General features: G+C 35.6%; 1 protein-coding gene across 1 annotated transcript; it reads left to right on the forward strand.

Moving 5' to 3' along the window:
• Positions 1-2,046: 2,046 nt before the first annotated feature.
• Positions 2,047-171,032, forward strand: LOC122747345 (proto-oncogene tyrosine-protein kinase ROS-like). The gene is made up of 13 exons (XM_043993426.1): positions 2,047-2,105; positions 6,432-6,594; positions 8,206-8,314; positions 43,480-43,619; positions 47,081-47,216; positions 49,201-49,363; positions 62,021-62,085; positions 63,987-64,116; positions 106,194-106,285; positions 118,782-118,985; positions 122,973-123,107; positions 170,476-170,660; positions 170,962-171,032. Exons 2-13 carry the CDS (start codon positions 6,522-6,524, stop codon positions 171,030-171,032), a joined length of 1,503 nt encoding a protein of 500 aa, XP_043849361.1. The 5' UTR covers positions 2,047-2,105; positions 6,432-6,521.
• Positions 171,033-288,358: the final 117,326 nt, after the last annotated feature.

Here is a 288,358-nt window from a genome sequence, read left to right on the forward strand (position 1 = left end):
CATTATAGTATTATCACTAAAGTAGTATATTGTATCATGATAAAGTGGGAAGAGAAGTAGATTTGGAGCCAAAGCAAGTGAGTTCAGATCCTCTTTGCCACTAACTACCTATGTAAAAGGCATTTAATTGAACAAGGCATAGCTCTCTGCATGTCAGTTTTCTCATCTGTAAAATTCCTAGATGATATCTAAGGTCTCTTTTCCATCCCTAAGTCTATGATTTCATAAGAGCATATTATATATATTACATGTAACAGATTATGAATTTCAGGAGGACAGAGTCCCTTCTTCTTTATATCTCTCCGTCAATGGCTAATATGCTTTCTTACACATAGTAAGTGTTTAACTAGTAATTTAATTGTTTGATGAATAAAGGAATCCAGTTCTTTCCTTTAGCAAGACTGGCTGCTAGTGAAGATTACACTGCTGATGTGAAAGCAATGAGCTTTTCCCTTCTTAGGCAAGGAAAGTATGAAGTGCTGTGGCCAAAGGATATAGCTGGAGAGTGGGAAAGGGACAATTTCTCCAAATCTGTAACAATCTTCCTGACTATCATTTTTTTTTTTTGTCAAGATATCATTTCCAAGGGGAAAGGATGTGAAGTGGTGACAAATTTCTTCTACACTTCACTGAGAAAGCTTACTCTGGCACTTAGTGTCTGGGAGGGAGACTGCAAAGAGTGCAGGAATATGTACTACTTGAGTTTTCTCATCCAATGGTGGAAATGAAAGTATTTAAATAAAATCCCTGGGGTAGTGGTGTATAAATATTTTGAACTACAGTCCTAATTTGGGGGGGGGGCTAATCTGACTGGAGGGACTAATCTGGGGACTTTTGACTAACTGGATATCTGACTGCTATTAATTTAATATGGGCCGTTTATAAAGTTCCACCACACTGCTCCCCAACTGATAAGAAAATATTAAGAAGGCCTCTTACTAAATAATCAAAGCAGAGTTTTATTTATGAGATACAATTTAAAATTAAGAATACAAGGAAAGAAAATGTACAACCTGACTGCATTGCAACGTCTCTTCCACCTGCTGGCCGTGGAACCTTTTAATACAGTAAGGGTTGTTGCCGCCTTTTGCCTTAGGTTATGTTCCACTTTCACTACTCAGGTCCTTTATTCTAACTCTGTGCCCCTTTCACTTTGTCTATCCCCTTGCTTCTAACTTTCCTCTCCTTACTGCCACTACTGAATCCCTGTGTTTCTCTCTCACCTACCTCTCCTTCCATTCTCCTAGTGCTCCAGTATCCTCTGTTCTGTTCATTACATCAGCCCCCCTTCTCCATATCAGCCTCTCTCCCTTCCTATCTAACTCCCAGGTCTATATATCTTACTTCTCTCCACTCAAATCTCGGGGCTTTTTGCGCCCCCCACACCCACCAAGCTAATCCGCCAGCCAGGGCTGTAGCTGGGGCTAGGGGGACGTGCTCGAGCCTCCCATGCATACTGCACCCAGGGCTCCAGGGGCCCGTGCCCCTGCTGTGCGCCTGGGACCTTGGCATGGGCTATACCAGAGCCTGGCCTGGACGAGCCTGGGATCTCTCTGATAGATCTTCTCAGGGTGGAGGGAGCTGGGGCCTCCTCCCCCAGCTGTCTGGCCTGGCCTCTTGTATAGCCCATGGGGCATTTTGGCTCAGCTGAAGCTGAGGGGGAGGGGCACCAGCCCCTCCCACACAGAAAAGCCTTGAGGGCCTAAGGCTCTCTAATCTCAGCCCAAAGGTAGGGTCCCCAAATCAAATTAAATTTCCACAGTGGCCAGAGACCAGCATTTAACATCAGCTTTTAAACTTAACTTTTAAAAAAACTTCTGGCGTTCAAGAATAATTCTAGCAATTGAACACCATGTAGAGGAATTTTAATTTATTTTGATGTTGATATGAAACAGAACGTAAAATTTTCATTTATTTGTTTTCTTCTAGGTCCTCAGCTTTCCACCAGTTGGTGGCAGTTCAGTGGCAGTCTGAAAGTTTCAGCAACTACATTCTCAAGCCCAGTACCTCCTGTTGTTCTTTTTGTGAGTAACACAACGGCACATATCTCATGGCAACTTCCCAAAACTGAGAGTGTAAAAAAATATTGGATTGAGCTTTGGCAGGTAGGTGCCCAAGTTTTCCTTTATGTTTTTTCCATTTCTAAAAAAAGAAAAGAAAGAAATCATCTAAAGTACTAGAATTGTTCTTATTAATGTTCTCTAGATACAGTAACTCTACTTGAACATTCCTTATTTCTCCTTCCCATAATAAATGACAGACACTGATTTAGCTCAGGAACATGAAGGAAAGGAGAGTTGAGTGAGGATTCCAGAACGCTACTAGCATGAGGAATTGTGCTCAACCTAAAGGAAAGAGGATTAAGACCCATAGGAAGCCAGTACTCTTCACCTAGATGTTACTCAGATATTATCATTCAAGGTCAAGACTCGAGCCATTAAACTGTACATAACCCAAATTGAGGAAGCTTTACAACCTAGAAAAAAAGGAGAGGTCAAAAAAGTGATGGGAGAATATACAAAAATGTTGAAGGATAAAAGACTAAAATCAGTAAAGGCCTGATGTACAAGCAGACAAATCACCAGAGAGGATTCTAAGACCAAAAGGAAGAATGAATTAAACTTCAAAAAGAATAACAAACTCTTAATAAATACTTGATCTGACCCACATAGAAAGAAAAACAAAACTTCTTAATGAAGGATAGAAAATTCCATACTCCCCAGACAACACAGAATAATGTTATCATGGAATAGCAACTCTCTAGGAAGATTCAAAAAAAATGAAATTCATAAAGGAAGAAATTGGAAACAAATTTAGATCAAGAATTGGAACTTGCTATGCAGAATTTCTTTAAATTACATAAAACTTTGATTGATAATGTAGAATCTCTCTAACAAAGTTTGAGATTTACAAAATTGGAAGAAAAAAATGTTGAAGTAGAAAGAACATTTGCAGAAGAGAAGCAAAAACAATAGCATTCAAAGAACTGATGATATTTGTACAAGCCAAAATGACTATTTCTGAAGATATGATGTATGGAGATTACATAAGAATCATAAGCCTTCTGCAAGAACATGACAAGTATTTAAACAAAAAAATAATCCCCCTGAATACCATAATAGAAGAAATAATACAAAAGAGTACCTAGAACTTCTAAATATAACCAAGAAAATTTTAAATTTTAAATTTTCTGTGACAACAAATTTTGTGAATAGCCTGGGGAAAGACCTTCGAATGTGAAGGAATGGAAAGTAGAATAGCATATGATTATCCCACAGGCATGAAAAAATTATAGGAGAAAATAGAATAATATATTCCAAAAAGAAAAGAAGCTCAAGCTGCTTGTCTGGAAATTTGAGCTCAATGAAAAGAGATGCACATTAAAAAAAATAAAGACACTTGAGGCAACCCTATTCTCCCTGCTTACTCCACTCACCCAAAGGAGAGAAATGAGCAGAATATTTGGCTTAGAGATGTCCTGAGAAACAGAAACATGAGAAAGGTTAATATATCAAACAAAGGATAAGCAATAAAATCAATTATCTCATGTTTAGTCATTATTGTATAAGAAAAAAAAGACTGACAAATGGAGCAAAAGAAAAAAGAATAATCAATCAAGAGTAAAAAAAAGACACAGAAGGATAAATATTTAAATGAAGCAGAAAAAAATCAAAAGTGAAAGTGGAAGATCTGTACTGAACTACCATACATTAAATCCTCTGAATCCCTTATAGGTGAATCTTCTTCTTTTTTTTTTTTTTTTTTTTTTTTTTGGTGTGGGAAAGGACAGAGTTATTGAGTAAAAATCTGCAGAAGTAGAGAGAAGAGAGGTAGAAGACAAAAGTTGTAGTAAGAGGAATTATCCACCCTTGCCAACTCTAGGGATGAACAATGAAAGAATGGTGATTTCCATAGTTTCTCAGAAAGAAGAAAATCTACAGGAAAATAGGAGAGTCAACAGAGGAGAGGTACTTATTCCAGAGGACTAAAAATTTATCACCCCAGTGTCTGAAATCAGAGATGGGGACCTTGTGATGGGTGTATTATAAGGATGATTAAAGAGATCACCTTCTCTGAGAAAGTTTTATACTTCCACAAAAAGCATCATGGCCCAGGAGAAGGAATATTTGAGTTTTCAGTGGCATCTAGCACCCATAATTGTGGGGAGGGAAAGAGAGCCAGAGATGAGATGGCACAGCCTTTGGGAAGGAGATTGATGAGGACAGAAAGTAAGACTGAGCTGTACAATTTGGTGCATGGAATAATTAGGGCACTTTTTCTACTTGACATTGCTTACTTCACAAATTGATAATTGTAAGAGTGATACACAGCAGAACCAAGGAAGATGGGACACTAGCTATAAAGGCATTAACATAAATATTGTCTAGAAGGAGAAGCCCAAACCTAGTGCAGTATATCAGATTTAACTCCACAAGACACACAAAGAGAATAAAGACAGAACAAATTAGGGTGCCATTTGTGCATGAACCAGAAAATAAAATTAAGAAGAGACTAGAAGGAAAGACATAGAGTAAAAGACAATTAATAGAAATAAGAAATTGAAAGAGAAGAAGGAGGGAAAATTTTGCAAGACGATTTAAATGAGTGGGGAAATACAAGGGACAAAAATGGAGGAAAACAGAAAGTTAAATAAAAGAAAGAAAAATAGTTTAAATTCAATCTAAGAAATAGGGGAAGGGGAGGCAAATAGGAGTTGGAGGGTTTAAGTAGCTTAAGTCAAACTGATTTCAGGGGCAAAATTATAACTTAAATGAACGAGATTTTAAAAATACTTTTAAAAAATACTCACAAGTATAATGATCATAACTTTAAATGTGAATAAATTAATCACTGCAATAAAACAAAAGAGAAATGGAATGGATAAAACATCATTCTGTTATATACAAGAAATGCATTTAAAATGTAAATGCACATACAAAATCAAAATGAGATTCTGAGACAAAAAATACTATACATCAGAAACATTTAAAGAAGCAGATGCTGCACTTATTCTATCAGACAAAGCAAAAATTAGAAATTCACTATGTCAACAATGATAATAAAAAGGAAATTTTTTAAAAGGAATCAGAAACAATGAACCAATATCAATTCTAAACACATGTATGCAAAATACCATAGTGTATGATTTACAAGGAAAGCATTAACTGCATTGTGAAAAGGCAGTCCTATAAGGGACAAAGGCACTAACACAAATATTGTTAATAACACAGCTGATTGATATTGAAAGCAACACAGTAAAAGTAGGATATATTAATGTTCCTCTCTCAGCACTGGACAATTCTTAAAGATAAACAAAAAGCTATCTTCTGACAGAAATGGTAAAGGTTCCATCAAAACCCATGTTCTCTGGCAAACATCCCTAAAAAGGTGGAGAAAAATGTCCATTGAGAAAAAGATTCTATAAAACCAAAGTGAAAGCCCAGTAAAAATCCATTATCCATTTAAAGCTTTTCTTGTATAATGTCCATAGGCATTTTGGTCAGTAGCATTGTAGGGAGATAAAGCCAGAAATTCTCCTTAAATAGATACTGAATCTAGGATGCTCTTGTCCTGAACTTTCATGATGGTAGATGAGACAAATTCTCAGTAGATGACTACAGAAAGAGACTATGTCTTGGGTGCTGTGATACCCTTTAGGAGTCCTGGAGTCAGGTTGATTTCTAGTAGAGGGGACCTAAAATCAGCTCAAATTCAGGTCTGAGTCAGTTTCATTAGACAAAGCTATCACTCAATAAATGACTGCAAAAGAAGTCAAAAGAAATGAGATGCCCAACATGTCTCCAGGACCTACAGGAGATCTGAAGGCATTTTGAACTCTGATATCCAAAGCAGGCAAAATGCCAGCTTCTAGTAGATACCTGTACAAGGAGTCAAAGGGCCTCTTAAGGCCCCATCCAGAAAGACCCCTTCAAGACCTTCAAGCAGAATAATCTCGATTAGAGAAGACCTAAAGCCAACAGAATCTCAAATCTGGGCCTGCCCAAGGGAATAAAGTCAGTTCCCAGTAAATGACTGCAGAAGACAGGTGGTTTATACCAATGGTTCTTAACTTTTTGCATCTTGTATCACTTTGGCTGATGAAATTTATGGACTCTTTCTCAGAATAATACTTTGCTACCTACATTCATAATTGAAATTATGATGGGAGAGAGTGAGAGGAGGTTTACATTGAGAAATGTAAATGACATTTTAAAAAGGTATCAAAATTAAAAGAAAAAAGTGAACTTTCATTAAGAAAGATAATTTCATTTAGTATATTCTCCTTATAGTTTATAATTCTTGTAGGTATCTTCCTTTGATAGGTTTGTTTTATAAAATATTTAGTATTTTTCTAAACTAAATCGAGTAAATTATTTGAAAGGAGATAACATGATGATGTTTTTGTTGTTTCTGTTGTTGTCTCAACCTAGGATTCAAAAAAAGAAATTAAAAAAATCAACTGCTCCAGTTCTGAAAATACGAACTATGTAGTTCCCAGTCTTTTCCCTTCAAGAATATACATGTTGAGGATGGTTCTAATCTACCAAAGCAACTTTTCAAGTAAATCCTCAGCAACAGTTTTTCACACCAAAGGTACTACTACTGTCATACAAGGAGTGAGGGAGGGAAGATGTGCTTTTAATTTTCTACTTGAGATGATCAGTAGAAAAACTGTGGTGGGTGCTTTTTCAGCAGAGGTGGTTGGGTAGGCAATATAAACAAAATAGCACATATGTCTATGCATGTGTGTATGTATTTATTTATTTATGGATGTATATATCTCTATATGTGTGTGTTTGTATGTATGTGTGTGTACATATGTATATATATATATATACATATTGTCAACTCATATGAACATCAAGTTTTAATGAAATAAATTTTCCTCATTTCTGAAAATAGTAAATGTAAAGCATTTCCCTTGTTCATTAAACAAAGGAAAATAATTATTTATCCTTCCAACACTAGTGTTCTCTTAGTGGTCCTCTATTCCATGAATCTCCAGGACTCCTAAAATTAGAATATTCCTTTCTTTAGTTGATTTTTTTTTTTGCTTTAGCCTTTCATTTTCATTGAGTCATTATTTTTAGATAAGTCTCATAAATGGCAGTGTTAGTTTAAGTTTTTTATCCATTCATTTTCTTTTGCTTTATTGTGGTGTTTATTTACAATAAATATGATTGACAAGATTTCTCCATTTTATCTTTTGTATTTATTTTGTCATCTTCTTTCTTGAGCGAGTACTTTGTGTTTGCAACTAATTTTCCTTGCATATTGAATAGATTGAATCCTTTGTCTCTAGATAGAGGAAGGTTTTGTAGATAGGAATGGAGTTACTGATGAATCTGAAATGTGAACCTCTGACACTAAAGAATGTCTACCCATATCTATATTTAGCCATTATCTGCCCTGTTTGAAAAAATATATTTATGGGATCTTCTTTCATTTGAATTATATATATATATATATATATATATATATATATATATTAGTGAGGCAATTGGGGTTAAGTGACTTGCCCAGGGTCACACAGCTAGTAAGTGATAAGTGTCTGAGGCTGGATTTGAACTCAGGTACTGCTGACTCCAGGGCTGGTGTGCTATCCACTGCGCCACCTAGCTGCCCCCGAATGATATATTTTTTTTAAAAGCCCTCCAGCTTCCTTTCTACCCTTGAATATAATATTACTACCCCTAATACTTGAGTCCACTCAGAATAAGTCTGCAAAGTTCTAAATAAGGTTGTTTGCCTGGAACCACCACCTATGCTTTTTCCTTTCCTAGAACCAGAACTTATAATGAGATCAGCAGTGATGAGATCATCAGAATCATGTATCCTCAATATATTTTTCCCATTAGATCATTTTGTATTGATAGATACTGTATTTGGATCAAGTGAGTCTAAGGTTCTGTCTCTATGCTTTAAAATCCCCAATAATATTAGCAGAAAACCGTTGATTATCATTGTCGTTATTATATGGATTGAATCGTCTTAGCAGTAGGAGCAATAGCACAAATATCATAGAGTACATCCTTCAAATTTGTCAACTAATCAGTAATTTTGGTTGTTTTGATAAACAAAAATATAAATTCCCAGTTTCATCAATATGACTATGTATGCTACTTAATCAAACAATGAATTTTAAAGATTAAAGTAAACATGGAATTATTTTTTTTGGTCATATTTCTTAATTGGTTTTCACAGCAGGAATTCCAGGAATACCTGGTATACCCCAAATTCAGCAAGATTATGTTATGTGGACTGCAGCAGAAAATCACGGAAGCTTTATAACCTGCTACATTCTACAAATAAGGTGATCATTAAAAAAATGAAATAATATGAATTTTAGCATATATACAGTTTTTGTCCTAAAGTCCTTTGAAATTTTGTCATCAGCTAATGAAAATATTTAATTTGTTAAATGGATCATAGGAACATCAATTGAGAGTTTGAATGGATATTAGGGGCCAGATTAGCTTCTTAATTTTACAAATGAGAAAACTGAGGTTCAGAGAGAATAACTTCTACAATGTCATATAAGTAGTAGAAGTGAGATGTGGATTCAGGTTCTCTGACTCCAGAGAACTAATGCTCTTTCTATTGCTTTATAATTTCTTGATCTCATCAATTGGAGGAATTCACTCCAATGATTCAAATTATAAACCATTCATGCCTTTTCCATCCTGAGTTACTCTTTCCCCCCAATCTTAATAGTATTTGTTCCAGTTACAAGGAAAGATACTTTTCAATATTTATTTTTATAACATTTTGAGTTTCAAATTTTTCTCCCTCATTCCCTTCCTTCCCCCCCCTCCCCAAGACAAAAAGTAATCAGATATAGGCTATGTTTGTACAATCACATCAAACACATTTCCACATTAATCATGTTGTGAAAGAAGAATCAGAACAAAAGGGAAAAAACATCAAAAAAGAAAACAAAAACAACAAAAAAGTAGAAACAGTAGGGTTCAATCTGCATTCAGATTCTACAGTTCTTTTTTTCTGGATGTAGAGATCATTTTCCATCATAAGTCCTTTGGTTTTGTTTTTTGGTGGGACAATGAGGGTAAAATGACTTGCCCAGGGTCACACAGCTAGTGAGTGTCTGAGGTCTAATTTGAACTCAAGTCCTCCTGAATCCAGGACTGGTGCTTTATCCACTGCACCACCTAGCTGCCCCCCCATCATAAGTCCTTTGGAATTGTGCTGGATCATGGCATTGCTGAGAAGAACCAAGTCCATCACAATTAATCATCATACAATGCTGCTGTTACTGTTCTGCTCATTTCACTCAGCATCAGTTCACTTAAGTCTTTCCAGGTTTTTCTGAAATCTGCCTGCTTATAATTTTTTACAGCACAATAGTATTCCATTACATTCATATACGCAATTTGTTCAGCCATTCCCCAATTGGTAGGTATCCCCTCAACTTCCAATTCCTTGCCACAACAAAGAGAGCTGCTATAACTATTTTTATGCATGTGGGTCCTTTCCCTGTTTTAATTATTTCTTTAGGATACAGACCTAGTAGTGGTATTATTCAGTCAAATTGTATGCACAGCCCTGCAGACCTTTGGGTATAGTTCTAAAATGATCTCCAGAATGGTTGGATCAATTCACAATTTTACCAAAAATGCACCAGTGTTCCAATTTTACCACATCTTCTCCAACATTTATTATTTTCCTTTTTTGTCATATTAGCCAATCTGATTGATAGGTGTAAGGTGGTACCTAAAATGTTTTATGGAGCTCAAAAAATAATAGCAAAAATCATCTGGACAAAAAAAAGGTCAAAATATCAAGGGAACTCATGAAAAAATGCACAGAAAAGGGGGCTAGCTGTAGCAAATCTAAAGCTATACTATAAAGCAGCAGTCATCAAAACTGTTTGGTACTGGCTAAGAAATAGACTCTAGCTTCTGGGAAAGAACACAGTATTTGACAAAAACTGCTGGGAAAAATAGAAGAGAGTATGGCAGAAACTAGGCATAGACCAACATCTTACACTTTATACCAAAATAAAGTCAAAATGGGTACATGATTTAGACATAAAGAGTGATATCATAGGCAAATTAGGAGAGGAAGGACTAGTGTACCTCTCAGATCTATGGAGAGGAGAAGAATTTATGACCAAACAAGAAATAAAGAATATTATGAAATGAAAAATGGATTATTTCGATTACATTAACTTAAAAGGTTTTTCTACAAACAGAAGTAATGCAGCCAAGATTAGAAGGAAAAGAGAAAACTGGAAAAGAATTTTTACAGCCACTATTTCTGATAAATGCATCATTTCTAAAATATATTAGAGAACTAAATCAAATTTATAAGAATACAAGTCATTCCCCAATTGAGAAATGGTCAAAGGATATGAACAGGCAGTTTTCAGATGAAGAATTCAAAACTATCTATTTCCATACAAACAAATGCTCTAAATCACTATTGATTAGAGAAATGCAAATTAAAACAACTCTGAGAAGATTCACAGCTGATCATCCTACAATATTGCTGTTTCTTTGTATACAGTACATTTCATTTTGCATCAGCTCCTGTAAGTCTTTCCCGGTTTTTCTGATAGCATCCTACTCATCATTTCTTTTTTTTTTTTTGCAGGGCAACGGGGGTCAAGTGATTTGCCCAGGGTCACACAGCCAATAAGTGTCAAGTGTCTGAGGCCGGATCTGAACCCAGGTCCTCCTGAATCCAGGGCCAGTGCTACATCCACTGCGCCACCTAGCTGCCCCCTCATCATTTCTTATAGCACAATAGTGTTCCATCATAATCTCATCCCACAATTTGTTCAGTCATTCCCCATCTGATGGGTATCTCCTCAATTTCGAATTCAACTTTTTCTTTTTTATCTCTTTTTGGATACCAACCTAGTACTGGTATTACTAGGTCAAAGAGCATACATGGTTTTATAGCCCTTTGGCCATAATTACAAATTGCTCTACAGAATGTTTGAATCAGTTTATAACTTCAACAAGAGTGCCTTAATGCCCAATTTTCCCCATATCCCCTACAACATTTGTCATTTTTCTCTGTCATCCTATTATCCAATCCAATAAGTATGAGGTTTTACCCCAGATATGTTTTTACCTGCATCTCTCCAATCGATAGTGAGTTAGAGGGGCAGCTAGGTGGAACAGTGGATAAAGCACTGGCCCTGGACTAAGGAGGACCTGAGTTCAAAACCTCAGACACTTGGCACTTACTAGCTGGGCAAGTCACTTGACCCCAGTTGCCTCACAAAAATAAATAGTGAGTTAGAACATTTTTAATATGACTATAGACAGCTTTGATTATTTCATTTGAAAACTTCATATCTTTTTATCATCTATCAATTGGAGAATGGCTCTTATTTTAATAAATTTGACTCAGTTCTCTATGTGTTTGAGAAATGAGGCCTGTCAAACAAATTTGCTTCAACATTTTTTCACAGTTACTATTGCTAACTGTATTTTCCTCCATTATTCCCTCCCCGTGACATTTACTCTATTTTCTACCTTCTTTCACCCTTTCCCTCCTCAAAAGTGTTTTGCTTCTGACTTCCCCTTCCCCCAGTCTGACTTTCCTTCTATTACACCCCATCCCCTTCCCCTCCTACTTTTCTGCAGGGCAAGATAGATTACTATACCCAATTGAGTGTGCATGTTATTCCCTCTTTGACACAATTCTGATGAGAGTAAGGTTCACTCACTCCCCAACACCTCCCCCATCTTCTGCTCCATCATATAGCTTTTTCTTGCTTCTTTTATGTGAGATACTTTGCCCCATTTCACCTGTCCCTTTCCCTTTTTCCCAGTGCACTCCTCTCTCACCCCTTAATTATATATTTTTAAAGATATCATCCCTTCATATTCAACTCACACCTGCGCCTTCTGTCTAAATATACTCCATGCAGTTGCCCTAATAATGAGAAAGTTCTTGTGAGTTACAAGTATCATCTTCCCATGCAGGAATGTAAACAGTTCAACCTTTTAATATCCCTTATGATTGTTTCCCTGTTTACCTTTTTATGCTTCTCTAGGGTATTGTATTTGAAGGTCAAATTTCCTATTCAACTCAGATCTTTTCACCAAGAATGTCTGAAAGTCCTCTCTTCCATTGAATTCCCATTTTTCTCCTGAATGATTATACTCAGTTTTGCTGGGTAGATGATTCTTGGTTGTAATTCCAGTTCTGTTGCCCTCCAGAATGTGATATTCTAAGCCCTCCAATCCTTTAACATAAAAGCTGCTAGATCTTGTGTTAGCCTGACTGACTCTACAATACTTGAATTGTTTCCTTCTGGCTGCTTACAATATTTTTTCCTTCACCTGAGAGGTCTGGAATTTGGCTATAATATTCCTGGGAGTTTTCATTTTGGGATCTCTTTCAGAAGGAAATTGGTGGATTCTTTCAATTTCTATTTTACCTTCCAGTTCTAGAATGTCAGGACAATTTCCCCTGAAATTTTCTTGGAAGATGATATCTAGGGTCTTTTTTTGATCGTGGTTTTCAGGTAGTCCAATTACTTTCAAATGATCTCTCCTGGATCTATTTTCCAAGTCATTTGTTTTTCCAATGAGATATTTCACATTGTCTTCTATTTTTTTTAATTCTTTTGCTTTATTGTTTCTTGGTTTCTCATAGAGTCATTAGCTTCTGTTTGTTCAATCCTAATTTTAAAGGAATTATTTTCTTCAGAGACCTTTTATACCTACTTTTCCAATTGGCCAATTCAGCTTTTCAAGGCATTCTTTTCCTCATTCACTTTTTGTATCTCTTTTACCAGTCTCTTTTTTGAGGTGTTATTTTCTTCAGTATTTTTTTGTGTTTCTTTTACCAACCAGTTTCCTTTTTTTTCATGATCTTGCATCACTCTCATTTTTCTTTCCACTTTTTCCTCTAATCTCTTACTTTATTTTCAAAGTCCTTTTTGAACCCTTCTATGGCCTGAGACCAATTCATATTTTTCTTGTAAGCTTTGGATGTAGGAGCTTTGACTGTGTTATCTTCCTCTGAGGGTGTATTTTGATCTTCCTTGACACCATAGAAACTTTCTGGGCTCAGCATTTTTTTCTATTTGCTCATTTTGCCAGCCTATTTCTTGACTTTTAAATCTTTGTTAAAGTGGGACACTGTGGAGGGTAGACTGTCCCAAGTTTCAGGGGGTTGAGCAGCTACTTTCAGAGATACTTCTAGGAATTTGTAGGTTTTTAGTTCTTTCCAGGTGGTATGATTTACGGAGAGATATACTTACTACTCTCCTGGCCTGTGCTCTGGTTTGCAAGCAACCACAGGCCTGCTTTTCTGCCCTGGAACTATGAAGCCTGATCCACTATGGATGCAAGCTCTTGTGTACTTGTGTTCTTCCCCTGCCTGGAACCACCACCCCTGACTGTGACCTGGATCTAAGTATGGACAAAACAACAGAGTGCTCCCTCAGCGCTAGCAAAGAGACCCCTGTAATCTCCTTCTAGCCAATTGTGTGACCTCCTTAACATCTGTGGACTGAGTTCTGCCACAGATTCATAGACTCCAGAGGCTCGTTCCTCCTTCACTGGGGCTAGGTCTCTGCTGGCATGGCCTGCACTAGGCTGCACTCTGCTCTCACCCCAGTACAACAGACTTTTCCTACTGACCTTTTAAGTTATCTTTGCCTGGAAAATTATTTCACTCTGTCCTTTTGTGGATTCTGGTGATCCAGGAATTGTCTTATGGCATTATTTTAAGGTATTTGGGGAGGGGGGGGCGGTGTCTTGGGGAGAGCTCAGGCAAGTCACTGCCTTTCTTCTGCCATCTTGGCTCTACCCATGTTAATTGTTTTAAGTAGTTTTTGAGTTGATTCTCTAAGATTCTCTAAGTATACAATCATACCATCTGCAAAGAGTGATAGTTTCTGAGTTACTCTTTAACATATCTTCCCATAAGTCAGGAGACTTATGGTGTGTGAAGGGGTGTCTCAAAACCAAATCTTACTATACAATGTATTATTTAATATTTTAATGCTCCAGATAAAAATAAAATGAAAATTCTTCAGTTGTTTTGTTTCTGTGAGGGGAAACTGTGTCAGCTTTTTTGAGAACCCTCAAGTCTATGATAACATACAAGATAAAGTATACCTGCTAGTAGATTTTCCCCTGAGGGTAACATGTAGGTGTAGGAGAGAAATCCAGCCAGGAATGATATTAGTGCAGGATTCAGTTCAATCTAAATGTCCACGAAAGAATGGCCATTATTATAGTTCAGCTAGCTGGTACAGTGGATAAAGCTTTGGGACTGGAGTCAAAGAACAATCATATTCCTGAGTTAAAATCTAGCCTCACATACTTAGTAGCTGTGTGACCCTGGGCAAGTCACTTAACCCTCTTTGCCTCAGTTCTTCATGTATAAAATAAGCTAGAGAAGAAAATGGCAAACTACTCTAATATCATTGCCAAGAGAATCGCAAATGGGGTCACAGAGGGACAGATATGACTGAACATCAATATTTCAAACTTTATACCATTCCCCAGGATGGAGAAGTTCTACTAGTTCTTTCACTACCCACCAAAAATTCATGAGCTTCTTTGCCAGTTTTGGGGCTACACTGAAAGATAAGTTTCTGAAGGGAAAAGAATGTTGGGATTTTGGGTTTTTCCAATCTTTACTTGGGTACTAATAGATTTTTGCCTAACAAAACTGAGTCATTGAAAGCTGGGACCAGGATGAGAGGACTTTGTTAACTATCCTAGCATTTCAAAAAGATCTAGTCTGCCACTCTGTTACAAATGTTCACAAAATAGCAGCATTAATAATCTCACATATCAATCAGTCCTGAAGAATTTGGAGACACTTGAACTGACCAAGTACTTCTTGAGGCAAATAAGGGTCAATGATTTGAGACAAAGGAATTTATTATCCTTTCTTTTTATCCTGCAACCCAGGCAGCCCAGTTAGTTTAAGTACAGGGCGCCACAATTTAGAGAATACTGATGGAAATATTTAACTCTCCTGCAGCCCCAAGTAACTGAGTTTAGTACACAAGTGTTATTGTTGTTCAGTCATTTTCAGTCTTGTCTCACTCTTCGACTCCTTTTAGAGTTTTCTTGGCAAAGTAATTGGCCTCTTCCTTCCCTAGCTCATTTTACAGATGAGGAAACAGGCAAACAGGGTTAAGCAACTTACCCAGGTTCACACAACCAGTGTATGTCTGAGGCCAAATTTGAACTCAGGTCTTCCTGACTCCAGACTGAGCCACCCAGATAGCCATCCTTCTTCCCCAGGGCTGTGGTACCTTGGGTGAAGTTCCTCTTTTCTCCACCCCACATCAAAATGGGCAAAATATATCCTGGGGCTTGTGTCTCCACAGTTCTCAATTAAGTATACCTTAATGTAGAACTGAGATTGGTTTTCAAATTACTTGCCCAAAGTGTGTTTTATGAACTTTCTCTGAGATATCCTTTATGAAGTTTGTCCCAGGGCAGAAAAATGCTAGTTAGGTCTCTTTGCCTGGTGATTTCCAATTGGAAGTGAGAAGGCATTTTAAATTAGATTATGATTCAAAAGAGGGTGGGGGGAAGGTTGCTTTCATTTAGGTAAATTGGAGGAATGGAGCTTACTTAAAGATGGAGAGGAAGTTGTTAAAAATGTCCTGATTTGAGAGTATTGATATCATATTCCCCTAAATCTATATACTTCTATAATTGACAGAAAACTGGAAGTATTAATCATAGGTTCATGAACTGCACTTTCAAAGGGACATAGTTAAGTCTTCAGTACATTTTTAATGAATTAAACCAAGTCTAATGGAATAGTGACAGAGAAAATGCAGTCAGGATTCCCAGAGTAGATACCACTTGGTATCATTTAACCATTTTTGCTACTGATTACTAATTAATGTATCAACCCAAACACCTTTTGTTTTGTTGGGTGAGAGGAAAAAGAGTGTGGGAGAAATAGCTCTTCTATGTATAACTGGACTAAAATACTGGGGGCAAAAATATACATAGAAGCTACAATTATATGTTCAAAAAGAAAAGTGATTTTATTTTTATTGCATTTTATTAGCCCACACCAATCAGCATTCAAAAGTGTAGCTAAAAAGGGGGAAAGAGGGATTGATTCTATACGAATCAATACTGCAGTAGGATACTCTAATGAGTATTGTTGGAACTTTTAATTCTCATTCTATGGTTTATTCAATCCAAAACTATTTGATGGGATTCTTGCTGTTGGGGGACATTAAAAGCTTTGTTGCTTAAAGAATTAGAGAATTGGGTTATTGAAGGCTCTATTCCTATTTTAGATCAATTTGGAAAATGTCTGCAAGAAAGTTGGAGGGAGTACTTTTTAAACTGAGAACAATAATAAAATTAAGACACAGCTTAGAGTTTGTAGTTTTTCCATTGTTTGTTTGTTTCTTTTGCTGGGCAATGAGAGTTAAGTGACTCGCCCAGGGTCACACAGCTAGTAAGTGTCAAGTGTCTGATGCTGGATTTGAACTCAGATCTTCCTGAATCTAGGGCTGGTGCTTTATCTACTGCACCACCTGGCTGCCCCCTCCATTGTTTCTTAAATGATAGACTAAACCCTAACCTAACTGACCATGCTTCCTATAGAGAGCAATAGTAATTAGCTTACTACTTAAATTAGTAGGTGAGTAACCATTCAATTAAGTTGTTATATGCAATAACATCTTTTTTTTTTTTTTAAGTGAGGCAATTGGGGTTTGACTTGCCCAGGGTCACACAGCTAGTAAGTGTTAAGTGTCTGAGGTTGGATTTGAACTCAGGTACTCCTGATTCCAGGGCCAGTGCTCTATCCACTGTGCACCTAGCTGCCCCTGCAATAACATATTTAATCTGAATTGTTTGCATTTTCTCTTCTTTACTATTGCCTTTACTCGAATCTTAGAAGGAAAAGCAAGAAAAATGCTTTTTTTTTTCTCCACTTAATCTCCCACACAATAGAATTTTCTCCTGCTTTGAAGCATGAACTATATAGTATGTGCTAAAAGAGGGATCTTAAAGTAGAATGTGCCTTGTGTTCCTCAAATTTTTAAATTAAAATAATTCTTGACTATTTTCTACCATCTGTTCTCACCCTTTCCACATTAGCAATTTTCCTAATTTCTCTAAGTAGTTATACAATATTATTCTCTTCCTCTCCAACTCCTCACATCACTTTTTGTCTTCTAAGAATGCATAACCATTCATCTTCTTCCCCCAGGGTTCGTAACCTATTTTGTGTGATGTACCAATTTGGCCATTTCTTGAAGTCTAATCACCTCCTTCTCAGAATAATGTTTTAAAATGTATGAAATAAAATACATTGTTATAAAAGAAACAAATTACATGGATTATCAATATATTTATCAAAATCAAAATAAAGTTATCAAAATACCTTTTTAAAAATATTCCTTGTCCCCAGGGTAAGAAACCTTACTAGAACAAAGATGCTCAAATGCCTAAGTTACCACTTTTAAATTTCTTCTAAGTAATTTCATTCTCTCTTGATCATTCTCATAAATATATATTATGAGCCCTTGCTTATAGCAATAGTCTTTTACTACAGTAAGGAACTACTAAATAAAGAGAGCAATATTAGGGAGATATGGGTTCCAATTAACTTTGCCACTGCTTGTCTATGCTATTCCCAGAGATAGAGGGAGAGAGCCTGGAAATGGAAGAAGTGTCTTACCAAAGCCTCCACTGCATATGTAAGAAAATTAGCGAAGTTTGTTCCAGTAAGGCTTAGTCGGAATAGAATATAAATCATCTTTCAGGGACTATATAATCTTTTCTTTCAAACTTTGTGCTGTAGACAATATTGGAGTCAATCTCTGAGACATTTGGGAGAAATATGAAGACTTTTTTCTTTCTATTTAATTACATAGCCTATAATTTTAAAAATAGATTACAAGGATAATAATTTAATTTTAACATTAAAAATCTTGAAAACATTTCTTTTTGTTTTTGTTTGTTTTTTTAGTAAGGCAATTGGGGTTAAGTGACTTGCCCAGGGTCACACAGCTAGTAAGTGTTAAGTGTCTGAGGCCGGATTTGAACTCAGGTACTCCTGAATCCAGGGCCTGTGCTCTATCCACTGCGCCATCTAGCTGCCCCTGAAAACATTTCTTCAATATATCTTAATGGAAAAATAACAATAGCAATTGTCTGAGGGAAGGAAAAAAAAATCCAAAAAACTAATCATTTTCTTAGACTGAGGAAAGCGTTTCTCACTATTTACCATTAAGGACTCAGCTCAGGAATACTCAGCTTCAAGCCAAAGTGAAATGATTCCAGTATAAATTTAAAGTGATGAGACATAAGGAGTTTTCATTCTTAAAATTTAAATCTTAAATATACATAAATAGAACTTCCCTTTGTAATCAGAAACTGTTTTATGGAGCAGGGAAATAAACTAGCCATGCATTGGACATATTCCTTGTGGAGTTTTCAAACTGGCCCAAAATGGCCCAGGCAGATCAAGTCCACATGGGAAATCCTTTACATCATATAATCTAAACTAGTTTTGAAGATCTAGGGAACCCTTGGTTGGGAGAGTTGCTTATTAAACTCATCATCCCCCTTTGTACCACTCTAGCTTTCCCAAGTACCCTCCCCAACTTAGGATATATTTTGTTGCATTTTTTTTCTCAGGGAATGATTTGCACATTAAAACTCACTAAAAAAAATAGGAACTGTTTTCAAGGCATTTCACTAATTGTAGCAAATAAGTAGATGGTCCTTGTCCTTAGAGTGCTTCCAATTATACTACTGAGTACTTTGAGTATTGAATTTTTCTAAGAAATTTGTGCTGAACATTGTTTCATAAATTAAAGACTATGATGAATGTGGGATGAGTAATGGGTTATTGGCCATTACAGAAAATAAGAATAGAACCTCTCTACCCCACCCCGCCTTAACCTCTCACCCCCCTCCACTCCCAGACACAAACACACAGATGCTCGCTCAACTGTCCTTATCAATTTTGCTACAGAGGGCAATTTTACTGTGCCCAAGGCAACAGAACTAGAAGCAATGGGAAGAGTTTGTCAAAAGGCAAATTGAAGTTTGATGTTAAGAAATGCTTCTGGGGACAGCTAGATGGCGCAGTGGATAGATCACTGGCCCTGGATTCAGGAGTACCTGAGTTCAAATCCGGCCTCAGACACTTAACACTTACTAGCTATGTGACCCTGGGCAAGTCACTTAACCCCAATTGCCTTACTTAGAAAAAAAAAAAAAAAAGAAAGGAAATGCTTCTGAATAATTTGAACTTTGCAAACGGGAATGGGCACTTCAGGAGGTAGTGGGTTCCCCCTCCTGAAGACCTAAGGTCTTCATGAAAAGACTGGATTATACCTTATTGGCTACAAGACTGGATTCTTTCTGTCATTTATCTAAGTTTCTACTGTTTGTATAGTTCTACATAGATATATGTATCTATGTACATAGATATAACTATGCACATATAACTGTACATAGTTATCTGCATGTTGCCTTCTCCATTAGACTGTGATCTCCTTGAACAAAGGACTATTTTTTGCCTTTTTGTATCTTCAGTGGCTGGGATAGTACTTGGCACATAGTAAATGATTAATAAATGCTTAATAACAATGATTCTTGTTCAGGTATGGACTGGGCAAGATGGTCAGTGAAGCCCTTTCCTACTCTAAGCTTCTATGATTCTGTGTCAAGCCAGGCCTAGCTCAGTGAATCAAGAAGGAAAAAAAGAAGAAACTTTAGTCCTGAAAGAGTGTTAATTATGTTTTTTAAATTATTATTATGGTTTATTCTCTTTCTGATTTACTATTCCAGATGTCAAAAGAATATATGAGTCAATAAGGCAGGTTATGCTTCTTCTTTTCCAGTCCCAAATTGTCATCACTGATTGTCTGAATTTTGTTGCTAATTAATCACACTAAAACTGTTCTATTACAAATTTCTTCATCTGCACAGATAAGTCAATAAATTACAGCAGGATAAGTAATATGTTCAGACTCTTGAGCAGGTTTTGAACTCAGCTTGAAGTCTTATAGGCAATAATAATCCATGTCCCAAATAATAAGAGCAAATACAAATAAACAAATACATACATCAACTCAACCTTCAAATTTAGAACATATCTGTATCTATTTCTATACATATATGTATGTATACATGTGTTTGTATGTGTATATATAAGCAAATATACATACATATGTATGCATTTGTGTATGTGTGTGTGTGTATATATATATGTACTGTGTGTGTGTGTATAAAATGAAACGGGAAAGTTTCCAATTAGATATCTCCAGCAGCATCACATTCAGTAGAAGGTAAGTGCCTTAAAGCAGTACAAGGAAAAGTTAGTAACTTATTAATAATTTTAGAAATTTTTATAGCTGTGGTCCATTAAGAGGTTGTAAAGTATTATACCAACAAAAATGAAGACACCAGTACTGTGGAAAAATTGGGTCAAGGAATCATGTGCTTTGAAAGACTTTGAGAGGCTTTTTAGTTAAATCTTTTACATTAAGGTGTCACAAGTGTAAACCATTCCACAAAAAAATGAGAATTTATTTCACTGGAGGACTTTCCCCAAACTAATCAGCATATAATTTTGTATCTGAAGTCAAGAAGAGCTGAGTTCAAGTTCAAGTCTTGCCTAGATATGCAATACCAAGGAAGTTATTTAAACCTTTTTCAGCCTGTTTCTCATTTATAAAACAAGGATAATAATAATACCTACCTCATGGTTTTTGTTCGGGTAAATGAGATAATATGACATATAATATAATTATAAAGAAAGGACTGTGTATAGCTTTAAAAGGATATATAGAAATACTTGCTCTTATTATTCATACAATATTTATCAGTATATAATAGCTTAGCAGACACCTAATGTATTGCAGTAAAGAAAAGACTATGCTATTCAGGAGTTTATAATCTCAAGGGATCCAGTATTGGATGTGCCATTTTAGTTATAACATTATGAATGGGTTATCTCATTGTTTGTAAACTTAGATGCCTATTTTTTCCTTTAATTTCTTTTAAAATTAGCAAAAATCTTTCTTCTTACCCCACCCCCAACTCTGACCCTCCTCCCCACATTGGGAGCAAAAGAAAAATGAAACCTTTGTCATAAATATGTCTAGTCAACCAAAAGAGATTTCCATAATATCCACGACCAAATTTTCTCATTCTTCACTCTGAGTCTTTGAGCTCTTTACCAGGAGAAAGGGAGCATGTTTCATCATAATTTTTCTGGAATATTAGTTGGTCATTATTCATTTCTTTTCTCAATTTCCATTCTTCTTTCAAGATCACGAGGCATAAGAGAATGAATTCTAGGTCTTCTTGATGAGAGTATTCATTGGAGAAACATATAATTTTTCTGTAGTAGAATTTATTCTTGTTTAGTCCTTTATGTTTATTCTTTCATCTTTACTTTTTTATGTTTCTCTTAACTACTGTGTTTGAAAAGTATCATACTCAGGTTTTTTGTGTAAATCATTCTTAGCAGTAATCTCATATTCTTTGCTTCTGGAATATTATATTCCAAGCTCTTTTATTCTTTAAAGTAGTGAATGCTTAAATCATGTTGGATCCATACTATGGCTCCTCAGTACTTGGATTCTTTTTTCCTGATTACTTAACAGTATTTTTCCTTATTTTTAACTTGAATCTATAGATTTTGTTCATAATGTTCCTTGGAGTTTTGAGGTTGGGGGTTTCTTTCCAAAGATGACCTGTGAATTTCTTCTGTTGCCTCTTTGCCTCTAGGTTCCAAGAGATCTGAATAGATTTATTTTAAGATTTCTTAAAATATGATCTTTAGACAAATTAGGTAGTTATTACATTTTCTCTCCTTTATCTGCTTTCTAGGTCAGTTGATTTTGTTATGAGACGCCTTCTTTTTTTGAAGTCTTTTTTACCTTATTTTAATATTTCTTGGATCTCATTGAGTTATTGTTTTATTTTTGGTCCATTATAATTTTCAGGGTGTTTGTTTCTTGGACAAGTTTTTTTTTTAAATTTTTAATTTAACTTTATTTTTTCCCCAATTACATGTAAAACATTTTTTCAATATCCATTTTAAAACTTTGTGTTCCAAATTCTCTTCCTCCCTATCTCCCCTACCCACCCTTATGAATGCAAGCAAGGCAATATGTCGTATGTGTGTAGTCATGCAAGACGTTTCCATATTAGTTAGGTTGTGACAGAAAACAGACCAAAAAACTTAAGAAAAAGAAACTTAAAAAAGGATGCTTCAATATATATGCAGACACCATAAGTTCTTTCTCTGCAGATGGAATGCATTTTTCATAAGTCCTTCAGAATTGTCTTGGATCATTGTATTGCTGAGAAGAGCTAAATAATTCACAGCTGATCATCTTACTTTTTATACAATACATTTCACTTTGCATCACCTCATGTAAGTCTTTCGAGGTTTTTCTGACACCATCCTGCTCATCATTTCTTATAGCACAATAGTGTTCCATCATAATCACATCCCACAATTTGTTCAGCCATTTCCTAATTTATGGGCATCTCTTCAATTTCAAATTCTTTGCGCCAGAAAAGGACTACCATAAATATTTTCGTACATTTGGGTCCTTTAACTTTTTGGGTTTTATCTCACTTTGGATACAGAACTAGTAATGGTATTACCAGGTCAAAGAGTATGCCTGCTTTTATAGCCCTTTGGCCATAGCTCCAAATTGCTCTACAGAATGTTAGAATCAGTTTACAACTCCACCAATAGTGCATTAATGTCTAATTTTCCCCATATCCCTTTTGACATATGTCATCTTCCTCTATTGTCCTATTATCCAATCCAATAGATATGAGGTGGTACCCCAGAATTACCCTGACTTGCATCTTTCTAATCAATAGTGTGTCAGAGCATTTTTTTCATATGATTATAGACAACTTTGGTTATTTCATCTGAATATTCTTCATAGTTTTTGATCATTTATCAATCAGTCTCATGCTAAAAAATTTGACTCAGTTCTCTGTTTGCTTGAGAAATTATTGCTTTATCAGACAAATATGCTTCAAAAATTTTAACAATTACTATTGCTAAATGTATTTCTATTCCTCCCCCATGATATTTACTCTATTCTCTATCTCCTTTCACCCTGTCTTTCCTCAAAAGTGTTTTGCTTCTGTTTGCCTCCTCCCCGAATCTGTCTTACTTCTATCACTGACCCCCCCCACACACACACACACACTCTTCCTTTGCTACTTTTCTGCAGGATAAAATAGATTACTATACCCAATTGAGTAGGTATGTTATTCCATCTTTGACCCAATTCTGATGAGATTAAGATTCATTCACTCCTCAGCGCCTACCCCATCTTCCTCTCTACTATATAAGCTTTGTCTTGCTTCTTTAATGTAAGACTCTTTACCCCATTCCACCTCTCCCATTCCCAGTGCATTCCTCTCTCCCCCTTTTAAAAAATTTTATTTTTTTAAAAGATATCATCCTGTCATATTCAATTCACACCTGTGCCTTCTATCTAAATATACTCTACCCAGGTGCCCTAATAATGAGAAAGTTCTTATGAGTTACAAGTATCATCTTCCCATGAAGGAATGTGAACATTTAACCTTTTAATATCCCTTATGATTTCTTTTACCTGTTTACCTTTTTAAGCTTCTCTAGGGTCTTGTATTTGAAAGTCAAATTTTCTATTCAGCTCAGGTCTTTTCATCAAGAATTCCTGAAAGCCCTCTCTTTCATTGAATTTCCATTTTACCCCCTGAAGGATTATAGTCAGTTTTGCTGGGTAGCTGATTCTTGGTTGTAATCCTAATTCTAACTGTGACTCCACAATATTTGAATTGTTTCTTTCTGGCTGCTTGCAATATTTTTCCTTGACCTGGGAACTCTGGAATTTGGCTATAATATTCCTGGGAGTTTTAATTTTAGGATCTCTTAGAAGGTGATTGGTGGATTTTTTTTAAGTTTCTTTTTTATCTTTTGGTTCTAGAACATCAGGAAAATTTTCCCTGATAATTTCTAGGAAGATGATGCCGAGGTTCTTTTTTTGATCATGGTTTTCAGATAGTCCAATAATTTTCAAATGATCTCTCTTGGATCTATTTTCCAAGTCAGTTTTTTCAATAAGATACTTCACACTGCCTTCTATTTTTTATTATTTTGCTTTATTGTTTCTTGGTTTCTCATAGAGTCATTAGCTTCTGTTTGCTCAATCCTAATTTTTCATTTACTTTTCTTCAGAGCTTTTGTACCTCCTTTTCCAATTGACCAATTCAGCTTTTCAAGGCATTCTTTTCCTCATTGGCTTTTTGTAACTCTTTTACCATTTGGCCCAGTCTCTTTTTTGAGGTGTTATTTTCTTCAGTATTTTTTGTGTCTCCTTTACCAAGCTGTTTACTTTTTTCCCCATGATTTTCTTGCATCACTCTCACTTTTCTTTCCATTTTTTCTTCTACCTCTCTTACTTTTTGAGCCCTTCTATGACCCAAGACCAATTCATATTTTTCTTGTAAGCTTTGGACATAGGAGTTTTGACTTTGCTATCTTCCTCTGAGGACGCATTTTGATCTTCCTTGCCACCATAGAAATTTTATAGGCTCAGCATTTTTTTTTCTGTTTGTTCATTTTGCCAGCCTATTTCTTGACTTTTAATTCTTTGTTAAAGTGGGGCACTGCTTCCAGAGTGGAGGATGCATTGCCCTAAGTTTCAGGGGTTTGTGCAGCTGTTTTCAGAGATACTTCTAGAAATTTGTAAGTTTTTAGTTCTTCCAAGGTGTTATGATTTAAGGAGAGGTTTCTTTACTATTCTCCAGGCCTGTGCTCTGGTTTGCAAGCAACCACAGGCTTTTTTTTCTGCCCTGGAATTATGAACAAAGTCCTGCTCCAATTTGGGTGCAATCTCTTAAGTGCTTGTGCTACCACCCGACCTGGGAACCCCACCCAGGATTGTGACATGGATCTGAGTATGGACAAAACAACAGAGTCCTGCTTTTCTGCTGGTAAAGAGAGTCCTTCAGTCTCCTTCTGGCCAACTGTTCAACTCCTTTACTGTCTGTGGGCTGAGTTCCAGAAACAGTTGCTGCCACTCCTAGTTTGCTTGTGGCTGTGGCTGTGACTGGGTTTTCCCTAGGGCTGGGTCTGTGCTGGTGCAGCCTGCATAGGCCTATGCTCCATTCTCACCCCCATACAACAAACCCTTCCCACCAACCTTCTAAGTTGTCTTTAGCTGGAAAATTATTTCACCCTGACTTTTTGTGGGTGAATTGTCTTATAACATGATTTGAAGGTATTTGGAGGGGTCTTGGGGAGAGCTCAGGCAAGTCACTGCCTTTCTTCTACCTCTGGACTCCACTTCTTGGACAAAGTATTATAGCTTTTGTTCCAAGGTGTTAATTTCCTTCCCATTTCCTTCTTTAGATAGTTTTTCCATTTGTTTTCCATGTTGTTCCACTTGAAGCTTATATTTAATTTAAAAAAACAAATGTTATGTTTCTCTTTAACTCTTGCTTCATTTCTTCCAGGAATTCCCACTGGACTTGTGACCAAGGTGTGTTTTGCTTTGAGGCTTTGTGAAACTGTTTTGAAGTCATTCTCTTCCTGCACATTTATGTCTTGAGAGCCTATATCACAATAATAATTTTTTTTTTATGGTATGATTAATTTTTTTTCTTTCCTTATTCTTTCAGCTTACTTCATACTTTTAGGCTTATCTTAGGTCCAGACTTTGTCTATTAAAGGAAGGAACGTTTGCTCTGGTCCTGTGGCCACTTTCTTTTTTATTTTAGGCTCTGAGGGACTACGCAGACTTTGGACTTCCAAGCTTCAGTGTTCCCAAAATGCTCTGATCCAGGTCAAAGTCTTCACACAACCCCCCTGGTCTGAGCTCTGCAGGTTTGGGACCTGAATTTCGGTCTGACCAATAGTAGACTGTGCCTCACCTGTTTCAATGGTATATATTACTTTTAGGTTTATTAATCTGTCTTTTGATGTTCAGGATTTTTATTCTGGTGTTTGTTTGGGGATTTAAAATATATTCTTTTTCTAGATTAAAAAAAATTGCATAACCAATTTATTGATCTGCTCTTTCTCTATTTTATTCATTTAGACATATAAAATTTCCCATAATTATTGCTTTGGCTGCTTCCCATAATTTTTGGTGTGCTACCTCATTGTTGTCATTCTCTCCAATAAAATTATTCTTTCTATGATTTATTCTCTGACCCACTCTTTGGATTATTTAGCTTCTAATGAATTTTAATCTATGCTTACATGCTTCACTGAATATAAGTTTTACTGCTTTAAGGTCTGAAAAATATGCATTTGATATTTCTGCTTTTCTGCATTTACTTGTGAGGTTTTTATGCCTTAATACATGGTCAATTTTTGTGAATGTGCCATGTAGAGCTAAGACATACACATACACACAGATATAGATATAGATATAGATATAGATATAGATATAGATATAGATATAGATATAGATATAGATATAGATATAGATATAGATATAGATATAGATATAGATATAGATATAGATATAGATATAGATATAGATATAGATATAGATATAGATATAGATATAGATATAGATATATAGATATACACAATTTCCATTCAATTTGGTCCAGAGGTCTATCATATCTAACTTTTCAAAAATTCTATTCATATCATAACTTCTTTCCTGTTTGTTTTATGATTAGCTTTATCTAGTTCTGGGAAAGGAAAGTTTAGATCCTTCACTAGTAGAGTTTTAATGTCTCCTTCCTCCTTTAATTCATTTAACTTTTCCTTAAATAAATTGGATACTATACTCTTTGGTGCTTATAGGTTTTGTATTGATATTATTTTATTGTCTATGGTAGCTTTTAGCAAGATGTATTTTATCCACTTATCTCTTTTAATTGAGTCTATTTTTGTTTTTCCTTTGTCTGAGATCATAATTGCTACCTTTACCTTTCTTATTTCAGCTGAAGCAAAAGAAATTCTGCTCTAGCCTCTTAACTCTGTGTGTGTCTCTTGGTTTCAAGTGTGTTTCTTGGAAACAACATATTGTTGGATTGTAGTTTTTTACTCCATTCCACTATCCACTTTATTTATGGATGAATTTCTCCTGTTCACAGACAGTAACAGTTATGATCACTAACTCTGTATTTGCCTAGATCCTATTTTCATCTGTTTATCCTCTCTCTCTGTCTCTCTCTGTCTCTATCTCTGTCTCTGTCTCTCTCACCCTCCCTTCCTCTGTGTATGTATGCATGTGTGTATATATGTATGTATATATGTATGTCCCTCCATGAACCAATTTAGAAAACTATGAGGCTCAAGCATTGCCCACTTCATCCCTCACCATTATCTCCTCCACTGTAAAACCTCTTCCTTGCATGGCTCTTTTGTGTGAGATATTTTTCTGCATTCCTCCCTTCCCCCTTCCACCAGGCCATCTCTCTTTCTTGTCCACCCATATTTTTTTTGTATCATTCCAAAATAATCAACTCATTCCTGTCCCCTTTTCTATGTGGAATACTTTTAACTGCCCCAATAATTATAACATTCTTAGAAGTTCCATGTACTATCTACCCATATAGGAATGTAAACAGTTTAACCTTATTGAATCCCTTATGATTTCTCTTTCCTGTTTACCTTTTGATGTTTCTCTCAGGTCTTTAATTTGAAAGTCAGATTTTTTTTTATTCAGCTCTGTTTTTTTCACAAGGAATACTTGAAAGTCCCCTATTTCATTAAATATACATTTTTCCCCATTGAAGCAATATACTCAGTTTTGCTGGGTAGGTGATTCTTGGTTGTAATACTAGCTTTTTTGCCTTGCAGAATATCATATGCCAAGCCCTCTCACCCATTAGCATAGTAGTTGCTAAATCTTGTGTGCTGATGAATGTGGCTCCATAATATCTGAATTCTTTCTTTCTGGCTGCTTGCAATATTTTTTTCCTTGATCTGAGAGTTATGGAATTTGGCTTTAATATTCATGGCAGTTTTAATTTTTTTAATGTCTTTCAGGTGGTGATCAGGGAATTCTTTCCATTTTTATTTGATCCTCTAGTTCTAGGATATTGACATACTTATCCATTATAATTTCTTGAAATATTATGTCTAATACCTTTCTCTGATCATGGCTTTTAAAGTAGTCCAACAATTCTAAAATTATCTCTTCTTAATCTGTTTTCCAGGTCAGTTTTTCTTTCCCAATGAGATATTTCATTATTTTTTCTATTTTTTCCTATTTCTTTGACTTTTTTTATTGTTCCTTGATGTCTCATGGAATTATTAACTTCCACTTGTCCGATTCTAATTTTTAAGAAATTATTTTCTTCAGTAAGCTTTTGTACCTCTTTTTCCATTTGGCCAATTCTGTATGTCTTACTAGGCTGTTAGTTGTCTTTTCATAATTTTCTTCGCTCACTCTTTTATCTTTACTTAATTTTTCCTCTACCATTCTTATTTTATTCTGAACATTTTTTTATTTCTTCCAGGAATTTGTTTTTGTTTTTGTTTGTTTGTTTTTTGTGGGGCAGTGAGGGTTAAGTGACTTACCCAGGGTCACACAGCTAGTGTCAAGTGTCTAAGGCTGGATTTGAACTCAGGTCCTCTTGAATCCAGGGTGGGTGTTTTATCTCCCTCTCTCCCTCCCTCCCTCCCTTCCTCCCTCCTTCCTTCTCTCCTGGTCTCGGTCTCAGTCTCGGTCTCAGTCTCTCTCTCTGTGTCTCTCTCCCCCTCCCTCTCTCTCTCTTTTCCTTTCCTCCTGTCCCTTCTCAAAAGTGTTTTGCTTTTGACCACCACCTTTTTCAGTATGCCTTCCTTTCTATCATCCTTTTTCCTTCCTACTTTCCTGTAATGCAAGATAGATTTCTATATCCAACTGAGTATGTACATTATTCCCTGTTTGAGCCAGTACTAATGCCTATAAGGTCCACAGATTGCTCACCACCACCCCCATCTTTCTGATCTACTATAAAAGCTTTTTTACACCTCTTTAATGTGAGATAATTTACCCCATTCTATCTCTCCCTTCCCCCTTCTTCCAATGCATACCTCTTTTTCACCCCTTAATTTTATTATTTGGATATTATCTCATCATAGTCAACTAATATCCATACCCTCTGTCTGTATACTCATTCTAAGTCTCTTAATAATCATAAATTTCCTTGGAGTTAAAAAATTTATCTTCCCATTTAGGAATGTAAATAGTTTGACCTTATTTATACCTTTATGATTTCTCTTTCTTGTTTACCTTTTTATACTTCTTTCCTATCTTGTATTTGAAAGTCAAATTTTCTATTCACCTCTGGTCTTTCCACCAGGAATCTTTGAAAGTATTCTATTTTATTAAATATCCATTTTCCTTTGAAGCAATATGCAATCCTACTTCCTTTGCCCTTCGTAATATCATATTCCAAGTTTTCCTAAATCTTGTGTTATCTTGACTGTGGTTCCATAATATTTGAATTCTTTCTTTCTGACTGCTGGCAATATTTTCTCCTTGATCTGGCAACTGAACTGTGACCAAGAAGTAAGTTTAAGCAATGGACTTGCCCAATATTCTTCAGTCCTGGGTCCAGTGCTGGCACAGGCACTCCTTTGAATCTCTTTCTGACCAGTTGTCTGGTCCCCTTACTGTCTCTGGCTTAAGAGTTCCCAAAACCTCTGCTACTTTCTATTGCCATCAGCTTGCACCATCAGTGACGCTGCATTTATGTGCACTTTAGGCCAGTCTCCACCCCCACATCACAGATCTTTCCTTCCACCCTCTGAAATTGTCTTAGATTGGGAGAATGTCTCATGATGACCTTTTGTTGGTTTTGCCATTCCAGAATTCAATTTTAGGTGTTATTTAAAACTGTTTGGAAGGGAATATTGGAAGAACACAGCAGAATGCTTCCTCTGCTTTGCTGTATTTAGTCTCTACCCTCTGAGAGATTGTTTTAAAGAGGAAAAAATAGTTAACAAAACCAACAAACGGATCAACCATGAGTAGCAATACACACACACACACACATATACATACATACATATATACAAACATATAAATATATGTGTACATACATACATAAATACATATGATATTCCATACCCTTTAATAAAGAAGTGGATATCTATTTTATTAATTTTCTCCAGGTCCAAATTTGATCATTATGTAGTATTCAATATCAACAAGTATTTTTTTAAAATTTTCATATGTATCAGGTACTATATTATAAGGAGGTACAAAAAATATCATATTGAAACACAATCCACAATCTGCGTCCAAATTTTTCTTTACAGATTCTTCTTTCTTTTCCCCCATATTAACCATTTATCTCTTCTAGGCAAGTCTATTCACCCACTCCCCTCAATACATCTAGCAAATTCCTATAGCTTAGTCTGCTCTTTCCCCCTCTTTAGACTGTGTAGGAACAATGACTATTGAGTTATAGAATTTGAGTTCAACTCCTAGCATTAGAACTAATAATTTAAATAGCTTTGGTTATTTCTATTCTCTAAGACCTAGTTTTTGGTTTTGTTTTGTTTTCACAAAGAAAGATTAAACAGCATGCTACTAAGCATTAATAATAACAAGATATATCAGTAATAAGTCTTAAAGTTTTCAAAGAACTTTCACATATATGATAATATTTGCTCACCATAAAAATCCTATAAGGTAAGAAGGCCAATTATTTGTATTCCCATTTTATAGGTGAGGGAAAAAAAAAGAAAAAAGAAAGGTTAAGTGACTACTCCAGGTCATCTTACTTGTTAGTGGCAGAGATGGGGCTAAAATGAAGTCCAGTTCCCCACACTGCTAATAATCAAATTTTAAAATCTATTACTAAGGAATATGAATAGGCCTTGTGAATTTCACTCTTTTCATTATTCTGATTTTTTTTTTCCTTGAACACTGCTGCTGAGTTATGTTATCCCTTCAGGGAAGGCAATAAACACATATCAGCACCATTAAACATGTGTAGTGATAGTAATGGTCAGAACAATATTCACTACCCTAGACTTACCTCTTCTCATGGGGATATCATCACCTGAAGTGATATTTTGATATTGACATTGAAACATGAAGATAAATGTTTTACTTGCCTAGGTTCCACTAGAGTTGTTTGGATAATTTGAGTTGTGAATTGGTGAATGATGAATATTTGCTAATTTTTTTTTTTAAGTCAAGCTACCTGTTATCACATCTCTCTTTTTGTTGTAGTATCATGCCTCTCAATAATCTTCTCTACAGAAATTCTCTATAGGATGCAACAACACAATAGAAAATTGTATTTCATCCTTGCTACCTAGATGGAAAGAAATTGAATTTGTCAAACACGCTAGAAATGTTCTCTGATATCTAAGGAATAGAAATCAAACAAGGGGCAAAAGTTCTTAAAATTTTTAGACTAGTCAAGATAAGCTTGAATTTTAGTCATCATCTCTAGAAATGAATATTTTTTCTAATTTATTTGACATGACTGGACTAATGACAGATACAGCTCAATGAATCCATGTTAATGAATAGTATTTAATGCTAAACCAGTTTTAGCTATCACTTCCTTGGATATAGATTATATAAATCAAGGCTAAAATATTCCTAAAAAGTAAATGGCCTTTAAATTTTCATCCTTTTAAATTAAGACTACCCCTAAGACTTTAATGACCTTGAGAACTATGAGCTGATCAGGTTACATCTTCTCCTCACCAGGATACTAGTCATAAACTGGCAATCCATGAATAGTCCCAGAAGGACCACACAGAACTTTTCCAAGGAGGTTATCCATATTTTATGAGAATGGGTGGAAGAAGGGAGTGGCTAAAATCCTAGAGAATGAGATTTTAAGGAAATCAATTTAGATAACACATCAAGATATTGGGCCTTTTAGTACCAAGTGAAGCTAAGACAGAATGGGGGGGTGGGGGGAGGGAGGGAGAGAGAGAGAGAGAGATGGGAAGAGATGGAACAGAGACAGACAGAGATGTCAGAGGAAATAAAAATATGATTCAGAGATGTAAAGGCAAAGATGAGACTCAGTTTATTTTTTTTCTTAATAATATTTTATTTTTTCCTAATTACATGTAAAGATAATTTTCAACATTGATTTTTGTAAGATTTTGAGTTTCAAATTTTTCTTCTACCCTCCCTTCCTTTCTCTCTCACCAAGAGAGGAAGCAATCTGATACAGGTTATATATGTACAATCATGTTAAACATATTTCTACATTAGTCATGTTGTGAAAGAAGAATCAGAACAAAAAGGAAAAAAAAACACAAGAAAGGAAAATAAAACAAAAAAAAACAAACAAAAAGAAGTGAAAATAGTATGTATCAATCTGCATTAAGATTTCATAGTTCTTTTTTCTGGATGTGGGGAGAATTTTCCACCATGAGTCTTTTGAAAATGTCTTAGATCGAGGTGGCTAGGTGGCACAGTGGATAGAGCACCGGCCCTTGGAGTCAGCAGGTATCTGAGTTCAAATCCGGCCCTCAGACACTTAATACTTACTTACTTAGCTGTGTGACCCTGGGCAAGTCACTTAACCCCAATTGCCTCACTTAAAAAAAAGAAAAAAGAAAATATCTTGGATCATGGTATTGCTTAGAAAAGCTAAGTCTAACAGTTGATCATTGCTCTATGTTGCTGGTTCTGCTCACTTCACTCAGCATCAGTTTATGTAAGTCTTTACAGGTTTTTCCTGAAATCTGCCTGCTTACCATTTCTTATAGAATAAGTCTTCCATTACATTCATATACAATAACTTGTTCAGCCATTCCTCAGTTGATGTTCATCCTTTCAAATTAAAATCTTTGGCAGATTTTGGTTTCTTTAAATGTAAAATAAGAGGGTTGAACTAGATTGTCTCTAAGACTTCAGTTTTAAAATCATATGATAATATGAACTGATTCAATTTTAATCTATTCTTCAAAAACATATATGCTGTCCCTGTCAATTATTCCATATGGGTTGTCTAAATGCTTCTCACAAAGAGACATGGCTAGGTATCGCTGTAATCTTTCCCACCCCTCTTTAAGGCAGACCTTTAATTTCCACCTGGCGGGGAGAAAAAAAAAATTGGGCTACTCTGCTCTCTTCAGACAGTGGGTATTGGATTAGAATTATATCTACTTGCCTTTTTTTCTCCCCTTTAAATATTGTTAGTCTAGAGGAAACAATTTTTAGTTTCAATTATTTTCTTGGTCATTATGCCTCAAAAAGAGAGAAGAGTTCATATCCATAAGAAAGGGAACAGAATAAGAATTTATGTGGCCCCTACTATTGCCAAATATGTGTTAAGCACTTTTTACAAATACAATTCATTTGATTCTCATAATGATCTTAAAGCTAGGTGCTATCATTATTCCCATTTTTGCAATTGAGGATACTGAGGCAAAGATTAAGTGGCTTGCCTAGGATTATGTAGCTAATAAGTAAGGAGGCCTAGACTTGAATTCAGTTCTCCCAGCAGCTGCTTCCTTGTTACCAAATGCCATTTGGAAGGAAGACCATAATAAATGGTAAATAGCACATCATGCACATTTATCCAAGAAACTAGCAAACAGAAATCAGAGAAGATTTATAGATCAGAATATATCAGACAATCCAGAGAGTGAATAAGCATTCACACTCTCTCTAGAAGTGAGATATCTCAACTCAGTTGAGAGAGTTTTTGATCTTACTCAAAGGAGAAACTCCCTGGTCTCTAGAAGAGGCAAGATAGAAATCAGGAATTTGTTGAGGTGCCAATTCCTTACATGTCTATCCCTTACCAGACTTTTCTTTCTCTCATTCTGGATTTCTCCTACAAAGAGTGTATGGAACCAATGTATGTCATCTTTTAAAGGAGGAGGCAAGAATTTATCTTTTTCCAAGCTCTTTTACCATCTCTGTCCTCCAAATATTATTGAGCCAGCATCTCTGCCAGCAATGAGGCAGTTGTTATGCAAATCATCCTGGATTTCAACCTGGTTTACACAGAGTTAGTCACTTTCTCTATGAGACCTTCCGTGACCACATTAGTTCACAATGATCTCTCTTCTTTTGAACTCTTTGGGACTTACTATTTGCTACTTTTTATAGATCTAATCTCACCAAATGGATTTTCAGCTCTTAGTAAAAAAGACCACATCTTATATATTTGAGTTCTTCCCTAAGTGCCTTGTCTAGTTATTTAAATAGTAAAAACCCAATATAGGTATGCTACATGAGAAGTCAGGAATGAATATTTACTATGTAAACATGCTGGTATTAACATTTTCACTCATAACTTTCTTTGAAAAGTATTCTGCTTCTTTCACTAGCTATTCTTATCTCTTTTCCCCTGCAATTGTACTTACTGTTGCTTGCTTGCTTGCTTGCTTTCTTCCTTTCTTTCTTCCTTCCTTCCTTTCTTTCATTCTTTCTTTCATTCTTTCGTTCTCTCTCTATCCACCTGCTTGCCTTTTCTTTCTCTAAATAGTTTCCTACACTGAAACAAAAGACTTTCATAGTTTCAGTTGCAAGTACTTAGGCATTGGCATCCCAGTAGTATAGAAGAGGGAGGTAATGGCACCCAGGTTCAATAATGAACTCTATGGAACAAAATAACCTTCCTAGAAAGAGATCCACAAATACAGACCACAGTGACTTTGTTAACTTGTTGCACCAACACTTTGCCTTGCCCTTTTTATGAATTAATCTATCTAAAAGTTCTTATTTCTTGAGTTGGTTGTAGCAGTTTTTAATCTCAAAATTTCACTTCCCACCTCTTTGCCTTCTTGCTCAGCTCTGCCCCTTATCGTGCCTAACTTCCTTCTAAGATCATTTCAAATGTCACCTTCCACTGAAACTCAGACTCCCATCCAAGAACTTGGACTCAGATTGGTATTTATTCAAAGATGCATATTTTGGACTTAAAGGACCATTGATTTAAAGCTCATGGGAACATCAATCCCTTATCTTAGTCCAATAATCTCACTTTATAAATGAGGAAATTGAGGTACAAATATGTCAGCTGACTTGCTTAGGATCACATAGCCAATAAATGTTGGGGGAGTGAGCTGGGAAGGGGGATTTGAACACAGGCTTCCTGACTTGAAGTCTAGAGAGACACATTACTCCATGCTTTCAGTTCTTCTCAATAATAAATTTGGAAAGGGAGGTAGGTGAGTCTGGATGTTATATTAAAATTATCATTAAATGGTGAAGACAAAGGTAATTTTTTTAAAAAGAAAATTAAAGGATATGAAATACTATTTTCTTGTCAGAATGCTTGGTATTAGTTATCAATACTGAAAAGATATAAAACCCATTACCAAAAACGAACAATGAAAGGTAATTTAGGGAAGAGAAAGGAATCAACACTTAAAATAGATGAGACCTACAGGAAAATCCTGACAGGAGGAATAAAGTGAAAGAAAACACACAAATATGGGAAATTAAAGAAATGAGAAAAGTGTGCACAAAGAAATAAGGAGAAAAAAATGGGAAGAATTGACATCAAATAAAGCTTTGCCCACAGATACAGAATTCAGGAAGATTAGAGAATCAGTGCATCCTTGAAAGACAAAAATGGACAAATTGAGACCAAATTTTTTTTAAAGTTCAAAACCCTTAGATATTTTTCAAATAATCATTCAGGGAGAAGGCCAAAATATAATGGGAGGTTATTTGAAGTTGTTCTAGGATGTTATTAACAGTGAGAAATAATGGACTGGTACCTAAAATAATTCCTAGAGAGAGAGAAAAAAAACAGAACACAGTATGTTTAGAGTCAGAGTCAGAGTGACCCCAGAATAAATAGATTAATTTCAAAATATAATGAATAACTCAGTATACATTTATTTGGCCTTTGGAAAAGACTTTCAAATTCCAGAGCAATAGAATTTTATCTGTTTTTATTTAAGAGATACAGAAAACATAACAAGTGTTGATGGCCTTTAAATTATTAAAACATTTTGATTTCAAAAAATGTAACATGAATATCCAATGTAAAAATCATATGTAAAAGGATATTTGTCTTGAAACTTTTGAAATTATACTGTAGAATATATTGCTTGTGGGCATTTAATGGGATATATTTGAAATGATGGAAGACTACTAACTGTATATCTGTTGCATGAGGAATAACTTAGCTAAATTCAGAGATGCTCATCACAAGATTACCCATAATGATCTTTTGGTCATAGTAATTGTTACAGACAACACACAAAATCATAAAAAGTTACTTTGTATCAGTGAAATTAATTATCTTGACATATAAAAGTATAAATATTTGGCCATTCAAGGCACTTGCACAACTTATATGAATTAGGTGCTTAAAAATGTTTGTTGAATTGACATGAATTGAAAGCTTCTACCAGGAACACAAGGATGCAGAATGCAGGAATGCAGAAACATAAGGAAGACTAATAACATAATTCATTATATCATGATAAAAGTAAAGAAAAATAATCATATGATTATATCAATAGATACAGAAAAAACATTTAAGTACAACAATCATTTCTATTAAAAACATTTAAAGATATATGTATAAAATGAATTTTTCCAGGTACACATAAATACCATTTATTAAAGTATGCAATCTGCAAACTGCATTAGGTTAAGGAGTTCACACAAATTAAATTATGTAGCCTTGAAATAATGAAGTATTTTAAAAACAACCTATTTCATCTCAATGGGTCAGCTATAATGTACACATTTCTAAATATGCATACCCCACCACAAACACACATAGGTAAACACAGTTTGTTGTTTGACAACTAAAGAAAGAATCACATTCATTAACTAGCATAGAATATTGAAATCTTAAAGTTGCATACTACAGATGTCCACTAGATGCCACTCAAAACAGATTTTTCCCCTGGCAGCCCACCTATCATACCCTATTTACAGAACAAAATAAAATCCTTAAGTGTTTAGGTTCAGTTAATTAGATACTGCTCCATTTTCCTTAGAATAGAGTCAAGCTCTTTTAAATTTTATGGCCCATTAACATTTATTTCATTCTAGGGTACCAAAGAAGGAGCTTGACATGGAGATGTGCTGAGGATGCAAAAACTGTTCTATGAATTTAAAAGCTTTTTTCTTTTCATCTATGGAATATATTGAGAATAAAGTATTAAAAACTGGAGGGGGTCAATATTAGATTGAAATTCGTATGGATTGGAAGAATGGATCCTAGAGAAACTTTATATTGTTCTCAGAGCTTAAGAAAGTGCTTTTCACTCAGTAGATGTTCAATAAGTGTTTTCTGAATTGAAACTATGCCTCTAAAATTCTAAATGAATGGTTAGTAGGGAAAAAAATTAGTCTCACAGGTGTTTGGCACTACATGAACAAATAATACTGGTTTGTTGACTGAATATTAACTTTTTTTTTTTTTGATGAGGCAATTGGGGTTAAGTCACTTGCCCAGGGTCACACAGCTAGTAAGTGTCAAGTGTCTGAGGCTGGATTTGAACTCAGGGTACTCCTGAATCAGGGCCAGTGCTTTATCCACTATGCCACCTAGCTGCCCCTGAAATATTAACTTTTTGACTGGCTGTTGTGTTGTCACACAGACACAAATCCAGAGAAGTGCTCCAGATGGGTTGAAATCCAGAGAGATGTTATTAAATTATGAGTATGAGCATTTACACAGTGAAAATTGGAAACCACTACAAATCAGGGTTTGATTTATTGTTTTGTTAATTGACTAGACTTAAGAAAGTGATAGACAAAATGTTAGTAATGAAGATTAAACTTAAAAGTGTAACTTCTTTTAAGAAATCCAATTGTTAACATTTACCAGCACTATTGGCACATAGATTCAAAGGCTATATTTAACTTCACAGAAAGGAAATTTAGAACTAAAACTAGACTGGGGTATTGGGATGTATTGTCCCATTTAGGGAAGTCTGAAGTCCTAAGTGAATACTCATCACCTCTCCCTCCCCCATTACTTTGCTTATTACATGCTCTATAATATGTACCCTATTTTTAGGGATCCATTATTTTTAAAGTCCTGCATGTTAATTTGGCACTGCAGTATTTGTGGAATTGGTTAATTCTCTTCATCTAAAGGTGTCTTTTTTTTAACTTCACCTAAAACACACCTTATGTAAGTAACTTTTTGCAAATAAAAAAGTACTATGTACTGTCTATTTCTTCATGATGTGATTAATCTATATTATTATTAGGTAAATGACAAAGAGGCAACAGAGTTAAATTTTAGCTTTGCTTACTCTAAGATATTTGCTTCAAGTCAAAATACTAAGGTAGTTTTTTCCCCAAAATATATAGTTTACAAGAATCATTCTTTAGGAAACTGTCTAATTAAAAACCTAAGATTTTGAAGACAACAGTTTTGCCACAGGAAAGTGCACAAAGATTGACACAGTAAATTTGTCAGCAGTATTCCACAAGCATATCATAGAGAAATGAAAGGCAAACAGAAGGAAAAGCTCATCTTTGCTTTTCATATAATTATTCTTCCTCTAATGATATCATACTTTTCTTACTTTTTATATCATAAAAGTATTTTATTATTTTTCTAGTTACATGTAGAGATAGTTTTCAATATTTGTTTTTATAATATTTCTCATTCCAAATTTTTCTCCCTCCCTCCCCTTCTTCCTCGCTCCCCAAGACAGCAAGCAATCTGATGTAGGTTAATAATACCATATTTTAAAAGAACATTTTTGAGGCAGAGTGGAACCAAGATGATGGGAAAATGGCAGGACTCACCTGAACTCCCCCAATTCCCATCCAAACAACTTTAAATAACACCTCAAATGTTCTGTAGCAGCAGAGCCCATAAAAGTACAATTTTCCAGCCCAAGAATCACACCAGGGTAAGAGTGGATTGTAGTCCAACACAGGCTGTGGCAGTGCAGAATGTGTGCCAGAATACTGGCAGCAGTCTGTGGGGCCAAACTGAATGAGCAGAGAGACCAATGACTTACAGAGCTCTCAACATATAGATAGTAAGGGGGTTAGACAACTGATAAGGAGATTATAGGGGTCCCTTTCCTGGCGCTAAGTGCAGGACTCTGTTGCATTGCCTGGTTGCAGTTCAAGGGTGAGGAGCACAACAGAGCTTGCAGCTGCAGTGAAATGGGGACCCTTGTCACAATTCCAGTACAGAAAAAAGTGCTTGTGATCACTCACAGACCAGAGCACAGGTTAGGAGAACAATGACCACACCTCTATTGATAGCATACCACCAAAGTGTAGGACCCTTCCCCCTCCACCAGGGATTAGAGCACCACTTTAATGGAGTTAAATGTCAAGAAATAGGTTGGGAAATGAGCAAACAACAATAACAGCAACAACAACAAAAGAACCTGACCGTAGAAAGTTACTAAGGTAACAGGAAAGATCAAAACACAAACTCAGAGAAATACAACACAGTCAAAACTGCTACATCCAAAGCTTCAAAGAAAAAGTTGAATTGTTCTCAGACTCCAAAAAAGAACTCTGGAAAGAATTCAAAAAGTATATTGAAAATCAAATAAGACAAGTAGTGGAAAAATTGGGAAAAGAAATGAGAATGATGCAAGAAAATCATGAAAACCAGAATCATGAACTTGGTAAAGGAGGCACACCAAAAAGTTACTGAAGAAAATTACACCTTAAAAAATAGAATAGGCCAAAAGGTAAAAGAGGCACAAAAATACACTGAAGAAAACTCCTTTAAAAGTATAATTGGTAAAATGTGATAGGAGGTACAAAAGCTCTCTGAATAAAATAATTCCTTAAAAATGAGAATTGGGCAAGTGAAAACTAATTTGGTGTCATGAGACACACAAAAAACAATGAAACAAAATTAAAAGAATGAAAAATTAAAAGAAAATGTAAAATATCTTATTGGAAGATCAACCGACCTAGAAAATAGATTAAGGAGAGACAAATTAAGAATTAATCTACCTGAAAGCAATGATAAAAATAAAAAGCCTAACCATCATCTTTCAAGAAATTATCAAGGAAAACTACCCTGATATCCTATAACCATAGGATAACATAGAAAATTTAAAAATCCACCAATTTCCAGGAATATTATAGCCAATTTCCAGTGGTCCCGGGTCAAGGAGAAAATACTGGGCATGACCAGGAAAAAAAATACAAATATTGTGGATCCACAGTCAGGATAACACAAGATTTAGCAGCTTCTATGTTAAAGGATCTGAGAAATATTGATCTTGGAATATAATATTCTGAAGGACAAGGGAACTAGGATTATAACCAAGAATTACCTACTTAGCAAAACTATGTATAATTCTTTAAGGGAAAAAGTGGATATTCTATGTAATAGAGTACTTTCAAATATTCCTGATGAAGAGACCAGAGGTGAATAGAAAATTTGTCTTTCAAATACAACACTCAAGAAAAGCATAAAAAGGTAAACAAGAAATAGAAATCATAAAGGATTAAATAAGGTTAAACCATTCACATTCCCACAAGGGAAGATGATACTTATAAATCCTAAGAACTTTCTCACTACTAGGACAGTTAGAAGGAGTATACATAGACAGAGGACATGGATATGCATTGAATATGTTGGAATCATATTTTTTAAAAGGGGGGATGGGTGGAAAAGAGGGATACACTGGAGGAAGGGAGAAGGGAGAGGTAGAATGAGGTCAATTATTTAACATAAAAGAGACATGAAAAATCTTTTACAGTCGAGGGGAATAGGGGGGAGCACTTGAACCCTATTCTCATTAGAATTGGCTCAAAGAGGAAATAGCTTACACACTCATTTGGATACAGAAATCTATTCTACCTTACAGGAAAATAGGAGGGGAAAGAGATATGAGAAGGTAGGGAGCAGGTAGAAGGTAGGGTGGATTGGGGAAGGTGGTAGTCACAAGCAAAACACTTGAGGATGGACAGGGCAAAGGAAGAGAGATAGTGGGATAAAGGGAGAAATAGGATGGAGAGAAATATACAGTAATCATAACTGAAAAACAAATTATAGCAAGTTTCTTTGATAAAGGCCTCATTTCTCAAATATGTAGAGAATTGAGTCAAATTTATAAAAATAAGAGCCATTTTCCAAATTTAAAAAATGATAATAGAATATGAACAGGCAGTTTTAATAATGAAAATAATCATCAAAGTTATCTATAGACATACTGTTGATTGGAAAACTTCAAATGAAAACAACTGTGGTATCACTCCCATACTTTTCATATTGGTTAATATGACAGAAAAAGAAAATGACAAATTCCAGGGAGGATATGGGAAATTGAGACAAAAATGCATTGTTGGTAGAGTTGTGATGTGATTCAACCATTCCGGAGAGCAATTAGGAACTATTCTCAAAGACCTATAAAGCCATGCATACACTTTGACTCAGAAATATCACTATTAGGTCTGTATCCCAGAGAGCTAAAAAAAAAAAAAAAAAGAAAGGAAAAAGACTTTTATGTTAAGTATTAAAGCAGCTCTTTTAGGGTTGACAAAAGATTGGAAATTGAAGGGGAATGACTGAACAAGTTGTAGTGTAAGATTGTTATGGAATACTATAGTGATATAAGAAATGATGAGCAGGATGCTCTCAGAAAAACCTGGAATGACTTACATGAACTGATGCAAAGTGAAATTAACAGAGCTAGGAGAACATTGTACACAGTAATAGCAATACTGTATAATGATCAAGAAAATTACAAAGGATTTATGATGAAAAATTCTGTCCATCTCCACAGTGGGGAAAAAACAATGTAGAGTGAAGCATACTTTTTTTTTTTTGGTGAAGCAACTGGGGTTAAGTGACTTGCCCAGGGTCACACAGCAAGTAAGTGTTAAGTGTCTGAGGCCGGATTTGAACTCAGATATTCCTGACTCCAGGGCTGGTGCTCTATCCACTGTACCACCTTGCTGCCCCGTGAAGCATACTTTTAAAAAAACTTTATTTGGGGGGTGGGGTTCTATGTTTTCTTTCACAACATGACTAATATGAAAATATGTTTTTCATGACTATATATATATATATATATATATATATATATATAAAACCTATATCCAATTGTTTGCCTTCTCAATGAGAGAAATGGGGAGGAAGGGAGAGAACTGAGAATTTAATTTTAAAAAGCAGATGTTAAAATTGTTTTTATATATAATTGGGTAAAAACAAAATGCTAAATTAATATATTAAAAATAAATGCAAAAAATTAACCTTTTTTAATCCAGATTATTTTAGGATTTGGGCTAAGTACTAGAAGAAAACTTGGCTGCTACTACTTCTTTATTTCCTCTTTGTCTTTCTTCTGCAAAGTGGCATTAATTACAAGTAAAGTGAATGTTTCCTTTTGTGTCCTTTTACATTTGGAGCTGTACTATTCTTAGGAAGTGACTCAGCCACAGAGAAAGTCAAGCTTTTTAAGTATAGCTTTTCCAGTCTTTTACTCTACTAGTACAAGAAAAAACAAAATATGCCATCATACTTGATTTGATATGAACTCCAATTCTTGTTGATACAAGAATCTATTACAAAAATATGAGAATGCCAGAATCAAAAGATAAATTGGAAATAGCCAAGAAAGAAGGTATGGGCAAGGGGAAGAGAAAGGAAAGAGGAAGGAAAGAAGCTAGAAAGGAAAAAAAACACAAAGGTTGTTTGTATTTTTTTAATATTGTTATCTATTTTGCTTAATTTTTGCTCTTTCTGTACTATAAACAAGAGCTTAGGGGTGGAAAGGTCAAATATTGAAACACATGGCTATTGATGTGATTTTAGGCATCAATGGTGAAAGAAAAAAATGGCCTATACTTCTTAGGCAGCAAGCCAAGTGTGAGAATAAAGTTTCTGTATTCCTGGGCTTCAGAAGTTGATATTTGATATGAAGACATAGAGATGAGTCCACATGTTTGGGAGCCATTAACATGGAAGAAAAATAACAGTGTGACATAGTAGAAAGAACAATGGATTTAGAATCAGAGGACCTGGGTTTGAATTCAGGTTCTGTTACAGTGTGGCTTTTGGAAATTCACTTCTTTCTGAGTCCAGTTTTCTTAGAGTAATAAGCAATCTCTAAGGTTCAGTGCTGGAAAGATGTCTGGTTCTTATGATAGTATAAAAAATTTCCCTATATTCATTTAGCAAATACAAGGCTTAATTGCTGTATTTTATTAACAAAAAAAAAATCAGAAATCCTTATCATTCAATCATTTATAATTTCTAAAAATGAAGTTGAAAATGTATACATGTATATTTTTGTTACAATTAAACAGTGGGTTTTTTCCTTCCTACTATAATGTCAATTTACTAAAGATTCAGGGAAAAGGGATTTTTTTTGGCCTCTATTTGCAATCATTTGTGTTTTAATAATTGCCATCGAATTAGCAACACTGATTTAATTTAAAATGTTATTTTAATTGGATTGTAAAATATAAGTACCTGGCAGATAGGCACTATATTGTTCCATTCTTTGTATACTCCAGTACTCCGATATGTGTGTGTATATATGTATATACACCATATATATGTATGTTGCATATATACATATACATATTACATGTAGATCCATAGGTTAAGGTTAAGTATCCTTCCAATTAATTTTCTTCCTTAGATCCTTACAGAATGAGACATTGTCGAAGACCAATAACTCAAATATTTGGGTAACTGTACATCAAGGTCCTTGCAACACAAGTGTCTGCTCTTGGCATTATGGAGATCTCCAGGGAATATACCACTTTCGAGTTTGCAGCAGTAAATAGCCTTGGGCAGCAAATTTCAGTGACATCAGTAAAGACTTTGTCTTGTTCCATAATGGTAGGAGATTTTGATTAATATGTTACTTTAGTAAAATATTGCTCCCCTTTTTATTAATGGCCCACTTCCATAGAGCAATTTCCCTAAGTTATATAGACCCCAACTCAGACCCATATAGAATAAGATGAAAAAATTCAATTTGCATTTAATCAGTTGAATTCACCTATGCTGAGAGTAGAAGGTGGAGCAAAGAGTAGGGAAAAGCTTTTGAAATATGTATTTGAAAGAGAAACAGTCCAGTTATAACCATTCTTAGAATTGTTCAAAGTGTATGTTAATAGGAATATAACATGTTAAAATTCTAAAGTGCCTGATCATGAATTGCAGATATGCTATTAATGGAAATAGAGTACCACAAAGTGCTAGCAGCATATTAGAAATGAACCATCATCATCATAACCTTTACTTAATAGGGTAAAAGTAAGAGATTTAAAGAACTTTAGGTCAGTTCCCATAATCCTCCCATGAAAAATGAACAAACATGTCATGGAGACATAAACTAGGTTGGGGCATGCATTTTAATGTAAATTTTTCGATTTATTTCTTGTTCATGTATAATTGAAAAAATTGAATTTATTAAAAGAATTTTTCTTTATACCTAACAGATGCTCAAGAAAACTTCATCCTACTTGTACTTGGTCCTATTTCTGCAGTGATTCTCTCTTTTGTACTTTGCATCTCATTAGTAATATATGGTAGGTATAATTATAAGATATTTTATGAATCTACGCTCTTAATATGTTTTAAGGAAAATAGCATTATAGGTGCAGAAGCCAATCTATTCCTTAGTAATTGCATTTTTAAATGGCTGCATCTTAATTATGCTAATATACCTGCTGTTAAAATTTAAATGTAAAGTTATATTTTATGCAACCAGTGGATAAACTCATAGCCCTTAAGTAGGTGAACTCTTCCAATTATTCATCATGAAAATACCCTGGTACACTCATTAAAGTTATGTCAAGGGACTTTTAAAATGAATATAATGTTGTGATATATAGATATAGATATAGATAGATATAAATACACAGTTTAGATATTATATAATATGTATATATATACACATATATGTATATAGTATCTTTATTGTATGGCTCTCATGGATTACATAATTATTACAGAAGAATAAAACATATATTTAAGCCTTTAAAGTGACCATCTTTTTTAATTCATCTTATTCTTTAGTTTGAGTATATTTTGAAAAATCAGCTACACTATTTTCTTGTCTTTAAACACTAGCACCTCCACACCATGCCAGAAAGGTGAAAGCTATCTGATAAAAATTTATAAAGAAGGGAATTCTACAATTACATTATAATTTCATTTCAATATATACTATATTCAATGTCAAGAAATTCTACTTTGTATTTTGTGTAAATCCCTTATATTGTAGCTTAATCTCACTTCTTATTTGGTCCTGGGTGGAGAATGAATAAACAATTCATTACTATTTTCTGAAGAGCCATTTATAAAACTGAAGGGTATTTTAAAATTTCCTCTTCGCTTTTTCTTTCCAGACCAAATAATAATCCTTGTTTCCTTAACAGTTCTTCCAAAGTCTTATTTTCTTTTCTTATTTTGTACCAGTTTCATAAGCATCTATTCATTGTTTCCAACTTCTATCCTTCTTTCTCCACCCTGCCCCAAATTCTTAAAGTTTAAAATTGGGAATATTTCTAGTGGCCTATGATAAATATAATGGGGGATTGTATGGCTATACCTCACACCAATTATATTTTATAGTCCTATTTTTTTGAGGGGGCAGAAAGAGGCAGACATATAATTTTTGTCAATGTAAATAGCTCCAGTAATCAAAATTCCGTCCACTGACATAAATTGGCAATTCACTTAGATAATTGCCTATTGCACTGAGAGATTAAGCCCATTTTTTTTGTTTTTTACTGGACTGAGGTTACTGCTGATCGATACTCTCCTTCATGTTTGAGCAGACAGTAAAGAGTTTAATTTTCATTTCCTACTGTTCATTTTCAAGTCTACAGCCAACGCATACTCATCTCTATCTTATCCCACTAGAGGATTGCTGATTGCTGATAAATCAGCAACCTCCCTGCTGACACAGCATATAGACTGAGGTCAGAACTTTGATACTCTTCTTTACCCACTAGGACCCAGTCATGTGCCATTTGGGACTTGTTTTCTCCTTTTCCCTACCACTCCACACAAGCAATAATAAGCACTCTATAGATGTGCCTGTGCTTTACCAAATATCTAAATGAAAATGGAAATTTTAGTTAGTAAAGCTTCCAAATATTGAGGTGTTTGGTATAATCTATGTAAAACATCTGGACAACTGGCTGAGTTTTTGTATTTTTTTAATCCAGATTTTGGCATTATGTAAACACAGCCTTTGCACACTTACCTAATAGCTGTATAATCTATACCACCTTTCTCCCCTTCCCATTTTACTAGTATGTGCTACAAAAAAGTAGAATCAAAGCCCTTGCTAACACCAAGAGAGGTTATATCTATTTATCCCATCCTGTCATAGAAAGCAATTATGTTAACCAGGTAGGATTTGTTCTCTATAAAGTACTGAAGGGTACCAATTTAAGTGCTTTAATCTATAATATGTTAACAAATTGATTTTTCTCCATATTTCCAAAGGTAGATAAACTAAAATTACATAGAAATCTGTATTTTCCAAAATTATCTAGTTTCTCTTTCTTAAAACTATATGTATGAACTCAGTCATCTTATATACACCTTGTTTGAATATAATTGTTTATCATATTTTCTTTCTCCTCAGAATGTAAATTCCTTGAAAATAGTTTTTTTTTCTTTTCATTGATTATATATCCAGTGCTTAGCACATAGTAGGCACTTAAATGCTACCTAGCTTAATTTTGCATTTCTTCAGAATCATTTTAATATCTGGCAAAATATTATTAGAGCATTGTATATTTATACTACATTATGGCTTATTACTGCACCATCTATAGTACTAACCAACTTCAGAATCAATCACAAATATTTATTTAAAATTTTGACACCCCCCCCTCCATGGTTAATAAATGTAATTTAAGGAGTTTAATGTTAACTATTTCCATTTACTTGTACTTATATATATATATATATATATTGCCATTTTTACTTTCAGGAGTCTGGGATATTCCAAAAGAATCCCCATATTCTTAATGCAAAGAAAATGAAAATTAAAGTAATTATTCAAGAAAAAAGAAATTAGAGCTTTATTGCTGACAGTGTTGACTTTTCATAACCCATTCTTGCCCATCAGTGGGTGATTCCTTGTAGTATGGAATGTTTTTGAAAATGTTTTGCTCTTGGTCTTTCTTACAATTTTTAGCTGAAGATAAAAACATCCAGAAAAAACAAATTGAAAAGTAGGTCCCATTAACCCTGTATTCATTCATCTAAAGGATGCAGCCTGAACAAGAACAAACAAAGGGGCAATCCAACCACTTTTCCTGTGAGTTACCATCCAGATTTAGAACTGGCACATCTTCGAGGAATGCGTACTGCTGTTATCCAAACCAATGTCTGGTATTCATCCAGGTAAATGTTTTTCATTTTCCTGTATAAGAGGAAAGCCTCTAAGAAATATGTTTTAGTCTCTTTCTTCCATCTTTCTTGATATAGTGAATCATTTATTTAAGTTGTTCTATTCATTTCTGTCTCTCATAGGGGACTTAGTTTTCTTACTATGATCTGAAAATACACCTGAATGAATTCATGAATGAAAAGTACAATTCAAGGGGCAGCTAGGTGGCGCAGTGGATAAAGCACCGGCTCTGGATTCAGGAGGACCTGAGTTCAAATCCGGCCTCAGACACTTGACACTTACTAGCTGTGTGACCCCGGGCAAGTCACTTAACCCTCATTGCCCTGCCAAAAAAAGAAAAAAAGAAGAAGAAAAGTACAATTCCAACATCAAATTAAATCCTGGGATCTGAAATCCATGATATTTGTGTATTTCCAAGGAACAAACGAACCAAGCTAATGCTAGTGATTTTAAGCCTAGCTTATATCTAAGCACCTTCGTTCGTCTAAACCACTCCTAAACCTTAAGAGAAAAGTATCAAAATACCATGTTTCCCAGACCATGGCCTGGAAAACAACACAAATTCTAGCCAAATTTTTTGTATTTTTGTGGGTTGCATGAGGTGGAAACATATACTTTTTCTTGGAAATAAATATGTATAAATACTTGACAAGAAAATAGAGTGCATTATGTCTTTAAGCAATTAATGTAAATTAATATTTTCTTTTAAATGTGATGTATATCTATATCTTTATTATGAGCTACTAAAGACAGTAAAGTTCTTTCACTTGTATCATTTCTATCTAAATCTGGTCACTAATCTTACCTTTTACCATGGTCCACCTCTCCTTTTATTTCCTAAATCTATAACTTTCCTGGTTACAGAAATGCCTTATGCCACTGTATCGATTTATCTCAATATTTTCATGAAATTTAAAATATATTATAAAAATACAATTTACTTTTTAAACATAAAATGAGTCCCACTTCCCCCAGCATTTTAATAGGATTACCCAATGGTTGGCAGGAAAGAGGGAAAACTTGTCAAGTTAAATGTTTTTGGAATTATTATTTTAAGAATGTTGGCAGTGATTGCAGTATAATATTGTCAATAATGTAAAAGATGAAAATAAAGTTATATTGTGAGGACAGAAGTGACACCATGTTTTACCACTGATTGATCCATCTATGTACTGGGAAGTTGCTGCGTATATAATATTCATTTAGTCAAATTCACTTTAGGCGAGGAATGCAAGGCTTTCCTGATAATTAGCTTAGCAAACTTCATCTAATCCAGTTCTGCAAAGTTAGCAAACTTTGCTAATCACAATGCCAGTCAGTCCCTTTGAACAACAACTGCTGTTGCCCAGCAACAACAATTAGATATGGGCATAGACCTAGAAGATCTGAGCTCCTGATTGGGGAACTCATCCTATAGAATGCCATTGAATCACTTGTGCATTCATATAGGGATGGGGAGCCATATGCTTTTATACCTATGAGTAATAAGCTACTTGAGTCATGATCATTTGAACATTTATGTTCCTTCTCAGTATCTCACCCATGATCTCCTCAAATATAATTCATTAGTTATCTTTAAAAGACCTTTGAACCATGCTATTTCTATCTCTTATTTCTTTGCTTTTGCACAAGTTATCATGATACCTACACAGTATTCCTGCCTCACCTCTACCAATTAGCATTCTCAGCTTCCTTTGAGTCTCATCTCAATTGTCACCTCCTATGGGAAGCTTTTCCTGATTGCCCTACTTGTTCATGCTTTCCCCCTCCTCATACTATATTGTCATTTTTTTTTCTGTTGAACAAACACTTGTCAGTTGATTCTAATCTCCTTAAGCTCAGTTTATCTTTGTATAGCCATCACTTAGCACAGCAAAAATGCCTACCAGAATATTTATAAACACTTGTTGAACTGAATTGAATCTTTTCAATTTGTGAAATACTGATAGTGATGAATAAATCTCTAAATATTCACAGCTACCTGCCCACACAGCTAGAATTGGAGTCTCTTCCCATTTTTCCCAGGGATCAACTTACCTTGATGAGCTTCCTTGGAAGTGGAGCTTTTGGGGAAGTTTTTGAAGGTGTGGCAAAAGATATCATGGCCCCAGGCACAGGAGACCTAAAGGTGGCTGTGAAAGTAAGTGATGAACATATGTTTGGATAATTTCTCTCATTCACTAAAAAACTTCTCTCACTGTATTATTTGCTCAATTAATAGTTTTATTAATTAAGCAGAAGTAAATGTATATTATATATCATCATCAAATTGTTTTCCCTAACAACTGTGAATAAAAATACTCATCCACATAGCCAAAACAATCCTTTGTAAGAATCAAATCTGTCTAATAAGGAAATTTAACTACTTTTCTCTATTATTACTTTTTTTTTTCATTGAGTGTCATGAGGATTCCCTGGTCATGTGTATACAAGATATGATCTGTTTCAGTCTTTTATTTGTGTTTTTGTATGTGGCCCCATGTTGATATCACAAGAACTAGAGAATTGAAAAACATGAATTTACTAGACACAGGCTCTGATTGATTATCTTTATTCTGTGCTCTTATGCATATTCTCTTATTCCATTGTTGAAAGTACATTTGAGAAAGGAGAGTGGCTAGTGGGAAAGGGAAAAGGGAATAGTTGCCCCTGACTGGTCAAATTACATACATTGGCAAGAAATAAATTAAGTGCAGTCTCCTGACAACTATTTCCATGTCATTTTGATGTTATGGAATAATTCCAATAGTTGACAAGGAAAAAAGTATGGAGGTTTTTTGTTCTCTCTCTCTCTCTCTCTCTCTCTCTCTCTCTCTCTCTCTCTCTCTCTCTCTCTCCTTTTTTTGGTTTTTACTTTGAAATAAAGTTTTTACCTTAAAAATGCTTTGATCTGAGATTTAGTTTCTTGCTATCACAGATGGATCCTCTAGGTTTCCCACAGAAATGAATGGAATCCATTTTCAAACCACTAGAATAGAAGATCTGTTCACCACACCACTGAACATAGCTGTGCTGCCACCTCTGAAGAAGCAGCTAATTCCTACTCTGTCACTGATTTGTATGTTTCTGAATTGGGAATCTGCTTTTATCCCTTTTCATCCCTTTTATCCCCTAAAAGAAACTGTAACAGGGTTCCAGCTTTGGCTGTCAGCATGGGGAGAAAAGCGAGAGTTTGAAGTTTGGGGATCAAAGTGGTTGTGCAATCCATTTTAATGGGTTTTTTTCTAACCTATAAACAGAACAATAAAAATGAAAACAAGATTCATACACACATGAGAAATCCATTTGCATAATATTGATGATGCTACACCAGTTTGTACAAATGTTTTAAATAAAGTCGCAAAACATTTATTGGCTTTAAAAGGAGGAAAAGTACAGAAAGCATGTCAAGACCCAAGATCAAGATTTTACCTTTTTGTATGTTTGGTTTTATGTTGTTACTATTTTGTTTTTAAATTCTATTTTGTGTGTGAAAGATTATAGAGAAAAGGAGAATGAGGGAAGACTGTGATAATATAGCAAACAATAGCACCACCACCACTGATGATGATGATGATAACAATAACAACAATAATAGCATTGGTATTGTCATGTTTTATCCTCACAAAAACTGGGAGGTAGGTGCTATGATTATCCCTATCTTACAGATAAGGGTACTTGTGGAAATAGAGGTTAAGGGACTTCCCCAGGGTCACACAGACAATATTCTGATTTGAAGTAAGGTCTTCCTGACTCCAAGTCCAGCATTATGTCCACTATACTGCTAACTATCTCTAATACATAGACATGGATAACATTTTTATTATTAAGGGAAATATGTATATGTATATATTTTATGCTCTATAATAAAAACATACGCATATGCATATATATGTGCTTAGAAAGAATATATTATATAACAAAAATAAATACATATATATATGTACACAAACATATATACACACATATCTATGCACACAGAGATACATCTTCTTGTTTAGAGCTAAACCAAAAATGTGAACACTACTTTAAAGGTTCTACTTACAGAAGGCTGGAAAGTCCCCTGACTTCCTACTATTTTGATTCTGGCTTTTCTACAATAAATGAAGCTATAAATCAGGAAACCTCAAGAAATGCTTCTAACTCTTTTGTAGAGTATTTCATTATTTTATTCTTTTAAAATAAAAACTTTTACAGAGCAAAACAAGAGTAATACAACTGTCTATTAAAGCTCTTAAGCTATCCAAATCCACCTTTTGACCTTGAATATAATAAGTCCTAAAGAGAGTAGAAATAATGTGATCAGACTTAAAAGTTACTGAAAGGTCAACCATTCACAGAGAAAATATGGTAAGTGCCTCTAGAAGTAGTAATGCCTTAAAAAGATATTTTACCTAATGAAATTGATGACATCATCCTGTGTTAAAAGTCTCACTAATATACTGTGATTTCTAGAATTCTCTAGTTATCATTTTTACATTTTTACTTTCTCTTTTAAAGTAGCTTTTTCAATGCAGTGAATATGTTATGCATCCCATTTTGAGGTCAACTTCAAATATGAGGGAAAAGGGGAAGAATTGGTTCCCCCCTCCATCATCTCTTAACTCCCAACCACATACTTCCCATCTATACCATTCCATATGAATTGGTTATAACATTTCTATATAAGGAAAACCCATTGATCATATAGAAGAACAGAGATTTACAGCTTAAAGGAAACTTAAAGACCATCCAGTTCAATCCCTCATTTTACAGAGGATTACAGAGGATTTGTTTTTTTGGTTTTTGTTTTTTTGCAGGGCAATGAGGATTAAATGACTTGCCCAGGGTCACACAGCTGGTAAGTGTCTAGTGTCTGAGGCCAGATTTGAACTCAGGTCCTCCTGAATACAGGGCTGGTACTTTATCCACTGTGCCACCTAGCTGCTCCCAAGAGGGGGGATCTGTAAGTAAGAGAGGTGAAGTTATTTTCCAATGGTCATATGATTAGATAATGGCAGAGCTGGAATGTGAACTCATCTTCTGCTTCTAAATCAAATATAAATGAAAACTTGTAATATGATAAATGTATCTGTCAGATTCTGTGGCTCTGCATTACACTTTTTCTTCTTTTGATTCATCAAAAATTCCTTTCCTTTGCCTTTTTTTTCTTTTCCTCACCAAGTCTCCCCCTCATTTCTTCCCCTCATTTCTTCCCATGTCTTTTCTCTCTCCCATTATGAGCTTTGTAGCCTAATTGTTTCATTGATTCTCAAACCTAAACCATAATTTCTCTAACCTCTAATGAAATGGACAAACAACTACAAACCTAGTCTTACATCTCCAGTTACATTGTGGACATTTTGCATATATGGTATTGTTCTTGTTGTTGTCATTTGTCCTTTGTTCTCAAAGAGCACCATGACATAAGGAGGTGATGTTATGACTTGCACTAAATTGGATTGAAGTGAGGGAAAGTTGTGCAGTCACCATCCTCAATCTTTCCTCCAGAGGCATCTGGGTCCAGTGGATGACTGAAGATGTCTCTGGATATTTGAGGCAATCTGGGTTAAGTGACTTACCCAGGGTTACACAGCTAGTAAGTGTCCAATGTCTATGGCTGGATTTGAACCAATATTTGCCTGACTCTAGAGCCAGTGTTCAGTTTATTGCACCACCTGGCTGCCCCTTATATCATCTACAACTATCTCAAACTCACTATATTTGCAACTGAATTTATTTCTTTCCCTTAGAAGTAAATACCTTCAGAATTCAATGATGCAGATCATAACCCATCCATATCTGCCCCTTCTTTGTGAGCCTTATTCATATTCTCCAATAAGTTCGCCAAGGAGTTAGCCCAGTATTCTTAGGCCTTCCTCACTTTCTTCTGATATATTGAGGATAACAATGGAGCACAGTCCAGTTCCTAACCCTACTTCTTACTAAATGGCCAGTCTATCTGCTTTGTGGCTCTTATATTTCCTTGAAACATCCTTTACTCTTGTTCTTTTAAGTTCCTTGCTTGTTACATGCTGTAGCTCCTTTATACTACCTAAAAACCTCTTCATCATTACTGAATTTTCATTCTTCAGAGCTGTAGTATTCTATGATTCATAATCATTCAGTAGCACTAGTAGAACATTGGCATTAATGGGCTTTTTTTTTCCTGAAGAAAGTTTGAGATTATAAAAGGAGTGTTTCAATTCCCTAAAGGTAACCCAACCTACTCCCCTCCTCCTCTTTAGTTTGGGTCCTAAGATATTACCTCTAGAATAAAATATAAATAATTACTCTGTTAAGTTTTTGATTCATTCACAAACTAATATTAACCTATATTTCCAGCCTCATTATACATCACTCTTCTTCTAGCACTTTAGAATTGATGTAGGAGGCAAAAAAGGGGTTAAAAGAAAAACCTAAGATCCAAGCTCTAATTCAGATATGAGCTCTAAGAGGGATTCAGACCTCAGTTATTAGATGACTTCTTAATTAATATAAGTCAGGGCCTAGCTTCTCACGTACCCACATTAATCAGTACCCATAACAAGAACATAAAAGAGGCAGGTCATATAACAATGATATACTGACAGGCTATAGAAATTCAAACTAGAAATAAATGATAAGTGAAGATATTTTGAAACTAGCTGTGAGAATCAGAAGGTGACGTGCAGAAAAGGCCAAATTTTATCCCACATTCACCTTATGATGCGTAAACCCCAAAAACACCTCCACGAAAAAAGGTACTGACCTCAAGGGTTGGCTTAGGCCCCCAGGAACTCCAAATTAGAATAGGCCCTCCCCCGTACCTCCCTAAGGTGGAGATTATTATAATGAGACTGAAAATCAATTTATTCATACTATAAATATAACTGTCTTTCCTTTCCTTAACCGAGAGATACCTTTCCACTTTTCTGTTAACCCCTTTTTTGCCTCCTACATCAGAGTTTAACCAAATTGACCTTCTCACTGTTCACCCTTGTTCCTCTATTTTCCAAGTCCTTGCTTTTGCATTTATTGATTTCCATGACTGGAACATACTCCCTCATCACCTTGGTCTTAGAAATTTTCACTTTTTATAAGATACAGAATAAGAACTATTTTTAAAAAAAATTCAAATGAAGCCTTTCATGATCTCAACTGCTAGTGCCATTCTTTAACTGCCTTGTATTTTTTTGAGGGGATGGGGAATAATGAGTTCAGTCTGAGACATTCTGAATTTAATGTGTCTCTGTGACATCAAATTTAAAATTTTCAGTAAACAAATAGTAATGTAAGATGAGCTCAGAAAAGAAACTGACTAGATACGTAGAACTGTGAGTCATATACATAAAAATGTGAAACTCATGGGAGGTGAAGCTTTTATCAAGAAAGAGTATATATAGAGAGAAGAGGGCCTAAAAGAGAACCATGGAGAACACCTACATTTAGGAGTGACGGGTGATGAACTTGCTGGGTTTTTTAAATTAATTACCATTGCTATATATCAGTTTGGGTATGCACATTTTAATTTTATTAATATTATATACCAGTGGGGCAGCTAGGTGGTGCAGTGGATAGAGCACCGGCCCTGGAGTCAGGAGTACCTGAGTTCAAATCCGGCCTCAGACACTTAACACTTACTAGCTGTGTAACCCTGGGCAAGTCACTTAACACCAAGTGCCTCACTAAAATATATATATATATATATATATATATATATATATATATATATATATATATATATATATATAAAAAATATACCAGTAAAGAATTGACCGTGTGTCTCTTTAACTTCTCATGGTCTCAGGCTGTATGGTAGAGAAAGCAGGGAGAAAGCTTCAGCATGCCAGTTAGTGCAAGCAGGAGAAAGGCCCTAAAAGACCCATGCTATCTCCCAGAGACAGCACTTGGTCTCAAGGATACCCAAGAGAGTTGAGAAGATCTACAAACCAGAGAGCCAAGAACACACACCAAGAGCTCCTAGCCTCTTCCCAAGATTTTTAACCTCTTTTGATACATGGATCAAAGCTAATTGGTTAGCATCATTCAATTCCATTGGTTGACATGATTTGAAGGTGGTCCACATTAAAATAAATTCTATAGATCTCATCAGGGAAAAGACCCTTACTCAATTGCTCAATCTAGGAGTGGTTTGATCCCATCAGTCTTTCACTGAGCTAGACAAATGAATCTATCTCTATTTCTTTTCTTTTGCTCCTTTGGATTTGTCCCAGACAAGATCTGGAGTTTCTAAAGAACTGGAATTTCTTGCAGGTGGGGGGAGTGGGGTGGAGAAAGCACTGAGAAACTGATTCCTGAGTCCCCCAAGAAACCCATTATTAATTATTATTTTCTTCCACTGCAACGGAGACTGGTGGAAGTGGTCAAATAGGAAAAAGACCAGGAGAAAAGAATGTCTCAAAAACTTAGAGAGCAGAGTATGTCTAGGAAGAGTGCATGAGTGATATTGTCAAATAAGGCAAATAGATTGTAAAAGATGAAGACTAAAGATTTGGCAATTGAAGGATCATTGATAACTTGGGAGAAAGTAGTTTCAGAAAATGATCAGAATCTCTCGGAAAATAAGGAAAAGCATGGGGGGAGTGTGGGAGGGCACCTAGCAGTTTCATATCTCAAAATAGTACCACAAAGGAGTAAGTATCACAATAACTTTAATATGATTAAAAAATAGGTAAATCAGTGGAATAGATCAGGTTTACAACATATAAAAGATAGTTAACAGCATAATAGTGTTCGATAAACCTAAAGAATCGAGATACTTGTGATTCTTGACCATTTATTCCACCAGATGGATTGTTAATTTTTTTTCTAGTTCTATGAAGAAATCCTTTGGTGGTTTAATTTGTATGGCACTCAATTAGTAAATTAATGTAGGTAGCATTGTCATTTTTATTCTATTGGCTGGGACTAACAATGAGCAGTTAATATTTTTTAGTTATTTATATCTATTTTTTTCTAGAATGAGTGTTTCATGTTTACATTCATATAGTTCCCATATTTCATACCTTCTGTTATTAGTTTGGATGGAATTCTAAGTATTTTATATATTCTCTAGTAATTTTAAATGGAATTTTTCTTTCTAACTCTTACTTCTAGCTATGTCTAATTTATTTCCAAATCCTTGTTACTCTTCCTTTAACATTTCTCTGTTAACCTAAAGATTAAAAATTTATGATGGTTTCCATACCTTATCAGATAGAGTGGACATTTATCACCCTGGTACTTAAAACCATCTGTAACATTAACCCCATTTAAAAGCTCCAATTTTATTTCCCAGTTTTCCCTGATGCAAACTTTCTTCAGTCAGGCTACTCTCTTCACTATAACTTTAACCAGCATTAGTATTCTCTTTTTTCATGATCTCTGATAGTACCCATTATTTCATATATCATGAGAACTGCTTTTGTGGAAGTTTAACTATTTGTATAGTAACTTGTATTTTTCTTTCCATTTTTTTTACACGTATAAGTCTTCTAACTAAATTATACCTTGTAGTTTAAGATCAGGTACATAAGGAGAAACCTATGATGAAAATAATTCTGGCTTATAAGTCTGGGGGATTGTTTCTAGTCCTAAGTCAGACACTAACTAGCTCTGTGGCTAGGACAAGTCTCTTAACTTCTCTGGACTACACATGTTTCTTCCAGCTCAGTTTTCCATGTACTTACTTTTTCAGAAAAAAAGTAAGCATGGTGCTAGTCACATAAAATGAATGGGATACAAGATAATATAAAATTCAAAGAACATTCAAATTTGGGGGCAAAGAGCCTGGGTTTATATCCCTGCTTTGTTACATGCTGCCTGTATGATAGATATTCAATTGACAAGTTAATTAAATTGTTTGGTCCCCATTTTATTCATTTATATAAATGAGGGCATTAGACCATTTATACCTCTCAGGTCTTTACCAGCTCCAATTCCTAAGATCCCAAACTATTTTAATGAAGAGAATTAAGATAAATGAGACAACTGAAGACAATATTTTATTCTACCATGTACCTAGAATTATACCACTATTAGTTTGCTATCAATAGTTGCCAGCATATTGTGACAGGTTCTTAAACTGAGTCTTTATATGGACTACAAATGAAGTAAAAGATTGAGTCACTTAACCCTAATAGTCTCACCCCCCCCCCAATAAACAAACCAAAACCCAAAACAGAACAAGTGATAGAAATAACATAGAAATTCTTAGCTGCCCCTCTATCACTTGTTTTTGTTGAAAGTATATAGAAATGGGGGCAGCTGGGTGGCGCAGTGGATAAAGTACAGGCCCTGGAGTCCAGGAGTACCTGAGTTCAAATCCGGCCTCAGACACTTGACACTTACTAGCTGTGTGACCCTGGGCAAGTCACTTAACCCCCTTTGTACCGCAAAACAAAACAAAACAAAACAAAACAAATTTATGTGGGTTCATTGTATATCCTTTTTTGAGTCAATATTCATTACAGAAATTAGTCTTTAGTTTTCCTTCTCTGTTCTTGCTCTGGTTTAGGTATCAACACCATATTTACATTATACAATGAATGTGGTAGGACTTCTTTGCCTTTTTTACAAATAGATATAGTATTAGAATAAATTGTTCTTTAAATTTTTAGTAGAATTAATTTATGAATCCATTTGGACCTTGAGATTTTTTTTCTTGGGGAGCTCATTTATGGCTTGTTCAATTTCTTTTTATAAGTTATCTGGGAGGTTTTTATTTTTGTAAATATTTATCCATTTCACTTAGACTATTAAATTTATTGGCATGTAATTGGGCAAACTAATTCCCAATAATTGCTTTAATTTCAACTTCATTACTGATGAGTTAATACTTTTCATTTCAGATGCTGATAATTTGGTTTTCTTCTTTCTTTTTTTTAATCAAATTATGAAATGGTTTATCTACTTTATTTTTAAAATTAAACCATTGCCTTATTTTATTAGTTCAATGGTTTTCTTATTTTCAATTTTATTAGTCTCTCCTTTGATTTTCAGGATTTCTAATTTGGCGCTTTTCTGCATTTGGTTGTGAGGTTTTTATGCCCTACTATATAGTCAATTTTTGTGTAAGTGCTATGTATAGCTGAGGAAAAAGCTCTACTCCTTTTTATGCCCATTCAGTTTTCTCCAGAGGTCTATCACATCTTTTCTAAAATTCTATTCATTCTCCTTAACTTATATCTTATTTATTTTAGGGTTCTGAGAGAGAAAAGTTGAAGTACAGTTTTGCTGTCTATTTCTTCCTTTAACTCATTTAACTTTTCCTTTAAGAACATGAATACTATGCCATTTGATGTATACATATTTAGAATTGATATCACTTCATTGTCTATGGTACCTTTTAACAAAGTGTAATTTCACTGCTTATCTATTTTAATTAGGTCAATTTTTGCTTTTGCTTTGTCTGAAATAATGATTGCTATTTGTGTTTTGTTTTTTTTTTTAACTTCAGATGAGGATTCAGCTTTTGTTCCAGTGCCTTACTTTAAGTTTGTGTTTTTGTCTCTGCTTCAGTTGTGTTTCTTTTAAATATATTGAAAGATCTGGTTTTTAATCCACTCTGCTATTTGCTTCCATTTTTACAAGTGAGTTCATCCCATTCACAGTAATGATTACTGTGTATTTTTCTCCATCTTATTTTCCCTGTTTTTCATTCTCTTTTTTTATCCTGTACCCCCTCAAAATTCTGTTTTGGTTTTGACCCCTGCCTCACTTAATCTGCTCTTCCTTCTATCCCCACTCTTCTTTTATCCCCTTTCCCTCCTACTTTTCCCTGTAGGATGATAGATTTCTATACTGTACTAAGTGTGCGTTATGCTCTTTGAGTTAATTCTGATGACAGCAAGGTTAAAGTATTACCCACCATCCCCCTCACCCCAATTTTCCTTCCCCCATAATAGCTCTTCCCTGCTCTTTTCTGTGAGATAATTATCCCCATTCTTTCTCTCCCTTTTCCCTCTTCCTAGTGTATCACTCTTTCTTACCCAATTTACACATATGGCCTTTGTCTATGCATACTCCTTCTAACTGCCTTAATGATAAAGTTCTTAGGAGTTACATGTATCATCTTCCCATATAGAAATGTAAATAGTTTAACCACTGCCTTCCAGAATATCTTTTTCCAGGCCCCACAATCCCTCAAAAGGGAAGCTTCTTAATTTTTTGTGATCCTGGCTGTGAATCCATGATAATTGAATTATTTCTTTCTGTCTGCTTGCAGTATTTTCTCCTTGACCTTGGAGCTCTGAAATTTATAATATTCCTGAGACCTTTCATTTTGGGAAATCTTTAAGTAGATAATTCATATATTCTTTTAATTTCTATTTTACACTTTGGTTCTAGGATATCAAAGCAGTTATCCTTTATAATTTCTTGAAAAATGTTGTCTATGCTCTGTTTTGTTTTGTTTTGTGTTTTTGTTTGTTTTTGTTTTTTGTAATGGCTTTCAGATAGTTCAGTAATACTTTTTTTTGGATGGGCAATGAGGGTAAAGTGACTTTCCCAGGGTCACACAGCTAGTAAGTGTCAAGTGCCTGAGGCAAGATTTGAACTCAGGTCCTTCTGAATTCAGGGCCTATGCTTTATCCACACACCACCTAGTTGCCCAGAATTCAGTAATTCTTAAATTATCTATCCTTGATCTGTTTTCCAGGTCAATTATTTTTCCAATGAGATATTTCATATTTTCCTTTTTCTTATTCTTTTGACTTTTAATTTTTTTTCTCACTGCTACATGGAGTAATTAATGTTTACTTGCTTGATTCTTTTTTTAAGTAATTATTTTCTTCATTTACCTTTTGTACCTCTTTTTCCATATAGCCAATTCTACTTTTTAAGGAGTTCTTTTCTTCAGTCAGTTTTTGTGCCTCTTTTACCATTTGACCGATTCTGTCGTTAAGATGTTATTTTCCTAAGTATTGTTTGTGCCTCTTTGGTAAACCATTGATTCTCTTTTCACAATTTTATTTTATTACTCTTATTTCTTTTCCCAATTTTTCCTCTACCTATCTTATTTGATTTTTTAAATCCTTTCTTAGACTTTTCCAGGAATTCTTGTTGGACTTGTGTCCGATTCACTTTTTTTTTCTTTTAGTCTTTGTTTGTAGCTGTTTTGACACCATTGTCCTCTTCTGAGTTTGTATCTTGAGCTTCCCAGTCACTATAATATCTTTTGATGGTCAGGTTTCTTTTTTCTTGTTTATTCATTTTCCAGCCTATTTCTTGACTTTTAATTTTATGTTAAAATTGAGCCCTGCTCCCAAGGTGCAACTGTCCCAAATGACAGGTTTTTCGTGCTGTTGTTTTCAGAGCTAGTTCTGGGAATCTGTTGAGTTTTCAGTGCTTCCAAAATGGTATGATCTTATGAGACATGAGATCACTGTTCCTCTGATCTGTGCTCTGATCTTTATCCAGGAAAGGATTTTGTTGCCCTGTCCCTGCAAGTGGTGGTACTCCTTGTGGTCCTGGAATTGTGACCAGGTTTCCTGTCCTCCTGCAGTTTCAAACTCTAGTGCTCCTTTCTATCTTGGAACTGAAACATGGGCCCCTTGCTCCCTTGTGAGTGACTATACTCTTTTCTGTCCTAGAACCGTGACCAGGACCCTGGTCCCATGCAAGTGTAAACACTAATGGGCTAATGCTGCTCTTCACCCTGGAGCTGCTACCTAGAATTGTGTATGGGCAATGCAACAGGGTCCTGAATTCAGAACCAGCAAAAAATTCCTTTTAATCTCTTTCTGGCCAGTTGTCTGACCCCATTACTGTTTGTGGACTGAGAGCTCTTGTAGTTGCTGCTGCCACTGATACAGCCACCTCCAATGCCTGCTACTGGCATTTCTACCCACTATCCTCTACACCCAACTACCAACCCAATTCAACAGACCTTTCTTGCTGACCTCCTAAGTTATCTTGGGTTGGAAAATTATTTCACCTCAACCTTTTGTTTCCTCTGACTCACTGGAACTCAATTTAAGATGTTATTTTAAAGTTGTTTGAAGAGGAATTTGTGAGAGTTCAAGTGAGTTCACACCTTTACTCCACCATTTTGTCTTCAGTTCATGCAGGTTCACCAATTTCAATAATAATTTCAATTTTCAAGGGAAATACTTCCCTTGACCCACTTGGTCCCAGAGGGATCATCACCCCACTGTCATTTAAGATTCTGGAAGAGTCCCTTTTTTCTTTCTTTCTTTCTTTCGTTCTTCCTTCCTTCCTTCCTTCCTGAATATATTGTCTTCATAGATAAGGAAGCTTTCCTCAGTTTTTATTATATTCTTCTACATCATATAGGATGATGACTTGTTTTTAATAGGCACTCAGTTATTAACTGGATTGGGAGGATTTATTCTGTAATCAATCAGCAAGGCAGTTTTGGGGAGATGCAAAGAGCAATGAATTTTGATCCAACATGATACAGTTTTTTGAATCCTGAATCTAACACTCATTAGGTGTGTGACTCAGGGAAATAATTTAAGTTTTCTAAACATCAATTTAGTATTTAGGAAATGGGAATGAGAAAACTTGCCATACCTACTTCACAGGATTGTTATGAGATTTAAATTTTTAAAAATATAAGAATTTGAGTCACTTTGTAAAATATTATCCATTATTTTTTATCATATTGGAATATTCACCATCCTTCAAATATCACTGAAATGTGACAGAATGTGTAAAAGGGGTAAACTAAATACACCCACCTAGCAGGACTATTGTGAAGATCAAATGAAGTACTGTATGCGAATTTCTTTGCAAACCTTAAAGCACTATATAAATTTGATCACTGATACATAGTTAATACAAAAGCACCTTGAATTACTAATATTGTATCATAATCGTAATCTTATTGTTCCAGACTCTGAGAAAAGGAGCAACTGATTTAGAGAAATCTGAATTTCTTAAGGAAGCTTGTTTAATGAGGTATGTATTTTGCTAAACAAAATATTTGCATCTTTTAAAAAAATTGGAATGAGCGCTGTTACAGAAACTAAATTATTCTTGTGATAATCTTGATATCTATAATATTTTATCCTGGCATAGGGAGGAACTGGGGTTCTCAAAATCTAATTAAGAGGACACTGAGCCCTGGTAGGCCATACCAAATGGAAAAGGCTTTAATTAGCCATCTAGCAATTGACTGTATTTCTGACTTCTTCCAGCCCATTTAAGTGCTGACATCTATCACAGTTAACCACCGTGTGTGTGTGTGTGTGTGTGTGTGTACATATATATAATCACACATATATACATATATGTGTGCATATACATATAAATAAAAACCAGAAACTGAAGTAAACATTGAAAAATGAAGGGGAAAAAGAACCACAAATGTATAAGGGAGACATGGGGGAAAAAAGAACTGATTTCTTGCTAGGTATAGAGAGGTTCCAGGGGAGATCATCTATGTGTATATGTGTATTATATAGATATAATATATATGTGTATGTATGTATGAATAATCTATGCACGTGTGTGTTTATGCATGTATTTGTATGTGTCTATTACATATGTGTGTGTTGCATAGATGCAGCATCTTCTATGGAAAACCTTAAAATGAGCATGTGTTCTATCTTGAGAAAAAGGCTTATATTTTACAATCCACTAAAGAAAAATACATACCCTAAGTCAACTTTTCCCTGCCCTAAAATTATCAATATTAGCATAGTTTAAAAAAAACGTGGGGGCAGCTAGGTGGTGCAGTGGATAGAGCACCGGCCGTGGAGTCAGGAGGACCTGAGTTCAAATATGGCCTCAGACACTTAACACTTACCAGCTGTGTGACCCTTGGCAAGTCACTTAACCCCAACTGCCTCACCAAAAAAAAAAAAGAGAAAGAAAGAAAAAAATTAGCATGGCTTTTGAAGAAACTTCTTGGGGAGACATTTATTTCATCTTGGTTATTTAATATACAATCTAGGTATTGTTTCAGCTATATAGACATTTGAATAAGACATACCCATTAAACATCTGGATATTTGGTGCAGGATAAACAAAATATCTGAATGACTGAATGAATTTTTCACTTTCCATTTGATGTTTTTGGTTTGCGTAGACATCAAATCTTTTTATAGTAGATAGTCTCTGAGTTATGCTTTGAGAAATTGTAGTATGACAGATGGGGGCAGAAAATCTGTTCCACACATGGAAGACAATGTGGGTAAAGATCCCAGGAAGGACTGGGAGGCAAGTACACAGTGGAGTGGAAAACAGGTTACATGAGAAACATTCAAATTCTTGGTGTCATGTATGCCAAACATCTGGATTGAAACCAATTTTTACTAAATATTTTGACAGGATTTATCTTTTTTTGACTTAATAATTGGTGAGTCAAACGTACACTGGTATATAACATGCCATGGGTGCATTAGTCTAAAATAAGTGGTAGAAATATATCGTATACTTGTGGGATCTGGCATAATCTATATCCTTAAAAACAGCAAAAAAGTTAAAATTAATTATATCCACAACTATTTCACATAATTACATATTCCTAGGTGAGGGGACATTTATTGTTCAGGACTATGGTTATTGATGAATAAGACCTTTTCTTCTCTTGTTTTATGTGCTGTTTGCTTTGTTGTCGAATTGGAATTCTAGTTGGCAAAAGTAGTCATTTTAAGAAGAAATGATTAGTTACAGATTTATCTTTTAAAATATCATTTTCATATATATTTTCAATTTATAATATGGAAAAATATAATCTTGTTGATTTTCATCATTTTTATTTAGAACTGATATTTTATGGGGTAAATGTTTATAAGAATATGTGATTTATGCTCTGCCTTTGGATGCCATGAAATTTTCTTTCACTTTTTATTAAGCCATTTTGATCACCCTCACATTATAAAGCTTTGGGGAGTCTGCCTGCAAAATGAGCCACAGTTCCTTTTGCTGGAGTTAATGGAAGGGAAAGATTTGCTCAGTTTTCTTCGTGGAGCCCGGGGAACTCCAGTAAGTAATGACCAGTTTGTTTAAGTTTTGTCTGGGTCTATTTTGGCAATATGAAATAGAATATTAAGAGGATTGATTATTTGAATAATTTAGGGCAATTCCTTACCCATAAACTTTGTTGTCAAGAAGGTAAAAATAAGAATGAGGAAGTTTAGAGTTTGACAGTATTGCTTTTGAGAAAATATATTTATTGGAACAGGATGTGGTTTTTTTCCATGTTGAAATATTCACAAACTGAATATTTTTATGTTATAATCAATGAAATTGAACTAAAATTTATAACAAATTATTATAAGGTAACATGTTATTTATTATCCATTTGTCTTATCTGATTGCAAAAAAGTCTCTTGCAACTTTGCAAATATCCATGATAAAGCTAATGTTGGAGAAATAAAAATAGATAGAGATTTAAACATTTTTCTTAGTCATTTAAAAATAGTTGTAAAGCTTTGATGATCTACTCATGGATTATACACTTTGCAGCTGATGTTTAATCCTAGGCTAACTGTCCACTCTTACCCAATATACTTTGAGGCTGGCCACTTCCAACTCCCATTCAGCTGATGTGCATTCTGGGCTAAAAACCCATTTAATAAGCAAAACAAGATGGTTGAGGTAAATCTGTCACATTAATTATTGAGTTATGAATTGTTTGGGATTTTACAAGCTATGACTAGCACATATGGATGAGGAATGATTTATTTATTTCTAAAGAAGATTTTCAAATATGCCTCAACAAAATAAGGTACCATCTTCTTATACTGTTATTCATTTATGTGCACCAAACATATGCACTATTTACTTAGTTAAGGGTAGTTTCATATATTTTTCTAATCATTAGCAATACAAAGTACCTTGTTGGTATTTTCCTTACTATTATAACACGATAAGTTTGTAGATTATCCCCAGAGTGTCTTCAGCCTTTTGATGAGCTGTGTTACAGCCTCAGATAATGGTATTCTTTTTGGCTGGATCTAGGTTTCTTGACTCAACCTTTAATTTTGAAGCTATTGAAAGGTTAATGCCTTTTGTAAAACAACAGAAGAACTATATTGTAGTAATAAAAATCTACTGCGCCTCTACAGGGTAATGTCTTCGTGTAAGGGGCAGTGACACATCAGCCACCTGATTCAGAAGTTATTATCAAGCAGTTTAACACAAATTTATTCTTTGTTTTCTCAGTCTTTTCAATTGTATCCCAAGAAGGAAACTGTTAACCTTTCAAGGCCTGATCTGTAATTCGTATGCAGGCCAACAGCCTATTTACTTGACTGAAAGTTTGCTGGTGCAAGGAGCAAGGGATCAATCATTTAGTGGATATACAACAAAAGGCTCAGCTACATGAATTTAAATCCATCTAGCAGTAGAAGGACTTATGATAAGTTTACAGCAATAAAATGTCAAGATGTTAATAGAAATTGGCAGGTTTCCATGTGATTAGATGACAGAATTACAGTCCAAAATGTCACCTTTTTGTTGGAATGGGTGAGAGACTTGCTGAGCAGATGTAGCTAGAAAGATAACTATTGTAAAGTCCTCTGCCTATCCTCTGAAGTATAAATTATTCCATACAAAGTCATAAGTTATTTATTTGCTCATAATAGCTCTAAATTCACTTTGGAAAAATGGCATCAATGGAGATTTGAGCATTCTGATATTTCTCCCATTTTGCTCTTAAATATGCTTACATTTGAAACCTAGAGTGAAAATGGGAGATTGTTTTTTGACTTTTTAAGATTAAAATGTACCTACTTTGAGAATTGTCTTATAGGAGAATATAGAGTATTATTCTTATAAGTAATTTCTGAAATTAGATCTATAGGGGATATTAATTTAAGCCAAAGAAAGTTTATTAAAGTGCTCCTAAACATAACTCCATTTCCTTTTTTTTTTCTGATTCCCACTGGTGACTTTGAATATCATACATTTGATATATATGTACATATACATACACATACATACATTGTGTATATGTTTGTATATACACACATATATATAGAAATACATGTGTATATGTAGATAGATAAATAAATTTCAACTGCCTACTATGCACCAGGAGCAAGATAGCAGCATAGTAGTATAGAAAGAATGTTGGCCTTGGATCAAAAAGAAATGGTTTTCAATCCCACCTCTGACATAGACTGCCTGTGTAATCCTGGGCAAGTCACTTAAACTCTCATTGCCCTAGGCAATTCTCTAAGAACATAAATTACAGAAGAGTTGTCAGTCTACATGGGGAGAGGGAATTTTCTGAGAGTTCCTTGTATCAGTGACATTCCACTTCAATGCAATAAGCTTTTAAGTATGCATTTTGTTGTTGTTCAGTCATTTCAATCATGTTCAACTCTTTGTGATCCCATTTGGGGTTTTCGTGGCAGAGATACTAGAGTGGTTTGACATTTCCTTCTTCAACTCATTTTACAAATGAGGAAACTTAGGCAAACATGGTTCAGCCACTTGCCCAGGGTCACACAGCTAGTAAGTGTCTAAGGCCAGATTTGAACTCGGGTTTTCCTGACTCCAGGCCAAACACTCTATCCACTGAGCCACATAGCTGCCCTTATGTATGTATGTATGTGTGTATATATATATATATATATATATATATATATATATATATATATATATATATATATATACTCATAATAATAGCTAGCATTTATATAGAACCTTAAGTTATGCAAAGTGTTTTATAAATGTTATCTCATTTTACCCTCATAACAACCCTGGGAGGTAAATGCTATTATAATGTCCATTTTACAGTTAAGGAAACTGAGTCAGACAGAGGTTGAGTGAATTGTTCAGGGTAACACACATCTAGTTAGTATTTGAGACCAGATTTGAACTCATCCGCCCAGTACTCTATCCATTATGCTGCTATATTGTTCATTTTTCTGTACTTGTGAAGAAAGACAGAGACATGAGAGAGTGATGTTTTCATGTTTTTCAATCAAAGACTCAATATTCTTTATTAAGCATCTACCACATACTGGGGCCTTGGGATATAAAGAGAAAAATGAAATAGTCTTTCATTTTAAGGAGCTCATATTGATAGAATTTTAGGGTATCTTTATTATACATATGTTTTTATCAGATGACTTGAAATCTACGTGTGTGTGTCTATTTTGCTCCCTCTGTTGAGTTAATGAATGTAAATGTGTCTTCCACCTCTTTCTTTTAATACTTCCTTTTTGATTGAAGCTGTGTCTACATGAAATCTAATTAGTTAAATCAATGAAAAAGAATTAAACTCACTGTGTGGCATTACTTAGGCAAAGCCTATGTTTGTCTGATTTATATTTTTAACTTTTCAACTAGCTATTGTGGAATCACAAAGAAATGGTCTAAATGATCTATTTTTCCAAGCACACAGAAACAAGGTTAAAACCCAGAATCCTCTAAGGCGATGTCTAGTGAGATTAGAACCAACACTAGATTCTTTCTATCATCAAGAGTCCTCTCCACCCTTTCGATTCAATTTCCAGCTTCATTGCTCTGAATCCCTTTGGGGAACAAGAAGTTTAGGAAATATTAACAAGAGTAGTCTCATGCTCTCAGTTCAATTCAATGCAAAAGGGACAAGTACTTTTGCATTTGGTCAATACACACACACACACACACACACACACACACACACACACACACTGAAATTACATCAGTAAACTCCCACACATAGCCATCAAACTAAAAACTTCTGCAAGTAATCTTCTGTGGCTCACACATTTACAGATGACATGTATTTATTTTTATGTATTTATCAAATATATGTCATTTGTAACTGTGTAAGCCCCAGTGTATTCCCTACAGAAGTTTTTAGCTGGATGGGTATGATTGGGAATTTACCAAAGTTGCTCTGTTAGACAACATTATATTCTGTTAGTTGTACATCTACTTTCATATGTATTTAATGATAGAGTACTGGTAATATCAAAGGCCTCCATGAGCAAATTCAGAGAAATATCTCATTGGTAATATCTTTTGTAGCAGTTTTTGCATAACATTGTTAATTTTGATTCTTCAGAGATTATAGTTTTCCATGAATACCAGCCATATAGTATCATTTGACAAATATCAGTGTAAAACGATGGACTTTGACAGCAGGAAGCAGCATTGCATAATTTCTGAAATTAATTCTGCCCTGTTCCTGTCTTCAATTCAAAATCCATCACATTGTTCATGTACAGTATGTCTATCTAAGAGACATATAATGATGGACCACCTCAATGGGCTGGTCATGCAACTATATGTCAGTGCAGGGAATATGTATTCCTATTATGATTGGCTCTTCCTCATGTATGGGTAAGATGATTACTTTGGAATGACTGTAGACCACTTTGAGAAGACTATCTGTTGTTCTGAATAATTAGCACAAGATCCCCAGAAAAACAGGAGCATTGCAAAGTCCTCATATTAACAAGAAATGTTACAAGACTGTATATTATTATTTGTCATATGGGCAGTAGTGACAGCAAAGGTCATGGGAGTTCAGAGGAGGAAGAAATCAATATAGCCTAGGATGGTCAGAAAATTTCATATAAGAAATGTGAATTCAGTTGTGGCTAGGATAGATAATTACTGAATAGGTAGTGGTGGCCTCATTGCTTAAACTATGCCAAAAACCCACTCTTTAGTATCCCTCCTTCAAGATACTCTCTTCTGCAATCCATCCTTCATACAGATGCCAAACTGAAATATTCCTGAAGTGTAGGTCTCACTATATTACTCTCTTGCTCAGGAATTTCAGTGGTTCTTGGCTCTAGGATAAAATGCAATCTCAGTTTAGCAATTAAAGCTCTTCACAATCTGGCTCCAATCTATCTTTCTGTGATAATTATATAACCCTCCCCCTCATTCACTCTATGCCAGCCAAACTGGCCTAATTGTTCCTCATCAAATAAGATATCCCACTGCTTCTTTTCATGCCTTTACCCTATGCCTGCAATGAACTTTTTTCTCGCCTCTGTCTTTAGAATGCCAGATTTCCTTCAAGTCTCAGTTTAGATATCATGTCCTATGCTCTCAAAACAAACAAACAAAAAAACAAAAAAACCCAAAACACACGCAGTCACACTGACACACACAAAACAGGCTAGCTTTCCTAGCCTACTTTCTGATCTTTGGACTCATGCCTTTGCACTATCTGTCCTTCATGTCTGGAATACTCTCTTTCCTCACTTCTACTTCTAAGTTTTTTGGCTTCCTTCAATAATCATCTCCAATGCTACCTTCAGCTGAATAGTTCAATGGATAGAGTGCTGGAAAATAGGAAGACCTGAGTTAAAATCTATCCTCAGACGCTACTGTGTAACCTTGGGCAAGTCTTTTAGCTTCAGTTTTCTCAACTATAAAATAGGGATACAACTACCATCTACCTTCCAGGGATGTGACAATATTTGTAAAGTGCTTAGTCTTCCTTACTCCAAGTCCAGTACTCCATCCACTATGCCACCTAGCTGCCTGCTTAGAACATAGTAAACACTTAATAAATACTTGTTGACTGACTAAACTAGCCTTGCTAAAATGGAGGACTTATGAAGAGGAAGATTGTTACTAAGGTAAGAAAGGTTAGATAAAACTCTATTATTGAGAGTCTTGAATGCCAAACTAAAAAGTTTGGCTAAAGAATTAGGCTATGATGGGTCTAATAGAAAAGATCCTAAGTTAAAAGTTAGAAAACCTTAATTCTTATTTTGACTTATTATCAGTGTAACTTTGACAAATCACTTAAAGTCTTTTTGCCTCAGTTTGCTCAACTGTAGAATAGGGGATTTGTACTAAATAATCTCTAAGAGTCCTTTGAGCTCTAAATCCATGATCCTACAATCTATCATATGTTTTCTATTGTGTATTTTTTTAAGAACTGCTATAAGGTTGTATGTTAGGGAAGCCAGATGTCTCAGTAGACAGAATTCTGGGCCTGTGGTTAAGAAGACTCATCTTCATGAATTCAAATCCAGCCTCCAACACTTACTATCTGTGTGACCCTAGGTAAGTCACTTAACCCTGTCTGCCTCAGTTCCTCAACTGTAAAATGAGCAGGAGAAGGAAATTACAAACTGCTCCAGTGTCTCTCCCAAGAAAACTGCAAATGGGATCATAAAGAGTCAAACATGACTGAAAGATGACTCAAGAAAAACAAGAAGAAACGGATTGGATGTGTCAGGGTGAAGTGGTATCCCTCTTACCAGAGTGATGTAAGCAAAGATTGTGTGACTACTTACTAGATATGTTTGTTGAGATTAAGTAGTAGGTACAGGATAAAATAGATAACTTCTGAGGTGTCTTCCAACTCTGAGATTTGGTGATTCTATGAAAGTGCCACTCAATGTCATGAATGCCATATATAACTTTCTCTTCCTTTCATTCATTTCTGAGCTTAGTCTTTTTGTTCATCTATAAAGTTTGAAGAAGATAAAATTGTGCATAGAAAGGCTAACATCTGATAACAAACAGGAAAGGGTAGTTTGTAACCCTGTTTTGACTTCTAATTTTTACCTAGGCTTGTTTATTCAAAGACAGAAACCAGTTTCTAATATATACTAAAATATTCATAGCAACACCTTTTGTGAAAGTAAAGAACTAGAAATAGAGTGGGTGCCCATTGATGGGGAAATGGCTGGTAATTTAATTGTGATGGATTATAACAAAATATTATTGTTTAATAAGGAATGACAAAGATGAGGAATTCAAAAGAACATCTGTGTGAACTAAAGGAGTGAAATAAGGAGATCCAAAAAAGATAACAATAAAGACTACTATTATATAAATGCAAGGACTACTGAAAGGGAAAAAAAACTAAAAAAAAAAATTAATGTTTCTGTAGATAATTAGGTATACCTCATCCTACCAGCACAGAAGGAGGGGATTATGAGGGTAGAATAAAGGGCACACTGCCAGTGATAGTGCCTATATTTGTTGTTTTTACTTAACTTTATTTTAAGGGAGAGGCTCAGTTTCATGAAGGGAAGGGGGCAGAAAATCAAAGTGTCAATAAAAATTGTTTATGGCTTTAAATATATGTCAGATTTTTTTTTAGTCAGTTAATGGAGAGTTCTTTTATCCAGAACTCTGTGCCAATCAAAAACAGGTTAAATACAATTAGTCTTGGAGCTATAAGACTAAACATAATTTTCCCTTAAAGCAATCAGGTATAGTTGGGTTATAAGCCATGCACAGAGTGCCAGAATGGTATATTTCCATTTGGAAAAGGATAGGGAACTTATTTCTAGGAGAGTCATGATGGCAGTACAGAGGATATGGATACATGTAACTAAGTCTAGTCAGTTAACCATGTGGTGAAACTGAAGCTTTTTGATTGATTACAGAGGTATTTGAAGTACATGAAAGCAGGGATCCTTAAGGCCATTCTTGCTTAAGCTGCGATAGCTACAAGCTCATGAAATTTGAACACTTAGAAATTTTGTCCAGACTTCCATCAGTTGGAGGAAGCATGTATCATGTTATGCTCTTGGCTCATTCTCCTAGAGCAAAATTGAATACATTCCCCCTCAGGGTTTCTAGTGTTCCTTGAGGGTATTAAGGTGGTCTCTTTTCTCTATTTCCACTGGCATGAGACTCTTGACTATATTTCCTCCACTATCAGGAGCCAGTGAGTAGTGACCTAGTTCCATTTAAGCAATTAAGATTAATTATATTTTTACAACAGACTATTTGCTTCAGAGGTTTAGCTTGCAAAGATGTCTGCTCAGTACCTTGGGGGCATACTCTCCTCTATACCACCCTCACTTATAGGAGGGCGTCAACTCTATTTAGCTCAGTTCCTAAATAGCAGTTATTATGGTCCATATCCAAAGGCAACAAACACCAGCACTCTGCCAGATGATTCCTGCTCTTACATACCAAAGACATGGCTTCCCAAAGTTTACATTTTTATCCTTGGAGCATTGGCACAGGCTCTGGCACTCAGACTCTACAATGTAAGAACTTTACTCTCCTGGCTTCTCAAACTCACAAGGTCAGACACTAGAATCTCCGTCACCTTAAAGGAAAAAAAAAACCAAATGTAGATTCTCTTTCACATATGGCCTCAAAGGTAAGAAGAAACCACAATTTCTCCCTTTACAGAATTGTCTCTTACTGGACAATATGATCAAAGGAGTAAACAAATGAGACAGGGGGTTAAAAGCTGTAACTGATAGACTTTTTTGAATATCTCCATAGTCAATCAAAGAACCTTCTATTCAACATGTAGTAGGCCAACCAAAACCAGCACCCATACATACTCTGTTGTCTCTGCAAGTCACTTCCATTTCAACTATCCTATCAACTATCCTAGAAGTAGGCTCCCTGGATTCCTCCATATGTAGAGATGACATCTGAGGAACTCTGCACATCCATAAAATCCCTATCACATAGGAATTGTCAGAGTTTAACCTGTGAACTTGGATGAAGTAGAGGATATACTACCATTTGAATCAATTTATTCAGATCTCTCTAATTTGCTAAGTGACCTGCCTGTTTTAAACTGTGAGTGTGACTTGGTACTTTCCCCATACATCCTGACTTTCACCTCTGTGTGCCTGATTTATGGGTGACAACTTCATTCTGATCTCATGTTCCTGACATAATTTCCTATTTTCTGTACCAATTGATGAATGACCAACTAATCCCAATTTCCCAAGATCCTAGCCCAGGTGACTGATGATTGTTTCCCAACTTTGGTTGATAATTCCGTTTGATACTCTACCCTGGAATGAATTCAGGCTCCAGTGCATTCCATCATAGCAGCTCAATAGAAAGGCCCTAAGTCTTTGCTCTTGACAAAATATATCATTTGTAATGAAACAAGAACACCTAATAAGGGCTAAATCCTTTCAAAGTAGAAAATACTTCACCTTCAGTGAGACATAGCTTCCCCCAGATAATATTATATCCTTGGCCATGCTATCTAGCACAAACTGCATCTTCACTTATACTCTTTGATACACTGATCCTGGAGGAGGAATTGGGATATTTTTTTATCTTTACTTCCCCATTGAATATTCTCCTTTTGCCATTATCATTCATCTATCTCTGCTCCTTTGGAATTCATGGTATTAAATTTGTTCACCCCATTAAAATCATGGTGACTGTTGTCTCTCATCCAAAGACATTCTCCTTCTTTTCTCAAGGCTCACTCTCTACTTTTTAAAATCCTGCCCTTATATTGAGGATGTCACAAACATAGTGTTGCTTCTTCAAACTCTCCAATTTTCAATAACGGAAAACGGCACCATTACATACACGTGTTCCACTTATCTAATCAAAAACTGATTTTCCTCTATCTGACCATAATCTCCTATCATTCATTTTCTACTTATGCCTCATGACCCCTAAACCCATTCTTCAGTTTCATTGAGATCTCAAATTTATCTGCCACTCAGTATTTTCTCAGGTATTTACCTCTTTTCTAGCTTCCCTCTCTTCCCATTCTTTATTTTTTTGGGGGAAGCAGAGCACTGAGGGTTAAGTGACTTGCCCAGGGTCACACAGCTAGTATGTGTCAAGTGTCTGAGGCCGGATTTGAACTCAGGTCCTCCTGAATCCAGGACCGATGCTTTATCCATTGTGCCATCTATCTGTACCCTCCTTTGTTCCCATTATTAATCCTTTTAACCATTTTAAGTCCATGGTATCATCAGCTCTCATATTGCTCCACTTCTTGTTCTGTCAGGACTCTGCCTTTGGTAAAACCCATTACTGAATTGTCCCCACACTGTTTCCCCTCTTACTTTACTGAGAAAATTTAGGCCATTCAGTGTAAGTTCCCTTTTATAAGCTTTTCTCTTCATTGCAAAAACCCTTGGGATCATCTTCTACTTTCTCTGCCTTTCCCTCAGTCTTTGATTTAAAAAAAACACTATTCTCCTTGCTACAGACAACATTCTACATATTCTCTTGATCCCATCCCTTCTTGTCCTTTCCATCAGATTTCCTTTCAATTATCCTTTCTTTCTCTCAAATCTTCAATATCTATCAGTTGGTCATTGCCTGTTGCCTTCAAACATGATTAATATTCCCCTACCTTTAAAAGCCTTCTTTAGTGCCTACTATCCCCTCAAGCTATCTTCTTATATCACCTCCTCTTTTAAGCCAAATTCCAAAAAAATAATTAAATCTGCCTGTATTTATTTCTTTTACTTTCTTTCCTCTCCATCAACCCTCTTTTTACTTTGCTTCTGGCTTCCTCATTCAGTTAAAACTGTTTTCTCCAAAATTACCAATTATCTCTTTTTTGTTTTGTTTTTGTTTTTGTTTTTTGTTTGTTTGGTTTTATTTTTGTGGGGCAATGAGGGTTAAGTGACTTTCCCAGGGTCACAGCTAGTAAGTGTCAAGTGTCTGAGGCCGGATTTGAACTCAGGTCCACTGTGCCACCTAGTTGCCCCCCCCAACTCTCTCTTAATGGCCAATTCGGATGGTCTTTTTTCAGCCCTGATTCCTCTCAACAAATCTGTTGTATTTCTGTATGCTCTTTCCTCTCAGGGATTTCTGACACTACCATACTTTCTCAGTTCTCCTCCTACCCATACACTTCCTTGATATCAAAACTGTCTCTACCAATGAAGGTCACCACCTTCTCTGGAAATTATGGTCCTAGAATTTCCTAGAGCACTAAGGTACAGTATATCATCCAAAGTCACATATTTGGTGTGTGCCAGTATGTGTCAGGGCTGAGACTTGGACCTCAGTCTTCCTAGCTCTGACAAGAGTTCTCTTCTATTGTGTCAATTGTGTCTTCTTACTCTCATAAACCATGCAAGGGTCCCTAACTATGAGCTTTTCCAAGGTTCTGTCCTTGACTCTATTTTTTCTACCTCTACAATTTTTTTGGTGACTTCATCAGTTCTTTAGGGTTTCATTTTCATATCTATACTGAAGACTTGCAGATCTATACAAGCAAGCCTCAATTTTTTCCTTGAGCTGTATATCTACCTTATTAACTCTCTATTGGATATGTCAGATGGATGTTCTGGAAATTTCTCAAACTCAACATGTCCAAAGCTGAATTTGCCTTCCTTTCTTTCCAAATTCTTCCTTTCTTCCAAACTTCCCCATTTTAATCAAAGGCACCACTATTCTTCCATTCTCCCTGGTTTGCTACTTTGACATATAAAGATATTAAAAGACATATAAAAACACTCTACCTCACTCCATATATTTAATCATTTAGAAAATCTTGCTGTTTCTACCTCTCTTATATCTGACCTGTATTGTAATGACAAGACTGCTATTTTAGGATAGGTCCTCATCACTTCTCACCTAAATTATTACCACAGCCTGCACTTTGTTTACCATCTCGTTTTTTTCTAATTTCAATTCATAGTACATACTGTTGTTAAAGTGATTTTCCTTAAACCTACATCTAACCATGCCATTCCCTTACTAAATATACTTCATTAGGTAGCCCTATTATCTCTAGTATAAAGGAGAAATTTTTGTTTCACTTTTAAAGACCTTCACAGCCTATCCCCAAAATCTCATTTCAGTCTCAATATGCATTATTTCCTCTCTCCTACTCCGCAATTCAGCCACACTGACCTACACATTGCTCTTCACACTGTTCTTCTCCTAGCTCTATGCCTCAGCAATGGCTGGTTCTCATGCCCAGAAATGTACTCCCTCCTCACGTATGCTTTATAGAATCTTCCTTTTTCTTCAATATGCAACTCCAGCACCACCTTTTACATGATGCCTTTCTGACACCTCAAAAACTCCTAGTGGCCTTCCTTTCTAATTACCACTTATTTGTTCTCTATGTACTTTATGTGTACTTGTTTTCTGCTCATTAGAAAGTAAGATTCTAGAGATTTGTTCTATTCCAGTAACAAGGACAATGACTAGCACTTCTTAGGCATTTAATTGATGTTTATTGATTGACTTGCCAGTACAGAATTTGAACTCAGGCTATCTGGCTCCAAAATTAAGTTTCAGTTTGACCTTCTTAATTTTTATTCTACCGATCTTTATATGATTTTCTGAAATATATTTAGGATTTTGTAACACTGATTCTCATGTCATCTTGAAGGTCAGTCCCTATATTTTTTGTAAGGCCTAAGAACTAGTTTACTCCTAAGATTTCATCAGTATAGTGACCTCCTTGATATTAAAGCTCTTTCTACCAATGAAAGTTACCACCTTCTCTGGACCTTACAGTCATAGAATTTCCTAGAGTACTAAGAGATACAGGACCTCATCCAAAGTCACACAGCCAGTGTGTACCAGTATATGTCAGAGCTAGGACTTGGACCCTGATCTTCCTAGTTCTGATATGAGCTCTCTTCTATTGTGTCAATGCTGATGCCATTTTGTAAAGATCTTAACATTTTTTTGTTTATGCTTTTAATGTAGCAATTCTTCTGAGACTACTTCTCTTAACTTCCATTTTCTTTGGTGTAATGGGTCTTTAGAGAATAGATGACTACCATTCTGTTGATTTCTACTACTGTTGTGTATGAAACTCCACTGGTATGCTTCCCACTAACAATTGGTCAGATGTAATTGGCTTTTTGACAAAGGTATTTATTAAGAATGCAGGGCAGCTAGGTGGCGCAGTGGATAGAGCACCGGCCCTGGAGTCAGGAGTACCTGAGTTCAAATCTGGCCTCAGACACTTAATGCTTACTAGCTGTGTGACCCTGGGCAAGTCACTTAACCCCAATTGCCTCATTTTAAAAAAATGTATAGGAGGTTTCTTACAGCATAATCGAATTCTATTACATTCATATACCACAACTTGTTCATGAATGTAATGGAATTGTATTGTGCTGTAAGAAACAATGAGCAGGAGAAGTTCAGAGAACTCTGGAAGGACTTGCATGAACTGGTGATGAGTGAGACGAGCAGAAGCAGAACATTGTACACAGTATCATCAACATTGTGTGTTGATCAACTGTGATGGACTAGATTCTTCTCACCAATGCCATGGTACAGGAGAGTTCCAGGGGACTCATGATGGAAGGGGATCTCCATATCCAGAAAAAAAAAGAACTGTGGAGTACAGATGCTGATTGAACCATACTATTTCTTTTGGTTTTGGTGCTGTTGTTTTTCTATTTTGAGGTTTTCCTCATTGCTCTGATTCTTCTCTTATAACATGACTAATACAGAAATATGTTTAATGTTATTATATACATAAAACCTATATCAGATTACCTGCTGTCTAGGGGAGGGGGGAGGGAGGGGAGAAAGGGAGAAAAATCTGAAATTGGAAAGCTTATATAAACAAATGTTGAGAACTATATTTACATGTTACTGGAAAAAAATAAAATTCTTTTATCAGAAAAAAAAATGTATAGGAGGGGGGCAACTAGGTGGCGCAGTGGATTCAGGAGGACCTGAGTTCAAATCTGGCGACAGACACCTGACACTTACTAGCTTTGTGACCTTGGGCAAGTCACTTAACCCTTGTTGCCCCGAAAAAAAAAAAAACGAAAAAAACAAAAAAAAACAAAACAAAACAAAAAAGAATGTATAGGAGGGGCAGCTAGGTGGCACAGTGGACAGAGCACTGGCCCCTGAGTCAGGAGGACCTGAATTTAAATCCGGCCTCAGACACTTGACACTTACTAGCTGTGTGACCCTAGGCAAGTCACTTAACCCCAACTGCCTCACCAAAAAAATGTATAGGAAGAAGAGGCATTACAAACATATTATGACTTTCTTGTCCATTTTGCCATAAATACCCATTATATCTATTTTTGTATGTGTCTCATCACCCCTTTTGAATTATTAACTCCTTAACAGTGGGGACTGTGTTTTATTTTATCTTTCTATCCCCAGTGTTGAATTAAATTTAATTGTTTAGTATTGAAAAATTCCTCCTTTCTTCTCTCCACCTTTCTACCCCACCGTATCGAACCTTTCATTGTGGATGTTGTTAGCTGAGTATCAAAATAATAAGATTCTGATTGAACTAATTCACACTAAGTGATAAAAGACTCAAAATCCTTACTTTCTCAGAAATATGTGCACCTTGAAGAAGACTTTGTTTATCCAAGTGAGTCTCTAATTGGAAGAAATTCAAGCAATATAACAACAAAACAAAAAATTGAAGAAGTTTGGGAGTAGGGAAATGCCTTGGGTAAAGAGATATCTTTCTTTTTCTTTCTAATATCATATCTTGTAGGCAATTACCAATTTCTATTCATAAAGATGGCTCTACTTTGGGTAAATCTTTGCATATTAATGGAAACACTAGTGACCATAATAAAAACTATTCACAAAGCTTTTGATTTCTCAAATAATTGAAGCTTCTCGAGTCAACAGAGGTCAACATGGCTTTATTAAGTGCCTATTATGTGCTAGTCATTCCACTAAAGCTTGATTTGCAACTATAATTTAGCATAAAAACTTGGAGAGATAATATGGTACAGTGAGATGATATCTAGTTAGAGTCATGGCTCTTTAATTACTATCTGTATGACCTGTGTATGAGCATACTATCTCACCAGATGAAGAAAAAGATTTGTAAGCTTTGTAAACTTTGTAAATGATTTTTTTTAAATTTAGGATTTGTTATATAAACGAGCCTGTTTTCTATTACTATTGTTTGTTTCATATCATGTGAGTAAATAATATTTTGGTTTGTTTTGTTGTTGCTATAAATTTGGGAGGAGATAAGGAAGAATTCAATGACCTGATAAATTATGGATAATAAGCCATTGTTAATAATAGATACTTCCTACTCTTTAAGAGTTCATTTATTTTGGTGAGGAAAAAAATGCCTTTTGAAAAAAAAACACTTTTCTCCCTTGTGATGAATTTACCCCAATAAATTATTAACACTCTGTAAGAGATGGTACAGTGGATAGGGTGCTGGGCCTGATGTCAGGAAAACTCTTTCCGAGTTCAAATATGGCCTCAGATATTTATTAGTTGTGTGACCCTGGGCAAATCACGTAACCCTGTTTGCCTCGGTTTTCTCATCTGTAAAATGAACTGGAGGAGGAAATGGCAAGCCATTCCAGTACCTTTGTCAAGAAAACCCAAATGGGGTCATCAAGAGTCAGACACAACTGAAAATGACTGAACAACAAAACAAGGGAGTCATCTCTAGTCTAAAGATACAAAAGTTATAATATTTATTTTATGACTAGTAAACCCTTGGTAACTGTTGGGTTTTGTCTCTTTGACTCTATAATCTGGTCATTATACTTCATACTGTGAAGTGTAAAGTACTTTTTTTTTTTAACTTTCTCCTCCCCTCCCCCATTCTTGAAATATGGTACTAAGGTTAGTATTTTTTTAAAGTTTTTTTGTAGTCTAACCATGCTAAAATAACTTCGTAGTCTATTTTTAAAAGTACATTTAAGCACCAAGACTAAAATAATAGAATGTTAGAGCTGCAAGGGATATTAAAGATCATATATTTGAACCCCTTGTTTTCTAGAATAGGAAATTGAAATGAGTTGAAACTGAAAGCTCTTTGTTTAGTTTTGTGATGAGAAGGGAGAATAGAGTATAAACCACCATGTGCCAAGCACTGTACTAAACGCTTTTTATGATTACTATTTCATATGATCCTTCATAACTCTGCAAGGTAAGTGCTGTTATTATTCCCATTTTACAGTGACAGAAACTGAGGCAAATAGAAGTTCTAATGACTTGCACAGGGTCATCTTGCTAGTAAGTTTCTGAGGAAAAATTTGAGCTCAGGTCTTCCTGATTCCAGATCCAGCACTCTATGCACTGCAGCACTACCTCCTTCTAATAACTCCAAGTTATTCATTTTGGTGTCAAACATGGGTAGGATGAGTAGAGACAATGAATTTTGAATAGAGGAATCTCTTTCTCTCAGTCTCTCTCTCTCTCTTAGTCTCTCTCTCTAAGTCTCTGTCTCTGTCTGTCTCTCTCTCTACCCCACCTTGTCTCCATCCTTCTCTGTCTCTTTGTCTCCATGTTTCTGTCTCTGTCTCTCTCCCTGCTTTTTTCCCTCCCTCCCTCCTTCTTTCTTTCTGTCATCTTTTCTTTTGGGGGTGTATGGGGGATGGGAGAGGTCATATGGACCAGAGCTGTGGTCTCATCAGTATGGGGAGATCTCAATCAAAATATCCCTTTCCTAGTACAGATTGGTAAGTACAATTTATAATTTTATGGAATTTCAAGAGTCATAGAGAGGACAATGTAACTGGTCCATGCCTGGACAGCTGATTTTATATATATATATATGTGTGTGTGTGTGTGTGTGTGTGTGTGTGTGTGTGTGTGTGTGTGTGTGTGAGAGAGAGAGAGAGAGAGAGAGAGAGAGAGAGAGAGAGAGGGGTAGGATTTGGACAGATCTCCCTTATTCCAAGGCTATTCCTCTATCTGCTACACCATGCCACCTCTCCTCCTAGTAATAGTTAAAGAAATTATTCTTCATTTATGAGCACCTGGACATTCTTATTTGTATATCACAAAGATTCTTTTTGCTCTTTTTCATCATATTGTTAATAATTGCACAAAAGTTTTTGCGATTTTACAAATTGGGAATAATAATAGTTGCTTTCCTTGGCCTTGTTGACTTTACAATCATTGTCATCAATTAGCTAGCCCAGATCCCAGGGACTATACATTTATTCTTTTATTAAATGAGTGACATTATAAATCAAAGCCCAAGATTTCTCCAGACTCAAATCATATACCAGGATATGTTTCAGATAGAGGATTACCACAAGTAGCATATAAACTATCATATAAGTCTATTCCCTAATTCTTACTTAGAGTTAGGTGGGTGTTACTGGTTTAATCAAACTAGAAAAAATTTCATGCATTCCTTAACCTCTCTGATATATTCCTTTGCTTTCAAGAATTATAAAAATTACTATTAAAAACAGAACAAAGTCACTTAGATGCTCAAGCTAGAGACCATGGAACACCAAACAGTGAAAGGGGAAAACAGGCTTCTGGGTGGCTGGAAGTCAGCTTCCTAATTTGATAGGGGAAATTGTTCCCTACACCATTACCACTGCTGTGAGTAACAAGTGGGATGAAAGGAAATTAAGACACTAGAATTAATGCTGAATGATTTGAGGAGTCTACCAACATATTTGATGAATGGCAAGACCAACTATTGTTTTTTGTTTAGAGTTTATGACAAGAAACTGTGTTACTTGGTTAGAGGATATCATGTAGGACAAGTGAGGAGGTAAGGGGGATACATAAATTGGGATGGCAAATCAGTAGGGCCTGAGAATTACAGATCTACAGTGTTTGGCATGGGTTTTCTTCCCATCAGTAATCATTGTCTTTCGTGGCAGGTGTTCATAGGTCAGGGGATCATAGATTTTAGAACTGAGAAGGACTTCAGAGATCATCTAATCCATGCTCCTTATTTTACAAATATGTTAATTATATATTTGTTTTAGGCCAAGTTCATCTCTTTCTATACCAAAAGAAGCAGATAATGTGATTATGGCTTCAATCAGAGCAAATCTAACAATGCCCATTTGAATCAGATTAGTTGTTCTTTCTTCTGGTTTCCTTTTCAACAGAAATGTGCTTATGTAACAATATGTGCTCCATTTTGTTTTTTCCTGTTTTAGGGATCTGATTTCAGAATTAGAGCAATTATTAACATAAAGGAATGATGAGTCAAGTCAAAACATGTTAATTAAACACTATGTGCCAGACACTGTGCTAAGTGCTCAATATAGAAATACAAGCAAAAAGAAAGGTTTTTACTCTCAATAAGCTTATATTCTAATGGGGGAAGGTACCTCCTTAAAAAGTAGGTGAAAGGCAAGGAGTGAGGAGAGATGAGGTGTTTTGGTTTTTGCTTTTTTAATAAAGTCCAGGAGAGTTATGAGCGTAGCCTGAAAAGGAGCGAAGACATGGCTGGCATGGATACTCTCTTTAAAATAGAGGCCAATCAGAGGGAGACATCAGGGGCAGAGTGTACTTCCAATGTGTGAAGTCCAGGGGTGGAGTAAGCTTCCAGAGTGAAGAAGTCCTGGGACATTATAAAGAAAACCTAGCATAATTAAGAGGGTAACCTGAAAAGGAATGAATAGGGATATTCATAATAAACGCTAGAGGCAAAATATTTGGAGAGGCACAAGGTTAAACAGTTAAAATATTTACCAAAAACATCTTAATTCATCCAGAAGGTAGAGGGTATAGTATAGTGGCTCTCTATTACCTCTAAGACCAAATATAAATTCCTTTGATATTTTAAACTCTTCACCTCTTGGCTCCTTCCTGTGTTTTTAACCTTCTTCTATGCTATACAATACAACTATGCTGGTCTTTTGATCACAACAATGTATCTCCCATCTTCATGCCTTTGCACTGGTTGTCCTCCCCATCTGGAATTCCCTCTTTCTTTCATTTCCATTTACTGGAATACCTGGCTTCCTTCAAGCCTTATCTCCAATATTACCTTCTACAGAAGACCTTAGACTTTCTTCGTCTATTCAGCTCCTAGATCCTTCCCTAATAAAGTTACCTTCCATCCAGTCTATATCTTGTATTCGGGCAGCTAGGTGGCACAGTGGTTGGAGCACTAGCCCTAAAGTTTTGAGGACCTGAGTTAAAATCTCACCCCAGGCATTTACTAACTGTGTAGCCCTGGGCAAGTCATTTAACCCCAATTGCCCTAAAACATTTGGGGCCATCTATCATCATCCTGATATCTTGCCACTGAACCCAGGTGGCTCTGGAAGAGAAAGTGAGGTTGGTGATATTGCATAGCCCTCTCTCATTTAAATCCAATTTAGTGCAAGTCATGACATCACCCTAATGTCATGGTTGTCTTTGAGAATGAAGGACAAACAACAACAATCTTGTATTACCTATTTATTCATGTTTTCTCTCCCATTAGACTATAAACTCTGTGAGAAATAGGACTATTCTTGCCTTTCTTCACCCTTCCCCCTTTCAATATAGTGCCTGGCAGATAGTGAGCAATTAAATATTGTCAAAATTTTGGAGAAATAACTTTTCCCCTCAATATTAGTTACTAAGTCATGTCAGGGACATTGAATTTATAAACAGAAATTGAATAAATGCTTGTTCATTGATTGAGTGGTCTGGTTTCTAGTACCACTTGGTACTAACTTGGTTCAACTAACCAACTGTGCAACCTAGAGTAAATCACCTCATTTCTCTGGGCCTCAGTTTCTTTGAACTGCAAATTATGGGGTTGTACTTGATGAGGTTTAATCTACCTCCACTTCCAGAGTTTTAAAAATTTTCCTTTCTTGTTCATATAACTATCTTATTCCTCAATTGATTGATAAGCTGATAATCTTATTTTAGTTCACCCTAGAGGACTGAGCAAACTCCCCTATGAAGTTTACAATGTATGGTATTCATCTTGTCTGATGGTGAGGTCTTATAAATAGGGATTTATACTGATCTGGAAAGTTAATGTCACCCTGATTTCATCCTGCATCTACTATGGAAAAAATAAAAAGGATATACTTGAGGACAATGTACCAAATACAGAATAAGTGGCAGCTACAGTGTCAGGCTTGACATTGCCTATATCTTTGAACAGAAAATATTGTGAGAACCATGCTTGTCTGATTTGACCTTTTAGTTTCTGTATACTATCATTAGAAAGCCTCCTATAACACTACTCTGGAGACAAAAGTGAGAGCCAGAACTATATAGCTAGTATAATTTTTGGAACTCTGTGGAATGAAGAAGAAATGTTGATTTTAATTGGCAAAGAATATTCTCACCTGCCATCTGTAAATTGCTCCTAATATTTACTCAAGTGAAAACTATATGTTATCAATTTTCCTGGATACTATAGACTAAAATAAATAAATCTAACCTACCTGAATTATGTGGAAGATTCCTAAGTCATTTCTTCAGATACACATCCATAAAGTTGAGTCCAACTTGAATCTAAAACAGGAGTGCTTAATCCTAGGTCCACAGATAGTTCCTATATACATTTCAGGATATCTTTGTTTTTTATGGGGGAAAAAAATGACATCTCTATTTTCACTAACCTCTAACTAAAATTCAGTAATTGTTTCAATTATGAAGGTAGGTGATACGAAGTTCTGGTCTAATTCAGGTTTTCTCTTTGAGAAGCTAAACTGAAGGAAGGATACAACTAAGAAGCAGGGGGAGATAGGCATGACCCAGAACAAAGATAGCTCCAGAAGTCAGGACCACCAACCTTCATTCAAGTCTCTTCCAATCCTCCTGGAGATAAGCCCATTGGACATGGCTGCTACCTGAGCTGTGTCAGGGAACAGAGATACCACTACCCCTAATTCAATTCTTTCCCATCCCAGCCCTCATTCAAGCTTCTTCTCCCTTTCCATAGTCCCCCCACCATCCATTCTCTATGGAGGCTTTGGCCTCCCTCCTGGTCAAGGAAAAAGGTGACTCAGAGAATCATGTCTCTAATTACCTCCTCTCCCCTTGAGGTGAAGGTTTTTACTTCCCTTTGGTCACTTTCTCTAAGTGTCCAAATAAAAGACCATTTCACTCTAATTGGATTGTGTGTGACTTTTTTTTTTTTTAGTGAGGCAATTGGGGTTAACTGACTTGCCCAGGGTCACACAGCTAGTAAGTGTTAAGTGTCAGAGGCCAGATTTGAACTCAGTTACTCCTGACTCCAGGGCTGGTGCTCTATCCACTGTGCCACCTAGCTGCCCTAAGAGTTGTAATTCTTTAGAGAGGAATACCTAAGGACTCCCACCACCTATTTTTCTCGTGACAGTAGGGAAAAAAAACATTATTCTGAGAAGGGGTCTAGAGGGCTCACCAGACTAACAAAAGGAGTCCATGATACACAACACACATATACATACACACAAGTTGAAAACCTCTGATCCAAGCAAACTCTTGTCTATAACATTGTCATAACTCTATGGTTATGAAATATGTTAAGGATATGTCTTCCCCTGAGGTGTTTAAAACTAGGAAAAAACAGAAGTATTTTGTCAATTTTGATAATGTATTTTTATTTTCTAAAAGCAAAAAAAAAAGGGAATTTACCATAGTCTACAATCTTTTTTCAATTTTTTCATCTTACTATATGTATGTGTGTGTGTGTGTGTGTATTCATCATTTTCCTCTATATGCCTCTTCCAAGCCATTGGATACTAATTTATAAATGAAATGTCCCTGAGTTAATTTTTTAATAACTAATATTAAAAAAAACATTTATCTCTCATATTTTGCCAGTGCTTAAGTATCCTTTCAGAAAATTAGCAGAAATCTAATTATTTTTATTAGAATGTGACAGCAATTGAATAGAAAGGATATTTGAGACATATAAAGAGCAAATCTATACTGATTAGTAGGAAATAATACAAATTTCAACTGCATCGTCAATCTTTTTTTCCTTTCCACTATTACAATTCTTATGGTCTTTCTAGAAAGCAGAAGACATCCATTAGAGTTTTTTACTTCTTCTAATTAAGGTATTTAAATGAAGGACTGTCTTTTCAGTTATTTCTTTTCAATAATAGCATGGGTATCTTTGCAAACATTTGAAAAACAGGTGTAATAAGTCAGATTGAGGAGGGAAGGTTCAAAGAAGAAATTATACATGATCCTGTTTGAAAACTGAATGACAATAGTTGGGAACAAAAATGGAATCCCCTGGGATTTGTTTTTCAGCCTAGTGGCACATTGTTTCCAAGACCTGAAATAGTGGATAATTAAGTGAACTGATTGTCAGATGTCTCAGTTTTTATTTCTAATTCATCCACTTATTCATTTGAAGAACCTGGACAAATGTGGTCCTGATAGTTAAATGAAGTTGTATTCTCAAATAAAAATAGTATCTATATGGAAACAATATTAGGCATATCAACACTATAAAGTCTAGATCTCTTCAAAGTCTTTACTTCCCATAGTGCTGCCTTTGTCAGAGGTACTTTCATCTTGAAATTCTGTAAGGCTTATAAATAGAAAAATAGCCCTTCCTTTAAACATTTTTCCTCAACTTTAGGCCTTGAAGTTTTAGCATTTGTCTGGGTTCTTTAAGAATGCACTTGTAGCTGGCAATCCCCCAAATATAAAATCCTAGGAAAGAACAACTTGCCTGACTTTGAATTTGAGTAGGAACTACTATATGTCTAAGTCAAAAGGATAAAACAAAATTTACAATTTAAGTGGTTTTTTAAAAATCACTAATACAAGTATGCTTCATTTTTTAAATCTATTCTTAAACTGACAGAATCTTAGAACTGGTAATAAGCTCAGAGGTCTTCTGACCCAACCCATAGCTGAAGTACCAATCCTGTCAAAACATTAATTGAGTGCATATCAATTGTATTAAATTAATAAGCTCAAGAATTAAACACTGACTATGGGTCAGTCATTGCCTGAGTTAAGACAAATAAAAACAAAATGCCTTGCGAGGTATCCTTACCTCCTATTGTGGGGAACATTATGTGCATGAATAAGTCAATCAGTCACAAAACAATTATTAAGCACCTACTTAAACCATACCAGATACTCTATTGAGTATTAAGGATACAAAAAGAGGCAAAAGATTGTATCTCTCTTCTAGGAGCTTACCATCTAATGGAGTAATAAGTAAAAATAAAATAAATGTAAATTTCTAGAAGTAGGAAAAAAACAACTAGCAAAATTAGAAAAGTACTCTTGTAAAATGTATCATTTGAGCTGGGTCCTGAAGGGACTTAGGATTTCCAAAAGATGGGTGTTAACAGACTAGAAAAGTAAGGAGGCAGCCAGTGAATTATTTTATACAAGGAATGGTCAGCTCGGTGGCACAGTGGATAGAGTGCCAGGCTGGAAGTCAGGAAGACTCATCTTCCTGAGTTCAAATCTGGCCTCAGAGGCTTACTGACCCTGGGCAAGTCATAACTCTGTTTCCATTTTCCTCATCTGTACAATAAGCTGGAGAAGGAAATGGCAAACCACTCCAGTAGTATCTTTGCCAAGAAAACCCGAAGTGGGGTCACAAAGCATTGGACATGAGTGGAATGACACAAAAAGAAGATGCAAGGAATATCAATTTGGTCCGGAATGTGAATATCATTCAGGAAAAGTCAGTTGGAGCCACTTCGTGAAGGGCTGTAACTTGCAAAGAAGAGAGCTCTTATCCTTTGGGGAATATAGGGATTTCTTGAGCAGGGAATTGCCATAACCACAAACGGGCTTTAGGAATATCCATTTGGCAGCTATGTAGAGAATGGTTTGTAGTAGGGAGGAGCTGGAGCCAAGGAGACCAATTAAAAGCCTATTGTAGGGGCAGCTAGGTGGCGCAGTGGATAGAGCACCGGCCCTGGAGTCAGGAGTACCTGAGTTCAAATCCGGCCTCAGACACTTGACACTTACTAGCTGTGTGACCCTGGGCAAGTCACTTAACCTTCATTGCTCTGCAGAAGAAAAAAAAAAAGCCTATTGTAATAGTCCAGTCATGATGTCTAACTAGGGAATGGCTATGTGAGTAAAGAGAAAGGGATAGATGTAAGAGAAGTTGTGGAGGGAAACTTGACACGATAGTTTAACTGATTGGATATGAGGCATAAAAAGGAATGAAGACTCCATTGAATGGAATGAAGAATAAAGAATGACTCTAAGGTTATAAACCTGAGTGAATGGAAAATGGTTGTATTTCTGACAGAAATAGGGAGCTTGGAAGAAGTGATGGATTTAAGGGGAAAGATGAGTACTACTATAGACACACTCAGTTTTATATGTCTATAGAACATCTAACAAGCAATTGGTGTTAGACGACTAGAGTTTGAAATAGAAATGAGGAATGGATAAGGAGATTTGAGTCAAGTTTTTAGAGATGTTAGGAGCTGATGAGTTCACAAAATAGGAGAACATGAAGAAAGAAAAGACTGCCCAGGACAGAACCTTAAGATATATTTTTGGGGCAGCTAGGTGACACAGTGGATAAAGCATTGGCCCTGCGTTCAGGAGGACCTGAGTTCAAATCTGGCCTCAGACACTTGGCACATACTAGCTGTGTGACCCCGAGCAAGTCACTTAGTTAACCCTCATTGCTCCACCAAAAAAAAAGAAAAAAGAAAAAAAATATATATATATACATATATATATATATATACTTTTATACAGGGAGAAGTACATGAATGATGATTCCTCAATGGAAACTAAAAAGGAATGGTCAGATAAGATAGACAGGAGGAGAGAGAAAGAGAAGACAGAGAGAGAGACAGAGACAGGGACAGAGACAGGGATAGACAAAAGAAAGAGAGAGAGAGAGAGACAGAGATAGAGAGACAGAGAGCAGTACTATAAAACTCAGAGAATATACAAAAAAGGAAGTAGTGAACAGTGTCAAATGATGTAGAAGTCAAGGATGAGGAAAAAGATGATGATTTAATTGAACTATTAAGTGATACTTGACCTTGAATTGCTTCTTTTAAAAAAAAAAATACTTTTCTTTCTATCACCAGCACTTACTTAGTGAAGTGTCTGACCCATAGAAAACCCTCAATAAATGCTTGTTGACTTGAATAGAGCAGTTTCTGCTTCTCTGTATTTTTTAACACATCAACCCTAGTCTACTGTTTACCTCTTCCACATAACAATTCGTGAACTAAATCTAATGATCTTATTCCCTGCTAAGTTTTTTCTTCTGTAGATAAATATCTTCAGTTCTTTCAGCTTAAGTAGTAGTATATAAGTCAATTTTTAATAAATTGATTCATGTGATAAACGCAATAGGAGTATTTGGCATTTAAACGGTGGTAATGAATGTGAAAATCAATCCTGAACACTTCCTCTCTCCTTTTAGAGGTGGGTTGTTTTTTGTAAATCTAGATGTTCATATATTGAACTTTAAAGAATGCTTCCTATTTCAGTCATGAATCTCTCTACAATATCTTTGAGAGGTGGTTATGCAGTTCCTGTCTAAACCCTCCAGGAATAGATTGTTATATTTTTGGACAGCTTTAATGAAGAATTACTTTCGTGGCTATACTTTTATTTTAGAGCACACCAAAAAGCTTCTGGGTTTGCTTCCCAAATAGATTTTGCTTATCCAAAACTGCTCCACAGTAATAGACTGTTTGATACATCTTGATGCCAGCTGCTGAACATCCTTTCTAGTGGAAAGTAAATTGAACTCATTTCCAAAAAGGCCAGATACATGGCTCTAAGCCAGATCTGTAGTATTAATCATCACTCTGATCACCTATTAGATGTACTCTGCTTCCAAGTTCTAGAGTAGTCCAAGAATTTGTTCAAAGGAAGATATCCTAGGGGACACAAGTATGTTCTTAGTTGCCTTGACAGAAAGGACAACATCCAGAGCCACACAGGAGAGACTCAAAGAAAGGAAAAGATTCCAGACCACTGCAGTTGTCCCACTACAAGTACCCCAGAGCTATCACCATCCATTCCCACATTCTCCCATATATTATGCCAGGGTTCAGCAAACTCTAGATCCACTGGATAAATCCAACTCTTCTGTATATCTTGTGAGCTAAGAATGGTTTTACATTTTAAAATAAGTATTATTATATTTTAAAATATATAAACCATTCTTAGCTCATGAGTCATACAAAAACAGTACAAAGCAGGATTTGCCCTTGGGCCATAGTTATAACCCCATGCTAACAATTTCAATAAGGATGGTTTGGCTTTGATAATCACAAGTCAGTTCTGATCATATTACTGGGCTGCACTACTTTTTTTTCCCCTATCTTGATAAGGCCTGAGCTTTCTTTGCACCAACCCTATTTCTAATAGTCTTTAATAGATGTTAAATGATTGCTAGTGTCTCTTAACGAGTAAGCTCAGTAGTCCTTATCTAAATCTAGTATCAGAGGCAGAATCAAAACCCAACTCTACCTGACTCCACACCCAATATTCTCTTTCTTTCACCAAGTAGCATCAACAAACCAAAAATAGTCACTATTTTTTTTTTTGGTGAGGCAATTGGGGTTAAGTGACTTGTCCAGGGTCACACAGCTAGTAAGTGTCAAGTGTCTGAGGCCGGATTTGAACTCAGGTCCTCCCGAATCCAGGGCCAGTGCTCTATCCACTGCACCACCTAGCTGCCCCTACTAATTATTTTTAATGGTATAGTCACGCAGAAATTGCCAATGAAGTCAATTCTGCTGCCTCACTAAATTGTGGATGTGGTTATTCTTAAAGGCTATTTCAGAACATACATGAGCTTTAGTAGGTCCCACTGAGCTGAAAGGACTGAGTCTATCACGCAAGGACTAGAATCACAGAATGGAATAGATGGAAATGTATTAGGAATGGAGTAAAAGGGGTGAGAAGGTAATTGATCCAGACCCTTGAATGATAGAATCCTCTAATTCATTTGATGAAATTACAAGTCTTATAGACTTTGGGAGGCTGAATTTTTAATTTGTAAGGTTATAGGTCATAAAGACCGGAAAGATTTTAATGTCAATATTTGTATTTTAAAAGTAAATCAACTCAGAAACAGTGGCTTTGCCCCTGGAAAGACTGAGAATTTACAAATTCCTAGTTGATAAAATAGTACCTCCTAGAGAGTATAATAATAGAAGAGGGAGATTCCCTGTCACCATATGTGATGGAGTCTTATGTCTTGGTACATGCCATGGGAGACATGTGCTTAACTGAAGAGATGAGATGACTAGACCTCTTTAAATTGAGGTTTGGGGAAGAATTATTTGCTCTATTTCCCAGTCCTCCAGTCAGAAGGACAGAGGGTACTGATGAAGTCTGAGTACCAAAGCTGATACAGTCTCATAGGATGATGAAGTTTCCTGATGATGAGGTCTTCTGGGTTTCCTGGCAGCATCCTGGTATGTATCTGTTTGTGTATGCATATGTGTGCACATACAAATACACATTCATACACATGTATTTATATATATATATATATACATAGTTGTATGTAAATATATATAACTATAATAATATATAACAATATACTACACATACTCAGTAATAGTTTTTCCTATAAAAATGGCTCCCAGATCCCTATACCCAGTCCCAGTCTCCTGAGTTCTGATCATTCTTATCCAAATTATTTGCAAAAATTTCATAATATATGTTCTGAAGGTATTTCAAATTCTGCATGTTCAGAACTGAATTCATTGTCTTTTCTCCAAAACCCACATCTCTTCCTAACTTCACCATTTAAAAAAAAATAAATTATGCTTCCAGTCACCCACATTCACAACTTTTGTGATTCTTCCTTCTCCCTTAGCACTACATAGCTAGTTATTCATATCTAGTCATTTCTACTTCCACAATAATTCTTTTGGGAGGGGGGTAGCAATAAGGGTTAAGTGACTTGCCCAGGGTCACACAGCTAGTAAGTATCAAGTGTCTGATGCTGGATTTGAACTCAGGTCCTCCTGAATCCAAGGCCGGTGCTTTATCCACTGTACCACCTAGATGCACTCCACAATAATTCTTTTATCTGTCCCCATATCATTTTTTCCATGGTCACTACTATAATTTGATTTCTGATCATATCTTCCCTTGATTTACAATAGCTAGAATTAGTATAGCACGTTTAGTTAGCAAAGTATCATTTCATTTTATTCTCACTTGTGAGGTAGGTACAATTATTAACCCAATTTTACAGATGAGGAAACCGAGGTGAACATAGGTTGAGTGACTTGCCCCGAATTACAACTGCTGGTAAGTATCTGAAGCTGGATTTGAACCTAGACCTTCTAAACTCCAGGTTCAGTGCTCTATCCACATCCTGGGTGTTTTTCTCTTTTAAGTTTCCATCTACTGTGTTCTATCCTCCATATAAATGTCAAAGTGATTTTCCTAAAATGCAAGTATGGCCATGTGTCATTCCACTACTCAATAAAATCTGATGTCTATCTTTTTTCTCTAGGTTATAGTTACAAACTCCTATGTTTGGTTCTTTTGAACTTTCACAACCTGGAACCTAGATTAAAGTAACTGTCCAGATTTATTAAGCAATACTCCATATCCCATACTCTACAGTCCAACCAAACTGCCCTTCATGCTATTCCTTACACATGACACTCCATTTTTCATCTCCAAGTCTTTGCAATTCAGCTCATCTCTAATGTCTTAAAATTCTTGTTTCCTTCAAAATATTGGTCAAGGTGGAGGGGGGGGAAGCTAGGTGGCACAGTGGATAAAGCACCAACCCTGGATTCAGGAGAACCTGAGTTCAAATCTGGCCTCAGACACTTGACACTTACTATGTGACCCTGGGCAAGTCACTTAACCCTCATTGCCCCACTAATAGAAAAAAACGTATTGGTCAAAAGGGACACCTTTTACATAAAACCTTTCCAGATCTCTTTAGCTGATGGTGCCCTCTCCACAACCCCCAAAATATATATTATATTTATTTTGTACACATTTTGTATATAATAATTCATATACTTGATGTTTCCTCTGATATAATGTAAATTTATTGAGTAGAGAGAACTTTTCATTTTTGCCTTCCTATCCCCAATGCCTTCCATAATAGCTGAAACAGAATAGGCACTTAAAAGTGCTTATTGATTGATTGATTTCCAAATGTAACATGGACAAAGTGGGGCAGGGTGAAGGTTGGTGCATACATCTGTGTATAAATTTGTGCAGAGTCTTTAGGTGCTAAAATAAGAAGTTGAAGCTCATTTTAGGTTCCTTTTCTCCTGCCCCAAATATCAGCCCACTTTGTATAATCTTACTATGACTAGAAGTAGATTACTTTATTTAGGTAATTTATTTTTCTGGTACCTTACAGTACCATATACAGTTAAGCCCATAATAAATATTTAATCATCTTGGCTCTTTCACGGTAACACAGGAAATTACTAGTGAGGCAAAAAGATTTTGAAATATAAAGTTGCTGAATTTTAATCCATTTTTTAAATTAAAACGAAGCTATGGATAAATGATATTCAGTGGGTTATTTTCATGTCAACAAAATAATCAAGCTGTTGATTCACATACACACACACACACTCCTTCAATCACAAACAATACTAGACTTTGAGTCTGACAGTTCATTAACTGCAAACATAGTAATAATCTGACTAATTAATGGATTGTAAAAGGCTTCCAGATGGTAAAGACAAATATATTCAATTATATATAAACTAAATCTCTTCCAAGTCCTTCAATGCCAACATATACTAAGTACCACTACTTTTTTAGGACACTCTGGAATTTATGTAGTTATGGTTTATTATTGTGTCCACAAGGAAATTCAGATTCAATAGAACCATATTCTGAAACTCATTGATTTTGTATAAATCCACACCTTCTTATAAACATGTGTTGTATCAAAATCAGTCACTGAAATTCACTGTCTAGGCTAAAACATTAGCAGACATTTTAGCTCTTCTAGAAATAAATTGCACATTTCTTTTATTAAAATCTGCAGCAGTATGGTAGGAAAAGTCTTTTTTTTTATTCACTGAATCATTGAATAAATGTGCTGCTTTTTTTGTCAACCTATCATATGCCAAAGTCATATATATATATATATATGCATATATATATATATATATACATACACATACATATACAAGCAAAGTGGAAAAGAACAAGATTTATTAAGTACCTACTGTGTGCCAAGGATTGTACTAAGAGCTTCACAAATATTATGTCATTTGATTCTCACAACCAATAGCAGTAGGTGCTATTATTATCTCTATTTTTACAGTTGAGGAAACTAAGGCAAGACAGAAGTAAACATTTCTCTTCTCAGTGTCACATAGTCAATAAATGTCCAAGAATGGACTTCAACTCAGCTTTCCTGACTCCAGGCCCAGTGCTCTACCATGCCACCTTGATGCCTGTACTTTTGCCTATACCAAAAAATCATAGATCACAACTCATAGATCTTGATCTACAAAGAACCTCAGAGGCCACCTAGTCTAAGGAATTCATTTGACAGAGAAGGAAAATGAAGCCTAAGTAAGCTAATAACATGCCCAAGGTCACACAAACAAGCTTCCATAGACAATTCTACAGGATTTTGGAGGAGGAAATTATCTACTGAATTCACTGATCCCCATCATATTTTAGAAAAACTTGTGGGAATACGAGGTAGGATAAAAAGAGCTTCCAAATTTGGTAATCCCTGGTTAGTTCCTGACAGAACCTACTTCAACAAAGTCAGAAGTGACAAAAGTTAAAAGATTCAAATTTTGCTAGCCTATCTAGTTATAAACATTTATAGTATCAATCCTCTTCTAAATAAAAAGAGGAACAAAAACCTTGTGGCCAATAGACATAATGAAGCAAAAACAATAGCAGTAATTTACCTTGGACAGAACTGTCTATAATTCTTTACAATGAATTCATCACACCTCTCTATCAGGTGGTAGATAGCATGCTTCTCATCAGACCCCTGAATCATGGTTATTGAAACGATATGGCTATTTTTCTTTACAATATGATTACTATAAAATTATTCTCCTGTTTCTGGTAACAGTGCTTTATTTCAATGACTACCAATCTTCCAAGGTTTCTTTTGAAACCATCTTTTTCATCATTTACTACAAAACAAGAATATTAAATTGCATTCATATGCCATAATTTGTTCAGTCATTCCAAAATTAAGGTGTACCCCCATTTGTTTCCATTTCTTTTCTATAACAAAATGAAGTACTATAAATGATTTTGTACATATAGATCTTGTTTCCCTTTGATATCTTGGAGGTATAATGAGCCACCACTCTTACCAGTTTCTTCAAAAACAGTTAAATCTGCTATTTTCACAATATACCATTTGGCTCTTAAGGAAATATTGACATTGGTAGTATCTGTGAAAGAACCTAGTGAAACAGTGTCTTTGGTACCACTATAGTTTTATAGCCCTTTGGGCATAACTCCAAACTACTCTACAGAATGGTTGAATCAGTTTACAATTCTACCAACAGTGCACCAATGTCTCATTTTTCCCACATCCCCTCCAACACTGGTCATTTCCCTTTTCTGTCCTATTAGTTATTCTAAAAGGTTTGAGCTAGTACCTCAGAATTTGAGTTAGTACCTCAGAATTACTCTGACTTGCATTTCTCTGATCAATAAATAGTGAGTTAGAGTATTCCTTCATATGTATTTTTTTGATCACTTATCAATTGAGGAATAGCTCCCACTTCTGTAAATTTGACTCAGTTGTCTATATGTTGAGAAATAAGGATCCCATCAGAGAAACCTACTCCAATTTTTTTTCATAGTTACTACTCGTAACTGTATTTCCTTCCATCCTATTTCCCCTTTTTATTCTATTCTCTCTCTCCTTTCACCCTGTCCCTCCTCAAAAGTGTTTTGCTTCTGACTGCCTCCTACCACAATCTGCCCTCCCTTCTATCACCTTCCCTCTTCCCCTATCACTTTCACCTTCTACTTTCCTGTAGGATATGATATATTTCTATACCCAACTAAGTATGTATGTACTTCCCTCTTGGAGCTAATTCTTATGAAAGTAAAGTTCACTCACTCCCTCTCACCTCCCCCATCTTCATATCTACTGTAAAAGTTTTTTACATTCCTCCCTCTCTCCCTTTCCCTTTTTCTCAGTACATTCCTCTCTCAGACCTTTATTTTTAGATATCATCCCTTCATATTCAAATCACACCTGTGCTCTCTGTCTATATATACTCCTAACTGCCCTAATAATGAGAAAGTTCTTATGAGTTATAAGTATCATCTTCTCTTATAGGGATTACCTTATTACCTTTTTATTCTTCTCTTTAGTCCTGGATTTTATAGTCACATTTTCAATTAAGCTCAGGTCTTTTCCTCAAGAATGCCTGAAAGATCTCTATTTCGTTGAATATTCATTTTTCCCCTATTCAGTCTTGCTGGATAGAGAAATTCTTGGTTGTAATCCTTGCTCCTTTGTCCTGTGGAATATCATATTCCAAGCCCTCCAATCCTTTAACATAGAAAATACTAAATCTTATGTTTTCCTGACTATGGCTCCACAGTAGTTGAATTGTTTCTTTCTGGCTACTTGCAATATTTTCTCCTTGTCCTGGGAGCTCTGGAATTTGGCTATAATATTCCTGGGAGTTTTAGTTTGGGGATCTCTTTCAGGAGGTGATTGGTGGATTCTTTCAATTTCTCTTTTACCCTTTGCTTCTAGATTTTCAGAACAGTTTTCCTTGATAATTTCTTGGAAGATGATGTCTAGGCTCTTTTTTTATCATGGCTTTCAGGTAGTCTAATAATTCTAAACTGTCTCTTCTGGATTTATTTTCCAAGTCAGTTTTTTTTTAATGAGATTTTTTACATTGTCTTCTGTGTTTTTATTCTAAAAATTTAGCTTTGTTTTATTGTTTCCTAATTTTTCATAAAGTCATTAGCTTCAACTTGCTCAATTCTAATTTTTAAGGAATTATTTTCTTCAGTAAACTTTTGTACCTTTTTCACTTGGCCATTTCTATTTTTTAAGGAGTTTTTTTTTTCCTTCAGTGAATTTTTGTACTTCTTTTTCCATTTGGTCAATTCTGGTTTTCAAGGAATTCTTCTCCTTTTTGGCTTTTGTACCTCTTTTTTCCATTTGGCCTAGTCTATTTTTAAGGCGTCATTTTCTTCATCATAGACTCTCCTATAACTCATTGATGGTTTTGGTTACACTCAACCTGGTTTAACTCATCTGCCTAATGTACATGCTGCCATTTCTCACAGCCACAGTCGGGTGAATCAAGTGAGCATCAAAAGTAGAAAGCATCTATGAAAAGGGCTCAGCAGCCCTCACACTGGAGGTACTAGTCTTCCCTGAACACCCTACACCCCCTAAAGGATCTACACAGCAATCAAAAGACTGTCCTCTAAGTCTCTTTAAATTCACCCAGATTTCACAATACATTTCGATGGATAACCTATAGACCTTGCCTATCTATATATATCTGAGATGGTATAGAATCAGTATAGACATTATTAGTTGGGTACCAGTGTAACACTTAGGCTGTCTCAAGAAATTCCTTGATATGACTGCCATAAATTATTATCTGATTATATTCTCCTTGGTATATATTTCGTTCTGTCTTCTGCCTAAATTATATATGGCAATATTGTACAACCTACTTTTGTGATCTTGAATCTTTCCATTGTCATCTAAATTATCTGTAATTTTTATTTATTATGATTATGGTATTCTAAGATTCACATACATAAAGTACCATATTTTAAAATGTCTTGAAATTATGAGATGAATAACATCAAATAATCACTATTAATTTTACATATACTGTTTTATTATCTACAAAAAGCTTTATATACATTATCTCATTTGGTTCTTACAAAAACAATAAATAGGTAATATTATGATATCCCATTTTACAGATGAAGAAGAGAAGATGAAAGAGATTTAGGGATTTGTTCAGGATCATATAGCTTATGAGTATCTGAGGTAGAATGTAAACTCTGTTTTTTTCTGTCCATAAGTCTCTATCTATAACACCAAACTGTCTCCCTACAAAAGAATTGTTGAATAATATTCACTGTTACAGCATCATAGAATTATAGATGGTACAGACCTTCAGGTTACTCTAGTTCAAACCCTTATTTCTACATTTCAGACCTTAGAAGGTTAAAGTACTTGGCTACCATAACACATGTAACATGTGGCAGAGCCAGGATCAAACCCAGTTCCTATGACTAACTTCAGGACTCTTTCTATTGTGCTTAAACTTTAATGATAATAATTTTCCTGAAGATTTACCAACTACTTCCTAAATTATTCTAACCATGACATATTTGTGTCACGGTATCTGTGTGACTGATCTTTCCTTCAAATTTTGTATCAACATCAACTAAAAGCAGTATTTTATGAAGCTGATGTATTTCCCAGTCCCAGAATAAGAGAGAAAATAGAAAGGATCAACTAGGCCTGAACTCAACCTCAAATAATTTCCTGTTTTTGATTTCTTATTTGTAGATGAATGGATCAAAATCTTAAATTAATGCACTGTATTTCTTAGGACTGAATAAGTCGATGAGCTTAATTAGCCTAAGGGTATTTTTGAAAATTCTGTTAAAAGAGAAGAAATTCCTTTGATATTGTTTATATACTGTCACTCTTTACTATATATAGGATAAAAACAATATAATTATTTGATAATATTAGTTTTAAAAGAAATTGGAGACTTTTTTAAATTTGGGGGATATTCATACAGTTTTCATATTTGCTTTATTTATTGTTTTATATGATATTAGTGAAAAGAGCCCCAGGCTTGAAGTTAAAAGACTGTAGTTCAAATCAGCTCAACTTCCACTCAACACTGACTAGCTATATGGCCCCAGGCTAATCACTTAGCCTTTCTGCCCTTCAAATTCCACTTATTTCACCAACTTACCAGGAAGGAAGCTGTTAATAAATCTTAAATTGTTCTATAAATGTAAATGTATTAATTTAGTCAATTTTCAAAATAAAACATTTGATTCTATGTAACACAAAATTTTTAAGCAAATAGGTTATGAATATTTTAATATATATTAAAAATAAAGAACAAGGTAGAGGAAAAGCAGTTAAGGGATAAATAATGCACATGCATGTGTGCATTTCTACACACATGTATGTTTGTGTATATATGTATATGTGTGTGTACATCTAACTCTGTTATCTATCTATCGTATGCAAGAAAATCAGGGAACCTGAGGATGAGGAGAGAAATGTGGTAGAAATTATTTAGGTCAAGGTAAAGAGAGAAATATTAGGATTCTTGTTAGGAGTATACTACAGACTACATGAACAGAAGGAGTGATAAACAAAGGGAACAACATAAACCCTGGAGTCAAGTGACCAAGAAGAAGGTGAAAGATGAGCAAAGTTTGATTAGGGAGCATCTAATTGCCTTGACTGAGTTTGTCACAGAGTTTGGATGAGCTATTACAGAAATTACTGAAAGAATTGGCAGGTTTGGTTGTTGAGTCTTTTAGAGATATTTGAGAATGAAATAATATTGGAAAATGGGAGAGATTACATAGGCCTGGAGAAGGCCAAATACTAAGACCATTTTTAAAGGAAAGAGTTGAGTATACTATTGTTATTATTTATTTTTAAAATTAGAGTTCTGGGGGGTGGAGCTAAGATAGTGGAAGAAAGGCAGCGACTTGCTTGAGCTCTCCCCAAGGCCCCTTTCAAATAATGTTATAAAACAATTCATAGAGCAGCAGAACTCACAAAAGGAAAGAGTGAAATAATTTTCCAGCCAAAGACAACTTAGAAGGTTGGCAGGAAAGGACTGTTGTACTGGGCTGAGAGTGGAGAGCATTCCAGCACAGGCCATACCAGCATGGTAGATCCAACCCTAGCAAACCAGGAGCAGGTCTCTGGAGCATCTGAATCAGCAGCAGCAACAACTTCTTCTGGAACTCTTAGCCCACAGGTGGTAAAGGGGGGTTGATATCTGGCCAGAGGGAAATTACAAGGGTCTCTTTGCTAGCACTGAGGCTCTGTTGTTTTGCACAAACTCTGATCCAGGTCACAGTCTTGGGAGGTGTTCTCATGTGGGAAAGAAGAACAAACACACCAGAGCATATAGCCACAGTGGAACTGGACTCCATTCATAGTCCCAGGGCAGAAAAGCAGGCATGTGAGTTGCTTGCAGACAAGAGCACGGGCCAGAAGAGTGGTAAATATACTTCTCCTTAAATCATAGCACCTTGGAAGAACTAAAAACTTACAAATTCCTAGAAGTATCTTTTAAAATAGCTGCACAAGCCCCTGAAGCTTGGCACAGTGCACTCTCCACTCTGGAAACAGTGACCCATTTTAACAAAGAGTTAAAAGTCAAGAAATGGGCTGAGAAAGTGAGCAAACAGAAAAAAGTTCAAAATATACCCGCAGAAGAAGATAACAAAGTCAAAGCTCCTACATCCAAAGCTTCCAAGAAAAATATGAATTGGTCTCAGGCCATAGAAAGGCTCAAAAAGACTTTGAAAATAATGTAAGAGAGGTAGAAGAAAAATGAAAAGAGAAATGAGAATGATGCAAGAAAATCATGAAAAAAAGTCAACAGCTTGGCAAAGGAGACACAAAAAAAAAAAAGAAAAAAAAAAACCTTAAAAAACAGACTAGACCAAATGGTAAGAGATGTACAAAAAGCCCATGAGGAAAAGAATGCCTTAAAAGCTGAATTGGCCAAATAGAAAAGGAAATACAAAAGCTCTCTGAAGAAAATCACTCCTTAAAAATATTAGGATTGAGCAAATGGAAGCTGATGACTTTATGAGAAATCAAGAAAGAATAAAGTAAAACCAAAAGAATGAAACAAAAGTAGTAGGCAATGTGAAATATCTCATTGGAAAAACAACTGAGCTGGAAAATAGATCCAGGAGAAATAATTTGAAAATTATTGGATTACCTGAAATCCAAGATCAAAAGAAGAGCCTAGACATTATCTTCCAAGAAACTGTTAGGGAAAATTGCCCAGATATTCTAAAACCAGAAGATAAAATAGAAATTAAAAGAATCCACCTATCACCTCCTGAAAGAGATCCTAAAAAGAAAACTCCCAGGAATATTGTGTCCAAATTCCACAGCTCTCATGTAAAGGAGAAAATACTAGAAGTAGCCAGAAAGAAACAATTCAAGTATTGTGGAGCCACAGTCAGGATAACATAAGATTTAGTAGTTTCTACAATAAAGGATTGGAGGGCTTGGAATATGATATTTCAGAGAGCAAAGGAATTGGAATTGCAACCAAGAATAACCTACCCAGGAAAACTGAGTATAATCCTTCAGGGGGGAAATGGGAATTCAATGAAAGAAAGGACTTTCAGTCATTCTTGATGAAAAGACCTGAGCTGAATAGAAAATTTGACTTTCAAATACAAGATTCAAGAGAAACAAAAAAAGATAAAACAGGAAAGGGAAATTATAAGGGACTTAATAAGATTAAACTGTTTACTTTCCTATATGGGAAGATGATATTTATAACTCATAAGAATTTTCTCATTATTAGGGCAGCTGTGGGTGGAGTATATTTAGACAGAGGGCACAGGTGTGAGTTGAATATGAAGGGATGATATCTTTGAAAAAATAAAATTAAGGGGTGAGAAAGTAATGCACTGGGAATGGGAGAGGTAGAATGGGGTAAAGTCTCTCATGTAAAAGAAGCAAGACAAAACTTCTCCAGTGGAGGAGAAGATGAGGTAGGTGCTGGGGGAGTAAGTGAGCCTTACTCTCATCAGAATTGGCTCAAAGAGACAATAGCATACACACTCAATTGGGTATAGTAACCTATCTTACCCTTCAGAAAAGTAGGAGGGAGGGGGATAAGGGGGGAGTGTGATAGAAAGAAGGGCAGATTGGGGGAGGGAGCAGTCAGAAGCAAAGCACTTTTGAAAATATAGAAAATAGAGTAAATATCATGGGGAGGGAATAGCATGGAAGGAAATATAGTTAGCAATAGTAACTTAGAAAAACATTTGAAGCAAGTTTATCTGACAGGCCTCATTTCTCAAACGCATAGAGAACTGAGTCATTTATTAAAATTAGAGCAATTTCCCAATTGATAGATGATCAAAAGATATGGTTTTCAAATGAAATAATCAAAGCTACAAAGAGCCATATTTAAAAAGTGCTCTAACTCACAATTAATTGGAGAGATGCAGATCAAAAAAATTCTGGCCTCATACCTATTAGATTATATAATAGGACAGCAGAGGAAAATGACAAATATTGTAGGGGATATCAGGGGAAAAAAGGTGGAGTTGTAAACTGACTCAATCCTTCTGTAGAGCAATTTGGAACTATGGCTAAAGGGATGTAAAACTATGCATAGTCTTTGACCTAGTAATACCACTACTAGTTCAATCTCCAAAAAGAGATAAAAAATAAAATGTTAAAGGACCTATATGTACAAAAATATTTATGGCAGCTCTTTTCTGGTGCAAAGCATTTGAAATTGAGGGGATGCCTATCAATTGGGAAATGGCTGAACAAATTGTGGAATGTGATTATGATTGAACACACCATTGTGCTATAAGAAATGATGAGCAGGATGCTCTAAGAAAAACCTGGAAAGACTTACATGACCTGATGCAAAGTGAAATGTACAATACACAAAGTAAGACCAATATTGTAAGATGATTAGCTGTGAATGGTTTTGCTATTCTCACCAATACAATGATATAAATTTGAGTTCTGAATTCTCTCCCACCCATTAAGAAGGCAAGAAATATGATATCGATCATAAATATAAAGGCATGTAAACATATTTCCATATTAGCCATGTTGCTGGCCTCCTATCTTTGCAAAATTCTAAGACAAGATAGTAAAGCCTGATTTGTGAGCATTTTAAAGTGGAAGCACTGAAACCTACCTATTAGCAAGGCTCCTCAATAACAGGTCATGCCAAACTAACTTCATTTTCTTTTCTTGACATGGTAAATAAGAGGAATGATAAAGATATAGTATACTTCAATCTCAACGAAGCATTTGTTTGTCAAACTCTCAGGCTGTGGGTCTAGATAGGATGGAAATATATACGCCATATGATAGTACACTTTGGTGGATTTAGCACTGTTTAAATGATGATTCCCAAAGCAAGGTCACAAATGTTTTGATGATACTTGATTGTAAGATTTTTAGTGGTGCATCTAATGGATCCACTCCCATTGACTCTATGCCTTTCAAAATGTTTACCAGTGACTTAGATGAGGGCAGAGATGATATATTTGTCAAATCTGCAGATGCCATGAAGTTTGAAGTTTGGATAAATCTGTATCTAATCCAAAAAAGATCTTAACAGGCTAAAAATATTCAGCTGATTTTAAGAATATAAAATTAAATAAGGACAGAATTAAAATGCTACTTTTACTGGGCCTAAAAATAAAATAACTTCATAATGAAAAAATGGGTGGGCTAAGGAGGAGACATGGATAGAGAATATTTCCTGTGAAAACTACTTTGGTTTTTTAGTTGCTTGAAAGATTAAAAGAAGTTAACAGTGTCACATGGAAGGGAAAACCAAAGAAGACCAAACCATAATGCTAACCTAAGCTAAACTAAGAAAACAAGGGAATCGATAGTTTGCTATACTATGCCCATTTCAGACCACATTGGATGTAATAAATTCTTGGCAGCATATTTTAGCAAAGCCTTAGACAATCTGGGTGTGTCTAAAACAGGGATTCTTGGCATTTTTGTGTGTCATGGACCCATTTGGCATCCTGCTGAAGCCTACAGAGGTCTCCTCAGAATGATTTTAAATGCACAAAAGAAAATACATAGGATTAGGCAAAGGAAACATATTGAAATGCAGCTATGAAAATAAGTATATTTTTAAAAGTTAGTATATCAGGTTTAAAAATCCTTTTCTAGAAGGAAACAAGCAGAATGATGAGATTAGAATTGATGCCATGTAAGGATTAGCTAAAGATAATGGGGATGTTTTCCTTGATAAATAGAAAATTTAGAAAGGACTTGATGACTGTCTTCAAGTACTTGGAGTGCTATTATGTAAACTTGTAGCATTATTCATCTTGTACGCAGAAAGGAGAAGCAGGAACAATAGGTGAAAGGTCCCAAGAAGTAGATTAAGCCTTTATTCAAGGAAAGACTTCCAAATTTTTACAATTGTCAAAGAGTAGAATGGGCTCTATCATTTGGAACTAAATTCACCTTCATTGGAGGTTTTCAAACAAAGGCTAGATGCCTATGTGCTGAAAATAGATCATTATTCAAATACTGGTGAACTAGATATCTTCTGAGGTCTATTGTAGCTGTTACAGTCTGTTATTCTTTGCCATTTTCTCTGTATTTACATTCCTTTGAATTTCCTTTGGACAACATTCACAGGGTCAAGTCAAGTCATCAAGAATTTATTATTCCTTGAAGCCCTTTCTTCATAAACAGCATGAGTACGTATTTGTATCATGAAAGTGCCCAGACTATTTAATTGATTCAAGCCTGAGGCAATACCATCCATTTTTATGGGTAAGGAATAAGAACACTAGATGTTCAAAATCTAAAATGCTACGTCCCTAGGACAGCAAGTTGGCTATTACCAACTCACTCTAGTACCTGAAGTAAGAGGTTCTTTGATTGAATGAGATATGCAATGTGCTAAGTCATCACTTAAGAAAATTTACTGAGATCCCTCAAACCATGTCTATGCAGAAACACTGATCACATTAAAAAAAAAATTCTTGTTTTTGACACCTACCTTAATGACAACAAAAGAAATAAAACATTTTGTTAGGAGAACAAATCAACACTCTAAAAACTCGACATTCAGTGGTCTTACTATTCTCGGTTAGAAAGTTTGGGGGGTACAGAAGAGTAGATGTCTAATGATTAATATAATTTTTATTTAGCCCTCAGGTCATTTAAAAATATTTCACTGAAAGAGGGCTTATAATTCTTGTAAATCAATTCTAGATTCTAGTCTGAGTGGAATCATAAGAATCAATAATGTGTAATAGATACCTGCCTTGGTATCTAGAAGATCTGGATATGAATCCTGCATGAGAAATTTACTAGCTATGATCCTGGGCAAGGCTCTTAATCTCTCTGGCCCTCATTTTCACTAGGTATTTCAAAGGTATTGAAGGTATTGGTCCAAACTTTATTTCTATCAGATTGTTTGCCAACACTCCCAAGAGTTTTTGTTAAATAGTGAGTCTTTACCCCAGTAGTTGGGGTCCTTGGGTTTACTAAACACCACACTATTATTTTTGTTTGGTTTTAAATCTTTCATAAATAATCTCAGGATTGATCAATTTTTTAAGACCAGAGTCAAATAATGATTATTTTTATTTGCAATGGATTGGTCTGATACTAATAAGGTACCTTATTTCCCACTTTTTTTCAATGTGAGGAGGTTGTATTTGATGGCCTCTGAGCTCCCTCCCCACTCATAACCTTATGATATCCTGTGGAATCTTGTACTAGGGAAATATTTTTAAAAGCAAACTTGAGCCCTGGAGTCAGGAGTACCTGAGTTCAAATCCGGCCTCAGACACTTAACACTTACTAGCTGTGTGACCCCGGGCAAGTCACTTAACCCCAACTGCCTCACTAAAAAAAAAAAAAAGCAAACTTGATGTGGATACCTTAAGGTAATTAAAACCTTTTCAGTAGGAATAATTAATTCTGTTTGTATAATTATGTCTGTATGTGTGCTCATTTATTTAGGAAAAAAAAGTATTGTTAGAATCTTGGATCTAGAATTTTCTACTTGTGTTACCTTGGCCAAATTCTTTTACTTCCATGGACCTAAATCCTGTGGTTGTATTATCCTATAGTGGACTTCTTATGTTCATGACACTGGGAATATACAAAGAAGCATAAAACAAAGATTGTCATGTCCTTTTTATGTTGATAGGGAGACACAAGACATGCATTTGAGAATCTGAGGAACAAAAAACAATATAAAATAGTGACAAATGGCCATTTATGTTCAGAAGGAAAAGGTCATTGTGAGCTGGTGTTCTGGTCTGGACTTGCCTCTGCCAATCCCTTGGTAGTTTAGATTCAATATTGGAACAAAATGAAAGATTTATATACAATTCAACAGTTAAAAGGAGATTTACTTAGCTATAACAGAAGAATATTAAAAAATGATAAGCATTGATGATATCTTGAATTGATTTAACTAGGCAAAATCCCCTTGCCAGAATTGCTTATTGTGGTTTTGCCAAGCATCAACAATAGTGCCTGGAACTCTTCTTGGCTGCTTTAAATTCAGTTGACCAGGAAATTATTTCAACACCATGAGCCACTAGTCCCCTGAGCCAGTCTTAAGGATTGTCTCAATACTTTTTAAGGAAAACAATAATTAGCCTAATTTACACAGGATGAGGAGTTAGGGTTTTACTCTTAACAGAGTTGGAGGAGGTCACAGAGTCTTCGTGGGGATGGACAGACTGAACTTGGGCTTAGCATTCTATAGAATTAGGATAGGTGGAAAGAAGGAAGAGGTCATGTCAAGTGAGAGGAACTGTGTAGTTGAGGACAAGGAACAAACTGAATTCTATTTATTTATCAACATTTATTAAATCTCTACAATGACTAAGGCACTGTACTCGGATTCAAAGCATTTCTTATGAAATGGTCCCTGACTTTAAGGAGCTTTATCCTACTTTGTTACTTCTAAAGAATCCTAAGGTTTCTACATAGACATAAGTTGCAAGAAGACTTTGTTCTCCCCTCTGTACAATGCTTTTAAGTATTGTTTCCATAGTCAAACATGCTTTAAATAACTTTTTTCTTTCTGCTCTAGGACCCTCTCCTTGGCATTGGTGACTTAATTGCCATTTGTATTGACGTAGCAAGAGGATGTGCCTACTTAGAGAAAATGCACTTTGTTCACAGGTAAAAAAGTTACTTATATTCAGCCTTTTCCTGGAAGCAGTATTTTGAATTGCATTGTTTCTTTAGAAAATATTTTATCTTTTAAGAGAATCCCTAGTACAATTATAATTATTTCCCTCCCTCTGGAAATGGGTATCTAAATGACATTTATAATACACACAAGATTTAAATGACATTTATAACCCCCACCCCCCAAAAGACAGATATTCTTGTTCACAAGCTAAAACCTGGTCAAACTAATGAAATAAGGATCAAATTTCTCATTCATTTTTTTCTTTTGTTTTGGAATGAAGCAGGTTGTAAATTTAGTTTCATAGTGATGAGCTGGGTTTTTCCTTGAGAGAAAAGACAGCATGGAGTAGAATGGGTTTTACTGAGTTGACAGATGTTTACAATATGCACAACTGGATATATATATATATACATACATATATATATATATATATATATATATATATATACATTTAGGACTTCTATGGAAGTGCATTTGGAGCAGAGGAAGGAAAGAAAATGAAAAATAGCAGATTATTTCTTATTAAATTCAACCAGAAAGGACATGAATTATGTGACTTCAGGGTGCATTTGTCACTAGATGAATGGAAATTTATTCACAAAACTCCCCCAGGAAGAGAGAGGAGCATACACTATTTACATTTTTCATTTTAAATATTATAAATTTATAAAAGTTGATAAGTTATATACTTAAACATACCAGCAGGCAGATTTTAATAAGAAATGATCTTTTGGTCCTTTTTTGTGTTTTGGTTATGTGCATGAAGATTTAAGGGATACACATACACACACACACACATTCATACTCTAGGTATATACATATATATACATACATAAGTATATAATACATTTTAGTTAAAATTACCTTAATAGAGGAAAAGAAGACTATATTAAATAGAATATAACTGGAGAAAATCTCCTCTCCCCCCCACCCTAATTATTGCAGCCATTGGGCAGACTAGCATGGAGAGGAAACATACTTCAATAGAGTACTGAATTTGTAATCAGAAAGACCTGACTTCAAATCCTAACTATTTTTACTAGTTTCATAAGCCTGGGCAAATCATTTAAATACTACGGGCCTTAGTTTCCTAAACTGTATAATGATTGAGCAGCATTCAGTATTCTCTGGGGTCCTTTCCGGCACTAAATCTTTGATCCTATTATTCCATTATGATAGTTCCCCAAATATGCAAATAGTGTATCAGGGACACTGACATATAGGATTTAGAAGCTCTCACTGTGATCTACAACTCAAAATTTCCATTCTTTCTTGACTAAGGAAGGATTAAAATCTTTCATTTCAAAATTGGTTGAAAAGAATTTTAAAGCAAAGAAAGTTCTAGTATGATTGTTTATCCTCCAGAGTCCTTAGAAAATTTGATTTCTAGTCATAATGATTGGTGTAATTTTGTTAGAGCATAGTCCTAATGAGACCAAGTCCAATCAGTTTTGTTCTATATCATAATCAGAGCTGTCTTGTAAACCCTAGCCCACCATCTCAGAAATGCATGCCATTGATCACAAGAGGAATCAAATAAGTGATTGTGAATGAATCTTTATAAATCCATCAACAAGACAAGGAAAACAATCTAAAGCACATGTCTCACTGACGGTGGATTGTTCATTTTTGAAACTTTGAAGGATGCTATATTATTGCCACTCCTGAGATTTCATGGGAAATGTTATCCTAAGCACTCACAGATGCTTTCTTAATTGAACTTCTTGCTCTAAGTCACCCACTATGCTCTCTGTAGCTTTCCCAAACTGAGTAATCATATCACCCTATTCAGGTTTCACTGGCCCCTTCCAGGATATTTGGAAACAATCCCTAGCGATGTTTTTCAGTAGGGAAGAGTGTAGACATATCGCTCCAGATGCTGATGTTTGTTGATGACTATTCATCTTAACAAATGATTTAATAGGTTTTGTTCTTTTCATCATGACATTGTTCCAGAAAGAGTCCTGCAGTGAAACTCACATTTTAAAAATATGCGTGGGATGAAGAACCTGAGTCTGTGGGGTTTTGTCCAAATCACAAAGCTCTTTGACATTATTCATGTGGAAAATATGTATGTAAAAAAAAGCAAACAAATAAAACTAAACCATGCCTTTTGGTAACCAGCGCAGTATATTGTATGACAGTTGTGCTATAACTGATGCATCATGTGGCAATTGTTTTTCCCAAACAGCTAAATATTTTCCATACACTGTTTCTTTTCCAAGTGAAAAATGCAGACAGTTTCTAGGAAGCTTTTGAAAGAATACATTTGACCTCCAGATCAAACCATTTTTATTAATATTCAGTAACACGTACATCCAAAGAGCAGTCGTCAGCATATTTTCTCCATTCCCTCGCCTTACTTGAAGTGTAAAAGAAATTGCCTACACATTTGAAGGAGGATATAACCTTATAAAAAATTAAAAGCATTCATTAACCCATCAATAACTCTCTTCAAATGCATTGGCCTATAAATTTGCCACCCTCCTTATCACATGTTTCCTGAGACTAGTCTGTTTGTTTAACCACGTACAGTGCCTAGATAATGAGCATTCTCATAAAACTCACCACCTTGTCTTTGCCACAAAGTTTAATCAATAACTAAATTCCTTTAGCCCTTAAGTGTGACTCATCCTGGATCCCTGCCCCCAAAAGCTTCTGGTTCCCACATCTGGGCCCATTTAACCTTCACCTGAAAATTTGGCCCAACCCTAGATTCTGGGAACAATCCAGCACCTAAGGAGGGAAAATATAAAGACTGATAGTTCTGTAGCTCAGGCAACTCCATATTAAATGAGGATGCTCCATGGAAGGGTGTTAGTGGTGTCATGTTCACTGCTACTCCCCATATAACCAGCCCTATAGTCTAAGAGGAGCTATGGAACTTAGGAGTGGCTATAGAATACAATTATGCCAAAGTGGAGATACCCCGAAAACTCACCTCAAAGTAGGTTCCTTTGCTAGTTATAAATACTTTGGCTTCTATCTGATCTGCTGAAGGATTATTTGAAGAATTCTGTCTCTGATGGAGGAAGTGAAAAGGAACTTATGGTGACATTGACTCTATTATGGAACTCCATCCCTGTAACATGCATTGGCTTAGCCCTTCTTATTCTGTACTGTGAGTGTGAAGAACCATCCTGGACACTGATACAGAGACATCAAGCTTCATGGAATAAATAAATTTCTCACCAGTATTTATTAAGCACCTAGTATGTGCCAGGCACATTGCGAGATTCTGGGAATTCAAGTACTAAGTACAAAGAATGAAATGGTCTCTACTTGGAATCAGTTTATATTCTAATTAGGGACACAACAGACACACACACATATGTTATATATAACAAATAAAGTAAATAAATACATATGTGTATTTTTCACATATAGTTAAACATAAAGTAGTTTGGGAGGGAAGGCACTGGCAGTTGGTGACATCAGTAAAGGTTTCATGTAAAAGATGGTGCTTGAGATCCATCTTACAGGGGAAAAGGACTCCATGAGCCAGAGATGAAGAAGAAATTCATGAATTCTACGTATGGGGGATGGCTAGTGCAAAGGCATTGATGTGAGTAAAGGAGAGAAAGAAAGCCAATTTGATTAGATCACAGAGTGTATATGTATGTAGGTGGGGAGCAAATTGATATCCAATGAAGGCAGAAAGAGTAATGGGGTTGTAATCAATTTTTTAAAACCATGGAAGAATTCTTACTACCTGACATGCTGCCTTGATACCAATAGTCTATGTCCTCCTCTGCCTCTTAGATGCCACCAGATTTTCAGAATCCCTGTCTCTGTATGTCAGGACCACCTCCCTTCCCCATACTCTGTATAATTAAACTTTCCTGATGGGGATAACTACCTATTTAGACCCCTGCCTACTAAATGCTATCAAGCTCTCAGAGATGTTCCACCACGTAGTCCAGACTTTCTCTTATTACCCATAGTCTGGGTCTTAGAATGCCAGCCCCACTCAAATAAGTCTGTCTAGTTCTGAAGTACTGCCAAACCAAGACTTAGATAAGTCAGCTAATTTCCTTTTCTCAAGGATTGGGTGGTATAAACATAAGATATCTAGAAATGAATCCCTAACAAGAAGTTTTATCTAGCTATCAAAATTTTCATTTTGAATGTATAGACACAAGAAGAAAACATTAAGACCCAACAAATAATAACATTAATATAATTCATTAAAGATTACAAAATACTTTCAAAAACCCATTAAAGTAGGTAATGAAATTACCATTGTTGCTATTTTTTTAAATGAGGAGGCTAAGACCAAGAGAAATTGAATGACATCCATTGCCACACATCTGGGAACTATTGGAGTCATGATTTTTCACTCAGATATCCTGATTTGGAGCCCAGACTCTTTGTACTAATGCCACTTTCTGTGGCATTGTTTCTTAATGATGGATTCTAATAAAATATATTCTATTATAGTTTACTGATAGGAAAATTTTAGCCAAAATGTTTAATTCATGACTAAATAAGTTTGGAACTTTTGCCAGTCTTCCTGGGCTTTAGCCCACTTCTTTTCATGCATGTGTGATGAGGATAATTCCATTTGGATAGGTGATTTCTTCAGCCTCTAATCCCATTCTTTTCCCTTCCAGTTTTTGTCAATAAATAGATAGGAGACAAAGATTTAGATCATTTGTGCATCTCAAAAGCCAGGCCAGCTTAGTTCTATGGCTCCTCACTATAGTCTAACCTCATGTTTGGTTGCTCTTGGCTCCATTTGTGATATGTATGTGAGGGGATGGAGCAAGCGGGGGTGGGGGGGAGGGTTTAGGATGCATTGAGCTGGGCTTTTTACTATCTACTTTTAGTAAAATTTTACTCAGGGATTCAGTAAATCCAAATTCTTTCAATAGAAAGACTTGCCTCTCTGTCTCAGTGGTACAGTCATATTAACAGTCACCAGATTCTGTGAACTTTCAAGTTTGTTAAGAGTAATTTTAGATTATTTTCTTTCCCTGAAACCCCATTTTGATTAGGTGCCAAATTGTATCAATTATCTACTCAGTGTCTCTTCTACTCATCTTTTAAATTTTTAAACATTTTAATTGCTAGAAACTTGACAAACATCCACAAACATATCCACATATAAAGAAACATAGAAAATTAGGATTGCATATGAAACTGAATATATTATGTAATCCTTTTCTGTTCAGGTATATAACAAATAACAAATGGTTCTGCTTCTAATCTCCCTACTGTGATTTTTTTTTTCAATGTTTGCTGTTCTTTACTTTCCTTTATTTTTTGTTGCTTTTTTTTTTGACATCACTATCTCTCATCCCCCAACCACCAAATTCTCCCTCACGCAAAATAATAAAAGCCCTCCCTTGTGCTAGGTGAACATAATCAAGCAAAGCAAATCTACATATTGGCTATATCTGAAAACATATATCCCATTCTGCAAATCTGATCTGTAATATCTCTGTCAAGATTTGTCATGGTCAGTCAGTACTATCCTTGTACCAGTCAGAGCTCTTCAATCCTTCAGAGATGTCTTCTTTTACTATGTTGTAGTCATTTTATAAATTCCTCTTCTGATTTTTTCATATTGCTCTATATCAGTGTATATAAATCCTGTAAAATTTTTGTAACCAACCCCTTCACCATTTCTTATTTTACAATAATATTTAATTATATTCCATAATTTGTTCAGGCAGTTGCCTATTGATGGACACTCAAATGTTTCTAGTTATTTGCTACAATGCAGTCTCATGAGTGTGTGTGTGTGTGTGTGTGTGTGTGTGTTAAAATGGATCCTTTCTTTATTTTATATCTTTGATATATTTATGTCTAGTAATGGCATTGCTAGGTTAAAGGGTTTCCTCTTTGGTCATGTTATCTTTTCAAGTTCTTTTTCTTATTACTATAGGTAGTATTTCAAAATAATTTCAAATTATAGGGGTGATAATAGAAATCTTTGCTTTATCCTTGATTATATAAGAAAGGCCTCCAGTATTTTGCTGTCACAAATAATACCAGCTCTTGCTTTCAGAGTGATACTATACACCATATTAAGAATAACATACATGCATATACCATTTATTCCTAATCTTTTAAAAATTTCTAACAAATTGAAGATTGTATTTTTCAGTTATTTCTGCATCTGTTTATATATTCATATTTTCCTATTTTTGCTATTTATATAGTTTATTATGTTAATAATAAACTATATTCAACCAAACCTACTTTCCTAGTACAAATTCAACCTGCATAGTATATATTTTCTTTGATATGCAGCTGTACCCTCTTTGTTGGCATTTTATGTAATATTTTTATATCAATATTCAATAGGGATATTGCTATATAGTTGTTTCCTAGTATTAATTTGGTAGAATTCCTTCTTTTTCCACTTTTCAAACAATTTATCTAATATTAGAATTAATTGTTATTCAAAATTTATTTTTAAATCCATTGGTTTTGGAGTCTCCCCTCACTCCTTGGGAAGTTCCTTTATGCCTTATTCTTCAGGAATACTTAGAAATCTTCTACTCAATTAAAAATCTATTTTTTCCTTCTGTAGAAATGTATTCAGTTTTACAGAGTAAGGTATTCTTCATTGTAAACTTTTGTATTTTGCCTTTGGAATATGCTCATCCAATATCTTGTTTCCCTTAGTTGCTGCATATCCTTATGTGACGCTGAAAATAGTTCCTTAATACTTGAACTCTCTCTGATGAATTGACATATTTTTCTTTTGGCTCTAAAACTCTAAAATTTGGCTATAGCATTTGTAGATATAGTATATAATATTCATTCATCATTTGGGGATTTCTTTCAGCTGGGCTTCTGTTTTCAACTTTGCCCTTTGATTTTAGATATGGTAAAATTTCTTTTGTAATTTCTTGAGATAAGGTATCTAGATTGTGTGTGTGTGTGTGTGTGTGTGTGTGTGTGTGTGTGTGTGTGTGTGTGTGTGTGTGTGTGTAAGGTCATGGTTTTGAAAGAGGTCAATGATTTTTAAATTGTCTTTCCTGATCCTATTTAAATGTTTCCTAGGTATAATTTTAAAATAATCAATAGCTTGATGGTTTTCTGTTTTTTTTTTCCAGTCTTGACTTTTTTCTTCACTCAAATATTTGAGTTCTGTTGGCTTCGTTCTATTTTCCAGGGGCTATATTTTGCAAGATTTTCTGCCTTCTCTTTTAAGCAATGTATCCCCCTTTAAGCATTAGAAACTTGCCTGGAATATTGAGAATTAACTATGTCAGAGGGCGATACCCTAAACCAGGTTTTTGTTAGTTTATTTTTTTCTGTAATGATTGGAATGACGCCACCTGCTGGAGACTTACTGTAGAAAAGCTCTGCCATGAAGAGAAGGCCTCTGAGGGCAAGCCATGTGGTCAAGGTCCTTGGTGTCAGGAAGTGATGTTTGCTTGTGGGTACTGTCTATCAAGGCTACCAGCCAATCAACTTGAGGAGCCTCCCATTTCTGGGAGGAGGACATGAAGTAGGAAGTGGATGCTGGCAGAGGGGTTCTGTCTCTTTTGGTTCCTGACCTCACCATGGTGGGTCGGATGATGGGTCTCTTAGAAATAGTTAGATTTTTACCTTTCTCTCTGATCCTAATGCTCTTTAATAAATACTTAAACACTTAAATGTTCTTGATAAAGCTTATAATTTATTGGTGACCACTCATTAGATTTTAGATAGTATAGCTAGAATTTTAGCCCCTTACAATTCCATTAAGCCACATTGCCTTTTATTTCATTAGCATTTAATTGTTTGTTTTTTTCACTTTGCGCATGAGACATGATTAAGGGAAGGGGATAAGAATGGCATCTGGACATGACTATGATGCTTGGGTCAAAAACAAAGACATGGAAGGAGGAGTGTAGAGGGCAAATATGGAATCATAGTTGCTCCTATCATAAGGAAAAAAATCAGAATTACATGCATGTTTAGACATGAACTATTTGATTTGTTTGGGAAAAGTGACCTCCCCAAGCCATTCATTCCTTTACTGATGTATCTATATCCATACAATTATTTTCCACTTCTCTTCCTAGTGCCTTAGAATTTTAAAAGCTGATCAAGTATAGACATAGCATTTTCCTGCTACATGATCTATCCTTAAACTCATTTTTCCTTACATTGAAGCTAACATCCTCTGTTGCTACAAATCTGAAGGAGTAAGCAAACTCATTTTATTTCAAGACCTGACGGACTTTGACCAGAGTCAAATCACTATCTCCTTACAACCCCATCCTTTATTTTTCACTTTATTTGTTTGACCCAGTGACCCATTCTCTTTGTCTGCAAATGGTCTTGTGCTTTCAGATGACCATGAAATTTGCAAACTCCTACTGAGAAAAGTATTTAATTCTAAATCTTTCTACTTAGAATAGAAATAAATATGTCAAGAAACATTTGAGTCTGGGTTGTTTCCTAGGTTCAGCGGAAACAATCAAAGAAAGAAACTGTGAAATAAGAAGTATTTCCCTAACCTCATTACATTTATAGTGTAGGTCTCTTCCCTTATTACATTTTTAGTTATTTAAAGGTTGTATAATGTCATTTTTCATCTTCTTAATTCCTCCAGTGCCTAACTTTTCACATACTGGGTCCTTAATAATTCTGTCAATGGAATTATATGTCACCTAACTAGGGCTGAAATCGGGGAGACCCTTATGTTGCATGTTTCTTCTTGTACCTCTCCCTCTAGGTGGTCTGGGAAAAGGGTCATGGTAACAGGCATTTATATAAGTACCTACTATTTGCCAGGCTTTGTGCAGTGGTCATGGAGGCAGGAATACCTGGGTTGAAATCCTGCCTCAGAAATTTAATAGTTAAATCACATAATCCCTCAGTTTGCTTATCTGTAAGAGTACCTCACATGGTTGTTGTGATGATAAAGTGAGATGGTATGTAATTAAAAATAAAATAACTTAAAGAGCTATATAAATGTTGGCTATTGTTCTCTATCTTCCACTCTTGCCCTTCTTCCTTGTCTATTTTCTCCTTCTTCACTTTTTTTCCAGCTCCCACTCTTTCTGATTCAATTAGGTTCACAGGGAGAAAGGTAGAAAAGAATAAAGGAAGGAAGAAATGACTCACTTAAACTGAAAGACATTCTGGTCATACACAAAGAAGAATTTGGGCTTTTTCTCAAACTCTTAGAATTGAATACTTAGGTCTTTCTTCATTTCCCTGTTTGAGATTTTCAATGTCCAGAGGACTTAAATTGGGGAAATGATGAGTATACATACATTCATGTGTGTGTGTATGTGTGTATATATATATATATATACATATACATATATATATACATATATATATATGTAACACCTTGTTTGTAATATGCTACATTTCATGATATATTGCAATTTCTGGGATGAAACATCTTATATTACTGTAATATAGTAATTTGGATATAAATGTTATTGAACATGGTCAAATAAGCAAGCACTTGTCTTGTGTATGTATAGCTATCTTTGAGTTGACTCTATAAAATGAATATTTGTCAAAGTGAAGGTATCTTATCCATTACTTGTGGGAACTATTTGTCAATGGATAACCTTTGGTGTTTTCCTAAGTTCAAATCTAGTTTCAGACACTGACTAGCTGTGTGACCCTAAGTAAGTCACTTAACCCCATTTTCCTCAGTTTCCTGATCTGTAAAATGAGCTGAAGAAAAAAAAAAGGCAAACCACTCCAGTATCTTTGCTAAGAAAATCCCAAATAGGGTCATGAAATGTTAGACATGACAGAAAAATGACTGAACAATGGGAACTGTCCTGAACAGAAATTCTTTGCCATCAGCACCCACTGTGAATGAAATAAACTTAGATTGCAAAATCCACAATCACAGCAAGAGCCAAGGGTAAAATGTATCCCTCTGAAAGAGTATCTCCTGTTAGCTGCATCCTAGTAAGGATGGAAAGTGGAGAAGACACCAATACAGAAGGGGAAATAAGCCTCACCTGCTATTCTTTGAAAACTAACTCAGTGGTCAGGGTGATTTTTTTTTAGTTATATAACTTCACATTTTGTTTTTCTAAAATTATAAAATGACAGGGATGGACTAGATGATCTCTAAGCTTCTTTTTAACTCTATATCCATGATGGTATTATTATGTTTTGGACAGTTTTGTAGACTAAAACGTTCCAGTAAGGTTTTACTTTAAACAATTGTCAGTCAGTTACCAATATATACTGATTTCTTATAATATGCTGTATATTATTGGGATTAAAAAGGAAGTAGAAATTGTGATGCCTATTTTCAAGTAGTAAAAGTGAATTTTCTCAATTCTTAATGAAATCTTATAAACTACATAAATTATATTTATCACAAAAATGTGCATTTTTTACTTTCATATATGATGCTGGCCATTGACTCTACAATAAATCTTATTTGTATTCCTATATTTTCCATCCTAAGCAAGTGTTTGTGTGACTTGCACAGAGCTGTCTTGGTCTTGTGTTTAAGTAATTCTTGCATTGTTCTCCAAGACAGTCATATGAAAGGTAGCCATAGTGAACAGAAAACTTTGATCAGATAACCCATAGTTTGCTTCTCAATTCTAGTACTGAATACCTGTGTGATTGTAGATCAGTCACTTTATTTGAGTTTTAATTTCCTCATCTGAATGATAATAAAATTGGATGAGATCATCTCTAACATCCTTCCAGCTTCAAATCTTGTGCTCTTTTGGATACTTTCTTTTACAGCTGATTTCAGAAATAATATTATATTTGTTTGCTTGTTCACAAGGCAAGAACTTTTTAGGACTGACTCCTACTCTGTGGTTGTTCAATGGGTAGGTTAAGGACTTAGGGGAAACAAGAAGTACCAGAAAATTCCTCCTACTCAAAAACCTTTCTCTCATTATTCCACCAACTGGTTTAACAGCTCCTCATGATCCAAATAACTTACTAGAAGGGTTAAGCTCATTGTTGATTCATATCCAAATATGATTATATATTTGGCGTGACATGATTTCATCAGTGTATGGATCTGTGGGTGAGGGACTTGCTCTGCAAATACAGAGAGCTATCGACAACTGAGTCTTAGAATCCTGGACCACTGAGAGGACACAACCAGTAGGTATCAGATGCAAGACTTGAACCTTGGTCCTGCTGACTCTGAGGCCAGTTTTTATCCTCTATGCTACACTAACTCTCTTAGTATAGTAAGTTGAATAAAATAATCAATTTATTTTCCTCCAAAACCTGGGTGATGTATTGAGAAGTTAAGAAATGGCCAATCAGTAAGCATCGTGCATTGCTTGCTTGGAAAGTTAAAAGAACACTAAAAAAACCCAATATATATTTCCTAACTTTGACTTGAAGGTTAGGAAGGTTGAGTTTATCCCTTTTTTGGGCTATCTATAGGCTCACTGTGGTCACTGTGCTAAGCTGTCACTTCTAGTCATACTTGCCCCCAATGATACATTTTTTTTTTTGCGGGGCAATGGGGGTTGAGTGACTTGCCCAGGGTCACACAGCTAGTAAGTGTCAAGTGTCTCAGGCTGGATTTGAACTCAGGTACTCCTGAATCCAGCGCCAGTGCTTTATCCACTTCACCACCTAGCTGCCCCCCCTCCAATGATACATTTTTAATGTTCTATTTTGCATTATAATTTCCTCCCCCAACTAAGCTCCTTATTATGAGATTGTAAAGTACTCAAAGTACTCTTTGAATCATAGTCAACAGAATTTAACACTGTTCATTACACATAGGCGATTGTGAAGGAATAAAATAAGTGAATGAGTGAAGTGGATTTTGGATTTCCCAAAAGGTTGTTGTTGTTGGTTTGTTTTTTTTTTAATGCAACATTATACTAAATAAGGGGTCCTGTCACTCTGTTATTCAACTTAACAACTGAAAGAGAATATTTTGATGGGGAGGAAAGAAAAAAATAGTGCTAAATTAACTGTATAACATTTTTTATCTAATCTCAAAAGCCAGTGACTGTAGTGGATAGTATAATGGTTGTGTAGTTAGGAAAAAACTGAGTTCAAATCCCTCCTTGGATACTAGGTATTTGACCAGTGGTAGGTTACTAAGCTCAATTTCCCTTATTCATAAAATGGGAGTAATGATATATGTATATTCTACCTTCCAGGTTTGTTGTGAGGTTCAAGTGAAATAATGCTCAAAAGGTATTTTGAAAACTAAAAACCTATATAAACATCAGCTATTACTGTTGTTACTTCCTTTGCCCAGTAACAGTGACCAATTTGTTGTTTTTCTAAAAACAGAAAAAAATATATACATATACAAATATATGTGTGTGTGTACCTATATGTATATGCATGTATACATGTGTGTATATATGTATATATTGTCAATAAAAGTGTTCTCAATAAAATGTTCTCAATAGGGTGCTCATTTGACTACATTTAAATAAAAAATTTTTGTTCAAGTCATCATCTATTACTCTAGTGTGCATAAGATAGAATAGCTCAGTCATAGTTGAACTATTTGGGGAACCAATGCTGACCTCTAAATTTTAATTTCAGAGACCTTGCTGCCAGAAACTGCTTAGTTTCTGTGAAGGAATATACTAGCCGTTCCCGTAAAGTAAAAATTGGTGACTTTGGTTTAGCCAGAGATATTTACAAGAATGACTATTACCGGAAAGAAGGAGAAAGTCTACTTCCTGTTAGATGGATGTCACCTGAGAGTTTGATCGATGGTGTATTCACAAACCAATCCGATGTCTGGTAAGAGAGTGATTTCATTTCATTCATCATTGCAATAGAAAAATATGGGACATGAAAATACATTCTTAATCTGTGACTTGTTGTTACTGTTGTTGTTCAGTTATCTTTCAGTCATGTCTGACTTTTTGTGGCCCCATTTAAACTTTTTTTGGCAAAGATACTGGAGTGGTTTGCCATTTCCTTCTCCAGCTCATTTTGTAGATGGGCAAGGAGGGTTAAGTGACTTGCAGAGGGCCACACAACTAATAAGTGTCTGATGCTGAATTTGAACTCAGGAAGATGAATCTTCCTGACTTCAGTCCTGGCACTGTGTCACCCACCTGATATATTTAATGTTATTGTCATAAATAAATTTTAAAATGCCTTCACAAGTTGAATCTGAACAAATGCATGAAGAAGAAGAAACATTAAAATCCTTCTCTGGTGCTTCACTGTGGTAGCAGAGAGTGAGACTGGGTCCTCAAAGACTATGACAGTAAAGCACACTGTCTGTCAGGTTCTACCCAAGTTAAAGCTTAGAGTATTGGATTTCTTTTTTTTTTGGTGAGGCAATTGGGGTTAAGTGACTTGCCCAGGGTCACACAGCTAGTAAGTGTCAAGTGTCTGAGGCTGGATGTGAACTCAGGTCCTTCTGAATCCAGGGCCAATACTCTATCCACTGTGCCACCTAGCTGCCCTGAGTATCGGATTTCTTATGAGTTATAGCAACTCTGTCACCTGAGTACCAACCTAGTTTGGAGGTACGTATCACCAGAAGGTTGGCACCAAGACACAAACTTCTTTGGTTTATCGCAATGCATGAATCCATCTGCTAAGATGCAGAGAAGCTACAAAGCCCAATAGAGATAGGAGTATTCACACTTGATGCAAATGGAGAGCTTTTTTTTTTAAAATAATTTATAGTTTGGGGTTCCATTTTTTATCCCTTCTTCCCTCCTTCCCCTCTCGCCTCCTAAGCAGTCAGATATGGGATATGGGATATGGGTTATACGTATACAATTATGTAAAACATTACCATATTAGTCATTTTGTATAAGAAAACTTGAATGAAAGAAATTGAAAAATAGCATACTTCTGTCTGTGTTCCATCAATATCAATTCTTTCTTTGGAGATAGGTAACATGTTTCATCAATAGTCCTTTGGGATTGTCTTGGATCATTATATTTTTGAGAATAGTTGTCATGCACAGTTCTTCATCAAATAATATTGCTGTCTCTGTGCACAATGTTCTCTTGGTTCTGCTCACTTCACTATATGTCAGTTAATACAAGTCTTTCCAGGCCTTTCTGAAATCATCCTGCTTGTCATTTCTTATAGCACAATAATATTCCATCATGATCATATGCCACAGCTTGTTTAGCCATTCCTCAATTGATGGGCATTCCTTTGATTTCCAATTCTTAGCCACCACAAAAAGAGCTGTTATAAATATTTTTGTACAAATAGGTCTTTTTCCTGGAGAGATTTTGAAGCATTATGGAAGTATATATGAATATTTAACAAAACATAGATCTAAAATGTCTAATTGAGCACTTTGAAATTTTAGTCTTTACTGATTTCATAACTTATATTGCATTTTCTGTTCTGTGGGACAAAAATACTATATCATTCTAAAAAACAAATATAAAATAAATATCACTAGCTATAAATTAAATATTTAGAAATTAGATTTTATGTGGTCAACACATTTTGAAAATAATGTTTCAGAATTATTCATATTTGCCCACAAATCTAACATTTTACTCTTTTTTTTAACATTTTATTCTTTATGGATTATCTATAGATCAATTAACAGCCCATAATCCCTGCTACTATTAAGGTTTAGGCTGCTGGATAACTTGAGCATAGGAGTTATAAGCTTCAGTAGGGGTAAAGTGGATTGAATATACAAATTAAGTCCAGCACCAATATAGTGAGCACCTATGTTTTGTTATATATTTAAACTCAGGTCTTCCTGACTCCAGGCCCAGAGCTTCATCTACTGAACCATGTAGCTGCCTCTTATAAACCTTAAAGCATGACAAAAATGCTAGATATTATCATTGTTTATTATTACCAGAAAGTCTCTTTAGGGAAAATAAATATTCTTAATTCATTCCTATAAATCTTCAGATCCAGAAAATATTGACAGGTAGAGATCAAATACTGAATAGAAATCTGACATTCTCAGTAATATTTTTTTGTATAATATGTAAGGTTGTTTTCATACTCTCTCATTTAATCCCCATTGCAATTCACTGATGTAGGTGCAGCTCAGGACCACCAGGCATTCTTAAGGAGGGACAAACTGACTCAGATCTGAATTATAGCAAGTCAAAGCTTCTTTGTTGATCAGAATTGGGATCAGGCTTATTAGTGGCCATTGAATTTACAGGCTGGGTGAGACAAGGAGATTCTGTCTTAAAAACAAAATGAAGAAAAAAAAGAGAATCAATTATCAAATAATTTTAGGTTCTTTGTAACAGAAACAAAATTTGCCAAGCACATTATCTTTTTGCAAGTAGGTGAGACACTAAAATAGCATCTGCTACGCAGTTAAGATGATATAAGACCACATAAGCTTAGGCAATGAATATAACTTGGAGCAGGAGAACTTACTTTGAACTAAAGCAATTTCCAATTGCAAAAATGTTCACTCTATCATTTGAAAAATAATTTGCTGCAAAAAAAGGCTAAAAGTACATTTCCAAATGTGTTACTGAGAACCTCAGGTGGTACCAATAAAATCTTCCTTGTGCAGAAAACTTGAATATACCATCTCTCTCTCTCTCTCTCTCTCTCTCTCTCTCTCTCTCTCTCTCTCTCATAATTTATATCCATATAGTGCTTTTTATTTTAAAATATTTAATAACTAGAAAAAACATTTTACCAACAATTATAATAGTTATTTTCCATTTCAATGAATGAAAGAAAATTTTGTACATATAATGAATTAACTGTTCCTTCTAAGGTAAATTCAAGGTGACTGTTAAATAGCTTTACAATTAACATTTCTAAGACTATGCTAATTAACTTCTCTCAATTCTAACTTTTGACTGTCTAGTTTAATCCATTCATTAAGAAATAAGGGGGCAGTTAGGGGCTAGAGCACCAGCCCTGGAGTCAGGAGGACCTGAGTTCAAATCTGGCCTCAGACACTTAACACTTACTAGCTGTGTGACCCTAGGCAAGTCACTTAACCCCAATTGCCTCACCAAAAAAAGGAAAAAAAAAAGAAAAGAAATAAGGAAACTGAGATCTCAAAAGGTGATTTTTCAAGGTCACACAACTAGTCAGCAGCAATTTTAAGTCCTGGACTAGAATGAATGAATACTTCATGGTTCCCATTTTCAGCACCTTTCCCATTATTCTGCACTGTGTTCTCTAGGGACTTTAAAAATTATTTAGTCCAATATTGTTGTTTCAAAGTTAAAATGTGGTACCTGGTTGGTAGCATCTTCTCTCTAAAGGAGACAATTTAGGTAAACTTAAAAAAAAATCCTACTTCATTTTTAATACTTAGAAGTTTTGTTACTTTAAAAAAAAATTACACACTTGACTGTTGCTTAAATGTCATTATAATGATTCTCAGACCTTAAAAGAAAAGCCACACTTAGATGAATTCACTTGTCTTTTTTTAAAAAGGAGTAAGTATAGGCATGACTCAGCCAAAATTACCTTTGGGACTGATTAAAAACAAACAACATTTATAATTAAATAGTAAGCCAAACAAAGGATAAGATATTGGTTTCTTGAATTTTAGAAGTGTAAGCATTTCGTTTTTAATGTAATTTATTTTTATCTTAATATTCATAGTCCTTTTTTATTCCTTTTTGAACTGACTCAAATGATAAAACAAACAAAGACATTTCTCTTAGTGGGATGGTCCCACTAAACTTCTCTAAAATTGTATATTTTGTATGATTGGTACTAAAACAAAGTAACAATAGAGAAAATATTGAAATAGTAGAATTTCAAATATGTCCCTATGTCATTATGCCATCTAGGTCTTTTGGTGTTCTGATGTGGGAGGTCATGACTTTAGGACAACAGCCATATCCAGCTCGAACTAACCTTGAAGTTTTACACTTTGTAAGAAGTGGTGGAAGACTTGAGAGGCCTTGCAATTGTCCTGATGATATGTAAGTACTTTATGGTGGGTTCTTATAACCCTTGTGTTTGTTTAATAAAAAGATGAATGGGAAAATGGAATTTTACCTGCTTCCAGTCTTTCTCCTCGATAGTCAATGTAAACTTTTGAATTTTCTCAAAAAAGCTTTGCTACTTATGTAGCCACTAGGTGGCAGAAAAAGATCATAGAACTGTCCTTTACAAACTCAAAAGTCGATCATTTCGTATTTAAAAGTAAGTGCTATTATAAGTAGAAAACTCTATAATAAAAAATTAAATTCATGCTTCAAGGCATATTTAGTGCATTATATTGGATATAAAAGTATACATAAAATATTCATTTTATTCCAAAGAAAAAAAATATGGCTCCTAAAGATTTTTCTTGAGGTTTTGACAAATTATTTTAAAGTAAAAGTCTTCCCATTGTTTGCTACAACAAAACAATAGCTGGTTTGGGGTCCTCTGTATTTAAATAAAAGCATAAAGAAGAATAGAAGATAAATCAAAGCAAGAAATTGCCCAAATATCACCTTAACAATCATTTCCCTCTTCTTTTGTATTATGTGAGCATCTTCAACAGGAGTATTTTCTGTATGATTATTAGGACAAAAATCTCATGAGTACAATATATTCAAATGTATATGTTTAGGATTTCATTTAAAATAATGCCTCTGTAAATTAAAGGTATTTATCCGTGTGTGTGTGTGTGTGTGTGTGTGTGTGTGTGTGTGTGTGTGTGTGTGTGTGAGAGAGAGAGAGAGATAGGGATCTCTTTGACAATCTGGGAAAATCCATGGAGGTTTACGAATAATGTTTTTAGTTTTTTATTACCTGTACAATATACTACATAGGTTTACAAAGAAAACCAATTCTGTTTAAATATATTTATCAAAATATTGGAGGAAAAGTTCACTGATCCCAAGCTAAGAACACAATGATAAAACTCAATAGACAAAAATAGCTAATGTATTCTTATGACATGAAGAAGTAGTCACTGGGGCAGTGTAGAATAGCATAAAGAATACTGGGCTTGGAGTAAGAAGAGGCCAGAATGTAAATTCTACTCATGACAAAAGCTACATGGCCATTGGCATGTTATTTAACGTTTCTGAGACTGATTATTCCTCTGAAAAAACAAGGTTAATAACACTTTCAGCCCCTGCATTAATGAATTGCAGTGGGGATTAAATGAGAGTATGAAAAGAACCTTACCTGTTATACAAAAAGGTATGACTGAAATGTCAGATTTCTACATGGCTTTTGATAATCTGCCTGTTCATATTTTCTGGATCTGAAGGTTTATAAGAATGAATTAAGAACATTTCTTTATTTTCCCTAGAGAGTCTTTCTGATAATAATAAACAACGATAATATCTAGCATTTTGGTCCTGTTTTAAAATTTATAAGATGTGGCTCAGTAGCTCAGTGGATAAAACTCTGAACCTGGAAGACCTAAATTCAAATCTTGCCTCAGACCTTACTAGCTGTGTGACTCTGGGTGAGTCACTTAATCTCTGTTTGCCATAATCCACTGGAGAAAGACTATTAAAAATAACACCCCAATATCCTTGTCAAAAAAAAAATCCCATGGGCAGTATGCTACATTGGGTAATGAAGAGTCAGACATTAGTAACAAAAAAATCTTTTCTTTAGGATACTAGGTGGCATAGTGGATGGCATGGCAGGCCTGCAAGATTCATCTCCCCCAGTTTAAATTTGGCCTCAGAGACTTACTAGGTGTTGTGACCCTGGGCATTTAACCCTGTTTGCCTCAGTTTTCTCTTCTGTAAAATGACCTAGAGAAAGAAATGGCAAGCCAGTTCAATATCTTTGCCAAAAAAACCCTCAAATAGGGTCATGAGTTGTACATGACTGAAAAATGACTGAACAAAAACAAGGTTTATAAAGGGCTTTACCAATGTTATTGCTTTTTATCCTCACAATCCTGGGAAGTAGGTGCTGTTATTACATTACAGATGTAAAAACTGAAAACTGTAGAGGGTAAGTGACTTTCCCAAGGTCACATAGCTAGTAAGTATCTGGAGCTATATTAGAACACTGGCTTTCCAGACACCAGGGACAGTTCCCTGAAGAGCTGCCCTCTTCACCAGCATCTGAATACTGTGGAACTCAATACTGTGGAACTCAGATTAGACTCCATTACTAACTTTTCTATACCCTTTAGAAAGTCATTCTCTGGGACCTGAGTAATATGATGAGGAAACATTGAAAGAACTGGACTAATTTAATCAGGGAAATGAAAGCTGGTGGAGGGGATGGCAGTGACTTAAAGATTTATGAATTATTTTTAAAAGAATGATAACCAGTGATAAAGGGGGAGAGATAGGTGGATGGGAGTGCATGCCACGAAGTGGTAGATGTACACACTTCTGGTGACGTGTATTTTGTCCTCCTGTTGAAAGACATGACCAACCTGGAACTTTGGGTCCTATATGTTCTTTGGAAAACTGCCCAAATACATACTATGGAAAGTGCCCTATTCCAATCCAAATAAGCTGTTATTGATATGGCTTAAAGAACAACTGTGCTCATTTATTTCTAGAGACTTCCATTGCATTCCCCTGCCTTCCTCCTTTCCTTTATTCATTTTTCTTTTCTTCCTATTTTTCTCTATAATAAAGACATTAGATTGATTTGTAATGAGTATATTTCATACTTTTTTCTTACTCTTCCTTTTTCTTCCTTTTGGACTAAATTTGTTGTTGTTCGGTTGTTTCAATTGTGTTTGACTCTTTGTAACCTGATTTGGGATTTTCTTGGCAAAGATAATGGAGTGTTAGCCATTTCCTTCTTCAGCTAATTTTATAGATTGGGAAATAGAGGCAAATAGAGTTAAAGTGACTTGCCCAATGTCACACAGCTAGTAAGTGTCAAGTGTTTGAGGCCAAATTTGAACTCAAGTCCTCCTGAATGCAGGGCCAGTGCTTTATCTATTCATTACTTCTTATAGTATAGAATTATTATAATATATCATACATCATAATTTGTTTAGTCATATCTCCTATTAGCAAACAGTTCTGTTGTTTTCAGTCCTTTGTTGGCACATTCAAAAAAAAGTGGTACTATAAATATTTTGGTGTATATAGAGTTTTGATTTTTGTCATTTACCCCCTTGACATATATACGTAACAATATTAACTTTGGATTAAATAACATGGATATTTTAGTCACTTTCTTTGTATAATTCCAAACTTCCTTCCAGGATTGTTGAAACAATTCATAGCTTCATAAATGGTATATTAACATGCTTATATTCCTATGACCACTTTAAAATTGACAAGTGCCATTTTGATTGGTTATTGCAAATTTTCTGGATGTGAGGTGATACTTGAGAGTTGTTTAGATTTGCATTTCTATTATTAGCTACTTAGAACATTATTTCATATGGATTTTTGCAGTAGTTTTTTGAGAACTATTTGTCAATATATTTTGGTCACTTATTTACAGGGGATTAGCTTTTACTCATATATTTTTGTTAAATACTTACATATAGGGGGCAGCTAGATAGCACAGTGGATAAAGCACTGGCCCTGGATTCAGGAGTACCTGAGTTCAAATCTGGCCTCGGACACTTGACACTTAGTAGCTGTGTGACCCTGGGCAAGTCACTTAACCCCCATTGCCCTGCAAAAACAACAACAACAACAAAAAAAAACCCTAAATAAATAAATACTTACATATATTGGATATGAAACCCCAAGAGAAATATCTGATACAAAAATATTTTCCCAATTTACTACTCCTTTTATTATACTAGGTAGATTATTTTTGTTCATGAAAAAGTTGTTTTAATTTCATGTAATCAAAATTATCTCTTATCTTTTTTTGGTAATTACTTCTATTTTATTAGATTAATAATTCACATGCTATACACATTTGAGAAAGATATATGATCTATCTTACGTTTGATCATTTTATGTTATAATACTTTTTGAGGTCACATTGATTTTGAATTTATTATGAAACATGGTGTAAGGTATTGGTCTAAACTTAATTTTATTTTTTCTTTTCTTTTCTTTTCTGTTTGGGGCGGGGGGGGGGGGGCGGGAGTAAATGAGAGTTAAGTGACTTGACCAGGGTTACACAGCTAGCAAGTGTTAAGTGTCTGAGGCTGAATTTGAACTCAGGTCCTCCTGAATCCAGGGCTGGTGCTTTATCCACTGTGCCACCTAGTTGTCCCTAAACTTAATTTTCTGCCAAGATACTGCTTAGTTTTCTGGCTGGTATTTATCAGATAGAGACTTTTTCTTGGGTAATTTGTGAATGGTGGTTTTTCAAACATTTACATTACTTAGCTCATTTTCCCTGATTTTAAAAATAGTATCATATTTTAAAAAATAATTGCTGCTTTAAAATATAGTATGAGATCTCAAAATGCTATTCTCCTTTCATTCCTTCATGACTTCCCTTGATAATTTGGATCTTTTATGTTGTTACTATTTTACCTTGCTCTATTAACTATTCCTTTGGTTTTCTAACTTTACTAAATTTGGCCCCAAATCATGAGCACAGAATAGTCTAAATATTCTTCCAACTATTTAAGTTTTTCTTTGTTTCTTTACCGAGCATTTTTGTAATTTCATAGTAATGGTGTGGGCCTTAGTAGATTGGCTGTCAGATATTTTACACATTTAAAATTATTTTAAATGAGACTTCCCATTTAATTATAACCTTTTGAATGTTTTTATTCCTTTTCTGAAATGCTATTATTTATTATTGATTTATTTAGTGTTCTGAAAATTTACTGAAATTATTGTCTCAGTTTCTTTACTGATAACCTACAATTCTCTAAGTAAGGAAACTAGGATAATTTTATCTCTTCTTTCCCTGTCAATATGCATTTAATTTATTCTTTTGTCTTGGTGCTAGCATGTCTAGAACTATATGAAATAATAGTGAACAAAGGTAGGTTTCCTGATTTAACTACTGTATTTATTGAGAAACTTTGTAGTGTTTCCCTATTTTATATCATGCATTGTTAATTAATAGAATGTAGTGCAATAGAGATATAGGCCAGGCATTATATTTAGAGACAAAATAATCTATAAAAATAGAGGGGGAAAGAGTCAGATAAAAGCATAGGTGACAAAAAAAAAAACGCTTGGAAGAGTAGATAAAGCATAAGCTGAATGTCTCCAGGCAGCCCAGTTCTCTGGTTTTATTCTCTCTCTCTCTCTCTTTTTTTTTTTTTTTTTTTTTTGCAGGCAATGGGGGTTAAGTGACTTGCCCAGGGTCACACAGCTAGTAAGTGTCAAGTGTCTGAGGCCAGATTTGAACTCAGGTCCTCCTGAATCCAGGGCCAGTGCTTTATCCACTGCACCACCTAGCCGCCCCAGTTCTCTGCTTTTAAAAAGACAGTGCTCTATGGTTTAAGACTGCAACTAGCTGTGGTTTGTGGAGAGAGGACTGGATTTGGAGTCAGAGGACCTGTATATAAATCCTAGTTCTGTTGTTTTCTAGTTAGGTAGATTTTCTTTTAGATGGATTAGATATAATATATTAATATATGCAATATATTGTGATGTATATTATATATAATCCTTTTATGCCTGTACTTTGTAGAATTTTTAGAATAAATGAACGTCAAATTTTGTCAAAGCCATTTTCTGAATCAACTGAGATAATCATGTGGGGACAGGGAGTTAATGTGCCCAGTCCTTATAAATAAATCTAAGCATCATGTTCTGATGATATAACCCCCATGTAGATCAGAAAAGGTATATCGTTTCTAGTCTACTCAGATTGTAGGGAATAGGGACTGATTTAATTGGCTACTGAGTTGGAACTAGGTTCTCATTAGAAAGGCAGACAGACAGACAGACAGACTTAGGCTTTAATTTTTCCACCTGTATGTACCAGGGCTCTATAGATATAGGCCTGGGTTCTTTTTGCCTTTATTCTTTCCTGATCTTGGCTGAAGGAGTACTGTGACCTTCTGAAATTTGAAAGGTTAAAAGGTGGCCTCCGGAGGTCCAGAAGCTAGACTTCATGCCAGATTTTCCAAGCTTCCAGAGTTATGAGAGCTGAAATCCATGTCAGATTTTACAAACAACTGAACTTGAAGTGAAAGATCTGATTTGACCTGATCATGCCAGTATAGAAGATGGCAGGCAGCCAAAAGGGAGTGACAGCAACTCATCCATCAGCTATGCCACATTAGCTGGCAATGACTCCAAATCCCAGACCTTTGTCAAATCACTCTCCCAGCCTTTCAAAGATCAGAAGTTTGCAACTTAGTCTGATATTCCTTCATGTCAGAACAAGATAGAACAAACACACACACACAAGTAAACAGTGGCCCAGATTCAAGTTCATGTGTAGACCTGGGTGGACAATTAATGCCAGAGGCCTCTTTATCTGCCCAGAGATTTTTTAAAAGCTGTTTAAAAACTCCTTTATAAAGGGACAAATTTCAAAGAAATAACAAGAACAGAAAACATTTCTCCTAATATACTGGGGAACGCTATCCCTTCTACCATTTTGGTGCCCAGGACCAAAACTTGATGTAATCTCTAAATAGCATTCACACTATCAGTTTCATGTTTTAAATTTAAAAAACATATTCTGAACTTAAGAAATAAAACAAGTATTTCCATTACATAGTAAAATAAGAAAAAAAGAGCATTGCACATGAAACCACAAATCTATTATGTACAATTTGCTATTCCTTTTAAATATATAATAAAGTTATCATGTAACTTTTTCCCCCTCTTTTTTCTTTCCTCCCCCCTAAGCAGAACCAAGAAAACATTCTATACAGTAAGAATAATTTTAAGTGATAATTATAAACACCCACATTAACAACAAAAAACCTATGAAGGAAGACACTGTCTGCATCAGGTTCATTTCTTTTTTGTTCTGGGTTGTTTTTTTGTGTTTTTTTTTTTTTCAGGGCAATGGGGGTTAAGTAACTTGCCCATGGTCACACAGCTAGTAAGTGTCAAGTGTCTGAGACCGGATTTGAACTCAGGTCCTCCCGACTCCAGGGCTGGTGCTTTATCCACTGTGCCACCTAGCTGCCCCCATCAGGTTTATTTCTAAATGTGGCATGGTGGATGCCACATCTTTGCTATAAGCCTAGGTCAAGCAAGTAGCTCCTTTAACTTTATTCCTCACCGCCAGGCTTCTGGAAAATCCTGGAATAAATTTGACTCCCAGACTTTCAACCTTCACCCAAAAACATAAGAAAAAAACACTGACACAAAGAACAGTGGCCTACTTTCAAAGACGATATGTTGGCCTCAGGTGGGGAGGAGCCAGGGCTTCTCCTCTCTCTCACCCAAAGAGAGCAGCTATACTGGAGCAAGCCAGAGCCAAATCTTTTGTAGGCACTTCAATTCTTGCTAAACCTCCATCGTCTCTTATCATTGTTATCAGACCAGAACTAGCTAGAGAACTTCTGTTCCAAGTTAGGGAGCAGGACATTTCCACTGTGAATTACTAATTAATTTCTGAAATTATGAATTTAGGGCAGGCACATCTGGTTTTTTGGTACTCTCTGGGAAAGCCCATGATGGCAGCAGGAAGTGAGGCTACAATCAGACTGTAATAAGGCACAAGGGAGCAGGGACAAATGGACAAATGCAGGTGGAAGAGTGCTTGAGGGAGGGGAGGGGGAGCTGGAGTTTGAGGTCTCATTTTTATAAGATTTTTTAAAGTATTTATTTTATTCTGAATTTAAATGAATCAAACATTTCCATAATACAGTAGAATAGTATTAGAGAAGAATCCCTCCCCTTCCCCCTCCCTAAGGTGGCAAACAATCGAATATGGGCCATACATGTATGATCATGTAAAACATCACCATATTTGTCATTTTGTACAAGCAAACAATATTTTTTAATGTAAAAATGTGAAGAAAATAGCATGCTTCAGTCTGTTCCATCAATATCAGTTCTTTCTTTCAAGGTGGATAGTATGTTTCATCAATATTCCTTTGAGATCATCTAGGATCATTGGATTATTGAGAATAAACAAGTCATTCACTATATTTGCTATCTCTGTGTACAGTGTTCTCTTGGTTCTGCTCACTTCCCAATACATCATTTCATACATGTCTTTCCAAGCTTTTCTAAAGTCATCCTTCTTGTCATTTCTTATTGCACAATAATATTCTATCACCATCATATACCACAGTTTGTTTAGCCAATCCCCAAGTGATGAGCATTCCTTTGATTTCCACCAAAAAATATAAGGGTTTTTTTGAGGAACAGATTAATTCTTATCTGTGTCACCTTGGGGTTAGTTCATTCACATAATAATAAATCATCTCAAAGTTGTCAGCAAAACTTTAAATTTAATATATCTATGTCATCTCAAAGTTATCAACACCATTTGTCGTTCTGCTGGTCTCAACTGCAGATGTCCGGATCTTGTCTGAGATATAGTTATCATAGGACCAAAAATCCCTGACAGCAGATCCAAAATGGCTTATCCTGATTCAGCACATATTACTAGGATGTGATTTTTGGTTAATATATGATAACAGTTTGAAAAGTATCCTCCTTTGATCTTTGAGACAGTTTGTATGAGACTTCTCCCTTTCAGTCTTCCTTCCTGCTATTGCCTCTTTATGCCGGCTAATAGATTAACTTACTATACTGACTGGAAGTGCAGGTCAGGGGGACCAGAACAAGATACAATTTTAACACAAATTGCATGTCATCATGTCTTTCCATCAGCAGGCTCCCTGTCTTATTTTACCTGGACCATTAGTCCCATCCCCCACCCCATTATAATTTCCCTCTCTTAAAAAAAATGCCATCTTCGGCAAATCAGCCAGGGTATGGTTTTGAACACATTATCCTGATCTCCAATCCAGAATAGTCTTATGGGGTCTCTGGGAAGCATAAGTATTATAAGTATTATCTTTTCATTCCCTTCTCCATAAAGGATCTCAAAACAGTCTATTACATGGATAGATAAATATCCTAAATGTCCTAAGTACAGTTATGCAGAGCCAACAAATGATTTTTTAAAAGCATTATTATTTGCCTAGTACTCAATACAGGTTTGTAGAGGTTCTTGAAATTGTCTTATTTCTCAGTCACAGAAATAATATTTGAGTTCTGATACTTATTCCAAATCTAGCCCTCTTCTGTTATACCAGGTTGATTCTATTCTTGGAAGATCATACATATCAATCTTTTTTTTTCTTTTTAAATCAGAAAACTGACATTCAGCTTGAACCCACTTTGTCTTTCATGTTTTTTTAAAAATCTCATGCTTATGTTAAGTCACTCCCATGTTATGAAAGTATTCATTTTATATCTTAAAGTAATGCCTTGTATATTTCTATATTTCAATACATTTTTTTTGCAGGGCAATGAGGGTTAAGTGACTTGCCCAGGGTCACACAGCTAGTAAGCGGCAAGTATCTGAGGTTGGATTTGAACTCAGGTCCTCCTGAATCCAAGGCTGCTGCTTTATCTACTATGCCACCTAGCTGCCTTCTGCAAAACATTTTTTTTTAAAAAAAGGGAATCCAAGGAGCACAATGAAAGTGGCTCAAATAGTTCCATTGGCATTCTCAATAGATCTATTCACTTTCATCCTCACTTTCCTTGGTGAAAATATTTTCCTTTTTTGAGTCAGGACTGTCAATCAGGTGGTTAATAAAAAAATAATTCACTGAGTGTCTACTATGTGTCCTTCATGACACTGCAGTCAGGAAAACAAATGAACAGAACAGCTCCGTGAAAAACTAATCTGCTTGTGATTTCATTTCATAGAATCATAGATTTAGAACTAGAAGTGACCTTAGAGGTCCAATCACTTTATTTTACAGATGAGACATTTCACAGAGGAAGTAAACAATAGAGTAAGAATCTTAATGGAAGTCCCCTCACTACAAATATAGTGATCTTTCCGCCACACTATACCTTTTTCTGTACCTTTTTTAGGGGGAGGCAAATAGGGTTAAGTGACTTGCCCAGGGTCACACAGGTGTCTGCAGTTGGATTTGAACTCAGGTCCTCCTGACTCTAGAGCTGGTATTCTGCCCACTGCACCACCCACGTGCCCCACATACCATACTTTTGAATTCACTTCCCTTCAACTCAGTGCAACAGAAGAGCAGAAAATGTGCAAGTGTTGGGAGACAGAGACAGAGGCAAAGAGAGAGCTTGAGTGCATTAGTATTCCAGAGATACTTTTTAAAAGACAGCTACAATGAGGCAGTTAGATCATGCAGTGGATAAAGCACCAGCCCTCAATCCAGGAGATAAGTAAAGAAGGAAAACCAGATTTCCCCACAACATTATTAATTTGGTTTTCCTTCTTTACTTATCTATTCCTATTCCTTTTTGTCCCATTTCATTCCCTTCCTCCACTTCTGAGTTGTTGTTTTTTTCATTTTATTTTACTGCACCTTTTTTTGTAATTTCTTTCTTTGCTTCCTCCCTTTTTATGAGCTCTTGGGGGAATATCTTGGGGAATCCAGTGATCTCCCCTCCTTTCTTAGTCTCCTCCCCTCACACCCCCACAAAGTCAGGTTCTTTTTGAGAAATTCCTTCAGATCTCTTCATCTGTTTCAAGCCAAAACTTGAGCAAAGGAACCTTGGGTAGAGACAGATTCTTTTGTCTAGATAGTAGACCTTCGCAACCACACCTAGATGTAAACTATTTTGTGTGAGGGGTCTTAAATTCTTTCTCTGATTTCATCTTACCGATATTCCCAGACTTCATTTTAATATAACCCCAATCATGTCAACCGATTTGATTTGATTTGTGATGGACCTCCTACAGCTGTAAGGGTATATGAACTGTGAGCCCACTGCCATTGGGCATCTTTGGTCTTTGAGGGATTTCTTCTCCTCCTCTTCTTCCTCCTCCTCCTCTTCCTCCTCTTCCTCTTCTTCTTCCTCCTCCTCCTCCTCCTCCTCATGTTCTTGTTCTTCTTATTGTTGTTATATTATAAAAGAGACTTGTTTTTTAAAAAACCCACAAGCTGGGGGGCAACTAGGTGGTGCAGTGGATAGAGAGCACTGGCCCTGGGGTCAGGAGGACCTGAGTTCAAATCCAGCCTCAGACATTTGACACTTACCGGCTGTGTGACCCTGGGCAAGTCACTTAACCCCCATTACCACGCAAAAAAACCCCCAAAACAAAAACCCACAAGCCTATTAATAAAATTATTAAATTACCCAGAATCTGTGTTTCTCATATTTTTAATCATCACACAATTATGAATTTTCCTTTCTAATTTGTGGGAAAATAAATTAATTTACAGACTGGCTATTCATATTTTTATTTTTAAAATAAATTAATACTTTTTGTTCTTCCATGAACTACATTTCTAGAAGCATATTATTTTATCAATAAATGAAGAAAGAAGCTTTTACTGAAGTAAAACATGCTAAAAAAAAAACCTGTATATCATAAGCAGAGCAAACATTATATTCTCTATACCACTTGCCTCTAGGAACACATAAATTGCTTCTCTAGGAATGGGATACTTCCCATGGAGGTAGAATACCTTCTACAAGAATGTGTCCTTCTAATACACAAACTCTTTCCAGAAAGGTAGTATAAACTAGAATATAACTTTCAGAAAGTGTTTGTGGTTTCCTGGTAGTACTCCATTCCATAATGTCTTTAATGTCTTTATTTGACTTTCCTATTAAAATATTTTTAAAAAGAGCTTTGTATTTGTCTGAGGATTTATTCCTTTTTTTGCATCATTTGGGATTTTTTTTCTTTATATTTGTTTTTTCATTCATATTCTTTACATTCTTTTCCTTTATATTTTCTTAATTTTTATTATGACCTCGACAAATATCAACACACATGAGTATTCCAGTGAACAATGAACTGAAAAGGATGATTATATGAAACTATGACTATTGTATGGGAAATTTTTAAGTAAATAATAATGTTATGATAATAATACAAATAATAATTTTAAGATAGTAATATTAACACTAACTTACTTTTCTCTGTCCTCTTCTGAACTTCCCAATTCTGTATTTTTAAAATGTTTCATTAAAATGTTCTGGTCTACATTCTTCTTTTTTGATGTCACTATAAACCCCAACCCCCAGTCCTCCATAATTCTCATATCCCAAAAGCCTCACTTTTAATTCCAAACCAGCAAAAAGAAAAAAAAATCAACACATTGGCCATATATCAAAATATATGTCTCATTCCACACCTTTAATCCATTTCCTATCTACTAAGGAATTAGAAGTATGATTTGTCATCTGTCTTGTAGTCATGAATGGTCATTGCTTTGATCAGTTTTATAATTTTCAGAGTTGATGTTTTTCTGGTTTGGGGTTTTTTTCACAATGATGTACTGATTATATAAGTTGTTCTCCAGGTTCTACTCAGTTTAGTCTTCATTAAATTATTTTCTTCTTTTCTAGCATAGTTTTAATTATTGTATTAATATTTCCAAAATGCATGTAAAATTTTTAAATTCATTTTTCAAAATTTTGAGTTCCAAATTTTCTCCCTCCCTCCTGTTTCTCCCCCCTCCTTAAGAAGGCAAGAAATTTTATATTGATTCTATATGTGTAGTCATGTAAATCATATTTCCATATTAGCCATGTTGTAAAAGAAAATACATAGTTTGTATTAGATTATAAAAATTTTTCCAGGTTTCTCTGAAACTTTCCATTTCCTCATTTTTAATAGTATTCCTTATAGCATAATTTGTTTACCCATTCTCTTTTACCCATATGAACACCCACTTTATTCCTAGTTTTTGGAAACAACAAAAAATGTTGCTACAAATCTTTTGTACATATGGAACCTCCCACAACCTCTCCAACAATTGTCATTTTCCTTTTTGTCATCTTTCCCAGTCTGATGGTTTGAGTTAGAATCTCAGGATTATTTTCAATTCAATTTCTCTTATTATCATTGATTTGAAGATTTTTGTCATAGTTGCTGATAGTTTATATTTCTTCTTTTGAAAGCTGCCTGTTCATATGCTTTGGCCATTTATCCTTTAGAAAATTTATCTTGTTCTTATTTCTTGTATATTTATTCATATATCAGTATATCAGGTATCAGATCTTTTAAAAAAAACCTTTTTAATGTTTTGCAAAGTGCATTTTATATCCTGTGATCACCTTACATAGTAAAAAAAAAAAAAGACATCTTCTATCCATAGTTGTAAAAGATATTACCTTCAGTGTTCCTTTAATTTGTTTTTAACATAACCTTTTATATCTAAGTTAGGCATCAGTTTGGAACTTATTATTGTACATGGTATTAAATTCTAAATCTAAATTGTACCAGAATACTTTCCAATTTTCCCTGTAGTTTCCCTGTCTCTCCCTCCACCTCTCCTGGCCAATAGTTTTATCTAGTCAGTGGGATCCTTGAGTTTATCAAGCATTATAAAACTAAATTGATTGTTTCTGACTCTTAAATACCAACTCTGTTTCAACAATCAAATTTTTAAAACCTATGCCAACTAATTTTGGTGATTATTGCTTTCCATTATATTTTGAGATCTAGTGCTCTTCCTTTGACATTTTTTCATTATTTCCTTTGATATTATTGAACTGCTCCTCCAGATGAATTTTGTCATTATTTTATCTAGTTTTAAAAAATCCTTTGGTAGTTTGATTAGCATGGCACTAAATCTATATATTAAATTATAAAATTTTTATTTTTATTATGCTTTCACAAACTAGTAATGATCAATTAATTTTACTAATTTTCTTCTTAGATTTCCCTTAAGAGTTGTGGGTTTGTTAGTTTTTTTGGGGGGGAAGGGAGGAGGTATCTTTATATTACCTGTATCTCTACTGATAATTAGATTCCTAAGTATTTTATATATTTGTATTCATTTTGAATGGAATTTATTTTGATTTTATTGGTACTATGTAAAAAGGATTGTGTTTTTTTAATTAATTGCTATTTAGAACAGTTTTGTCAGTAGGCATTTATTATTAATTAATATAATATTGTATGTGTATATAAGTATGTATGTGTGTATGTGTGTATGTAAAGGATTGACTGCTACTGTAGGCTTATTTTATATTCTGCTACTTGATGGAAGTTATCATTTTCAGTTATGTTAATCAAATCTTTGTCTATGGTTATTCCCTCAATTTCTTTTTTTTCATTATTAACACAGCTAGCATTTCTAGAACTATATCAAATAAAAATGGTGACAGTGTTGACCAAACCTTGCTATGATTCATATCTTATTGGAAAAGCCTCTAGTGTTTCTCCACTAAACATTATACTGGATCTTGGTTTTAATTAAATACTATTCACCATAGTAAGGAATAGTATATTTATTCCAATGCTTATTCATGTTTTTTATGGTTTTGTTTGGGGGTTTTTTTGAGGGGTAATGAGGGTTAAGTGACTTGCCCAGGGTCACACAGCTAATAAGTATCAAGTGTCTGAGGACAGATTTGAACTCAGGTCCTCCTGAATCCAGGGTCAGTGCTTTATCTACTGTGCCATCTAGCTTCTCCCCCTTATTCATGTTTTTTAAACAAAAATGTATGCTATATTTTTATCAAAAGCTGTTTCTGCAACTCCTTACTGTCTAACTACTCCTTAGATGTCTCCTTTGCTGAATCTTTATATTGGTCACTCCTGCTAACTGGGAATATCTCTGAAGCTCTGTCCTGTGTCCTCCCCTCCCTCTATATAATTTCTTTGAATGATTTTATCATCTCCAATGGATTCAATTATCATCTGCTTTTCTAGCCCTTACCTCTTTCCTGACCTCCAGCCTCACATCTCCAACTGCCTTCTCAAACTGGATATACCAGAAATATTTTATTTTATTTTATTTTTTTAAGTGAGGAAATTGGGGTTAAGTGACTTGCCCAGGGTCACACAGCTAGTAAGTGTTAAGTGTTTGAGGCCAGATTTGAACTCAGGTACTCCTGACTCCAGGGCCAGTGTTCTATCCACTGCACCACCTAGCTGCCCCTCCAGAAATATTTTAAACTCAACATATGCCAAAAGGAAATCATTATCTTTTCACCAAAACCCTACCTTTTTACAAACTTCCCTATTATGTTGAGGGCATCTTTATCCAACCAGTCAGACAAGCTCAGAGCCAAGGTGTCATCCTCTACTCCTCACTGTCACCCTCTATATATGCAATCTGTTACCAAGTTCTAGTGATTCTACCATCTACCATCATGGTATAGGTCTTCATCAGCTCAGATCCAGACTAGAGCAAGAATTCTCTGCTTGCTTTCAGGGTTTATTTGCTTTCCTTCCCCTGCTCTGATAGGTCCCAAACAATTATTAGAATTGACATTGCTCTCAGAATTCCTCCAGCGACTTCTGCAGTACATAACTGTTCACTGAGCTGGGCTGTGCCCTGGTGTGGCTTTAAAGTGTTCTGTGTCATATGCTGGCCCACCTAATCTCCCCACTCGATGTTCAGTGAAGTACAGGGGCTGGCTGTCTCCCGCTGATGTTCCAACAAACCAAGACTCAGATCATACTGGATCCTTAATTATTAGAGTCCACCTTGTCTTCAACCTCCTTCTCACAGTGTCCACAGGCTTCTGATCTGTGAGACTAGGCTGGTTTCAGGCCCCCATCCACTCAGAGTGCCCACAGATTTCAGCACCTTTCCATAGCTCCCCTGCCCCATATATTCTCAGCACCTGCAGGCTTTAAGCAGTCTTCCTGGATTGGATGGAGGCACTTACTAGAATTTCTTTTTCGTGTTCTTGATCATTGGTCTTTCTATTGCCCTTTCAGTTGTCTTTTCTGGGGTGTATTTAGGAGGACTTTCATGTTACCATCTTAAGCAAAAGTCCCATGATAGGCTTTTCTTGAGGTTCTTTATCTTGATATCTTTGGTATTTAAATCTTACTCATTTCCTCATTACTAATTTTCTTCCCTCTCCCTCTTTGTTGGCAGGTATACATCACTGAGGCTGGGCTACAAAGTAGCCTGAGCCTACTTGCTTTGCAGGTAAAAAGTTTGCTGGCCTGGATCTGTCCCAACCCTCCGTGGAGGGAGAGGAAAAGATTAGTTTCAGTCTGTCAGATTGATTTCAGTCCTTTTTATCCTTTAGGCCTTAGAACTGCCAGTCCCCCCTAAGAGTCTACCTGGGTCCTTCCTCCTTTCCTTAATGCGACTGGTCAGAATCAATGTCTACCACTTCTTACGGCGTAGGTGAAAGTGCATGAATCACTAAAATATTGAGGGGAGGGAGGGCCTATCCCGGGTTCAGGCCCAGAAAAAGGCAGCACATAATCATCTCCCTTCCATTTCTTCTATTTTTCTTTACATCTGGTGTCAGAACAGATGCAGTGACTGCCATCTAGTGAAGGAAAAGGGTGCCATGTTCATTCATTCTGAGTCACTGCAGAAGCAAGGACTAGACTATGCTCAGGCGCTGCACAAGTCTGTGTTTGCCTTTGCTGTTGTTGCTAGTAAATGGAGGATAGTGAGAAAGGCATGCTGAGTGAGCTCATGAAATGTTAGAGTTCTCCAGCATTCATTTATCAATGATTTTTTTCTTATTAGGAAATTCATCTTCTTTTATAGATTTAGCTCTAATTGTTCCACATATGACACACAATTCCTTTGGGGAAGGTAGTTTGGATAAAAGGACTCATCTGACACCTTGCTGGATATGTGACCTTGGAGTCAATTTCCCTTTAATTTTGACTTGTATTTGGGGAGGAAGTTTTTAGTCTAAGTTTTGCCAAATCATTGGCTTATTCATGCCAGACCATCAATTTTGGCTCTTGGAAAGTTATAATTATGTCCTTGCCTCAGACCTTCAGAAACTGGTCTACAATGAATTCACAGCAAGGGCTGGGCCTATCTTCCAACCTTACAGTGGAGCCCTTCCTATTTCTGAATAACATGTACTTGTTTCTAAGTAAATCTCATGCTGAAGAAATCCATATGCTGAAGATATAACCTTAAGAATTTGAATGGAGCATATAATTATTAGTACAACACTATAAATAGGTGTCAAATAAGTATGACTGAAGGCAATTGTATTTCCATACCTTAAGGGCCTAATGTTAGGTTCATGCAGAATGTCTCCAAGTTTTGGAAGAAACTCGATAGCTGAATCTGGGTGCTCTTTCACCTTTTTCTTCCAAATCATTAAAAAGTCCACCCTGGGATTGTTAATACATTCTGTTAGGAATATAACTACACCAATTTCTTGCTTTCAGACTGTGATATGTCATGAAAAGAATTTGTAATAAAGTGATTTTTCAACTACATGAAAAATCAGGAAACAATCACAATGTTTTGAACCTGTCTATGCCTTAGACTTTTTTTCTAATGAATGAAACATGTGTAAAAGCCCAGGAGCCTTTTAAATTTTTGTCGCCTCAACCCCATAAATTCTAGCTCCTTCTCCTCCAAGAAAACGCCATGTAATGAGATCTTATTGAAATCTGTTGTGTCCAAAATCACTTTACATTATTCTATATATACTGAACAACTAAAATGCTGTCATGAGGTTAGAGAACATTTGAACAAGACATAGAAAGGATTTCATTCATTTACTACATTTGACAACAACAATAATAATATTTTCTTCTTTAACATTTTAAAGATATTAAGATTCCTACTCCTTAAAATACTTCTTAAACTTATTGGCCTAATTTGTAATGTAGTATTGTTTTAAATAAGCATTTGTATTAACCCCAAAGTATCAGCATATCTCAGGAGCAATTAAGCATGTGCATAAAGTTTATAATGCATTTTGAGGTGAAAGATGATATAGGCTGTAATCAAAAGTCATATCTAAAAGTTTAATTTGACTTTAAAATATTTCAAGAGTGTAACACTGGCCCTGTGACTTCATTAGCATAGCAAACTTCTTGAATGAGGAAACCATCTCTTCTAATAAAGTTTGGAATTAACAACTTTTAGTGTTAGAGAATTGCCTACAACACAGAGATTAGTAAACCCAGGATTCACAAAGTCAGTATATATCAGAAGCTAGAGTTGAATGCAGATCCTCCTCACTCCAAGGGAATCTTTTTTTTTCCCCACTACATCATACTGCCTCTCTCCATCAGTATAAAGTGTTTTAATTTATTGGGATTGAATATATGTTTCATTAAATAAGCAGTTCTAGGGGCAGCTAAGTGGCGCAGTGGATAAAGCACTGGCCCTGGATTCAGGAGGACCTGAGTTCAAATCCAGCCTCAGACACTTGACACTTACTAGCTGTGTGACCCTGGGCAAGTCACTTAATCCTCATTGCCCCACAAAACAAAAACAAACAAACAAAAAAAGCAGTTCTGTTAATTTCCTCTCTCCCTTATTTTTGACTAATATTTTAGAAAATCATGACCAAAATTTCACTGAAGATAAAAGTTTTTTTATGACTAAATCATATATTTAAGATATGTACCTCTGAAGGCTGAAACTGTTTTTAAGAAAGAAGCATATGGGGACAGCTAGGTGGCACATTGGATAGAACACTGGTCCTGGAATCAGGAGTACCTGAGTTCAAATCTGGCCTCAGATGCTTCACACTTACTAGCTGTGTGACCCTGGGCAAGTCACTTAACCCCAATTGCCTCACCAAAAAAAAAAAAAAAGAAAAGAAAAGAAAGAAGCTTATGATGTGATCAATTTAGTTCCCCAAAGAAAAAAAACAGCAAAAAAATTAATATTTACTAGAAAAAAAATTGTGCCTCACTAATGAAGAGATAAAATTAAAACATCTTTAAGGTACTGTCTCATACCTTATAAATTTCTGGTGAAACTGCAAAGTAGTAGAATCTTTTAGGAAAACGTTCTGGCAGTTTCCCTGTAAAGGTGGCAAAAATAATTATACACTTTGATCCAATAATGTCACTACTGAGAATATGCCCTGAAAGCAATATTTTTAAAAAGAAAAAGCAAAAACACTGAAACAAAGAACCTAATACTTTTATAGGCAATTTAGTTTCTTTATAAGTCTAATGTATGTCAAATATGATTAAATACCTACTATATACAATGTCCTCTGCTTGGGCTATTAGGATGTCCTGAATATTATATATTCATATAATGTGCAGCTATCATGTTATATGTAAAATCATAAGGAAAGGATGTTAAAGTTCACCTTAGCACACATCTATTCCTAATCTTATTTTACATATAAGGGAAGGGATGCTCAGAAAGGTTAAAGAAAAGGAAAAAAACCTGGAAAATCAAAAGAGCTGGTTCAAAATTCTGGCTTTTCTGCTTCCTACTTTTGTGTGACTTCATTCTTATCTACCTGGGCCCCAGTTTCCTCATGTGTAAAATAAATAAAATGAGGAAGTTGGACTCTATTTCATTAGCATCATATAATCTTAGATCTACAGAAGGAAGGAATCTTATAACCCAGCTAGTCAAATTTCTTTCATTTTCCAAATGAGGAAGTAGTTAACAGAGAATGTAAATCACTTCTGCCAAATTATACAAGTAGGAAGCATCCCAGGTGGGATTGGAACCTAGATCTTCTGACTCAAAAAAAAAAAAATAGTTCCATCCAGTTCCAAAACTTATGATACTGAGTGACATGAATACCAGAGGAAGGGCTAGATTCTATTTTCCTTTATTATATAAAAACAGACATATATGTACACATACACATACATGCAACTTAGATCCAGTTTATGTGCACTGATAGTGAATGTCTTTTCTGGCCACTAGATAGTGCTCTTGTTCTTGGTAGTTTGTGATTCTATAGCCTCCATTTCTTTTTTTTAAAAAAATTCAAAGAATTCATCTTTCCTTAAATCAATCAACTTTATCAGTGAAGAATACAATTCTGTTTCTCCACCAGAGCCAGGACCCAGATGCCTCATCATGACATGGAGATGTCACTAAGTTCTTGAAAGCAATACCAAAGGAGAATGGGACTTTACCGGTCATGGGGCCATTGATGTAGATCTTGAAAAGACCTCAGAAGTTATAAAAACCAGGCTCCTCAATCTACAAAGAGGTCAGGTAGACCTGGATGCAAATCCCATCTCAGATGCTTAATAACTATGGGCAAGAAATGTGACATCTCAAGAGTGGCTAGATGAACAGCCTATATCACTAAGGTTGTGTGAACCAGAATCTGAGACCATATCTTTTAATTCTAAATCAGTATTCTTTCTCCTGTACCAATAAGGGTTATAGGAAGTGAACCTGAGTTTAAATCCCACTGCAAATCATCTTAGTATCTCTGGGTTAGACTAAATGTTCTATAAAGTCCTTACCAGCTCTACCTATCTCCAAATCTAGGACTACAATGGTAATGAAGGAAAGTTTAATACTGAAAATAAGTAGAATGTATCTTTGAGAGAAATGAGTTGAATCTACATGGCATGGGGCAGGTATAGTGACTGCTGTTTTTGACCCTGGGTCTCTTTACTTTGTGTCATGATTGCAAATGAGGGTATGTCATCTTCTCTACTGATCTGGATTCATGTTTTGTGCTGCTCTAGAACTCACACAGGATGGACTAGAATTGAGGAAGTAAGTAACAATGAGAATAGTGGTTAGGTATAACCTAGTATGTTCATTCATTTTCTAGTCATTTCTGACTTGTCTTGGCTCCAGTTAGGGTTTTCTTGGCAAAGATACTGGAGTGGTTTGCCATTTGCTTCTCCAGCTCATTCTGCAGATGAGCAAACTGAGGCAAACTGGGTTAAGTGTAGGTTAAGTTAAGCCTAGGGTCTCACAACTAGTAAGTGTCCAAAGCCAGATTTGAACTCAGGAAAATGAGTCTTTCTGACTTCATGTCTGGCACTTTATCTACTGTGCACCTAGCAGGCCTCTAACATGGGCTGTCTGAATTGTAATTCCACTGTACTACCCTTTGTAAAGTCAATAGTACAGATCATCTGGCTTATTTAATACTCCCTGACTCTGCCTTCTATCTCCTTTTTCCTTCTTTCCTCATGTTTACCATTCAGAATTTTTAGTTTGCTTCCTATGGAAATGTTTTCCTTTTCTCCCTATTCTTTTCCTCCTCAAGTGAACTTGTATACCTTATTAATTTGCATACTATATCTTCTAGTAGAATTTAAATTCCATGAAGGCAGAAATAATATTTTGGGTTCAATGCCTTGTATACCCAGCCCCTAGTCCAGTCTCTTTCATATAGGAGGTGCTAAACAATTGTTTGTTGAATTGCATAGCATTTTACCTGGCAAATTTGCAGCCAATTTCCCCTCACTAAATATAGGAGTCCAATGGTGGACTTAGGTAATATTGAAAAAGTTTCCAGCATATCATGGCAATGGATTTTATGTCTTTGGTCCCAGAATGAGCTTGGTGAAATCAGGAGGCTCATAGTTAGGAACATAGTCAAAGTAACTCGGGAAATTCTACCTACTGATTATCAGTATCAGTGGAAGAAAACTTATTGATAAAAGTAGGTAGGATATCTCAACATGTTAAAAAATGAAGTATGATTTTGTAAACTGATTATAAATGTAATTAATAGTTCACTAACAAGTGCAATGCATTAAAAATCAAACAACTATATATGCTTCATCAGGATATTTTCCTTCCTGATATATTTGTATATACATTATTTAATATGTTTTCAGAGAACTATATTAGAACCTATGATATCAGCTTATTTAGGCCAGAACTTTGCCTACAGCTGGCTCTGGCTCCTTGTTTGCCCCACTCCTACTTTGCCAAATTTGAGACTGAACATAACTAAATCTTTCAAGCCTGCAGGCCAGAACTGCACATTAGCAAATTATTACTTATTTCTCCCTTATCATAAGCTGGACTTATTGCTGAGAAAATGAAAGAAATATTCAGAAAGAAGAGAGACAAATAGAAAGATGGAAAAGAACAAGGAAAGACAAAAAGGCAGAAAGACAGGAGGCAGAGACAAGGGGGGAAGAGAGAGACAGTGATAGAGAGAGAGACAGTGACAGAGAGAGAGAGACAGAGAGACAGAGACGAAGGGGCTGGGGTGGGGAGAGATACTGTTTCCATTGCCATTTCTACAACTAAACCAACCATCTGTGAGCCTTTAACTTCCTCTGTAGTATGCTCACCTAACTGCTTGATCCAGTCAAGAAAACAAATTATCCAGGACTAAATGCAGAATCATAGATTTTAAACCTGGAAGGAACCATCTAACTCTTTAAGCTCTTTTGCTTTGCACATGTTTGGACAAGTCCCAGGTGTTTAAATTAAGGGCACTCACTGCAGTAGTTGGAATGAGACTCTCTATGTGAGTATGAAGTGTTTTAAAATGAAAAGGGAACTTATCCCACACATTTCAATTTGGCAGCAAATAACTCTCTAAACAAGTGATTGTGTAGTAACCCAGTATTCACACTAGAGAGGGGAAAAGGAGAAAAACCCCACACATAAGAATTAGTTTTTAAAAAGAGAAAATAAGAAATTATGAGAGGATATTATTTATACCTGGCCGGAGATGAGAGGGCAGTGCTGTAGCCCTCCAGATTGGCATCCAGATTGGGATAATGATGTGGTCATTCCCTCCAAGATGAATTCCTAGCTTTCCCCTTTGTATAAGAAAAACCCAGTATCTGATTCATATTAAAGATGCCCCTTCCTTTTCAGGGGTTCCAGGCTGGTGATTGCAAGAGAACAAGATATTATCTACTACATCTTCTTCCATATCTATGTTTTAGGATCTTTAAGTACATAAATAGGTTGAAAGGGATGAAGTAGATAGATAGATAGATAGATAGATAGATAGATAGATAGATAGATAGATAGATAGATAGATAGATATGAGAGAGACAGAGAGAGAGAGAGAGAAAGAGAGAGAGAGAGAGAGAGAGAGCGAGAGAGAGCGCATTTATTATTAAACACTGTTCCATGCACTTAGTTTTGTGGTAGAAACACAGGCAAGCAAGATAGTTTCTGTGTTCAAGTTTACAGGGAAAGACAGTACAGAAAATATAGTTAGAATGGGGGAGTGTTGTCTGTATATTGGCATATCTTGTTGCTGTCTAGGAAGTCACCTGGTAGCATAGGCCCCTGCAGGATAAGGCAAAAACTGACCTAACAAAGTGCATAGAACCAGAGGCAGGGAGCAGGTGGGGAAGAGGTGATAGTCAAAAAACATGGTCAAAAGCATGCCATGGAGTACTCCTAGAAGATTAAAATATAGGATTGGCATTTTTCCTTATTAACTTACCTGGCTAACAAGGAGGTTATGGAAGATCTTATCTATGATTCCAGGTACTGTAGACTATTTGGCTATTCGGGCACAGAGAGATATTTATCTATGAAATTATGTTTTTAGAAACAAGGGAAGCTCTTCTAAGTGGGTTTCAAAGGTGATTGCTAGAAGATACTAAAATTACATGAGTTTATAAAGGCCAATTAGGAATTGCTTGGGGATCCAGAAAGATAGGATTGAAGCATACTTTCAGTAAGAATCAAAGTTACTTATAACTTTTTCCCTTGGAATTTTACATATGGATGCAAACAAGTTTGAGGGGAAGTGGGACAGGCAGGGCAAGTAGGGGAAAACTTCCAAAAATCCAAAACACTACCAAGGAGAGAAATCCCTTAAAATATAGAGAGACATTAATTTATTCTATTGCAATTAATACAATTTAATGTACATTCCCCAGAGGAAGTTTAACACTTGTAGTTTCAAAATTCTAAGAATAAAACCTATCCTTATACACATCATGAAAAAGGGTCATAGAAACCACAAACCAGGCATTGTGAAATGAAGTATGGCAGTCCTAGTTGAACATGCCCCATGACAATATTCTGCTGCAAAAATAATGCAAACAAAATGTTTATCCCTCTCAGCTGATTTGGAAACTGGCTGAATATAAACACCACCCAATTTCTAAAATCAACAAATTAAACGTGTGAATCATCATTTGAACAAATAACCATACATAGTTTCTTAAAATTAGTACAGAAACAGAATGGTCCTGAAAATTTTCTAAATCTCATTCTGGATAAGATTAACGAGTGCAATTAGAACTACCAATGCATTCAGATTTTGCTATTGAGATTTATGTAGAAAACTCACCTGGAGGCAGCTAGGTGGCATGGTAGATGAAGAACTGGCCCTGGAGTCAGGAGGACCTGAGTTCAAATCTGAACTCAGACACTAAACACTTACTAGATGTGTGACCCTGGGCAAGTCACTCAATCCTCATGCCCCCCCCCCAAATAAAAAACCTTACCAGAAGTTGTTTTTAGATAAATTCCTGAGACATTTTACAGCCGTACATGTAGATATCTAGGATGTAACCTAACACTTCTCTTCCCAACTCATACTAACAGATTGGGTCCAAGGGGGAATGATTCCTGCATTTACAGGGTATTTTGTGAGTCTGGACTCTTAAAACGATAAATCAGGAGACACTCCCCCTCCCCCTGTACATTTATCTTTAACAATCAGTCAAAAGACTTAATCAACTCAAAGCAAAGACATATACTGAGAACATCATATGAACAGTAGTTGTAAAATGTTTCCTTCTAGGGCATACTCTTCCACAAACACAAACAGGATCAGTGGGGAGAAAAGATACACATGCTAGTAGGGAGGTACACACTTAGGGAATGGATTTGACCTATTCTAGGCTATTCTTGCCTCTGATAATGCAGGACTTGGTGTCCTTTCTCTCTTTTTTGTTTTTTTGTGAGGCAATTGGGGTTAAGTGACTTGCCCAGGGTCACACGGCTAGTAAGTGTTAAGTGTCTGAGGCTGGATTTGAACTTAGGTCCTCCTGACTCCAGGGCTGGTGCTCTATCCAGTGTCCTTTCTCTTTTTTGATAAGAAGTAGTCACATAGTAATACTTATAAAGTGCTGACTCCAAGACCAGCATAGTTTATCCACTTTCCTACCCCCAGTCTTATATAAGAATTATCCTTCCCTGAGCTTTTATGGGACATAGGTATAGGTTGTGTGTACTTAATGAATATCACACATGATCCTTAGGACATTACAGCAGTCTAAACCATCCACTGTACCTGTGTATCATCTTCCTGAAGCCTATAGGGAGACAGGTTATTTTATTAACCATTTAGACAGGGAAATATATAATTTGACCACTGGGTAGTGCTATACTCAAGCCACCAACTTGGTCTCATCAGGCTCTGCCTGTCATATATATACAAGAGATCCCTTCAAACCTCAAAAATGATACATCATGGAATGTGGACAGCCTGGTTTGAGAGAAGAACAAACAACCCAACCCTGCTGTCCAGATTCAAAACTGATCTGAGACATGATATGGCACATAGGTTAAGGACAAGGGCAGGGATTCAACCTTTGTTTCATTAGTAGAAGCAGCTCCTAAGTGAGGAAACTCCCTTTTTTTTAGCAATGCAAGTCAACACCTCCTCAACTCATAGTCTTAGAAAGTTGTCTAGAGCAGAGCTTCTTAAACTGTTTCTACTTGAGACCCTTTTTTGCATGAGAACTTTTTACATGACCCCAAGTATATAGGTATATAAACTAGATATGCATGACCTTTTACTGTTGTCAAATTCTTTGAAACAAGAACATTCAGTTACACAACCTCATATGGGTTCATGACCCACAGTTTAAGAAGCTTTGGTCTAGGACGATGAGAGGTTAAGCAGTTTTCCCAAGTCACACAGAAAGTATATGTCAGAGGCAGGACATAACTTGAACCCAAGTCTTCCTGGTTCCAAATACAGTTTTTTTCCCACTATATAATAATGTCTCTAGCACATGGCTTCAAAATCTCTCTCTCTCTCTCTCTCTCTCTCTCTCTCTCTTTCTCTTTTTGAGGGGCAATGAGGGTTAAATGACTTTCCCAGGGTCACACAGCTGGTACGTGTCAAGTGTTTGAGGCCAGATTTGAAGTCAGGTTCTCCGGAATCCAGGGCTGGTGCTTTATCCACTGTACCACCTAGCTTCCCCCCAAATTCTTTTTTAAGGAAGACAAAGAGATAGAGACAGAGGGAGACAAACAGAGATAGAGAGACAAAGAAAGAGAGGAGAGAAAGACATTCATATGAAGAAAAAGAGAGAAAAGGAAAAAAGAAAAGGAAGGCAAGACAAGTCAATGACTATATTGTTCATTGTAGAAAATGATAAGTAAGAGAAAACAGTCTCCAACCATCTTCCCACCTTCCCTCCATTAACATGGCCTCTATATGAATTCTGTTTATATTGTTTATATTAGCATATGCCTAACTCAATTTGGGTGATCAAACATTTGGTCCCAGGCTGCTGAAATTTAGAAGAAGCTAAAAGCTTCTTCTAAAGGCAGAAACAACTGGATTTAGCACCTAATCAATAAAATAATTAGCCCTGATGAACTCCTCTCCAGTTGACCCTATCCTTTTCTCTCCCTGGGCATCAGCCTTCCCAAGAACAGCCTCATGTTGCCCCCATTTTTCTATTTTCCACCTTACATAGAGGTGTCTAATATCTCATCTCTTCTTTCAGGGATGTCATATCCTAATATCTTAGGTATGTTCCTATAGTCTCTCCTCTTCTCTTCTCAACCAAAATCAACTTTATCTCTGACCTTGGAACTTTTTGTGTTCTTATGCCAGTCAAAGCATTTTTAGCTATAGATCCTTGGAATGGCCCCCTAATTGGTTTTCCTCGTTTTCATATCTTCACCTCTTCGTCTTCCATGTAGCTTTCAAAATATTATTCCTGAGACACAAATCTGGTCATGTGACTACCCTAGTCAAAATTCCTGAGTGGTTCCTATAGCCTCTAGGTTAAAATACAAATTCTTCAGTCTAGTATTTAAAGCCACTCATAATTTACTTTTAATTTAGCTTTCTGGGCTTATTTGATATTTCTCCCTTTCCTACACTCCACGTTTGAGTCAAACAGCATTGGCTGCCCTTTCCTGAATGACTTCTAGCTCCCATTAATGTGCCTTCACATGCATAGAATGCTTGGAATTGACTAAATCCTCATTTCTACCTTTCAAAATCCTTATCTTAAAGGTTCAGATTAAATGTCATCAGTTATGTGAATCTCCCAGATACTGACCCTCCCCACAAAGTGCTTATTGTCTGGTCAGGGAAGTAGTAACACATGAATCAATAGTAGACAGTATAAGACATTGTGTAATTAAGTGTTAAATTATAAATTATGAATAATAAATACTCTAGTATTTTATAGAAAGATTAATGAGGGCTGGAATAATTTACAAAGGCTGAATAAGGAAAGTGAAACCTGAGTTGTGCCTTGAGGGATGGGTAGGATTTGAATAGGTACAAGACACTCCTACACTCTGAATGGAGTAGAAGAACATGGGGCAGAAGGGGACAAAATTGGATCATCAGGGCTCATCCCTATTGTCTTCCAGAAGGTGTCCAGGAAGAGCATATATGGTAACTATATTCCCCATGTCTTCTTGTTTTCATGCCAGCCTGGTCATTGACCCACAAGTTGGATAATTAAATTCATCGATTGCTATGGTAACCTGGGAAAAAACGGCAACTTCTAGACCTGATCTCTTCATTGGAAGTGAGCCAAGTTTCCAACACACAAGCCAACACTTGCCCCATGAGGGAGATGCTCAGGTTTCAAACCTATACAGGAAAGGGAGCAAGGCTACTGCCTAGTCATAGCTGAAGGAATGCAAAATGAGCCTCTGAATCTGCGACAAATTAGATTGGCATATTGCCAACAGATAACATAATGATTGTGAAGGATGCTAATAAGCTTCACTGCAAACAAAGTATGTACCTCATTGTATGTACCAGGACTCACATCATCTGGTCTACCATAGGATTCAAAATAGAAGTACTTAGATGTGTGGTGTCATTCAGACCAGCAGTAGTTTTAGACATATTTAGACAGGTGGGCATGTGTAATCGTGAGGCCATGAAAGGAAGCAGTTAAATTAAATTGGGGGTGTGAGGTAGCATATTTCTAGTGGAAAGAGGACCTGCTGCAGAATAACTCTTCACAGTGTAATTGAGCTTTTCACGAATGCCAAGTTTCCCTAAACCTTCCCAATCGTAGATTCCAGCGGAGAATATTGATGAATTTGCAGGAATTTACCCTTTTGGGGATAAGAAAAGTATTTATTTGACTAATTATGAGTCATGAAATAAAACTACCTAGTTTAATGGGGAGAAATCTCAATGTCTGAAGATAGTATAGTACTTGAACAAACTGAGAATCACCCCTTTTCTATGCAGAGAATCCTATCAAAAGTTTTCCATCTGTCCAGCAATGTAGACATCTGCTAAACTCCTTGCCCTTTTTTTCTAATACAATAAACATTTATTAAACCCTTACCATGTGCCTATGTGCAAGGCACTTCTCTAGATAATAGAAAAGCTAAATGCTCTCAAGGAAGTTTTATTTGACTAGGGCAATATAACTTGAATACATAAAAAAAATACAAAGTGAAATTTCAAGAAGGAGAAAATTAAATGACGGGAGAATTTAGAAAAGGTCTTATGTAAGAGGTTCTACAAGTGAGTAATGCTTTAAGCAAAACTAGGGATTCTAACAGAGAAAGATGAAGAAGGTACATACTATACTTGATAGACAATTTTTGAAAGGGCATAAATGTAGAAGGTAGAATTTCATGTATATTTCTAATGTTTCAACAATTTGGTATTAAATACCTGGTCTTTGCTTTTATCAGGCAAAACCATATTGTGACAAGGGTAGAAATAAGAGCTAACATTTATATAAATAACAGTAAGTTTTGCAAAGCACTTTACATATATTATCTCATTTCTTCCTTAAAACATACCTGTGAGATAGATGATATTATTATCCCCATTTTACAGATGAAGAAAAAGAGCCTGAAAGAAAAATAATGACTTGCTCAGGGTTACAGAGATAGCAAGTCTCTGAGAAAGGACTTGAATTCAGTTCTCTTCTGACTTGAAGTCTAATTCTACCAGGTCAAGCTGCCTCTACATAAATAAATTACTTTAAAGCAGACATAAACTTTAAATATATGTGTGTATATATATATATATATATATATATATATATATATATATATATATATATATATATATATATATATAACCCCACACATATGTTCTATTTTGTACCTTCATTTGCACACTGCTATTCTCTTGTCTACATGTCTTGTCTACATCAAGAAAGTGAGTATGATACTGAAGTGATTCTTTCTAGCAACAAAGTAGGGGAATGTACTTAGTTTATACATGGAGAAGATTTTTAGACAGAAGCCATTAATTATTGGTCCAATGAATATGAGAAGTCAGAACCTGTGGTTTTTGTTTTCTTTCTGTCTCCTTTATTGGGCTGCCATTGCACACAGCCACAGAATGCCTAATGCTATCATTTGTTTTACATTTGTTTGGCTTCCTGCTGTTGAATGAACAATCATTGTTTACACATTAGCAGCAGTTGTAAAGTCTTCTGACTTTTTCTTCCTTTCAAACTGGCAAATGAGAAGCATTTTCTATTGGTTGCTCTGACATTTTTGGAGTAGCTAGGACATTCACAGTGCAAACCACTGTTATTCATACTGTTATAATTCCTTTGCAGTTAAGTCATTACTAGCAATCATAGCAGGCTTGTAGTACAATACCTTATTTGGGAATGTCATGTGAGATGCCCAGAGCAATACAAAAAAATAAAGGCCAACTTGTCTGGCCAAAGAGGGATTTATAGCAAGCCCCTGACAGAGTGATCTGTTGGGAAATAGTATGTGTTTTGGCTTAGTGGATCATGGAGGCACCAAATGGAGCAGGTGTATTGAGTGCTTCAGGGGAGAGGTGCTCTATATAAATAATAAATGAAAGAAATAATATGTATGTGACATGATTCTTACATGAATAAAAATATGCTTTACTTCCCCAAATCCTTATCAAAATTCCAGTTGTGTAGGTTCTATTCCAAAATTCACAGGAATAATTATTTTGTCTTATTAAAATGTTTATTAATGTCTTACAACTAAGGAACACAAAAGCTTTTTAGGAATTAACTAGATAGTTCTATCTCTCATTCCAAAGCAAGAAAAAAGGGCAGCAGAAACAAAAGTTCTATAATTAGAGTTTTCTACTTTTCCCCCACTTCACAATTTTCATCTAAGGTTTATTATGGAGCCTTTTATCCCCAAAGATATGAGTGGTATTTTAGCTTTAGTGTGCAACATTCCATAGTCCCCAAGTTGTTGGATGGCAAGTGAAACAATTACCTGTGTTCCATCAGGGAATTATGGGACAAAGGGACTGGCAGAGTTAGGTTAAGGAGGTTGTGAAGAGAATTCTCATTTGTAAGGAGTACTCTTTCAATTTGGTTCTAAACAGCATTATTTACTGTTCCTTTACTTCTACATTTCTCTATTTAGTCAAGTTATAAAATATTATGGATGAACTTTTGGCATCTTTTGAAGGGATCTGAAATGGTCAGTGACTCTCTTTTGGGGCAATATAAGGTACAACTCAATACTAGAGGTTAGCCCAGTACATTCTGGGAATCTGATAACAGAGTGAGAATTCTGGGATTTCAGCTACTGGTTTGTTTTTTTTTTTTTGCCCTCCTGGAAGCTGCTCTTCAGAGTCTAGCAACTCAGGGGATAAAAAATCAATACTACTTGGTGTTTCTAAAGTGCTTTTAACTTTTCAGAAAGCTTTCCCATTTGCTTTACCCTTGTAACAACCATAATAAGCAGGTTAGGTATTATAAACCCAATTTTACAGATAGGGAAACTGAGTCTAGAAATACTAAATGATTTGGCTACCTAGATAGTAGCAAATACAGAGATTGAAACTATGTATCCTTGTAGTTTCAGGCACTTCACACTATAGTGTATTATTTCCCTAGAAATCCCAGCCCTTCCCAAAGGTACCAGAACTGGAGTCAAGTTTGGAGCGATTATTTCAGTACAGAGGAACTGAAGGAAGCTTCTGGTTGTAGAGCTTCCAGGAGGGCAAAAAAAAACAGTAGCTGAAATCCCAGAATCCTCACTGTGTTTTCAGATTGCCAAAATGTACTGGGTTAACCTCTGGTATTGAGTTGTACCTTATATTGCCCCAAAAGAGAGAGTCACTGACCATTTCAGATCCCTTCAAAAGATGCCAAATTGTTCATCCATAATATTTTATAACTTGACTAAATAGAGAAATGTGAAAGTAAAGGAGCAGTAAATAATGCTGTTTAGAACCAAATTGAAAGAGTACTCCTTACAAATGAGAATTCTCTTCACAACCTCCTTAATCTAACTCTGCCACTCAGTTTTTCTCATCTCTTCAATCCTCAGCATTAAACCCCTAGGGGATTATGTCATTGTATGCATGTTGTTAATTTGAGTCAGAGCCAGACATTGCATCAGAAAAATGATATGGAAAGTATTTATGTGGAAGACAATTGTAATTTTTTTTAAATGCTATCAAGCTAAAAAATAAATAAATAATCCCAATGGAAAGAAACATTCTTAACCTTTTCTCTAGTTCTGCTGTATTTTTTCCCAGCCTTTCATTGAAGATGTGCCTTCATCAACCATTTCAGGACCAGACCATCATTACTGTTTGATAAGTGACAAATTCAGTTAATGATCTAAATGTTTTGCCTTTGTGAAGCCAAATAGCCCCCTTGATTGATATTTACCCAGAAAAGATTGGTTGTTTTTGAATGAATTGACTGAATTAACTTGTTTTGCCATCAGAGAGAAACAGCTTTTTTGGAAGAATGTGGATTAATCTATAATATAAGGAATGCCAACATAGGTAGACATGGAAATAGTTAGAACAGTCTTATTTTTTTTAAGGAAATATTCTCTCATTCATACTACGGGACACTAACGCTAAACATTATTTGATGTAAAAGCTATTTTCACCCCATAACTTGGAAAAGGTTTAACCTGTTATTTAGCTTTTCAGTATGAGCTTTAATAGATTGTTAGTCTTCTCAAGACTTTAAAACAATATTGAAATTCATAGTTGAAATACAGAGTTGAATTCATACTTAATGTTGTGAATCACATTTATATTATATTTTGTATCTTCATATAAGCTTAGCTTGGCAGGCCAAGTAGTTCTATATTTCTTGATCCATTTCAATCTTGCAGTGAAAACCTAATGAAGTGAACTTAAATACTTTACATGCCACATTTCTGACAACATACAAGCACATAAAAGGGCCTATCCAAAGGCACTGAAATACTACTCCTATTCCTTCTGCTTATTCCTTATCCTGGAAAAAAAAATCACAGAATACATGGGTCTATGCTGCCCCTAGCAATATCATATGGATTTTGGAGGAAGAGGATTAAGCCTGCCATTTTAAAAATGATTTGAAATTGCGTTACAAAGCTAGTAATATTACCAGTCTCTACTCATGAGATTTTCTTGATTTAAAAGACTAAAATTTGGCTATTAATATAGTTACCTTCAATGTCCAAAGATGATTGTGTGAATAGTCACATTTTAAGGTATATCTGAGTGACTGCTTGGTCACAAATTTATAATCTAGGTATCCTGCACAGCATTGCAAAACAAGCATATTTAATATTCAACAGGGATCCTCTTTTCTTCCCCCTTAAGGGTCCTTTTCATTTCCCTTCTGTCTGATCCTATAGTAATTCCCAAGTTGCATGGAAAATATCTTCCTAGGCAATTAGGTGGGACAGTGGATAGAGAGCTGGACATGGGCTTAGAAAGACCTGAGTTCAGATCCTGACTTGGTCCCTAGTTGTGTGACCTTGGGCAAGACATTTAACCTATACCACAAGTTTCCTCATCTATAAAATGGGAATAGATTGTAATTCCCAGAGTTGTGAGAATTAACTGAGATAATTATTTCTAAATTGCTTTGAAAACATAAAAGTACTATATAAATGTTAGCTACAAGAATCATAATAATATATCTTTCCATGTTTGTGTTTTTTCATGTGTCATCAATATTTTTATAATGTATATAATCAATGGAATGCACTTATCTGGCAGTGGGAAGAGGAATATTTCTCAGATATCCCAAAACTTTTACTTTTCAGTTCTCTGTAGCTCTGGAATATTACTCAAATCTCTGCTTCATCATTTCATAGAAGCATGCACAGTGCATTGCATTAGAATGGATACCCAAGGAATGTTTTTTAAAGGTAAACATTTATTGAATACATCATCATTGAAGCTATTACTTTAATCTATCAAACTATAGAGACTAAAACTTACCTAAACTTATATTTTATATTTCATAACACCTCGCTTTAAAAGTAGAACCTTAAGAAACAAAATAGAAAATATCTTTTTTCCCCTCGCTATTATCCCCTGTGGCATGCCTGTGCTCACAGACTGTTTTTCCCTCCTCTATCATATTGTTGCCCCCCAGTTCCTTCATGCAGCAGTCACACAGATAATCTGTGTCCATTCCTTAGTGCTATAAAGCAGCAGAGCTTTATAGTTACAGTAAATTACTGTGCTATAGAATTTTAATGGTATGAAACCTTCACATTTTAAGGTGGTACTGATAAGATGGGGAAAAAAAGAAACAAAGGGTTTATACTATGTAGAACTGTATATAAATGTCTCAATTCCATGGTTGCAGCCTGAAAAACTCAACTATTTTTCAAAAGAAGTGGTAGAAAGAAAACTGGCAGAAGGGTGAGCACAAAATTATCATAATATAAAACCCACAACAATCTAAAATACACATTTTTGAAAGTAAGAGAGTAGCATATTTTTTTTAAAGTAGAAAGTAAACCCTTTGAGGGCAGGATGCTTCTTTTTTTGACTTTGTATTTCTGACACCTAGCACAGTGCCTTGGCATATTGTAGAAGCATAATAAATGTGTGTTGAATTACTAAACTGAACATCATTCAATGGATTTTTGTAGGTCCTGAACTTGACCTGCACCTTGATATATGATACAGATTTTATGTCAAATGCCAATCTCCCAAAAGATGTCGTGATTTTCTCTCATTATATTTCTTTGGCAGAAAATTACTTGAAAGTCTATTGTTTAGCCAGTAAAATCATTTTTAACCTAGATTGTTCACCAATAATATTGGTTGGGATGTATAACCTTTTTTTAAAGCTAATTCTTCATTTCTTCATCTAAAGTTTTTATACTATCCATCTTAAAAAATGCTCTATCACTCAGTGTATATACTCCAGAAGAGTGCCATTAGCATTAAACAAATTGCTGAGTCATGGTTTCCAAAACTTACAATTTTGTTATCAACTTACTTAATATTTGTATTTTTTTCAAGAAATTATATGGTTGTTTCACTTGAATTGCTAATATCTATTTCTACTTCTTTCAAAGTGGTCAAAAAATTTAGTACTATTCATTCATTAGAAATGAGTAGAAATATAGCCATTAGTTTTAATACAAAAATCTTTATTTTAATGATTTTTTTTTTCAAAATAGTCAAACCCCTTGAGTAACCAGAATCTGGTTCTTCAAAATAAACATTTTATTGGGATCATTTACCATAGTGTATTTCCTGTCCCCTGTAGATCCTGACTCACCTGCAGATTTCAAATCTTTCATTTGATTACAAGGAAAGTTCAATCATTTAACATAGTAAAGAAAAATGCTCAGAAACAATGTTGCTTCCCTCTTTCCCAGTGAGAAGATATCCACTAGCCAATCAGCCTCTGATAAGATTGCAACACTGACTCAAAGCAATTCAAAAGTCAACAACTTGCAAGGATTCATGCACAGTCAGATTTTAATTCACAAATGGCAGATTATGTGTTTATTTCTCTATAATGAATGTTTAACGTTAGGCTAGTTTACCCAGGCTACTTTCTCTACCGTAACTTCATAGAATATTAACTGACCAAAAGGTTAATATAAGAAAAATATAATTTAGAAGACAAATTAACTGCAAAAAACATTTTGCATCCTGAATTCATGTATGAATGCCTTAAAGATAGATCTTGAAAAAAAGATTACATATCTATCTATTATATACCTATCTATCTATCATCTATCTATGTCTAAATAAAATGGAAGGCTATAACTATTAGTGGCTAAAGTCGCAAATTCACAGAAAAAGTAAGAATTCCTTGTTTCCAGGGCAGTGGAGGAGGGGTAGGGAGATAGTGGAGGGGAACAGCAAAATGAATGATAAATTACAAATTATTGATCACTTTTTAAAATGCAAGGAAAGATAAATTTTGGTATTTGATGGGTTCATATTTTATTATGATAAAATTTTACAAATGGTTAAATAGACAATTTTCATGGGTGAACAAGTCAATGTGCATTTATTAAGTGCCTACTAGGTGCTAGTCACTGTGCTAAGTCCTGGAGATATAAAGGCCAAGAAATTGAACCTGCTATAAGGACTAATAGGGGAGACAATATGCAAACAAATATGTATCAACAAACTATGTACAGGATAAATTGGATAACATCACAAAAGGGTAAGCATCAGCATTAAGGCTGATCAGAAAAGGTTTGTTGTACAAAGTGTGATTTAGCTGGAATCTGAAGGAAAGCAGAGAAGCCAGGATAAGGAAATGAGGAAAGATGCAATTCCAAGCATGGGGGGACAACCAGTGAAAATACATGGAGATGAAGTATCTTATGAGAGGAAAAGCAAGAAAGTGGTCTCGCATTATGAAGAACTCTTTTAAAAATGGAGAATTTTTTCTTTTATCTAGAGAGACATTGGAGTTTATTGAAAAACAAGAGAGTATGAAAAGGCCAGGCTAGCATTTTGAAAAGATTGAGGATGGGCATCAGTAAGAAGAGGAAGCAGGGAGGTCAACAAAAGATCTATAGCAATTGTCTGGGAGAGAGGTGATGAGGGCCTAGATTAGGGTGGTAGAAATGTCAGAGGAGTAAGGGAGGCATATATGAGATGCTCCAAAGGTAAAATTGACAGGACTTAGTTATATATAGGCAATAGATCTATAATGAGTTAACTATATTTTATATTGCTATCTTTTGTCTTTACAATATATTCTTTTCTAATTATATGTCTCCACCCCTACCAAGCAAGCCTCTCATTGTAATGAGATATTTTTTTAAAGAAAATAAAAGTAGTTAAAAAAATAGATCAAGCCATAAGCCATGTTTAATGATACTCCATACTCAGAATTTTCCATATCAGTGTTGAAGGGAGGAAGGTATTTTTTTCAACTCATCTTCAGGTCTGATAGTAGTTATTACAACTGCACTGCATTCATTTTGTTCTTGTCATTCTTTCCTTTTAAGTTGCTGTAGGCACTATTCATATTTTTCCTGGGTTTTGCTTACTTTACATAAGTTTATGTTTTTTCTTGTGTCCATGAATTCTTCGTATTCATCATTTCTTATGAAGCAATTACATGTTGCTGCATTCATTCACTACAGTTTTTTTCTTACTCATTTTCCAAAAATAGTGGAACCTACTTTCTTTTTAGTACTTTGCTAATAGATTAAATATTAAGGCAAATAAGTCTCTAGGTATGCCGCTTATCTTAAATGTTGATAACAAGGGGGAATCAATGCATCTAAAATTGATTGCTGTTGCCCTGTCAAATATAAAAATAGTCTGGAAAAGCCATGGGTATGACCCTGAATGACATTATATTCTTTTTGGCTGCATTTTATTATAGATTCATAAAATCTTAGAGTATCCACACCATACTGTACATATAGGATAGCAAGGTATATATTAGTATATGTGTGTGTGAGTTTGTACAATTACTAACTGAGCAAACCTGGGCAAGTAATTTAATATCCCTGTGCCTCAGTTTCCTCACCTGTAAAATAAAGGGATTGGACTCAATGGCTTCTGTTCCCTTCCAGAATACACACATGCATACATGCATGTATACACATGTATACACATAGGCCTCCACATATGCATGTGTGTATATATACACAGGTATGTGTTATATGCATGTTATATACATGTGTGTCATGCATATGTGTTTATTATGTGTGTCTGCATACCTCACTAATCCAATGGATCTTTGATATTATTATGGGCACTGTTTCAATAAAGCAGATTGCAATCTATCCACACCTTCCAATCCGATGTCACAAATCCAGCACAAGAAGCACATCCAGTGTTCTAGGACACTTCTTTGTAGCCTGTTTACATTATATGTACAGCAGTTCAGGAAGTTCATTGGATATCTCTTGCTCTGGGCATATAATTAGCCTACCTTTGGGGGGGGTACCTAGTTCTCTTATCACATCTTTTACACAAGTTCTATGTAATTTCTTGTTTTTAATAAGTTATAGCCGGGGCGGTTAGGTGGTACAGTGGATAAAGCACCGGCCCTGGATTCAGGAGTACCTGAGTTCAAATCCAGCCTCAGACACTTGACACTTACTAGCTGTGTGACCCTGGGCAAGTCATGTAACCCCAATTGCCCTGAAAAAAAAAAGTTATAGCCAGCCAGTATTGATTATGTACTTCTCCATTGCCTTTTGGATCATCTTCCATTTCAATTTGTTGGAGATTGGAATATTCCATACTTTAAACCTGACATTGAAAGAATATAGGTGTTAAAAAGATGTTACTTTTATGTTTTTTAGGTAGAAGCTTGTGTGGTGCACACATAGTCAGTCAACAAATATGTACTGACTGGTAAGCACTGTAGGAAAAGCAAAAAACAGTCCTTGCTCTCAATGAGCTCTCATTCTGTTGAGGAAACAACATTTCAAAAACTAGGTACATACAAGTTATGTTATTGTTGTTCATTTGTTTTCAAAGACTCCCAATGACATCCTAATGCTGGGGTCAGGAAAGAGTGTTCAGGTATGGTTGATCAATCCAATATAAATTCTGAAGGAATAGGATATATACAGCATAGATGGAAGGTAAGCTCAGAGGGGCAGGCATTAGACTAACAGCTGGCTCCCTAGGAAAGGACTCCTACAGAAGGTGGGATTTAGCTGAGACTTAAAGAAGGCCAAGGGAATTAAGGAACAATGGTGAAGTGGGAAAGCTTTCCACAACAGTTTCCAGAGGGACAGCTAGTGCAAAGGCATTGAGACAAGGAAAGATCAAGCGTCATGTTCAAGGAACAGTGAATAGGCTAGTGTAGCTGAACCGGAGAGGACATGGAAAGGAGTCAACTTTAAGAAGACTGGAAAAGAGAAAGGTAAGTAATAGTTTGTGAATAGCTTTAAATGTCAAACAGATGATTTTATATTTGATCCTGGAAGTTGTTAGGGAACCACTGAACTTTATTGAGTTGGGGTGTGACAAGTCATAACTATCTATGCTTTAGGAAAAGTCACTAGCCAGCTAAGTGGAGGATGGATTAGAGTGAAGAGAAATTTGAGTTTCCAGTTAGAAAGCTATTGCAATAATCCAAGCAAAAGTTTGCTTTTGTTGAGTCTGACCCTTTGTGACCCCATTTGGGTTTGGGTGTTTGTTTTTTTGCAAAGATACTGGACTAGTTTTTCCATTTCCTTCTCCAGCTCATTTTACAGATGAGGAACTAAGGCAAACAGGGTTAAGTGACTTGCCCATGGTGACACATAAAATAAGTGTCTGAAACCAGATTTGAACGCATGAGGATGAGTTTTCCTGATTCTAAGCCTAGTGCTCTATCCTCTGCACCACCCAGCTAATAAAAATTAATTATGGACTGAATTAAGTTAATGTCTGTTTGAGTTGAAAGAAGGGTGCTGTGAAGAAATCACAATATATGGAGACATATTAGATATAGAGGGTGAGTGAATGGGAGTGAGGAGTCAAGAATGACACTGAGATTATGACTGAGAGGTTTATGTTGCCTTTGACAGTAATTGGGAAGTTTGGAAGAGAAGAGGTTTCAGAAGATAATGAGTTCTGTTTTAGAAAACCTAGATTTAAATCCCATCATATATATCTACTAGCTGAGTAACCTTCAGCAAGTAACTTAATATCTCTGTGACTCAGTTTCCTCATCTGTAAAATGAGGGGATTGGACTCAATAGTTTCTATGGTCCCTTCTAGCTTAAAATATGTGATTCTATGATCCAACACTGAGGTGTCTAATGGACATCCAGCTCTAGATATCCAAAAGATGCTTGGTAGTGCGAGACTAGCTGATTAAAGAAATTAAGACTAGATTTATAAACATGGAAATCATCTACATGGAGTGAAAATTCAATCCATGGGAGCAGATGAGGCCACATCAAAGGAAAGAGTATAGAACCATAAGAGAAAATGGTACAGGATGGAAACTTGGGAAAACAAAACACAAGTATTCTTGGCATGGGACAGCCAAAGAAAGTTCCCAGTGCTGATATGGAGTTTCTTGTTTGTGGAACAGCCCAGGAGGCTAGTGTCAATGAATTGAAGAGTACATAGCATGGAATGAGGTAAAAGAAGACTGGAGAGGTAGGGCTAGGTTACAAAGGGGTTTAAATACTAAAGAGAGAATTTTGTATTTTATCTTAGAGATGAGTTTACTAGAAGGGGGAGGTGACATTATCAGACTTGTGCTTTAGGAAAATCACTTTAGTGGTTGAATGGAAGATGGGTTGGAGTGGGGAGAGACTTGAGACAGGCTACTGCAATTATTGCAAGTCCAAGTGTTAGTTGATAAGGGCCCTGCACCAGTGTTGGAAGAGAGAAAGTGACATATTAGAGAGATGTTGTAAAGATAAGATCAACAGGCCTTGGCAACAGATTGAATGTGATAAGGTGAGGGACAGTGAAAAGTAGAGTGTGACTGACTCTTAGGGTATGAAAATTAGGGATTTGGAGAATGATGCTGCCCTTTACAATAATCAGGAAGGTAGGAGAGGTTGGAGAAGGTTTAAAGTGAAAGATAATGAGTTTCATTTTGGATATGTATTAAAATGTCTTCTGTACATCCAGTTCAACATGTCTAAAAGGCAGCTGGGGATATAAGATTGTGGGTCAGGAGAGTGGTTGAGGCAGGAGAGGTAAATCTGAGACTCATCAGCTTAAATAAATTCATGGGAACTGATGAGATCACTAAATGATGTAGTAAAGAGGGAAAAGAGAAGAGGGCCTAGGAAAGAGCCTGAAAAACACCAATGGTTAGAGAACGTGATGTGGAAGATGATCCCACAAAGGAGACTAAGAAGCAGTGGTCAGATAAGTAGGAGAAGAACCAGAAAAGAGAAAAGGAATATCAAGGATGAAAGAGTGACCAAGAATGTTAAAGGCTACAGGGAAGTTGAGAATGAGGATTGGGAAAAGGACATTGGATTGGACAATTAAGAGATAGCTGGTAATTTTGGAAAGAGCAGTTTACGTGGAATGATAAGGTTGAAAGCTGGTTTGGAAGGGGTTAAGAAAAGAGTGAGAGGAGAGAAAGTAGAAGCACCTAATTGTAGACATGGACATATTTGTGAGTAACAGAGAGGAAGCCAGTAGATAGGGAGGAATTGAAGCTAAAAAGGAGGGAAAGAGCCAAAGAGAAGGATGTATGAGTGATGTGAGTTAAGGAAAATGGGAGAAGAAGAACTCACAGTCCATTGCCTCAAACTTTTTGGAGGCAAGGAGGTAAAGTATAACATAAGGATTGAGGAATGGGTGCTTTAGGAGGCTTTAGGTGAAGAGAAAGTTTTAACTGCCAACTGTGGAGGGTAGCACTGTGAACCAAATAGGGAGGCATAGGATGATTGCCTTGCTGTATTGAGAGCCTAGTTGAAATGAGATAACATGAATTTTTAGTGGACCCAGTGGGCTTTTTTTGTTATTTCCTACATTCCCATTCAGCAAAACATGTATAGATGTAAAAAAATTAATTATTAAGCTAGGGTCCCCAAATCAAAATAAATTTCCACATAGAGTAAAGGAGGTAGATATCAGAAGTGATCTCGGTTCATATTTTGTCAAGCTGTGATTGGTGCTAAGACAAAAAGATAAGGAATATGAATGTACAGTGTACTTTTTTTCTTGGAATCAGGATAGGGAAGGGAAGAGAGTGTTGCTGGTGCAAAAAAGTTGGCCTAGGAAAGAACCAGAGGTAGAGAGAATCAGGATGAGGAACAGGGTTAGGAGTCATAAAGCTTAGGAAAATGTGGAATGATAAAAGATTATGATCAGGTAAAGGAGCATCACAGTCATTGAACATGGAAATTGAACACATATGAGGAGTGATAATATCAAGGTCTGTGTATATCTGTGGTAGTGTGGAGGATTGCAAAAAAACTGAAGAGTATAAACCTCAGAGGAGGACAGTGTGCTGAGCAAAGGTAATAGAGGGACAGTCTGGAAATGGCAAGAGAGAGCAGGGGTTATTATTATTCCCTTTCATAAAGAATGAGTGAGCAAAATTCACAGAGGAATGTGCTGAAATCATCTTCTAACCAAGAACGGCTTGGAAGGTCAGAAGGAGGGAGCTGCTCTGCTAATACAGGAGTCAAGCCCAACCCCACAGTCACCCTGACACAGATCCAGTCCCAGGAAGGCCTCACTAGAGAAGCAGACCCACCAGAGCCTCTGAATCAGCTGAAGCGCCAGGGTTGTCTGGAACTAGGCTCACAGTCTGGTGAGTGGGCTGAGCCCTGGGCAGGGGAGAGACTACAGGGGTCTATGCTGGTGCTGAGGCAGAATTTTGGTTTTTCACCCCTGCCGAGGACCAGGAGGTAGGCTCAAGTAGCAGTGGCCCAGGTCGGGGACAGGAACAGGCTATTCGGAGCTAACAACCACAACACACAAAGCTGGTTGATTAGCAAGTTGGTCTGGGGTCATCTAAGGACCAGGGAACAGGCCGGACTAGTGAAGAACCTGATTCCCTTTAAATCATACCACCTGGGATTTCTTAAGCTTGGGATACTGCAGCCTGGAAACAGTACCTCACTTTAAGGAGCTAAAAGTCAAGTAAAAGAAAGGCAAGATGAGCTGACAGAGAAAGGTGAGGACCATAGAAAGTTTCTTCAGCAACAAGGAAGACCAAGGGGCACCCTCAGAGGAAGATGTCAACATTAGGGCCCCTATATCTAAAGCTTCCAAGAAAAATATGAATTGGTCTCAGGCCATAGAGGTGCTCAAAAAAGGACTTTGAAGATAAAGTTAGAGAGGTAGAGGAAAAAATGGAAAGAGAAATGAGGGTGATGCAGGAAAGACATGAGAAAAAAGTCAACAGCTTGAAAAGTCAAATTGGCCAAATGGAACAGGAGGTACAAAAGCTCTCTGATGAAAATAATTGCCTAAGAATTAGGATTGAACAAATGGAAGCCAGTGACTTTATGAGAAACCAAGATACAATAAAGCAAATCCAAATGAATGAAAAAATAGAGGGCAATGTGAAATATCGTCTGGGAAAAACTGCTGACCTGGAAAATAGGTCCAGGAGAGATAATTTGAAAATTATTGGTCTATCTGAAAACCATGATCAAGGAAAGAGCTTAGACACCATCTTCCAAGATATCCTCATAGAAAACTTGCTCTAAAATTCTAGAAGAAGCTAAAATAGAAATTGAAAGAATCCACCGATCACCTCCAGAAAGAGATCCCAAAAGAAAAACTTCTAGGAATATTATAGTCAAATTCCAGAGCTCTCAGGTCAAGGAGAAAATATTGCAAGCTGCCAAAAAGAAAGAATTGAAGTACTGTGGAGCCCCAGTCAGGATAGCATAAGATCTAGCAGCTTCTACATTAAAGGACCAGAGGGCATGGAATATGATATTCCAAAGGGCAAAGGAAATGGGATTACAACCAAGAATCACCTACCCAGCAAAACTCAGCATAATCTTTCAGCGGAAAAAATGGGACTTTAATGAAAAAGAAGACTTTCAGATATTTGTGATGAAAAGACCTGAACTGAATAGTAAATTTGACTTTCAAATACAAGACCCTAGAGAACCATAAAAAATTGGAGCTGGGGGACATACCTGGGGTCGTACAGTGGATGACTGTCTTGTGTATGAGGCCAGGTTTTGGCTGGGATCCCCCTGGGTCCAGGGGTGATGCTTTGTCCACTGTGTCACTTAGCTAGGTGATGACATCTTTAGGGTTAAATTGAGGAGTGAAAGGAATTCACTGGGAGGTGGGGAAGGGCAGAGGTGAAATCCTACATGAAAGAAACAGGAAAAGGCTTATGGAGTGGGGGAAGAGATGGGAGCAGGGCAGTAAATGAATTTTACACTCATCAGAAAAGGCTCAAAGACCTTAAACTCATCAGAGCTGCCTCAAGGAGGGACTAACACACACACCCAACTGGGTAGAGTAATCTATTTAATCTGGGCAGTAAATGAGCCTAACACTCATCAGAATTGGCTCAAAAACCTCAATCTCATTAGAATTGACTCAATGAGGGAATAATGTACACACTCAATTGGGTGGAGTACTCTATCTAACCCTGCAGGAAAATAGAAGGGGAAGGGGATAAAGAGAGAGGGGCAAAAGAAGGAAGGGCAAAGTGGGAGAGGAGACAGACAGAAGCAAATCCCTTTTGAAGAGTGATAGGATGAAAGAAGATGGATAATAGAATAAATATCATGGAGAAGGGAATAGGATGGAAGGGAAACAGTTAACAACAATAATCATGAAAAAGAGAAAAGGGGGGAAAATTGTACAAAAAAAATATCTATAGCAACTCTTGGTGGAGGCTAAGAATTGAGAATCAAAGGAATGTCCATCAATTGAGAAATGATGGAAAAATCTGTGCTATATGATTGTAGTGGAATGATCTTGTGCTACAGGAAATGACAAACAGGATGATCCCCAAAAAACCTGGAAAGACTAATGAACATCAATGTATAGTGAAGTGAGCAGAGCTGGGAGGACATTGTGCGTAGTGACAGCAGTGTTGTTCAATGAGCAATTGTGAATGACTTAACTACTCTCAGCAGTGCAATGATCCAAGACAATCCCAAGGAACTAATGAGGAAGCTTACTATGCACCCCTATAGAAAAAACTGATAAAAAGAACACTTATGGATTGTACATATATAACCTGATTGTGATCTTGTGGAGGGAGGGAGAAAAATTTGGAACTCTAAATCTTATGAAAATGAATGTTGAAAACTACCCTTACATGTAACTGGAAAATAAAATAAATGTTTGTTTCTCAGAGAAAAAAATTAAAAAAGAATGAGTGGGGCAGCTAGGTGGCACAGTGGATAGCACCAGATTCAGGAGTACCTGAGTTCAAATCCGGCCTCAGACACTTAACACTTACTAGCTGTGTGACCCTGGGCAAGTCACTTAACCCCAATTGCCTCACTAAAAAAAACAAAAAAAACAAAAAAGAATGAGTGGGGTTAGCAAAGGGAGGATATGAGAGAAAGTATAGTCAGAAGTGGAAAAGGTAGCAAAAGAATCAAACAGGTCTCACTTAGTGTCAGAAGATACATGGAGTGAGAAAAGAAAAAATGGAGGGTGAAAAGAGGTTTGTTAATTATTGAGCAGTTATTCCAGAGGGTACTAGAAGGGTCAGCCAGAAATGGATTTGAGATATTAAAGGTATAGGTTTGAGACGGATGGGAGTAAAAAAGTGGACAATTAGGAATGGGGAATGAGGTGTGTACATCCCTATCCAGGATTTCAGAATCAATGGAATACAGAAATTATCAGCATGCAAAATTTTTTGAATCAAGATCAGGCAGAGTATATTAATGGTTAGAGAAAAGTCTGTTGAGGGAAGTCTGTGATTAGATTGTTCAAAGTCTTACCTTCTGGTCCAACCTTTTAGGTTTTTTTTAATAGAGTCAGAAAAGAGGAAGGCCTAAATTCAAGGCCTGTCTCTGATACGTGATAGCTGTGTGACCTGAGAAAGTCATTCAACCTCTCAGTGTGCTAAGTACTTTTCTAATACTTTAAATTGCAGAGAAAATGCTGAACTGTACTGGTAATGGGAGCTTACTATTTATGTTATTTTATTATTTATAGATATTTAACTCTAATTTTAATTTGTAATTATTTAATTATCTTCAATCAATTAATTATTTTGTTTTGGATTGTTTTATTATTATTTAACACGGGAGTTATCGAATAAATAAAAACATAGTCACTATCCTATTAAAACCAAACCACCTAAGGCAGACAAGTGGCATAGCAGATAGAGTGCTGGATTTGGAGTTTGGAAGATCTAAGTTCAAATATGGTTTCAGATATTTACTATCTCTATAACCCTGGGGAAGTCACTTAACCTCCCTAAGGTAGTTTCCTCATTTGTAAAATGAAGAGGGTTTGGGCTCAAAAGCCTCTCTAAACTTATTGTCCTTGGAAAATATGATAGCTGATGCTCTATTTGTGTTGGAAAAGAATTGGGCATTGAGGAATATGAACGCAAGGGAATACTATTGTGTTGTAAGAAATGATGAACAGAAAGAGTTCAGAAAAACCTCGAAAGACTTACCAGAATTGATGCTGAGTGAAGTGAGCAGAACCAGGAGAACATTGTACACAGTAACAGCAACATTGCGTGAAGATCAACTGTGATAGACAGCTCTTCTCAGCAATACCGTGATTCAAGACAGTTCCAAAAGTCTCTTGATGGAAAGTGCTCTCCACATCTAGAAAAAGAACTATAGAGTGTGAATGCAGATTAAAGCATACTATTTTCACTTTTGTTGTTGTTGTAGTTGTTTTTCATCTTTCTTGTGTTTTTTCCCTTTTGTTCTGATTCTTCTTTCATAATACGACTGATGTGGAAATATGTTTAACATGACTGTACTGTATAACCTATATCAGATTGCTTGCTGTCTTTGGGAGTGGAGAGAAAAGGTAGGAAGAAAAATTTGGAACTCAAAATCTTACAAAAATGAATGTTGAAAACTATCTTTACATGTAATTGGGAAAAAATAAAATATTATTTTTAAAAAAGGAAAATATGATGGCTGAACTCATATCTCCATATTTTATTGAACAATTACAAATCACATTTATATTTTACTTACTTGATAATGATAAATGAGTTCTCCATGTTTCAACATGGATAACAAATTAATGTTTTGTTCTTAAAAAAAAACCTAATATCTATTTAATGTCTTTGCTTTGGTATAACACTTTTAAATAATGAAATTCTGACATAGTCAGATGTGGTGGCATATATCTGTATTCCTATCTGGTGAATGGCTTAAGCTTGGGAGTTCTGAGGTGCAATTAGTTGTGTTGACTGAGTGTCAGCACTAAATTTAGCATCAATATGGTAAAGGGTATGGGGAGGCAGGCATCAGGTAAGAAGAGCCAAACTGTCAGAGGCTGGAAATGGAGTAGGTCAAAGTTTTCATGGCAATTATTATAGGTATAAGGCCCATGAATAGCCCCTGCATTTGGATCTTGGAAGAGATGGAGAGATCCAGTATTTAATAAGCAAACAAAAAAATAAATAAATGCAAAAATAAACAAAGAACTGAATGAATAAATGGTGTTAGCTTATAAATGATAACTATTATAGTTTTATCATTATACAAAAAAAATTGACTTGAAATTCCATGTTATTTTTCAAACCCAAACCCATTTTATTAGCATCATGACAAATTCAATTTTTTATCATTCCTATCTGTAATCTAGGTAATTTAGGGTTGTTTTTTTTGGCGGGGGGACGGGGGGACGGGGGGGGGGGGAGATTGGATACAAACTATAGAGGATAGTGTGCCAGGCCTAGAGGCAGGAAGAATCATTTTCATAGATTCTAATCTGCCTCAGACATTTACTAGCTGTGTGACCCTGGGCCAGTCACTTAGCCCTGTTTTCCTCAGTTCCTCATCTATAAAATGATCTAGAGAAGGAAATGGTAAACCTTGCCAGTATCTTTGCCAAAAAAAAACCTAAATGGATTCACAACTGAAAAATAACTGAACAACATAATTGAAACAACAAATTACAGAAATTCACATAGAGCTTTTCTCTTGAAGAGATGGTTTTAAGATCCTGTTAGAGTTTCTGCCAAATTATATATACAAAACTGGACAATAGAAAAATAATGCAAGCATTATCCAAACAATATGTCATATTCCTTTAATTATCAAGGTCTTTTTTTCCTTTAAAATATTTTTCATTGTCTAATGTCAATACATTTATGGAGTATCTTTTTGTAGATAGTCTATATATATATATGTGACTCTGAATTCACAAGTGGGTATTATTCATACATTCATCAGAAATTCATCCCTGAGGAATGAAGTCACAAAATCAACATAGTATTAGAAATTGTTATAGTAGTAGTAGTATTGAACTGCGTGGTCCAGAAACAAACAAATTTCCAATCTGAAAGTGATTTTTAAGATCATCAGGCATCTTGACCTGTATTGGGTGGGCATGCAGTATTATGTACTGTGATTCAGGGTTGGTTAGGTTCACTGGGTCTCCATTTCCTAGTTCTATGGGTCAATCTGAAAAGATTTTGAGGGCAGATCTTATAACTGTGGCATGAGGGAGAATGTTAGTTATGCAGGGCATCCACAAATGTAAGCAGCGCCACTCAGTGAAATTTACAAAGGATCCATTTTATTAACTGTCAAAGAAACCATTGTGGCATGGGGACACCAGAGAAGAGCTGTCAATTCTATTATTAAATTGGCATTCCGTGCATGCTGCTTCCAGAAGAGAACCCATAATCAAGTTAGTCTCATTCCTTTCTTCCCTCTTCACTCCATGTCATCATTTAGACTCTCTTTTCTAATCTTTTCTTCAGATACCAGTTGATGTTAAAATGTTGGACAAGTGAGCCCTACAAGAGACCATCCTTCTGGTTCATTGACAGCTGTTTGGAACACCTGGAAAAGATGTCTACAGACATCCCTGGTGCTTTAGGATACTACAATGATAGCTACAGAGAGTATGACATCTCCCAGGGTATTGTCAATCAAGCATTTGAAGGTAACAACAACTCTCAAAATGGAATTTAAGCAAGACAACAGATAGTATGATAATCCTATTTGTGAAGAGGAAGAACAAGTCTTTGTCTTAGTTTGTAGAGCACAACACACCACTTGGAATGTTTTTGACAATTAAAAGCAAAGGGCACATGCTTTGGGCCAAACCTAATAGCATTTGATACAAACTGTATGCTAAGTCCCTCAAGGGTCCCATTGTTTTTCTAGTCACTGGAATTGTAAGTGCCAAATGGACTTCTCCTGAAGAGGGTGTCCCATCACCCTTGTTTGTTTGTTTAATACAGAACGCATGACTATAGATTTCAGCAGTCCTGATTTCCCAGGTATCCTGTCTCACCATGCTGTCCTGCTGTGAGTTCTCTGTAAGGATGACAAGCCAAGGAGAGCAGTTATCTTTTGTCCTCAGGGGTGTCTTGTTTAGGATATCCTGTGATTGACAGCTGTTGGGAAGAATGACAAGAAGATATTTTACATCTGTTTAGTGCCTTAAAGCTTATCCATTCCTTCCCACACCAGCCATTGTCATTCTTTGGTCCAACTAGAATTCCTACTGCTGCCAATGCAGATGCCAGAACACTGAGGGGCTATAGTGCTATGTAGCTATCATTATATGAGAAATAAATAGTGGATTAGGGTCATTGTATAGTGGAATGCAATGGTACCATAGTTGTTAGAAATATCCTTATCATTCCTAACATGAGATTTCATTTTATAGTGCTATGTGGTATATATTTTTTAATATTTCAACCCACAGGCTGAATAATCTTTTGAATATTCTATTTCATTTTAATTGAATTTTTCTGTTCTGTTTTTGTAACTAAGTTAATGAGTTCATTGATAAAGTAGGATAACTATCTATATAAAGGGATGTGTGGGTAAAAGTTCAGCATTGTCTCTCCCCTCTGCCCCCTCGGAATGTATACAGGCCACACATTGAAATCTGATCTGTATTATTAACAATTTCTTAAGTTTAGACCATAGACAAAACAATAATATAAGTCCTGATGTATATGATATTTTTAAGATGCAAATGATCACACTGACAAATTTAATAATTGGTTCTCCTGAGCAGTTTAAACTAGCTCCAACATAGCACAACATATAACTATGAGTATGCAAAATCAGTGACAGTATTATATTTTTAAGATGTTCCTTTGTTTGGTATACATATCCAGAAGTATAACATTCCGTTGGCTGCTGATCACCAATCTTGTGGGGAAATTTAAATTTTGATACTAATGGAATGAAAATTTAAGACCACTTGTTTAAGAGTAGAAAACATATAACACAAGGTCTCTGGAAGAAGAAAAAATACATACACATGCATGCACATATGTGTGTGTGTATGTGTGTATATATATATATATATATATATATATATATATATATATAGAGAGAGAGAGAGAGAGAGAGAGAGAGAGAGAGAGAGAGAGAGAAATTACTATATATACTCAAAACCGCTGAGCTGTGTCTTCCAACATTTTGGAATACATTTTACCATCACTTGTAACTTAATCAATATAAATGGTTGCTGTAATTTAATTAAGGAAACTACCTATCACACATTGGCTTCAACGAAGTGAGATTTTCAAAGTTCTTTCTCCTAAGCCAATGTTAAGCTGCCAGTATGGCAGCTTAAAGCACAAAAGGCCTTCAAAAAATGGAAAGATCTGGCATCTGGTGAATGAGGAGAAATATAATAAATCAATTGATGCAAAAATTAGTACTAATATATGATAAATACTTTGAATTGAAATTCACAAATCAGTTATGACTTAGTACTACAAACTTTTCTTTTCTTCAATTATTCTTTCAAATTAGATAAAGAAATTCAAGCCATAAAAGAAATCTTTATTTTTAGCACAAATTGATCCATAAAGAATCAACACTGGTAATTCTCTTTAAAACCTTTATGGTGGCAGCTAGGTGGTGCAGTGGATAGAGCACCGGTCCTGGATTCAGGAGGACCTGAGTTCAAATCCAACCTCAGACCCTTGACACTTACTAGCTGTGTGACCCTGGGCAAGTCACTTAACCCCAATTGCTTCACAAAAAGAACAAAACAAAACAAAACAAAACAAAACAAAACAAAATACCCTTTATGAATTCCTGTGAAGTATGTACTTCAATAATGATTAATGCTATTTTTTTACACTTTTGGACTGATGTAAATGTATTGGACATAATAGAATATGTGATAATTTACAAAATAGCAATATAGCTTATGGACTCTTTTACTCATTTTAATACTTATTTTTAAAAGTATTTTTTCTTAAAAATAATCTATGTATTGAGCATGAAAAACATGGATCTTTTCTGATTCTCTTTATCAAAAATCAATCAGAATTTCAACTACTTTTGGAATGAGTATAAATGTGTTTAGTTTTAACATGAAAAGTTTTAGATTATTTTCAAGTGTCCTGCTATTAAATGAGGGGTAGCTCAGTGGATAGAATGCTGGGTCTGAAGTCAGGAAGATTCATCTTCTTGAGTTCAAACCCATCCCCAGACACTTACTAGCTATGTGAACCTGGGCTATTCACTTAAGCTTGTTTGCCTCAGCTCCACATTTGTAAAATGAGATGGAAAAAGAAATGGCAAACTCCTCCAGTTTGCCATGAAAACCCCAGTTAGGGTCATGAAGGGTCAGACACCAACAAATAACAACAACTATTAAATGAACCCTGTTGTTTTTCCACCTTCTCTCCAGTCAGCTCAATGTCTGTCTTGACTTCCATAAAGAGAAATAATAGTATTAACCAGGAAGAATAAAGAGAAAATCCAAATGTATTTCCATTTTTCTTATCCATTTTGTAGTAATGATTAATTTGAGTATATCATGGGGATTCTATTTCATGTTAACATTGTAACTTGTACAAATTAGCAAAATAAAAAAATCAACTAGAGCTCAAAAAGTTTCCTTTTGGTTGTCAATTTGTGGATTTGAGGATAATTTCACTATACCTACAACTAAAGTTGAAAATTCATGTGATTAAAACTCTTTCCTGATCCATTTCATTCTCTACCCTTCCTAAAACCCCCCAAAAAAAAAATCTGAAAAATTTAACATTATGAATCATGATTGGTATACTTATCTCATAATAGGTTAGAAAACCCTGCTGCTTTGTCCTTCTATTGTTCTAGAATGAATCATCCAATACTAAGTCACTCCTACCGTCTATTGCCAATTGCTGGGGGAAGTCATACATGCTGATTACTACAATTCATAGTAACCAAACTAAGTCCTCATTGTTTCATATCAATCCTTTTATTCATCTATAACTGACTCCCTATCACATTCTTCAAAATGGGAAGATTGAAGCCATCTTCATAAACTCTCTCATACTCTGTCCTACAATCCAATCCTCCTTGTCCTGAAATTCAGAAGATATAGTATCTCAATCCATTGCCAGAACTGATTCCTCCATTTTTGCCCCCATTTTTGTTCCTTCCTATCTCTTTTGGGAGACTGACTAATTAATAATTTCCCTTCTTTTTCTCAACTTAAATTTCTTAATTTTTACTTGTCATTTCCAAGCACTTAAAATTATGCTTAGTTTTCCCATCCTAACTCTCTCCCTTTAACCTTGACAACCCCCCAACTATTGTCCTAAATCTCTCCTCTTCTTCACTGCTGAAGGTCTAAAACCATTGGCCTATATCCACTACCTCTGTTTCCTCACCATTCACAGATTCCCCAACAATCTGCAACCTGGCTTTCAACCACACCACTACTAAAATTGTTGATTCCACAGCCATCAGTGATCTCTTTATGGTCAAATTCAATTCTCTTTTTAAAAATTTCTCATACATATTTATCTTTCTAAAATGTTGATCATCCTTTCCTTGATATACCCTCCTCCCATGATCACTTTCACTCATAGGTTGGGTACCCAGAAGGTAGCTGCTTTCTTGGCCTCTACAAATAGTCTTTAGGGTGAGTATTTCTATTTCTGTCAACCCTGAGTCCCCACTGAAGTGCTTCTCATTAATAATCAACCAATAGACCTAATTAACTCTTAGCAAAATGTTTCACTTAAATGGTATAGCAAGAACAGTACTTACAAAAATTCTCCCAACCCTCAATCTGGAAGCTATCTCCCACATTTCCAAGAGATGTTATGGAGAAAGAAATTAAAAGATTATCAACTTATAGAATAAGTGAGAATGGGAGTCAAGGATGGCACTGAGGCTGCAAACATAAGTGACTGCAAAGATAGGTAATTTGGTAAATTTGCAGAGAGATTTTTCATTTGAATACTGCTGTCAAAAGCTTAAATGATGAAAATTTTAAAACAAGAAAGGAAAGGAAAGGAAATGGGGACACAAATATAGATATGTTTTTCAAGACTAACTGTTAGATGAAGAGAAACAGAAGATAGTTAAAGTAGAAGATGAGAGCTACAAAGACTTTGTTTTATTTTTGTTTTTGTTTTTTCGAATGTTAGAAACTTGGTTCTATTTGTATTTATCAGAAAAGAAACTAGTAACTAGGGAGAAATTAAAAATCAGTGGAGGAAATTATAGCAGAAATGATTTTCTGGAGAAAATGGCATGTGATCAAGGATATATGAATATAGTTTGGCCTTGGTAAGGAAAAGAACTTCAGCGGAAATGATGTTGCAGGGGCAAGGGTGTAGGTAAGATGAAAAGAAGACAGTAAATTGCCTCTGTTTCAAAGGACTGGCTGGGGAAGAGCATCTTTTAGGGGTAAGGTTGAAGGAAAGAAGAGAGGTTTCAAACAATCTGTGGTGGGATAAATATTATTCCAATTGAAATAACTAAAAAGTAATTGATAAATGAAACTAGATTTTTAAAATTTTAATGAAATAAAGTTAGCTGACCTTTTTTTTAATAAACATTTTTATTTAAAGTTTTGAGTTCCAAATTCTATCCCTCCTTCCTATCCCTCCCTGAGGCAATAAGCAATCAGATATAGGTAATACTTGTGGTGTTTGGAGTTTTTATTGGGGGTGGGGGGAGGTTGTTGCTTTTTTGCAAAGAGGGAAAAAGCAAATTGTATCAACAAAGAGAGGAACTGAAGAGGATATGAAGGAAACTACCAAAAATTATTTTATTCAATTATATGTTTAAAAAAAAAGGTAAATGAAATAGACGTGATTTATTCAGTGGACAGATATATCCAAGGGAAAAAGTTCCCTCTATCAAAGCAAATTAGCAATTGTTCCTGCTCTGTAATTTGTAAACTTAAAGATATTCTCAGGGCACTAAGAAATCTGGCTGAGAGTCACACAATCCCTGTGCAGCAGAGAAGGGATTTGAACCTAGTCATCCTGACTTCATGGCCTGGTCTCTATCCACTGTACTGTGCTGTCTTTCTTATATGAATAGTAAATTTATCAGTAAATTATTTATTAATCTTCTATACCCCAGGAACTGTGCCAAATACTGGCCAACACAAAAGTGAAACAGTGCCTAATATATGTTGTTGAATTGAGTTCATATAGCCCACATCCTAGCCAAACGAGCTTCACCTCAAACCTGACCTATGGCTTTTCTTTTTTTTTCTTTTTTTTGGGGGGGGGTGGGGTGGGGTGGGGTGGGGTGGGGCAATGAGGGTTAAGTAACTTGCCCAGGGTCAATCAGCTAGTAAGTGTCAAGTGTCTGAGGCTGGATTTGAACTCAGATTCTCCTGAATCCAGGGCCTGTGCTTTATCCACTGTGCCACCTAGCTGCCCCTGGCTTTTCTTCTTCTAAAAATTCATGCAGACTGGTACAAAGTACCTCTTCATCTCTGCCTTTTGATATTCTCTCAAGGCTCATCTTAAGTTTTATTCCACCCATGAAGTCTTCCCTGAGTTCCAATTCTCCCCCAATGGAAAGTTCATAGGTTTGTAACTCTAACACTGGAAGGAACTGCAGAGAATGTCTAGGCCAGCCAATATATTTTTTTAAACAGTTAATCAAGCAGAGGCCCAGATAGGTTAAATGACTTTTCCCAAAGTCATTCAGGTTGTATGCTCTAGAGATGCAATTAAAGCTTAGTTCCTCTTATTCCAGATTCAGTGCTCTTTCCCCTGTTCCAGTTGGTTTTTCCAACTCATATTCTCTTAGAACATGTCATTCTCCCCATCCCACCTCTAGCACATTATTATATCATATTAATTTTTAAGCTCATTAAGGATTGGGACCATGTTGTAAAAAAAAATTTGTTTCCCCAATGCCTAGTAAATGGTTCTGCACATAGCACATGCTTAATAAATACCTGTTGAGTTTAATTGAATCATCTTTTCCAGTACAAAATTTATGTGGTTACATGATTATAATTTATTGTAAAAATTTTGGATTTTATCTAACTGAAAGAAGACCCTATCTCCCAGGGTTGTTGGGAGGACAAAATAAGATTTTTTTAAAAGTTCTTTGCAAACTACAGAAAATTATATAAGTGATAGCTATTAATAATTATATTATTATTACTAAGCTTGAGAATGTTCTTTTTATATAATGGCAATGTTTATGAAGTGTCAGTTGATTTTTCTCTTAACATGTATATTTGGTCTTTATAAAGAAACATTAAGAAACTATGACTTCATTCAGCAAAAATATTCATCTCTGAAGCAAAAATTATTAATTTACAATATACATTAAAATGATAGCATTAATTACAAAATAATTTAATAACCATTATACTGTTATTGAAGAAATTGAGTTTTTCTCATGTGCCATACAGTTTAATAAATCATATTAGGAAACCATAGAAAGTATAGCATGCATGAATCCACACATTAAAAGTGGTTCTGTCCTGCTATGAGAGAAAAAAAAAATGTACATCTAACAAACTTGAAAAGTATTCAATTACTTTTACCAGGAAAAGAGATTAGGATGAAGAACTTTCACCCTTGTGACATCTTTTTGTAAGATTAATTTAGACTTCTAAAGAACATTATTTTAAGGTTAAGTTATAACTTGTAGAGTTGAAATCCACCTCTAAAAATAATTATCTCCTTTATCCATACCAACAGTTGTTATTAATGTAAAAAAGTTATTCCTATATTTAATGGGCAAAATTTTAACTACCTACATAAGGTGATACACCGTCTTCAGAAATATATTCAACACATTTTTTTTTTAATGGCACTGATGTTTAAGGCACTGAGGAAGATAAAGAAATAAGGAACACAGCGACCCTAATCTAAAAATAGATATAACATTTTGTAAATATCATAGAAGTATATATTTTCCATGAGAAGTTAAAAAATGCTATGGAGCTTCCAAAGAGTGCGAAATCATTATGTGTGTGTGCTGGTTACCCGGAGGGGATAGTAACTGATAGAGTTGAAGTCTTTCAACTTGTTCCCATTCTTAGGATCCCAACTCTTCCCCAAAACTTATATTTTAATGATGTGTGTTGAAATGTCATGTTTCCTATTCACTTTCCCTAACAAACTCTGCATCAATAGGACTCTAACCTAGAGAATGTTGGGATCTAATCTAGAGAATGTTTTATATGTCCTAAATACTTGGTTAATGATGAAAGAGATCAAACTTACTTACACTGCAAATGTTACCCTCCTTAAAACTACATAAACAATGGGGTTTCGGGGGGGAAGGATGTTGTCATAATTATTTATCACAAGCATGGTCCCCAAATCAATAATTTTGGTGTTATTAATCTTCACAATTAAAGCATTATTGTCCTATGTCCTAGACATAGAATGTAAGAAAGGAAGAAATAAATAATATGATTAGTAAAGTAGCTTGAGTCCAGGTTGTGAAGGTCTTTAAAGCTAAATAAAGTAGCTTAAATTTTATTCTAAATGTTACTAGGAGCCACTGGAGTTTTTTGCAAAGTAGAGTGACAAGGTCAAGGCTTCACTTTAGGAGAATCACTTTTATAGCTATATGGATGATGGATCTGTTAATTGGGAACTGCTGAAATAACCTGGAAGAGATGCTTGTGAAAGTATTGAAAAGGGCTTACATACATGTATATGAACATTCTCGATGAATCTTGTATAATTTTCATCCATTCCTAAAGCTAGATTAAATTATTCTTAGATTTCCTTTTCAGGAGAATAGGATCCTTGCATCTTTAAGTATTTATTTGATTTCTCTGAAATCTTTCCTGATGTTAGTTCAGTACCATTGATAGCATGTCATTGTACTAGATTGCAATGGAATTTTATACTGGATTTTTTTTTTTGAGCAATTCTTATCTAGACATTTGCTTTTGTTAACCGAAGCAAACAGAAGTGATTTGTCCAGGCCCAGCTAGTAAGTGTCAGATGCTGGATTTGAACTCAGATCTTTTTTACTTCAAGCCCAGCTCTCTATCTAATGTCTAACTAGCTGCCTTAAGACACAATGAGGTGTTAAAGACTAAAGCATAAAGAACTATTTAAACTTTAAGCCCTTTATAAGGTGTAAAGTAATGATTCAAAACAGATGGAATTAGAACATAGCCAGTTATTGAATGGAAAGGATTGACTCCATATTATATATGTATATACTGTATATTTTACAAATATAAAATCTAAAATGAGATAGTAAAATATTAATTTATAATTCATTTCTTTGGAATTTGTAATAATTATAAGGGGAATAGATTGAAATTTACACTAAAATGAGTGAATTATTTTAACTACTTCCTAAATATCTGTTAACATATGGTAATTTGATTACAATATAAAAATGCAATGTTGCGTATACAATTAAATTCAATTTCTATATTTAAGCATGCAGAAATTTGGTTATAGCTACAGGACAAAGATTCCTAGCTCCAACCTGCCCCTCCAGTGTTATTAGTATAGTAGGGGTAATGGGAATGATCAAGATACCCTTGATCAATTGATTTGCCACCACCACCACCACCCAGACAAATTACTATAATCTCAGACAGCAATGGAAAAGTAATAATTAATAATATTTAATAGTTAACATTTATATAGGACAAACTGTGTGTTAGGCACTGTGATAAATGCTTTACATGTATTATCTCATTTGATCTTCACAGCAATCTCCATTTTACAAATGAGGAAACTGAGGCAAACAAAAATTAAGTAACTTGTACAGTCATAGTTAGTGAGTTTTAGAGACTGGATTTGAACTCAGATCTTCCTGATTCCAAACCCAGCCTTCTATTCACTGTCCACCTAGCTGGCCCTAAGAGACACTGTGATGTTAAAGGCTTATTATATAAAGAACTGTTTAAACTTTATTCATCTCTTTATGAGATGCATACTTGCCATTCAAAACAAATGGAATTAGAGCATAGCTAGTTTTTGTGTGGAAAGGATTGACCCCATCCCTGTTGAGTCTTTAAAAAGTGGCACACTTTCTTTATAGAGTCTGTCAAGAAACAGCTTTCAAGAATTATGACCGGGGCAGCTAGGTGGCGCAGTGGATAAAAGCGCCGGCCCTCGATTCAGGAGTACCTGAGTTCAAATCTGGCCTCAGACACTTGACACTTAATAGCTGTGTGACCCTGGGCAAGTCACTTAACCCCCATTGCCCTGCAAAAAAAACAAAACAAAACAAAAACAAAACAAAAAACAAAACAAAAAAAAAGAATTATGACCACTAGCAATAAAGAAGAGGGATAGCCTTCTCCCCTGGAAACTGAGCTACAGAGATAAATAGAATTATTGAATAATCAGTGCTGTCTCCTGATTTGAATTATCAGAGAATCCTTAAAGTAGTCACCTGTCTTGACTCTATACTTAATCCATATATTGTGTTTTCTGCTTTTTAAATAATGTGGCAATCCTTTGCTAGCCAATGTCTACCTTACCTCTAATTCCATCAGTTTTAATTGGAGAATTTTACAACTCATGAAGAGATAACACAGGGAAGCCTACTTTACACTTCATTTAAAACCTTAACACTTCACTGTCTTTGTTACCAGTCTATTAATTCATGTGATTACATCAAAAGGTCTATGGGAAAAAGATCAGGTGATAGGGGTTTCCTTATTAACTGCACCCCTCCTCACTACTACTCCAGGAGTAATCTGAATGGCTATGGTGCTAGCAACCATGGGCATAATGAGATTTGAATCTACTCACCTCATTCCAAATATCAATTAATAATGGAGGAGTTCCTGTGAAAATGAAATGAAGTAATCAAAAAAAAAAAAAAAGACAATCTCACTAGAGGATCAGTTGTTCTGATAGATGAATATGGTTGAGGATCTGACTCACATAATAACCAAACTGGTTCACAAAATTATACTAAAATGTTTCCTTTGGAAAGAGGTCACCATGTAGGTAAAATTCGCTGGAGAAGCAGCAGAAGGTAGAAGCAATTTAGCAGAGCAACAACCTGGAAACAATTTAGCAGAGAAGATGGAAGTACCAAGAAGAAGTAAGCATCAATTTCATAGGTAGAATGCTCTTATAGGAATCCTAGGAATCTGAACAATATGGACATAAACATTTACTCTACCACAAAGGGCATACAAATTTGTGAGAGGCTATACTTGTTTGCATTGAAAGAAGGTTTTTTCTTCATTATTTATTCTACTGTTTCTTTTACTAAATGTCTTTTACTGATGATTTAATGTATAAATGTTTTGGTCTGTGAGGGAATATGGAAGAAGACTTGATTCAGAAGTTTTGAAAAGATGATGACCCTTCAAAGACAATGTCAAACCTGAGAGTTAACCCAGTTCAGATGGCAATATCTAGGAGGTCTCACTGAGGATACACAACACAAACATATATTAAATATCTATTATGTGGGGGCAGCTAGGTGGCACAGTGGATAAAGCACCAGCCCTGGATTCAGGAGGACCTGAGTTCAAATCTGGCCTCAGACACTTAACACTTACTAGCTGTGTGACCCTGGGCAAGTCACTTAACCCTCATTTCCCTGCAAAAAAAAATAAAACAATAAATATTATATATACATGTATATATATAATGTGCAGAGTACTAATTATACCTTTGGGAAACAGATTAAAAGTGACTCCAAATATTATATATGATATAAAAGTAAGAGGCATAATTAAAAGACCTTGGCAGGTTATAACATTAGGTTAACTCTTTCTTGGGTTCAAAAAATCAATTTCATAAGTAAGACAGGGGAGCCATGGTAAAATAGCAATTTTTCTGAAGATATGAGATTTTTCGAGTCATGAAAGCTCAATTAGAGTCATAAGTGGGACCACCATTTGCAAAATTGAGCTATTCATAGCTGTCCTCTTAGGTCACTGAGGTCTTGTGAAAATCAAATGAGGCAACATTTTTTAAAAAAAGGTCTGTAAATAGCAAAATTCTATTCAAAAATAAGCTAGTACTAACTGGAATGAATAGTTAAAGTAAAAAACAACTAGGGAAAGATAATCATTTAATTAGAATAGGTTTAGGTACTTGGGAGCATTGTTATAAATTTGTGCCTCTGATTTCTGAAGAAAGAAATGACATGATGAGATAGAATAAATGAAAAACAATTCCATGAGAAAGGTATCTCATTGTAAGTGGTAAGAATGATTTGGGATACAACACATTACAATGTCAACTGAAGTGCCTTTGGTTACTCATGCTACTGACATCTCTTGCTTTGGTTTTATTTCTACCTTTGCCTGCCCTCTGCCTTCCATCCCCAATATACTTTTTTTTTTCTTTATCCCAGAAATATCTGTATTCTTTTTAAAAATAATATCACAGCATGGGTTATTTTTTATCAAGGGTTACGGCCTATTTCTCAGTGTCTCCAACTCTGCAAGCACAATCTTTCTCTTTTTTTTACGAATTTAATCTGTCTTTGAATAATTAATACTTTAATCATTAAAGGCTTTCTACTTTCTTGCCAAATTGCCTTGAAAATAATAAAACCACAGAACTGTCTTTTTTTTCCTGTGCCTTAATAAAATACAATTAAAACTAAATAAAAACTATGATTTTCCATTCATCAAATTCAGCACATCCTGAGGGAGGTAACAGCAGTATTGCAGACAGGCCAATTAAATAGTCCTGTTCTATTTAAACTATTTAATCAGTGAAGATGTGGCTGTAATTTTGTAGTTACCATTCCAAAGATGCCCATGGCTTTTTAGAATGAAACTTTGCTTCTCATTTGATATAACTATGTTATGTTACCACACAGAGCAAGGAGTTCTTTTTTTTCTATTGTATTTGCTAAATATTATGATTATTTTCTTTGATGTTCCCTACAAGACTATTTTTGTTCCTGCATATTAAAAATACATCTGTGGGGCAGCTAGGTAGCACAGTAGATAAAGCACTGGCCTTGGATTCAGGAGGACCTGAGTTCAAATCCAGCCTCAGACAACTTGGCACTAGCTGTGTGACCCTGGGCAAGTGACTTAACCCTCATTGCCCTGTAAAAAAAAAAAAAAAAGAATACATCTGTTTCTTCCGTGTTCAATTCTCCTTTCCCTTCCCTGATCCCCTCATGAGGATAGGTATATTAAATAATATGAGGTAAGCTATAATTAAAATAACGATCACAATAATGAAAATAAATCAATAAAATAGGCAAAATGATATCAAACATTAAAGAAGGGGGGTGAAAAGAAAAAGAAAACCAGACTGAGGGTAGGTATCTTTTTTATCTGTTCCCTCTGTCCATAGTTGTTTTTGTTGTGAGACTCCACAGGGAACATGCCCATCAGGTGGATACCTCTTAGCTGAAAGTTAAGAAAGAAACTATGGCATGGGATGGATATGCACACAGAAGAGAAAGGAGACATACAAATGAAGAATATATTCTTTGATAATTCTTGAAAGCCATATTTAGAAACATTTGCAGTAAATGAAGTCAAGATTTCCCACCCATGTAGATCAATGGCACCCCTTCCATTCCCAGCTCACCAAGTCATTGAAAAATATTGTGCTTGATTTTCTTGAAGTTGTCCATATGTGATATTTGTCAGGCACATTTTTTAGTGATTATCTTTTATGGCATAAATTATTCTTGGAAATTATCACTTATGTTTTGTAAAGCCCTGTATTCAGTTCAGTTATGGAAATTCAGCAAATTAGTATAGATAGCCAGACCAGAAAATTTATTTTTGAAATATTGAAAGTGACTCAAAGAGATCATAGAATGTAGATTTTTTTTCACCCCCAAAATGGTTCCTAAAAGTCAGAAAAGTTCTCAGGAATATTTGTTTTGTGGTTTGTTTTGATTGAGCTCTGAATGGTACTTACCCTTGCTTAATAAGATATTTAAAATTCCAACATGAAAGATCTGGTTCATATTTTAAGCCCAATAAATCTCCCTTGCAGCCCTCCATTGAGACAGATAGCTGGCAAGATCTAAAGGGCCAGTAGAAACTCAACTAGTGGCTCTTCTATTTTTTGAACTGGGGTTTTTCTTGCCAGAAAAAATAGGCAGCAGTATATGTGAAATCCAATCTTCCTTAAAGTGAGAATCTACACAGGACAATAATAAAGATTAGAGGAACATGCTTTCTTTATCATTATCATATAACCTAATGATATACTTAATTTTATTTTGGCTTTTTCCATGTTTTTGATTAGGATTTGATTCTTCTCTGAAATAGGAATACTCTGCTATATTACAGGCCAAGTTCATGACAGGGCATGCATTTTTTTTTTCATTTTTAATCTTGTTTACAGAAGTACTATGAGTTTCACTTCTTTTAAGCAATACTGTTGGCAGACTAGGGAAAGATTATAGAATATTTATAATCTAAATTATTTTCATTTCTTTAATAGTCAATAGAGTAATTGAAACTGCTCTGTCTTTTTCTGACTGTTAATCCCCCCCCCCTCTCTCTCTCTCTCTCTCACACACACACACACACACACACACACACACACACACACACACACAAATGTGCAACTAAAGTTTTTCATGTTAATGCAAAAGAAAGGGAAAAAAATTACCACATGCATGCTGTTGTCTATCTATCTGACTAGAATTTTGCAAGGACCGGCTAAACTACACTGATGCCAGCTTAAACCTCTTTCTCTCATTTGTATTCTGTTACAGGGGCTTTTCTTGAGCACACATGCAAATTCAATCAAAGTCTCTGAGGCTATGTCTACATGCACACCTGCCTGCTTGAGTTGATATGTTAATCCAGTCAAAATGCTCTAACTCGATGTCAAAATCAAGAAAGTACAGAATATTAGAGATGGGTAGGACCATAGAGATAACTTAGTCTTGAGAAAACAGTGTGACTGAATGAATGGAGTGTTGTACTTATGTGGAGTGTTGTCCTTGGAGACCAAAAGACCTGGGTGCAAATCCTGCTTCTGATACTTGTTAGCTCTGTGATACTAGACAGTTCACAGCTTCTCTTAGCCTTGATATCCTATCCTCTAAAATGGACACGATAATAGCATAAGATTGTTGTGAAGATTAAATGAGATAATGTATTTGAAGCCCTATATAAATGTTAAAGTGCTACATTGACATGAGATATTAATGTGTTCAACCTCGTTTTATAGATGAAGAAACTGAGATTTACAACATTTAAACAAATTTTTCAAGATCATTCAACTTATAAAAATCAGATATGAGCTTCAAACTGCTGTTTATTTGCTCTGAGTCCATAGTTCTTTCTATGGACAGCTCCAAATTGTCCTCTTAGATGCATCAGCTTCATATTGTTTTGGTTTGGTTTGGTTTAGGGGGATAGGACCACTGTTTCTTTGGTGCAACTTTCTTCCCATCCACAAGGGGAGGAGGCTTTACCTTAAAAAAGTCAAAGATCCTTCTGGGTCCTGATTGTCCCCATTTCCCTAATTCAGATTCCTGGTCATCTAGGGGCATAAACAGTCCTAGCCAGATGGAGGCTAGGCCACTTAGACATGGTTGGTGACTAAGACCATTGGAGCCACTATACCCTAAAGAACTACCGATCAGATGATGTAGAAGTGGGAAGCCATTGAAAAAAGTTAAATGAGTGTATCCTTGTTGCTGTATTAGAGCAAATTAAATCCCCTTTTGTAAATATTCATTGACTTGTGAGTGCCTCATTTCATCCCAACCTCAACATCAAAAGTATTTTGCTTCACCATTCTACTTCGGAATTACAATAACCAGTCATTTTATTTTTTTTTTTAATTTTTTAGTGAGGCAGTTGGGGTTAAGTGACTTGCCCAGGGTCACACAGCTAGTATGTGTTAAGTGTCTGAGGCCAGATTTGAACTCAGGTACTCCTGACCCCAAGGCCAGTACTCTATCCACTGCGCCACCTAGCTGCTCCTATTATCTCCTTTTGACAGATGAGGAGACTGAGACTTAAAGTAGTGAAATGACTTGCCGAAGTTCACACAGATTGGAAGTGTCTGAGGCTGGATTTGATTTCACGTCTTCCTGACTCCAGGCCTGGTGCTCTATCCACTGCACCACCTAGCTGCCCCCAGTCATTTTATTTTAAAGAAATTGTAGACTGAATTTTGTTGGACATTCAACTGATTTTTTTAAGGCTGCTTATTTGTTTCCCCTAGATGCCTCATCATGCCATGGAGATGTCCATGGTTTTCAAAGTCTAGGCCAGTAGTTTGCAAGGTTCTGTCTGGTAGGTATCGTCACACTGAAAGATTGTGAGTACAGACCTGGATGGTCTGATTGCCTGATGTTGGAGTGTCATTAAAGCAAAGGATAGAGACTCTTTCCTAGTAGGATGATAAAGAAATCTTTGGTCACAGCAATCCTGGATAAAGAGAAATTTTAAAAGTCCTGTGTGGTCTTCTGCTTCCCCAGTGATAGGAGTGGAAGGACTCAAAAGAAAGAAAAAGGTTCTAATAAATACCATTTTTAGACCATCTATAAATATTTATTTGACTGATTATCCACTAAACATGCAATCTTTATTCAAGAACAATGTCATTATACTCGAGGAATTGGAATAGGTCAGTATTTACATTTTTTCTATAAATGAAACCAGAAGACAAAAGGAAGGTATAGTTAAACAGACAGATGGCTCATAGTTTCTCCTTAAAGAAGCAAAGAAAGAAGTTGGCCACATTGTTGTCATGGTGGACCCAAATGCCACAGGGAATATCATTTAAAAGCAATGGGACATGTTGTTTTGTAGCAATCAAGAAGAGCATGAGCAAAAATAATGACGGGAAAATAATTTTATTTTATGATTGTTGTTGTTCATGCTTTGTTCTCAAAGAGGATCAATGTCTTGCCTTACAAGTGAATTGGATTTAAGTGAGGCAAAGCTGTGAAAAGTCATCATCCTCATTCTCTCTTCCAAAATCATTGGAGTCCAGGGGCAAGACATAGGTTGGGACAACTGGAGATGGCCCAAGATGCAATGGGAGGCCTTGGCTTTTTTAAGCTATTTCCCAGGACTCAGTTCGTTTGAAGCAATAGCGATTCAGTAGTTAATAGGTAAGAATTGAGGTAAAAGATTGCCTAACTTTGCTTTCACAAAAGAACCGATCTGGGAGGGGAAGACCCTCAGAGTTTCTTGCCAGAACAGAAAAAAAAATGCAATTTACACTTACTGAGCCATCCATATTTTATGAACTGAACTTGCAAAGGATGAAGAAACAAAGGAATTATATGAAGGAATTATTTGAAAAGATACACCAAACTAAATCAACATATACCATGATTCGGTTGATATCTTAATATTTGGAGGCTTAAACATAAAGTCATTTTAATGCAATGATTGCAAGAAAAAATGGAAAATACTGGAAAATATATATTGGGATTAGCTTGATTACTTTTTTGCGTTTCTTTTTATTATGAAATTAAATATCAACAAACGCAAATTTCAATATACTAAGAGCAACAGGAAAGAGAATTTTATATGAAACTATACTTTTTCACATACAGCTTTAAATATGTAAATTGAACTTAACACAATTGCAATTGACTTGTCCTTCTTTGTCCTTTCCTGGGATTCCTTCTGTTCTCTTCTGTATACTTTTGTAATATTTCATTGGTGTTGTTTTCTTTCTTGACTTCTTTATTTTTCTTCCTCTCCCTCTGTTTCTTTATGCAGTAACCTTACCTGTAGTGGGTTTTTGCCTCTTACTATGGTCCTAATATCAGAGTCACTGCCTTTAGATCTTCTGGAGCCCTAAGGCACATCGAGCCCTTTTCATTCCACAATCACCTACTGGGGATTGGCTGTATTCCCTACTATGACACAGAAAGTCCAGGACCAAGATGAAGCTGGCTTCAGGCCCACAGGGTGTCCCCTGACAAGAGTACCACAGGTTTTCCTGCCATTTGGTAATATGTTCCTGGACCAGGTGGAGGAGCTTACTGGGGTTACTTTTTTATAGTATTGACAATTTCATCTGGTGCTCTTTTTGATCTTTCCTGGGGTGTTCCTCCAGGGAACCGGACTTGGCTGGAAATTTTCACATAACTTTCTTTGCCAGTATTTCTAGAAATACTGATTTTTCCCTTTTAAAAATACATATGAAACTGTGAACTTCTGTTACAGAGTTGTTTTTTAAGAAAGTGTAATGTAGTAAAAGAAAAAAAAAAGGCTCCCCACTTGTCTCAGTCCCCTACTGAAATTTTTTCTTTCTTCTGTTTTATTGACACTCTTTTCTTCTTTTCTTTTTGTAAGTGTATCATTACCCACCAACTCTAGCCACACCTCACCCCCAACTTCCCTCCTTCTGAATAGAAGCCCTCCCTTGTGACAAATAAGTATAGTCAGGAAATCATACACAGGGGCTATTTTGAAAATGTATATTATGTCTCATTCTAATTCACCACTAGTCTTTTATGTCTCTACAAAGAGTTAGGAAGCATGATGTTTCATCACAAGTTTTCCAAAGTTATGACTGGTCATTGAATTTCTAGCAAAAAAAGTATAGAGGAAAAGGGGGTGGTATCATGCTGTTGAGCAGGGCACTGATTACTTGATCTTTGCTGATACCTTCTCTCACATGAATTGTAATCTTTCCCAGATCTTCTCTTCAGAGCTAACTTTCTATCTAGTTAATACCCTCAACTTCAGGCCTAGGGGAAATGGTTTTCTTTTCAAACCTGCCCCAGAAAGAGCAAAAATTTTCCCAGAAGTGTTAACTCCAACTTGCTTACACATTTCTGTGTACAAGTTACAACTACCAACTTCCCCTCTCTCCATCCTAGGTACAAATCTCCATTCTTGTGTTCTTTTTCTGATTTGGGGAAATGATAAACTTATGTATCAATAATTCCTTTTTGTTCAATTTTAGCCTCCAACTGAAAAGGTCCCAGCAATTAGAAGAACAAGACCTTTATCCTCCCTTAAAGGCATCTGAATATGAAACATGTAGATCAGCAGTGTAGTAGTTAACCACATTTTAAATTTTAGATAAACCAATTTAAAAACCATAAGCAAATCTTAAAGAATGAGAATACATAAAAAAAGAGAAACAGAGACAGAGACTCAGAGACAGCCTTAATATCTCAGCTTTCATTCAGTCCCCTGTCTGCTTGTTCAGCACCCACTTTGTTTCCAATTCTTTGCTACAACAAAAATTATACTCATAAATAGTTTTATACATATGGATCCACTCCTTCTTCTTTGACCTCTTGGGTTATATTCAATGATAGTACTTGTTCAAAGGGTATGCATAATTTAATAACTTTGTAGGTATAGTAATAAACAACTTTCAAGAATGCTTAGATCGATTCATAACTCCAACAAGAGTTCACTAGTGGGCCTGTTGGTTTTTTTCATAGCCCCTCCAAGAATTGTTGTTTTCCATTTTTATCTTTACCCATTTGATGGGTAGAACCACAAAGCTGGTTTGATTTACATTGCATTTATTAGTAGAAATTAGGAACTTTTTCCTATATGATTTTTTATTCCATGAATATTTTTTTCTACAAGAAGACAAAAAGTACTAGATGTGGCAAGCACTGAATTTTACCCAAAAATGATAAGAAGAAGAAGAAGAAGAAGAAGAAGAAAAATACTAAATTGACTCTATTTTCCTCAGAAACTGATTACTTATTTTAAGTCATTTATAAATCAGCTGTATATATACATCCTGATCAACTAATTTGAGCAAAGGTCAATGTCAAAATCAAACAAAAATGAGAAAGATGAGAAAAGGATGAGAAGATATTATATGCCATTTTGAAAGCTCAAAAGTGACCTATTCTAATAAGCTATTGACTCAGTAAAATGGAAAGTGAGTGAAGGTAAATATACTGACCCTGATTACCATAATTTCTTCCTTAAGTTTAATCCATATCAAGTAGTCATGGATGGCCTCAAATAGCAAACACTTGATTTTCTTGACAATCAAATATATGTGACAGTCAATGGCAACATCAGTTTCAAAATCATTTGTAAAATATAGTGGAAGAGGCAGAAGATTGTGTGCTGCTATCCTCTGTTAAAATAGCAAAATGAAGTCAAGGAAAAAATTAATTGTCAAGATTTTTGACATTAGAGCCAAATGATCAAAAAGCATTTGTAAATGAAACAAGGACAACAAATGTACAGGATACTGAAAAATCTTTGTGAGAATTGCTGGAGCAATCTATTCTCCCTCTTTTTTTATGATAGTGGGATCACTATATATAGATATAATACCTCATTGCTAATTTAGTATGTGGAAAACTAGAGATGGCACTTGAGAATATGGAGTTGGGAAATATGAGAATGAGACTAAGTACACACCTATGCTATCCCTGCTGGTGATGACCCAATTTTGAAACCACCAAGGGATAAATTTTCAAATTAATGCAAAAGGGTGAAACACTAAATAACTGGAAGAAAATATCATAAATAATATTCTTACCAACCACCACTCCAAGGTAGAAGACCTTTCATTGGACACATCTGATTCATATGCATACTTTCTTATCTTTAAAAATCTCCTTTTTGGGGGCAGCTAGATGGTGCAGTGGATAGAGCACCGGCCCTGGAGTCAGGAGTACTTGAGTTCAAATCTGGCCTTAGACACTTAACACTTACTAGCTGTGTGACCCTGGGCAAGTCACTTAACCCCAATTGCCTCACTAAAAAAAAAAAATCTCCTTTTTTGTTTGATCTTGTCAAAAAAAATTTGTATTCAGAATAGAGCATTCTACTGAATATGAGGGAAGAAAACCTTTAATGCTCAGAACTATATTCTATCCCTGTTTCCTTAAGCCATTTCCTCTCTCAATCCAAATTCTCATGACAATTCTCTCCTAACAATCCTTAAGACTGGTAATTTTCAGGATTGAAAAAAAATTATACCGGATTTCCAGGAAGCATGTTCCTCTAAGAGCCCACATTCCCTTGGCTACTGATTCACAGATCACATTCAATCTGAATAAAATGGAGCTTGGTACAGGTCAAAGCTGAGGATTTGGAGTGGCTATGATCCATTCTAGTCTCCTCCTGCCAAATATGTTAATTTAAAAACAGAACAGTCACTGCTCTGGGGAAAGACTGAAAATAGAAAAATAGGAAACTCCTTTGTGATGCATTTGTTAGAAATGGTCCCCCAGGGCCGGGGGGGGGGGCAGCTAGGTAGAGCAGTGAATAGAGCACCAGCCCTGAATTCAGGAGGACATGAGTTCAAATCTGGCCTCAGACACTTGACACTTACTAGCTGTGTGACCCTGGGCAAGTCACTTAACTCTCATTGCCCTGCAAAAAAAAAGAAAGAAAGAAAAGAAATGGTCCCTGGGGAGGAAACTGATCTTTGGACTGGGCAATTTGAGCATTTGGGGAGGGTGAGAAACTCTGTGCCCTTGTCTCAAGTGCCATAACTCTTTTATGAACTGGTCCCTAAACAGTGCTTCGAGGGTTTCCCCCCAAAAATAAGTGAGTTGGGGCATGAAAAGATAAGGAATATCACAAAAGTGACAGTAACCAAGTACATACCAAATATGGAGACAACCAAGAATCAAGAAGCACCTGGAAACCTAAGAAAGTAAAGATAATCTACTGGAACCTGAAATCCCCTTTTCCATTCCCCAAAGACATAGAAATCCCTACCTGTGTCTCAAAAGGCTTTTAATCATGCTCATCAGAAATACTGGAGAAGACTTCTAGGGCGGAGCCAAGATGACAGAGGAAAGGCAGTGAGTTCTCAAACTCATGACACAATCACTCCAAAAAACATCTAAATAATGCCATAGAGCATGCCTCGAGCAGCAAAACCCACAGAAGAATGTGCTGAAATCATCTTCTAACCAAGAACGGCTTGGAAGGTCAGAAGGAGGGAGCTGCTGTGCTGAGACAGAAGTGGAGCCCAACCCCACAGTCACCCTGACACAGATCCAGTCCCAGGAAGGCCTCACCAGAGAAGGAGACCCCTAGAGCCTCTGAATCAGCTGAAGCGCCAGTGTCATCTGGAACTAAGCTCACAGTCTAGTGAGAGGGCTGAGCCCTGGGCAGGGGAGAGACTACAGGGGTCTATGCTGGTGCTGAGGCAGAACTTGGGTTTTTCACCCCTGCTGAGAAATACTGTAGAGTCATTGGGGTATTAGAGAAAAGGAGTCTGGTTGGTAGTTTATTAATATAGAAAGTATTTCTATTAATATAGAATGTATATTCTACCACTTGATCCCATTCCTTTCTGATCTTTCTCCCTCCCCATACTATAGAATAGATGCAGAATCAGTTTCTAAACAAGCTATGGGGAAGTAGGGGGAAGTAGGTATGGCTGGGTTGGGGGTAGGGAGGTGGAAAGAGAAATGCTCTGAGGATTCTCAAATGTTGGCCCCATTCTGTCCCAGGATGGCAAAAAGATCAGAAAAATTCCTTCTGTGCTTTTCTCTTAGCTTCTCCCACACTGGATATCATAAGAAGGGGTGGGAGAAGTCAAACAATCTCCTTTCTTAAAGAAAAAAAAATTATGGAAAAAATACAGCTGAAATATCTGTTCCTCCCAGGATTGGGAGAACAAGGTTATTAATTGGTTGCTACAGCTATTTCCTCTGTAGTTAAAATGTGGTCAGTGAGCTTGGAGAAGCTATATGGATCTATACCTGTGGTTGGGGGACAAAGAACATGGGCAATGGTGGGTATGAGCAGGTAGCAAAATTTACAAGGAACTGGGCAGTGGATAAAGCAACGGCCTTGGATTCAGGAGTACCTGAGTTCAAATCTGACCTCAGACACTTGACACTTACTAGTTGTATGACCCTGGGAAAGTCACTTAACCCTCATTGCCTTGCAAGACCAAAACAAACAAACAAAAAATTTACAAGCAACTATTGAAGAGGTAGTTAAGGTGAACAGGGCCTGAAGTTCATTGTAAAAGGAGTACTAGGAGACAAAGTGGCTTTGATGTTCCTATGATGGCTACTGTCCATTGTTTGCTAATCAGGAGGCATATCTTTATCTTTATGTTTCCATCATCTCCAGAAATATTTCAGAATTTTGGTCCTCAGTCAGCTGTCAGCTGAATTGACACCTCTTCCAGTGGAACATTATATAATTGATTAGTTTCTAGCTGCCAGAGGAACATCTTTTTCTGCAATTCTAAGAACTGAATACCAAAGATTTTATACAGATTAAAAAAAAAAACACTAAGCCCAAACTATAAATCATAGAAGATTCAGTGTGGTCTGTTGAAGTTATCCATCAATTCCCACATGGGTATCTGACAAGGTGACTTGTTCCCATGTTTCCCAGCAGTTTCTTTTCATACCCATACACAGGGAAATAGGCAGCTAAGTGCCACAGTGGATAAGATGCCCAACCTGGAGTGAGGAAGACTCATTTTCTTGAGTTCAAATCTGACTGCAGATAGTTACTAGTTGTGTGACATTGGGCAAGTCAATTAACTGCGTTTGTCTCAGTTTTCTCTTCTGTAAAAATGAGCTAGAGAGTCAGGGAAGCTAGATGGCACAGTTGATAGAGCACCGGCCCTGAACTCAGGAGGACCTGAGTTCAAATCCAGCCTCAGACACTTGACACTAACTGTGTGACCCTGAGCAAGTCACTTAACCCCAATTGCCTCACCAAAAAAAAAAAAAACAAAGCAAAAAAAAAACAAACAAAAAAAAAGGAGCTGGAGAAGGAACTGGCAAACCACACCTGTGTCATTGCCAAGAAAACTCAAAATGGGGTCATCAAAAGTTGACCACAACTGAAATGACCAAACAATAATACCATTGAGTGGGATGGGAAGTACACCCACTGACCCCTGTAATAGAGACTCAAGGAGAAAGGAGGCCAAAGCACTGATTTTATTTCTTTTGAAAGAAAGGTGTACCACACTCCCCGGGACAACCAGGAGGTGTGACACACCGAGATTAGGAAACCAAGCAGTTTTTATACTCTTTACATAAAGACATCTAGTTTGAACAAAATGCGGTAATTGGGTTAAAACTATATGTTCAGCAATAAATCTTTCTCCTGGGATGTTCAGCGATAAGTCTCTCTCCTGGGTCAGAGTGCCCAACCTCAGGGGTTCAGCCATAGGTTATTTTGCAAAATCTCCTGTTTCAGCAACAATTTATCATATCTACATAATATCTCGGTGCAGACCCTATCAAGCAATTTTTAAGTTGATATGCGTATATTTAGAAAGGGGGATAGTAGCTTCCCATTATTGCCTCTCTCTAGAGAAAAAACAGAGAGAGAGAGAGAAATAGGGGGCTCTAAGGGGCTTTAAGACTTTGAGATCAGATCACTAGGCCGAAGGCGGGGCACTTTCCATCTCAGTGGAGGGTCATATCCCTATGTCCCTCTCACCATGTAGGGAAATAGGTCATCACTTTGTACAATTCTGAAAGTATGTAGTTGTTGTTCTGTGCTTTTGTGATATGGAATGGCATTATTGACCGGTTATAATCTGTAGCACATGCTCTGTACTCACTTTCACAACTGGCACTCACTCTCATAAGGTTGGTTCCCCAGAGCAAAGCTAGGACTAAACATACCCCCGAGCTCCGACTGGGGTGCTTCTCTCCATGATTATTGCTCCATCTCAATCAGTCAGACAATTCATTTTTAGTAAGAAATATTAATTAGAGTGATTGAACAGCTGGTAAAAATAAAATAAAACAGGGGGCAGCTAGGTGGCTCAGTGGATAAAGCACCAGCCCTGGATTCAGGAGAACCTGAGTTCAAATCTGGTCTCAGGCACTTGACACTTACTAGTTGTGTGACCCTGGACAAGTCACTTAACCCTCATTGCCCTGACAAAAAATAAATAAATAGATAGATAGACAAACAAACAAATAAATGAATGAATGAATAAAATAATAAAATAAATCAGAAACACCACATATACAAAGTCTATGGCAAACTCTCTCTCTAAAAATCATACAGTCGATGGGAAAGTGGGCTCAAACTTAGAAAGAATGTTGGGCCAAAGTAATAACTTCGCTCCTAAAAATCCTTCTCTTCATTCCAGAGAATTCTCATAATATCCATCTGAGGTATAGATAGAGTAACTTTTCCGCCAAGTTCCTTATAAAGCCTTGAATCTGTTTCCTCATCATGTCTAGTATGTCTTCAGCTCCTGATGCAGACATTATGTCAACCATTCCTCTTTGGAAAACACTGCTAAGATTCAGATGAAATATCCAAATCCTTCCATCTTCAAGAGTTCATGAAGTCCCACTTTGACCAAGGGGTGGAATGAGCTACTGAGGCTGAGGCTGAATTTTAGAAGTCTCTTAAACTACCTCAGGTCATTCCTTCTCAAGGGCTTCCTCCACTAAGCTGTTAGACAATTGAAATCTTCATAATACTAACTAGCTTACTGGTTTTATATAATCCCCTTGGGGTATAATCAAGTCTCTAAACTAATATTAATAGACTTCCTGTGTAATATCACTCTAGTTCAACCAAAAGACATATCGAATTAAGGATTATTCCCACTTAGTCTACAGTCTATGTTTGATTAATTGATTGACTGAACAGAGATGCCCAGGTCTTGTTCACACTTCATGAAAAAGTCTGCTATGTTTTCCCCTGGCTAATATTTTTGCATTGCATCACATCATTTACTATGAGTGTGATAGGATAACATTCTAGACCTAACCATATCTTTACAAGTTCTTCTATACATCCAAGATTTCAGCATCCAGGGAAATCTCCAATTCTACTTCTTGAGGGTCATTTTTCAATTACAGTCACCTTTTCCCCCACATGTTTCATCATTAATTAGGTAGGATCTAGATTTAGAGCTAGAAAAATTATAGAGGAAACATAATGCAAGGTTGTAGAGGTAATATAATGCATTTACAGAGGAGGAAATGAAGGCTGAGAGAAGTTAGTTAAGTTACTTAGGATCACACTACTAGGAAGTAAAAATGTCAGGATTTAAATACAGATCCTCAGACTTTAAATCCATTTTTCTTTGAACTATAATATTTCCTTCAAGACTTTTATATTTATAGTATCATAAGCATTTTCTTTTTACATTTCCTGTGGTCACTGTTAACATGGATTGCTTGACTGGAAATACTCTCTTCAAACTTCTTAACTTGGAGTCTGTGCCAATAGTTCCCCCACCTTTACTGGGACCCCATATGCCCTAGGAACCTGTCTTCTTAGATCACTAGATGATTATTTTCACATTTAATTGAACTTTCTTGTAAAAACTCCTCTTTAATCCACTATTCATGAACTGGAGTCAACCGCTAGGAGATATTCTTGTCCCATTCAGGAGCCTGATCTTACTTTATCATCTTCAAAGCAGAAAACAGTTCTAAAGGTCTTGAGAAATAAGGCCCTATGCTAGGTACAGTAAGGGTGAAAGGAAGAAATGAAAATGGGTAAGAACTTAGTGGTACAGTGGTTAGAGTGTTGGCCCTGGAATCAGGAATTGTGGGCTTAAAAAAGCTCTTTTCTAAAGTATCTCCCATGCATATATTAAGACCTTTCAAAGAATTTAGATAAATTCCAGAAATAAATTTGCTTGCCTAGCCTTTGATTATTAATATCAAGAGAGACATAGAATATGGAGACCTATGTCAAAGAAATTCACAATTGCCATGGAGGATGTCCTGCACAGAGTCCAAATGGAAGAGAGATTCCTTTAGATATTAAAATCCTCTAGATGCTCCTGTCTATGGATAAAATTATACTGAGATTGATACTACAGGAGATCCCTAATGAGACTCAAAGGGCATTGTGGTAAAAACTATTAAATAAAACAAAACATATATACAGCAGTTCATAGCTTCATACATGATGTTTCTATTTGTGTGTGTGATAGCTGACATTTTTCTTAGTAATATAAGGTTTTCAATGCTTTTTATGATTATCTCACTTTTTCCTCACAATAACACTGGAAGGTAGGTGCTACTATCAGCCATTTTTAACAGATGAGACAGCTAAGGCAGAAAGAAGTTAAGCAACCTGCCCAAAGTCACACAACCAGTAAGTATTTAAGTCAGGATTCAAACTCTTGTGACTCCAGGTCCAATTCTCTATACATAGAGCTGTGGTCACCAAATTGTGTTTGCTAAATCATTTGGGGGCTTGGTTGGGTTTTTCTAAAATATTATTACATGTATATTAATGGCTATTTATATAATAATGGTTATTGCCCAAATTTTGGCAGTAATCATTTATTATTAAGTATTGACCTGTGGCATTTAACACAAGCAGAAAAAAAAAAAACATATTGTCTCTAAGAGAGAGAGCATATGGCCTACCATTCTATCCTGTCCTAAGAGGAGAGCACCCACCAAAGGACAGCCATTCCTAGCCAAGACTGCTTTCCAAGATGGGGCAAGCCTGGAGCTTCTCCTGTTCTTGGTTTTTAATCCTCTTTTGATAAAGGCAGATTAGTATATGCTGATCAAATCAAATTGGCTACTATCATTCAATTCTATTGGTTGGTGTCACTTGAGGGTGGTCCATATTAAAATGAGCTCTATCATGACCTCATGGCCTAATAGGAGAGACCCCCTGAGGGGAAAAGTCTGGATAGGTGTAGCTTAATCCCCATCAATTCACTGTGCTAGTCAAAAGAGCCTATTTCTATTGTTCCCTTGGACTCACCCTGAACCAGCTAAAGGTCCTCATAAGAACTGAACTCTCTGAACAGGGGGGTGGGGGGAGAGCTAAAACTGATCTGGGTCCCCTACCAAAGACACTTATTATTAATAGTTATTTTCTCATGTTTATTTAGTTGTTTTTTTCAAAGACTTTTGCATAGAGCAAAGAAGTTAAGGAAGATGAAAACTGAGAAAAAAACCAATGAATTTCCTTCCATCCAGCATGTACTGAGAACTTATTTTATGTCAAATGCTATGGAAGACACAAAAGAATTATAAACCCTGTCTCTCTGCCCCTGAGGAGTTTTCAGTCTAGTTGAATTGTGTGGTACAAACTAAAAAGTGATCGAAGGGAAAGATGAATTTGAGCTGTTGTATTTGGGTGAATGCTTCATGGAGAAGATGGACCTTAAAATGGAAAGAATTTTTACAAGAGGGTCTTTAAAAACGGAATTTAAGGGGGCAGCTAGGTGGCTGCCTTAGTTCAAAAACAGCCTCATACACTTGACACTTATTAGCTGTGTGACCCTGGGCAAGCACCCTGCAAAAAAAAAAAAAGGGGGATTTAAAAAAATTTTTCAAAGGACTTTAAAAGAGGCTTGCATTTTTTTATAGCACTTTAGCATAGGCCTTTGCTTGATGGCAATTGAATTAAACTGAACTGAACTGACAGAGAATAGAAATATCCTATAAGTCTATCTAGGTATCACATTTAGATGCTACTTTCAGGAGGTAGGTCTTGAGACAAATGCAATTTACGAAAAAATAGAAGGCATGTGACTTGGCAGACAAATTGAGGCATCAACACTGATATCACAGTAAAATCATCTTGTTCTTTCCACCTAAATACTAATAATGTGATGCTTTTTATTTATTAATTCATTTATAGGTGGACCTGAGGAAGAATACATGAGAGCCTCCTAATAGACAGGATTTTCATAAATATTATTATTTTAAACCTTTTTTTTTTTTTTAAAGTTTAAAACAGCTCCTTGGGGCAGCTAGGTGGCACAGTGGATAGAGCACAGGCCCCGGAGTCAGGAGGACCTGAGTTCAAATTCGGCCTCAGACACTTAACTAACTGTGTGACCCTGGGCAAGTCACTTAACCCCAATTGCCTCACCAAAAAAATTAATAAATAAATAAGTAAAATTCAGTTCCTTTTTTATTATTTTCCTTGAACACTGTATTAAAGAAACACAGAAATAGATTTCCTATACATGTGAAACATATATAGACACACAGCATATAAATATATGTGAGTATGGTTTGTATATAGACACACACCAAATATACACACAGGTGAGCTATTAACAAGTGGATACATTTTTTTTTCTATATATGTTGTGGGCCCAAAGTCCCCCAGAAGTTCTCTGGGGCACATTGAGGAATCTTCTCCTTGAGAAATTAAACCAGAGGACAGATACTCCTAGAGAGATAAGCAGGACCAAATCAGACTGAGCTAGCTTCGGGACCTCCACCCTTCATTCTGATCTCCCTTACCCCTGGGGAGATAACTTTGGGTGTGGCTGCGACCTTTGTGTCCCGTAGAGAGAGATGGCTTGAGAGATCAGCAGCCACCCCTCACCCAATTCCTCTAGCCACCACCAGTGAGGGATGATCCTCCCTCACTAAAGGAACTTTCCAAGGTCACACCCCCATCAGTCCCCTATAAAAGTACCTGCTGGTCTCCTGCTCAAGGAGATAGGTACCTCAGACCCACATGCTTTGTACCTTTCTCCCCAAGAGAAGTCCAAGGATTTCTCTTGGTTTCCCTTCCCTTCCCTTCCCTTCCCTTCCCTTCCCTTCCCTTCCCTTCCCTTCCCTTCCCTTCCCTTCCCTTCCCTTCCCTTCCCTTCCCTTCCCTTCCCTCCCCCCCCCTTCCCTTCCCTTGCCCCTAAATAAACTACCATCTTATTCTAACTGCTTTTGTGTGCAAGAGGGTGTAATTCTTTAAAGAGGAATTCCTAGGAACCCCTACCCCTAACCCAACCCCGTACCCCATTTCCCCCATAACATATATATGCATGTATATGTAAAATAAATTTAATTCTTCGATTAGGACAAATTAAAAGGAAACATGGAAGTCAGTGATTATAGGACATAGTAATACATTTTCATGATCCATTTTTCCTACTATATCCAATTATATGTTCCTCTTGTAATTTAAGGAACTTTTAAAAAAAATTAAGATCTTTTCTTTATGAAGAGATGTCCTTATGTTTGAATTTAAATCTGTCTTCAAATACTAATATATATGCTACGAAAAATAATTTTAGCTACTTAAGTTAATAACTCACTCCACAAAATGAAATAATCTTTTGATACAAATAAACTGTAAGAAACATAGTCTTATTATGGATACATAACTCAAGAATGAATGTTTCAATTAAAATGAAAGTTATTGTTGCCAGGAGTAAGTGGTCCTGGAATAGGCCCATCCCTCTTTTTCAAGGAGAAAAATTACCGAAAAGCATAAAGATGAAATTGTAAAGATGAACAAAAGGAAAACAAGTGAATCCCTGATAACAAGAACTCTGTGACCTTTAGTCCCTGACCTTCAAGCCCAGATGTGTGGTATACCTTGACACTGAGTATGTCTGGGACAGGCAGCAGCTGTTCCTGAACAACTGCAATTTACTTCAACACTGAGAAGAATATAAAAATGTTCTTTAGAAAACATTTTCAGAACTAGGTCATTAAAATTGTGTCAGTTTGTGAGTCAAGAAATAAAGATCATGATAGGAAACATACAAATCTAGATGGGGGTGGTGAATAGAATCATAACGACATATTTTCCCAAGCCTGGAAAGTATAAGAAATCATCTCCTCATTTGAATATATATTTTACTTGTCCTCATTTCAGATAATGTATTTGTTATCTGTTATTCTCTGACTTCTTTTTTGTGCTCTTGTGCATTTGTTACATTATTTAGAATAAACCACTATTAAACAAAAACTCAACAACTTTAAATGATGGTATTGTTGTCTTGTTGTTAAAGACTCAACTAAAACCCATCAGAATATTACAGGAACCAGCTTTAATAAGTCTTTCGATTCTAAGAATCAAAGGATTGACTCCTCCTGGTTTGAACCCAACCTACCTTCTCACTTTCTCCACTGTTTCTAGAGTATCAGATGGACATAAATCCAAAAAGAAAAAAAAAGAAAAGAAAAAGGCAATATTCCTGGGGCACTTTGACACCTTTTGAAATGCTAATTAACTATCAGCTAGAGTTTACACCTACTCAATACCTACCCCAGGCAATTTTGCATATTTGTTGCCCTCAGATTCTAAACCAAGAAGGTGTGAGCCTAGATTGAGACAAGGTGTGAAAACCGGCTGCTCTCTTGGCCCTTTCTGAAATTCCTACTCAAGATTCCCCAGAAGAAAAAAGAGAGAAAAAAAACACAGCAAAACACAAATGCACAAGTGAATTTAGATTTAGGGAAGGAGAACTGTCCTAATAACCACTAAACAAACTTCCACTTTTGAATAACATCAAAGCACAGAGCTCAGATCAGTTTATTTAAAAGGTCTTTTGGGAAAAAAATCCTACTCTCTTCATTGTTGTCATAAATAGATAATATTTCCTAAAAATATTTTAAGAGTTAGCAAGGTAATCTAAGGATAAATATGATACTGAAATTCCTTTTTAATCATTTTCACCAATAAAGAATCCCTTTCCCCCCCAGGTTCAGGCATACAGGAAGGTTATATTTAACTTGAGAATGAAAAGCTTCTTCTGTAGGGTGTTATATATGGTGGCCTTCATAAAGGAAATATTTTGTCACCTTTAGAATTTAAAGAACAAATAATAGGTTGATATGATGGATTTTGTTTGTTATTTGGCTTTGAAGTGATTTTGCCTTAGTAACCTAGCACTTTAACTTTTATATACACATTTAGAAATTCTTTTTACATGGTATAAAAAGAAAAATAATTAATCAAAATCTAAGGACTGCTTCAGAAGTAGGGGGGAATTGGGTACAATTAGGTGATAGGATAAAGCACCAGCCCTGAATTCAGGAGGACCTGAGTTCAAATCTGGCCTCAGACACTTGACACGTACTAGCTGTGTGGCCCTGGGCAAGTCACTTTAGCCTTATTTCCATGCCTCCCCCCCACAAAAAAAAGTGGGGAATAAAATTAATATTTCACATTTAGGTTGTATTTTGAGATCTGTGAATCCTTTCTTCAAACAATTCTTAGAAGTATGTAGTTAGTACAAATACTGTTTCCACCATTTTGGAATCCAAGGCTCAGGGAGATTATGATTTGTTTACATTATGCAGCTAGTAAGTAGCCTGGATATAATGTTCTGATGTTTTGATTCCAGAAGGAAGGGAGGGAGGAAGGGATGAAGGAAGGCATGAAGGAAGGGATGAAGGAAGGAAGGAAGGAAGAAAGGAAGGAAGGAAGGAAGGAAGGAAGGAAGGAAGGAAGGAAGGAAGGAAGGAAGGAAGGAAGGAAGGAAGGAAGGAAGGAAGGAAGGAAGGAAGGAAGGAAGGAATGGAACAAGGGAGGAAGGAAGAGGATGAAGGAGGAAGGAAGAAAGAGAAGGAGAAGGAAAGAGAATGGTAAGATCATTAGTTAAAATAAAAGTGAAAATCAACACCAGGTTAAGAGAAAAGATGGAGATGAGAAGACACTTTATGTGATATTATAATTGTAATCCAACCTAGTAAAAATCTATTGCCATTGAAAAATGTCAATGGATAAAAATGAATATATCAGCTCTGATTATGAACATTTCCTTCAGAATTTTAGCAATGCAAACTAGCCCCCATAATAAGGATGAACGGACAAAGTCAAAACTGTGACATTGAGGGGCAGCTAGGTGGTGCAGTGGATAAAGCATTGGCCGTGGATTCAGGAGGACCTGAGTTCAAATCTGACCTCAGACACTTGACACTAACTCTGCGACCCTGGGCAAGTCACTTAACCATCATTGCCCTGCCCCCCCCCCAAAAAAAGATTGTGACATTGAGTGTGAATAATCATGGTCCATTGATATGTATATGTTTACACATGCATACATGTGTCTATATATGTATGATATACAATTATATGTTACGTATAAATTACACATGATAACCCACTATATACGAATACGCATTGTGCATTTGCCTGTGTGTATACAACTGTGAATATATGCGTATATATGTATATGTACATATGTATATGTATGTGTGTTGTATGTATATGTGTGCATATATATTTTTATTCCCTCCATCAGTACTTTTTTTTGGATATGTGTGGAACTTGGAAATAACTTCTTCCCAGAACTGGATAAAGCTCAATATCATTTAGAAAACTGCATATGGAAGACTATAAATCTTCCCTGAGAGACATCCAGAAGACCTGGTTTCAAATTCTGCCTTAGACATTTACTGGCTATGTGACAATTGGCAAGTCAATTAACCTCTATCTGCCTCAGTTTCCTCAACTGTAAAATGGGCAGCTAGGTAGCACAATGGATAGAATGCCAGACATAGAGTCAGAAAGAGTCATCTTCCAGAGTTCAAATCTGGCCCCAGACATTTACGAGTTTTGTGACCCTAGACAAGTCACTTTACCCTGTTTGCCTTAGTTTCCTCATCTGTAAAATTTATTGGAGAAGGAATGGCAAACCACTCCAGTATCTTTCCAAGAAAACCAAAATGGGATCATGAAGCATTGGACAAAACTGAAATGACTGAGAAACAACAAAATGGGGATAATATCACCTACCTTACAGAATTGTTGTGAAGGTCAAAGGAGATATTATTTATTATGAAGCAATTAGTGCAGTGCCTTGTACCTAGTAGAAACATAATAAATACTTGTTCTTCTCTACTCTGACCCTTAAGTCCAACTTTTCAACAACAATATTCTTCTAGTGATATTCTGTCTATAAATCATAGAACAGCATTATCTTTTTTGCGTGTGTGTGTGAGGCAATTGGGGTTAAGTGACTTGCCCACACAGCTAGTAAGTATTAAGTGTCTGAGGCTGGATTTGAACTCGGGTCCTCCTGAATCCAGGGCCGTTGCTTTATCCATTGAGCTACCGAGCTGCCCCACCATTATCTTTTACGATTTAAAACTGTAAGTGACTCACTGGGCAATAAAAAGATGAATGGTGGATGCAAGTATTCTATAACATATTCTTAGTGATGATTTACATGTGAGATATAATAAGATATTAACAAGTAGATGTATATCAGAAAAAGTAGGTGAACTTGTCATGTAAGAAAAATGGTCATATAGTAAGAATGAAGGATAACAAAAAGTATTATACTGGTATCTAAGAAATATTTTTTTTAACTAAGGAAAAGCCTTCAACATGGTAAATTATGGAAATATATGGACAATAATTAAACGGAATGTGTGGCTTTACTGAAAGAAGTACTCAAATTCAACTATGTGGCATGATTCCCAACAATCTAAAAATTAACATTTTCCCATGAGGATTCAAGTCTACCATGCCTAGTAGACCTGGAGGTTAAAGCAAATATGACTACAAACTTCTTATAGGCCACAGCTATCATTGATGCATAAAAATTCTGTGTCTAACAAAGATAATATTGAAAAGAAAGGGGGTAAGGGGAATATCAGGGATCCCTCTGGTAGGAAAGCCTTAATACAGAGTTCCCAGAATATGTGAATATCCCAGTAAGGATTAAAGATATGGAGTCAATTGGAAGTTGCTCCCTTTGCTCTCAACAGAACAGCTTCAGTTTGGGGGGAGGAATAATTTTCTGGGTCCCTGAAACACATAAGGCACACAAAATTTGTCCAGGGATACCTGAAATATGTAAAAAAAAATTCTAGTTGAATGTACATATAAGAATATTATCATTGAGTTTCCTGTAACATATAGCTACCCCTAATTTTCCCTTGTCACCTCTGTAATAGATAGGATAATCCAAATGGAAGTCAAATTCACCAGTGACTAGACAAGTTTGACTAGCTTAGAAGACAGATTCAGAAAAACCCCAAAATCATGTGTAGCTTCCTAAAGAAGAATTAAGCATTTGACATTAATTACTGGGGTTTTTTTAGACCATCAGCCAAACCTTATCCTATGGACCTTTAGCTCATAAGAATCTTAGACCAGTTATCTGAATTAATGCAATAATAAGAGGGGGGAAAAAAGCATTGCCTATTTTATTTTGAATTCTAAAGAAAGGAAAATTGTTAGGCACCTATTATACTATGGATGCAACATTTATTTGTGCTTGTTTTAGCTTCCCTATTCGTCAAGTTTTTTTTGTTGTTGTTGTTGTTTTGTTTTGTTTTTGTTTTAAGAAACTGGACTTGTAAAGCAATCATGCCAGAAAATAGACTGTCCAATTATAGATGAGAACAAAGAAACAAAAATGCATTTTTCTTTCCTTTAGTAGATTATTGCCATAATAGGATATGAAATTAGAATTCCCCAGTGGGACTCTGAAAATACATAAGGTAACCTAGATATCCCAGATGAAGTGTCCAAGATTTAGCTCCTCCCCAGAATTACTCCACAACTTGGCATGAGGGTTTACAAGTTAAGCACTCAGGGGCAGCTAGGTGGCACAGTGAATGGAGCGCCAGCCCTAGAGTCGGGAGGACCTGAGTTCTAATCTGACCTCAGACACTTAACACTTACTGGCTGTGTGACCCTGGGCAAGTCACTTAACCCCAATTGCTCCACTAAAATAAATAAATAAAATAAAATAAAATAAATACAAGTTAAGCACTCAATGAGGTGACTACTCTCAGGCTCAAAAGTAAAGAGTTAGAGTTTTCCCTGACTGCTGATTCATGCCTTGACTTACTTTTAAGGGATACCTGAGGATATGGCCAATAAATGTTCATTCAATTACATTGTTCTCCTGACTTAAGAGAGTTATTCATATTTTATAAAGGGATTTTATTAATTGGTCATTATTTGTGTTATCTTGTGGCTTCATCAATTGATCAGGGAAGGGAATAAAATCTCTCCTTACATAATTGTATACAAAATAGATATATGTAAAAAATATAGAATAAAAGGAAAAGAGTTAAGTTCAAAGTCATTAGGGATGATAGCAATTGAGAGGGCAGGAAGAACTTTCTGTAGAATATGGTACATGAATTTGTTTCGTAAGGAAGAGAATCATTCTGTGATGCAAAGTTGAGAAGAAGTACACTCCAGGCATGGCAGATGGCCTGTACAAAGGCACAGTGACACAGGAGGGAGTGTTTTGTATGAGAAATAGAGAGAAGCCCAATTTGGCTAAACCATGGATTATAGAAAGGGTCATAATAAATAATGTAGTTGTGAAGGACTTTAGGAGCCAAACAAAGAAATTTACATTTTATCCTAGAGGCATTAGGGAGTTGGTGAAATTTATGGAGTAAAGGAATGGCCTCATCTGATCTATGTTTAAAAAACCTCATTTTTGCAGCTGTGTGGACGGTGCATTGGGATTGGATGAGATGAGCTAGGGAGACCAAATAGAAGGATATTTAGATAGCTTGATTGATTTTTTTTTAATGTTACTGAAGGAATTTAGAGATGTTCCCCTTTCTGCCTCTCAGAACATGTATCATTTTCTTATTCAAGAATACTAGAATGAGATTATTTGAGAATATTTCCTCTCATTTGCAAACAGCCTAGATTATTCTATAGATAGCTAAAAATAGATTGTCAAATTTTGAAAGAAAATTAATTATTATAAAGTAGTACTGAAGAAGTCTGAATTTTCTTTCTGGTTCTATTTTTGAACATAAACCTCACCTCATCTTTTAAAAAGTGGTTGAATTTGTATAATTTTGCATTGAGTCAGGTTAGATAATAGAATTTAGTTTAACATGGTAAATGAATATTTACCTTTATTAAATCATTACACTGGTGTCCAATGATGATTGAACATAACTGTAATTCTGATAGTATGCTGTTGACCCAAATAAATGCAAGCATATTCAGGTTGTACTTAAGTGCTGTGTTTATAAAATAAACTGCCTTATTACATATAATACAAATTCCTTTTTCATCATATTGTTCCTTTCTTTTACTTTATTTCCTATATAAACACAAATCAGAATTTTGTCAATATGTTCAATTCTAGATAAACCATTTAACAAGTGACTGGGCTGATTGTCAAATTGTCTAATATTTACTGAGTTCATATAATGAATCCATTCTATTCACATACATTCTAAACTTAGAAGACTAAACAATAAATTATATTTATATTATTTGAAACAGGTAGAAAAACAATCAGAGCATCATCTATTGAAAGCTGGAAGTCATCTCAGAGGAAATCTAATTAAATCCTCTCATTTTTAAGTATGGAAATGGAGAACCATGGGTTTATGTGAGTAGCAGAGTCAAGATTTGAACCCATGTCTTTCCACTACATCACATTTTTCCTTGTGACTTTACTTTAACATTCTTTTCTTTTAAGAAATTCAATAATTTTATGAGTTAAAATTTCCTACTAAAGAACAATACATAGATCTCTTGGGGAAAGGAGATGGGGAAGGAGAGAAAGTTTGGCCTAAAAATATAAACATATAACCCACCCAGTTTATGGGCACTTTCCTTCATTCAGCAACATTCATTCCCACCTCCAACTTTTACTTCACCACTATTCCAGGCTTCAATAGTAACAGTATTTCACTTATCTCAAATATGACAATCAGAGTTTATTGCTACCTGTTCTTCAATATAATCATTCATTCTCTATTCTCAATTACCCCCAAAATATGGCAGGTTATGTTCATATATTTGTAGGTATGCAAATTTTATTTTATATTCCATCCAAATAATCTTCAAGACATAGCTTAGTTGATTCCATTCAAATAATAATGAAAGTGTCAAGTGAGGACTTGATCAAGGCTTTGGCCATCTTTAAAAAATTCAGAGGTGCTCTGGTTCACTAAAAGCAATAGAGCTATCATAATAGTTAGCAAAGACTTTGATACTAAGGAATCATAGTACAGCAATGAAGATTGCTGACATCCATTCCATGTCTTCCATGACATTAAAAGTTAACCGATATGATGAAAATACAGGATTAAAATCATTAATAGTGAGGCCTTGATTGTAAACAACTATAATTATCTTCATTAAGAGTATTTTTGTTTCTATGAAGTACTGTAAACAGAAATTACCTACACCTTGCTTGTAGCATACATTACAGATGAGTCACACTTTTCCAACATCAAAAAGACAGCATCACTAGAAGTGAACCCACTCCAAAAATGTAATGAAGGGAGAAAAAGAGAGAGAAAAATGAAGCTCTTATGAATCCCTAATTTGTAGGATATTTGTATCTTGTGGTGCTAGATTGTTTTTAGGTAAGGCTGCCAGATTTCTAAGGTCTTTAAGTCCTGAAAAATGGTGAAACAATCCAATTTTTTTTCAATCCAGGGAGATTTTTCTCTCCATATGCTGACTGTCAAATTTTCAAACCAGCCCCCATTTCCCAGCATCTGGCATAAATCTACATGAGCCATGACGGAGTGGGGGTGGGGTGGGGGCAAATCCTGAAGACTGCATGAGAGAAAAGCTGGGCAGCTGCCAGGCTAGTCCCTTGACAGAGCAAACATTTCTTCAAGGAGGGAATCCCACTTAACATGCAAACAGTGAGTCCAGACCCAGATACAGTTGGTTTCTATCTTCATGGCATTAAGTAGAATAAAAGTGAATAGCATTGTCTGTTTATTTTTTTAAAAAAGAAAACACTTAACATTGGAGAAAAGGAATTCCATCATGTCAACCTTTCCCAGATGAGTCAGCTTTACCTTTTTAGAACTTTTGGGACCTTGCTGTGTATTTAGTTGATACTAACATCTGATTGAATTTAATGAGATTTTAAAACAACAGTGTATAAAAATTTAGGGTAAAGAAAACTTTGAGGGATCTTAGCCAAGAATCTACTTACGGCCCTCCCTACCATATCATTTCTTATTTTAAGGGCAGGGGTGGGTGCAGGGAGGGGAGAGACAAGTGATCAGGGAAGTCCCTGATTATTTTGATGAATTTCCTAATTAAACTGATGGTATTATAGCATGTGGAACATTCTTTGGAGTTATTTGCAAAAAAAAAAAAAAAAAAAAGACCCACTTGGGGAGGATTAACACTCCCTGTCAATTAGATTAGATAAGACAGAAAACTCCTATGACTGGCAGAACCTCCAAGAGAATGGGCTCACTGAGAATCAGGGACAGGTACTCTTTTGGCAAAAGCCACCTTGCTCTGAGGTCTACAAAAGCAAGCTATGCCATTAGATCTCTCTTTTTCTTACTCACCCTTGAGTAACAAAATATATTATTTATCAAGTCTATACTATGTTCTAGACACTGTTTTAGATGGTAGGGATACAAACACAAAACTGAAACAGTAATGGCTCTCAAGGAGCTTCCATTCTAATTAGGTAGTGGTGGTTGTGGTTTAGGGAGTCACAAGAATCAGAATGGAGATTACATGGTTATTGATCCACATGCCCTTTGGAGAAGCAGTGGCAATGTTGATTTTATTGTTCCCAGAGCAATAGGTGGGAAAGTTTAAAGGGAGAAGATAAGCTGTAGTAGGGTAGATGGAAAGATATCTGGAATGGAAGTGAAGCATAGGCCCAGTGAGCAAAATATTATGTTAAATGAAGTTATACTCACTCACCAATCAAGAGAACAGATTGTACCAAGGATGGAGTTCTAAACCTGAGTAGATTAAATCTTCAAGCTTGGTCTCTGGAAATCTGATTCTTAGAAGGTGCCTGACTATGGCAGAAATAACATGGAAGATGGCAAGATGTCTAAGGTGCATGAATGCACAGTGTGGTCTGAAGCCAACTAAAGAAATAAAACTGGAATTGTCTTCTTTTTTTTTTGAGAGAGAGAGAGAGGAGAAGAGAGAAGAGAGAGAAGAGGAGATAGTTGAGTGATTTTGCTGATAGCAGGCAGAAGTGGATTGCTAACTGAAAAAGGATATCTTTTAGGTCATGTGTATATGGTATCAAAATGAAGAGTTAGATTCAAAGAGGTAAATGAAAAACAAAATCTGTGAGTTCAGTTTTTTGGTGTCTTGGAGACCACATTTACAGTTTATTGAGTCAACAGTTGATGTTAGACTCTTGTTTCTATATTATATATACATGGATATATGTGTAAAGAATTGTTATTTGAGGTTTTTATGCCTCGGCACGCACTGCCCTGGAGCTCCGCAAACTGCACGGTGTTCCACCCACTGGTTGTAGCTGTTGCCATAACGCTGGCACCTCACATCATCACCACTTGCTGACGCCTACATGGACCTGGCAAAATTATAATGATTGGAAGCCTAGTGAGGACAGTCATGTGACTGTCAGAGTGGCCAGACAATTGGTAGGGGGCTGTGTGGGGTTTTGGGGAACGGAGAGAAGTCACCATTCTAGCTGGAAGCTGGAAGGTGACGGGAGCTCTGCTGTGTATTCTCAGCCGATTCCTGGGTGGTGGTATTTTTTCAGGTTGTATAATTTCCCTTTCCCCATTTTATTTCCTTTCCCTTGATCCTACTGATCCTGTTTGTGTGTTTTTTTTAGAATTCATTCTTGTTAAAATAAATCCTGTTCTGTTTTGAGGGAGGCTGCCGTTCTCCTTCCTTGCCCCAATATTGCAGTGAGCCGCTTAGCTAACACTCCCCAATTAAAAATTGGTCCCCACATATGGAAAATGATTTATGAAATATTTCTCACTTAAGTAACAAAGAAAATGTTCTTGTATTCAATTTGTGATGATGACAACCCAGATTTTTTTTAAGGCAATTGGGGTTAAGTGACTTGCCCAGGGTCACACAGCTAGTAAGTGAGGTGAGATTTGAAATCAAGTCCTCTTGACTCCAGGACGAGTGCTCTATCCACTGCACTACCTAGTTGCCTCCTAGTTTGTGATGATGGTAAATTCTGAATCCAATAGTCTTGAATGTTTGAGATCATGCTGTGCTATTTGCCAAATCTGAGGAATGAACACAGAGCCACATCCAAAAATGAGCCCTAGTAATTACACTTCATGGGCCTCTGTATGCCTGTTTCAACAGTTTGAGATTTTATTTACTTCATTTCTATTAGGAGATATAGGCTCAGAAAACAGTTGTTGTTGTGTTTTTTTTTCCTGAAGTATCTGAATTTCATTTCTGGGTAAAAGATAATGTACTATCTATCTAGCATATACAACTACACCCTTAGCTGGTCAAGTACAAGTTGACTAACAAAGAGAGATTTTTATGCCATCAATATTTCAGTAGGACTGTCCCTTTTCTTTATCAGCAACATATATTGATGTTATTTTCTAATTGGTGGCTTGCTCTTGCATTAGAGAACATTGGGTCACACTGACCCAGAGGAGGAAAAACCTTAGAGTGGGGCAGCTCAACATTTCCACACAATAGGATATGTATCATTTTTTTTTTCTGAGACTCAGGGACTTATTCCATACTGGGTACAACATTTCATGTATCTCACTGAACCAGACAGATTCAAAAACATGTTTACACATATTGTAAGCAAGTATCACAACAAGTTGAAGCTCACTTCAGGTTCAATCATTTTTTTGAAGCGTAAGATGTTCCTCTTCTCCATTCCCCCACCAGAACCCAAGGAACACAAGGTCCTCTCATGAGCCACCAAAGATCTCAATCAAAAATGCTGCTGTCATATGACTACAAGGGACATTTTATATAATGAGGAAAAAATATTTTCCCATTTTTATCTAAAAAAGGACAAATCATTTTGATCCTACTTGGGACAAAATTTTAACACATTTTAGCTGAAGCTGTGCCTATAATCAGGGTGACTGAATAAAAATGGGTCAAAATGGTATTGTTTTTATTGTTTTTTACAACCTACCTAAACAGCAACAAAACTTTTCAAACTTTTTAGAGAGCTAATTAACAGTTTGATGTATGAACCCATTTACATGCTGAAAATTGTCATCTCAATGGCCCACTTGACTGGTATTTAAAGCTAGGGGAAACTTCCCAATAAGAAATGATCCCAAAGTGGTGTTTTGTTTTTGTTTTTTACATAGAACTTCTGAATACACCCAGAAAACAAACAAAAAATGACAAACCCTGAGCTTCAAACTCCAAGAAATGTAGCAGTTCAATTTAACATTTTCAGAGATAACAAATTTCTCATTTAGGCAGGAGGAAGAACTTCAAAAATAAAGAAAAGGCAATTTGAATAGCATGAGAGTATTCTGTTGTTGAGTCAATTAGTCAAAAAAGGAAAGGATCTCAACACAAAAGTACATAGCCTACAAATGACCTAATCATCATTAAAAGAAAGGTGATGTTTCACAAAGTAGAGGCATTTGAATTACCCTTGCCAAATAAAAAGACATGAACAGAATATATAACTTACAAACATATATAAATTAAATGAATGCAAAAAAGAGAATAAATACAACTATCAAATAAAGAATAAGTAATACAATGATTGATTTTGTTTAGAGGCTATTGATTTTTTTAAAAAAGGAAAAGGACAAGATTGACTTTTGTAATAAAAGGGAAAAGAAAGATCAAAAAGAGAACAAAGGGATAAAAATTTGAGCATAACTTTAGAAATCAAATGTATTAGAACCAAACTGATGGAATCCCTTGCAGATGAAGAAATGCCTTTTATAAGACAAATTTGAAGATAGAGGTTTCATAAATGGAGAGGGAAATTGGAGGACAGAGGGAAATGGATGATACATAAATATACACATATACTGAGTATGAGTGAAGAGTCAAGGGATACTCTTGGTAAGATCAGAGCTACGGAATGGGGGATTCAAGAGAAGTCAACAGAAGATAAAACCATGTGCATGGTAGCAGGGAATCTCACTCCAGTGGAAGAAAGGGGACTAATGAAGAGTATTTATAGTGCTTGTGGTGGGAATGGGGACCTCATGATGAAATCCATCTGGGGTCAATTGTGCATTGGGAGGGCTACTTCTCTGAGAGAATATTGCACATGAATTTCATCCCAACCCAGGTGAAAGGATATATGAATTCTTTTTTTAAAAAAAATTATTTATTTTATTCTAAACTTAAGAAATAAAACAAGCATTTCCACAATATAGTGGAATAGGAAAAAAAAAGAATCATACATGAAACTCTTATGTACAATTTGTTATTCTTTTAAATATATAATAAAGTTACCATGTAACTTTTTTCTTTTTTTTTCCCCCTCCTGCTCCTTCCCAGATATGTGAATTCTTAAAAATAGATGGAACAGGCAGCTAGGTGGCGCAGTGGATAGAGCACCAGCCCTGGAGTCAGGAGTACCTGGGTTCAAATCCGGCCTCAGACACTTAACACTTACTAGCTGTGTGACCCTGGGCAAGTCACTTAACCCCAATTGCCTCACTAAAAAAAAAAAAATAGATGGAACACCGAATTCTGGTGGAGTTAAAGGATAGTAGAGTATAGGACAAGACATTAGATGAAATGGATTTTGGGAAAGAGACAAACCAACTTCTCTGAAAGAATATTGTACACCCATGAGTTTCATCTTGCCCCAGGAGAAAGAATATGTGAGTTCTTAAGAGCAGATAAAACCTAGAATGCTGGGTAGAAAGAGCATAGAGCAAGAAAGTAGATGTCATGGCTTTTGTGAAGGAGCCTAATCATGGTGGAGGATAGAGGCAGTGGGAGCAGGGGTATGGGAAGGGCAGAGAATGTGTAGCATATCCACATAATTTGAAAATGGTGGAACTTCTACCATGCATTGCTGCCTTTATTTAACATCTCTTCTTTCATAAACATATATTTCTAAAAGTGAGACATAAAGAAGGAAAAGGAAAATGGGTAAATAACTATAAAAGTAATAAATATCAATTATTTAGAAGATGGACCCAAAAGATAGTACTTAAGAAACTTTAACCCTGTGATGGGTAAAATCTAAAATAACCAAGGAAACAAAAGTTTGAGCTTCTCAGCATATCAAATTATTAAGTAATGCATGCCAATTGAATAACAAATCAGCACCCAGCCTTCCTCAGCTTGGCACTGGACCCTGAATACAGGGAGAGACAGGTTTGTATGCATTAAAAAATAACAATAAGTAGGATGTAAAATAAGATGTATAATTAGGTAATCAGATTTCTAATTGGAGGGAAGATTAGGGGTTTTCTGAGTTGGGAGGGGGATAGTGAAGAGGTGCAACTTCCCGAAATCAGAATAAGTGTCCCACTCCCCTCAAGTATCTGTATTTAATCAAAGGAACAAGGAAACAGTAACTGATTGGCCACTATGAGGATACTTTTCAGATAAGACATATGATTTGCTTGATGTATATAATTATGAAAAATCCTTGCATCATTTTCAGATATAACCTAGGTGCTTAGTTAAAGCTCTCTAACCAATAGGTAGAGGTGGTCCAGCTTTCAACCCACATAGGGCTAGGTTCAAACAAAGCATTAAATTTTTCTCACAATTCTCATAACTGAATAAAGTTTTCTTATAAGTCATAAATCTAATTAGATCTGTAATTGAATAAAAAGGAAACAGCTAGATTCAGAATTGAGTTACAAGGTGGAGTTGGTGTGGTTCACTGAATTCCCACAATTCCCTCAACTCAATGAGGGATATATAGAATAAAGGAGTAAATAATGTTTGTTTTTATTTTGTTTTGTTTTTTTTAGTGAGGCAATTGGGGTTAAGTTGCCCAGGGTCACACAGCTAGTGTGTTAAGTGTCTGAGGCTGGATTTGAACTCAGGTACTCCTGACTCCAGGGCTGGTGCTCTATCCACTGTGCCACCTAGCTACCCCAAGAAGGAATAAATAATGGCAAGAACATGAGACATAAAATAAAATTCAGAAACAAAGAGAAGAAAGAAGCAATAACAAAGAGCAAAAACAAAACAAAACAAAATTTCTTGGAAAAAAGATTCAGGAAAAGAAAATTGATAAAAATAAGAAGTTGGAGAGGAGTAGGGAAAGAAAGGTTTCAAACTTACCACTAAAAATTGAGTTTTGTTGGAAAAGAAAATGGAGGAAAGAGAAAGAAAGAAGTAGATAATAAATAATTTAATTAAGTACAAAGAATGATAGAAAGGATAGATTAATAGGAGCAAGGAAAGGAGGAGGGCAGAGTCTATGAGAATAAGTTATCATCAAAGTCCTTTAAGCAAGATTAATGCTAGGGACTATATGTGTGAGGACCATGACATCAGGATGATGTCATGATTTGCAGTGAATTGGATTTGTGAGTCATTAGTTTCACTCTCTCCTCCAGAGTCATCTTGCCTAAAGAGGGCCATGACATCAGGTCATGTCATGACTTGCAGTGAATTGGATTTAAGTGAGGGAGGGCTGTGCAAAGTCACCAACCTTACTCTTTCCTCCAGAGTCATCTGGGTCCAGCAGCAAAATATAGATCAGGAAAATTGGAGATGGTCCCAGATATTTAATGTAATTGTGGTTAAGTGATTTAAGTCACACAGTTAGTAAGTGTCAAGATGAAATTTGAACTCAGGTCTTCCTGACTACAGGGCCTGTGCTTTATTCACTAAACCATCTAGCTGCCCCATCCTAGGGATGAAGTACTTACTTAAAAAAGGAGAGATATTAAAAAAAAAAAAAGGCAAGAAAAAAAAAACAGTAGAAAACATCAGCCTAAAGGATTGCTTTGCTACAGTGAGGACTCATTTGAAATTAGATAAAAATTGTTATTCGACTCAGCACTGTTGTGACTTGCTCTAGCTCTCAGTAATAAATGAAAAGGAGTGAAGGGGGTGGCTAGTGGAGTGATATTGTGTTGGAGTTTTGCGAGGTGTGATCTATAATAGAACAAGGGAACAATGGAGTAGAAAATTGTATAGAATTGGACTGGTTCATCAACAGGTAGAGAATGGGAAGGGAGGAGAGTGTAGCCACAGGAGCTCCAATGTCTTGGCAGGACAGCTGGGTTGCACAGTGGATAGAGCACTGGCCCTGAAGTTGAGAAGACCTGAATTCAAATCTTACCTCAGATACTTACTAGCTATGTGACCCTGGGTAAGTCATCCCAGATTGTCTTAAAAAAAGACCATCCAGGGCCATCTACAGTTGTCCTGATATATATCTTGCCACTGGACCCAGATTGCTCTGGAGTAGAGAGTGAAGTTGGTGACTTTACACAGCCCTCTCTCACTAAATCCAATTCACTGCTAGTCATGACATCACCCCGAAGGCATAGTACTCTTAGAGAAACAAATGACAAAACAACAACAATAGCCTGGCAAAGTATTGTGGAGTGGTGAGTTTTCAGGTAATGGTAAGAATGAGAAATAGGAGTAAGGAATAGAAAAGGAGGTGGGACAGTTAGGTGGCACAATGGATAAAGTTAAGAGTAGACTTGGAGTAAAAAAGACCTGAGTTAAAATTTGGCCTCAGACACTATTAGCTGTGTGATCTTGAGCAAGTCACTTTTAAGCTTTTTGCCTCAGTTTCTCATCTGTAAAATGAACTGGAAAAGGAAACGGCAAACTACTCTAGTATCTTTGCCAAGAAAAGCCCAAATAGGGTCATAAAGTGTCAGATAGGACTGAACAATAACAACAAATACAAAGGGGGCAGGTGAAAACAAGTTTTAATTTTTTAAATGACTACTACATGCTAGGAACTATGCTGAGTACTTTGCAAATATCATCTCATTTGATGCTTACAACAACAATATGCTATTATCACCCCTAAATTACAGTTGAGGAAACTGAGACAGATAGCTTTTAAGTAACTTGCCTAGTGTCACACAGCTAGTAAATATCTTAGGCTAGAATTGAATTTAGGTCTTCCTAACTCCAGGCCCGTTGCTCTATCCACTGTATCACCTAGCTGCCTCAAGCAGCTAGAGATGGCATGATAGCAGATTGTTATTGGATGAAGAAATTTCAGTGGTTTTGATCATGGAATTGAGCATTTATCAGTGATGGTGGGATCTAGGGGTGACCATCTTTTTGTGTAACAGAAATTTAATAGGAGTTGAGCAGACTGAGGAACTTAGTGTTTAGGGTTTTAGAGAGAAAACATTTGTTAAAGATACCCAATATTAGAGAAGGAGTTAACTCTAAAGTCAGAACCAAGATTCCCTTTTGATTAATTGTGTTTTGCTAAAACCAAAGCCTTACTGAATTTATATTTGGTGACAGAATCCTGCTCCACGCCCTTTATTCACTATTAACAAAGAGCACTCAGTCATTTCTGCATGTTTTCCTGGTGCCAGTTGGTATTTCAGTTTGGGTTAGTAAAACTCTTTAGGGGTCTTTGGTGTCAACTACTGCTAGATGGGATTATTTGTTATTATTGCTTCATGTATGCATACCTGGCAACGGCACTGGTTTACACAGCTTTTTATTGCTCAGAAGTTTGATTTAGACAGCTGTGTACATTCTTCATATTTAATATTTATGGAGTACAGCAACATAGAAGGGAGCTGTATTATCAAAGGGGGAGTAGGTGGGTAGATGTGTTAGTGTAGGAACTATATTTAATCAACATCATCAGCACTCACAATTACATAGGTTTAAGGTTTTTATCATGGATAGAAAAAATTGAGCCAGATTAGAAAGTTTCCTTGAATAGGACTGAAATCATGTAGCAAAGTGAAAGATGTGTTTAATTCAGTTAAGGCAACTCAAAATTCTGAGCTGCAGAGCAACGGCCAATTGGCAAATGGTTTGAGTTTTCTCACCAGGAATTTTTCATGCCAATGAAATCATAGGTCTAGTCCCCCAAACTCCCCTCACCCCCTGAATAAAAAAAAGGGGAGAACAAATCAATTAGTTCATTGAACTAGACTTTCTACTTTTTAACTGGATATTTGGTATCCTATAGAAGTTAAGACATAGCCAAATTCCAAGCTTTTGTTTTTTGATCTTTCCCCCCCCTCCCTCTCTGAAATACCCTTGTAAATCCATAGATTTACATAGCTATCAATTTTCTTTATAAAGATCTTCTTTGATTAGTCTGAACATATCTGTTGGCAAGTTTACAATAGTAATCAGGTAGAAGGAGACAAAAATCACATAGCAGATAAAATACTTGCATTATTCCTCCAGAACCACTATGGCCTAGAATCAGGTTCTTTAGATGGTTATGAATACCAAATTGTTAGTCAAGGGAGAATCAGGAATTGGAGCTAGTTAATCAGACTGAGATCAGAAATGTACAAATTAGAATTTGGAGTAAAGCAGATGCTGTAAACAGGAATTAAACTAAAGAAACCAAGAAGTCAAAACCAGGTCATAAAACTAAATCAAATTCATATGTGCCTACGACTAATCTTGGGAATTTATAACCATATCTATTTAGCTAAGGCTAAAAAAGGCTAAATAAGGCACTCCGTTCTAGAGTTGAGCTAACTTGATTGGTTGGGGTGTATACACACATACATATACATATGTATATGTACACAATATTTATGAGTATATATATATATATATATAAATGTGTGTACAAACATATAAACATGTATATATGTATTGTGGTATATGTGTGTGTGTGTGTGTATATGTCTATATATTCCAGAGCATCTTCCATATTTTATCCAACCATCTACTAGGACAGGGCATCTTAATCTTTTTCCACTCATGACCCCTTTTCACCTGAGAAATTTTTATGTGACCCTGAATATATAAGTATATAAAATAGATATGCATAACCTTTTACTGTTGTCAAATTTTTCATAGCCCCCACATTCAGTTATGTGATCTCATATGGGGTTGTAATCCACAGTTTAAGAAGCTTTGTAGGGGCAGCTAGGTGGCACAGTGGATAGAGCAGTGGCCCTGGAGTCAGGAGGACCTGATTTCAAATCCGGCCTCAGACACTTGACACTTACTAGCTGTGTGACCTTGGGCAAGTCACTTGACCCACATTGCCCAACCAAAAAACAAAACAAAACAAAACAAAACAAAAAGCTTTGTATTCAGAAAACAGAGCCTACCAAGTATAAGTATCTTACCATCTACCCTGCCACCACCATATACTCATTGCATCTCTTGTTCTTGTTCAGGGAACAGTAATGAATCAATCCTATCCATGTGCATGACAAAGAATTATTTTATTGCTCCACTCACCACCACTGTAACAACCCAGCACTGTTCATAGCCTGTACTTTTTAATATGTATTGTATCTCTCTCAATATATAAGTTCTTTGAGGATAGGGACTGTTTTACTTTTCTGGTTGTATATCCAGCTTCTATTATTCATTCATTCCACATTTTCTAAAACAAAAATTGAGGCATTTGGCTTAACAAAATATTTTTATCTTAAATTATGAATTTTTATATGGAAAAGATCTTACAAAAAATAAAAATGAAGTCACATTTCAATGAAATCTTTCATTGAAAATAATAAAATGTCATGAGAATATTATATTTAATTATATACATATTTACTTGCTTTGTCAGATTTTTTTATCCATCTACTCTTGAAGATGATGCTTTTGTTTCCTTATATACTTGATTGAAGTTCCAGTGAGGTAGATAGCAGATCTTGGAGCCAGGAAAATATGAATTCAAGTCTTGCCTATGACAAATACTGATTATGTGATCTTGTAAAAGTCATTTAATTTCTCCATTCTCTAAAAAACTGTCTGACTCTAAATTTCAGAGAAGGTGCTGACCTGAATATTTAGAGGGATTTTTCCTAATCTGGGAGTTTAATATACCATTGAAATCATATGTTCAGTACCCATCCTTTTTTTTCCCAAGAATAAAGTGGACATCCTCCATAAGCAACATATTTGTGACAAATGATAATTTAAAAATAATAATTAACATTTATATAGTGCTTACTATATGTCAGACACTGGGCCAAGTCTTTACAATTACTATCTCTTTTATCTTCACAACAACCCTAGGAAGTAGGTGCTATTATTATCTTTATTTTGTAGTTGAGGAAACTGGGAAAGGTGAACGTTAAGTAATTTCTCCAGGGTCATAACAGCTAGTAAATATCTGAGGCCACATTTGAACTCAGATCTTATTGATTCCATGCCTGGAGTTCCAACCACTGGACTATTTAGCTGCCTCAAATGAAACATTGTTAACATTCTTTTAGGAGAAAGTATCATTCTCAGAAATCTTGTGTTCATATACAGAAAAATTTGCCTGACACTTAGATAAAATCACAGAAAGAATTTTCAAAATTTCTCATGTCAAGTAAATATGGGGAAAAAAATCAACTATTTTTATAATGGAAACTTTCATGTCAACTAGAATATCATATGCATTATTAATGCAGTTGTGTAAAATATATGTCATGTAACCATCAAAGATTATTAGGACATTTAGATTTGCAATGACAGACTTAGTATTGCTACTATCAGATTACACTCCAACAAATCAGAGCAATGTCTGCTTTGGCTCAGAAGAGAAAAGACATATTCATTTAATTGGTCATTTGTCTCACCTGGCAGGACATCAAGATCAAGAACATTGGCATTAACACTAACACTTTCATGAAAATTGCTTCCTAAGATAAGAATTTTATGACTTTCGGTTGGTTGCATTAATCTATCATAATGGTACAACACAAAGTTTCACCCAATTTCTGTTGCAAAATCTTTTCAGATTTTGGAGTAAGAATATTATTTCATAATTACTTCTTTTTTCCAGTGATAAAAACTGGAATGGAAAACAGCTTGGTGGTGTAATCAAAAGATCTGAAACTCATATTATTTTATGACAGAGGTTCTTAACCTGGATCAGTGAATATGTTTCTCATATATGTGTATGTGTATGTATGTATGTATAACACATATATGAGTATATATACATACATATATGAGTGTATATGTATACATTCACTGTGTATATATATATTTACATTACATAAATGGCGAGAGAGAGAGTTCTATATCAACATCCTTATATAAATCCTTTTTCTTTGTAATCTTATATCTTTTATTTTGGACAAGTAAAAACATTATTCTGGAAAGCCTTCATGTGCTTTATTATACTGACAATATGTCTATGATGGAAAAAAAAGTTAAGAATCCTCTGTTTTATGGTGTGATGTACAATCACTGTTTCCATAATCTTTTATAAAAAATGCCTTGACTGAACAATCAGAAGTTAGAGTTCTGACAGCTAGTTGATATTTGCTTGATTGAAGATATATTATGATGTCAGATTTCCTGTGAGAAACTTTTATCTCTACTCTAGTGAGTACCAAATGTGATTGGCATATGTTTTTTTTTTAATAACAATCCTTTTCAAAGCCCTATTAACAACATTCCTATCTTGTCTTTAGTTCTTATTTTGACACTAAAACAAAATTATAAAATTAAACAAACTTCAACATGTTTCATGCTTCAAGGTACAGGCAGAGTAACTCCATGTAATAAAGATATTCACTATTATTATTGCCTCATTTTTCAGTTAATTAACTTTTCCTTGATACCACAACTGGGATTACTTTTGTGTTAGTGAACAGAAAGATGTACATGAAGTTCAAAAGAACTGAGTACACTTAATAGCTGAGTCACTGGGAAAGGTACTTAGCCTCTGCCTCAGTTTTCTTTCTTTTTTTCTTTTTTTTCTCAGTTTTCTCTTCTGTATAATACGGATAGTAATAATACTGTCTCCCATTGTTGTTGTAAGGATAAGATGAGATCATATTTGTAAAGCACTCTGAAAATCTTAAAATGATCTATAAATGCTATTCATGGGCTACATGGGCCACATATCCTATACAATGTCATTCATGCCAGATGTATACAGATTATGCACATAAGTACAGGCTATAATACTATTTGGGTGCTTACTTCATCATCAAAAATATTATAATTTCCTGGACATCTTGATGGTACATATATGATGTCAATCATCCATACTATTTCATATTGAAACTCAACTGGAAAATTTGTAATATATTGTCACCAATGTTGTTATTGTCAAGTCATTGAGTTATGTCTGACTCTTCATGACACAGTGGATTATACTGTCCATGGAGTTTTCTTGGCAAAGATACTAGAGTGGTTTGCCATTTCCTTCTCTAATAGATTGAGGCAAACAGAACTTAAGTCACTTATCTGAGTGTCTGAGTCACATTTAAACTCAGGTCTTCCTTACTCCAGACACTATTCACTGAGCCTATATGGCTATACAGAAAACAAAAGATTAAAACATTATCCCAGCCTCTAAAACTACTTAAGGGAACTAACCTAACACAGGTGAGACAATTAGGAAACAGTGAAGACTAAAATGTCATACTGAGGAGAAACAAGTTGACAAAAAAGGAAATTCTTTCAAAGGAGATTAGGTTCAAAGGTTGACATAACTGATATTTGATTCAATGCTTTAAACTTTGTAAAGCTATTTATATAAATTATCTCATCTGAGCTATACCACCATGCTGTGGGTCCTATAGGCTTTATTGTTCCCACTTTATAGATAAAGTAGTTCTGGGAATAAGAGGAACACTAGCACTTGTAGTTGTAGGAGGACAAGGACCCTTCCTGGATGAAGATGAGAGCACAGTCCAGGAGAGCAGGGACTACACCTCTCCTTCAATCATAACTCCTTAAAAACACTGAAAACTTACAGAACCCCAAAAGAAACTCTGAAAACAGAAGCATAAAAAAACTTGAAATTTGGAACAGTGTCCCCTGCACTCCAAAAGGGGAGCCCAACTTTAACCTGAAGTTAAAAGTCAAGAAATACGTTGGGGGTGGGGAAGGGGCAAATTGCAACAACAATAAAAAAAAAAGAACCTGACCATAAAGTTAGTATAGTGACAGGGAAGATCAAGACACAAAATCAGAAGACAATACCTCAAAGCCTACAAACAAAGCCTCCAATAAAAAAAAAAAATGTGAATTGGACAGAAGCCCAGAAAGGATTCCAAGAAGAATTCCAAAAAGATTGAAAGAAAACAGAATAATACAAGAAAATTATGAAAATAGAGTGAACAGCTTGTTAAAAGAAGCACAAAAACTACTGAAGAAAATAACACCTTAAAAAGCAGAATTGGTCCAATGGTATAAGAGGCAGAAAAATCCACTGAAGAAGAGAACTCTTTATAAAGCAGATTTACCTAAATGGGGAAGAGGTACAAAAATTCACTGAAGAAAAAACTCCTTCAAAATTAGAATTGAGAAAGTAGAAGTAAATGCCTTTATGAAACACTAGGAAACAGTAAGAGTCAAAAGAATGAAAAAACAGAAGAAAATGTGAAATATTTCATCAGAAAAATAACTGAATTGAAAATAGATTGAGGAGAGATCATTCAAGAATTATTTGATGACCTGAAAGCCTTTTTCAATAAAAGAGTGTAGACATCATATTTCAAGAAATTATCAAGTAAAACTGACATGATATCCTAGAAAAAGAGGGTAAAATAGAAATGGAAAGGAACCACTGATCACCTTTAGTAAGTGATCCCAAAATGAAAATACCCAGGAATATTATAGCCAAATCCCAGAGCTTCCAGGTCAAGGAAAAACTATTGCAAGCAGCCAGAAACAATTCAAATATCATTCATGGAACCACAGTCAGGATCACACAAGATTTAGAAGCTTCCACATTAAAAGATTGGAGGGTTTGAAATATGATATTCTGAAAGGCAAAAGAGATAAGATTACAAGCAAGATTCACCCACCCAGCAAAAATGGGTATAATCCTTCTGGGGGAAATGAATATTTAATGAAATAGAGGACTTTTAAACATTCCTGTTGAAAATACCAGAGCTGAATAGAAAATTTGACTTTCAAATACAAGACTGAAGAGAAGTATACAAAAACAAACATGAAGAGAAATTATAAGACATGATAGTTAATTGTTCCTATATGGAAAGATGATACTTGTAACTCCTAAAATTATATCAGTATTAGGGCAGTTAGAAAAAGTATGCATAGATAAAAGGGAAGGAATGTGATGACTATGATGAGATAATTTCAAAATAATAAAATTGTCATGAGAAAGAAGATGCACTGGAAGAAGGGGGAAGGGAGAGAAAGAATGGGGGAAATTATCTCACAGAAAAGAGGTGCAAAAGGAAGAGGTTTTACAGTGAAGAGGAAAATTGGGTGTGGGAAACTCTTGAACCTTACTCTCATCAGAACTGTCTCGAAGAGGGAATAACATACACACTTAGTTGTGTATATAAATCTAACTTACCCTAAAGGGAAAAGAATGGGGTGGGGGGACTGATAAAAGGGAGGGCAGATTAAGGAAGACAGTGGTCAGAAATGAAACAAAGTTTTGAGAAGGGACAAAAGAGAAAGAATGACGGAGACTGACAGAGAGAGAAAGAGAAGGAGGAAGAGGAGGAGGAGGAAGAAGAAAGAAAAGGAAGGAGGGAGGGAGAGAGGGAAGAAGGAAGGGAGAGAGGGAAGAAGGAAGGAAGGAAGGAAGGAAGGAAGGAAGGAAGGAAGGAAGGAAGGAAGGAAGGAAGGAAGGAAGGAAGGAAGGAAGGAAGGAAGGAAGAACAAAAATGTGTTGGAGAAAAATACATATTTAGTAATCATAATTGTGAATGTGAATGGGATAAACTGCACAAAATGACACAGATTACAGTTACTTTATATTTTAAGGGATTCAGTAAAGAACATGCCAAGCTAACAGGCTACCAAATAGTCAATTGTCACCAAATTGTCACCTTAGCCGGGTCCCCAAGTCACAGGTTAAGATCCTTTATCTGTAGCCTTGTCAACTTCACCTCTCCTAGAAGAAATGATGGAAAGGAGAATGGGGGATGGGGATGGAGTATTTTGGAAGATCATGAAATGCACCTTGGATAGTTGTGCCTACCACCATAATTTGTCAAATTATACTATATTCTAAATAATAACATGTTCAAACAGTAAATAAAAATTTACTTTAAAATATTTCTACTGTTCTCTCAATTTTCCATACAAATAGGTTTCTGGTTTATATAAGAAAATACAATTTAACTGCAGTCTAATACTTGAGGAGAGATAATTCAAGAACTATTTGATGACCTGAAAGTCATTTTCAATAAAAGAGTGTAGACATCATATTTCAAGAAATTATCAAGTAAAACTGACATGATATCCTAGAAAAAGAGGGTAAAATAATAAAACCAGAAAAAAAGTAAAGGGAATTATTTGAATTTTAAGAACTGAGGATTTCTTCAAATTTGCTAATATGACTGGATCTTTGATTTTATTAGTGGAGAGAATTCCTAATACAGGAATGCCTTTTATTAAAGCAAAGTGATTTGCTCAGGATAAAATAGGCAGTACATTATCAGAGACAGGTCCTTCTGACTTGAGACCAGATCTTTATCCTTCCTATTACATGACCTATGACTAAATATAATTAGAATGCACACAAATACAGAGTATTTTTCTTATGGATAAAACATAATACAATGAAAGGAACAATGGGATTTGGAATCAAAAGATCAGTTTCTTCCGCTTATCCATACGTGTATAACCACAAGGAAGTCAATGAATTTCTCAAAGGTCATGGTAAGAAAAATGGTTTATAAACTAGAAAGCACTTTTAAATGCATTATAATTTATGTAATAATGATGTAACATACTTATACATTATATATATATATATATATATATACATAAAGAGTGATACTATTTGGCTAAAACCTACAGTGTTTTGAGGGGAAGTAAGATGAGATAAAGATGGAAAGACAAGGAGGTGCCAATCAATAACTATTATGTGACAGGCAATACAGTGCCAAGCACCCAAGTATTGAAATAAAAAAAAAAGAAACTATGCTCAAATAGTTTAAATTGTAACTGTGGAGTGTGTAGAATGCCAGAAAAAGAGATCTAAAGTTTAATTTTTAGGCAATACTAAGCTACCAGAGATTTTTAAAAGGAGTGGCATACAGCCAGTATGTGTCAGAGGCAGATCTTGCAGTTAGGTGTTCCTGATGGCAAAGTCAAGTTTCTATCCACTATGCCATGCTTCTTCTCATAAGCTGAATCCTAAAACTCATATTTTTTATAATATCTCAAGTAAGCCCTTAGCACAATACCTGACACATTGTGCTATAAAAGTGTTAGCTGTTATTATTATTAATATTATTATTAGAATGCCACTCTTACATCTAAAAAACCTGTTCGTTTTTTCATATTTTGTTTGTAGTACCCCAATGGTTATGAACATGGGAGATAGAATATCTTGTAACCTCATCTTTCATATTCATCAACTTACCAGGTATTATTGGTAATATTTTTTTCAAATATGCTCCTCCCCCTTTCCACTGACCTTATATCTTTATTGTCTCCTGTTTGTTCTAAAGCAGAAGTGTCAAGTATAGGATAGCAACTCTCCCTCATGTGGCCAGAACCAAATTAAAATGCAATTGGGAAATATTTAACAAAATAAAGAACTATACAGTGGAACATATGTTAATGTGTGATAATGTGATGTTCTAAATCAATATGAAACACAGGGATCCTTATGTTCAGTTTAGTGGCCCCTCTTTTTATTTGAGTTTGATGCCCCTGTTCTACAATATTCATTTTATCTATATCTTTCCTCTTCTACATTCCCTTCTTCCAATGTCAATCTTTCATAGTATTGTGAGACTTATTTTGCTTCTGCATAGGTCCTTTCTCCTCAAACATCTTTAGTGGTTCCCTAGAGTCTACTATAAATAAAATTCAAACTTCCAGGCATTCAAAGCCACCCACAAAAGGTTTTAAATGGGACCTTCTTACCTCCACAGCCTTATTTCATATTATTCCCCTCTACATATTTTACACAAAATGGAAGCAGAGAGTAGAATGAATTAAAAAGCAATTATAGGGGGCAGCTAGGTGGTGCAGTGGATAAAGCACTGACCCTGGATTCAGAAGGACCTGACTTCAAATCTAGCCTCAGACACTTGACGCTTACTAGCTGTGTGACTCTGGACAAGTCACTTAACCCTCATTGCCCAGCAAAAAACAACAAACAAAGCAAACAAACCAATTACAGCAACACATCTGAAACAGAGTGATACACATAGAGTTAAAATAGGTAGCTGAAGCAGAATTAAAAACAACAACAACAACAGGGGTAATGATCATGATCTCAGGCAAAGCAAGAGCAAAAAAAGACCTAATTCAAAAAGATAAGCATGGGGGTAGCTAGGTGGCACAGTGAATAAAGCACCGGCCCTGCATTCAGGAATACCTGAGTTCGAATCCAGCCTCAGACACTTGACACTTACTAGCTGTGTAACCCTGAGCAAGTCATTTAACCCCCCATTGCCCTGAGGGGGGAAAAAAAGATAAGCAGATAAACTATATATATTCCTAACAGGTAGCATAGATAAAGAATAAAGAATTAATATCAATAATAAACATATATATACTAACTGGCATAGCATCTAAATTCTTAAAGGAAAAGTTAAATGAGTTACAGAAGAAAATAGGCAATAAAACTGTACTAATAGAGAACCACAACTTTACCCTCTCAGAATTAGATAAATCTAACAATAAGATCAACAAGAAAGAAGTTAAGGAGGTGAATGGAATTTTAGAAAAGTTAGATATGACAGACCTCTGGAGAAAATTGAATGGGATAGGAAAGGAATATATCTTTTCTCAGCTATATATGGCACCTTCACAAAAACTGATCATGTATTAAGGTATAAAAAAACTTACAACCAAATGCAGAAAAGCAGAAATATTAAATTCATCCCTTTCAGTACATACTACAATAAAAGTTACATTAAAAAAGGGCATGGAAACATAGATTACAATTAACTGAAAACTAAATACTTTAATCTTAAAGAATGAGTAGGTTAAAGAACAACTCATACAAACAATAAATAATTTTATTAAAGGAAATGAGAACAACGAGGCAACTTAACGAAAACTTATGAGGTGCAGCCAAAGAAGTTGGCATGGGATAATTAATATTTCTAAACATTTACATCATTAAAATAGAGAAAAAATAGATCAATGAATTGTGCATGAATAAAAAAAATAACCTAGAAAAAGAACAAATTAAAAATTTCCAATTAAACAACAAAATAGAAATCCTGAAAATTAAAAGAGATTAACAAAATTGAAAGTATATAAAACATTGAAATGATAAGTAAAACAAGGAGCTGGTTTTTTGAAGGGGAAACAATAAAATAGATAAGCCATTGGCTAATTTGATTTTTTTTAAATAAAGAAAACCAAATTACCAGTATAAAAAAAGGGATGAATTTAGCACCAGGGAAGATGACATTAAAGGAAGTATTAGGAAATATTTGCCAAATTATGTGCCAGTAAATCCAATAATCTAAGTGAAATGGATGAATATTTACAAAAATATAAATTGCCTAGATTAATAGAAGAATAAATGGAATACTTAACCCTATCTTAGAAATGAAATTGAACAAAACATTAAGAAAAAAAATCCCCAGACCAGATAGAATCACAAATGAATTCAACCAAACATTTAAGGAACAATTAACTCCCAATACTGTATAAATGATTTGTGGAAATAAGCAGAAATGGAGTCCTACCAAATTCTTTTTTATGACACAAATATGGTGTTCGTACCGAAACCAGAAAGATCAAAAAATAGAGAAAAAACTACAGACTAATTTCTCTACTCAATATTGATGTAAAAATAAATTAAATACTAGTGAGGAGATTGCAACAATCTATCACAGAGGGCAGCTAGGTGGCACAGTGGATAAAGCACCAGCCCTGAATTCATGAGGACCTGAGTTCAAATCCGGCTTCTGACACTTGACACTTACTAGCTGTGTGACCCTGGGCAAGTCACTTAACCCTCATTGCCCTGCAAAAACAAAACAAAACAAAAAATCAATGTGAACAATCTATCACAAAGATTATTTGACCATTTTGACCAGGTGGTATTTATAGCAGAAATACAGGGCTGGTTCAATATTTAGAAAACCATCAGCTTAATTGACCACATAAATAATAAAAATTTAAAAAATCATATTATTATCTTAATGGATGAAGAAAAAGTTTTTGACAAAATACAATAATCATTCCTATTAGAAAGCATGGAGAAAAATGGAACTTTCATTAAAATGAAAAGTAATTTAACTAAAACCTTCAGCAAGCATTATTTCTAATGGTGATAAGCCTTAACACTAAGATCAGGTTTGAAACAGGAATGCCCATTATCACCACTATTGCATATTGTACTAGAAATGCTAACTATAGCAATAAGAGACAATAAAGAAATTGAAGGAATTTAGAATAGATAAGGAGGAAACAAAACTATCACTCTTTGCTGATAATATAATGGTATTAATAGAGAATTAACTAAAAAACTAGGTGAAATAATTAACAATTTCAGCAAAGTTGTGGGATATAAAATAAAGCCACATAAATCAACAACATTTGTTTATACTGAAAATAAAACCCAAAAGGAAGAGAATTTCCATTTTAAATAACTACAGACAATATAACATACTTGGGAATCTATGTGCCGAAGAAACCCACACAAATAAAGTCAGATCTTAAAAAATGGAGAAATGTTATTTGTTTATGGGTAGGCTGAATGACTATAATAAAAATAATAATTGTACTAAATTAATTTGCTTATTCAGTACCATAACAAACTACCAAAAATTATTTCATGAAGCTAGAAGAAATAATTTTAAAATCATATGTAAGATTAAAAGATGAAGACTATCAATAGAGTCAATGGGGGAAAAAAGTCAAGCTGAACTAGTAGTACCAAATCTCAAACTGTATTAGAAAGCAGTAATCACCAAAAGAATCTGGTATTGGCTAAGAAATAGAGTGGTGAATGAATGGAACACATTAGGTACATAATACAAAGTAGTAAATGACTACAGTAATCTAGTGTTTGATAAACCCAAAGATCCAAGCATTTGGGGCAAGAATTCACTATTTGACAAAAAATGCTAGGAAAACTAGAAAGTTGTTTTACAGAAACTAGTTATAAACTAGTTATAAACCAACATCTCACATCATATACCAAAATAAGTTCAAAATGGGTACATGATTTAGACATGAAGGGTGATATCATAAGCAAATTAGGGTAATATCAAAATTTTTACCTGTCAGATATATGGATAATGAACAAAATATGACCAAATAAGAGATAGAGATCATTTCAGGATGTAAAGTGGATGATTTTAATCATATTAAATTCATAAGGTTTTGCACAAACAAAACCAAATGTAGCCAAGATTAGAAGGAAATCAAGAAATTGGTGGGGGGTGGGGGGGATTATAGAAAATATAATAAAAGAACTCATTCCTCAAATATATAGAGAACTGAGGCAAATATATAAAAATATGAGTCATTCCTGAATTGATAAATGGTCAAAGGATATGAACAGCAAGTTTTGAGAAGAAATCAAAAGTATCTATAGTCATGTGAAAAAAAATTCTAAATCACTATTGATTAGAGAATGAAAATTGTTTTGTGTTTTGTGGGGCAATGAGGGTTAAGTGACTTGCCCAGGGTCACACAACTAGCAAGTGTCAAGTGTCTGAGGTCTGATTTGAATTTAGGTCCTCCTGAAGCCAGGGCCTGTGCTTTATCCACTGTGCTGTCTAGCTGCCCCCGAGAATGAAAACTGAAACAACTATGAGGTACCACCTCATATCTATCAGGTTGTATAAGATTACATAAAAATAAAATGACAAATGTTGGAGGGGATGTGGAAAAAGTGGAACACTAATGCACTGTTGGTGGAGTTGTGAACTGATCTAACCATTCTGGAGGGCAATTTGGAACTATGCCCAAAGGGCTACAAAACTCTGCATACCCTTTGACCCAGCAATACAACTATTGATCATTATTCCAAAGAGATCAAAGGAAAAAGGAAAAAGACTTATATGTACAAAAATACTTATATCCATTCATTTTGTGGTGGCAAAGAATTGGACATTGAGGGAATGCCCATCAATTGTAAAATGGCTAAACAAGTTGTGGTATATTACTGTGATGGAATACTATTTGTGCTGTGCAAAATGGTGAGTAGGATGGTTTCAGAAAAAAAAACTGAAAAGATTTTTATGAACTGATGCAAAGTGAAGTGAGCAGGACCAGAAGAACGTTGTACACACAAATAGCAATATTGTACAATGATCAATTGAGAATGAATTAGCTATTTTCAGCAATACAATTCCAAAGGACTTATGATGAAAAATATTATTCACCCTCAGAGAAAAAGCTGATGGAATTGGAATGCAGATAAAAGCATCATTGTTGGGGTTTTTTCATCTTTTTCTTTTTTTTATTTTTGTACTTTCTTTTGTAATATGGCTAACATGGAAATGTGTTTTGCATGATTTCACATGTATAATCTACATCAAATTGCTTGCCTTCTTTTTTTTGTTTGTTTGTTTGTTTTTGGTTTTTTGGTTTTGGGGTTTTTTTTGCAGGCAATGGGAGTTAAGTTACTTGCCCAGGGTCACACAGCTAATAAGTGTCATGTGTCTGAGGCCAGATTTGAACTCAGGTACTCCTGAAACCAGGGCCGGTGCTTTAACCACTGCACCATCTAGCTGCCCCCAAATTGCTTGCCTTCTTAAGGAGGAGTATGGGGAGGGAGAGAAAAAGAGAATTTCTGATTCAAAACTTTTGAAAATGAATGTTAAAATTATTTCACATGTAATAAAATAAAATGAGAGAAAAACAGCTCTAAATAAAATTGTTTTTCTTTTCAGTGGTAACAACATTGACTGTCTTAATGTATACCAAATCATAAGCTACACCGTGCTGTCATTTTAAAACACCTTAGGCTGCTAATGTAGACATAGTTCTAATTGAGCTATATCACTTATATTAATGAAAGAAAAATTGAAAAACTTCATTAAAATAGGAATCATATGTTTTGTTACTGGATGTTCATAAATTTCAGCCTATGTCTTCTTTTGCTTTTCTATAAATTTCTTTATGTCTTCCTATCAAAAAATATTATAGAATTTACTTATCAGATATTTTAGAAAAATAATATTAAAAATTAAGTAGAATCTGAGCAGAATACATAAAATATATTTGGGAAACTGTTCCTGTTGAAATACTAAAAAAAAAAAAATTTAGGCTAACCTTATAATTAGTTCTCAAAAGCTATTTACTCAGCAAAATTATGTAAAGCCTATAAAAAATATTAATCCTTTCCATACTTAGTTGCCTCATATCAGACTCCTTTCCCTCTTTGCCCTAAACCATCATCCTTCAGAGAGCAGGTAGAAGTGGTAACAAGAGAAGAAGAAGTAGAAAATATGTCTTATTGCCTCCCAAACTTTTCTCCCATCCTCATTTGAGTCCAATTAACCATGAAGGAAGTTATTGCCTGGTAAACAACAGCTATTTGTGTATTGATGTAAAAGATTATTCTCTTTCTGAGATATTTATTTGAGAAAATAATGAGTTACTCAAATGTAATTTTTAATTTTTTTGCTTTGAATAGAATTTTATTTTCCAAAATATATATAAAAACAAATTTTAAAATCAATTTTTAAAACTTTGTGTTCCAACTTCTCTTCCTCCCACCATTCCCACCCCCCACCCACAAGAACACAAGCAATTCAAAATAAGTTATACATGAGTAGTCATGGAAAAATTCCCATATTAGCTAGTTGTGAGAGAAAACAGTAAAATTAATATTATTAGTTCCTTGTTTTTGACAATTTAATAGAATTCCTATGGCTGCTTTCTTAGTAGGTTCCCTCCCCCACTCTACCATTCTTCATTTTTATGATTTAAGAATTCCATAGCTCATTTTTTTCCCTTCAGGAACCCTAGAAACATAAGATTTAAATTTAATTTAACTGCATGAATTCCCAACATTTTGAGATTATCTGAAGTTAGATAAGGACTATACCTGAGCTTGTCAACATTTCTAGCCAATAATATTCTGTATGTTATGTGGTAAAGTAGCCTCTTTGCTCAAACCAAAATGGAAATCCTCTATGCAGAAAAGTGTCTATAACTACAAAAATTAGCAAGAAGGTTACATCTAATGAAAAAATGTGGAGCACTCCCCCCCCCATAGGTCAAGCTTCTTAAGAAAGCAAAAACAAAGAATAGTTCTTGTTGATGGCTCCATTACTGGTTTACGTAGGCTGAAAAATCGGATTGTAATCCTGGAACTGTGTAATACACTTTTGTTTCTTACTGCCCTCCTCACCCTCTGCCCTGCTTGAAACATACATGGCCTAACAGAATGCCTTCAGAGCGTGCCTGAATACAGTGGTCTCATTGTGCATGCCCAAAGACCCAACCTTCATACAGTTAGATCTCTGAAGCACAACACGTTTGGCAAGTGTAAAAACTCTATAATTCTTGACCTTTTCCAATGGAGAATAAGCTTCCACAAATAGGAGTTAAAACTCCTATTTAAAAGGTGTAAAATAACCAATCATTTACTACTCATGAGCAAAAAAAAAAAAGTCAGATGCACAGTCGCATTATAAATTGGACTAGTGACTGTCCTTATGGTAACTTCCTTGTTGTAGGTTTTTTAAAAATGAGAGATAAGATTTGTTTTTAATGTCTAGTTTATGATAAATAAAAGAAAGAGTACAAGCTGTGTATTTTCTTTCCTTTTGCCGTAGACACTGTGATTTGATAGGAAAGCTGACTTAAACCAGAAAGGTTAATTGATTATTTAAGACTTGGAACTTCAATTGGATCTCCATGGGAAAATGGAAATCTTAAAAAACAACATGGAATCCAGAAATACCATTGTTAGGTTTATATCTCAAAGACATCCCCCTAAAAAGAAAAAGATCTATTTGTACAAAAATATTTATAGCAGCTCTTTTTGGAAATCAAAGGGATGCCCATCAATTGGGGAATGGCTAAACAAGCTTTGGTATATGATGGTGATGTAATATTATTGTGGTATAATAAATGACAAGCAGGATGATTTCAGAAAACCCTGGAAAGACTTGTATGAACTGATACATAGTGAAGTGAGCAGAACCAGAAGAATGTTGTGCAAAGACAGCAATATTATTTGAAGAATTGTGAGTCTTAATTATTCTCAACAATACAATGATCCAAGAGAATCCCAAGACTATTGATGAAACATAATATCCATCTCCAAAGAAAGAACTGGTATTGATTGAACACAGACTGAAGCATTCTATTTTTCACTTTCTTTCATTTTTTTCTTCCATTCAAGTTTTCTTGTACAAAATGACTAATATGGCAATGTTTTACATAATTGCACATGTATAACCTATATCTGATTGCTTATTGCCTCAGGAAAAGGGGAAGATGAAGGAAGGGCCAGAGAAGGTAGGGAAGGAGGGATACAATTTGGAACTCAAAACTATAAATAAAAATGTTTATTATTTTTTTAAAAAAAGACAACATAGGGTACCGTTATGACTGTATTTTTCTCCTTGGTCAGAAGTTGACTGAATCTTATCCAAATGAAAGCTTAAAATCCAATTGTATTATGTTCCTTTCTAAATCTGAGAAATGCCAAGTACCTCCAAATTATTCAAGCTTCTTCATTTGTTGGACATCAGTCAGTCAAGAAACATTTATTTTTATATGCATAAAATATTTTATATTTTTATATTTATTACTATTATATCAGATCAAAAGCTTCAAATAAAAACTATAAGTAACATTTTTCAAAAATGCAGCTCCACTAAGCTGGGAAATTGCCTAATTTTCATATTAATTGTTACTATAATATTAGGGTTGAAAGACAAGTGCATAGATTAGAAATGGGAAATCTTTTCACAAAGCAACCTGTTAAATATTTAGGTACAAGCTCCCTCCATTGACCTAAAGAGATCTCCATTATGCTTTTAAAACTTTCTTAATTTGGAATTCAAGATTAACTTTAGTATGTAGGAAATTTTAAAAAATAGTATTGCTGTACATCCAATGTTCTTTCAGAAAGATGAAGTAATGATGGTAAAAAGAATTTTGAGATTCGGATATTTCTCTAATGTGATCTATAAGAGATGGAAAGGAAGCAATAATGCACCACCTCCCTCTCTACAGGGTGGGGGGAGTGGGTTCTTGGTTGTTATTTTTTTTTACATGGAAGGAAATTAATTACCTTGGTTTTGAGGAATAGTTTGTGCCACTAAATGCTATGTTCACATAAATATGCTTAAATAAATAACTAAGCTTATAATTTTTGATTAGCACTTGAATTAATGAAACTTTAGGTTCAATTAAGGGGAACTTATAGGAATGGAGAGTTACTGTATATTTTATTAAGTTCCTTGCTCCCAGAAACAATTGTTTCTTCCTTTGAAAGAGAACAGATTTATCAACTTTCAGGTTTGGTTATATGATAAGAATACTTTGCTATCAAGTCAACAAACGTTATGCACTTACTATGTGCTAGGCAACTGTACTAAGCATTGGATTTATAAAGAAAGATTTTTTTAAAATCCTAGTGCAAAAATTCCAGTGCAAAGGCATGGTGATGGGAGATGGAGATACAAGTAAGCTAATTTTGCTGGATTAATAAATGCGTATAAAAGATATAAGATAGAAAGGGGGGCTATGTTACTAAGAACTTTGACAGCCAAACAAAGGAGCTCCCCCACCCACCTAGAAATAATAGAAAGTGGCTGAATTTCATTGAGCAGGGACATGACAAAGTCAAACTTAAACTTTAGGGGGAAAAAATCATCTTGGTGGAAGAGTAAAGAATAAAATTGAAGAGGGGGGCATTTAAAGCAGGTAGATCAACCAGAAGGCTATTGGTATACTCTGGTTCAAGAAGGTGATAGCTTGAACTCTGAAATATATCTATCTCTATACATACACACACAAACATACATAGATATGTATGTGTGTATAAATACATATATGTACACAGACATATATACATATTTATATATGCATATATATGCTGACTATGTTAATGAAAAGAAGGGTACAAATAACAAAGTTGCTATGAAGGTAAAAATGAAAAATTTTGGCAATGGATTGGAAATGTGGGGTGAATGGAAGTTGAGGATAACTTGGAAGATACTGGTACCCTCAAATAATAGGAAAGTTTGGAAGGGAAAAGAATTTGGGAGGAAAGTAGAATTCTGTTTTGTACATGTTGACCTTGAGATACCTACAGGATATCAAATTCAAGCTATCAAAAATTAGTTGATAAGGCATGACTGCAGATGAGAAAAGAGACTAAATAAGACTGGAGCCCTCTGCATAGAAAGGATAAGTAAACCCATGGCAACTGATGAGATCACTAAGTGCAATAACATAGACAGAAAAGAGAAGGATGCCTGGAGAGGGCCTTGTAGAAAGAATGGCATGGATGAAACCAGCAAATAAAACTGAGTAATGGTCAGACAGATAGAACAGCTATTTAAAATCCTAAAAAATGTTGCTATTAAAATACTGCATTCACTCTGGCAGAAAATTTGGAAAGCTCAACAGTGGCCACTGGATTAGAAAAGATTGGTTTATACCCCAGTCCTAAAGAAGGGTAATGCCAAAAAATGTCCAGATTACCAAACAGTTGTGTTCATTTCACATGCCAGCAAAATTAGACTTAAGATTCCATAAGGTAGATTTCAGCAATATGTGAACCAAGAAATACCAGAAATACCAGCTGGTTTTCAAAGAGGCAGAGGAACTAGCAACCAAATTGCCAACATTTGCTAGACTATAGAGAAAGCAAGGAAGTTTCAAGAAAATATTTACTCCTTCATTGACTATATAGTAAAGCCTTTGACTGTGTGGATCATAACAAAATGTGACAAGTCCTAAAAGAGTTGGTTGCACAAAAAAATCAGATTACTTGTCTTCTGAGAAATCTACATGTGGTTCAAGAAGCAAAAGTTAGAATTGAATGTGGAATAATTGATTGGTTTAAGATTGGGAAAGGAATATGACACCTCATTTATTTAACTTATATGCAGAATACATCATGTAAAATTTCAGGCTGGATGAATCAAAAGCTGGAATTATGGTTTCCAGGAGAAATATCAATAGTCTCAGATATGTAGACAATACCATGCTGCAGAAAGTGAAGAAAAATTAAGCAGCCTCTTGAGGGTGAAAGAGGAGAGTGCTAAAGGTGACTTGAAGGATAACATTAAAAAAATAAGATCATGGCAATTAGTCCCATCTCTTCCTGGCAAATAGAGGGAGAAATAATGGAAACAGTTTTGAATATTCTTGAGTTCAAAGATCACTGAAGATTGCAGCCATGAAATTAAAAGTCACTTGCTCCTTGAAAGGAAAGCTATGGCAAATCTCCAAAGCATAATAAAGAACAGAGATGTCATCTTGCCAACAAAGGTCTTTATAGTCAAAGCTGTTTGTTTGTTTGTTTTCAGTAGTAACGTATGAACTCTAAGAAAAACTGAGCACTGCAAAATCAATGTTTTCAAAATTTGGTGCTGAAGAAGACTTTTGAGAGTCTCCTTGGATAGCAAGTAGATCAAGTCAGTTAATACTTAAAGAAATTAATTCAGACTATTCATTGGAAGGACAAATACTAAAGGTGAAGCTTAAATATTTTGGCCACAATAATGAGAAGACAGGACTCACTGGATAAGACTCTGATGTTGGTTTAAAAAAAAAAAAGGAAGGCAAGAGAAGGGGATGGCATTCATTCATGCATCCATGCCTTAATTCACTTAGAGTGGTGAGGTTGGCACCCCTCTCTGCAATGTGTAGTCTTATGCATTGAGAGTGTAGAGAGTTTTTAGGGCAGTGGGAGATTAAGTTAGTTGGCTAGAGTTATATGACTGGTATGTGTCAGGTAGAATTTAAACCCAGAACTTATTTAAATTATTCAAACTCATGTGTAAATTTCGAATATTTTAAGTTGCATTACTTTATTGTAAAGAGTAATTGAAGATGCATATTTTCTTATGTTAAAATTAATATTTTCTCAGTTTAATACTGAGAAATATCATTTTAATAATGATATCCCAATTACAAATCTAATTTTACAACCAAGCAACATAATACTTTCTTAAGCTTCAGATAACATAAAATGCACCCCACTTAAATCCAAAATGCACACACAAGTCAAGATGACCACATGGTGGTCCTCTTTGAAAACAAAGGATGAACAATAACATAAAATAAATGGGCTCCTTCACTTTTAATATGGTTGAATATGTGAATTTTAAGCTGATCCAAAGCTTTTTTATTTATATCTGACTCTAAAGTCATGAGACCTTCAGGTTCTGTTATGGTTGGTGAACCTCTCAAAGAGCAGTTACTCATTGAGTTCATTATTAATGAACTTAACTATTATCAGTAATGCAATGATTCAAGACAATTCCAAAAGACTAATGATGAAACACATGAACCACCTCCAAAGAAAGAACTGATATTGATTGAACACAGACTAAAGCATGCTATTTTTCACTTTCTTTCATTTTTTATTCAAGTTTTTTTGTGCAAAATAACTAATATGGTAATGTTTCACATAATTGCCCTCATATAACCTATATCTGATTGATTACAACCTCAGGGAGGAGGGAGAGAAGAAAGGGAGGAGCAGATAAAATTTGGACCTCAAAACTTTAAATAAAAATGTTTGTTATCAGAAAAAAGAATGGCATATTTTTCCCCTGAGTTGCTGACTGTTAACAATCATTTGACAATTTAAATAAATAACACAAATCATCTCAAAGATGATGCCTTTTAAAAAAAGATGATGCCTATACCTGAAACCCTCCTCTAGAAGACTTTTCTTGTTTCTAGCTTCATATATGGTCAATGACTTTAAACTACTAATTACATCTACTACATCTCCTTGGGATAGTTCCTTCATTGTTAATTTGAGTTTTTTAAACCTTACTGGTATTTTAAATATCTCAGTAACAAAAGCTTCCAAATTGTGGAAAGTCATTTAATATGTTTCTGAGGTCAGGGACATCATCTTCATCATCTTTGTGTTTCCCCCATAATTTGTACATCTATCAGCTAGGGAATATAGTGGATAGAGTTCTGGGTCTAGAGTCAAGAAGACATAAATTCAAATGTAGCCTTAAGCACTTATTACTCATGTTACCTGAGAGAAATCACTTAATCTGTCTACTTCAATTTTCTCAGCTGTAAACCAGGATAATAATAACACCTATATACCAAGCTTGTTCAGTTGTTGCTGTTATTGTTGTTTGGTGCTTGTTGTTGTTGTTGTTGTTGTTGTTGTTTCAGCCATGCCTGACTCTTTGTAACTAACTGCATTCCTTGGCAAAGATACTGCAGTGGTTTACAATTTGCTTCTCTAGAGCATTTTACAGATGAGGAAACTGAGGCAAACAGCATTAAGTGTCTTGCCCAGCGTCACACAACTAGTGCCTGAGGCCAGGTTCAGGAAGATGAGTTTTCTGGGCTCCAGGTCTGACACTGCACCAATTAACTGTCCTATTCTCTGTTATAATGACTTCTGATTATTCTAACTGGTCAGCATACATAGGTTGTAACAAGTCTCCTGTTCACTGAAGACTTCTAATTTCTTCTTTCCCCCTTACCCACCAGGCTCACTACTGTGTGCTCTTTATATTATATACAAAAATTGCAATACAGTTTTAAGAACAATTTTGAGCCAATAAGTTATTTTGTCTATCACAAATACCTAAATTAGGGGGGCAACTAGGTGGCACAGTGGAAAAAGCAACAGTCCTGGATTCAGCAATACCTGAGTTCAAATCCAACCTCAGACACTTGACACTTTCTAGCTATGTGACCCTGGGCAAATCACTTAACCCTCATTGCCCCACAAAAACAAACAAACCACAAATTAACTATAAAAAAAGATGCTATCTGTATCCAGAGAAATAACTGCAGCAGCAAGATGGCACAGTGGATAGAGCACCAGCCCTGGAGCCAGGAGGGTCTGAGTTCAAATTTGGCCTCAAACACTTGACACTTACTAGCTGTGTGACCCTGGGCAAGTCACTTAACCCAAATTGTCTCACCAAAAAATAATAATAATAATAAAAATAAAAATAAACAAGAAATAACTGATAAAAGTATATACATATACATACACATATACATATATATGTATTGTGTGTGTGTGTGTATATATATGTATATATTTAATGGTAGCCTACTTTAAAGTAGGGTTTGGGAGAGGGCAGAAAAAAAGAAAAGAAATTTACATGATAATTTTGTTGTATATTTGAAAGGAATAGCAAGTTGTACATAGTAGATTTGTAGTTTCATGTACAATCATATTTTTATTTTATTGTTATAAAATGCTTATTTTATTCATAAATTAAAAATGAAATTTGAAAAAGAAATAAAAGATTTTTCAGGTCATTGATTTCCATTTTTGAAGCTTTTTAATTTCATGTAATTAAAAGCTCCTACCCTGGGGAGATTATGATCTATTATATATATTTACATGAACATAAAACAGCAGGTATATCCATTGTAAGATTATAATTATACATATCAGAGTGCTCCTGAAAAATCAGAGAAGTGAAAAATAATTTGAAGGTGTGGTATTTAAGACTTTATGAATTGTTTTTTTTGTTTTGTTTTGTTTGGGTTTTTTTTTTAGTGGGTTTTGAAGGAATACAGGATTTCTAATGGTAGGGAGGAAGAATGAGAGCAGTTTAGGTATATGGGAATCACATGAATGAAGTAATAGAGGCTAAAATAATGAGTACACTCTTGCCCCATTCTTAGAACCAGGCTTGTTTCAACTCTGCTATTCTTGTTAGGTGCCCTGAAGGGTATGGGGGTGTCTTTTTTGTCTGACACTGACTTAAACCCCTTTCAACTCTGTTTCTCCTATCTTAGTGTCCCACTGGCCTCTGTTCCATGTATACACTTAACATCAGATAATTTTTATGAAGTAATATTTACTTCAAAGATATAGGAAGAACAAATGCAATAACATTTTCTCTCAAACCTCTGGGACATAATTCCTCTCCCTCTCTCTCTCTCTCTCTCTCTCACACACACACACACACACACACACACACACACACACACCACCTTAAGCTGGGTTGGAGGGATGTGATGGGAGGAGGAAGACTGAGAACATAATTTAGCCCAATGCCTACATAGCATTCAGTTCCACCAAGTTCATATCCAAAAGCAGCATTGCTGCCAGAGAAGTTTTTCTGATGACCTGGGATCCCAAAAAGTCAGATACTTTTTCTCCTTTGTACTTCTGTGTTGATACTGTGTTTGCTACAAAACCTGGCATAAATTCCTATAGTTTCCAGTCTTTGAAACTTTCAAGGTCAGAAGTTCCGCTTCCTAGACTTATCAAGAATCCATATGATCTTGGGGTAGGGGTTTAGGGGAATGTATTTTTTTTAATCATAAAAGCATTTTATTATTTTCCAGTTACATGTAAAAATAGTTTTCAACATTTGTTTTTATAAGATTTTTAGTTCCAAAGTTTTTTCCCTCCCTCCCCAAGACATAAAACAATCTGATATAGGCTATATATGTACAATCACATTAAACACATTTCTGCATTAGTCATGTTGTGAAAGAAGAATCAGAACAAAAGGGAAAAAAACTCAAAAAAGAGAAAAAAACAAAAAAACAAAAAAGTAGAAAGAGAATGGTTCAATCTGCATTCAGAATCCACAGTTCTTTTTTCTGGATGTGGAGAAAATTTTCCATCATTAGTTCTTTGGAATTGTCTTGGATCTTTGCACTGCTGAGAAGAGCCAAGTCTTTCACAGTTGATCATGCAATGTTGCTGTTACTGTGGACAATGTTCTCCTGGTTCTGCTCCTCTCAGTCAGCATCAGTCCATTTAAGTTTTTCCTGATTTTTCTGAAATCTGCCTGTTCATCATTTCTTACAGCACAATAGTGTTCCATTACATTCACATACCACAACTTGTTCAGCCATTCCCCAATGGATGGGCATTCCCTCAATTTCCAATTCTTTGCCCCCACAAAGAGAGCTGCTATAAATATTTTTGAACATGTGGGTCCTTTCCCCCTGTAAGAATATTTTAAATGACTAGCTGGGCCTAATTTGGGGGGACTAATCTGACTGGGGTACTTAATCTGGGACTGACTAATTGGCTATCTGACTGCTATTAATTTAATGTGGACTGTTTATAAAGTTCCACCACACTGCTCTACTCCCAAAATTGATAAGCAAAAGATTAAGAAGCTCTTAACTAAATTGTCAAAGCAGAGTTTATTTATGAGATACTATTTAAACATAAAAATACAGGGAAATAAAATGTACAACCTGACTGCTTTGAGGCATCTCTTTCCACCTACTGCCCCTGGAACTTTTTTAATACAATAAGGGCCATTGCTGCCTCTTGCCTTAGGGTATGTTCCACTTTCACTGCTCAGTTCCTTTCACTAACTCCACCTGTACCCTGTGCTGACCACTTCTGTGCTCCCCACTGCCTCCTGTTCTGTCTGTCTGTCTGCTCCATCAGTCTGCCCTCTGCTGCCTTTGCCACCCCTCTAATCTTGTCTGTTCTTCTAATCTTGTCAGCCTCCTCTCTGTTCTTCTAATCTTGTCAGTGTCTTCAATCTTGTCCTTCTGCCTCCAACCCTTCTTGCTCTTAGCTTTATCTCCTTCCCAGTCTCTTAGTGCTCCAGCCTTTCTGCTCTCTTAATCTTGTCAGCCCCTCTTAATCTTGTCTGCCTGCCCCCCCTCTAATCTAACTCCCAGGTCTATACATATCTTACTTCTCTCCACTCAAATCTCAGGGCTTTTTGTGCCCCCACAGACCCCAAGCTAATTTGCCAGCCAGGGCTGCAGCTGGGGGGACAGGGACACTCAAGTGTCTCATGCATACCATACCCAGGGCTCCAGGGGCTCATGCCCCCTGATGCATGCCTGGAACCTCAGCACGGGCTACGCCAGAGCCTGGCCTGGACAAGCCCGGCATCTCTCAGATAGATCCACTCAGGGCAGAGGGAGCTGGGGCCCCCTCCCAGCTGCATGACCTGGCTTCTTGTACAGCCCACGGGGCTTTTTGGTTCAGCTGAAGCAGAGGGGAAGGGGCACCAGCACCTCCCACACAGAAGAGACCCTGAGGGCCTAAGGCTTTCTAATCTCAGCCCAAAGGTAGGGTCCCCAAATTTCCACACCCCTCTCTATGATCTCTTTGGGATACAGACCTAGTAGTGGTATTACTGAATCAAAGGGTATGCAAGTCCCACAGCCCTTTGGGCATAGTTTCAAATTGCTCTCCAGAATGGTTGGATCGGTTCACAACTCCACTAACAATGCATTAGAGTTCCAATTGTTCCACATCTCCTCCAACATTTATTATTTTCTTTTTTTGTCATATCACCAATCTGATAGGTGTAAGGTGATTCCTCAGAGTTGTTTTAATTTGCATTTCTCTAATCAATAGTGATTTACACCATCTTTTCAAATGACAATGTATAGCTCTGATTTTTTCATCTGAAAACTACCTGTTCATATCCTTTCTCAATTGGGAAATGACTTGCATTCTTATAAACTTGATTTAGTTCCCTATATATATATTTTTTTGTTCCCTATATATTTTAGAAATGAAGCCTTTATCAGAAACACTGGCTATTAAAATTGTTTCCCAGCTTTCTGCCTCCTTTCTCATTTTGGCTATATTGCTTCTGTTTGTACAAAACCCTTTTAATTTAATATAATCAAAATCACCCATTTTTCATTTCATAATATTCTCTATCTCTTGTTTGGTAATAAATTGTTCTCCTCTCCATAGACCTCCTTTCCATAAATATGAGAGGTAAACTATTCCTTCCTCTCCTAATTTACCTATGGTATCACCTTTTATGTCTAAATCATGTACCCATTTTGACCTTATTTTGGTATATGATATAAGATGTTGGACTATGCATAGTTTCTACCATACTATCGTCCAGTTTTCTTAGCAGTTTTTGTCAAATACTGAGTTCCTATCCCAGAAGTTGGAGTCTTTGGATTTATCAAACAGTAGATTACTTATGGCCATTTACTACTCTATCTCCTGTGCTTAACCTATTCCATGGATCCACCACTCTATTTCTTACCTGTAACAAATAGTTTTGATGACTACTGCTTCATAGTATACCTTCTGATTTGGTATAGCTAGCCCACCTTCCTGTGAATTTTTTTTCATTAGTTTCCATGATATTCTTGACCTTTTGTTCTTCCAGATGAATTTTTTCATTATTTTTTCAAGCTCTATAAAATAATTTTTAGGTGGACTGATTGTTATGGCACTGAATAAGTAAATTAATTTAGGTAGAATTGTCATTTTTATTAGCTCAGCCTATTCATGAACAATTGATATTTTTTTACAAATATTTATATCTGATTTTATTTGCATGAAAAGTGTTTTGTAATTGTGTCCATAGAATTCCTTGGGTAAGTCTGGGCAGGTAGACTCCCAAGTATTTTATTTTCTCTACCTTTACTTTAAATGGAATTTTTCTGTCTCTTGCTGCTGAGATTTGTTGGTCAGGTATAGAAATGCTGATGATTTGGGTGGGTTTATTTTATATCCTGCAACTTTGTTAAAGTTGTTAATTGTTTCAAGTAGTTTTTCAGTTGCTTCTTTAGGATTCTCTAAGTCTACCATCATATCATCTGCAAAGAGTGATAGTTTTCTTTCCTCCTTACCTATTCTAATTCTTTTTTTCTTCTCTTATTGCTAAAGCTAATATTTCTAGTACAATATTAAATACCAGAGGTAATAATGGACACCCCTGTTTCACCCCTGATCTTATTGGGAAGGCCTCTAAATTATCCGCATTACGTATTATGTTGGCTTGTGGTTTTTGGTAGATACTGCTTATTATTTTAAGGAAAGCTCAACCTATTCCTATGCCCTCTAGTGTTTATAATAGGAATGAGTGCTGCATTTTGTCAAAAGCTTTCTCTGGGGGCGGCTAGGTGGCGCAGTGGATAAAGCACTGGCCTTGGAGTCAGGAGGACCTGAGTTCAAATCCAGTCTCAGACACTTGACACTTACTAGCTGTGTGACCTTGGGCAAGTCACTTAACCCTCATTGCCCCACTAAAAAAAAAAATTAAAAAAAAAAAAAAAAAAGCTTTCTCTGCATCTATTGAGATCATCAGATGATTTTGGTTTGTTATTGATGTGGTTGATTATATGTTGACAGTTTTCCCAATATTGAACCAGCCCTGCAATCCTGATATAAATTCCACCTGGTCATAGTGTATTATCTTGCTGATGAATTGCTATAATCTCCTTGCTAATATTTCATTTAAGATTTTTGCACCAATATTCCTTAGGGAAATTGGTCTGTAATTTTCTTTCTCGGTTTTTGCTCTGCCTGCTTTAGGTAGCAACACCATATTTGTGTCACCTGTTTTTCTAAATAATTTGTATAGTATTGGAATTGTTCTTTAAATGTTTGGTGGAAGAATATCAAGAGAAATAAATGAAAAAATGCACAGGAAGGTGGGTTAGCTGTACCAAATCTGGAGCTTTACTATAAAGTGGCAGTCATCAAAACTATCTGGTACTGGCTAAGAAATAGAGTGGAGGATCAATGGAATAGGCTAGGCACAGGAGACACAGTAGCAAATGACATTAGTAATGCAGTGTTTGATAAACCCAAAGACTCTAGCTTCTGTGATAGGAATTCAGTATTTGACAAAAACTGTTGGGAAAACTGGAAGATAGTATGGCAGAAATTAGGCATAGACCAACATCTTAGACCTTATACTAAAATAAGGTCAAAATGGATACATGATTTAGATATGAGGTGATACCATAGGTAAATTAGGAGAGGAAGGAATAGTCTACCTTTCAGATCTTTTGAAAGGAGAACAGTTTATGACCAAACAAGAGATAGAGAATATTATGAAATGCAAAATGGATGATTTTGATTACATTAAATTTAAAAGTGTTTGTACAAACAGAAGCAATACATCCAAAATTAGAAGGGAGGCAGAAAGCTGGGAAACAAATTTTATGGGCAGTGCTTCTGATAAAGGCCTCATTTCTAAAATATATAGGGAACTAAATCAAATTTATATGAATCCAAGTCATTCCCCAATTGAGAAATGGTTAAAGGATATGAACAGGCAGTTTTCTGATGAAGAAATCAAAGCTATCTATTCCCATATGAAAAAATGCTCTAAATGACTATTGATTAGAGAGATGCAAATTACAACAACTCTGAGATACCACCTGACACCTATCAGATTGGCTAATATGACAAAAAAGTAAAATAATGAATGTTGGTGAAGCTGTGGGAAAATTGGAACAATAATGCATTGTTGGTGGAGCTGTGAACTGATCCAGCCATTCTGGAGAGCAATCTGGAATTATGCCCAAAGGGCTATAAAGCTGTGCATAGTCTTTGAACCAGCAATACCACTTTTGTGTCTTTTCCCCCAAAGAGATCATAAAAAAGGGAAAAGGACCCACATGTACAAAAATATTTATAGCTGCTCTTTTTGTGGTGGCAAGGAATTGGAAATTGAGGGGTTGCCCATCAATTGGGGAACGGCTGAACAAGTTGTGGTATATGAATGTAATGGAATTCTATTGTGCTGTAAGAAACAATGAGCATGAGGAATTCAGAGAAACCTGGAAGGACTTGCATGAACTGATGATGAGTGAGATGAGAAGAACCAGAAGAACATTGTACATGGTATCATCAACATTGTGTGTTGATCAACTGTGATGGATTAGATTCTTCTCACCAATGCGATGGTACAGGAGAATTCCAGGGGACCCATGATGGAAAGGGATCTCCAAATCCAGAAAAAAAAAAAAAGAACTGTGGAGTAGAGATGCTGATTGAACCATACTATTTCTTTGCTTTTGTTGCTGTTGTTTTTCTATTTTGAGGTTTTTCCTCATTGCTCTGATTCTTCTCTTATAACATAACTAATGCAGAAATATGTTTAATGTTTTATATATATATAAAACCTATCTGATTACCTGCTGTCTAGGGGAGGGGGAGGGAGGGGAGGGAGGGAGAAAAATCTGAAATTGGAAAGCTTGTTTAAACAAATGTTGAGAACTATTTTTACATGTAACTGGAAAAAAATTAAATACTTTTATCAGAAAAAAAAATGTTTGGTGGAATTCACTTGTAAACCCATCTCCAACATCACAATTCTTACAGAAGCATATCCCTAGCATCCTCCATATTGTAATACCATCCTGCAAACTTAGACATTTTTTTCTTTTGTTGTTGTTCATTAAACATCTTTTTCTAAATCTTTCATAATAAACTAACTGTAAAACATTAAAGTGGAAAACATAATACAAATCAGACTGCCCCCAAAGATATTCAGCAAACGCATCCTCGAAGACTATGGTAATGGGTAGATCTTATCAATTCTAGAAAGTCATCCAGGTTTGTCTTTGGTTTTTCTTACCTCTCCTTTCAATATAGATTAATGAAATTCAAAGGGGCAACTAGGTGGCTCAGTGAATTGACCACTGGCCCTGAAGGAGGACCTGATTTGGAATCTCACTTCAAATTCTTACTAGTTGTATTAACCTGAACAAGTCACTTAACCCCAATTACCTCAAACATCAAGGGCCATCTCCAGTGCTCCTGATATACATCTTGCCACTGGGCAGGTGGATCTGGAGGAGAAAGTGAAGTTGGGACCTTGCACAGCCCTCCCTCACTTAAATCCAATTCACTGCAAGTCATGACATCACCCTGATGTCATAGTACTCTTTGAGAATGAAGGACAAACAATTAAATTCAATAGATTCCCTTTTACCACCTGGGACACAAGATGCTTTCCTGTTAGCCTTGCTTACCTTTCACTAAAGGGAAAAAAAGTAATTATTTAATTGCCCTCATCCCCCTCATTATTCAGAAGCCTCTCCTCCATTGAAGTTAACTCTTTCACTTACTACAACTATCTGCACTACCAGAACATTATCCTTTTCTTAGTTTGTTCAGTGCTTTATCACAATCTCCATCCCCAAATTCTGTCCTTTACATTAAAGGATGTGAGCATACATGTAGATGTTTCTTCAAATACCTAACTTCCTATGCCCTCTATCTACTTAGTTTTCCTGACTTACTTCTTAATTTTACCTCAGGTCCAAACAGGAATGGTCACATTTTGAATGTTGTCATCATGCATTCAAGTCCATGCATTCAAGAAATCTGAAATTCCTTTATCCAATCATCCTCTCTTATCCATTTCCCCTCTACTCATCCTAAAGCTATTTTTTATCTTCACCTTCCAATACTTTCCAATACCTTCTAATATCTTACTTTTAATACCTCCACCCCCACCATGACTTGGTCCAATTCTACTACTCTTTAATGATTAGCTACCCGACCATCTATTCCTAATTTTGACCCCTGAATGAAACTAACTTAACTCTATACTGCTTCTACTCTCAAATCCTTTGCTACTTTGTACTATCACTGTTTATGCTTCACCAAGATCAACCCTGTATTACTCCTATAATCTGCCTCTTACTTACTCCCATTCATGTGCTTCTGAATGGGGCAATTATTGTGATAAGATGGACTATGAATTTATTATCTAATCTTAACCAGATCCTCCCTGAAGCAAAGTAATATTTTCCTCCTCTCTAATTGATTTTCTCTCCCACTCCCAACAATAGTTTCAATTTTTTTCATCTCCCCTTAAAACTCTAACAGCATACCTTTTCTCTACCCTCACAGTTGAAGAACTCACTTCTTATTTGAGAAAAAAATGCCCATTCACTGTGACTCCTTATCATCTCTAGGATCAAATAAACAAACCACTTCTTGGTGTTCAAACCCTTTCACAACCAAAACCCCTCCCCAAATGAAACTACTCTCTCCCAGATGCCAATAGTTTATTCACTGCCAAGTTTAACATAATCTCAATTCTCTTCCTGTTTGAACTCTTTGCAGCATTTTAAAACTATTGATCAATCACCTATCTCTCTGTTCCTTCTGTTTTCATTGCTGTATCATCATTTATATAAGGTATTTAACTTTATGTATACCTCCAAGGCCCTGCCCTAGTCACACTTCTCTTTTCACTTTATACTTTAATATTTGGTGACTTCATCAGCCTTCATGGAGTATAATCTCTATTATAGTACTCTCAGAACTATATATCCAACCCTAATCCTCTTCCTGATCTTTAGTTCCTCATATCCAGCTCAATTTACTATGTCCAAAACATAAATCATTATTTTCCTCCTTTACCACCACCAGCACTACTACCAGCAACAAAACAAAACAAAAAAAAAACCCTCTCCAAAACATCTTTTTTTAAGACACATGCACCACCATCCTTCTAGTTTCTTAGAGTCATAACCTTTGTGTCATCATTAATTCCTTCCTATCATAGATAAAATATACACATATGCATATAGTATATGTTTGTATATATATGCAATTCACAAACCTTGTCATGTCTACCATGTATAAATCCCCTTCCACTCACAAAGCTACCACCTCAGCCAAAGACTTTATTACATATCACCTGGATCATTGCAATAGCTTCTTAATTGATGTGCCAATTTCAACATCTCTCTACTGTAGTGAATCCTCCATATAACTAACTGCCAAAGTGGAGTTTTCCTAAATAAAAATGTGCTGTAACATGGTGATACATATGGTACATGGCCACGCTTCTTTCTCTAGACTGACTTGCTCACCCCAACATGAACTCATACTTATGAGTACAAGGAAAAAACAAAGGAAGGCCTCTAATCATAACTCCTACATAATTCTAACTCACTTGCAGAATCTTAAGTGTCTGTAAAAGGTTGTCAAGTGATAGAATCCACTCTCAATTGGAGATAATGAAATTTTTACAAAAAAATAAAAGCTTGCCAAGGCTAGAACCTACTGTAGACCACAAGAATACTTTAAGACTGAAGCTAGAGATAAGACAGTAGATGGTGTCAGAAGATACTAATCACCTCATGTCGAAAAGCAGTGGCATCCAAACTAAAGAGATTGTACCAAACAGGGCCTATTCATTCATCCAAAAGTATGAGAGAGAATGGGCTTGAATAAAAAATACTAATTGGACTAATTAAGAAATCACCTACTGTTAAAATGTTCTATTTTAAAAGGAGAAATATTCAGTTGTAACTAGTTATTAAATTCTCTGCTATCATAGATTCATAAACAAAATATTCTACTTTTCATTAGATAGTCAATTGGACAGATAATATTAAGTTCTTTATCTTAGATTAAAGAATAACGTAGAACAGAAAGTTACTCATGTGAAAGAAAACAATAAATCATTTCCCTAGAGAATACTGATGTGAAAAATTTAAAGAAAGTATTAGCAAGGAGATTATGCAATATATCACAAAGATCATATATTATGACCAGGTGGCATAAGTAAGAGCAATTCAGAATCATCAGTATAATTGGCCATGTCAATAACAAAACAACAAAAATCATATTATTATCTCAATAGATACAGAAAAAGCTTTAAAAAAAGTATAGTACCAATTCCTATTAAAAGCACTAGAAGGACAGCTAGGTGGTGCAGTGGATAGAGCACCGGCCATGGAGTCAGGAGGACCTGAGTTCAAATCCAGCTTCAGACACTTAACACTTACTAGCTGTGTGACCCTGGGCAAGTCGCTTAACCCCAATTGCCTCACTAAAAAAAAAAAAAAAAGCACTAGAAAGCACAAGAATAAATGGAGCTGTCCTTAAAATGATAAGTAGTGTCTATCTAAAACCAAGAGCAAGTATTATCTGTAATGGCAATAAGCTAGAAGTCAATCAGGGGCCTAGCAAGGGTGCCCATTATCACCTCTATTATTAACTATTGTCCTAGAAATACTAGCTAAAACAATAAGAGAAGAAAAAGAAATCAAGGATTTGAAATAGGCAACAATGAAACAAAACTATTACTCTTTGCAGATGATATGATGGTATACTTAGAGAATTCTAGAGAATCAACTGAAAAATCTAGTTGAAATAATTAGCAAATTTAGCAAAATTACAAGGTATAAAATAAAGCCACATAAATCATCAGTGTTTCTATATGCAACCAACAAAATCCCACAGGAAGAGAGAGAAAGAGAACTTCCATTTAAAATAACTTCAACAACATACCATACTTTGGACTCTACCTGTCAAGGCAAACCTAGGAACTATATGAATACAATCACAACACTTTTCAAATGTAAACAACTGGAGAAACATTAATTGTTCATGGATAAGCTGAGCCAATATAATAAAAATTACAATTGTGCCTAAATTTATTTACTTATTCAATGCCACAACAACCAACATACCAAAGAATTATTTTAGAGAGCTAGAAAAAGCAATAACAGAATCCATCTGGAAGAAAAAAATGTCAATAATATCAAGGGAATCAATGAAAAAACATAAAGAAAGGTAGCCTAAACAAACCAAATCTCAAACTATATTGCAAAGTGATAATCATCAAAACAATTTGGTATTGCCTAAGAAATAGAATGGTGGATCTGTGGAATAAATTACACACACATTACACAGTAGTAAAAAACCATAGAAACTTAGTGTTTGATAAACCCAAAGATCTAATCTTTTGGATCAAGAACTCACTATGTGACAAAAATTACTAGGAAAAGTAGACAGCGGTTTGGCAATAATTAGGTATAAACCAACATCTCACACTGTATACCAAGATAAGGTCAAAATGGGTTCATGATTTAGACATAAAGGGTGATATCATATGCAATATAAGGAAGCATGGAAATTTTACCTTTCAGATATAGGGGATAAGGGAAGAATTTATGCCCAAACAGGAGATAGAGAGCATTTCAGGATGCAAAATAAATTATTATGACTACATTAAATTAAAAAGATTTTACACAAACAAAACCAATGCAACTTAGATTAGAAGGAAAACAGAAAATGGTGAAATTTTGTTCAAGTTTTCCTAATAAAAGCCTAATTCCTCAAATATGTAAAGAACTGAATAATATTTATAAGTATATGGGACATTTCTCAATTTATAAATGTCAAAGGACATGAACAGATAGTGTTCAGAAGAAATCAAAGCTATCTATAATCTATATAATTCTATGTCACTATCAATTAGAGAAATGCATATTAAAACAACTCTGAGGTACCACTTCACACCTATCAGATTAGCTAATATAACCAAAAAGGAAAATAACAAGATTGGAGGAGATGTTTAAAAAATAAGGACACTAATGCAGTGTTGGTGGGGTTGTGAACTGATCCAACCATTCTTTTTTTTTCTTTTAGTGAGGCAATTGGGGTTAAGTGACTTTCCCAGGGTCACACAGCTAGTAAGTGTTAAGTGTATGAGGCCAGATTTGAACTCAGGTACTCCTGACTCCAGGGCCAGTGCTCTATCCACTGTGCCACCTAGATGCCCCTGATCCAACCATTCTTGAGGTCAATTTGCTCAAAGGACTAAAACTCCATACTGTTTGACCTAGCAATACCACTACTAGGTCTGTATCCCAAAGAGATAAAAAAAAAAAAAAGTGTGTGTGTGTGTGTGTGTGTGTGTGTGTGTGTGTATCAGCTCTTTTTGTGAAGAAAAAGAATGGAAATTTGAGCAGATGTCCATCAGTTGGGGAATGGCTGAATAAACTGTGGCATATGATTTTTATGGAATATTATTGTGCTATAAGAAATGATTATCACAATGCTTTCAGAAAAACCTGGAAAGATTTATATGAACTGATGTAAAGTAAAGTGAGCAGGACCAAGAGAATACTGTGCAAACTAACAGTATGATGTATGATAATCAACTGTGACTGACTTATCTATTTGCAGCAATACAAGGATCCAAGACAATTCTGAAGGGTTTATAATAAAAAATGGTATCCACCTCCAGTGAAAGAACTGATGGATTCTGAAAGCAGATTGAAACATACTTTATTTTTACTTTTCTGTTTTTTTCTTGGTCTCCATTTTTTATTGCAACATGGCAAATGTGGAAGTGTTTTTCATGGCTATACAGGTATAATCTGTATCAAAATATTTGCTTTCTGAAGGATGGGGCAGTGGAAAGAGAAAAAAAAGAATTTTAAAAAATTAATGTTAATTTTTTTTCATGTAATTGAAAAAAATAATTAAAAATACAGTTACTTATGTGGACCTTTTAAAGTCTGATATACATGAAAGTACATGGCCTCCTACTTATTTATTCAAAAACTTTTCCAATAGCCTTTATCATAGGGGATGTGAATGATAAATGTCGTTTTTCAAGCACTAATGGTTATTTTTAGTGAAATACAGGCTACAATTTCATAATGTGTTCCTCTTCAGTTCCAAGAGTCTGCTGGGTAATTCTATGAGTGCTGGATACAGAGTGGAAATAACAAAGAAAGAGAAAAAAGGTAATCATTTAGTCAGAAATATGATTAAAATGCCCAAGCTTTTTAGTTGAATCATTTCATTCCAAGGTTTTGTCTTTTTCTCTCTCTACTTCCTTTCTCTTGGTAATCTCATCTGCCTTTATAGGTTCAATTATTACGTCAATGAAGAAGATTCCTAAATCTAGCCCCAGTCCCAAATACCTGTTTGGTGATCATCTCCAAATGTGTGATCTATTGGTATCGCAAAGTCAATCCTTGCAACAATTCTGCTTATCAGATATCCCCAATATTGTACTTCTAATCATCCATATTCATAACCTCAGAGTCATCTTTGACTATCTTCCCTCTTCTTTACCATCATTTCTAGTTGTTGATAATTCTTACTAATTATATCTCAATAATATATTTGGGGTAGCTAAGTGGAATAGTGGTTAGAGTGCTAGACCTGGAATCAAAAAGACTCATCTTTGTGAGTTCAAATCTGACCCCAAACACTTAATAGCTGTAGGACCCTAGGCAAGTCACTTAACCCTGTTTGCTTCAGTTTCCTCACCTATAAAATAAGTTGGAGAAGAAAATAGAAAGTCACTTTAGTATCTTTGTCAATAAAATCCCAAATGCCAGTAAAGAAGAGTCAGACATGTTTGAAATGACTGAACAAAAAAAAAATCTCCATTCCTGTCCCTTTCTTCCACTCATACCATCACCATCCTATTTCATGCCCTTATTACTTATCACTTATTATATGAATTGCTCACCTAATTTTTCTCCCTTTTCTAGCCTGGATCTATTCTACCCTCCAATCTATCTTCCCATGAAACCTCCAAGGTAATCTTAAAGTCATCAATTTTGAGCTGGAAGTGACCTTAAATGGTTTCAATTCAACCTTCTCATTTTCTAGAATGTATAAGCTTTATCTCAAGTCACCAACTCTCTCTCTTATAGGATTAGGTAGGTGACAGGAATCAGGAGGTGAGGGAAGTTCATGTTTCCTCTGGAAGTGGAAGGTCCTTCTTCCCCCATTGACTATTGGGAGACAGAGGACTTCTGAAAGGAATATGAGTGGACTTGCCAACTAGAACTCATTTACTTCAGATTAAGCTTGGAGGGGGGCGCTAAAGTGGGGTGTGTGTGTGTGAGAGAGGGGGGGAGTGCTCAATTGTTAAAATTAATACTCTCCCTTGGCACAGTGGAATAGCCAGGGTAAATAAACATGGACCTGTTTGTTGTTGCTGCTGTTGTTGGTTTTGCATTTTTGAATTCAGCATGAAGAAAAAAGCTAAATAAGAATAATCAGCTGATGAAAAGTCCAAGTGGAGTAAATGATGACTACTGCACAATGACCCTGGTACAAGCTGCCTTGCTACCATTTTAGCTTTATGTGTTATGGCTGCTGAAGTTGTGCTATTAGTCTTGGGGAGAATGAGAGGCTCTGGTACCTATATCTCATGTGGCCCTTTATCCTATGGGATACCTGATACCCCTCAAAAAATTATGTAGATTTCAATGTAGAGAGTTGAAATGACTTTACCCAAGTTCACAGTGATAATAAGGGGGTAGAGTCAGGATTAAAATTCAGGTCCTCTAAATCTAACACCAGTATTCTTTCCCTTGTACTGTGCTACCCACCTAGGGCAGGTGACTATGTCACTCTCTTGCTGTAAAACCTTCAATCGTAGGTTGTTGTTGGGTTTGGGGGTTTGTTTGGTTTGGTTTTTTAGACTAGAATAAAATGTAAAATTCTTATCTTGTCTCTCTAAGATCTCCTAGATCTGGCTCCAAATGACCTTTCTAGGATAACTTCATATATTCTATGTTACAGTCAAACTAGACTATTATCTCTTCTCTAAAATCTATTGTTTTCCTGCACCCTCTCTAAGTTCACAATAGTCATAAGAAATCTTAAATTCACTATTAAATTAATTGGTCCATTAATGGGACATATGAGAGATTTGAAATGCATATAATTTTACAGTTAGAGGGACCTGAGTTCAAATGTTGGCTCTTCTCTTTATTTTGACTCTAAAGTGATCTAAACTATCTAGTTCTTACTTTCTTCCTCTTTAAAGGGAAAGAACTGGATTATATAACCTCTAAGGTCCCTTTGAGTTCTATGCAGATCAAGACAGTTAAAGTGAGTGATAAATATCCATGAATATAGCTCCTGACTCCAAAGGAATTCTATCATCCCTTGTGTTTAACCTTATATGACCTACTTAGGATTATTATATTTAAAGGTACCTGAAGTCTGCTTAACACAAGACTGGCACATTTATAAAAGTTTTCAGTTCCTTTTGTCTACCTCGGGATAAAACCCTACAACATCTAACAGCCACAGACCACCCAGAGGTTGAGCTATGTCTGGCTACAGCTAAATTCCTGGAAGTAGTTACTTACTTCAGGGACTCAGCTGGTGAAAGTAAGATGAAAGGTATATTCCTCATTTTAGTATATCCAAATGGTTTCTAAGTTATTCACCAAACTCTGTAGTTAATTCAACAAAGGCTATGTCTCTGTTGCTTGAAGTCCCAGAACTGACCAGTATATACATACTAATAATTATAATATAAGACAGTGGCAGCTAGGTGGCACAGAAGATAGAGTGCCAGATCAGGAGTCAGGAAGACTCATCTTCCTCAGTTCAAATCTGATCTCAGTCACTTAAAACTTGTGTCACCTTGGGCATATCACTTAATCCTGTCTGCCTCTGTTTCCTCATCTGTAAAATGAGATAGAGAGAGAAATAAAAAACCACTCCCATATCTTTGCCAAGAAAACCCCAAATAAGGTCATAAAGAGTTGTACACTACTGAAAATTGAACAACAACATTAAGACGGATTATGCAATAATTAGCACATGAGTGATAAGACAAAAGTATAAGAGGCATTCAGAAGAACATGAGGACATTTCTAGTTGTAGTGACCAGGGAAGGCTACTTTATTTCAGTTCAATTCAGTTTAGGAAACATTACTAAGTATCTGTTGATTAATCAGGTCACAAAGGAGACCCTAGTAAGATTGGGAATAGAATTTGGCCTACCTGATTTCAAGTTCAACATTTTTTCCATGACACTATTCTATTATAATAAAGATGACTTTATGAATGTGGGAATAAAAACAGGTTTATCTGTGCTATTTAATAGTTAACATTGTACTGTATTTGAGCTCTTGTATTCAAGGAGTGAAGTGAAACACAAATTTAGAAAGTCACAGGTTAAAAAGTGCGTGAACATTTTCTTCCCCTAAAACATTTCAATTATTTTCCTTCTGTATAATAACCTTCAGCATGTGGTCTTGAATCAAATGCAAAATAACATCAGGAGTTCTGCTGCAAGAAATAATTAGACCTTCTGCAGAGTTATTCAGTAAAATTACATTATTGTGTTCAACTGAGAGGAGCTATGCAGAATTGTATTCATAAAATATAATTGCTGGGATGGCTGGCCTAAAAAGGGAAGAATGTGAATAATATATGTTGCTAAGGTAGCTGGTTGTTTTCTCTTCATTATAGGTGTGGTTGATAAGAAGAGCAGTCATTGTTGGTTGGAAAAGAAAAATTTATTCAGGAGAGTAATCATGTCACTTCTTCTGATCTAACTGAATTTTAAAGGAATGTGTATTGTTAGCCATAAAAGTAACATGCCTGGAGGATCAGTGCACTTTAATAATTTTATCTCTTCCATCTATCCTTTTTCAGCTGACTGCTCCTTTTATTTTCTTAACTTCTTCCTTATAATGTAAACATGGAAAGGAGAAAAAGATACTAGAACAAAAGAAAGGTGTACAAAATTACTCCCTCACTTTATCAATCTTTAATAAACTAAGAGTATGCCATAGTTTTAAAGAATAACATAATAACAGTGTGTCCATATTTCTTTTACTGGGTAAATACTATGTAATTTCCTTTTTGAAAGTCAACTTCATTTTCATTCAAAGGTCTGAAAAGTTTTGAGATCTATCTCTGCATATGTCAAATAAGAAAATTAACTTCATCAAAACAGTAATGGACGCATGTTGGGTAATAGAATATGATTCGACACCCTTATGGATATGAATTATACTGGTTATCTTGAGAAATAACAGGACAAGTATTTCATATGCTATTTAGTGACACATAAATGAAGGACAAATCAATTCAAGAGGAATAAAAAAGCTATCTTAATTTTAATAGGAAATACACTTCAAGTTGTGTTTTAATATTTGAAACCTAGACACAGTTCTGAATCACAGTAAGTTTTGTATAAAAATCTCACAGAGAGAAAATAGATTTTATATAAGGATTAAGAGCTAGAAGGAACCTTAGAAATAAGCAAATCCATCATCCGTATTTTACATATGAGGTCTGAAGAGGTTCGGTGATTTACCAAAGGTCACAAAATTAGCAGTCATGTGTTTCCAAATCATTCAACCACAGTAATATTCATTCTCTCTCCCAACCTGGAAGACCTGTGGTTTCAAAGGTATAGGAAAAGCTCAGTGAGAAAATACCAATGTAGATGGACACCTACTATAAAACTATCTTATAGTGTTGCTTGGAACATCAAGAGATTAAGGGAATTGCCCAGGATCACAAGCCAAAGTGTATCAGAGGTGGGTCCTTGAGTGTACATCTCTCCTGCCATTCTGTCTAGAATCTCCAAAATATACTAGATTTAAATTAGATTTACAAAAATCACGCAATACGACTCAATTTAAAATATATTCATCTTATAAACACTTTTTCCCCACGTTCTTTGAAGGCATGTTCTGTTACTCAAAATATTGATTTTCTTTCTAGAGATCTACTCTAAAAAAAACACCTTGTACTACGGAATTTGTACATTGCATTTAGGTTTTCTAAGAATTTGTGAACTAGAATTCTAATTAGAATTTTATGTAATAAGTTTTACTGTTATCACTTAGGAGAATTTGACTAACTTCAGCATTAAATAATTTAAATAAAATGAAAAAATTCCAGGATATGTCTTTACTTAAATATCCATTCTTTATAATGATTCCCCCCTCCTTCGCAGATATTTGGTATGAGCTTAACATGCTAAGTCAGGGCCTCGAGTATGGCTTGAGAGAAGATTATGGGGAAGATCTCTGTTACCTGACTGTACGTACCATCATAGACTCTATGGTTGGAAGAGATCTTGGACATTATATAACCCAACATTGTCAAATCAAAGATTAGGTGAAGCCCAGGAAGGTTATACAATTTACCCAGTATCAAACAGATGATAGTTAACAGATCTAGAATTTAAACAAAATTTATTTCACTTGAAGTGCAGTGATTTTTCTACCAGGCTACAACAGGAGCCCAAATTTGATGCCACATTTGAACATTTATACTTTTGATTAAATTTATTGGGGGGTGGGGAATAGGGAGGAATTAAGCCACTAGAAGGGAAAGTCTTGTCATATTAAGTTCCTTTAGTTCTTATTATAAATAGATATTGTGTTGACTTCAGCTTTCCTCAAGCAGCAGCTTAATTCCTATCACATAGCTAGCTACTGATAAAAGAAAAATCACTATATAACAACAACAACAAAAGGCATGGTCATTTTCAAAACAAAGTGTACTTTTGGAAATAACATTTGATGCAGAGAAAAATTATTAACACATTTAAAGTATCCAGGCAGTTTCTTGAAAATATTTTTCATGGAATTTAACCTTTGTTCAAGTTAGGTCTTTCACTAGATAAGCTAAAAATAACAGACCAGGGAATAAACATTAGACTTTTCCTTTTTATAAGGAAATTCACTCTCAGTCAATTCAATCATGTATATAACTGTCTATAAAATAAAGAACAAATCAAATCACCATTAGTCATTCTTTCATAACACCATGTTGATTAGTTTGATGAACACAGCAATTAGCAGTTATGCTATTCTTCATGTAGCTATAACCAACATTTATTTCATTTCATTTTAATTCTTGATTTCATTTGAGAATTTCAATTAGGATAGGAATATGAAAGGTCACAAAGAAGTCTCACTCTCTCACAGGTACTCTAGTCAATGTAGAGGGTTTCAAAAGCCTTTAAGATTTATTTACACTAAGACATCCTGTATATATCTTTATGTGGTATCAAAGAGAATAATAATTAAGAATACCAAAGAGAAATAGCAGTATGGTTCTCCATCCATAGCAGAAAATGCACAGGAAGCTGGCCAGAAGCCTATTGGACCTTAAAAGGGGATTCAACAGAGAAAGCAGAAGCCAGAAAGAGCTATGCTAAGTGGCCTTAAGCTCAAGGGCTCTATGATTGGAATCAGGGAGGTCTGAACTCAAGATGATCTCAGAGGAAACTCTGAGCAAGGACACATCAGGGGAGCTTTAACCCAGTGTATTCTCATAGGATCTGAAGCTTGTATGCTCTATAAATGGAAATGCATCTGGGAAGTTTATGAGACTGTACCCAGCCCAATCTCAGAGATCTTGAAACAGTATCTGAGAGGGGATGCACTCGAAAGGCAAAATCCAGCCAGGGCTTGAGTAAGTAAAGCCCAAAGCCAGCAGGATCTTGGTCCGGGAATAATAGTGAAGACAGAGGTTTCCATTGGTCACTCCTTAGGGAGTCAGAGCAGGGCCCCTTGGAATCACTTAGAGTTATTGAGGGTTCAGAGTGGCATGGAGAAAGTGCTTTTCAATTAACTGGATACCAGAACAATTTCTACAACCCACTGGGGCCTGTCCCAGCCAAAGTAAGGGACAGAATCAACTACTGGTTAGAGACAGACTCCAAGAAAGGAAATAAATTACAGAAATGAAATTAGAACATTTGAACAAAAAAACAAAGGGATGGAAAATAAATGGAAACATAGAACATAGCAAATAAAAATAAATTATTCCATGAGATAACAAAAAAATTGGAAAAATGTAAAGAAAAATAGAATAGGGGCAGCTAGGTGGAGCAGTGGATAGAGCACTGGCCCTGGATTCAGGAGGACCTGAGTTCAAATCCAGCCTCAGACACTTAACTTACTAGCTGTGTGACCCTGGGAAAGTCACTTAACCCCAATTGCCTCACGAAAGAAAGAAAGAAAGAAAGAAAGAAAGAAAGAAAGAAAGAAAGAAAGAAAGAAAGAAAGAAAGAAAGAAAGAAAGAAAGAAAGGAAGGAAGGAAGGAAGAAAGAAAGGAAGAAAGAAAGGAAGAAAGAAAAGTAGAATAGGTATCTATTATCAAAGGCACCACCTCCATGAGCCAGAATTCTGAATTCTTCTTAAGTGACCACAATCTCTTGGACTTCCATATCTCCCTCTGCCTTCCCTTTCCCATCCCTGCTCATTCACACTGTGACAGTCAAGCCCTTGAATCCTCAGTTCTATTGGGTCCAATACAGAATTTACGTTAACCAATCTCAAGGGTGTGCTCACTGCTGCTAAGAATCCTTTTATCCCTCCCTTATCAATTCAGTATCTCATCCTTCATAAAAGCTCTTATAAACTTTTTTTATTGATAAATACTTTTATTTCTTATAGCACAATAGTATTCCATTACATACCACATTCCTTCACAATCATATACCATAAATTATTCAGCCATTCCCCAATTTTTGGCTATCCCCACAATTTCTAGTTCTCTGCCACCATAAAGAGAGCTGCTATAAATATTTTAGAACATATAGATTCTTTTCCTTTTTTCTTAATCAGCTTTGGAAATAGACATAGTAGTGGTATTGATCATTCCAAGGGTATAGTCAGTTTATTAATCTTTGGGTATAATTCCAGATTGCTCCCCAAAATGGTTGGATCAGTTCACAATTCCACCAACAATGAATTAGCATCCCAATTTTTCCACATCCTCTCCAAAATTTGTCACTTTCACCCTCAATCATGTTAGCCAACTTGATAGGTATGAAATGATATCTCAAGGTTGCTTTAATTTGCATTTCTCTAATCAAAAATAATTTAGAGCATTTTTTCACATGACTATAAGTTGTTTTGATTTCCTTATTTAAAAACTACCTGTTTATATCCTTTGACTATTTATCAGTTGAAGAATGAGTCACATTCTTATAGATCCAACAAAGTTCTTTATATATTTGAGATATGAAACCTTTATTTGAAAAACTGTCTATACATTTTTTTCTCCAAGTTTCTGCTTTCCTTCTGATCTTAGCTAAATTTGTTTTGTTTGTACAAAATCTTTTTTAACTTAATGTAATCAAAATTATCCATTTTACACCTCACTCTGCTCTCTCTTGTTTATTCATAAATTATTCATCCATCCATAAGTCTGATAAGCAATATGTTCAATGTTCTTTCAATTTTCCTGTAATATTTCTCTTTATATGTAGGACATGTATCCATTTTGACCTTATCTTGGTAAATAGTGTAAAATATTACTCTCTGTCCAATTTCTTCCATACTGCTTTCCAGTTTTCCTAACAATTTTTACCAAATGATGAATTCTTGTCTTATCCAAAAATCTTATGTTGGGGGGAAGAAAAAAATAAATTTGCATGATAACTTTATTATATATTTTAAAGAAATAGAAAATTGTAAATAATAGGTTTGCGGTTTCATTTATTATAAGAAATTCTTGTTTTATTTCCTAAATTTAAAACAAATTAATTTAAAAAAATTTTTTTAATGGATGGGTAAAAGGTCATCTTTATTTTCACTAATTTCTAAATAAAATTTAGGATCTCCTTAAAAAAATAAACCTTTTAATCTTTCCCCATTGAGCTTCCTTCTCTCCCTATGCTCTTAACTGAAAACCCTGTCTCATAGTTTATGGGGGAAAAATTGAGTCCATTCACCATGAGCTCCCACTTCTCTCTTCCTCCTCATTTCATATCATTCAGATGCCTTATGTCATTGTCTCCACACCACTCTCACATGAAGAGATGGCCTTACTCCTTCCTTGACTAAAACAGAACAGGTGGAATTGTACAGAAATCTCTAACTTTGTGAGCTACCAGGCCACACACCAGATGAAATATCCCTGGATTTTCAATTCACTATTTTTTTTTTAATGTGAGGATCAAATTTCTCTATGGGAATTCTTTTCCCACAATATGACTTAACTCATGTACCCACATTGTTTTCTTCCTTTAATGTCAACATTCATGAGAGTTTGTGCTCCCCAAAATAAATCTAATGTTTTAAGGCCCAAATAGGTCTCTCATTGTAGCTCCTTGAAGATATAACAATTGTGTGTGTGTGTGTGTGCGTGTGTATGTGACAATTTTCTTGTCATTTAGAAAGAGGAAGTGGCTTGTAGCAATTGGAATGATGCCACCTGCTGGAGAGTTACTGTAGGAAAGCTCTGCCATGAGGAGAAGACGTCTGAGGGCAAGCCATTCGACTTTCTTTGGTATCAGAAAGTGACATTTGGGAGGGTCTTACATGAACTGAGGAGGGTCTTACGTGAGCTGATGATGAGTGAGATGAGCAGAACCAGAAGAACATTGTACACAGTATCATCAACATTGAGTGTTGACCTACTGTGATGGACTATATTCTTCTCACCAATGCAATGGTACAGAAGAGTTCCAGGGAACTCATGATAGAAGAGGATCTCCAAATCCAAGAAAAAAAAAAGAAAGAAAGAACTGTGGAGTATAGATGCTGATTGAACCATATTATTTCTTTTGTTTTGGGTGCTGCTGTTTTTTTTTTTTTTCTATTTTGAGGTTTTGCATCACTGCTCTGATTCTTTCTCTTGTAACAGGATTAATGCAGAAATAGGATTAATGTTATTATGTGTATATATATGTGTATGTATATATATATATATCTATATGTATATGTATAGAGATATATAGATATAACCTATATCAGATTACCTGCTGTCTAGGGGAGGGGGGAGGGAGGGGAGGGAGGGAGAAAAATCTGAAATTGTAAAGCATGTATAAACAAAAGTTGAGAACTATCTTTACATGTAACAGAAAAAATAAAATACCTCATACATTAAAAAAAAAAAGTGACATTTGCTTGTGGGTACTGTCAATCAAAGCTACCAGCCAATTAGCTTGGAGCTGTGCATGGGATATTCCCAGTTTCACAGGAGGCTTCTGGGAGGAAGAAGGAAGCAGGAAGCATTGGGTCCTTTTTGTTCCTGACCTCACCATGGTGGGTCAGATGATGGGGTCTCTTAGAAATAGTTAGATTTTTACCTTTCTCTCTGATCCTAATGCTCTTTAATAAATTTAATTAATATTTAATAAAATAACACTTAAATACTATTGCTAAAGCTTATAATTTATTGGCAACCACTCATTAGATTTTAGACAGACTAGCTAGAATTTTAGCCCCTTACATGCTTCATACTCTGGTTTTAATGTACCAAGAAAAGATAATTGTTACTTTTATAAAGCCTAAAATGAAAAGTAAATGGAGTTGATCCCATAATTCCATCAATAAGAATAAAATGTATGTATTAGATGGACATAGTCAGAATTGGTCTTTTGGACTTCTCCTTGATTTTAAGTGTTAACTGATTTTTATAGCAGATGAAGATTTGAGATGTAATATCTTGTTAAAATATTGTTCTTTTTTCATAATTATTGATATTTGAGAAAAGAGCTAGGAAAAATTAAAACCCTACACCTTTTATATAGGATTCACAAAACAATTACATATAATAAATGTAATGGGCACAGTTAAAAAGACTCAGTCGAAATTAATGAAAATAAAATATGCTCTTGGTTCTGCACAGTGCTAGTCTCCTGGGCATTTCCTACTCATTATTCAGATATGTAACAAATATATTATCTTAGCTGGCAAGATAAGGCAGAATCAATCACCACTTTGACTAGTCAGAATGAATGAGCCTGCTGGCTAAACTTCAATATGATTTCAATCACTGTCACCAATTCCTTTTGTGCTTACCGATAGGTACAAGAAGAACTTTCCTGGAAAACTTTATGGTAAAAACAATTTCTGGTTTGTTTAGTATTTTTTAAAACAATTTAATGCATGTGAACTAAGCTGAAGAAAGATGAACTTGGTTTAAGGTTGTTTACATGGTCCCCCACAATTAACTGTACAAAAACATCTGGATTGAATGTTGCTATTTTGAACTGGGTAGTTTTACAAACACAATCTCAAAAATCAAAGAAAACTTGTTCCTAAACATCATTTGAAATTAAATACTCATTACTCTGGGTAGTTGCTGGCACACATTAGGTATTTCATAAGTGCTTTTAAATTGTGAAAGAGTGAGGAGTACAGGATTACTTCTAGGTTGTAAGCCTGAGGAACTGAAAAGGTGATTCACTCTACAGTCACAGGAAAGGTGTGTCTGGGGGGGACAGGGTGGGGAAGAGATTTAGGAAGAAATATAATGAATTCTGTTTTGTATATATTGTGTTTAAGATATCTAGTGGCCATCTAGTTTGGGATATCTGAAAGGCAACTGGAGATGGGAAATTGGAGGTCAACAGTTTGGGACAGGATAGGTAGATATGAGTCAGCATAGAGGTGGTCATAAAGTCATTGGGAGATGATGAGATCACTAAGTGAAGTAGTATAGAAGAAGAGAAGAGGACCCAGGATAGAATCCTAAGGATGGCCTACATTTTGTTAAGGGCTAAAATTCTAGCTAGTCTGTCTAAAATATCTAATGAGTGAGTGGTCGCCAATAAATTATAAGCTTTAGCAAGAGTTAGGCTTTTAAGCATTTATTAAGGAGAATAAGAATTTGGTAAAGAGAGAGAGAAAGGCCTAGATTCCTATCTATTAAAGGGAGAATGCATTTCTAGCTCCCTTCTCCATCAGCGTCCTCAGGAAAAGAGTGAGTCAGAGCGCCAGGCTCCCCCTTCTTCCTCCCACAAGCAAATGTCACTTCCTGATGCCAAAGAAAAGACGCATGGTCTTGCCCTCAAGGACCTTCACCTCATGGGTGGAGCTCTTCTACAGTAAGTCTCCAGCAGGTGGCGTCATTCTAATCATTACAATTTAGAGGTTGTGATATGGCAGAGCATCCAGTCAAGGAAACAGAGAATAGGTAGTCTAATAGGTAGGAGGAAAACCTGGAAGGAATGTTGTCCTGAAAACCTAGAGAGAAAAGATTATCAAGGATGAGACAGTGATCAAAAGTTTCAAAGGCTGCTGCGAGAGCAAGAAGAATGAAAATTAAGAAAAGGCCTTTGGATTTGACAACTAAGAGATCATTAGTAACTTTGGAGACAGCAGTTGTAATAGAATGATTGGAAGTCTGATTGTTAAGAAAATAAGAAGAGTAGGCAGAGAGAAAAATGGAGTCATTTATTATAGATGGCTTTTTTTTTCAAGGCAATGAGGGTTAAGTGACTTGCCTGGGATCACACAGCTAGTAAGTGTCAAGTGTCTGAAGCCAGATTTGAACTCAGGTCCTCCTGAATCCAGGGCCAGTGCTTTATCCACTGTGCTTCCTAGCTGCCCCTATAGATGGCTTTTTTGAGGAATTTAGCTCCTCAAAAAGGAGAAGGGCAAAAGAAATATAGGATAATATTTAGCAGTCATTGAAGGATCAAGTGAGTGTGTGTGTGTGTGTGTGTGTGTGTGTTGTTGTTGTTTTTGTTTTAGGATTGGAGATACATAAGGATGTTTGTAGGTGAACAGCCAGTAGATAAGAGAACTGAAGATAAGTGATAGAGTGTTATAGAGGAGGCAATCTATTGGAGAAGATAGGATTGAAATGCTATCATTTTTAGAAATAGAGGGTTAGCCTTGGTAAAGAAGGCGGCCATATCATCATGTGAGACCTAGATGGAGGAGACAATGACAGAAGGCATATGAATAATAAGAAATATGGAAGAGGAGAGAAGAGGGAGCTCATGATGAATGGTTGTAATTATTTTCAATAAATATAAGGTGAGGTTCTCAGCTGAAAGATTAGGAGGAGAGGGAATGATGGGATATTTGAGGAGGGGTGAAAAGGTTTGTAAGATCCCCTGTGGAGAATGGGATAGGGAGCTGATAAGGGAGGTATAGTAAGATTGCCTAGCAGCAGTGAAGGCCCAGTATGATAAATTTGTAGGGAAAGGGAAAGGGAAAGGGAAAGGGAAAGGGAAAGGGAAAGGGAAAGGGAAAGGGAAAGGGAAAGGGAAAGGGAAAGGGAAAGGGAAAGGGAAAGGGAAAGGGAAAGGGAAAGGGAAAGGGAAAGGGAAAGGGAAAGGGAAAGGGAAAGGGAAAGGGAAAGGGAAGGAAAAAACGGGCTTTTTGTCAATGCCCAAACACCCCAACCAGGAGATTAATGTAGTCTGATTGAATTAAGTGAGACTGACTGACTCTGCTGATTAACCCACTTAGTTAATTAGATTGTAACCACACCTGGCCAGATCTCAAGAGGGTATTGTTCTCAAAAGCTAAGGGCTTTGAACTCAACAACAAGACCACCCTCAAATCAATTTAACCAATCAGCTTGAAAGACTGCCTCTTCTGGGGGAAGGAGACAGAGAATAGAAATAAGGCTGGCTCACTGGTTCTGTCTTTTTTTTTTTTTTCCATGGCTGGAAACGTGTGGTGGCAGAAGGGAAGGAGAAGAAGGAAGCCAGGCTGAACCCTAGGGTAGATAGGCTTCTTAATTTTCTGAACTCCACATGTTCTCTCTTTACTATGCTTTAATAAATGCTTAATGCCCAAAGACTGGTGCTAAAAGCTTCTAATTTAAGGTGACCACACATTTAGTTTTACTCATCACAGGTGGTGGATATGAATAGCGTGAACCTCAAAGAAAGAAAGGTTACTAAGTGATGGAGGAAGGGGAAGAAGCACTAGAAGTGGCAATGGGAAGCAAGGAGTGTTCTACCTTCCCACCTCAACCAAGAAGGATAAGCAAGGGTGCAGCCAGTCCTGAAATGGAGGCTGTGTCATGAGGGGGAGCCAGGTTTCAATAACAGCTAGTCGATATAAGGAGTGAAAGATGAAAGGATTTAAGATGAAAGGAAGTTTGTCACCTATAGAACAGGCATTCACTAAAAGGCATAATGTAGGGTTTGATTGAAACATTAATGGGAAAGAATTGATATGTATAGGAGTGAAGAATTGGGTGGAGGTCATGGGGAATGGGGTTTGCATAATGAACTATAGGAATTCAGAGTCACTGGGATTTCTAGTATATGACCAGGTAAGAATGTTCATCATTGCATGAAGAGCACCACTCCTTTTCCCAATGAAGTTTGGATATCAGACTAGAGGGAAGTACAAAATTAGGTGAGCAGCACATAATTAGATAGTAAGATGGCAGGACCTACTTCACAACTCTTCTCTCCAAAGGCTGAAGATTAGGCAATAAAATTAGGCTAAGGTGAAGATGAAACTCTAATTTGCACACCAGGAAAAAGAAATCCCCTTCACACCAAGTTTCTTCTTCCCTCAAAGGATCAATGATTTTTTTCTTGCAGTTTATTATGTCCACTAAACATCCTAGTACTTTTGATTGGTTCAGATCTTTTCTCTGGGAGCTAGAAATCAGTCTGCTAGTAAAAAAAAAAAGTCATGCATATTCACACCAATTCTTTCCAGGATCATTGATTTCATTGGTTTGGGTACTTCCTATACTAATGCCAATCAGACTCTCCCTTGCTATCAGACAATTATTTCTTCATGAGTTGTTAAAGCCGAAAATACTTTTAAGTGACCAATCTTGTGATTATGAGCCACTTTTCACTTGTGTCTCTTTTCTGGGCTTGGTCCTTGGAGAAGTACAACCTTTTCTGAGGTCCATGTTTAAAACCTTTCTTATGATTTAGGAGGGCATTCATGCATTTCTCCTATACTAGTATAGCCTTCAAAATACCAGAATCACTGACATGAAATAATGAAAGGATTGACATAGAACTTTCATAGAGACATAAAAAATTAAGAAATAATTATTTCCAAATTTTAATTGGTGTGATAAGAGAAAAGAAGTGAGGCATAAAAAATTGATTCTGGAATAACTATTTCAGGTTTGAAATATCAGGATTCATTGACAATCTTTTTTTATATTCAGTAGAATACCCAGGAAACTATGGGGTACTTTAGAAAATGAACAAAGCTGAAGAATCTAAGGTTAAATTCTTGATGAAGGCTTTAAGTCCTCTTCATCATATACTGTCTATACTATATAGCAGTGATCTTTAAGTATAAAATGTAGAGCACATATAATGGATAAATTCAAATTCGCTTGATTACGGCATAATAGTACAGCTTCACTGAACAATAAAATTTAATGAGCCAGCACTTAGAATTTCATCTTTATCCAAATTGTAAGAACATCCATTTATCCCACTGATTTTTAGACCTTTTGGTCGACTTTTGTATTCCTGTGTTATCTGATTTCTAAGTATGTTGTTCCTTTAAACCTCCCTCGATCTTGTTATGCTTACTGTCCAGTTTATTTTCCTATGGTAGGTTGTTTCCCATAACCCTGCCAGTTACTATTGTTCTTCAAATAATAACTATCACATAAATTGATTTTAAAATATTCACACTTTTTAAATAAAAATTAACTTGCCTTATTCTGAGGAGTCTTAGAAGAGTTATTGCTTTTATAGAAATTAAATTAATTGATCATTACCAAAATAGAGTGGGAAGTTTTTATCATCACCAATTGGTGGCTCTCTTTTGTGTGAATTCACTTTTTTCCAGACTACAATGCCTGAAAAGTAAAATAGTATAATTTCAATTCTATAGAATTGCAATGAAATCTACTAGGCCACCAAGCTACAACTAATGATTGTGTAACTGTTTACTGGATTATCTATTATACATAGTGACAAAATAGATATGAATTTTGGTTCCTGGTTATGTTGAACTTTTTTTTGAAAGTATTTAGAATCAACTTTTTCACATGTAGTAATAATACACAGGGGAAGAAAGTTTATTAACTTTCAGAAGTATCCCATATGACATTACTTCTTACTTGAGGTTTTAAAGTGTTTTATTTTCAATTGAAATTTTAATATGTTTATGGAAACAGTATAGAAAATATTTGAACAGGTAAGATACCTACTGCCAATTTTTACCTAAATTAGAAAAAAAACCCAGCAATACATACAGATAAGACATTTTAAAATGTTAATATCCATTGCAGATGTAAAGATGGGGCCTTTTTTAAAAGATTAAAGTTTCTGTTGTTAACACATAAGCAAAATGAGCTTGCTTATTTCCAGGATGTGTGAAATTACTAGCACATTTTGCTCAAATTTGCTATTATACAGTGTGATTTTTCACAATACCTATTTCTCTACTATGTAAAGTATGGATTCATTAAATTTAGACTCAAGAAAGCCAGGGTGTGAAGTCTTAAAAATAAAATTGCATTATATGAGGGATATAACCACAAATTATTCCTATAATTACCCCCCCCTTGGTTCATTTTTAATGCCCTACTGTCTTACTACTCCACTGTTCTGATTAGATTAATTTCAAAGAGTGGCTATTTGTCTCAGTTGTGAGGAGGATCAGGATACAATCATGACCAATATTAAGAGTCCTAAGTTACTCTTCATGGTAAATATTTGAAGCTTGTATTTCTGTCAACAGAGAAAAAGAAAAAGAAAAAAAAATACAGCACAATTTATTTGTAAGCTCATGGTCAAGCCTAGAGCAGGGGCAGCTAGGTGGCTCAGTAGATAGAGCACCGGCCCTGGATTCAGGAGGACCCGAGTTCAAATCCGGTCTCAGACACTTAACACTTACTAGCTGTGTGACCCTGGGCAAGTCACTTAACCCCAATTGCCTCAAAAAAAAAAAAAAAAGCCTAGAGCAGCCAGGAGGAGTAAGAGGAGGGTGTGAGTCAAGAGGCAATAAACCCACCATGTCCTAGAGCCCAGAAAATTTTTTCAGGTAGCTCACTCCTTAAGTAGGCAAATGAGCCAGACAAAGCTCCAGCTGCTCATAATTATATTCAGTCTGTTATAGTAATGCCCTTCCTTAGTTGATACTTGATCTGACACACATCTTTTCCTGGGGCTTCAGTGTTCCTAGGGTTCCCCTTGTCCTACCTGGCAACCACTTCCCATGATCCTTTTAGCCTCTTCCTCCATGGGAGAAAGAACTATATTTCCAATTAGCCACCTTGCTAAGAGTATTTCATTACTTTGAGGTTATACCATAAATAACATGCCCATAATTTTTATTATTATTTTTATAAGACTGGTAAACAGCAATCATATTGGATGGCAGAGTCAGGTCCCAAATAAAATTTTGACTGGCTAAAAAAATGAAGTAAATCTAAAAAGATTAATTTTAATAGGGATAAATATTAAGTTCTATGCCCCAGTTCAAGCGTTCTACTATAAAAGTATGGGATGAAGATATGTGGCTAGAAAACTTTTCATGTAAAGAGGACATGGATGGTTTGTTTGGTTTGGTTTGGTTTTTTTTTTTTGTCGGGGCAATGGGGGTTAAGTGACTTGCCCAGGGTCACACAGCTAGTAAGTGTCAAGTGTCTGAGGCTGGATTTGAACTCAGGTACTCCTGAATCCAGGGCCAGTGCTTTTTCCATAAATGGAAAGATGCTTTTATATCAGATGTAAACAGATACAGAAACTTAGCTATAGTTGGTTCTCTCCTGGGTGTATGGACTCCATGGTGGACATGCAGCTGGGCTTTGACAACTGAAAAACTTAAGACTATCAAAGAATCCCAGATTTGAGAATGTAAAGGAGAAAATGTGCTTGCTAGTCTAATAGAAAGGGGAGGGGCTGAAGACTGAGGCAAAAGGCTTGACATGAATTACCAGGATTAGTATATTACTTACTGTGAGGAGAAAATGTGAATAGATGTGTGTTTATGTATATAAATCCCAGAGAAAAGGAGTGAAAAGTTTTTAAAAAATGACTTGAGAGAATGACTGGGTAGAAACAAAGCTCCCCAGAAAATAAACCAACAATGAAATTCATAAAGGCTGGAGTTTTAAAATTAGCAAGAATCGCATAACATAATAAGTAAGAATTTTACCTCAGAAAGTGAACCAAAAATGCAAATGAAATAGATAAAAATAAAATCTCAGGTTACCAAAAGATCATGAGATAACCACATCAAACTTGTGAATTCTTCCCAAAAGAAATGTTTAAAAAATAAAGAAGCTATAATGGTCAAAATAGGTTGGAAATTAAGAACTCACACACACAAAGAAAGCAAGCAAGAGTAGACAATTCAGAACATGTGCTAAACATTGCCATGCATAAAGTATATGCCAAGTAAATAGTTCATCAGCATACCCAGGCCGTGCCCTATGAACATTTATGATGCTAGATGATCTCTCCCAAACAAAGAAATTCTGAAATATACAATAACTGATTTGTAACATTAACAACAAAAATAGAAGTAGAAATAAATTGGCATAAGAAAAGCAAAAGACAATAACTTTGAAAGAACACACGAATTCTATATAAGATATACAACTGAACTTGAAGCTAGAATGCTTAAAACTAACAAAGTTCATGTTTTAGAGGGGGAGAAATGATAAATTTGAAAGTCAAGTACCATAGTGAAGAAAATAATGCAAGAATTGTGTTACAATCAGTAGATCACTGGGCTTAGAGTTAAAAAGACCTGGGTTTGAATATTGCCTCAGACCCCAGTGAACCAGTGCAAATCATTTCACCTCTTTGGGCTCCTATTTCCTTATATGTAAAATTTGGGGTGTTGACTCAAAGATTTCTAAAGATCTTTCCTATTACAAATATTTAGTGGGTGAGAGAGGAAACAAGTATTTGTTTCCAGGGAACTAACATTTGACATAGACTACTGCAGATGACATCTTCATGTGGAGGATGCTATGAAGATGTTGTCTCACAATATGAAGGAACTAGGGAGTTGCTTCCAGTAGAATCTTTATCATGTTTTAGGGAAGTGCTTTGGGAAAGCACACTAAGGAGCAGGACTTTTCATTTCCCTAATTAGTAGTGATCATGCTACTTTGATTCAACTATTCTTGCTGCCTTTGCTCTTCTTTTGCTTAACTACTCTAAAATTCTTTGAATCTGTATATATTGTTCATTTTTTTTCTCATTTTTATTTATGTACTTGTTTGTTTAGTTAGATAGCATTCTCTCTTTTCCCCCTTCCAGTTAATGTTGTGGTTTTATTTTTCACTTATAATTTGCAATCTCTCATTTTAAGTACCAATATTTTAAGTACTAATATTTACAACCTTTTCTAAGTAGTTTCCCTTAAAATCATAAAATTTGAACTGAAGTAATATTTTAACTCATCTACTCCAAGTCCCTTATTTCATGGATGAGAAAGCTAAATACTAAAGAAAGGAAAAGGACTTGTCCATGACCACAAAGGTAGCTTGTGGGTGGTTAAAATTTTTCCCTCCTAACATCTCCATCAACTTCTTATTTTAAGTAACATTCTTTTGTTGTTTCTTTTTCAAATAAGGTTTGTTTTTGTTTTTGTTTTGATGAGGCAATTGGGGTTAAGTGACTTGCCCAGGGTCACACAGCTAGTAAGTGTTAAGTTTCTGAGATCAGATTTGAACTCAGGTCCTCCTGACTCCAGGGTCAGTGCTCTATCCACTGCACCACCTAGCTGCCCCTCCAATAAATTTTAATTTGCTTTGTTCTTTTTCTTAGTTTTCTTTGCTATATCTTAATCCAGGTCACACTCACTGATCTGAGGGCCCCCCAAAGATCTGTTCTGGGCCTTCTTCTCTTCCTCTTCTAAACTATTTCACTTGTGATCTCATAAGATCTCATGGATATTCAGATCTACTTATCCAGTCTTAACATCTCTGCTGAACTTTAAGTCATACATCTCCAATTGCCTTTTGGACACCTACAAGTGAATTTTCTGCAAACGTCTTAAATTTAACATGTACAAAAAATGAAATCATTTTTATTACTTCAAAGTCCCCCTTCCTGCCTTTAGATTATGGTATTCTTTTATGACATTTAGGATTCTCTTTAAAGGTTTACTCATTTTTCCTTTTGTCTCCATGATTTTCTTTATTAGTTTACTTCCTCATGAACTACATTTTTATTGTCTTTCTCTCCAGAACTTTTGTATCAGTTTTGTCCAATTCTTCATGAGATCATTTAGGTTTTTCTTAGCAAAGATACTGGAGTGGTTTGACATTTCCTTCTTTAGCTCATTTTATACATAAAGAAACTGAGGCAAACAGGGTTAAGTGACTGACCCAGGGTCACAGAGCTAATATGTATCTGAGATCAGATTTGAACTTGGTTGAATTTAATTCTTCTTGGCTCCAGACTCAGTGTACTCTATCCAATGAACTACCTAGCTGCCCTATATTTCATATGTGTGTTAGATGTATGTACATATATGTATATATGCATGCACATACATACACATATGAGTGTTTATATGTAAGCTATGTGTAAAAAAGATGTGTACATACATATACATGCATGCATGCATATCTTGTTTATACATAGTTTTTCCCCCCCTTTTCTTTGTATCCTCCCTATAGAGCATGGTGTCTGGTACATAGTAGGCACTTAATAAATGCTTTTTGACAACTTAATATTTCTTTTCTCTTTCACCCCATTCTCAACTTTATTATCTAATTCATGGACTTTACTTGTTCTATCTCTATTTTCTCTTTGTCCTTCATGAAGACAAAGCTTCTGAAGGACCAAATTTAAATTCCTTCTTTTATCTTACATAATAATATTTCCTTTGTAAATATTACCCAACCCTCCCCATTTTCTGCTCATTTCTTTTGTGCTTACAATTGTGCACTTTAATTCTACTTGCAGATCTGTGATTTCCAATCTATTTTTATTCCTAATTTCTTATTTTAAGAGTTTTATTGTTTTAACCAATCAAGAAGGTTTTTGTTGCTGTTGTTTTGTTGTTTTTATTGTTACATGATCTCTGAAAAGCACACAGGATTCTCATTCTCTTTTTTCCTTTAGATATAGTATTTTTTCCATGATGCTCAGGATTCTCTTTGAATTTTTACTCATTTTTCCTTTTGTCTTTATGATCTTTTTTGGTTTACCTCTTCGTGAGCTTTGTTTTTATTTAGTCTTTCTAGAACTTTTGTTCTTTTGTCCTTTCAGTTGTTGTTGTTCAGTCATTTTAGTCATGTCTTACTCTTTGTGACCCCATTTGGGTTTTTCTTAGCAAAGATACTAGGGTAGTTTGCCATTTCCTTTATGTAGCACTCCAAACTATTTGTGTCCCTGCTTTTCTTTTTCCCTAGTTTTGGGCCTTATCCTCTTCAAATTTTCCACAGGTTCCCCACGGCTGGATATGCTGGGTATTGTTAGCCTTGTACTGATGGCTGGGGGCCTAGTCTAGGTTCCTACCCAGAACAACCTCTGGAGGAGAATACCACAGCCAACTTCTTTCCCTTGGGCACAGAAGCTCTTTTCCCAGCTACAGAGTCCATGGCTCTCCATTGCATTGGGTACTTCCCTGCTCTTCTATGTCTTCCTTCCTTCAATTGTTCCCCCTTTCCTGCATGTTTATTGACAGAATTAGTTTCTGTTACACCTTATGAGGGAAGAGGTCAATTTGAAGCACTGCTGTAGTTCCTAAAAGAGATGCCCACAACAGGATCTTGAATTATAACGTGATAGGTTGCTTGTATTCTCTGCACCTAGAGTTCAAGACAGGGGTAAGTTAGGGAATCTTAGTGGGAAATTCGATTATGTAAATTCTATATTTTTTTCATAGAATTTTTATCTTGTGGAGTTCATTTGACTTATTGTGGATTTTTCCATATTTTGTGCACAACACCTTTTTTTTTTTCCTAAGGTTTCTTAGTCGCAGAGGCCTGTGGAAAAGAATTACTCTGCTACCTTCCTGATATAACTTGAAACTCAATTTCAGCATATTTTTCATGTTTGTTTTTGGTCTGAACCTATAGTTTCATCTATGTCTGAATCTCCAAGTATGGAAATTCTCTCCACCAATGTAAATTGGATTAACAGTTTCTCTGGAACATAATACTTTAGTGAAATTCTTAAGGGAATTTGGTTTGCCATATTCCCATAGTCAGTATGAATCAAAGACAGAATTTTAAACCAGATGCTAATAAATTAATCACATTTATGTAATGCTATAAGGTTTGCAAAGCACTTTACATATATTATCTCACTGAATCCTCACAAGAGGTTGGTGTTATAATTATCCTTATTTTTCTAGAGGAGGAAAATGAGGCAGACAGAAGAATTGTTCAGATTCACAAACTACCAAGCATTTACAGTAGGATTTGAACTTGAGTTTTCTTAACTTATAGCACTGTCCACTATACCAAACTGCTTGTTCCAATGATGATTATCATTATCATTATCACTATGCCACAATGCCTCTCACTTCTAAATGTATTGGAGACAACCAAGAACCCTGTGTCCAAGAATCCTGGGAATGGTAGTACCCCTCAGATCTCCAGATCTGATTCCAACCTACCCTCCTCACCATAATCCAGGGGGAAAATCTTTATGGAGAAAACTTACATCTTCCCTGCCACCTCCAATACAACTTCTGACCAACTGTCACCAGTAGGGAAGAAGTCAGCTAGGCTAGAACAACAAGGAACCATGAGATCAAAATAGGGGAGGATGTGCTGGGTGAGGAGGCATGTCCTAGGCCGGTTGAACCATCTCCACCTTCCTTCAGACTACTCTTGAGATAGCCCAGGATGCAGCATCCAACTGAACCCTAAAATCACAATTCATGCAGAACACCACTTTGTTTCTGGGTTTGCCCCTATAACCAAAACTGTGCTGTGGAGGGAATTACCTTTCTGAATGACTTGCAGCAGAAAAATAGGTTGTTTCTCTCCTATTATTTCTATTACACCATTCATTGTAAAGAGTAAATGCTTAATAAAATTTTCATTCATTAATTCATCCAGCCATCAAATATATCAGACTTTTTTGCCCTGAAACAAAGATAGATATTTTGATTTATATCAATATGATGGAGCAAGCAGCTTGAATATTTCATTTCTAGTTACTTAGATAAGTTAGTCAAAATGGAAAAACTGACCATATATCCAAATTATTACTTTTTAAGGAAGATTATTTTTTGAGTGTTACATCTGACGATTTATTTCCCCCCAATATTTTGTTTTTCTGACACCGGGACTGAATGGAAGTCAAGTGAAAGTATATCAAAGAAAGGTAAAAAAGAAAAAAAAAACATCCGGCCAAAGGGAAATCATAGAATTTAAAGCTTGAAGGCCATCTATTTTAAACTCCTTCTTTATACATTGGGTATTTGAGGTCCAGAAAGTTTAAACGATTTGTCCTAGATCATGCAATAAATGACTGACCCAGAATTAGGAATCAGGCTTCTTAATTAGCCATTCAGTGCCTTTCCACAGTGCCTGCTTTTGTAAAATGCAACTTTTAAAAAGTCATTTATTTTCATTATTAAGTTGCTGTGTCTTTCTAAACAGGCCTATTTGGTAATTACTTTACGCCCAGTGATGATTAGTTTTCCTGATTCTCAAAGAAGCCCAGTTCCTGGTTGTCTGTCCATTTTTGAACCTCTATAGTGTTCCATGTCTCTCACCAAATAACAAAAGCTTAACAAAACAAAAATCCCCTGAATAATTCACAGAATAAGCTGCCAGGAAGGAAAGCATGTACTTGTTTTAAATGTTGATTACTGGTCCCACACTTTCTTGCCTCTTGGTCTTGTATACCAAAAGTGCTAATAACAATGCCTACACACAGAGTCTTATGGGGTTTGGAATTGAAGGGATGCAAAATGGAAAGTATTGGGGATGTTTCCTAAGTAGCTTTTAAGGTATTAAACAACCGTTTCTTTGCAATAAAATGAATTTGAGAGTTGTATAAAGCAACAGTTTATATGCATTTGGGAGGGAGGGAGACTTGAACTCAGGCAACACAGTTGATGGTTCCCAAGGGTTTCCTATGCTAGAAAGTAACATAAGCAAGCAGGAAAGGGAGGAGAACTATGTGGGCCCATGCAAATCAGTCTTGAAAAAGATACACATTTTATGTACAAATGATGAACTTCCTTGTGAATGGGATCGCATGACAACAAAAAGAAACATATCCAATGGCTGGAATATTAGAACAAATTAGACAAAATTGTACACTAATCCCTAATGGACAGGACACATCTGCTGAAACAGTGCAAGGTGCTCCAAGCAGTTAGTGCTACAAATAATGGGGAACAATAGGGAATTCCATTTACTTTCCCTCTGTTAGTAATTGAGTTCCATCTACTTTAGTTCCACAGTCCTAGTTCCTTAGTAAGATATGATTCCCTTTGAAGAAAGTTAGGCATTACTATAAAGAAGTGAAAGCTAGTTAATTGCAGGCTGGAAATGAACTTACCTTGCAATTGTTAGGAAGAGATTTTGAATTTGGACCATGAATATAAAAAACTAAGTAGTACAAATAGGAATGACGTGATTTATGATTAACATATGTACTTGTAACACTTTATTATTACTAAAAATGGAGGATTGTGTTGCTTAAGTAGTATTCTTCTTCAAAAAAAAACTGGGATTGTGGGTTAAAATAATCAGCTACCTAATTATGTTGGAATGTGGCAAAAAGAAAAAAAAAATGTTGTTTTGACAGCTCAGGGAACAGAACTCCGAACAGGCAGCAATTAGAACATTGAAAAAGGAAGTAACTTGTTAAAAAAAAATCTATTCAAATTGAACTATAGGTGGATTTGTGGAGTCAGTATCTCCTCTGTAAAAATTCAGAAAAAAATGTCCATGTATTTATTTTTAGAGAACAATTTCATTCAATATAAATGAATGATTCTTTTATGCATCAGCATATTTGACCAAAGGAGATTTTCAATCATAGACTATTCCAATTGGAAAGAAACTTCAAAATTATCAAGTTCAATTTTTTCATGTTATAATGAAGGAAACTGAGGCTGAGAGAAAAGAAACTTGTTTTTAGTCATAAAATTAGTAAGACTCAGAACTGAGATTAGAACCAATGTCTTCTCATGCTCAATGCATCTATGCTCCCTTAGCCTCCAAAATAAGTTGCAACAGTAAGCAAATATATATATAGTTAGTTGTATACTCCTCGATGTAAGAAATAGCCAAATCATAACACTTCCTCTTGAGAAGATGGCACCTTGATCATTTTTGTTGTTTGTTGTTCTGTCATTTTAGTAGTCTTCAACTCTTTGTGGACCCACTTGTATTTTTCTTGACAAAAATATAGGAATCCACTTACTTCTTCACTTAATTTTACAGAAAAAGATACGGAGAAAAGATAAGATAAGTGACTTGCCCAGGATAATTACAAAGCTAGTATCTGAGATCAGATTTGAACTAAGGAAGACGAGTCTTTCTGACCCTTGTCCTGGCACTCTATCCACTACACCACCTAAGAAGAATTATTGTTGTTCAGTCATGTCTGCCTCTGTGACCCCATTTGGGGTTTCTTGGCAAAGATATTAGATTGGTTTGTCATTCCTTCTCCAACTCATTTTCTATATAAGGAAACTGTGGCAAATAAAATAAAGTAACTTGCCCAGGGCCACATAGCTAGTAAGTGGCTGAGGCCAGATTCTATCCATTGCACTACCTAGTATAGTCCTTGATCCATTTTTCTTCACAAATTATCTCTTTTTGAGTGACTTCTTATATTATACCATTTTATTTTTTATGATTAACATAATGGTTTTCTGATTAACAGTGCTTTATATACATTATTTCATTTGATTTTCAGAACTATCATCTGAGATTGCTGGAATAGGTATAATGATGCCCATTTATTGACAATGAAATTTATGCTTAGTAAGTTCAAATGACCCGAGGTCATTGAACAGTAGATAGAGATCCAGACCTGGAGTTAAGAAGACCTGAATTCAAAGTTAGCCTCAGACATTTACAAGGCATGGAAGCCTGGACAAATAATTTAACCACTTGCATCCATAGTTTTCTTATCTGTAAAGTTGGAATTATAATGGCTTCTATCTCTGAAAGTTGTTTTAGAGGGGAAAAAATGACATATTTGTAAAAAACCATGCAAAACATAGAGCTATATAAATACTATTAGTAGTTATATCATTGTTTATATGTGTATGTGACTTTTATACAATTTATTTAAAAAACTGGACCTTTGATCTCATCAGTGAAAGGATTCCTACTAAGAAATTTTCTCTACCAATTGACAATAGTACCTTCTCTACAAATTATAGTCTTAGATGCCTAAAGAGAATTATTTCACTATATCTATCTACATTTCTCTCTGCTCTGTCTATATTCTCTCTCACTCTCTGTGTCTATGTCTGTCTCTCTCTATATATGTAATATGTGTATATGTATGTGTATATATGTATGTGTGAGTGTATTTATTTATCTATCAAACTCCTGGCATAACACCACCACATAGGCTAGATTTTTCACCCTTTAGGAGACAAAGAAGCCATACCAACGTGTTAAATCCTAGTCCTCTAGACCAAATTCTAAGAACTGCATCCTTGCCCCTCAAGGGGAGCAAAGTTGTCTGCAACCCAACCGATATAAAAGAAATACATATATATATATATATATATATATATATATATATATATATATATATATATATATATATATATATATATATATATATATATATATATATATATATATATATATATATATATATATATACACATACACACACACACACACACATATATATATATACATATATATATATATGACAAATACTGCATAAGTGGATGTGCATGTGTGCATGTCTCCCCTTAAAGATAGTAAATTCCTTGATAGCAGATGCTATTATATCCTCAGCACCTACCATGGTGTTTATAAATTGAATAAATGCTTCTTGATTGATTGATGATTGACTCTGAGGCTGAAAGTCTAGGCAAAGAATTGTGGATAGTCATGCTGCACAGTGTGAGGTTTGAAGAGGACTTTGAATAAGTGGATAGCTGACTGGAAGTCTGTAAATAGAACAACTAAAGAATGTCCCCTACACAAACACATCCAACCTAAATGTTGGCACCTTGGAGGAAAACCTCAATTTTCCAAACTAAACAAGGCTAACCATAGCACCTACCTCCCAGGGTTATGAAAAGAGATAATATTTGTAAAGTGCTTAGGACAGTTCCTGGCACATTTTAGGTGCTTAATAAATGTTCATTTCCTTCTTTCCTTCCTTCTTCCCCCACAGTCCCAGCATAAAATTGTAAATTCTTTGAGAGTGGACCTGTATCTCTTTCTTTCTTTTTCTTTCTCTCTCTCTCTCTCTCTCTCTCTCTCTCTCTCTCTCTCTCTCTCTGTCACACACACACACACACACACACACACACACACACATAAATTGAGGCTATAAGTTCATATTTTAATTCTAGAATATCTACCTTGACTTATTAGGAATCCATATCTAATAGGATGGAAGAAAGAATAAAGATTTTTAAAGATATCTGCAGGCTAGAGAATTGATTCAAAACAAAGAGATGAAATTGTTAACAGAGATGAAGTCCTGAATTTAGGTTTGAAAAATCAATTTCACAAGTACAAGATTGGGAAAAATCAGATTTTATGGAATTTATGTGAAAAAGAGAATCAGATAGGTGGCGCAGCAGATAGAGAACCAGGCCTGAAGTCAGGAAGACTCATCTTCCTGAGTTCAAATATGTCTTTCAGACATTTATTAACTGTGTTACACTGGGCAAGTCACTTAGCCCTGTTTACCTGGGTTCCTCATCTGTAAAATAAGCTGGAGAAGGAAATGCCCAACCACTCCAGTATCTTTGCCAAGAAAACTCCAAATGCAGTCAAACTAGACACAATTGAAATGACTGAACAACAACCACATGTGAAAAAGACCTGAGGGTGTCAGTTGATCACAAGCCCAATAGAGCCAACAATAATTATGAATGAATAAAAGTTAATATAATGTCTGAATGATTAGAAGTAAAGTAACTAGGGCACATAGCTTTGTATACATATACATATATACACACATGCATATACATGTATATGTGTGTGTTTACAATACTCACATACATGTTGTTGTTCAGTTGTTTCAGTCATGTCCTATACTTTTGTGATCCCATTTGGAGTTTTCTTGGCAGAAAATGGAGTGAATTGTCATTTCCCTTTCCAGCTCATTTTACAAATGAGGAAACTGAAGCACAAAGGGTTTAGTGACTTGCCCAGGGTCACACAGCTACTAAGTATTGGAGAGCAGATTTGAACTTGTCTTCCTGACTCCAGAACAGTAAAACTTTCCACTGAGCCACCTAGATGCTGTGTATATGTGTGTATTCTAAATTCTTGTAATTAATTATGAATCTCACAGTTTAAAATCTCTATCTTTGCTCAACACATAGTAAAAATGCCATATATAGCAAGCATTGAAAAAATAATCAGTTGGAACTCATCCAGAGAAAGACAAATAGGATGATAAAGGTTATGGTCATGTCATAAAATGAACATCTGTAGAAATAATGGATGATTCTCCTAGTGAAAAACACTTTTTAAAAAAAATGGGGAGGATGGGGGATGGGGAATGTGACTACTATCATTATGTATGTGAATGAATTGCTCACATGTTGAAAAAGGACTAGATTTATTCTGCATTACCTTAGAGTAATGGTCTTCAAACTTTAAAATTGCATAACCCCATTAGAAAACAAATTTGAGCATGTACTTTAAATAAATGTATTTTGTTTCTTTATTGTATATATATATACTATTATGCTAACAATTATATACATTAACATACAAAAATGAACAAAATTAAAAGATGAAATAAAAATAATTTTTCTAAATCCTAAAATCAATAAGGAGTCGCCAGAATTTATGGGAGAGAAAGGGAGAGATGATCAGACCCACACATTAGGAAACCTACTTTGGCAGCTGTGTGGAGAATGAATTGGAGGCGTGAAAGATCTGAGTCACAGAGATGAATCAGGAGGCTACAACAAGAGGAGAGAGATGATGAGAGCTTGAGCCAGGGTAGTAGATACATGAGTAGAAATGAAACAGGTGTGAGAGATGTTATGGAGGTAGAAACAAGATTTGGCAACTGATTGGAAATGTGGGGTGAGTGAAAATGAAGAATCTAGGATTGCGTTGAGGTTTTGATCTCAGCTGCCTGGAAGGATAGTGATGCTCTCTTCAGTAACAGGAAAGTTTGAAAGAAAAGCTGGGTTTGGGGAAAAGATAGTGTAATGAGATCTGAAGTGCTAATTGCAACCCACCCAAGCTTGCTCGTTTTGGAGGACTCATTTTGTCCTACCCAAAACAAAGCAAAATGTAGAAACGCTCTTGCCAGCCACTTTCTGCAGAGCCAGCTAAGGGGCAATTGCTATACCCTTGAGGTGATCTGGGGGGCAAGGTGTGGGCACAAAGGAAAGAGAAGGTGGATGAATAAAGTGAAGTCCAGAGAGGTTGGGCTCAAGGTGTCCCCCCTTCCCTAATCAAGGAGTATTTCCCCCATCCTGTGGCTTGCAGAATCCAAATTGCTGCTTTCTTTATCGCTATGATTTATAACAAGATTTTAATATATTCAATGATATTATGATATTCTCTTGAACATTCTGGACTCTCAGAAAATAAACCTGACTCCTATGGTATACATCTATGTCATAGATAGATAGATTATATATATATATATATATGTATGTATGTATGTGTGTATGTATATGTGTGTGTATATGTATATATATGTGTATATATATTATATATGCACATGTATGTATCCATAAATATGAAAATATATTGACTCTATGACAGCCACACAGGAGGTTCTGAATGGATAACTTTGATTTCATCAACACCCAACCATGCACTTTAATATTTCTTTCTCCATCTACCATCTCTCCCTTTATATTATGATTCCTAAACCTCTTCTTAGTCTTCATTGTTCTCTGTTGGATTTCCATTTCTCCCTCTTCTACCAGTCTTTTGGTCTCATTTTCTTCCTTTCATAATAAACTCTAATCCACTAATTTCAACCATACACTATCTCTACACTTGAGTGTATTTGCCTAGTATCCTACCACTGCTCACAACCTGCCATATCATAGCAACTATTGCTACTTATTATTTGCAGTTTTTGTCCCATACCACTCATGCTAAGGTACTTACTAGGTCAAAACAAAACAAAAACTCATGTTATTTAATACTGAGTTCTTACTGTTGCATGGTGATTCTTTGACTTGCTTCTTAATGATTATCAATGTCCCTGTACAGCTGTTCTGAGCCTTCTTTCTTTTAAGTCTTCTACACTGGTAGATGTCTAATGGCTTGCAGGAATTGACCTTGCCGCTAATTTCTCTGAGAAAATTAAGTTCACTAATTGTTTTAAGTTCTTCCTTTTCTTCTCCATCTATAATGCATTCCTCCTCTAAATCTCTGTATTTCACTTGGGTGTTGGAGAGGGAAGATCAGTAGGCTGGGAAATGGGTTGCAAGGCATGAATCTATAATGTAAAGTAAGTAGGTTATATTCATTTTCGTCTCCAGAGACCACTTCTAGTAATATAATGCTGCTTACCTCAAGTCACAAGTTTCTTGTCTCCCTGAAAGATGCCTTGAATGAGAAAAACTGTCCCAGGAGATGTTGCATTGGTGTTATCTGTATCTTATTAAACAGTCTATCCTTGGTGGGCAACACCTTGCATCTGACTGGGCTTATTTGATATGAAGGGGCCTACAATATGCTTCAAAAAGCAAGGAAATGAAGCTCAGGACCACCTATGCTGTGAGGTTACCACTTCAAAACTAGGAGAAATGGCCCATGGGACTGATGATTTCCACCTGATGCTATGTATCCTTCAAATAATTGTCTCTAATTGGATTATTACTTTAGGGAGGGGGGAGGGAAAGGAAGGAAAGAAGGATAGAATTTGGAACTCAAAACTTTAAATAAAAATGTTTATTTTAAAAAACAAAAACAAAACAAATAACTGTCTCTAGTATTGTCTCTCCAGTAAGTTACTTCCAAAGCGTCATCATCTGAACCTCAGCACTGAAACTCATGTTCCTTCTCAATCGTATTTGCATTTAAAACAAGCTTAATACTCCAAATGAATTTATAAATGATAAAGTTTGAAACAGAATGACAAAGTATAGTGACAATTTCAGAGAGTGAAGTGGAGGGAATTCTCTTTGGTTTAGGAGCGAGGTAAGGATAGTGAGGAGAGACTTTTTGGTACCTACTCAGCCTGTGTAAGCCCATCTTGCCACAATACTACCGAAAGTGTAGAAGCAGCTTCAAATTTATTAAAATAATGCTTTAAGAAAAATAGAGTCTTTTCAGAATTAAAAAAGAAAAAGCCTAATCGTGAGAACTCTGGCTCATTTTGAATTGAATTAAATTTTGACTGCTCATTTTAGCAGTCTCTCCTCTAATTGAGCTGAAAACAATTAGTTTTGAAGAAATTCTGAGTTCTGAAACTAAGCTTTCTGAGGTCCCCTGGGTGACCTTGGAAACCCATCTGCACCAAAATTTCCTTGTTAGTTGCGAGTAATACTGACCTATTGCCCAAAGGGATTTGGGGATTAGCCAACTAATTCCTGAAAAAAAAAAAGTTATTTATGTGCTTTAAAAAAAAGAAAAGAAAAAGAAAACCTTCTAGAAGATTCCCTAGAGAAAACAAGATTAGCTCAGAATTACATTCTTGAACATGAGTTGCAGGATATGTAGAACTATGAAAATGAATGAATGAACAGAAAGACTTTGTGAGTGGCTTTAAGAAAAGAGAGATGCATGACTAAATTAGAAAAGAGAGATGCATGATTAAATTAGAAATGAGAGAGGAGGCCCAAAGAAGTTTCACCTGGATACAAATGAAGTAATTTTTCAGAGGTGGGATACTACTTAATCAGGCATTACTTATAGGTAATTCCTAACACCTTTAATGAAGGTGGTGTGCACTTAACTTTCTAATTGCCTTTTATACAGTTCAAATGTATTTGTATTATCTTCTAAAATCTGAAAAGATAAATATTCAAGATCATTCCACCTCTTCCAGGTCTATCACTTCACTCAAAATTCAGAATACTCAGTAATTAAAGCAAAATCTTAATTCCTAGAAACTGTATTATGTTAGACATCAATACAATAGGAGACTGTTGCTTGTAGAATTAGGCCTTGGATTGTTGCTGCCTGAAGGACATCTTTCTTTTCCCTCTCCTTGAATACTTATCTGTTGGTCTTCCATTGAAAGTTCTGTTTATGCTAGTGACCTTGACTGGATGCACCTATCTGCTGGAGCCAGGCCCATGAACCAGGTGCCTTTTTCTAGCTTTTGTTAGCTCTATGGTGCAGAAGGACGAGGTCATCAAGGTCCCAGAAACTTGGTAAAGCTGGAAGAAGGCCTGCTATCATAAAATAGCGCTTTGTTCTCTCTTAGGTACTTTCTGAAAGAGTCCTGGGTTAGGAAAAGATGAGATGAATAACCATGAATTCCATTTTGCCATTGAATTTCAGAGAGAATAATCAATTCAATTTGTTGAAGTCTCTCTGCCTTTCTTCAATTAGAGGAGCAAGGCAAATATTTATATACATACTGTTAACCTGGAAATTAAGGAAACAATCAATATAGGAGAAATAAGGTCTTTAATCGGGGCAGAGGAACTATAGCTCATTGTATCACAAAACAAGAAGCTGGGAATACCCAAAGATGAGAACTGAGGACAGGGTTTTTATGGGGTAACAGAACAAAAGGGAACCAAAAGATTGCTCCAGAGTCACATACAACTACTTAATTTAAATGAATATTTAACAAAAGAAACAATAGAACTGCTCCTAAGTTAAGAATAGACTTTACTAACTCTAAATAGAAATTGCTTAATGTAGATGGACTCTTTCACATAATAATCATAAAGTCCAGGGAGTAAGGTGGGGAAACATTGGGAGGGGAAAAGTTGCTTGGGGGAAGGTGGGGGAGGTCCATAAGTCCATCAAAAGTCTGGAAATGACAAAGTCAGCCCCAGGTCATTCAACTGCCTGGCTAGGGGGACTGAATCAGTTCTCAGTAAATTTTGTAGTTCTCGATACATACATGTATTTTTACATATATACATATGGGTGTATAAGTTTAATCTTAGATATGAGAGAAAACAATAATGTTTTGTTTCTTAATTGTTTAATGAACACTGTGGCATGGCATGCAAAGTTGCAGAGGTAGAATTAAAACAGAGAAGAAAAACATGATGTGGTAGGGAGGGCTCTGGATTGGGAGTCAATTGCCTGTGACTTTCTACAAATAATTTCACCCCTCTGGGGCCTGACTTCCTTATCTGTAAAAAGAAGGGTATGTGGGGCAGCTAGATAGTGCAGTGGTTAAAGCACGGGCCCTGGATTCAGGAGTACCTGAGTTCAAATCTGGCCTCAGACACTTGACACTTACTAGCTGTGTGACCCTGGGCAAGTCACTTAACCCCCATTGCCTTGCAAAAAAAAAGAAAAAGAAAAGAAATACCTATTATGTGCCAGGCACTGTGAAGGGTACTCAAGATAAAAATAAAAGGAATAAAATAATCCCTACCAGAAAGGAGATTACATTCTAATGAGGGAGACAAAAAAACATGCAAATATTTACAGCAAAACTATAACGGAAATAAGACTATACATACATAAACGTGTGTGTGTATGTGTGTAACTTAAATACAAGGTAGGATAAGGAGGAAAACTAGTAGTTGGGGGGATCAGGAAAGGTTTCTTGCAGAAGGTTGGGCCTGAGCTATCTTTTTTGAAGGAAAAGAGATAGCTAAAAGGCAGAAATAAGGAGGAAGTACATTCTAGAAATCTGGAATAGTCAGTGGGGTGGGGCAGGGGTGGGGGTGGGCATGAGTTTGGGCGTGAGGGTAGGGGGAAGAACAAAACAAAGAGAGAGAGGGCCATTTTGGATAGATTTAAGAGTGAAGAAAAGGAAATAATGTCCAGTAAAGTTGGAAACATAAAAGAGTGGGGGCAGGTTATATAGGATTTTTAAAGCTATTTTAAAAAATAGGAACCTATTTAGAGACAATAGGAGGCCACATGAGTTCATTAAGTAGGAGAATGACAAAGTCAGATATGCACATAAGGAAAGTTAACCTTGGTAGCAGTGTGCTAGCTAGATTGAAGTGGGGAGAAACTTGAGGCTAGGAGAACAATTCCAGGTCAATTGAAGTAATCTAAGGGAGAGGTGATGAGAATTTAAGCTAATGTGGTAGCTGTGCAACTTGAGAGAATGGGGCAGATTCCAATACCCCCAAAAAAGTCAAAATTTAGTAACTCATAAGATTTGTAGAGTGAGGAAGAATGAGGAATCCAGGATAATGTAAAAGTTATAAAATTGGTAAACTGGGAAGATGGCGGAGCTTAAAGTTTAAAAAAAAAATACTAAAAGAGGGAGGAGTTTTAAAAGAAAGAAAATCAATTCAGTTTGAAAAATGCTGAGTTAAAGACATTGGTAGGGCATCTATTTTGAAATTTTCAGTAGGCATTTTGGTGATATGTGACTGAAGCTTAGGGTAGATAGTAGGGCTAAAAAATATGGATCTTAGGGTCATCTACTACATAAAGATGTTAGTTAAACCCACAGGAGCTGCAGCAATTACCAAGAAAGAGAGTAGAGATGGAGAAGAGGTGACCTAAGATAGAACCTACATAAAAGAATGATACAGAGAATGAGTCAGCAAAAAAAGGCTGAAAAGAAGTGTTCACACAAGTAAGGAGGTTGTAACGATTGGAATGACGCCACCTGCTGGAGACTTACTGTAGCAAAACTCCGCCATAAGGAGAAGGCGTCTGAAGGCAAGACATGCAGCAATTTGGTGTCAGGAAGTGACATTTGCTTGCAGGAGGAAGAGGGGGGAAGGTGGACTCTCTCGCTTTCTTTTGCCAGGACTCTCTTGGAGAGCAGAGCAGGAGAACTGTAGCTCCCCGAGATAGAGAGATGAATCTAGGCCTTTCTCTCTCTCTTTACCAGATTCTTATTCTCTTTAATAAATGCTTAAAAGTCTAAACTATTGCTAAATCTTATAATTTATTGGCGACCACTCATTAGATTTTAGATAGTATAGCTAGAATTTTAGCCCCTTACAAGGTGAATCGGGAATGAATAGTGTCATGGAAACCTAGAGAAGAGAAAATATCTAAGAGGAGAGCATTGTCAGCAGTGTCAAAAGCAGCAGATGAATTGAAAAGCAATAGGACCGTGAAAAGATCCTTAGATTTGGATATTTAAGAAATCATTGGCAATCTTACAGAGAGCAGTTCCCATTGAAGAACCCAGATTTCAAAGGGTTGATGAATGAGAAGGGAGGAAGTGATCTCAGATAGTAGGGAGTAATTAATTTTGATTATGTTGTTTAATATCCATTCCCATATCTTCCCTAGTGTACTGCTCCCAATATCAGGTGCCTATGGAAAACACACAAAATTGGCCTAAAAATTCCTATTCTTATTCAATAATTTAATTAAATTCAGCAAATAGGTATTATGCTGGACCCAGAGGGGGAAAAAAAACCATGTCCCTGAGCTTTCCTTTGAGGCACTTAGGTGGCTCAGTAGATAAGTGTTGGATTTGAAGTCAGAAAGACCTGAGTTTGAATAATGCTTCAGTTACTTACTGCTTGTGTGACCTGGGGCAATTAAGAGCATTTATCACACTGGGAAGAACCAAATAAAATGATTTATGGAACATGCTTTGTAAGCCTTAAAGTATTATATAGATGTTAGCTATTATTATTGTTACTCATATTACTATTATTATTATTATACTATGTAGAACGTAATACAAACTGTACTAAGAAATAGTCCATTTAATTGTTCACCATGTCTAATCTGGCTACTTTAAAGACCTGCATATAAAGGTCAATGCTTTTATCTTCATGTTTGTCTTATTTGAGTTTCCATTATCTCAACAATCATGGGCACTAAAGAGTGTAATTAGTCCTGACAAGTATGTTTAATCTCTGTTTACAAAATTCAGTC

Source organism: Dromiciops gliroides, chromosome 3 (assembly GCF_019393635.1).
Source record: "Dromiciops gliroides isolate mDroGli1 chromosome 3, mDroGli1.pri, whole genome shotgun sequence".
Taxonomy (NCBI): Eukaryota; Metazoa; Chordata; class Mammalia; order Microbiotheria; family Microbiotheriidae; genus Dromiciops; species Dromiciops gliroides.

Excerpts from the sequence above, each read along its gene's own strand:
- LOC122747345 (XM_043993426.1), top strand. The coding sequence starts at position 6,522 with ATGTTGAGGATGGTTCTAATCTACCAAAGCAACTTTTCAAGTAAATCC. Across the intron at positions 47,217-49,200 it reads AATGTCTGGTATTCATCCAG|CTACCTGCCCACACAGCTAG; the intron begins GTAAATGTTTTT and ends AAATATTCACAG. Across the intron at positions 49,364-62,020 it reads ACCTAAAGGTGGCTGTGAAA|ACTCTGAGAAAAGGAGCAAC; the intron begins GTAAGTGATGAA and ends TTATTGTTCCAG.